The 245220-nt window shown below is 62.8% G+C and overlaps 14 protein-coding genes and 2 long non-coding RNA genes across 33 annotated transcripts; 12 read left to right on the forward strand and 4 right to left on the reverse strand.

Annotated features, from left to right (window-relative positions):
• Window positions 1-513: 513 nt before the first annotated feature.
• LOC122474491 lies at window positions 514-2589 on the forward strand. Its single transcript, XR_006294914.1, has 2 exons — window positions 514-1764; window positions 2073-2589. It is a non-coding gene; the product is annotated as an uncharacterized LOC122474491 (long non-coding RNA).
• Window positions 2590-28683: 26094 nt separating this feature from the next.
• LOC122474451 (histo-blood group ABO system transferase-like) lies at window positions 28684-32384 on the forward strand. Its single transcript, XM_043565322.1, is given in 4 exon segments — window positions 28684-28704; window positions 29193-29225; window positions 29227-29324; window positions 31579-32384. Coding segments are annotated over 4 exon segments (840 nt in total). The 3' UTR covers window positions 32267-32384.
• Window positions 32385-33710: 1326 nt separating this feature from the next.
• Window positions 33711-38387, reverse strand: LOC122474617 (translation initiation factor IF-2-like). 2 transcript variants are annotated; one of them, XM_043565592.1, is made up of 3 exons: window positions 38241-38387; window positions 37628-37814; window positions 33711-33935 (listed from the first exon to the last, which is right to left on the reverse strand). In XM_043565592.1, exons 1-3 carry the CDS (start codon window positions 38376-38378, stop codon window positions 33835-33837), a joined length of 426 nt encoding a protein of 141 aa, XP_043421527.1. In that variant the 5' UTR covers window positions 38379-38387; the 3' UTR covers window positions 33711-33834. The 2 variants fall into 2 exon arrangements, with proteins under 2 accessions (XP_043421527.1, XP_043421526.1); XM_043565591.1 differs by lacking the exon at window positions 33711-33935 and adding an exon at window positions 36806-37260 and having other exon boundaries at window positions 37565-37814.
• Window positions 38388-101000: 62613 nt separating this feature from the next.
• LCN15 (lipocalin 15) lies at window positions 101001-105014 on the reverse strand. The gene is made up of 6 exons (XM_043565544.1): window positions 104254-105014; window positions 104100-104170; window positions 103778-103888; window positions 103027-103128; window positions 102704-102770; window positions 101001-101135 (listed from the first exon to the last, which is right to left on the reverse strand). The coding sequence occupies exons 1-5, from the start codon at window positions 104364-104366 to the stop codon at window positions 102736-102738; spliced, it is 432 nt and encodes a 143-aa protein (XP_043421479.1). The 5' UTR covers window positions 104367-105014; the 3' UTR covers window positions 101001-101135; window positions 102704-102735.
• A 7201-nt stretch (window positions 105015-112215) lies between these two features.
• On the forward strand, window positions 112216-114108 carry TMEM141 (transmembrane protein 141). Its single transcript, XM_043566312.1, has 5 exons — window positions 112216-112348; window positions 112654-112720; window positions 112882-112965; window positions 113189-113296; window positions 113665-114108. The coding sequence occupies exons 1-5, from the start codon at window positions 112295-112297 to the stop codon at window positions 113676-113678; spliced, it is 327 nt and encodes a 108-aa protein (XP_043422247.1). The 5' UTR covers window positions 112216-112294; the 3' UTR covers window positions 113679-114108.
• A 2700-nt stretch (window positions 114109-116808) lies between these two features.
• On the forward strand, window positions 116809-125702 carry CCDC183 (coiled-coil domain containing 183). 2 transcript variants are annotated; one of them, XM_043566319.1, is made up of 14 exons: window positions 116809-116916; window positions 117335-117456; window positions 117923-118000; window positions 118217-118384; window positions 118602-118706; window positions 120603-120725; window positions 121997-122122; window positions 122214-122280; window positions 122830-122930; window positions 123530-123690; window positions 123962-124130; window positions 124219-124326; window positions 124397-124493; window positions 125237-125702. In XM_043566319.1, the coding sequence occupies exons 1-14, from the start codon at window positions 116847-116849 to the stop codon at window positions 125353-125355; spliced, it is 1614 nt and encodes a 537-aa protein (XP_043422254.1). In that variant the 5' UTR covers window positions 116809-116846; the 3' UTR covers window positions 125356-125702. The 2 variants fall into 2 exon arrangements, with proteins under 2 accessions (XP_043422254.1, XP_043422256.1); XM_043566321.1 differs by having other exon boundaries at window positions 122214-122268.
• Window positions 125703-125806: 104 nt separating this feature from the next.
• RABL6 (RAB, member RAS oncogene family like 6) lies at window positions 125807-149388 on the forward strand. Of its 4 annotated transcripts, XM_043566316.1 has the most exons (15): window positions 125807-126206; window positions 134262-134396; window positions 136105-136152; window positions 138108-138160; window positions 139092-139183; window positions 140950-141090; window positions 141445-141550; window positions 143610-143713; window positions 145661-145965; window positions 146178-146328; window positions 147238-147432; window positions 147502-147730; window positions 148035-148206; window positions 148566-148624; window positions 148712-149388. In XM_043566316.1, the coding sequence occupies exons 1-15, from the start codon at window positions 126077-126079 to the stop codon at window positions 148901-148903; spliced, it is 2112 nt and encodes a 703-aa protein (XP_043422251.1). In that variant the 5' UTR covers window positions 125807-126076; the 3' UTR covers window positions 148904-149388. The 4 variants fall into 4 exon arrangements, with proteins under 4 accessions (XP_043422251.1, XP_043422253.1, XP_043422252.1 ...); XM_043566318.1 differs by lacking the exon at window positions 134262-134396 and having other exon boundaries at window positions 125809-126206; XM_043566315.1 differs by having other exon boundaries at window positions 125844-126206; window positions 147238-147730.
• Window positions 149389-150432: 1044 nt separating this feature from the next.
• Window positions 150433-155957, forward strand: AJM1 (apical junction component 1 homolog). 2 transcript variants are annotated; one of them, XM_043566313.1, is made up of 3 exons: window positions 150433-150879; window positions 152638-152721; window positions 152797-155957. In XM_043566313.1, exon 3 carries the CDS (start codon window positions 152856-152858, stop codon window positions 155793-155795), a length of 2940 nt encoding a protein of 979 aa, XP_043422248.1. In that variant the 5' UTR covers window positions 150433-150879; window positions 152638-152721; window positions 152797-152855; the 3' UTR covers window positions 155796-155957. The 2 variants fall into 2 exon arrangements, with proteins under 2 accessions (XP_043422248.1, XP_043422249.1); XM_043566314.1 differs by lacking the exon at window positions 152638-152721.
• A 2839-nt stretch (window positions 155958-158796) lies between these two features.
• PHPT1 (phosphohistidine phosphatase 1) lies at window positions 158797-160213 on the forward strand. Of its 2 annotated transcripts, none has more exons than XM_043565207.1 (3): window positions 158797-159030; window positions 159362-159486; window positions 159786-159968. In XM_043565207.1, exons 1-3 carry the CDS (start codon window positions 158871-158873, stop codon window positions 159903-159905), a joined length of 405 nt encoding a protein of 134 aa, XP_043421142.1. In that variant the 5' UTR covers window positions 158797-158870; the 3' UTR covers window positions 159906-159968. The 2 variants fall into 2 exon arrangements, with proteins under 2 accessions (XP_043421142.1, XP_043421143.1); XM_043565208.1 differs by lacking the exon at window positions 159786-159968 and adding an exon at window positions 159980-160213 and having other exon boundaries at window positions 158811-159030.
• A 1256-nt stretch (window positions 160214-161469) lies between these two features.
• Window positions 161470-169405, forward strand: MAMDC4 (MAM domain containing 4). The gene is made up of 26 exons (XM_043565323.1): window positions 161470-161509; window positions 161948-162136; window positions 162216-162389; window positions 162469-162594; window positions 162788-162918; window positions 163002-163086; window positions 163226-163585; window positions 163667-163755; window positions 163839-164012; window positions 164338-164422; window positions 164496-164675; window positions 164763-164891; window positions 165040-165171; window positions 165780-165896; window positions 165999-166133; window positions 166243-166379; window positions 166448-166667; window positions 166737-166874; window positions 166967-167085; window positions 167169-167259; window positions 167463-167609; window positions 167774-167908; window positions 168020-168147; window positions 168245-168353; window positions 168839-169014; window positions 169148-169405. The coding sequence occupies exons 1-26, from the start codon at window positions 161470-161472 to the stop codon at window positions 169187-169189; spliced, it is 3588 nt and encodes a 1195-aa protein (XP_043421258.1). The 3' UTR covers window positions 169190-169405.
• A 1440-nt stretch (window positions 169406-170845) lies between these two features.
• Window positions 170846-175106, reverse strand: EDF1 (endothelial differentiation related factor 1). The gene is made up of 5 exons (XM_043565110.1): window positions 174384-175106; window positions 172777-172828; window positions 172260-172420; window positions 171873-171966; window positions 170846-171257 (listed from the first exon to the last, which is right to left on the reverse strand). The coding sequence occupies exons 1-5, from the start codon at window positions 174459-174461 to the stop codon at window positions 171196-171198; spliced, it is 447 nt and encodes a 148-aa protein (XP_043421045.1). The 5' UTR covers window positions 174462-175106; the 3' UTR covers window positions 170846-171195.
• A 1883-nt stretch (window positions 175107-176989) lies between these two features.
• Window positions 176990-180670, forward strand: LOC122474262. The gene is made up of 2 exons (XR_006294880.1): window positions 176990-177174; window positions 179678-180670. It is a non-coding gene; the product is annotated as an uncharacterized LOC122474262 (long non-coding RNA).
• A 4820-nt stretch (window positions 180671-185490) lies between these two features.
• On the forward strand, window positions 185491-207919 carry TRAF2 (TNF receptor associated factor 2). 3 transcript variants are annotated; one of them, XM_043566491.1, is made up of 11 exons: window positions 185491-185562; window positions 193633-193842; window positions 194682-194760; window positions 194995-195093; window positions 199849-200010; window positions 201032-201106; window positions 202567-202641; window positions 204067-204414; window positions 204904-205075; window positions 206494-206642; window positions 207212-207919. In XM_043566491.1, the coding sequence occupies exons 2-11, from the start codon at window positions 193655-193657 to the stop codon at window positions 207428-207430; spliced, it is 1566 nt and encodes a 521-aa protein (XP_043422426.1). In that variant the 5' UTR covers window positions 185491-185562; window positions 193633-193654; the 3' UTR covers window positions 207431-207919. The 3 variants fall into 3 exon arrangements, with proteins under 3 accessions (XP_043422426.1, XP_043422424.1, XP_043422425.1); XM_043566489.1 differs by having other exon boundaries at window positions 185492-185562; window positions 204898-205075; XM_043566490.1 differs by lacking the exon at window positions 185491-185562 and adding an exon at window positions 185725-186038 and having other exon boundaries at window positions 204898-205075.
• Window positions 207920-216189: 8270 nt separating this feature from the next.
• Window positions 216190-221018, reverse strand: FBXW5 (F-box and WD repeat domain containing 5). 8 transcript variants are annotated; one of them, XM_043566497.1, is made up of 9 exons: window positions 220763-221018; window positions 219577-219792; window positions 219067-219224; window positions 218617-218791; window positions 218190-218338; window positions 217703-218117; window positions 217317-217464; window positions 217028-217240; window positions 216190-216944 (listed from the first exon to the last, which is right to left on the reverse strand). In XM_043566497.1, the coding sequence occupies exons 1-9, from the start codon at window positions 220899-220901 to the stop codon at window positions 216701-216703; spliced, it is 1857 nt and encodes a 618-aa protein (XP_043422432.1). In that variant the 5' UTR covers window positions 220902-221018; the 3' UTR covers window positions 216190-216700. The 8 variants fall into 8 exon arrangements, with proteins under 8 accessions (XP_043422432.1, XP_043422428.1, XP_043422435.1 ...); XM_043566493.1 differs by having other exon boundaries at window positions 220275-220836; XM_043566500.1 differs by lacking the exon at window positions 219577-219792.
• Window positions 221019-221088: 70 nt separating this feature from the next.
• On the forward strand, window positions 221089-222925 carry C8G (complement C8 gamma chain). 2 transcript variants are annotated; one of them, XM_043566501.1, is made up of 7 exons: window positions 221089-221517; window positions 221600-221736; window positions 221870-221940; window positions 222014-222121; window positions 222407-222508; window positions 222600-222638; window positions 222734-222925. In XM_043566501.1, the coding sequence occupies exons 1-7, from the start codon at window positions 221380-221382 to the stop codon at window positions 222745-222747; spliced, it is 609 nt and encodes a 202-aa protein (XP_043422436.1). In that variant the 5' UTR covers window positions 221089-221379; the 3' UTR covers window positions 222748-222925. The 2 variants fall into 2 exon arrangements, with proteins under 2 accessions (XP_043422436.1, XP_043422437.1); XM_043566502.1 differs by having other exon boundaries at window positions 222737-222925.
• A 4516-nt stretch (window positions 222926-227441) lies between these two features.
• On the forward strand, window positions 227442-231291 carry LCN12 (lipocalin 12). The gene is made up of 4 exons (XM_043565651.1): window positions 227442-228979; window positions 230607-230686; window positions 230760-230876; window positions 230978-231291. Exons 1-4 carry the CDS (start codon window positions 228693-228695, stop codon window positions 231121-231123), a joined length of 630 nt encoding a protein of 209 aa, XP_043421586.1. The 5' UTR covers window positions 227442-228692; the 3' UTR covers window positions 231124-231291.
• Window positions 231292-245220: the final 13929 nt, after the last annotated feature.

Genomic DNA, 245220 nt, shown 5'->3' on the forward strand with positions numbered 1-245220 from the left:
CTGAGGGTTGTCACCTGGACCCTGGAGCCCACAGGACCTGCACCTATGAGACACAAAGAGAGAGACAGACTCCGAGGCAAAGACAGAGAATGGACCCAGGAGAGAGGAAACCAGAAATTCTATGAATTGGCTCAGAAATGACACCCGGTCATCATATTCTAGCCCTTAGAACCCGGTCACATGGGCCGTCCACCCGGGAGGGGAGGGGGTGACAGAGGCACGTAGGACCAGGAATCGGGAAGGCTGGGAGCCACAGTGGTGACCGCCCAGCACGTAGGCCCAGACCAGGCACTGGGACCCGAGCCCAAATGTAATGGAGCCCCTGGCATGCGTGTCTGGTGGGCACAGGGTCTGAATGAGTTCACCTCCACCTTCCCTGGGCCTGGGACCCAGGCAGGAGGGGTGGCTGTGCCTGGCCCCGGAGCAGACCCAGGCCCGCGTGAGTGTGTTCCGTGCCAGGCCCACCCCTTCCTCGTCCTTCCACGGCCATGTGTGCCCACGTGGATAGCAGGCACGGGACATGTCTACAGGTGGCTCCCTGATGGCGCCCCTACAAGTAGATGCCACAAGGACCCCACTGTGCAGACGGGTGACCGGGGGCCCCGGGAGGCACAATGCAGGGTCCCAGCACTGGTCAGCGGGAAAACCCAGGTCTGAACCCAGCTCTGTGGCCCCAAAGCCGCGGCCCCGGCTGCACCAGGCCTCGCGGGGACGTGTCTGGGCTGTGTTGGTGTCACTGTAGGGACAGGGCATAGGGTGGAGGGGAGCCCTTTGCAGCCTGGGAGGGGCTCTTGTAGGAGCAGGAAGCCGGGTAAGGGGACCCCAGGAAGTGACCTCACCTCCCTGGTAACAGAGCCCAACAGAACTCGGAACCCGGGTCACCAGGCACCCACATTCTGGAGACAGCGCCCGACTGGGCTCATTCGTTGGGACACCTTCGCCTGACGAACATGTTCTCCTGTTGTGTGCCCGTGTCCCGCGGCTGCCGACTCGGGGGAGCCCCTGGCCGCGACTCTTCCCGACCCTGGAGACAGCGGGTCAGGTCGTGCACAGGACGCCTCAGGTCTCTAGCTCGCAAGGACCCAAAGGTAACACAGGAGACCCAGAGACATCCAGTCCAGCCCGACGCCGCTCTGATCTGACCTGTGCGGCCCCACGTCCCCTCCCGTGTGTGTGTGTGTGTGTGTGTGTGCGTGGAAGGAGGGGTCGTGTGTGGAGGGCCCACCTGAGCAGGTGCAGGCTGATGAAGGGGTTAGATGCCTGGTGGGCGGGTCAGGCTCACACCCCTGTCAAGGCTGGAGGGCAGGGACAGGTTGTGCTGGGGTGGCCCTCTCGTCCCCAAGGTTCATCCCGAGCCCTGCTGGTGGATGTCACTGTGTCCCAGGCGCAGGGCTGTGCATACTCAGGTCTGTGTCCGATCTGGGAGCAGCGGGGAGAGAGGGCGGAAGGACACTGAGGATGGCTGGGCGGGGCTGTGATGTCTCCGGGCCGTCCGCGCGTCACTGTCTTTCCAGAAATCAACCAATGAAATCGGGAGGCGACTCTCGGAATCCCGCTTCACCTGCCCTACAGAGTTGTGCGAGTGCCCCGTCGTCCAGGAGGGCCACCCTGGACCCAGGGAGAGAGTGGCCGCACGGAGGTCTCGGGAAGCAGGGCCTGGAGTTGGCCTGGGAAGGCCTCCTTCACCGCCCTGGCCCCTCCACAGGGTCCTGGTTCACCGGTCCTGGGATGAGGACCCGGAGCCCCCGGAGCCAGAGCCCGAGGGTGAGAAGGCTGGGGTGGGAGATGTGTGTTCACGGGGCCCGGGCGGTGCTGGGCCACCCAGGGAGGAGCCCCCGGGGGCTGGTGTGGGGCCAGGAGCAGAGACTGAGAGCCCCGGGCTGCGGCCTGCAGGGGGGCAGAGGTCCTGGTGTGGGTTCCTGGCCGTGGCTTCTCGGGGAGGCTCTGGGGTGAGTTGTGTGTCTGCAAAGGCCCCTGGAGAGGCTGGCGCTGGGTGGGGGGTGGGGGACCGTCCCTCCTCTCACCCTGAGGCCTCGGAGCCGCTGCAACCATCACTCTGTTTCCTTCTCAAGAGTCCGGGGCAGGAGTGGAAGCCGGTGCGGCTCCAGAGCCCGACCCAAGGGCATCGGGGTCCTCGGCGTCTCTGCAGTCGGGGGTGGAGTCTGGAGCGACTCCTGCAGGGGCCTGGGAGCCAGCAAGTGACCTGGGACCTGTGCAGGGACAGCGGGCACCTGAGCAGAGTCAGCTGGTTCCTGCTTCTGCTCCCGACACTGTTCCTGCCACTGTCCTTCTGCCCACCCCTGCCCCCGCCCCTGTCAACGCCCTTCTCCCTGCCCCTGCCCCCACCCTTGCTCCCACATGGATGCCAGTCGCAAATCAAGGGCCTGAAGGCCTACACGGGGTGTTTACTTTACTTTATTTTTGTTATATTTTATTTCAAATTTATTCTCCAATCCCTGACCCCGACCCCCCACCAGAATATCTCTTCCTCTTCTCCCTTATCCTTTTTCTCTTCTATTTTTTAGCTGTTATGTTATTTGTTCATTAGTTATAATCTATATTAATCTTCAATAAAATGTTTTATTTATTTTACGTTGTGCAATTCCTGAGCACTGGGTACGCTCACAACGCCGTGAACCACGCCACAGAATTTTGCGGCACAATATCTCGGTCCCCAAGGGTCACCGTGTACCCGGAGCCCTCCCTCCCCATTTGTGCCCCCACCAGCCCCTGGGAACCCCCAGTCTGCTTTCTCTCCGTGTTCCGTTCCCTAGTCTGGAGGTTTCCTTCAAGTGGAATCTTGTAAGAGATACCTTTGGGTCCGCACCGACTTTTCAGGCGAGACAGATTCATTTTTGTACTTTGTGGTCGTTTGAAATAGACTTTTTCTCGTTTGATATTGAAATCACAATGGATTAAGGATTAGGTGGGAAAAAAGAGGCCCCTTCGGTGACAATGGGCACGGTCTCGGGGTGGAGACCCCTGTGCGTGCTGTGACACCACAGCCTGAAGCCAGACAGGACACGGCTGGTCCTCCCGTGGCCCAAACAGAAACCGGGAGATGCAGAAGGCCGGACGGTCACACCACAGAGGGGAGAGCATCCCTCACGACCCAGGGCCAGAAGGTTCACAGGCCTCTGGGCCAAATAATGCTCCAAATCAGTGCATTCCCCGGGATGGAGGCCAGACCCGTCCCAGTCCAAGGGGAGGCGAGCCCCACGGGAGCAGGCGTCAGAGATGCGGCACGTCCCGGGGTGGGAGTCGGGTAAGTGAGACCCGAGGGAGGCAGCGCTGGTCACCTTCAGACAGGCAGGTTTCTGGTCTGGGGACCGGCAGCCTAGGTGTCCACGTGAGGAAGCAGAGGCTCCAGCCGATCCCCAGCGAGAAGTCCTCGTCCTGCATGGGACCAGCTGGCCCAGTACTGGGAGAGCCCAGAGCCTGGGGTCAGCCCTTCCCCAGCCCCATGTGGGGCCCCAGGCAGGTTGGTCAGCTCTGCTCCCCTGATTCAGTGGGTAAGGGCCCTCAGCAGGTGGTGGGATCCCCCAGGAGGAGGGACCCTGAGCCCCAGGATGCCAAGATGCACACCTGCAGGTAGGACAATCCAAAGTCACGGAGATGGGCTTCCTGACCCAGTTCGTCTTACTAGTGACCCAGGCTGTGCTATTAGCCTCGGTGTCCCCATCTGTGACATGGGGATGTAACGGGCCTTGTAGATGGGTTGTCGCAGTCCCTGAGAGATGAGGTGGAATCGTGGCCTGGTGCCTGGAGGACATAAAAGGGCCACCTGGAAGGCTGTCCCAGAGTCCCCCAGGGCACAGGATTCCGGTAGCCACTCTTTGGCCCCTGCTCACTGTCCCCCTTCTGGGAACACTCAGCGTTGTTTGCGGAGGAGGTGGAGACGATCCAGGAGGTCAACAGGTCCCACGTGGAGGAAGGTCAGCGCTGGAGGGACAGAAGGACGTGTCCCGTGCCCCCTTCCAGGGCCCGAGCTGTGACGCCCTCTGACAGGACCTCTGACCTGACCTGGTGTGGACCCCACTTCTATGGTTCCCCTCCCTCCCTCCTTCCATTCCTCCTTCCCTAATTCAGCTGGGGAACTCAGGTCCCTGCTGTGTGCTGAGCACCGTGACCTCTCCAGTGAGCATGACCCGATAGGTCCCCCACGTGGCATCTTCCTTTGCAGGGTCTGAATGTTCCTGGCCGTGTCCCCTCTGGCGAGTCTGGGAGGGAGGCCTCTGCCCACGTTCCCGACAAGGAAGCACGAGTCCAGAAGGTCCAGACGACCTGCCCCAAGTGCCAGCGTGTGGAGCCTGGACAGAGGGTGGTCCTTGAGCAGAGGAGGACTTGGGCCCACGCAGCCCAGAGGAGGAGGGGGAGCACCGTGGCGGCCTGGCGCTCAAGTCCGCTGGGAGACGGTGTCCTACCCGGACCGGCCCTGTCCCCAGGGCATTCGGGGTACCTGCGCTCCCAGGTGGCAGGCTGGCCCCGGCTGACAGGAGAGGAGGCGCCCCTGGGGCAGGACAGAGCCCTCAGGCAGAGAGGAGGGTCGCAGGTGCTCCCCCAGGGGCAGGTGGACTTGGATGCCCTGAGGGGGCGTCACCGGGACAGCTGTCCCTTGCCAGCCCCACTTCCCCAAATCCAAGCACAAGACCTAACAGCCTCTGCCCCACCCCCCAGACAGAAACCACTTCTGTTCTTTTTCCTTTGTGGATGGGTCCATGCCTGCCCTCAGCACCCTGTCTGCTCCCCGCTGTGTGCACGCACCTGGATCCCAAAAGCGAGCCCCGGACCCCACCCAGGGGCTCTTGGCCACAGCCAGCAAGGGGGGTGCCGTCCCCATGGCCCTCCTCACCCTAAGAAGACATGTAAGCCATATTCACCAAGGTTTTTAACCATCACACACAGACATGCACACAGACACACACACACACACACACACACACACACACATAGAGCGAAGGGTGGGGGCCCAGGAGGACCCACACACGTGTGTCTCCGGCTCCTCCCGCCGCCCCTGTGCTTTTGTGGGTTTGCTCTGGTTCTCTCGATCCTCCTCCTGGCTCCCTTGAAGGCATCAGGTCCACGCCCGAGTCCCTGGGTCACCCACCCACCTCTCCTCTTAGGAAGACGTGCAAATGCACACCCTGCATTTCCTCCCATCTTCCTCTCGCCTCCCAGACTTCGGTCGTCAGATTTGGGAGTCGAGAACACCCCTTGTGTCTTCCCTCACCTGTCCTTCCACCCAGCTCTTCCCAGGCCATCCCCGAGGCGGTCCTCGGGCTGGATTCGTCTCCTGGGAGGTGGGGTCAGGGGACAGAGGGCAGACGGTGCCGGTGGGGGCAGGAGAGGGCCGTGGCCCACAGGCCGAGTGTCGGCTTGTCTGCCAGGGCCCCCCGGGCTGGGTGAGCCCCGCCGGCTCTCCTCTTTCTTCCCGGGAGACATCCTTGTCCTGAACGGGCACCAGGGATCCTGAGTGAAGACACCACTTTGCTTTGAGACGACTTTCTCGCTTTCATTTTTTGAAAGTCTGTTTTTGAGACCAAGAGAGACACAGAGTGCGAGCAGAGGAGGGGTAGAGAGGGAGGGAGACACAGAATCTGAAACAGGCTCCAGGCTCCACGCTGTCAGCACAGAGCCCGACCCGGGGCTCGAACTCACGAACCGTGAGATCGTGATCTGAGCCGAGGTCGGACGTTTCACCGACTGAGCCACCCAGGTGCCCCTCGACTTTCTCCTTTTAAACATTTAACATGGTACAAGTCCCTGACCTTAACTACGCCTCCCCTGCCGGGCGCCATCACCACTATCTAGTTCCAGAACATCCGCGTCACCCCAAGCAGAAAACCAGTCCCCGCCGAGGGGTCAGGTGCTCGCTCTTGCCGACCCCCCGTGCTCCCCGGCAACCAGCGACGTGGCTCCCGTCACTATTTCTTGACTTATCATTATGAGTTTTTCACACGGGTGGGATCCTACAGCGTGTGGTATTTTCTGCCTGGTTTCTGCCACTGAGTATAACGTCTTCTAGTTCACCTACGTCGGGGGCGCCTGGGAGGCTCAGTTGCTTACACATCAGACTCTCGACTGCAGCTCAGGTCATGATCTCAGGGTCACGAGGTGGAACCCAGAGACGGACTCTGTGCTGGTCGTGGACCCCGCTTCAGATTCTCTCTCCCTCTCCCTCTGCCCCTCACACTGTGTGTACGTACTCTCTCTCTGAAGAAACAAACACCGAGTTCATCACACTGTAGCCCGTATCCACACTCCAGTCCTTTGTGCCCGAACGAATAAAGGGTTGTTGTGAATGGGGCTGCTATGAATATTTACGTACAGGCTTTCGTTAGAGCACCTGAACTCGATTCTTCTGGTTATACGATAGAGAACTTGGGTGAAATGTTACCCGTACGCCTAACTGTTCGAGAACGTACCAGACGTTCTGCTACAGAGGCTCCACCATTTTTCATCTCCCAGCCAGGTAAGCGGGTTCCGAGTTCTCGAAATCCTCCCCAACAGGTGTGTTGTCGGTGTATTCAGTAGAGCCCCTCCTTGTGGGTGCGGGAAGGCATGTTACTGTGGTGGTGCGGTGTCCGGTTGCATTTCCCTTTCTTTGTATATTCCAGATGCAATACCCTTATCAGATTTATGGTGCGCCAATATTTCCTACCATTCTTTGGGTTTTCTTTACATTCGTTTGAGATTGTCATTCATTCACAAGACGTTTTGGCAATGATGAAGTCCCGTGTGTCTCTTTTCTCCTTGGTTGCCTTGCCTCCGGTACTACATTAGGGACACGACTGCCAAACCCAAGGGAATGAAGATCACCCTCTAAGTGCTCTTTATTGATTTCTGGGGCGTTAACATTTTTGCCCTTGAGAAAATGTCTTCCTTATATTTGAGAGAGAGATAGCATGAGTGGGCAAGCGGCGGTGGGGGGGAGGACAGAGGATCCGAAGCGGGGTCCATGATGATGGCAACGAGCCAGCTACAAGGCTCAAACTCCTGAACTGTGAGGTATGACCTGGGCTGACGTTGGATGACCCACTCACTGACTGAACCACCCAGGTGCCCCTGGAGATCATTGTTTTCCGTGGTGTCGGGTAATGTTCTGACTTCACGCTTTTCTGTGTGGAATCTGGTTTCCCAACACCGTTTGCGAATACTCCGTTTTTACTGCACGGAACGGTCTTGGTACCCATGTTCATAAACAAGTGACCGTACCCGTACGGATTTATTCATTGATTCCCAGTTGGATTCCATTGATCCGTATGTGTTGGACTTCTGTGCCCATTGCTTGGTGAAAGTATTATAATCTCACACAGACTGTTTTTATTCCATGATATTGTGCCCGTGAGGTCATGGAATATATACACGTATTCTCCTTCTTCTTGTCCATTCGAGAACTGTTAAATTATCCATCTTGTGTAGTAGCTCTGACCAAACTTTCATTACGCTGTTGAAATGAGGTGTTGGAAGAGGGCATCCTTCCCTTCTTCACCATCATAAGGGGGAAACGGTCAGTGTTTAACCACTGAGAATGACACACATGTGAGTTTTTTCCTCAATACCCTTTGTCATAATGCAATCTCCTATTTCTGTTTCATCGGCAGCACTAGTCACGAAAGGTTGTAGATTTTGTCAAAGCTCATCCTGCAACAATGGCTCCTTCTTGAACCGTGTAGGACAAACCACCAGTGAGAGCGTCAGGCTCTGGGGTTGGCTTTGTCGGAAAGCTCTTGGTCCCGCCTCAGTCTCTGCACTTATTCCAGGTCTGCTCGCGGTTTCCATTTCTTCTGGGGTCAGTTCTGGGAGTTTGTGTGTGTCTCAGAATTGAGACGTTTCCTCTCAGCCAATTTCTTGGCGAAAATTGTTCAGTTTTTGTCTATTCTGTCAATTTTGTAAATCTCTAGAAGAAAGAATGTTATTTTCACCGATTTTCTCCAGGGCTCCTCTGTTTCCTATATCGTTATAATTTCTTTCGATCTAATATTTTTAGGTTGACTTTGATCTCTTTTTGTAGTTACCCAGAGGAACCTTCTACCTGTTGTGGACACCAGCCATCCACAGGGCCACTGTCCAGGTCTGGGTTGTTGGGTAGATAAGCAACTACAGACAGGAGTGGATGAGGCTTCCAGGCAATTTCTACCTCAGCTGGCATCCCAGGCCACCCCCACACTGCAGCTGTGTCCAGGACCCCTCCTTTTGCCAGGCCGGACGCCCAGCAGCATGCTGACCTGGCTTCCCTGGACCACTCACACCTTAGGTCCCTTCTGTACTCGGGGAACAAGAAGAGCCATGAAGTGAGGCAGTGGTAGCAGGGGGCTCTGAGGGCCCAGGGATGGTGGGCTCCCTGGGGGAGGAAAACACTAGGGAGGGGGGAGGGGAACACCCCGGGGAGGGCATCTGGACCAGTTCTCATGGTGCTCCGGATATCAGGTAAGGAGTCGGAGTCACCGCAGCTTGCCAGGTGCAGGTGCATGCTGATGCACTTCCCCATCTGATCCTCAGGGACAGTGGGGACACTGGGGTCAGGAGAGGCAAGGACTGGCCCAGGACATGCGAGGTGTGCAGGGTCCAAGGAGCAGGGCTGGTCTCCAGTCCTAGGCCAGCCTCTACCCCCACATGGGGTTCTCCCTGGGAATGAGAGCCCCTGAGATGCTCGGGCTTCCCTATCCACCCCACCCGTGTGAGGCTGTGACCTCTGGGCATCTCCAGAAAGGCTCACACGCACAGAAACACACACACACACGCTGACACTGACTGCCCAGCTGGGGATCAGAGGGGAGTCCACACTGGGAGGGGGTGGGTAACACGGGGGAAAGAAGAGAAAGGCTGGAGGCAGTGGGGCCATGGGGCAGGGACATCAGGATTCTTGGCAATAGCCTGGGACCCACAGCATGGGGAGGAAGACATGCGGCTGAGGGTCAGGGGGTCCCCAAGGTGTCCGGGGGGATTGCCAGGAACTAGGGAAGACAGGGTCTGGGGTCCTGTGTCCACCACACTGGGACCCTGGAGCTCGGAAGTGTGGACGGGGCTACAGCACAGAAGGACTCAGCTTCCTCCTCCTAAACTGGGCTGCGTTGACAGTGTCCCAAGGGTCCCACAGGCTCATAGACGACTCTGTGTCCTGGGATCTTCATCCCTAGCCCTCTGTTCTCCCCTCCTGGGAAAATGCTTCCTACTCACTCAGGGTCCTTCTGAGCAGAGGGCAGCCTGGGGGCTTGGAGGACCGAGGACCTGGGTGTACAGCACATGGCCGAGCAGCAGCCCCTGGTGTGGAAACCGAGGTCAAGACACTTCTTGTTGGAGCCTCGGGTCCTCATTAGGAAGTGGTTCCCCAGGCAGAGCCCTGGCTGGGGAGAGGAGGCCTCGTGAGGGACCTGAGCACCGGCCCAGGGGAGGGACACGGGCCGCAATGGAGGCTTCTGAGTGTTGTCACCTGGACCCTGGAGCCCAGAGGCCCTGCTCCCGCGAGACACACAGAGACAGAGTCCGAGGCAAAGACAGAGAATGGACCCAGGAGAGAGGAAACCAGAAATTCCATGTATCGGCCCAGAAATGACACCCAGTCATCATATACTAGCCCTTAAACCGGGTCACATGGGCTGCCCACCCGGGAGGGGAAGGGGTGACAGAGGGACGTGGGACCAGGATTCGGAAAGGCTGGGAGCCACAGTGGGGACCGCCCAGCACATAGGCCCAGACCAGGCACTGGGACCCAAGCCCAAATGTAATGGAGCCCCTGGCATGCGTGTCTGGTGGGCACAGGGTCTGAACGAGTTCACCTCCACCTTTCCCCGGGCCTGGGACCCAGGCAGGAGGGGTGGCTGTGCCTGGACCCGGAGCAGACGCAGGCCCGCGTGAGTGTGTTCTGTGCCAGGCCCACCCCTTCCTCGTCCTTCCACGGTCACGTGTGCCCACGAGCCTCATGGGATAGCAGGCACGGGACGTGTCTACAGGTGCCTCCCTGATGGCGCCCCTACAAGTAGATGCCACAAGGACCCCACTGTGCAGACAGGGAGACCGGGGGCCCCGGGAGGCACAATGCAGGGTCCCAGCACTGGTCAGGGGGAAAACCCAGGTCTGAACCCAGCTCTGTGGCCCCAAAGCCGCGGCCCCGGCTGCACCAGGCCTCGCGGGGACGTGTCTGGGCTGTGTTGGTGTCACTGTAGGGACAGGGCATGGGGTGGAGGGGAGCCCTTTGCAGCCTGGGAGGGGCTCTTGTGGGAGGAGGAAGCGAGGTAAGGGGACCCCAGGAAGTGACCTCACCTCTCTGGTCACAGAGCCCAAGAGACTCGGAACCCGGGTTACCAGGCACCCACGTTGTGGGGACGACGCCCAACTGGGCTCATTCGTTGGGACACCTTTGCCTGACGAACATGTTCTCCTGTTGTGTGCCCGTGTCCCATGGCTGCCGGCTCAGGGGAGCCCGTGGCCGTGACCCTTCCCTACCCTGGAGACATTGGGTCAGGTCGTGCACAGGACGCCTCAGGTCTCTAGCTCGCAGGGACCCAAAGGTAACACAGGAGACCCAGAGACATACAGTCCAGGCCGACACCGCTCTGATCTGACCTGTGCGACCCCAAGTCCCCTCCCGTGTGTGTGTGTGTGTGTGTGTGTGTGTGTGTGTCTGCGTGTCTGTGTGGAAGGAGGGGTCGTGTGTGGAAGGCCCACCTGAGCAGGGACAGACTGATGAAGGGGTCAGATCCCTGGTGGGCGGGTCAGGCTCACATCCTCGTCAAGGCTGGATGGGAGGGACAGGGTGTGCTGGGGTGGCCCTCTTGTCCTCGAGGTTCATCCCGAGCCCTGCTGGTGGATGTCACTGTGTCCCAGGCGCAGGGCTGTGCACACTCAGGTCTGTGTCCAATCTGGGAGCCGCAGGTGGAGAGGGTGGAAGGACTCTGAAGATGACTGGGCGAGGCTGTGATGTCTCTGGGCCGTCCGCGCGTCACTGTCTTTCCAGAAATCAACCGATGAAATCGGGAAACGATTGGCGGAATCACGATTCACCTACCCTACAGAGTTGTGCGTGTGCCCCGTCGTCCAGGAGGGCCACCCTGGACCCAGGGAGAGAGTGGCCACACGGAGGTCTCAGGAAGCAGGGCCTGGAGTTGGCCTGGGAAGGCCTCCTTCACCGCCCTGGCCCCTCCACAGGGTCCTGGTTCACCGGTCCTGGGATGAGGACCCAGAGTCCCCGGAGCCAGAGCCCGAGGGTGAGAAGGCTGGGGTGGGAGATGTGTGTTCAGGGGGCCCGGGCGGTGCTGGGCCACCCAGGGAGGAGCCCCCGGGGGCTGGTGTGGGGCCAGGCGCAGAGACTGAGAGCCCTGGGCTGCGGACCTGCAGGGGGGCAGAGGTCCTGGTGTGGGTTCCTGGCCGTGGCTTCTCAGGGAGGCTCTGGGGTGAGTTGTGTGTCTGCAAAGGCCCCTGGAGAGGCCGGCGCTGGGTGGGGGGCGGGGGGACCGTCCCTCCTCTCACCCTGAGGCCTTGGAGCTGCTGCAACCATCACTCTGTTTCCTTCTCAAGAGTCCGGGGCAGGAGCGGAAGCCGGTGCGGCTCCAGAGCCCGACCCAAGGGCATCGGGGTCCTCGGAGTCTCTGCAGGCAGGGGTGGAGTCTGGTGCGACTCCTGCAGGGGCCGGAGAGCCAGCAGGTGACCTGGTACCTGTGCTGGGACAGCGGGCACCTGAACAGAGTCAGCTGGTTCCTGCTTCTGCTCCCGACACCGTTCCAGCCACCGCCCTTGTTCCCCTATGGATTCCGGCCACAAATCAAGGGCCCAAAGGCCTTCGAGGGGTGTTTATTGTATTTCTAATTGTTGCTCCAGTCCCAGTCCCCGACCCCCCCACCAGAATGACTCTTCCTCTTCTCCCTTATCCTTTCTCTCCTCTACCTTTTAGGTGGTACATTATTTGTTCATGGTATGTTTAAAATCCACATTAATCTTCAATAAAAATGTTGTTTATTTTATGTTGTGCAATCCCTGAGCACTGGGTACGCTCACGACGCTGTGAACCTTGCCACAGAATTTTGCTGCAGAATATCTCGATCCCCAAGGGTCACCATGTACCCAGAGCCCTCACTCCCCATTCGTGCCCCCGCCAGCCCCTGGGAACCCCCAGTCTGCTTTCCGTGTTCCGTTACCTAGTCTGGAGGTTTCCTTCAAGTGGAATCTCGCCAGAGATACCTTTGGGTCTGTACCAACTTTTCAGACGGGACAGATTCATTTTCGTACTTTGTGGCCGTTTGAAAGAGACTTTTTCTTGTTTGATATTGAAATCACAATGGATTAAAGATTAGGTGGGAAAAAAGAGGCCCCCTCGGTGACAATGAGCATGGTCTTGGGGTGTAGATCCCTGTGTGTGCTGTGACACCTCAACCTGAAGCCAGACAGGACACGGCTGGTCCTCCCGTGGCCCAAACAGAAACCGGGAGATGCAGAAGGCCGGACGGTCACACCACAGTGGGGAGAGCATCCCTCACGACCCAGGGCCAGAACGGTTCACAGGCCTCTGGGCCAAATAATGCTCCAAATCAGTGTGTTCCCCGGGATGGAGGCCAGACCCGTCCCAGTCCAAGGGGAGGCGACCCCCACGGGAGCAGGCGTCAGAGATGCGGGACATTCCGGGGTGGGACTCGGGCAAGTGAGACCTGAGGGACGCAGCGCTGGTCACCTTCAGACGGACAGGTTTCTGGTCTGGGGACTGGCAGCCCAGGTGACAACGTGAGGAAGCCAAGGCCCCAGCCGATCCCCAGCGAGAAGTCCTCGTCCTGCAGGGCACCGGCTGGCCCAATACTGGTAGAGTCCCGAGAGCCCAGAGTCGGCCCTTCCCCAGCCCCATGTGGGGCCTCAGGCAGGCTGGTCGCTCTGCTCCCCTGAGTTCAGGGGGGGCCCTCGGCAGGTGGTGGGGTTTCCCAGGAAGAGGGACCCCGAGCCCTAGGACGCCAAGATGCAGGCCCGCGGGTAAGACAATCCAAAGTCAAGGAGATGGGCTTCCTGACCCAGTTCGTCTTACTAGTGACCCAGGCTGTGCTATTAGCCTCGGTGTCCCCATCTGTGACATGGGGATGTAACGGGCCTTGTAGATGGGTTGTCGCAGTCCCTGAGAGATGAGGTGGAATCGTGGCCTGGTGCCTGGAGGACATAAAAGGGCCACCTGGAAGGCTGTCCCAGAGTCCCCCAGGGCACAGGATTCCGGTAGCCCCTCTTTGGCCCCTGCTCGCTGTCCCCCTTCTGGGAACACTCAGCGTTGCTTGCGGAGGAGGTGGAGACGATCCAGGAGGTCAACAGGTCCCACGTGGAGGAAGGTCAGCGCTGGAGGGACAGAAGGACGTGTCCCGTGCCCCCTTCCAGGGCCCGAGCTGTGACGCCCTCTGACAGGACCTCTGACCTGACCTGGTGTGGACCCCGCTTCTATGGTTCCCCTCCCTCCCTCCTTCCCTTCCTCCTTCCCTAATTCAGCTGGGGAACTCAGGTCCCTGCTGTGTGCTGAGCACCATGACCTCTTCAGTGAGCACGACCCTCCGGGGTCCCCCGGGTGGCATCTTCCTTTGCAGGGTCTGAATCTTCCTGCGCTGTGTCCCCTCTGGCGAGTCTGGAAGGGAGGCCTCTGCACATGTCCCTGCAAGGAAGCACGAGTCCAGAAGGTCCAGACCACCTGCCCCAGGTCCCAGCCTGTGGAGCCTGAACGGCAAGGCGGCCCCAACCCCCACAGCGGATGAGGGAGGCTGGACCTTCGTCCCTCCCAGCCCTCTCCAAAGTGCAAGGCCTTCTCTCCAGCCCAGGGTGAGCCTGCTGGGCACACAGGCCCCTCCGAACATGCCCTCGTTCACATGTGGGTCTGGGCCCCTTGCCCCACCCTCAGCTCCTCTGCCGGATGCAGGGGGAGCCCTCTCCTCTCCCTGGGTCTGCTCCTGGGGTCCCGGCCTGCTGGTCTCAGAAGAGCTTGCAGATTTGCTCCCCATGACCAGAGTGGGGTCAGGGACAGGATGGGGGCTGTGGGTCGAGGCCAGGCCTTAGCGAGTGCGGGACGATGGGATTTGGTAAAAGAATGACCCGCAGGTTCAGCTGGACTCCCGTAGACGGAGCAACCAGACTGCATACCCACTGGTCCCCCCTGAGCGCACAGGACAACACGGAACAGAGGAGCAGACACCCGGAGGGACAGGCTTGGCCCAGCGCTCACCTGCCCTTACGGTTTCAAACCTCACCTATATGGGGGCGGGCGTATGCTGTCCCGACGGTACCTAAGGCAGAAGCCCTGTGTGGCAAACACAGGACAGAGCTGCTCAGGGTGACACCGGGATGAGGCGTGGACTCCCCGAACGTCCACGGCCCCCTAGAGGCCCGACCCCCAATCCCAGAAGCACAGCTTGACGAGCCCATGAGGAACCCATCGCTTCTTTTTATAGCAGGCAACACTGAGGTTTTGTCCAAGGTCACCCAGAACGTCTAGGGCAGAGCCCATGGCAGGTGGCCTGAGACCTGGCATCTGTCCACAGAGACACGTCTCCTGTTGTCGCCCGGTCCCGGTACCGAGGCCCCGCGGGGGCTGACATGGATGTCTGGGTCTACCCTGAGCTTTCCAGAGCCGTCTGCTGGGCTCCCGGGAAAACGCTGGCCCTTCCTCCAGACAGAAGGTTCTGCCCTCCGGTAAGAAAAGGGAGGTGCGTGCACTCACTGGGCTAGAGGCCCTGCCCCCACCTGCCCTTGGAGATTAAGGTCTGGGGAGCCCTGTCTTCCTGCTCCTTCCAGGGTTCTAAGACATGCTCGACCACGTAGCCCCTCCTTCCTGGGAGACATTCCCGGGCCTCCTCCGGGATCACAGGCGGAGGTCACAGCAAGGGATCGAGCGGGAGGATGTGGGTGGTAGGGAGGTTGAGGACGGAGTTTGGAGGCCAGGGCTCCCGGTCCAGCTTGGCCGCTAACCAGAAAAGGATCCCTAGCCATTCCCCGGGGGTGCCGCCCCATCCCCTTGGTGACGTCAACCCCTCTCCTGGAGTTACCAGTGGGGAGACCGACCACCAGGAAGTTCTTCCTCATCTGCCCGGAAGAGTCGAGACCACGTTCACGGACAAATCAAGGGGCCTGTTTCCCTACACACCCATTTGACAGATGGGAAATCTAAGGACAGGCCAAGGGAACGGAGGCTTGCTTCTCCGGGGTAGCTGGGGCATAGCCCCTCCACCGCGGGCCTCACTTGGCTTGGTCCTAAGCTGCTGGTCGAGCCCGCTGATCCCAGCGAGACCACACGGCTGTCACCAGAAGTCCTCAGTGAACCCCTCCCTGCTCCAGTCAGCTCCAGGCGAGCAGGAACTAGGTTGGCTCATTGCTCTAAGTCCAAGTCCCCAGAACCTTCCCGCAATGTAGTGGACGTTTACCTTCTCTCGAATAACCAGGTGAATTGATATGCGTCAGGTGCTTCATTGACAGAAACCGCTTCTGTTCTTGTTCCTTTGTGGATGGGTCCATGCCTGCCCTCAGCACCCTGTCTGCTCCCCGCTGTGTGCACGCACCTGGATTCCAAAAGCGAGCCCCGGACCCCACCCAGGGGCTCTTGGCCACAGCCAGCAAGGGGGAGCGCCGTCCCCATGGCCCTCCTCACCCTAAGAAGACACGTAAGCCATATTCACCAAGGTTTTTAACCACGGTACACACACACACACACACACACACACACATAGAGAGACAGGTGGGGGCCCTGGAGGACCCGCAGACGTATGTCTCCTGCACCTCCCACCGCCCCTGTGCTTTTGTGGGTTTGCTCTGGTTCTCTCGGAAACTTCTCCCGGCTCCCTTGAAGGCGTCAGGTCTCTGCCCTAGTCCCTGGGTCACCCACCCACCTCTCCTCTTAGGAAGATGTGCAAATGCACACCCTGCATTTCCTCCCATCTTCCTCTCTCCTCCCAGACTTCGGTCGTCAGATTTGGGAGTCGAGAACACCCCTTGTGTCTTCCTTCACCTGTCCTTCCACCCAGCTCTTCCCAGGCCGGCCCCGAGGCGGTCCTCGGGCTGGATTCGTCTCCTGGGAGGTGGGGGTCAGGGGACAGAGGGCAGACGGTGCCGGTGGGGGCAGGAGAGGGCCGTGGCCCACAGGCCGAGTGCCGGCTTCTCTGCCAGGGCCCCCGGGGTGGGTGATCCCCGCCGGCTCTCCTCTTTCTTCCCGGGAGGCATCCTTGTCCTGAACGGGCACCAGGGAACCTCAGTGAAGAGACCACTTTGCTTTGAGACGAGGGGCGGAGTGGCAAGGGCTGCAGAGGACGTTGGCCTTGGATGGGGAAAGCGAGGCCGGCCACGTACCGCTGTCCTGTTCAGGTCCCCTCTGGCACCTGGGTGCACCTGCAGCCGGATGGGCTGGTTCCCGGCAGGCTGGCCCCATCCCTCTGGAGCCCCCGGTCCCTCCTCTCTGCCTGAGGACTCTCTCCCAGAGACGGGAGCCCGTCACAGCTGTCTCTGGGGACCTCTGCTTCCTTACCTTGTCACCTGGGCTGCCGGTCCCCAGACCAGAAACCTGCCCGTCTGAAGGTGACCAGCGGCGCGTCCCTTGGCTCTCACTTGCCCGAGTCCCTCCCCGGGACGCCCCGTATCTCTGACGCCTGCTCCCGTGGGGGCCGCCTCCCTTGGACTGCGACGGGTCTGGCCTCCATCCCAGGGAATGCACTGGCTTTGGTGCATTATTTGGCCCAGAGGCCTGTGAACCTTTCTGGCCCTGGGTCGTGAGGGATGCTCTCCCCTCTGTGGTGTGACCGTCCAGCCTTCTGCATCTCCCAGTTTGTGATTGGGCCACGGGAGGACCAGCCCTGTCGTGGCTGGCGTCAGACTGTGGTGTCACAGCATGCACAGGGGTCTCTATCTCTGACACGTGCCCTTTTTCACTGACACAGACTGTTGTATCCTCGTGACATCCCCTCCCCACCCCGGTGGAAGGCCCGTGTGACCGGTTCTGAGGGAGAGAATATAACGATGGGTGTCGCGTCCAAGGTGGTTCATGAAAGCCTGTGGTGTCTCCGGGTTCCTTTTCTCCCGGGTCCATTCTCTGTGTCTGTGTCAGTGTGTGTGTCTGTGTGTGTATCTCTCTCTGACGAAGCAAGAGCAGATAATGTGAGCTGCCCCAGGACGCCCAGTGTAAGAACCTGCAGAGAGTCCGGGCTGAGACACAGAAGTCCTGAGACCCCCCAGGCCCAGCCGAATCCTGCCAAGAGCACGTGCCCGGTCGCGGTCTTGGAGGCGGACCCTGCCCCACTCGAGCCTCAGCTGAGCCTGCAGCCCTGTCCTCCTGGGTGACCGTGGGGCTGAGGCTCCCAGCCGAGCCAAGCTGGGAGACTGGCACAGAAAGTGTGAGGTGGTCCAAGTAAGGTGAATGTGTCCCCCAGCACAGACAACAGCCCATCCTCCAGGCTGGGGGCTGGGCCCGCCCTCCTCCCTCCCAGGCTCTCTCTGGCCACACTGGCTCCTCCTCAGCTCCACTCTGGACAAACCCTCTGTGCCTCCGAGTCTCTGCAGCTTTGCTCGTCCCCGCAGCACACTGCTTGCAGACATGTGAGGGACTGGCTCCTCTTGTCCTTCTGGGTCCCAGCATCAGGGCCACCCTGGAGGCCTGTGAGACCCCACCCAGGGGCCCCTGGCCGCCCTCCTTCACCCTGCTTCATTTCCCGACAGTGTTGGTCTTTCCTTTCACACGGATTCACTCTTGTGCATTGATGCACCTACCCCTCTGGGCTGTGAGCTCCTGGAGGGCTGGGACCTCACGGGACCTTTGACTCCGGCCCCTGGGCCCAACACAGCCCCTGCTCAGGGTGAGAGGCGCAGGAGCTGAATGCGTCCAGAGAGGATCTCAGAGTCCCTACCTGCCTCTGAGCAGATCATGCTGTGGACATGCAGACTAATAGTAAGAGGTACATGTTGGGTTGGGGGCAGGGGACGCCCAGCTTGACCCCTGAGCGTCCCTTCCCGCTCTGAGGCTTCACTGAGCACAGTGGACACAGCCTGCCCCCTGGTGGTCAGCACCAGCATGACAGTCCCAGGCTTGGAAACCAGAAAACAAAACACACACCTTTGTTTGGGTGTAGTCAAGGCAGCAGCCCTCCCTGGCCCTAGGGGGGCACAGGGGCAGGACCTGCGGGCTCCAGGGGCGATGTGAGGACTTCAGAAGCCTCCCTTGTCCCCCGTTCCACCTCTCCCGTCCCGGTGCCCCGTTCATTCCTAAGGCTTCCTCACCCCAGTCAGGGCACTACCTCTGGAAGCCCTTCCTAATGAGGCCCCGGGGCTCCGACAAGGAGGGTCTTGACCTCGGTCCCCACACCAGTGTCCGCAGCTCGGCCACGTGCTGTCCACCCAGGTCCTCGGTCCTCCAAGCCCTCAGGCTGCTCTCCGCTCAGAAGGACCTTGAGGGAGGAGAAAGCATTTTCCCAGGACCAGGAGCATCTTGGGGCAGGGGTGGAGGTCCAGGGCCAGCAGACAAGCCTGTGGGACCCTTGGGACACCACGTCTATGCAGCCCAATTTACACAGGAGTAAGCTGAGGCCTGTCCCGTAGCCCCCTCCCAGTAGGGGGGTGTCTCCTTCTAGCTCCAGGCTGGTGGTGGACACAGGACCCCAGACCCCGTCTTCTCCGGGTGCCCCGGGCAAGAGCCAGCCTAGGCAGCCCCCTGGGTACCCTGGAGATACCCTGGTCATCAGGCTGGCACGTCCTCCCACCCCATGTATGAGCCCTGGTCGTGCTGCCAGCCCACTGGGGACCCCTGCCCCGTGGCAGAGCTGCCTCCAGTCCCCTTCTCCTTGCCCCGGTGTCACCTCCCCCCTCCAGGGTGTACTCCCCTTGAGCCGCTGCCGGGTGGTCAGTGTGTGTGTGTGTGTCTGTGTTGTGTGTTTTTGTGTGTGTGTGTGTCTGTGTGTGTGTGTGTGTGTGTGTGTGTGCGTGTGCTTGCCTGTAAGGTCTGGGGACATCCAGATATAACAGCCCCACCTCGTATGGCGTTGATACAGATCCGACGGGATCTCAGGGGTCTCATTCCCAGGGCGAACCCCAGGGGAGGACTGAGTTTGGCCTAGGACGGAGACCCCCACTGCTTGGACTTTGCCCACCTCACGTAACCTGGGCCGGTCCCTGGCCTCAGTCTCCCACCTGGCCCTGAGGTTGGGCGTGCAGTGACGTCAGCGTGGACAGGGCCCAGGCTCTCCTCCTGGGTGGAGGAAGAGGAGATGTGCCAGGCACACAGGCCTCCCTAGCAAAGGGCAGCTGGGTCTCGTGTCCTCAGCCTGGCACGGCTGTGTGCCCTCCCCGGGGGGCTCCGTGCCGCTGATCCCGTGTGCGCCCTGCCTCCAGACCACTGCCCTGTAACCCCAAATCCTGTGAGCCCTCGGATCAGCCTCACCCCAGCCAGTGGGCTGCAGACTTGAGGGCCGGGTGGGTTGGACACGCGGGTACACGAGGGTCGCCGAATGTACCTATACCGTCCCAGCTGTCACAGACCCCACGCTCCCCCCCAGGGTCCAGCTGGGTGCACGGCCGGGGCAGGGGGCCTGGAGGAGACGGTGGACACCAAGTACGGGCAAGGAGAGGATCGGCCTGTCCCCTCCCCCCTCCCTCCTTCTCTCCACCTCCTCCCACGGTCTTCCTGCCAGGACCCGGGACACAAGGGGCAGCCTGTCCCTGGCTGCAGCCCTGGCCGGGTCAGAGGGGTGGGAGGGAGCCCAGGAAGGAGGGGGCACATCGTGGGGATGTCTGAGTGTTGGGGGTGGTTAGAGTTGCTAGGGACCCCCCGGGGTGCTCACTGACTTCACCCCTTCTTATACATGAACTGCGGCCCCGGGATCAAGGGCACTCAGCTCTGAGTGACCAAGTCCAGCCGTGAACGGGAACGAGGGACTCAGTCTTCACCCTCATGGAGCCCTGCCCTGACCATCACAGGTCTTGTCCTGGGTTGGGGTTCCCCCAGCCAGGTGATCCCCGTGCCTCCTGCTCACCTTCCTGAGATGGGAGTCACAGACCCCATTTTCAATGAAGAAAATGAGGCTCTGACACCCACCACGTGAGCTTGTGGGTCACAGGGCTGGGACATGGCCCTATTGTGTGTATGTCCCCCGAGAATCCGACCCAAAGCCTGAGCTCGCACGGGAGTCTGGGGAGGCTCCAGCCTTGGAGATGAGGACGTCCTGGGTGGGGGCCATGGGAGGGGCGGTGATGGCAGGGACCTCTGTGGGGCCGGGGCTCCGTGGGCTCCCTTGGGGGGAAGGCCCTAGGGAGGCCGGGGTGGGGTGAGGGGTGCCTACGGGGGAGGGCGTCTGGACCAGCTCACGCAGGGCGCCGGATGTCGGGCCAGGAGTCGGGGGTCACTGCAGGTTGGGGAGGGTGGGGATGCTCTGCCTCTGTGGCCCCCAGCTGCTGACCGTGGGGGAGACGCCGTCCCACCGCTTAGGCTGTGAGCTCGAGGGCGGGGTGGTGTCTGGGCTTCACCATCGTGTGCGGGTGCCTGCACACAGCAGCAGACAGACACGGGTGCTGACGCGTGCGGGGATGAGTGAATGGACACCGGGCTGCGGCTCCCATCTGTCGCTGTAAACAGCGGGGCCCGCGTCATGCGGCTCTGGGACGGTCCCAGTGAGTCAGCGAGATGTGAAGTGTTATTCCTCACCCGGCACAGTTTGAGGGCTGAGAATCCAGCTGGGGACGGGACGGGGTGTGTGCGCATGGAGCTGACCGGAGTGGGTGCCGCTCGAGCCGGGCACAGACACCAGAAATACGTGGCTTGCAGGTGTTCTCGTCGGCCCTCCCTCTCCGGCTGGGGACGTGGTGGCCGCCGGCCTGCGGCAGAGGGAGTAACGGGAGGGAGCGGAGTCCACACGGCCCCCAGGCGAGGGGCAGGGGCAGCACAGAGCTGACGCGGAGGGGCAGGGAGAAGCGCCCGGGGCCTGCAGCCTGCCCGTCTGGACACGCGTGTGGGCTAAGCAGGTGACTTCTAGCCGGTCAGTCCCTGGAGCCACGACACTGGGGTGTCCGAGGGCGATGCCGCGGAAAGCCAAGCACCCTTTTCCCAGTTTGATGCCGACTCAAACGCCCAGGACCCACCTGGGAGCCAGGGGAGGTGGAGGTCAGCGGTGGGATTATGGGGTGTCTCCGGGCCCATCACTGTTCTTTTTCTCATTTCTAACATCCTGTAGGAAATATGCCAGTAACTGGAACAAGGTATCACACACGATGTCTGCATAACACCCTGTTCTAGATTTTCTGAAACAAGGTCCTCTACAATTAGGGTCATGGCAGACGCTGGACCGCGGCCAGCACCCCGGCGGGAGACACCGTGGCTGGCGTGCAGGGTCTGGGGCGGCAGGGCCGCCTGGAAGGGGCGGGGATGTTGGGGGACGCACATCTCCCCCGGAAACCTGCTGTGTTACTAGGGTCTCAGCCCTCCCCGCAGTGTCTTCATTTTGTATTCCACCTGAAACTGGCCCAGCCTTTCGTTCCAGAATTTCACACGTCCAGTAACAGCCGGGACAGAGGAGTGAGCGCACAGGTGTTTCCTACAGCTGCCCTGGGCCAGTGCCCGCCTTTCCTGGCTTGTTTCCCAACTGTCCCTGAGGGCCTGAGGTGGAACCACATCGCTCACCCAGCCTGGGGGCAGTGTGGGCTCTCAGCAGGGCTGGAGGGTAGCAGGAGGCAGGGGGTGGGGACGCTGGAGGCAGGGGTGGGGACACTGGGGCAGGACTGGGGCCCTCCAGCCAGGGCAGGGGAGGAGACGCACACCTGGGGCAGGGGAAGGGAGGCTGGGGCTCAGGTCGCGGGCCTCTGTCCTCACTTAGCCGAGTCCGGAGACCTAGCCGCGTCCCTGGACCCGGTTGGGAGGGCGCACCCCGCCCCGGAGACTCCGCCCCTCCTGGTCCCGTGTGGCGCACGTCCATGGGGGTGTTGGAAGGGTTCCTCCAGCCGCTGTGGGGCCTCGTCGTGGGCACTGGGTGTGCGCAACCTGTTGCAGGGCGACCCGTGCCCGCCCACAGTTTGCAGACCTTGCACGGGGCTCAGCCGGTGCCCAGAGTCCACTTAGGACTTTCCGGTGCCGGGGCAGGTCTGGGTGCCCTTCGACTGCCCAGCCGCCCCGGGGGCCCGGGGATCCTTTGTCTGTCCCCGGGCCTTTGTCTTGCACTGTCCTTGTTTGTGTATGAAGGGACCGGCTGGAGACCTCCGTCCCTCCATGGAGGATCGGGGACCCCCGTCATCCAGCAGGTGAGAGGGCGGATCCTCGGCACCAAGGGGAGCACCGTCCACCACCACTGCCCTCGACCCCCTCGGAGCGCCTGGCGGCAGGGGCACACCTGAGGTCATTTTTCCTGTAATGACCTGGTAGCAGGTGCCCAGCTGTAGCTAGGGAGGCTGTGTTGGGCCTTTTCTGTACACAGAATAATGCACATGTGCTGGTTTCCGGAGGCTCCTTTAATGCAGCTGATGTTGTCAAGGTTCACCATGAGTGCGGCATGGACCGGGAGTTCAGTCGGTCTCAAGCCTCATAATGTTCTTCAAATCATTGTTATTGTGTAGATAGGCCGTGTTCTGTATCCACTCAGCAGTCGATGGACATTGGGGGTGTTTCTACCTTTGGGCAACTGTGAGTGGCAATGCTGTGAATGTTCACGGTCAGGCTTTTCACAGGTTTTCATCCCTGGATCATACGGATACTCCGTGTTTACGTTTTGAAAAATGGCCAGACGGTCTCCCAAAGGGCTACATCACTTTATATTTCTGCCAGCAAAGGAGGAGGACCCCAACGTCTACGCATCCTTGCCAACACTTCTTCATATCTATCTTTTTAATGACAGCCGTCCTGGTGGATGTGAACTTGTATCTCATTGTGGCCTTGATTGGATTTCCATCCTAAAGAACGATGTGGAACATTGTAGGTCACTTGTTTATCGTTTGTTGAGAAATGTCTCCTCAGCTGCATTTCCCATTTTTTAAAAAATTTTTTTAATGTTTATTTATTATTGAGAGAGACAGAGACAGAATGTGAGTGGGTTAGGGGCAGAGAGAGAGGGAGACACAGAAGCAGAAGCAGGCTCCAGGCTCTGAGCGGTCAGCACAGAGCCCGACGCGGGGCTCGAACTCACGAGCTGTGAGATCATGACCTGGGCCGAAGTCGGCCGCTCAACCAACTGAGCCACCCAGGCGCCCCTGCATTTCCCATTTTTAAATTGGATGCGCAGTTTCTTCCTACTGAGTTGTAAGATTTAATATGCATTCCACATGCAAGTCTCTTAGGATATATGTCCTTAGCCGATTCATTGTCCCATTCAGTAGGGTGCCTTCTAGCCTTCGTGATGTCTTTCAGTTCACCTACTTGTAGTGTTTCTTTTTGAGAGAGAGAGAGAAAGACAGAGTGCAAGTGGGGGAGGGGCAGAGAGAGAGGGAGACACGGAATCCGAAGCAGCTCCAGCTCTGAGCCATCAGCACAGAGCCCGATGCGGGGCTTGAACCCACGAACTGTGAGATCATGAGCTGAGCTCAAGTCGGCCGCTTAACCGACTGGGCCCCCCGGGCGCCCCTGATTTTGTTTCACTGACGCGTGGCATTCAGTCAGTTCCGTATATACCTCGATGATTGGGTAGCTGTGTGTATGGCCGAGTGATCACACAGCTGGCCCTATTAACATCCATCTGCACACGTAGTTGCACATGTTTTCTTGTTACAGAGACTTTTCAGATTTACCCCTTGGCAGTTTCCACATGTGCAATGCAGTATTAACTATAGTGACCACACTGCACATCACGTCCCTAGACTTATTTCTTTTATCACCGGCAGATTGTACCTTTCGACCACCTTCCCCGGTTCGCTCATCCCTCAGCCCCTGCCTCTGGCAACCAGCGGTGTGATTGCTCCATCTGTGAGTTCTTTGAGCTCTGTTTTTAAGATCCCACTTATAAAGGAGATATGATATTTGTTTTTCTCTGTCGGACTTATTTCACTTAGCATAATATCCTCGTCTGTGTTGTCACAAATGGGTTTCCTCCTTGTTTATGACTGACTAGTATTCTATGATATGTACGTTTCTGTGTGCACACACTCCCACATCCTCTTTATCCGTCCATCCATCGTGGACGCTTGGGTGCCTTCCACGTCTTGACTCTGTAAGTAATGCTGGGGGGCGGGGGTAAGATATCTTTTGGCGTGAGTGTTTCATTTTCTTCCTATAAATACTCGAAAGTGGAATTGCCGGGTTACATGGTGTTTCTATTTTCGATGTCTTGAGGAGCTTCCATGCTGCTCTCCGCATTGGCTGCACCAGTTTACTGTCTCGTACAATTTCTTTCTTGGTACTGTGCTTGTATCCTGCAGCCTTGCTGAACTATTTTATTACTTTGGAAGATTTTCTGTGTATTCTGTACGATTTCCTGTATACCCAGTCATGCTGTTTGCAAGTAGAGACGGCTTTCCTTCATTCCCTCCGACCTAGATGTCTGTTATCCCCCTTTCTTGCCTCGTCGACACGGCTGAGACCTCCAGGACAGGGTGGGCTGCAGCCGGGGCTTGGGCCTCGTCCGTCTTGCTCCTGACCTCAGGGCCAAGGCTTCCAGTCTTTCCTCCTTTCTGGGTGACAGGAGCTGTGGCTTGTTCGCAGGTGGCCTGTAGGAGGGCTCAGGAAGTTCCCTTCTGTTTCTGCTTTGAGCGTTCGTATCACGAAATGGTCTTGGATTCTGTCAAGGGTTTTCTGTACTAACTGCCGATCGGATTATACAGCAGATTGAAAGCCACAAAGTTGTGTCGCTTTCCCTCTTCTTCTGTCTTTCTCCCTCACACAAACACACAGAACTTCTCTGGAAGCTCATCAGAACTGGATGGGAGCTCTTGGGTCCTGGTTAGCCTCGTTCGGGCCGCTGTGTGCCTGGGGGTGGGCCCGTTCAGAGGACACGCCCCACAAGGGACAACTAGAAATCAAAATAGTAATGATAATCTTCCAGGTGGTGGCTGCCTCTGGCATGCATATGCCATGATTTCCTCTTCTCTGTCCTGACTGTAGAGTGAGAACTTTTAGCATTAAAGGAGACAACTGTACGGGAAACAGAGCATATCAAGCATGTGTCCTTAACGGGTAATGACCAGGAGGCAAAATCCCCTGCTCACCCGAGACGCATGTCAGAGGGAATACAGCATCTTCTGTACTGACTGCCTTTGTGGAAGTCCACGTTCCAAAAAGACCGTTTCTGGCTTGTTTTCTGAGGCCTCGCGTCGGGAGGCCCGCTTTTCTCTTCCGGGAGTCTGGGTGCTGACTGTGTTTCTGGCCGGTCTCAAGAGCGGCAGTTCTGAGCCCACAACTTGGCCTCTTCCAGGTAAGAGGGCTTGGGGGGTCACCTGTGTCCTCAGCCAGGAAAGCATCAGCCACGCACTTCTCGGCATTCCCAGGAGGTGCCCACAGAGCCCAGTACACAGCGCGAGGCCTGGACCGGGAGGCACTTTGCACGCTACGTGGCGCTCGGTCTCTAAGGCCCGCAAGTGACAGAGACTCTTAAAGTGGGAACGGGAAGGCAGTTTAGTGCTGTGGTAGTTGAGGTTCTCCAGGTTAAGCTCCAAATAAAGAGAGTGAGAGAGTCATCCTCCCTCCTAACGTAGCACAGCTGTCCCACGTACAGTTCAAACCATACGAATCCTCTCCCCGAGGAGGATGCTGAGCTCTCAGGGGACGTCCACGCTTGTCTTTGATATCCTGTGACTTACGTCCTATGATGTGAAGTGAGCCGTTATTAATGCATCTTATATGATGTTACACTATAAGAAGACAAGGAAGGGAAGAAAAGAGAGGTATTTGATACTCAAGCGTACGGTCTACAGGTGAGGAAGACGCCCTGGGGTGGGTCCTCGGGCTGGGGCTTCTACGCGCGCTGGAACGTTTTCTGGTTTTGCAAAGGCACATGGGAAGGCGCTCGTGTGGCCAATTTTCGTCCTCTTGTGGCACCAGTGCCGACCACGGTGCCGGCTCGACCCCCGGCTCCAAAGCCTTCACGGCCAGCTCTTGCCCCAGCTCTGGTACCAAATCCGGAGTTAGAGCCCTCTCCGGCACAAGCCCAGCAGCAGATAGAGCGGCAGGTACGGAGTGCGGGCCAGCTCTCTCACCTGATCCAGTGTCAAGTCCAGAGCCGTTGTTCTAACATCAGCTCACGTGAGAGCCCCGGAACCACAGCCAGCTCCAGCACCGGCTCCAGGACCAGCAGAAGGGCTGGAACCAGCACAGGCACCCGCGGTATCACCGGCTGCAGAGACAGAGGCAGCTCTGTCGTCAACCGACTTGCCAGGTCCGGCACCAGCCAGCTCTGGAGTCTGGGTCGGACCGACGTACATTCCAGAGCAACGGACAAGGCAGGAGTGAACTAGACCTGGTCCTCACCACTTCCGGCAACACGACTAGAGCTACAGGCATCTCTAGGGCTGGAACCGTCTCCAGAGCCAGCGTCAGCACCGGAAGTGGCCTCAGCGCCAGACCCCGCCCTAGAGTCAGCTCCGGCACCGGCTCAAGAGCTTGAGAGACCTGCAGAGCCAGCCAACGCCCGCCGAAGCTCCAGACCCAGAGTCAGTCTGAGCCCCGGCCTCTGCGTCTGAGCCACTGGCACAGCCGGTTCTGTCACCAGCTCAGAACCACAGCCAGAACCGGCTCCAGAGCCCTAGGTCAAGCCCCTTCCCAGCTCGAGTCAACTCCAGGTCCGGCACTGATTCAACTGCCGAGATCGAGGCCGCTCCAGCTTTAGCTCCGGTGCCAGGTTCAAGGTCAGGGTCGGTGCTCTCCCACCAGCCAGCCCTGGCTCGATGCCGGCTGTAGTGCTGCCTCCAGAGACGGCGGCCGCTCTCTCGCCAACTCCTGTGTCAGCCCCGGTGGTCGCTCCAGTGCCCACGTTAGAGAGAGAAGCTGCTCGAGCCCCATGTAGCATCGTCGCCAGGTTGCAAGGAAGAGCCAGCTCCAGCATCGGCTCCAGCATCGGCTCCAGCATCGGCTCCAGAACTAGAGTCAGGACCGAGTTCAGGGTCAGAGCCTGCGACAGCAACAGTTCTCATACCGGGTCCGGAGCAGAAGCCCCCGCAAGTGCCGGCTGCTGCACCAGCTCCAGAGCGAAAGCTGCCTTGGGCACCGGTGGTAGACGCAGAGCCGATGCCACCTCCGGACAAAGAACCAGCTCCGGCACCGACATCCCAGCCACGTCCTGCTCTGGCACCGGCTCCATCACCGCCTCCTGTCCGGAGCCCGTGTCCGATCCAGCGCTGGGTCTGGAGTCGGCGTCCACCCGGACACCGGTTCCGCAGGTGGAGCCAACGCCGGGGCTCCGACCAGCTCCCCCACCAGTTTCCCCACCGGCCGGAGGGCCAGATCCAGGACCGGCAATGCAAGCAGGGCCCCCGGCACCGGGTCCAACATAGCAGCCGCGACGAGAGCCAGCTCCGAACCAGAGCAGCTCCAGCACCATGGACAGCTCTCGCAGCGGTTCTGGGATTGGATCCCCCGGGACTCTGGCACCAGCTGTGTAGCTCCCACTGGCTGCACGGCCAGCTGCAGTTCCAGGGCCAAAGCTGAAGCCGCTTCAGCACCCACTCGGGAGCCAGAGCCAGAGCCAGAGTCTACAGCAGAAGCTCTAGCTTCAGCTCCAGAGCTATATCCGGCTGCAGAAGCAGGTCTGGGTCCTCTCTGGAGGTGCCTGCCGCTCTAGCACCTGCCCTAGAGCTGGAGCCAGGTCCAGCACCGCCTCTTGCCCCAGCTGCAGACATGGGGCCAGCTCCAGCTTCAGCCTGGGGCCAGTTCCGGGATTAGAGCCCCCGTTCGAGCCAGAGCAGCTCCAGCACCAGCTGTGGAACTACCCATACGAATGTCCGCTCCTTCCTCGTCACCGCCACCGTCGTGGAGGCCGGTATGGGACCAGGGTCAGGACGGTCCCTGCTAGGCCGGTCACCCCAGGTACCCTGGTCACTCCACTCAGAGCTCGCCTGCCCGATCCCTCCTGGAGATCATAGTCCCGGGGCTCTGCACCCCCGTTTTCCCAAGCCAGGCTCTCAGTGGACCAGGAGACCGTGGAGGCTGAAAGCCGAGGCTTGTACCTGACAAATGATATAAAATTTGACCCAGAAACTCCACTTGATGGCTTGTGTCCTGAAAAAGGACAGATTTATGGACACGGTTGATCCCTTGAGGAAGCTGGGAGTGAAAACTCAGAAACGGCCCATGTTCCAGGGCCGGGGCGCTTTGGAAATTCTGATGTGGGGACACAGGATGCAGAGGAAGAGACTTGAGTGGCCAGCACCCAGCCATTCGGGGAAAGCTAGTTCGGGAAGAGCACACACCCCGCGCCCGCCTCACCCCACACGCTGCACCAGAGTTTCTCCGTGGTCCTGGTATGAGCCCTGTTGGGGGAGGGTCCGCGCCTGCGGCCATGGATGGGGGCTGCGCTCTGTTGTCTCAGAGAGGGGTGCCGGTCACACTTCTCGCTGGGGATCTGATGGGGCCTCCGCTTCCTCATGTTGTCACCTGGGCTGCCGGTCCCCAGACCAGAAACCTGCCCGTCTGAAGGTGACCACCGCTGCCTCCCTTGGGTTTCACTTGTCCGAGTCCTTCCCCGGGACGCCCCGCATCTCTGATGCCTGGTCCCATGGGGGCTGCCCTCTCTGGGACTGGGACGTGTCTGGTCTCCATCTTCCTGCAGACTCACTCCCATCGTGTTGTTTTATCTCAGGATGGTTTACCCCCAGCCCAAGGTGCTAACACCCTCATCACTAACTTGCTGAAAACCCCCCAAACTCACCATGTACATTAAAAGGCGGTTTCACTGAAAACTCGGCGGGAACTTGCTTCGGCAGCTTCTGAGTCTGAATTTGGAGCCCACCAATTATTCTCCGCCCTTTCTCTCTCCACCAAAGAATGCCCAAGGGGCGCTTTCTCCTTCCCGGAGGACGACCCCCACCCCTCACCGTCAAATCCCAGCTCCCACGCTGAGGTCCAGCAGGGTCCAGTGTTCGCTAAGGGCTGCGAGTGATTTGCACGAGTCTGAGTTTTGATTTCCATGTCATTTGTTTCTTGCACATGTGAAGGCCTTCTGGAAGGAGGGTCAGCCCTGTGGGTCCCTGATGGGGTGGAGGCTGGGTGGGTGGGGTGGGGTCCCGGGTGGGGGTGGTGATGCACCAGGGCCCTCCGTGTGTTCACTGTCATGCTACTGACACCGGGTGGCTCTCTTGTGCCGCAGTAGGAAAGATGTCCTTGTCCTCACCCCTTGGCTGGCCCCCATCATCTGGGAAGGGACCTTCAACATTGACATCCTGAATGAGCGGTTCCGGCTCCGGAACACCACCATCGGACTAACGGTGTTTGCGATCAAAAAGTAAGTAGGTGACGGGGCGCCTGGGCGGCCCAGTCGGTTCAGCGTCCGACTTCAGCTCAGGTCAGAATCTCGCGGTCCGCGAGTTCGAGCCCGACCACATCGGGCTCTGTGCCGACAGTTCAGAGCCTGGAGCCTGCTTGGGATTCGGTGTCTCCGTCTCTCTCTCTGCCCCTCCTCTGCTCATGCTCTGTCTCTCTCTGTGTCTCAAAAATAAATAAACATTAAAAAAAATAAGTAAGTAGATGAGATGACAGAGGGTGGGGACCAGGATGCAGGAGAGACCGAGGACATCAGGTCTGGCTGTGTGTTCAGCACACGGTGGGTGGGGACCCAGCCTGTCCTCCTAGGGGTTAATGTGAAAGTCCACATGTTCAGCAGTCTTCCCGGGCTCAGTGAGTGGACACCACCTGGCTCCCTTTCCGAAGGCTGCACGTCACCCAGGAAGGCAGCTCCAGACCCACCAATGACCCCAGGTTGCTCCTCTGCTGAGTCAAGGAAGCAGCAGAGCACCCCAACCTCCAGGCGGCAGGGGAGTCCTCCTCCGGCCACAGTAGCAGAAGGGAGGAGGCTCTGTGCTTCCCTGGACGGGTAGGAAGCCAGTGCCTGTGGAGCTGGGCTCCTGTGTGCTCCCGTATAGGGTGACGGTCATGGAGGGGGGACAGCCAGGTCAGGCACAGCACTCGGTGCCAGACCCCAGGCTCCTGTGAGGGAGCTGAGCAGTGAGGCCCTGGGACTCCAGGGACAGGTGACTTCCGCAGGATGAGCTGGGCAGCCGCAGGTAAGTGGCGTGGTCTCTCTGAGCCTCTGGAAAGTAGGGCTGACGACAGCATCCTCTCTCGGGATCGCCATGGGGGAAGTGAAAGCTCGTAGGTGCTGGGCCTGCGTGTGGACAGGTGGGGCTTCCTCCCTCCACAGAGCTCACCCGAGACCCCAGAGGATGGCCCTGAGGCCTTTGCAACCCCTTTCCCAGGTCTTGGCCCCAAGTGCAGGGAGTAAGAAGGGTACAGGGTCGCCTCAGAATCCTACTCCAGTCCCTGGACACAAGTGGCTGAAATCACCAACCAGAAGCTTCACTGCCCAGGCTCCTCGGCCAGTGCCAGTAGCTGCCTGCTGCGCGTGCGCTGGCTGTCCGCGTGTGTCCCCTCTGGGATCCGAGTGCAGTCCCCAGGGGGTGGGCAGGTGGTGGGCATGTCCTCAGACGAAACCAGACTCCCCGAGTCGAGCTGTGAACCCACGATCACATCGGCTGGGTCTGGACTTGCCCCTGGTGACCTGACTGGTGGCTGGGCAGGGGTGTGTGTGTGTGAGTGTGTCTATTGAAATGGAGTGCCCGCCTTCCCTGTGGGAGGGGTTTCTGGGCCAGGCACCGGGAAGTAGCCTTAGGGCCTGCTCAAAAAACTGTCACCGAGGGGCTCACCGCACTTGCCCGATGACGGGGGAGCTGCTGTGTGCAGGGTGGGGAGCAGCGAGCCCCCTCGAAGAGGGACCAGCCATGGGAGGCGGTTGGAGAAGACTTCCAACCTCTTGGGGTTGGGGAGATACAGACCTGGACCCGGAAGCTTACACGCTCGGGTTCAGTGCTGGGGCCCGAGCAAGCCCCCTCTTCCTCCAGGGGCCCTCTTTCGCCTCCCCTGGCCACATGCTGGGCCTGAGTCCTGATCTGGGGCAGATGGGGGGGTGACCCCTCCTCGGAATACCCGCCGTTGACTGAGGGCCCAGTAGCCTTCAAGGGAGGGCTCTGCAGGGCAGACACAGTCCTGGGGGGCCAGGGACCGACCACTGAGCCAAGAGGGGCAGGTGGCCGGCCCTGCAGGTTCTGCGAAGTCTGTGAGGCCACGTTGACCAGAGCTGTGCCCGAAGGGTGTCGACTCCCTCACAGCAGGGGGGAACCTGCAGGGCATTTGCCAGGGGCGGGTCCTGTGGGTGAAGGGGGTCTGCCAGGGGAGCTCGGCACCGGGGTGCGCTGCTGGCTCCAGCATGGTGACTCGAGGCTGCACGGGTTTCCAGCCTCCTCCGCCTCAGGCTCGCTCCCCTTTGTAAGATGGGGTGCTGATGGTCTCCCGTCTCCCGGGGCAGAGGTTAGGGAGGTGCCGTGGGCAGACTCGCCCAGGACAGGCCAGGACAGCGGCTGTTCCTTAAGCAGCCCAGGGTCTGCCTCCTTGATAAGGCACACAGGTCCACGGCCCAGGCTTTGGGTTCCTGCCGCCAGCCTCTGGCAGCGACCCTCCTCCCACCCTGTCCCCTGTCCCTGCAGATACGTGGCCTTCCTGGAGCTGTTCCTGAAGACGGCGGAGAAGCACTTCATGGTGGGACACAGGGTCACCTACTACGTGTTCACCGACCGGCTGGGGGATGTGCCCCGTGTGCCCCTCGGGGAAGGGAGGCAGGTGGTGGTCCTGGAGGTCCGGAACTACTCGCGCTGGCAGGACGTATCCATGCACCGCATGGAGATGATCAGCAACTTCTCCCGGCAGCGCTTCCTCCGCAAGGTGGACTATCTGGTGTGCGCGGACGTGGACATGAGTTTCCGCGACCACGTGGGCGTGGAGATCCTGTCCCCGCTCTTCAGCACCCTGCACCCCGGCTTCTACGGGGCGGCCCGTGAGGCCTTCACCTACGAGCGCCGGCCACAGTCCCAGGCACACGTCCCCAGGGACGAGGGCAACTTTTACTACGTGGGAGACTTTTTCAGGGGGTCGGTGGCCGAGGTTCTGCGGCTCATGTCGGCCTGTCACCAGGCCACGGTGGTCGACCGGGCCCACGGCATCGAGGCCGTGAGGCACGACGAGAGCCACCTGAACAGGTACCTGCTGGACCACAAGCCCACCAAGGTGCTGTCCCCCGAGTACCTGTGGGACGAACAACTGCTGGGCTGGCCCGCCGTCGTGAAGAAGCTGAGGTATGTGACCGTGCCCAAGAGTCACCGGGTCATCCGGGACTGATGACGGGCTGGCCTAGTGTCCGTCAGGGGTGCCACCCTGACCCCAGCCGTCAGAGCGGATGGGCTGTCGCCGCTCCCTTTCTCTGTCCGGTCGGGGGACATCGCCGAGGCCCGGCGCCGCCCGCATCGGGCACGGGCACAGTTAGGCCTGACCGGGAGCCTGCCGGGGGGCGCAGCTCCAGCAAGACCCCTTGCTCTTCGGGTTCCTGGTCAGAGTTGAAATGTCGCTTGCAGCCGCGGGCAGGACGTGAAGGTGAGGCCGGATCAGGACCCCCTTGGCTGGCGCCTGGCTTCCCGGCAGCCTGAGGCACAGCCCGCCGCCCGCTGGGGCAGGACAGTCCCCCCACCCCCTGGCCTCCCTCGGTCACTGCGGTGTTGTGGGTGTCGCGCTTGCCCTGTCACTGCCACTAAAATGTTTCTGGCGGATGACGGGAATTGAGGGTTGTCCCGGAAACCTGCCTTGAGGACAGGATGCGAAGTGAACTAAGCAAGTCACAAAAACACAAACGTTGCATGGTTCCACTTCTATGAGATGGGGCATGTAGGGTGGTCGGCCTCACAGAAGCAGAAGGAGCAGAGTGGTTTTGGGGAGCTGGCAGGAGAGGGAGACCGGCAGTTGTTGTCCACCGGGTATAGAGTTCCGGTTCTGCAAGATGCAAAAGATCTGGGCATCGGTTGTGCACCACTGAATACGCACCGTGATACTGTGCTTCACGGTAAATATATATTTGGTCTTCGCCCCTGTTTGTGGCACAGATTTCTCCAATTTCCTGAGTGATGAAAACCGTGACACTGCCTTTTGCTGTGTTCATGGGTGGCTTTTGGACTCTACCTGAGGGGGGAGGCTGGCTGCTGGGGGAGCCAACCCTGCGATTAGATGGCTGGAAATTTCCATCCCCTCCCCCCACCTCTGGGGAGGGAGAGGGGCTGGAGACGGCGTTCAGTCCCCAGTGACCAGTGATCCAATCAATCGTGCCCGTGTAATGAGCCTCCCCGAACGCCCATCCGACTGGTGAACACGTGGAGATAGCAGAGAGTGTGACATGCTCGGTTACTGTCACGGGGGCCCGATTGTGCACGGGCACTAGGTTCGAGGGTCCCAACAGACCAGGTTCGGCCACTCACCGCTGACAAAAGCCAAGGGCAGAGAGACACAGGAAAGGGTGGTGACTCAAGAAAGGATCCATTTTGGTGAGGCCGGCGCTGGGAAGACGGGGGCTGACATCTCAAGGTGCTGCAGACAGTCCTGGTGGTGGTTCTCTCTCTCTCTTTTTCTTTCTTTTTTTAATTTTTTAATGTTTATTTATTTCTGAGACAGGAGAGACAGAGTATGAGCAGGGGAGGGGCAGAGAGAGGGAGACACAGAATCGGAAGCAGGATCCAGGCTCAGAGCTGTTAGTACAGAGCCTGATGCGGGGCTCGAACTCACAAGCTGCGAGATCATGACAGGTGCCCCCCCCCTTGTGAAGTTTTATTCGTTTCCTAGGATTTTACATGAGGACAATCTAGGACAATGGTCATGGGTGCTTGAGGTGGACAGTGAAGGTCGGGTCGATCGCTGTCTTGGGGTCAATCCCGCGGGGTCTTGCTGACGTCAGGGACGTCCGTCCCTGTTGCTTGAGGGTTAGTTTGGCTGCCCTCAGGGTCTTTGGCTGGCGTTACGAGATGAGCTGGGAGGAAGGACCCAATCGGTCAGGAAGCACAGATGATGGGCAGAGAGCAGGGGGGCTCCGAGCCTCCGCTGCACCTTGCCCTGTGCTCCCCATCCCTTCCGCCCGGCTGGTCCCGAGTGCTGTCCTGTGTGACAAACGGGCGATCTAGGAGGTGACAGGCTTGTCTGAGTTCTCTGAGCCGCTCCAACATTATTCGAACCCGAGGGCAAGGTTGTGGGAACCTCCTCTCTATAACTTAGAGACGCGGGCGACCTCTCTGCCCGGCCAATGAGGGACCCCTGAGTTGGCCGCACAGAGACTCCAGGGGCCACACACAACAAAGGAAACAGACCTCACGCGGTTCAGACAAGTCACAGCCCCGAAAAGCAAACAGTAGCAGCTTCACGGAGCAGCAAAGATGAGGCTCGGGGAGCGGGGGCTGCAGAACTGAACGGTGGGCGGGTCGCCAACCTTCCATTGGAGCCAAGCCCCGCCCCTGCAGGGCCGGGTCCTGGTGGCTGCCAGATGTTCCACCTGCTTCTCCGCGACTCCACGGCCGGCCGGACACAGCGACGTCACAACGTGGGTCAGAAACACAAACATCTCTGGGCATCCACCACCACCTGAACTATTGTCCATTTTTGTAACTTGAGGTGGGCAGAGAGAATGGGGGCAAGGCCTTGAAGAGGGTGGTTCCTGGCCCAGACTTTGTGTTTGAGGGTCAACGCCATGCAGACGGGCCTCTGCTGGGCCCGAGGAGGGGACAGGTATGGGGACCCCAGCCGCAGGCACTGCTGTCCCGGTGATGCCACCTCAGGGTGCCCGAGTCCACCTGCCCCTTGGGGAGCACTTGCGACCCTCCGCTCTGCCTGAGCACTCTGTCCTGCCCCAGAGGCACCTCCTCTCCTGCCAGCCAGGGCCACGTGCCCCAGGGAGCGCGGGTACCCCCATGGTGCTGGGGACAGAGCCAGTCTGGTTAGGACACCGTCTCCCAGAAGCCCTGAGCTCCAGGCCGCCACTGTGCTCGCCTTCCTCCTCCGGGCTGCGTGGGCCCAAGTCCTCCTCTGCTCAGGGACCACCCTCTGTCCAGGCTCCACACGCTGGCGCTTGGGGCAGGTCGTCTGGACCTTCTGGACTCGTGTTTCCTTGCCGGGAACATGGGCAGAGGCCTCCCTCCCAGACTCGCCAGAGGGAACACGGCCAGGAACATTCAGACCGTGCCAAGGAAGATGCCACGTGGGGGACCCCGTTGGGTCGTGCAAACCGATGAGGTCACGGCGGTCGGCACACGGCAAGCACCTGAGATCCCTGGCTGAATTACGGAAGGAGGGAGGGAAGGAGGGAGGGAAGGAGGGAGGGAAGGAGGGAGGGAAGTAGGGAGGGAGTGAAACCACAGAAGCAGGGTCCACACCAGGTCAGGTCAGAGGGCGTCACAGCTCGGGCCCTGGAAGGGGGCACGGGACACGTCCTTCTGTCCCTCCAGCGCTGACCTTCCTACACGTAGGACCTGCTGACCTCCTGGATCATCTTCACCTCCTCCGCAAACAACGCTGAGTGTTCCCAGAAGGGGAACAGCAGGCAGGGGCCAAGGAGGGGCTTCCGGAATCCTGTGCCCTGGGGGACTCTGGGACAGCCTTCCAGGTGGCCCTTTATGTCCTCCAGGCACCAGGCCACGATTCCACCTCATGTCTCAGGGAATGCGACAACCCATCTGAAGGCCCGTTACGTCCCCATGTCACAGATGGGGACACCGGGGCTAATAGCACAGCCTGAGTCACTAGTAAGACGAGCTGGGTCAGGAAGCCCATCTCCTTGACTTTGGATTGTCCTACCCGCAGGCGTGCATCTTGGCGTCCTGGGGCTCGGGGTCCCTCCTCCTGGGGGATCCCACCACCTGCCGAAGGCCCCTACCCACTGAATCAGGGGAGCAGAGCTGACCAACCTGCCTGGGGCCCCACATGGGGCTGGGGAAGGGCCGACTCCGGGCTCTGGGCTCTCCCAGTACTGGGCCAGCCGGTCCCCTGCAGGACAAGGACTTCTCGCTGGGGATCGGCTGGGGCTTCAGCTTCCTCACGTTGTCACCTGGGCTGCTGGTCCCTAGACCAGAAACCTGACCGTCTGAAGGTGACCACCGGTGCCTCCCTCGGGTTTCACTTGCCCGAGTCCCTCCCCGGGACGTCCCGCATCTCTGACGCCTGCTCCCGTGGGGGTCGCCTCCCCTTGGACTGGGACAGGTCTGGCCTCCATCCCGGGGAATGCACTGGCTTTGGCGCATTATTTGGCCCAGAGGCCTGTGAACCGTTCTGGCCCTGGGTCGTGAGGGATGCTCTCCCCTCTGTGGTGTGACCGTCCAGCCTTCTGCATCTCCCGGTTTCTGTTTGGGCCACGGGAGGACTGGCCGTGTCCTGTCTGGCTTCAGGCTGTGGTGTCACAGCACGCACAGGGGTCTCCACCAGGAGTCTGTGCCCATTGTCACCGAAGGGGCCTCCATATTCCCACCTAATCCTTAATCCATTGTGATTTCAATATCAAACGAGAAAAAGTCTATTTCAAACGACCACAAAGTACAAAAATGAATCTGTCCCATCTGAAAAGTCGGTGCGGACCAAAGGTATCTCTTACAAGATTCCACTTGAAGGAAACCTCCAGACTAGGTAACAGAACACGGAAAGCAGTCTGGGGGTTCCCAGGGGCTGGAGGGGGCACGAAAGAGGAGTGAGGTCTGGGTACATGGTGACCCTTGGGGATCGAGATATTCTGCAGCAAAATTCTGTGGCGTGGTTCACAGCGTTGTGAGCGTACCCAGTGCTCAGGAATTGCACAACGTAAAATAAATAAAACATTTTATTGAAGATTAATATATATTATACTAATGAACAAATAACATAACAGCTAAAAACTAGAAGAGAAAAAGGATAAGGGAGATGAGGAAGAGACATTTTGGTGGGGGGTCGGGATCAGGGATTGGAGAATGCATTTGAAATAAAATATAATAAACAAAAAATGAAATAAGATAAAAAAAGCACCCTGTATAGGTCTTCAACCCCTTGATTTTTGGCCGACATCCATGTGGGATCAAGGGCAGTGGCAGGGGCGGGGAGAAGGGCGATGGCAGGAGCAGTGTTGGGAGCAAAAGCGGGAACAGTGGAACCAGCAGAAGCAGGACCCAGCTGACTCTGCTCAGGTGCCCGCTGTCCCCGCACAGGTCCCAGGTCACCTGCTGGCTCCCGGGCCCCTGCAGGAGTCGCTCCAGATACCTCGCCTGCCTGCAGATACGCCGAGGCCCCTGATGCCTTTGGGCCGGGCTCTGGAGCCGACCCGGCTTTTGCTCCTGCACCGGACTCTTGAGAAGAAAACAGAGTGATGGTTGCAGCGGCTCCAAGGCCTCAGGGTGAGAGGAGGGCAGGTCCCCCACCCCACCCAGCGCCGGCCTCTCCAGGGGCCTTTGCAGAGACACACCTCACCCCGGAGCCTCCCCGAGAAGCTGCAACCAGGAACCCACACGAGGACCTCTGCCCCCTGCAGTCCGCAGCCCGGGGATCTCAGTCCGCTACTGGCCCCACACCAGCCCGCGGGGGCTCCTCCCAGGGTGGCCCAGCACCACCCGGGCCCCGTGCACCCCCATCGCCCACCCCCAGCCTTCTCACCCTCGGGCTCTGACTCCGGGGACTCCAAGTACTGGTCCCAGGATCGGTGAACGAAGACCTTACGGCGGGGCCGGGGCGCTGGAGGAGGCCTTCCCAGGCCAACTCCAGGCTCTGCTTCCCAAAATCTCAGTTCAGCCACTCTCTCAACGGGTCCAGGGTGGCCCTCCTGGGCGACGGGGCACACACACAACTCTGTAGGGCGGGCGAATCCAGATTCCGCCAATCGTTTCCCGATTTCATCGGTTGATTTCTGTGAAGACAGTGACCCACGGAGGGCCGGAGACATCACAGCCCCGCCCGGCCACCTCAGTGTCCTTCCGCCCTCTCCCCTGCAGCTCTCAGATCGGACACAGACCTGAGTGTGCACAGCCCTGGGCCTGTGACACAGTGACATCCACCTACAGGGCTCGGGATGAACGTTGGGGACAAGAGGGCCACCCCAGCACACCCTGTCCCTCCTAGCCAGCCTTGACCTGGGGTGTGAGCATGACCCACCCACCAGGCATCTGACCCCTTCATCAGCCTGCTCCTGCTCAGGTGGGCCCTCCACACACGACCCCTCCTTACACACACACACACACACACACACACACACACACGGGAGGGATGTGGGCCGCACAGGTCAGATCAGAGTGGTGTCAGGCTGGACCGGCTGTCTCTGGGTCTCCTGTGTTACCTTTGGGTCCCTGCGAGCTAGAGACCTGAGGCGTCCTGTGCACGACCTGACCCACTGTCTCCAGGGTCGCGAAGGGTCGCGGCCATGGGATCCCCCGAGCCGGCAGCCGCGGGACACGGGCACACAACAGGAGAACATGTTCGTCAGGCGAAGGTATCCCAACGAATGAGCCCAGTCGGGCGCTGTTTTCAGAATGTGGGTGCCTGGTGACCCGGGTTCCGAGTTCTATTGGGGTCTGTGACCAGAGAGGTGAGGTCACTTCCTGGGGTCCCCTTACCCGGCTTCCTGCTCCTACAAGAGCCCCTCCCAGGCTGCAAAGGGCTCCCCTCCACCCCATGCCCTGTCCCTACAGTGACACCAACACAGCCCAGACACGTCCCCGCGAGGCCTGGTGCAGCCGGGGCCGCGGCTTTGGGGCCACAGAGCTGGGTTCAGACCTGGGTTTTCCCCCTGACCAGTGCTGGGACCCTGCATTGTGCCTCCCGGGGCCCCCGGTCACCCGTCTGCACAGTGGGGTCCTTGTGGCATCTACTCGTAGGGGCGCCATCAGGGAGCCACCTGTAGACACGTCCCGTGCCTGCTATCCCATGAGGCTCGTGGGCACACGTGGCCATGGAAGGACGAGGAAGGGGTGGGCCTGGCACGGAACACACTCACGCGGGCCTGGGTCTTCTCTGGGTCCAGGTATAGCCACCCCTCCTGCCTGGGTCCCAGGCCCAGGGGAAGGTGGAGGTGAACTCGTTCAGACCCTGTGCCCTCCGGACATGCACTCCAGGGGCCCCATTACATTTGGGCTCAGGTCCAAGAGCCTGGTCTGGGCCTACGTGCTGGGCGGTCCCCACTGTGGCTCCCCGCCTTCCCGAATCCTGGTCCCACGTGCTTCTGTCAACCCCTCCCCTCCCGGGTGGACGGCCCGTGTGACCGGGTTCTAAGGGCTAGAATATGATGACTGGGTGTCATTTCTGGGACGATTCATGGAATTTCTGGTTTCCTCTCTCGTGGGTCCATTCTCTGTCTCTGCCTCGGACTCTGTCTGTGTCTGTGAGTCTCATAGGCGCAGGTCCTGTGGGCTCCAGGGTCCAGGTGACAACCCTCAGAAGCCTCCCTTGTGGCCCATGTCCCTCCCCAGGCCTGGTGCTCAGCTCCCTCATGAGGCCTCCTCGGCCCAGCCAGGGCACTGCCTGGAGAACTACTTCCTAATGAGGGCCCAAGGCTCCATCAAGGACGGTCTTGACCTCGGTCCCCACACCAGGGTCCGCTGCTTGGCCATGTGCTGCAAACCCAGGTCCTCGGTCCTCCAAGCCCCCAGGCTGCCCTCTGCTCAGAAGGACCTTGAGGGAGTAGGAAGCATTTTCCCAGGAGGGGAGAACAGAGGGCCAGGGATGAAGATCCCAGGACACAGACTCAACTATGAGCCTGTGGGACCCTTGGGACACTGTCGACACAGCCCAGTTTAGGAGGAAGAAGCTGAGTCCTTCTGTGCCGTAGCCCCGTCCACACTTCCTAGCTCCAGGGGCCCAGCGTGGTGGACACAGGACCCCAGACCCCGTCCTCCCCTAGTTCCTGGCAATCCCCCCGGACACCTTGGGAACCCCCTGACCCTCAACGGGCACATCTGCCCTCCCTATGTGGTGGGTCCTGGGCTATTGCCAGGAATCCTGATGTCCCTGCCCCATGGCCCCACTGCCTCCAGCCTTTCTCTTCTTTCCCCCTATTACCCACGCCCTCCCAGTGGGGACTCCCCTCTGATCTCCAGTGGGACAGTCAGAATATGTGTGTGTGTGTGTGTGTGTGTGTGTGTGTGTGTGTACACGTGCCTTTCTGGAGATGCCCAGAGGTCACAGCCTCACAGGGACAGGGTGGATAGGTACCCCTGATCATCTCAGGGGCTCTCATTCCCAGGGGGAACCCCATGGGGGGTAGAGGCTGGACTAGGACTGGAGACCAGACCTGCTCCTTGGACCCTGCACACCTCCCTTGTCCCAGGCCAGACCTGCCATTCCTCAGGGTCCCTCTGTCCCTGGGGGTCAGACGGGGAAGTGCATCAGTGTGACCACGGCCCAGGCTCGCCCCCAGGGGTAGGTGGAGGGGAGGTGCCCCAGGTACACAGGCCACCCTCCACAGGGCCGGATGGGTCATGTGGAGGCCAGGTGTGGCCAGGGACCCGCACTCAGCACCTGTAGATGATCCAGACGGACCGGTGATGTGCATGAATCGAACCGTTCCCCACCAGGCTGGTCACCCACGTTCCCACCTCTGCCAACTGCTCTGGGAACCAAACCTCTCCTGAGCCTCAGAACCACGCACGCCCTTGCCAGGCAGGCCTCAGGGTGCGAGGCAAGGTGGGTTGGGTTGGACATCTGGGGACAAGATGGCCAGTGACTATACCCACCCCACCCAGCTGGCCTGGACCGCAGACTCCACCCCGGGGTCCAGGTGCATGGACCCTGGGGCATGGCTGGGCCAGGCCTCCTGGAGGCAGCAGTGGAGGCCGACTCAGGGCAGGGAGAAGTCGGTCCGCCCCTTGCCCTTCTCCTTTCCTCCTTCCGCCTTGTCTTCCTGGCAGGACGTTGGACACGGTTCCAGCCTGTGCCTGGCTGCAGCCCTGTGAGGAGTCAGAGGGTGGCAAGCTGCCCGGGGAGGCCGGGGGCCAACTCCAGGATGACCAAGTGTCAGGGAGCCTACTGTAACTGGGCATCCCCCGGGCACTCAGTGATTTCAGCCCTTTGTATACATGAGCCATGACCCCGGCACCGGGTATCAGCCCATTCCTCACCCCAAGAGGCACGTATCCTCCCCAGCCGAGGCCCCGTCGGTGGCCAGTCCTCCCTCCAGCCCCAAGAGGTCCAGCTGCTCCACAGGCTCTACATCTTTCCCGGCTGGAGCCCAAGCAGCCATCAGGGGCCTGGATCCGGGCCCTGGAGCCCCTCAGGGAGGATGGGTGAGACTGGGCAGGAGCCAGGAGAAGGCCGAGTGGAGTCTCCTTGAGGTCATGGCCTCCTGCTCAGCCCAGACCCAGGTGTGTGCCGACCCCTAGGGCATCTGGGCCCCAGCTGCCGGGCAGGTTCGGGGACAGAGACCACAATGTGGCTCCTGGTAGCTCACAGGTGTCCCTGTGTCCTATAGCTAGACCTGTCCTACCAGCTGGACTCCCTCCTGGTCGGCAGGCAATACCCATGGCCAAAAGGAACAGGCCACTGTCAAGGTCTGGGAAGAATGAGTGGCCAGGCAGAAGGGGAATGCTCGTCCTCGGCTTGGGGGTCCCTGCCCGGGCTGGCGGGGGCTCCGGAGGTGGTATTCCAGCTCTCTGCTGACCAGCCCTGTGCCCAGAAACACCTGCCTCCCTTCTCTGGGCCTCACTCTCCTGCTCTGTGAAATGGGTGATGCAGAGCGATCACTCCCATGGCAGGAACAAGGCGGGTACTGGTGACGGATGGAGCACCCGTACAGGACCCGGATCGCAGACCGCAGTGGGGAAGGGGGGAGGGGACGCCAGTGAGGCCCCGCCCCAAAGCCATCCAGCCTTTCCATGCAGCCACCAGGGCCTGGCATGGCCCCAGGAGCGGTGGCCGACCAGACTCCTGACACAGGTCCCTGTGGCCTCTTTCTCAGCAGTGGGGACCCGGGGGCGGGGACACCCAGGGTGCAGGGGTGCTCGGGGCAGCTCCTCCCTTGGAGGGAAAGAGAACAATGGAGACAGAGAACAATGGAGACGTTCTCTGGGGTCCCCCCAGGCCAGGAGAAATGGGAGGAGCGCTCCCCCAGCCCAGAGAGCTCTTCCCCGTGACGATTTCCCTGGCGGGGCTAGGGGGTCAGCTGGTTATACTGGCTGTGACGCTGCACTTGAATGTGTGAGCCCCCGAATTCACCATATACACTGAGAGGCGGTTTCACTGAAAACTCGGCAGGAACTTGCCTCGGCAACTTGTGAGTCTCAATTTGGAGCCCCGTCCCTGCCAGAGTCCCCAGGGCCGTTCTGTCCTCCCAGTCCCTCTCAGAGACCCCAGGGCCCGTGCTGTCCTCCCATTCACCCCCAGAGACCCCAGGGCCCAGGATGTCCTCCCGGAGGACATCACTCCCGGACATCACTCCCTCCATTCACTCCCGGAGACCCCAGGGCCCGGGCTCTCCTCCTAGTCCTTCCCAGAGACATCAGGCGTCAGCTTAGCCTCAGCCTCCACACACCCCGGGGCAGCCTTGGGCGCTCACGAGCTCTGTCTCTCAGGGTCCGCAAGCACAGCTCCTTACTACCCCTGTCCCCCCAACTGGCGGATGAGACCACATCACCGGTGCCGGCCTGGACGTGAGGATCAGCAGCTTGGACGAGAGCATCCGCCGAGCTGGCAGGGGGCACGTCCCTTGGTCCCCTCTCCGAGACCACCGAGGTACAGACCTCACTTGAACAACTCCTCTGACAGGAGATCATCTCTGGACCTGCCGGGGAATCCAGCCCCGGGAGGTGGCGACGACCTGCTCTGCTCTACAGAGGAGGAGACTGAGGCAACATCATCCTCCCAGGCCGGTGCCTGGGAATCCATGCTTATCTGGGGACAGATACCAAGCCCGCGAGCTCCCTCCAGATCTAGGATGCCGTGGCTCTGACGACACTGACTGGTCATGTCTCCTGCGCCTGGCAAGCTGCAGTGACCCCCGACTCCTTACCTGACGTCCGAGCCCCGAGTGAACTGGGCCAGATGCCCTCCCCAGGGTGTTCCCCTCCCCCCTCCCTAGTGTTTTCCTCCCCCAGGGAGCCCACCATCCCTGCCCCTCGAGCCCCCTGCTACCACCGCCCTGCTCCATGGCTCCCATCCAGAACACCCTCATCTCTAAGGCTGGCTTCAGAGGTCACCTCCTCGGGGTCCTGAGAAAGCCCACGCTTCGGGTCAGAGCGACCCGGGCTCACACCCACAGGGGGGCCACGTCAGAGTCCTGTGACACGCAAGCTCTATGCCAGCTTCTGGGACCTCGGTGCTCTTTTTTGAAGATGGGGTCGGCGGCTCCCACCTCCGGTGGGTGTGTGGGGGATGAAAGCAGGGAGGTGAAGGTGTCCGAAGTGGGGGAGCTTGTGGGGGAGGGGGCTCTCGGGAAGGCAGGGGGAGGGGATGGGGAGGAGGGAAAGGCGGCCTGACCTCTCCCTGCCCAGACTCGTGTCCCCCTCCCCCTCCCCCTGCTCAGCCAGGCACCCGGATGAACAGTGGAGTGGAGTGTGGGGGCCAGGTCAGCAGGGTGGGGGTCTGTCTCGTTTTCCTCTTGACCCGGGTCTCCATACCCGCTGTGTCCAGCCGCCCTGCCTGGGTGGAGTGGCCGTGGCCCCAGGCCTAAGAGGATATGAGGGTCACTGAGCGGGCGTCGGAGATCGGATACGTGCGACCCCAGGTGTCGTGGGCTCCTGCCGCGAGGTGGTCCCGTGCGCGCAGTCCCATGGTCCCGGTGCACCTGCGCAGTCTCCACCTGCCTCGACCTTTGCTGGGAGCACCTCCCCGCCCACAAGGCTCCCGCGCCACATCCTGCCCGAAGGTGGGAGCCAGGGGCCACTCTAGCCGGACTGGTGAAGCTCCTCCTCCAAGCGCTCGTGGAACAGTCGGGAAACTGAGGCCAGGAGAGGCAGGGACTGGCCGGGGACCCACCAGGTGAGCAGAGCCTAGAGGGGCTGGGGGAGGTTTCGGGCTCCTAGGCCAGGGCTTCACTTTCCCAGGGGGTTTTCGAGGGAATGAGAGCCTCTAAGATCCTGAAGGACCACTGAACCTATCCCGTGTGGGGTCCTTTCCTCTGGGCATCCCCTGAGTGGGCACAGGTCCACGCAATTGCATGGAAACACAGTCCCCCGCCCCCCAGTAACTAACCACCCGCGTGGGGGTCAAAGGATGAGTGGACCGTGGAGGTGACAGGGGTTGGGGGAGAGAAGAGGTGTGGGGCGGGGACATTGTCTCCAGGGAACATGCCCATGAGGGGAGCCATGCCAGGCCGATGGCCAGGGGATCCCAAATGCCCCCGTGTGTATCACAGGCACCCCCATTCTAGAGAAGCACCCCACTCAGCCCCTGTGGTTGGAGACCTTCGAATGCGCAACGTGTTCTCATGCTGTGTCCTGATAAATCGAGGCTGTGGTCTCAGGAAAGCCCACAGGGAGAGCCTTTTCCCACTTGCAGACGGTGGGTCCGGTCTCACCCCCGAAGCCTCTGGTCACGTGCCCGGAGGGACGCAAAGGTGACACCGGGAGGCCAAGGCCTGGCCGGTCTAGCCTGACACGGCCCTGATCCGACTTGTGAGTTGCACGAGCCTCCCTGTGTCTGTGAGTGTGTGTGAGGCTGTGTGTGCTTGTAAGGATGGGACGTGGGGGGGAAGCCACCCAGAGCAGGAGCGGGCTGATGGGAGGGTCATGTCCACACCCCAGGTCAAGGGTGACTGGGAGGGACAGGGTGAGTTGTGTAGAGCTATAGGACACAGGGACACATTCTGGTGTCCATCCCCGAGCCCGGCCGGCAGCTGGGGTCCAGGTGCCCTAGTGGTCGGCACACACCAGGGTCTGGGCTGAGCAGGAGGCCATGACCTCAAAGAGACTCCACTCTGCCCTCTCCTGTGTTCCGTGCCAGGCGCACCCCTTCCTCATCCTTCCACGGCCACGTGTGCCCACGAGCCTCACGGGATAGTAGGCACCGGACGTGTCTACAGGTGGCTCCCTCATGGTGCCCCTACAAGGAGATGCCACAAGGACCCCACTGTGCAGATGGGGAGACTGGGGGGCCCCAGAAGGCATGGGGTCTGTGCAGGGTCCCAGCACTGGTCAGGAGGAAAACCCAGGTCTGAACCCAGCTCCGTGTCCCCAAAGCCGTGGCACCGGCCACACCAGGTCTTGCGGGGACGTGTCTGGGCTGTGTTGGTGTCACTGTAGGGACAGGGCATGGGGTGGAGGGGAGCCCTTTGCAGCCTGGGAGGGGCTCTTGTAGGAGCAGGAAGCCGGGTAAGGGGACCCCAGGAAGTGACCTCACCTCCCTGGTCACAGAGCCCAATTGAACTCAGAACCCGGGTCACCAGGCACCCACGTTCTGGAGACAGCGCCCGACTGGGCTCATTCGTTGGGATAACCTTTGCCTGACGAACATGTTCTCCTGTTGTGTGCCCGTGTCCCACGGCTGCCGGCTCGGGGGAGCCCGTGGCCGGGACGCTTCCCGACCCTGGAGACAGCGGGTCAGGTCGTGCACAGGACGCCTCAGGTCTCTAGCTCGCAGGGACCCAAAGGTAACACAGGGAGACCCAGAGACAGCCGGTCCAGCCCGACACCGCTCTGATCTGACCTGTGCGGCCCACGTCCCCTCCCGTGTGTGTGTGTGTGTGTGTGTGTCTGTGTGTGTGTGTGTGTCTGTGTGTGTCTGTGTCTGCGTGCCTGTGTGGAAGGAGGGGTCGTGTGTGGAGGGCCCACTTGAGCAGGGGCAGATTGATGAAGGGGTCAGATCCCTGGTGGGCGGGTCAGGCTCACATCCCCGTCAAGGCTGGATGGGAGGGACAGGGTCTGCTGGGGTGGCCCTCTTGTCCTCGAGGTTCATCCCGAGCCCTGCTGGTGGATGTCACTGTGTCCCAGGGGCAGGTCTGTGCACATTCAGGTCTGTGTCCAATCTGGGAGCCACAGGTGGAGAGGGTGGAAGGACTCTGAGGATGACTGGGCGGGGCTGTGATGTCTCTGACCCGTCCGCGGGTCACTGTCTTTACAGAAATCAACCGATGAAATCGGGAAACGATTGGCGGAATCCCGAATCACCTACCCTACAGAGTTGTGCGTGTGCCCCGTCGCCCAGGAGGGCCACCCTGGACCGAGGGAGAGAGTGGCTGCAGGGAGGTCTTGGGAAGCAGAGCCTGGAGATGACCTGGGAAGGCCTCCTTCACCGCCCCGGCCCCTCCACAGGGTCCTGGTTCACAGGTCCTGGGATGAGGACCCAGAGCCCCTGGAGCCAGAGCCCGAGGGTGAGAAGGCTGGGGTGGGAGATGTGTGTTCACGGGGCCCGGGCGGTGCTGGGCCACCCAGGGAGGAGCCCCCGGGAGCTGGTGTGGGGCCAGGCGCAGACACTGAGAGCCCCAGGCTGCGGCCTGCAGGGGGCAGAGGTCCTGGTGTGGGTTCCTGGCCGTGGCTTCTCAGGGAGGCTCTGGGGTGAGTTGTGTGTCTGCAAAGGCCCCTGGAGAGGCCAGCGCTGGGTGGGGGGCGGGGGGACCGTCCCTCCTCTCACCCTGAGGCCTTGGAGCCGCTGTAACCATCACTCTGTTTCCTTCTCAAGAGTCCGGGGCAGGAGCGGAAGCCGGTGCGGCTCCAGAGCCCGACCCAAGGGCATCCGGGTCCTCGGCGTCTCTGCAGGCAGGGGTGGAGTCTGGGGCGACTCCTGCAGGGGCCGGAGAGCCAGCAGGTGACCTGGTACCTGTGCTGGGACAGCGGGCACCTGAACAGAGTCAGCTGGTTCCTGCTTCTGCTCCCGACACCGTTCCTGCCACCGCCCTTGTTCCCGCATGGATGCGGGCCACAATTCAAGGGCCCGAAGGCCTTCGAGAGGTGTTTATTGTATTTCTAATTGTTGCTCCAATCCCAGTCTCCGCCCCCCCACCAGAATGACTCTTCCTCTTCTCCCTTATCCTTTCTCTCCTCTACTTTTTAGCTGTTACTTTATTTGCTTATGGTTTGTTTAAAATCCACATTCATCTTCAATAAAAATTTTGTTTATTTTCCGTTGTGCAATTCCTGAGCGCTGGGCATGCTCACGATTCTGTGAACCATGCCCCAGAATATTGTTGCAGAATAATTTGTTCCACGAGGTCACTGTGTACCTGGAGCCCTCACTCCCCATTCGTGCCCCCGCCAGCCCCTGGGAACCCCCAGTCTGCTTTCCGTGTTCCGTTATGTAGTCTGAAGGTTTCCTTCAAGTGGAATCTCGCCTGAGATACCTTTGGGTCTGTACCAACTTTTCAGATGGGACAGATTCATTTTCGTACTTTGTGGCCATTTGAAAGAGACTTTTCTCCTTTGATATTGAAATCACAATGGATTAAAGATTAGGTGGGAAAAAAGAGGCCCCTTCGGTGACAATGGGCACGGTCTCGGGGTGGAGACCCCTGTGCGTGCTGTGACACCACAGCCTGAAGCCAGACAGGACACGGCCGGTCCTCCCGTGGCCCAAACAGAAACCGGGAGATGCAGAAGGCGGGACGGTCACACCACAGAGGGGAGAGCATCCCTCACGACCCAGGGCCAGAACGGTTCACAGGCCTCTGGGCCAAATAATGTTCCAAATCAGTGCGTTCCCCGGGATGGAGGCCAGACACGTCCCAGTCCAAGGGGAGGCGACCCCCACGGGAGCAGGCGTCAGAGATGCGGGACGTCCCGGGGAGGGACTCGGGCAAGTGAGACCCGAGGGACGCAGCGCTGGTCACCTTCAGACGGACAGGTTTCTGGTCTGGGGACTGGCAGCCCAGGTGACAATGTGAGGAAGCAGAGGCCCCAGCCTATCCCCAGCGAGAAGTCCTCGTCCTGCAGGGGACCGGCTGGCCCAATACTGGTAGAGCCCCCAGAGCCCGGAGTCGGCCCTTCCCCAGCCCCATGTGGGGCCCCAGGAAGCCTGGTCGCTCTGCTCCCCTGAGTTCAGGGGGGGCCCTCGGCAGGTGGTGGGGTTTCCCAGGAAGAGGGACCCCGAGCCCCAGGACGCCAAGATGCAGGCCCGCGGGTAAGACAATCCAAAGTCTAGGAGATGGGCTTCCTGACGCAGTTCGTCTTACTAGTGACCCAGGCTGTGCTATTAGCCTCGGTGTCCCCATCTGTGACATGGGGAGGTAACGGGCCTTGTAGATGCGTTGTCGCACTCCCTGAGAGATGAGGTGGAATCGTGGCCTGGTGCCTGGAGGACATAAAAGGGCCACCTGGAAGGCTGTCCCAGAGTCCCCCAGGGCACAGGATTCCGGTAGCCACTCTTTGGCCCCTGCTCACTGTCCCACTTCTGGGAACACTCAGCGTTGTTTGCGGAGGAGGTGGAGACGATCCAGGAGGTCAACAGGTCCCACGTGGAGGCAGGTCAGCGCTGGAGGGACAGAAGGACGTGTCCCGTGCCCCCTTCCAGGGCCCGAGTGGTGACGCCCTCTGACCGGACCTCTGACCTGAGCTGGTGTGGACCCCGCTTCTATGGTTCCCCTCCCTCCCTCCTTCCGTTCCTCCTTCCCTAATTCAGCTGGGGAACTCAGGTCCCTGCTGTGTGCTGAGCACCATGACCTCTTCAGTGAGCACGACCCTCCGGCATCCCCCGGGTGGCATCTTCCTTTGCAGGGTCTGAATCTTCCTGCGCTGTGTCCCCTCTGGCGAGTCTGGGAGGGAGGCCTCTGCACATGTCCCTGCAAGGAAGCACGAGTCCAGAAGGTCCAGACCACCTGCCCCAGGTCCCAGCCTGTGGAGCCTGAACGGCAAGGCGGCCCCAACCCCCACAGTGGATGAGGAAGGCTGGACCTTCGTCCCTCCCAGCCTTCTCCAAAGTGCAAGGCCTTCTCTCCAGCCCAGGGTGAGCCTGCTGGGCACACAGGCCGCTCCGAACATGCCCTCGTTCACATGTGGGTCTGGGCCCCTTGCCCCACCCTCAGCTCCTCTGCCGGATGCAGGGGGAGCCCTCTCCTCTCCCTGCGTCTGCTCCTGGGGTCCCGGCCTGCTGGCCTCAGAAGAGCTTGCAGATTTGCTCCCCGTGACCAGCGTGGGATCAGGGACACGATGGGGGCTGTGGGTCGAGGCCAGGCCCTAGTGAGTACGGGACGATGGGATTTGGTAAAAGAATGACCCGCAGGTTCAGCTGGACTCCCGTAGACTGAGCCACCAGACTGCATACCCACTGGTGCCCCCTGAGCGCACAGGACAACACGGAACAGAGGAGCAGAGACAGGGAGGGACAGGCTTGGCCCAGCGCTCACCTGCCCTTACGGTTTCAAACCTCACCTATATGGGGGCGGGCGTATGCTGTCTCGACGGTACCTAAGGCAGAAGCCCTGTGTGGCAAACACAGGACAGAGCTGCTCAGGGTGACACCGGGATGAGGCGTGGACTCCCCGAACGTCCACGGCCCCCTAGAGGCCCGACCCCCAATCCCAGAAGCACAGCTTGACGAGCCCATGAGGAACCCATCGCTTCTTTTTATAGCAGGAAACACTGAGGTTTTGTCCGAGGTCACCCAGAACATCGAGGGCAGAGCCCGTGGCAGGTGGCCTGAGACCTGGCATCTGTCCACAGAGACACGTCTCCTGTTGTCGCCCGGTCCCGGTACCGAGGCCCCGCGGGGGCTGACATGGATGTCTGGGTCTACCCTGAGCTTTCCAGAGCCGTCTGCTGGGCTCCCGGGAAAACGCTGGCCCTTGCTCCAGACAGAAGGTTCTGCCCTCCGGTAAGAAAAGGGAGGTGCGTGCACTCACTGGGCTAGAGGCCCTGCCCCCACCTGCCCTTGGCGATTAAGGTCTGGGGAGCCCTGTCTTCCTGCTCCTTCCAGGGTTCTAAGACATGCTCGACCACGTAGCCCCTCCTTCCTGGGAGACATTCCCAGGCCTCCTCCGGGATCTCAGGCGGAGGTCACAGCAAGGGATCGAGCGGGAGGATGTGGGTGGTAGGGAGGTTGAGGACGGAGTTTGGAGGCCAGGGCTCCCGGTCCAGCTTGGCCGCTAACCAGAAAAGGATCCCTAGCCATTCCCCCGGGGGTGCCGCCCCATCCCCTTGGTGACGTCAACCCCTCTCCTGGAGTTACCAGTGGGGAGACCGACCACCAGGAAGTTCTTCCTCATCTGCCCGGAAGAGTCGAGACCAAGTTCACGGACAAATCGAGGGGCGTGTTTCCCTACACACCCATTTGACAGATGGGAAATCTAAGGACAGGCCAAGGGAACGGAGGCTTGCTTCTCCGGGGTAGCTCGGGCATAGCCCCTTCACCGCGGGCCTCACTTGGCTTGGTCCTAAGCTGCTGGTCGAGCCCGCTGATCCCAGCGAGACCACACGGCTGTCACCAGAAGTCCTCAGTGAACCCCTCCCTGCTCCAGTCAGCTCCAGGCGAGCAGGAACTAGGTTGGCTCATTGCTCTAAGTCCAAGTCCCCAGAACCTTCCCGCAATGTAGTGGACGTTTACCTTCTCTCGAATAACCTGGTGAATTGATATGTGTCAGGTGCTGTCATTGACAGAAACCGCCTCTGTCCTTGTTCCTTTGTGGATGGGTCCATGCCTGCCCTCAGCACCCTGTCTGCTCCCCGCTGTGTGCACGCACCTGGATCCCAAAAGCGAGCCCCGGACCCCACCCAGGAGGTGGTACGGCCTCTCACCCGCAGCCAGCAAGGGGGAGCGCCGTCCCCATGGCCCTCCTCCCCCTAAGAAGACACGTAAGCCATATTCCCCAAGGTTTTTAACAATCACACACACACGCACACACACACATGCACACACATAGAGCGAAGGGTGGGGGCCCTGGAGGACCCGCACACGTATGTCTCCTGCACCTCCCGCCGCCCCCGTGCTTTTGTGGGTTTGCTCTGGTTCTCTCGGATCCTCCTCCCGGCTCCCTTGAAGTTGTCAGGCCTCTGCCCGAGTCCCTGGGTCACCCACCCACCTCTCCTGTTAGGAAGACGTGCAAATGCACACCCTGCATTTCCTCCCATCTTCCTCTCTCCTCCCAGACTTCGTTCGTCCGATTTGGGAGTCGAGAACACCCCTTGTGTCTTCCCTCACCTGTCCTTCCACCCAGCTCTTCCCAGGCCGGCCCCGAGGCAGTCCTCGGGCTGGATTTGTCTCCTGGGAGGTGGGGGTGAGCGGACAGAGGGCAGAGGGTGCCGGTGGGGGCAGGAGAGGGCCGTGGCCCACAGGCCGAGTGCCGGCTTATCTGCCAGGGCCCCCGGGCTGGGTGAGCCCCGCCGGCTCTCCTCTTTCTTCCCGGGAGGCATCCTTGTCCTGAACGGGCACCAGGGAACCTCAGTGAAGAGACCACTTTGCTTTGAGACGAGGGGCGGAGTGGCAAGGGCTGCAGAGGACGTTGGCCTTGGATGGGGAAAGCGAGGCCGGCCACGCACCGCTGTCCTGTTCAGGTCCCTCTGGCACCTGGGTGCACCTGCAGCCGGAGGGGCTGGTTCCCGGCAGGCTGGCCGCGTCCCCTTGGAGCCCCGGTCCCTCCTCTCTGCCTGAGGACTCTCTCCCAGAGACGGGAGCCCGTCACAGCTGTCTCTGGGGACCTCTGCTTCCTCACGTTGTCACCCGGGCGGCTGGTCCCCAGAGCAGAAACCTGCCCCTCTGAAGGCGACCACCGCTGCCTCCCTCGGGTCTCTCTTGCCCGAGTCCCTCCCCGGGACGTCCCGCATCTCTGACGCCTGTTCCCGTGGGGGCCGCCTCCCTTGGACTGCGACGGGTCTGGCCTCCATCCCAGGGAATGCACTGGCTTTGGTGCATTATTTGGCCCAGAGGCCTGTGAACCTTTCTGTCCCTGGGTCGTGAGGGATGCTCTCCCCTCTGTGTTGTGACCGTCCGGCCTTCTGCATCTCCCGGTTTCCCATTGGGCCATGGGAGGACCGGCTGTGTCCTGGCTGGCGTCAGACTGTGGCGTCACAGCACGCACAAGGGTCTCTGTCTCTGACATGTGCCCTCTTTACTAACACAGCCTCTTGTATCCTCGTGACATCCCCTGCCCTCCCCGGTGGAAGGCCCGTGTGACCGGTTCTGAGGGAGAGAATATAACGATGGGTGTCGCGTCCAAGGTGGTTCATGAAAGCCTGTGGTCTCTGGATTCCTTTTCTCCCGGGTCCATTCCCTGTCTCTGTGTCAGTGTGTGTGTCTGTGTGTGTGTCTGTCTCTGACGAAGCAAGAGCAGATAACATGAGCTACCCCAGAGGCCCAGTGCCAAAAACCTGCAGAGGCTCCGGGCTGAGACACAGAAGTCCTGAGACCCCCCAGGCCCAGCCGAATCCTGCCAAGAGCACGTGCCCGGTCGCGGTCTTGGAGGCGGACCCTGCCCCAGTCGAGCCTCAGCTGAACTGCAGCCCTGGCCTCCTGGGTGACCGTGGGGCTGAGGCTCCCAGCCGAGCCAAGCCGGGAGACTGGTACAGAAAGTGTGAGGTGGTCCAAGTAAGGTGAATGTGTCCCCCAGCACAGACAACAGTCCATCCTCCAGGCTGGGGGCTGGGCCCACCCTCCTCCGTCCCGAGCTCTCTCCGGCCACACTGGCCCCTCCTCAGCTCCTCTCCGGACAAACCCTCTGTGTCTCCGAGTCTCTGCAGCTTTGCTCGTCCCCACAGCACACTGCTTGCAGACTTGTGCGGGACTGGCTCCTCTTGTCCATCTGGGTCCCAGCATCAGGGCCACCCTGGAGGCCTGTGAGACACTCCCCCCCACCCATAGGCCCCTGGCCACCCTCCTTCACCCTGCTTCATTTCCCGACAGTGTTTTGTCTTTCCTTTCACACAGATTCACTCTTGTGCTTTGACCCAACTCCCCCTCTGGGCTGTGAGCTCCTGGAGGGCTGGGACCTCGCGGGACCTTTGACTCCGGTCCCTGGGCCCAACACAGCCCCTGCTCAGGGTGAGAGGCGCAGGAGCTGAATGCGTCCAGAGAGGATCTCAGAGTCCCTACCTGCCTCTGAGCAGCTCATGCTGTGGACATGCAGACTAATAGTAAGAGGTACATGTTGGGTTGGGGGCAGGGGACGCCCAGCATGACCCCTGAGCGTCCCTTCCCGCTCCAGAGGCTTCACTGAGCACAGTGGACACAGCCTGCCGCCTGGTGGTCAGCACCAGCATGACAGTCCCAGGCTTGGAAACCAGAAAACAAAACACACACCTTTGTTTGGATGTAGTCAAGGCAGCAGCCCTCCCTGGCCTTAGGGGGGCACAGGGGCAGGACCTGCGGGCTCCAGGGGCGATGTGAGGACTTCAGAAGCCTCCCTTGTCCCCCGTTCCACCTCTCCCGTCCCAGTGCCCCGTTCATTCCTATGGCTTCCTCACCCCAGTCAGGGCACTACCTCTGGAAGCCCTTCCTAATGAGGCCCCGGGGCTCCGACAAGGAGGGTCTTGACCTCGGTCCCCACACCAGGGTCCGCTGCTCAGCCATGTGCTGCCCACCCAGGTCCTTGGTCCTCCAAGCCCCCAGGCTGCCCTCCACTCAGAAGGACCTTGAGGGAGGAGAAAGCATTTTCCCAGGACCAGGAGCATCTTGGGGCAGGGGTGGAGGTCCAGGGCCAGCAGACAAGCCTGTGGGACCCTTGGGACACCACGTCTATGCAGCCCAATTTACACAGGAGTAAGCTGAGGCCTGTCCCGTAGCCCCCTCCCAGTAGGGGGGTGTCTCCTTCTAGCTCCAGGCTGGTGGTGGACACAGGACCCCAGACCCCTTCTTCTCTGGGTTGCCCCGGGGAGTGCCCAGCCCAGGCAGCCCCCTGGGTACCCTGGAGACCCCGCTGCTCATCAGACTGGCACGTCTCCCCACCCCATGTATGAGCCCTGGTCGTGCTCCCAGCCCACTGGGGACCCCTGCCCCGTGGCAGAGCTGCCTCCAGTCCCCTTCTCCTTGCCCCGGTGTCACCTCCCCCCTCCAGGGTGTACTCCCCTTGAGCCGCTGCCGGGTGGTCAGTGTGCGTGTGTGTGTCTGTGTGTCTGTGTGTGTGTGTGTCTGTGTGTGTGTCTGTCTGTCTGTCTGTGTGTGCGTGTGCTTACCTGTAAGGTCTGGGGACATCCAGATATAACAGCCCCACCTCGTATGGCGTTGATAGGGATCCAACGGGATCTCAGGGGTCTCATTCCCAGGGCGAACCCCAGGGGAGGACTGAGTTTGGCCTAGGACGGAGACCCCCACTGCTTGGACTCTGCCCACCTCACGTAACCTGGGCCGGTCCCTGGCCTCAGTCTCCCACCTGGCCCTGAGGTTGGGCGTGCAGTGACGTCAGCGTGGACAGGGCCCAGGCTCTCCTCCTGGGTGGATGGAGAGATGTGCCAGGCACAAAACCCTCCCTAGCAAAGGGCAGCTGGGTCTCGTGTCCTCAGCCTGGCACGGCTGTGTGCCCTCCCCGGGGGGCTCCGTGCCGCTGATCCCGTGTGCGCCCTGCCTCCAGACCGCTGCCCTGTAACCCCAAATCCTGTGAGCCCTCGGATCAGCCTCACCCCAGCCAGTGGGCTGCAGACTTGAGGGCCGGGATGGGTTGGACACGCGGGTACACGAGGGTCGCCGAATGTACCTATACCGTCCCAGCTGTCACAGACCCCACGCTCCCCCCCAGGGTCCAGCTGGGTGCACGGCCGGGGCAGGGGGCCTGGAGGAGACGGTGGACACCAAGTACGGGCAAGGAGAGGATCGGCCTGTCCCCTCCCCCCTCCCCCTCCTTCTCTCCACCTCCTCCCACGGTCTTCCTGCCAGGATCCGGGACACAAGGGGCAGCCTGTCCCTGGCTGCAGCCCTGGCCGGGTCAGAGGGGTGGGAGGGAGCCCAGGAAGGAGGGGGCACATCGTGGGGATGTCTGAGTGTTGGGGGTGGTTAGAGTTGCTAGGGACCCCCCGGGGTGCTCACTGACTTCACCCCTTCTTATACATGAACTGCGGCCCCGGGATCAAGGGCACTCAGCTCTGAGTGACCAAGTCCAGCCGTGAACGGGAACGAGGGACTCAGTCTTCACCCTCATGGAGCCCTGCCCTGACCATCACAGGTCTTGTCCTGGGTTGGGGCTCCCCCAGCCAGGTGATCCCCGTGCCTCCTGCTCACCTTCCTGAGATGGGAGTCACAGACCCCATTTTCAATGAAGAAAATGAGGCTCTGACACCCACCACGTGAGCTTGTGGGTCACAGGGCTGGGACATGGCCCTATTGTGTGTTTGTCCCCTGGAGAATCCGACCCAAAGCCTGAGCTCGCATGGGAGTCTGGGGAGGCTCCAGCCTTGGAGATGAGGACGTCCTGGGTGGGGGCCATGGGAGGGGTGGTGATGGCAGGGACCTCTGTGGGGCCGGGGCTCCGTGGGCTCCCTTGGGGGGGAAGGCCCTAGGGAGGCCGGGGTGGGGTGAGGGGTACCTACGGGGGAGGGCGTCTGGACCAGCTCACGCAGGGCGCCGGATGTCGGGCCAGGAGTCGGGGGTCACTGCAGGTTGGGGAGGATGGGGATGCTCTGTCTCTGTGGCCCCCAGCTGCTGACCGTGGGGGAGACGCCGTCCCACCGCTTAGGCTGTGAGCTCGAGGGCGGGGTGGTGTCTGGGCTTCACCATCATGTGCGGGTGCCTGCACACAGCAGCAGACAGACACGGGTGCTGATGCGTGCGGGGATGAATGAATGGACACCGGGCTGCGGCTCCCATCTGTCGCTGTAAACAGCGGGGCCCGCGTCATGCGGCTCTGGGACGGTCCCAGTGAGTCAGCGAGATGTGAAGTGTTATTCCTCACCCGGCACAGTTTGAGGGCTGAGAATCCAGCAGGGAACGGGACGGGGTGTGTTCGCATGGAGCTGACCGGAGCGGGTGCCGCTCGAGCCGGGCACAGACGCCAGAAATACGTGGCTTGTGGGTGTTCTCGTCGGCCCTCCCTCTCCGGCTGGGGACGTGGTGGCCGCTGGCCTGTGGCAGAGGGAGTAGCGGGAGGGAGCGGAGTCCACACGGCCCCCAGGCGAGGGGCAGGGGCAGCACAGAGCTGACGCGGAGGGGCAGGGAGAAGCACCCGGGGCCTGCAGCCTGCCCGTCTGGACACGTGTGTGGGCTAAGCAGGTGACGTCTAGCCGGTCAGTCCCAGGAGCCACGACACTGGGCGTCCAAGGGCGATGCCACGGAAAGCCAAGCACCCTGTTCCCAGTTTGATGCCGACTCAAACGCCCAGGACCCACCTGGGAGCCAGGGGAGGTGGAGGTCAGCGGTGGGATTATGGGGTGTCTCCGGGCCCATCACTATTCTGTTTCTCATTTCTAACATTCTGTAGGAAATATGCCAGTAACTGGAACAAGGTATCACACATGATGTCTGCATAACGCCCTGTTCTAGATTTTCTGAAACAAGGTCCTCTATAATTAGGGTCATGGCAGACGCTGGACCTCGGCCAGCACCCCGGCGGGAGACACCGTGGCTGGCGTGCAGGGTCTGGGGCGGCAGGGCCGCCTGGCAGGGGCGGGGATGTTGGGGGACGCACATCTCCCCCGGAAACCTGCTGTGTTACTAGGGTCTCAGCCCTCCCCGCAGTGTCTTCATTTTGTATTCCACCTGAAACTGGCCCAGCCTTTCGTTCCAGAATTTCACACGTCCAGTAACAGCCGGGACAGAGGAGTGAGGGCACAGGTGTTTCCTACAGCTGCCCTGGGCCAGTGTCCGCCTTTCCTGGCTTGTTTCCCAACTGTCCCTGAGGGCCTGAGGTGGAACCACATCGCTCACCCAGCCTGGGGGCAGTGTGGGCTCTCAGCAGGGCTGGAGGGTAGCAGGAGGCAGGGGGTGGGGACGCCGGAGGCAGGGGTGGGGACACTGGGGCAGGACTGGGGCCCTCCAGCCAGGGCAGGGGAGGAGACGCACACCTGGGGCAGGGGAAGGGAGGCTGAGGCTCAGGTCACGGGCCTCAGTCCTCAGTCGCGTCCTGGGACCCAGCCGTGAGGGAGCTCACCACGCCCCAGAGACTCCGCTCCTCCTGTTCCCGCGTGGTGCACGTCCGTGGGGGTGTTGGAAGGGTTCCTCCAGCCGCTGTGGGGCCTCATCGTGCGCACTGGGTGTGCGCAACCTGTTGCAGGGCGACCCGTGCCCGCCCACAGTTTGCAGACCTTGCACAGGGCTCAGCTGGTGCCCAGAGTCCACTTAGGACTTTCCGGTGCCGGGGCAGGTCTGGGTGCCCTTCGACTGCCCAGCCGCCCCGGGGTACCGGGGATCCTTTGTCTGTCCCCGGGCCTTTGTCTCGCACTGTCCTTGTTTGTGTATGAAGGGACCGGCTGGAGACCTCCGTCCCTCCATGGAGGATCGGGGACCCCCGTCATCCAGCAGGTGAGAGGGCGGATCCTCGGCACCAAGGGGAGCACCGTCCACCACCACTGCCCTCGACCCCCTCGGGGCGCCTGGCGGCAGGGGCACACCTGAGGTCATTTTTCCTGTAATGACCTGGTAGCAGGTGCCCAGCTGTAGCTAGGGAGGCTGTGTTGGGCCTTTTCTATACACAGAATAACGCAGATGTGCTGGTTTCCGAAGGCTCCTTTAATGCAGCTGCTGTTGTCAAGGTTCACCATGAGTGCGGCATGGACCGGGAGTTCAGTCGGTCTCAAGCCTCATAATGTTCTTCAAATCATTGTTATTGTGTAGATAGGCCGTGTTCTGTATCCACTCAGCAGTCGATGGACATTGGGGGTGTTTCTACCTTTGGGCAACTGTGAGTGGCAATGCTGTGAATGTTCACGGTCAGGCTTTTCACAGGTTTTCATCCCTGGATCATACGGATACTCCGTGTTTACGTTTTGAAAAATGGCCAGACTGTCTCCCAAAGGGCTACATCACTTTATATTTCTGCCAGCAAAGGAGGAGGACCCCAACGTCTACGCATCCTTGCCAACACTTCTTCATATCTATCTTTTTAATGACAGCCGTCCTGGTGGATGTGAACTTGTATCTCATTGTGGCCTTGATTGGATTTCCATCCTAAAGAACGATGTGGAACACTGTCAGTCACTTGTTTATCTTTTCTCGAGTAACGTCTCCTCAGCTGCATTTCCCATTTTTAAAAAAATTTTTTTAATGTTTATTTATTATTGAGAGAGACAGAGACAGAATGTGAGTGGGTTAGGGGCAGAGAGAGAGGGAGACACAGAAGCAGAAGCAGGCTCCAGGCTCTGAGCGGTCAGCACAGAGCCTGACGCGCGGTTCGAACTCACGAGCTGTGAGATCATGACCTGGGCCGAAGTCGGCCGCTCACCAACTGAGCCACCCAGGCGCCCCTGCATTTCCCATTTTTAAATTGGATGCGTAGTTTCTTCCTACTGAGTTGTAAGATTTAATATGCATTCCACATGCAAGTCTCTTAGGATATATGTCCTTAGCCGATTCATTGTCCCATTCAGTAGGGTGCCTTCTAGCTTTCGTGATGCTGTCTTTCAGTTCACCTACTTGTAGTGTTTCTTTTTGAGAGAGAGAGAGAAAGACAGAGTGCAAGTGGGGGAGGGGCAGAGAGAGGGAGACACGGAATCCGAAGCAGCTCCAGCTCTGAGCCATCAGCGCAGAGCCCGATGCGGGGCTTGAACCCACGAACTGTGAGATCATGAGCTGAGCTCAAGTCGGCTGCTTAACCGACTGGGCCCCCCGGGGGGCCACTGATTTCGTTTCACTGACGCGTGGCATTCAGTCAGTTCCGTATATACCTCGATGATTGGGTAGCTGTGTGTATGGCCGTGATCACACAGCAGGTCCTGTTAACGTCCATCTGCACACGTAGGTGCACATGTTTTCTCGTTACAGAGACTTTTCAGATTTACCCCTTGGCAGTTTCCACACGTGCAATGCAGTATTAACTATAGTGACCACGCTGCACATCACATCCCTAGACTTATGTCTTTTATCACCGGCAGATTGTACCTTTCGACCACCTTCCCTGGTTCGCTCATCCCTTAGCCCCTGCCTCTGGCAACCACCCGTGTGATCGCTCTATCTGTGAGTTCTTTGAGCTCTGTTTTTAAGATCCAACTTATGGGGCGCTTGGGTGGCGCAGTCGGTTAAGCGTCCGACTTCAGCCAGGTCATGATCTCGCGGTCCATGAGTTCGAGCCCCGCGTCAGGCTCTGGGCATGAGTTCGAGCCCCGCGTCAGGCTCTGGGCTGATGGCTCGGAGCCTGGAGACTGTTTCCGATTCTCTGTCTCCCTCTCTCTCTGCCCTACCCCATTCATGCTCTGTCTCTCTCTGTCCCAAAAATAAATAAAAAACGTTGACAAAAAATTAAAAAAAAAAAAATAAGATCCCACTTACAAAGGAGATATGATATTTGTTTTTCTCTGTCGGACTTATTTCACTTAGCATAATATCCTCGTCTGTGTTGTCACAAATGGGTTTCCTCCTTGTTTATGACTGACTAGTATTCTATGATATGTACGTGTCTGTGTGTGCACACTCCCACATCCTCTTTATCCGTCCATCCATCGTGGACGCTTGGGTACCTTCCAGGTCTTGACTCTGTAAGGAATGCTGGGAGGCGGGGGTAAGATATCTTTTGGTGTGAGTGTTTCGTTTTCTTCCTATAAATACCCGAAGGTGGAATTGCCAGGTTACCTGGTGTTTCTATTTTCGATGTCCTGAGGAGCTTCCATGCTGCTCTCCGCATTGTCTGCACCAGTTTACTGTCTCGTACAATTTCTTTCTTGGTACTGTGCTTGTATCCTGCAGCCTTGCTGAACTATTTTATTACTTCCAGAAGCTTTTCTGTGTAATCTGTATGATATCCCATGTACACAGTCATGTTATTTGCAGCTAGAGACGGCTTTCCTTCATTCCCTCCAATCTAGATGTCTGTTATCCCCCTTTGTTGCCTCGTCGACACGGCTGAGACCTCTAGGACAGCGTGGGCTGCGGCCGGGGGCTTGGGCCTCGTCCGTCTTGCTCCTGAACTCAGGGCCAAGGCTTCCAGTCTTTTCTCCGTTCTGGGTGACGGGAGCTGTGGCTTGTTCGCAGGTGGCTCAGGAAGTTCCCTTCTGTTTCTGCTTTGAGCGTTCGTATCACGAAATGGTGTTGGATTCTGTCAAGCGTTTTCTGTACTCAGTGGCGATCAGATTTTACAGCAGATTGAAAGCCACAAAGTCGCGTTGCTTTCCATCTTCTTCTGTCTTTCTCCCTCACACAAACACACAGAACTTCTCTGGAAGCTCATCAGATCCGGATGGGAGCTCTTGGGTCCTGGTTAGCCTCGTTCGGGCCGCTGTGTGCCTGGGGGTGGGCCCGTTCAGAGGACACGCCCCACAAGGGACAACTAGAAATCAAAATAGTAATGATAATCTTCCAGGTGGTGGCTGCCTCTGGCATGCGTATGCCATAATTTCCTCTTCTCTGTCCTGACTGTAGAGTGAGAACTTTTAGCATTAAAGGAGACAACTGTACGGGAAACAGAGCATATCAAGCATGTGTCTTAACGGGTAATGACCAGGAGGCAAAATCCCCTGCTCACCCGAGACGCATGTCAGAGGGAATACAGCATCTTCTGTACTGACTGCCTTTGTGGAAGTCCACGTTCCAAAAAGACCATTTCTGGCTTGTTTTCTGAGGCCTCGCGTCGGGAGGCCCGCTTTTCTCTTCCGGGAGTCTGGGTGCTGACGGTGTTTCTGGCCGGTCTCACGAGCGGCAGTTCTGAGCCCACAACTTGGCCTTTTCCAGGTAAGAGGGCTTGGGGGGTCACCTGTGTCCTCAGCCAGGAAAGCATCAGCCACGCACTTCTCGGCATTCCCAGGAGGTGCCCGCAGAGCCCAGTACACAGCGCGAGGCCTGGACCGGGGAGGCACTTTGCACGCTACGTGGCGCTCGGTCTCTAAGGCCCGCAAGTGACAGAGACTCTTAAAGTGGGAACGGGAAGGCAGTTTAGCGCTGTGGTAGTTGAGGTTCTCCAGGTTAAGCTCCAAATAAAGAGAGTGAGAGAGTCATCCTCCCTCCTAACGTAGCACAGCTGTCCCACGTACGGTTCAAACCATACAAATCCTCTCCCCGAGGAGGATGCTGAGCTCTCAGGGGACATCCACGCTTGTCTCTGATATCCTGTGACTTACGTCCTATGATGTGAAGTGAGCCATTATTAATGCATCTTATGTTACACGATAAGAAGACAAGGAAGGGAAGAAAAGAGAGGTATTTGATATTCACACATACGGTCTACAGGTGAGGAAGACGCCCTGGTGTGGATCCTCGGGCTGGGGCTTCTACACGCGCTGGAACATTTTCTGGTTTTGCAAAGGCATGTGGGAAGGCGCTCACGTGGGCAATTTTCGTCCTCTTGTGGCACCAGTGCCGACCACGGTGCCGGCTCGACCCCCGGCTCCAAAGCTCGCACCGCCTTCAGGGCCAGCTCTTTGGTACCGAATCCGGAGTTAGAGCCCTCTCCGGCACAAGCCCAGCAGCAGACAGAGCGGCAGCCACGGAGCGCGGGCCGGCTCTCCCACCTGATCCAGTGTCAAGTCCAGAGCCGTTGTTCTAACATCAGCTCACGTGAGAGCCCCGGAACCACAGCCGGCTCCAGCACCGGCTCCAGGACCAGCGGAAGGGCTGCAACCAGCACAGGCACCCGCGGTATCACCGGCTGCAGAGACAGAGGCAGCTCTGTCGTCAACCGACTTGCCAGGTCCGGCACCAGCCAGCTCTGGAGTCTGGGTCGGACCGATGTACATTCCAGAGCAACGGACAAGGCAGGAGTGAACTAGACCTGGTCCTCATCGCTCCCGGCAGCACGACTAGAGCTATAGGCATCTCTAGGGTTGGAACAGTCTCCAGAGCCAGCGTCAGCACCGGAAGTGGCCTCAGAGCCAGATCCCGCCCTAGAGCCAGCTCCGGCACCGGCTCAAGAGCTCGAGAGACCTGCAGAGCCAGCCAGCTCCCACCGAAGTGCCAGACTCAGAGTCGGTCTGAGCCCCAGCCTCTGCGTCTGAGCCACTGCCACAGCCGGTTCTGTCACCAGCTCAGAACCACAGCCAGAACCGGCTCCAGAGCCAGAGGTCAAGCCCCTTCCCAGCTCGAGTCAACTCCAGGTCCGGCACTGATTCAACTGCCGAGATCGAGGCCGCTCCAGCTTTAGCTCCGGTGCCAGGTCCAAGGTCAGGGTCGGTGTTCTCCCACCAGCCAGCTCTGGCTCGATGCCGGCTGTAGCGCTACCTCTAGAGACGGCGGCCACTCTCTCGCCAACTCCTTTGTCAGCCTCGGTGGTTGTTCCAGTGTCCACGTTAGAGTGTGAAGCCGCTTGAGTCCCATGTAGGGCCGGTGCCAGGTTGCAAGGAAGAGCCACCTCCAGCATCGGCTCCAGCATCGGCTCCAGCATCGGCTCCAGAACTAGAGTCAGGACCGAGTTCAGGGCCAGAGCCTGCGACAGCAACAGTTCTCATACCGGGTCCGGAGCAGAAGCCCCCGCAAGTGCCGGCTGCTGCGCCAGCTCCAGAGCGAAAGCTGCCTTGGGCACCGGTGGTAGACGCAGAGCCGATGCCACCTCCGGACAAAGAACCAGCTCCGGCACCGACATCCCAGCCACGTCCTGCTCTGGCACCGGCTCCATCACCGCCTCCTGTCCGGAGCCCGTGTCCGATCCAGCGCTGGGTCTGGAGTCAGCATCCGCCCGGACACCAGTTCCACAGGTGGAGCCAACGCCGGGGCTCTGACTGGCTCCCCCGCCGGTTTCCCCACCAGCCAGAGGGCCAGATCCAGGACCGGCGATGCAAGCAGGGCGCCCGGCACCGGGTCCAGCATAGCAGCCGCGACGAGAGCCAGCTCCGAACCAGAGCAGCTCCAGCACCATGGACAGCTCCCGCAGTGGTTCTGGATTGGATCCCCCGGGACTCTGGCACCCGCTGTGTCGCTCCCACTGGCTGCACGGCCAGCTGCAGTTCCAGGGCCAAAGCTGAAGCCGCTTCAGCACCCACTCGGGAGCCAGAGCCAGAGCCAGAGTCTACAGCAGAAGCTCTAGCTTCAGCTCCAGAGCTATATCCGGCTGCAGAAGCAGGTCTGGGTCCTCTCTGGAGGTGCCTGCTGCTCTAGCACCTTCCCTAGAGCTGGAGCCAGGTCCAGCACCGCCTCTTGCCCAGCTGCAGACATGGAGCCAGCTCCAGCTTCAGCCCTGGGGCCAGTTCCGGGATTAGAGCCCCCGTTCGAGCCAGAGCAGCTCCAGCACCAGCTGTGGAACTACCCATACGAATGTCCGCTCCTTTCTCAACCGCCACCATCGTGGAGGCCGGTATGGGGCCGGGGTCAGGACGGTCCTTGCTGGGCCGATCACCCCAGGTACCCTAGTCACTCCACTCAGAGCTCGCCTGCCCGATCCCTCCTGGAGATCATAGTCCCGGGGCTCTGCACCCCCGTTTTCCCAAGCAAGGCTCTCAGTGGACCAGGAGACCGTGGAGGCTGAAAGCCGAGGCTTGTACCTGACAAATGATATAAAATTTGACCCAGAAACTCCACTTGACGGCTTGTGTCCGGAAAAAGGAGAGATTTATGGACACGGTTGATCCCTTGAGGAAGCTGGGAGTGAAAACTCAGAAACGGCCCATGTTCCAGGGCCGGGGCGCTTTGGAAATTCTGATGTGGGGACACAGGATGCAGAGGAAGAGACTTGAGTGGCCAGCACCCAGCCCCGGGGAAAGCTGGTTCGGGAAGAGCACACACCCCGTGCCCGCCTCACCCCACACGCTGCACCACAGTTTCTCCGCTGGTCCTGGGACGAGCCCTGCTGGGAGGATCCGCACCTGCAGTGGTGGATGGAGGCTGCGCTCTGTTGTCCCAGAGAGGGGAGCCCGTCACACTTCTCGCTGTGGATTGGCTGGGGCCTGTGCTTCGCCACATTGCCACCTGGGCTGCGGGTCCCCAGACCAGAAACCTGCCCGTCTGAAGGTGACCAGCGCTGCGTCCCTTGGGTCTCACTTGCCTGAGTCCCTCCCCGGGAAGCCGCGCATCTCTGACGCCTGCTCCCATGGGGGCTGCCTCCCCTTGGACTAGGACGGGTCTGGCCTCCATCCCGGGGAACGCACTGATTTGGAGCATTTGGCCCAGAGGCCTGTGAACCTTCTGGCCCTGGGTCGTGAGGGATGCTCTCCCCTCTGTGATGTGACCATCCGGCCTTCGGCATCTCCCGGTTTCTGTTTGGGCCACGGGAGGACCAGCCGTGTCCTGTCTGGCTTCAGGCTGTGGTGTCACGGCACAAACAGGGGTCTCCACCCCGAGACCATTGTCACCGAAGGGGCCTCTTTTTCCCCCCTAATCTTTAATCCATTGTGATTTCAATATCAAAGGAGAAAAAGTCTATTTCAAACGACCACAAAGTACAAAAATGAATCTGTCCCATATGAAAAATCGGTGCAGACCCAAAGGTATCTCTGGAGAGATTCCACTTGAAGGAAACCTCCAGACTAGGTAACGGAACACGGAGACAAAGCAGGCTGGGGGTTCCCAGGGGCTGGTGGGGGCACGAATGGGGAGTGAGGGCTCCGGGTACACAGTGACCCTTGGGGACCGAGATATTCTGCAGCAAAATTCTGTGCCATGGTTCACAGCGTCGTGAGCATGCCCCGTACTCAAGAATTGCACAACTTAAAATAAATAAATTTTTATTGAAGATTAATGTGGATTTTAAACATACCATGAACAAATAATGTAACACCTAAAAGGTAGAGGAGAGAAAGGATAAGGGAGAAGAGGAAGAGTCATTCCGGTGGGGGGGTCGGGGACTGGGACTGGAGCAACAATTAGAAACACAATAAACACCCCTCGAAGGCCTTTGGGCCCTTGATTTGTGGCCGGAATCCATAGGGGAACAAGGGCGGTGGCAGGAACGGTGTCGGGAGCAGAAGCAGGAACCAGCTGACTCTGTTCAGGTGCCCGCTGTCCCAGCACAGGTACCAGGTCACCTGCTGGCTCTCCGGCCCCTGCAGGAGTCGCCCCAGACTCCACCCCTGCCTGCAGAGACGCCGAGGACCCCGATGCCCTTGGGTCGGGCTCTGGAGCCGCACTGGCTTCCGCTCCTGCCCCGGACTCTTGAGAAAGAAACAGAGTGATGGTTGCAGCGGCTCCGAGGCCTCAGGGTGAGAGGAGGGAAGGTCCCCCACCCACCCAGCGCCGGCCTCTCCAGGGGCCTTTGCAGACACACACTCACCCCAGAGCCTCCCTGAGAAGCCATGGCCAAGAACCCACACCAGGACCTCTGCCCCCCTGCAGGCCACAGCCCGGGGCTCTCAGTCTCTGCTCCTGCCCCCACACCAGCCCCCGGGGGCTCCTCCCTGGGTGGCCCAGCACCGCCCGGGCCCCGTGAACACACATCTCCCACCCCAGCCTTCTCACCCTCGGGCTCTGGCTGCGGGGGCTCTGGGTCCTCATCCCAGGACCGGTGAACCAGGACCCTGTGGAGGGGCCAGGGCGGTGAAGGAGGCCTTCCCAGGCCATCTCCAGGCTCTGCTTCCCGAGACCTCCCTGCGGCCACTCTCTCCCTCGGTCCAGGGTGGCCCTCCTGGGCGGCGGGGCACACGCACAACTCTGTAGGGTAGGTGAATCGGGATTCCGCCAATCGTTTCCCGATTTCATCAGTTGATTTCTGTAAAGACAGTGACCCGCGGACGGGTCAGAGACACCACAGCCCTGCCCAGTCATCCTCAGAGTCCTTCCACCCTCTCCACCTGTGGCTCCCAGATCGGACACAGACCTGAATGTGCACAGGCCTGCCCCTGGGACAAGTGACATCCACCAGCAGGGCTCGGGATGAACCTCGAGGACAAAAGGGCCACCTCAGCAGACCCTGTCCCTCCCATCCAGCCTTGACGGGAATGTGAGCCTGACCCGCCCACCAGGGATCTGACCCCTTCATCAGTCTGCCCCTGCTCAGGTGGGCCTTCCACACACGACCCCTCCTTCCACACAGACACGCACACACACACACACACACACACACACAGGAGGGGACCTGGGGCCGCACAGGTCAGATCAGAGCGGTGTCGGGCTGGACTGGATGTCTCTGGGTCTCCTGTGTTACCTTTGGGTCCCTGCGTGCTAGAGACCTGAGGCGTCCTGTGCACGACCTGACCTGCTGTCTCCAGGGTCGGGAAGCGTCGCGGCCACGGGCTCCCCCGAGCCGGCAGCCGCGGGACACGGGCACACAACAGGAGAACATGTTCGTCAGGCAAAGGTGTCCCAACGAATGAGCCCAGTTGGGCGTTGTCCCCACAATGTGGGTGCCTGGTGACCCGGGTTCCGAGTCTCTTGGGCTCTGTGACCAGAGAGGTGAGGTCACTTCCTGGGGTCCCCTTACCCGGCTTCCTGCTCCTACAAGAGCCCCTCCCAGGCTGCAAAGGGGCTCCCCTCCACCCCATGCCCTGTCCCTACAGTGACACCAACACAGCCCAGACACGTCCCCGCGAGGCCTGGTGCAGCCAGGGCCGCAGCTTTGGGGCCACAGAGCTGGTTCAGACCTGGGTTTTCCCCCTGACCAGTGCTGGGACTCCGCACAGACCCTGTGCCTCCCGGGGCCCCCCGGTCTCCCTGTCTGCACAGTGGGGTCCTTGTGGCATCTACTCGTAGGGGCGCCATCAGGGAGCCACCTGTAGACACGTCCCGTGCCTGCTATCCCATGAGGCTCGTGGGCACACGTGGCCATGGAAGGACGAGGAAGGGGTGGGCCTGGCACGGAACACACTCACGCAGGCCTGGGTCTGCTCCGGGTCCAGGCACAGCCACCCCTCCTGCCTGGGTCCCAGGCCCAGGGGAAGGTGGAGGTGAACTCGTTCACAGCCTGTGCCCTCCGGACATGCACTCCAGGGGCCCCATTACATTTGGGCTCGGGTCTCAGCGCCTGGTCTGGGCCTACGTGCTGGGCGGTCCCCACTGTGGCTCCCAGCCTTCCCAATTCCTGGTCCTACATGCCTCTGTCACCCCCTCCCCTCCCGGGTGGACGGCCCGTGTGACCGGGTTCTAAGGGCTAGAACATGATGACCGGGTGTCATTTCTGGGCCGATTCATGGAATTTCTGGTTTCCTCTCTCCTGGGTCCATTCTCTGTCTCTGCCTCGGACTCTGTCTGTCTCTGTGTGTCTCGCGGGAGCAGGTCCTGTGGGCTCCAGGGTCCAGGTGACAACCCTCAGAAGCCTCCTTTGTGGCCCGTGTCCCTCCCCCGGCCCAGTGCTCAGCTCACTAATGAGGCCTTCTCACCCAGCCAGGGCACTGCCTAGGGAACCACTTCCTAATGAGGACCCGAGGCTCCAACAAGGAGGGTCTTGACCTCGGTCCCCACACCAGGGTCCGCTGCTTGGCCATGTGCTGCAAACCCAGGTCCTCGGTCCTCCAGGCCCCCAGACTGCCCTCTGCTCAGAAGGACCTTGAGGGAGTAGGAAGCATTTTCCCAGGAGGGGAGAACAGAGGGCCAGGGATGAAGATCCCAGGACAGACTCATCTACGAGCCTGTGGGACCCTTGGGACACTGTCGACACAGCCCAGTTTAGGAGGAGGAAGCTGAGTCCTTCTGTGCTGTAGCCCCGTCCACACTTCCTAGCTCCAGGGGCCCAGTGTGGTGGACACAGGACCCCAGACCCCGTCTTCCCTAGTTCCTGGCAATCCCCCCGGACACCTTGGGGACCCCCTGACCCTCAGCCGGCATGTCTTCCTCCCCATGCTGTGGGTCCCGGGCTATTGCCAGGAATCCTGATGTCCCTGCCCCATGGCCCCACTGCCTCCAGCCTTTCTCTTCTTTCCCCCGTGTTACCCACCCCCTCCCAGTGTGGACTCCCCTCTGATCCCCAGCTGGGCAGTCAGTGTCAGCGTGTGTGTATGTGTTTCTGTGCGTGTGAGCCTTTCTGGAGATGCCCAGAGGTCACAGCCTCACACGGACGGGGTGGATAGGGAAGCCCGAGCCTCTCAGGGGCTCTCATTCCCAGGGAGAACCCCATGTGGGGGTAGAGGCTGGCCTAGGACTGGAGACCAGCCCTGCTCTTTGGACCCTGAACACCTCGCATGTCCTAGGCCAGTCCTTGCCTCTCCTGACCCCAATGTCCCCACTGTCCCTGAGGATCAGATGGGGAAGTGCATCAGCATACACCTGCACCTGGCAAGCTGCGGTGACTCCGACTCCTTACCTGACATCTGAGCCCCATGAGAACTGGTCCAGATGCCCTCCCCAGGGTGTTCCCCTCCCCCCTCCCTAGTGTTTTCCTCCCCCAGGGAGCCCACCAGCCCTGGCCCCTCAGAGACCCCTGCTACCACTGCCTCACTTCATGGCTCTTCTTGTTCCCCGAGCGCAGAAGGGACCTAAGGCTGTGAGTGGTCCAGGGAAGCCAGGTCAGCATGATGCCGGGTGCCCAGCCTGGCAAAAGGAGGGGTCCTGGACACAGCTGCAGTGTGGGGGTGGCCTGGGATGCCAGCTGAGGTAGAAATTGCCTGGAAGCCTCATCCACTCCTGTCTGTAGTTGCTTATCTACCCAACAACCCAGACCTGGACAGTGGCCCTGTGGATGGCTGGTGTCCACAACAGTTTGAAGGTTCCTCTGGGTAACTAGAAAAAGAGATCACAGGCAACCTAAAAATATTAGATTGAAAGAAATTATAACGATAAAGGAAACAGAGGAGCCCTCGAGAAAATCGGTGAAAACAACATTCTTTCTTCTAGAGATTTACAAAATTGACAGAATAGACAAAAACTGAACAATTTTCGCCAAGAAATTGGCTGAGAGGAAACGTCTCAATTCTGAGACACACACAAACTCCCAGAACTGACCCCAGAAGAAATGGAAACCGCGAGCAGACCTGGAATAAGTGCAGAGACTGAGGCGGGACCAAGAGCTTTCCGACAAAGCCAACCCCAGAGCCTGACGCTCTCACTGGTGGTTTGTCCCACACGGTTCAAGAAGGAGCCATTGTTGCAGGATGAGCTTTGACAAAATCTACAACCTTTCGTGACTAGTGCTGCCGATGAAACAGAAATAGAAGATTGCATTATGACAAAGGGTATTGAGGAAAAAACTCACATGTGTGTCATTCTCAGTGGTTAAACACTGACCGTTTCCCCCTTATGATGGTGAAGAAGGGAAGGATGCCCTCTTCCAACACCTCATTTCAACAGCGTAATGGAAGTTTGGTCAGAGCTACTACACAAGATGGATAATTTAACAGTTCTCGAATGGACAAGAAGAAGGAGAATACGTGTATATATTCCATGACCTCACGGGCACAATATCATGGAATAAAAACAGTCTGTGTGAGATTATAATACTTTCACCAAGCTATGGGCACAGAAGTCCAACACATATGGATCAATGGAATCCAACTGGGAATCAATGAATAAATCCGTACGGGTACGGTCACTTGTTTATGAACATGGGTACCAAGACCGTTCCGTGCGGTAAAAACGGAGTATTCGCAAACGGTGTTGGGAAACCAGATTCCACACAGAAAAGCGTGAACTCAGAACATTACCCGACACCACGGAAAACAATGATCTCCAGGGGCACCTGGGTGGTTCAGTCAGTGAGTGGGTCATCCAACGTCAGCCCAGGTCATACCTCACAGTTCAGGAGTTTGAGCCTTGTAGCTGGCTCGTTGCCATCATCATGGACCCCGCTTCGGAGCCTCTGTCCTCCCCCCCACCACCGCTTGCCCACTCATGCTCTCTCTCTCTCAAATATAAGGAAGACATTTTCTCAAGGGCAAAAATGTTAACGCCCCAGAAATCAATAAAGAGCACTTAGAGGGTGATCTTCATTCCCTTGGGTTTGGCAGTCGTGTCCCTAATGTAGCACCGGAGGCAAGGCAACCAAGGAGAAAAGAGACACACGGGACTTCATCATTGCCAAAACGTTTTGTGAATGACTGACAATCTCAAATGAATGTAAAGAAAACCCAAAGAATGGTAGGAAATATTGGCGCACCATAAATCTGATAAGGGTATTGCATCTGGAATATACAAAGAAAGGGAAATGCAACCAAACTCCGCACCACCACAGTAACACGCCTTCCCACACCCACAAGGAGGGGCTCTACTGAATACACCGACATCACACCTGTTGGGGAGGATTTCGAGAACTCGGAACCCACTTACGTAGCTGAGGGAGACGTAAAATGGTGGAGCCTCTGTAGCAGAACGTTTGGCACGTTCTCGAACAGTTAGGCGTACGGGTAACATTTCACCCAAGTTCTCTATCGTATAACCAGAAGAATCGAGCTCAGGTGTTCTAACGAAAGCCTGTACGTAAATATTCATAGCAGCCCCATTCACAACAACCCTTTATTCGTTCGGGCACAAAGGACTGGAGTGTGGATACGGGCTACAGTGTGATGAACTCGGTGTTTGTTTCTTCAGAGAGAGAGAACGTACACACAGTGTGAGGGGCAGAGGGAGAGGGAGAGAGAATCTGAAGCGGGGTCCACGACCAGCACAGAGCCCGTCTCTGGGTTCCACCTCGTGACCCTGAGATCATGACCTGAGCTGCAGTCGAGAGTCTGATGTGTAAGCAACTGAGCCTCCCAGGCGCCCCCGAAGTAGGTGAACTAGAAGACGTTATACTGAGTGGCAGAAACCAGGCAGAAAATACCACACGCTGTAGGATCCCACCCGTGTGAAAAACTCATAATGATAAGTCAAGAAATAGTGACGGGAGCCACGTCGCTGGTTGCCGGGGAGCACGGAGGGTCGGCAAGAGCGAGCGCCTGACCCCTCGGCGGGGACTGGTTTTCTGCTTGGGGTGATGCGGATGTTCTGGAACTAGATAGTGGTGATGGCGCCTGGCAGGGGAGGCGTAGTTAAGGTCAGGGACTTGTACCATGTTAAATGTTTAAAAGGAGAAAGTCGAGGGGCACCTGGGTGGCTCAGTTGGTGAAACGTCCGACCTCGGCTCAGATCATGACCTCACGGTGCGTGAGTTCGAGCCCCGGGTCGGGCTCTGTGCTGACAGCGTGGAGCCTGGAGCCTGTTTCAGATTCTGTGTCTCCCTCCCTCTCTGCCCCTCCCCCGCTCGCACTCTGTGTCTCTCTCGGTCTCAAAAACAGACGTTCAAAAAATTAAAGCGAGAAAGTCGATTTTATGTTACATTTAAGACATAAATACACATACTCGTGAAAAGCAACAAACCAAGAAAGGAGAAAGAATGCCTTCCCGGGTGAGGACGGGAAGACTCCGGTCTGGAGCTGGCACTGGCCGTGTCTCGCAAGCGATGCCGAGGCAGGCGGGAGCCGGGTCTGGCTCTGGAGCTTGTGCTGGCGGGGGTCTCACCAGTGTCGAGGGCATCGGCTCGCGTGAGCGAATGCTGGGCCGGCTCTAGTCTGGGCCTTGCGCCGGCTCTGTCTCCGCGAACGTGTCGGAGCGGGTCACGGCCCTGGAGCCGGGAGCCCAGCCGACACCGAGGCGGGTGACAGAGCGTCTCTGTCTCTGAAGTCTCCGGGCATGGGGGTGCTCGGGCTTCTGGGAGCTTCTGTGTTGGACCTAGAGCTGCTCTGGGGGCTGGTGTGGGCCCTGGAACTGGCCGGGCTCCAGCTTGGAACTGGGCCCGAGCTGGTCCGGACCCGGCCCTGGCTCCAGACCTGGGGCTGGAACAACGGCTGGAGCGCTCCCGGGGCCTGGCTGTACACCTGCCTCTGTTTCTGGCATTGGCGCTCGAACTGATGCTGGTGCCTTCTGCCTCCGGCTTTGGCGTCAGAGCTGACGCGGGAACTGCGTCTCGCTCTGGAGCTGGCACCGGAGACCCCCGTCCTCGGACGTCGGGGCCGGGACCGGTGCCGGCACAGGTGGCGATGTTGGAGCTCCTGCTGGAGCCCGTGCTGTGGCCGGCCCGTCCTCTGAGCCTGGCTCTGAGGAGTCGTTGCGGAGCTGGTTCTGGCTCTAGGGCAGTCCCGCCTCAGTTTCCTACTGTGTCCAGGGTGGGGCTAAGGCGTCCCTCCTCCCGGGGTCGGGCACGCTGCCAGGAAGAACCGACTGGGCTCGGTCACGAGGAGCCCTTACAAAAGAGGACCGGACGGGGGGAGGAGGGCACCGACAGGCCTCCCCGCCCGGGGGCGCCCCGGGCTGCTCTCGTGCAGGTGGCCATTGTCCACATCCGGGGTGACGCGGGTGACCCCTTGTTGTCTCCGGGCTGGAAGCAGAGCTGCAACGCGGACTCGTGGCTGCAGACCCCCGACACAGAGCGCTTGTGGGTGCGTGTGGCAGGCAGGGCCTTGGCGGCAGCTGAAGACGAAGGGCTGCTTGAGGCTGACGGTGCCAGAAACCACCGGGGACGGAGGCGGGCGCTCGGCGCGGTGGGGCGGGCGTGTCCGGCAGATGACCGGACCCTGCAGGGCACCCCAGGCTGGGCTCCAGCTCCTGGGCCCCGGCGCCCTCGTGGGTGTGGGCTGGAGAACACGGCACCGGGAGGGGCTGTCGGGGAGAAGGGCGGGAGTCACCTTCTCCCCCAAGCTGTCCAAGGCAGACACCGTCCCGGGGCAGGACCTGGCCCGGGCGTGTGTTCTTTCCAAACCCCCGTGTTCGGTGGGCGCTGCCCTGTCTCTGAAAGCCCCTCAGCCCCCAGAGCCCCCTGGGAGTGAGGGGCTGTCTCCAGCCCTGGCCCAGGATCCCGCCCGGGAATGACCCTATCTTTGGGAGGACGGGTCTCCATCAGGACCAGGGAGGGGACCGGCCCCCCCCCAAGTCCAGTAGGCTCAGGACCCTGCGAGAGCTCTCTGTTCGAGGAGTCCTTGAGAGCACGTGTGTCCCCTCAGCCTGGCAAGTGAAAGATCCAAGCCACAAAGCTCAGGTTCTAGTAGAAGCAGAATTTCCACCTAACAGTCAAGTGTAGAGTCTCTGTCTACAGCCAGTATAACCCGCTGACCCCCTAGCCCTGCCAGGGAAATCGTCACGGGGAAGAGCTCTCTGGGCTGGGGGAGCGCTCCTCCCATTTCTCCTGGCCTGGGGGGACCCCAGAGAACGTCTCCATTGTTCTCTGTCTCCATTGTTCTCTTTCCCTCCAAGGGAGGAGCTGCCCCGAGCACCCCTGCACCCTGGGTGTCCCCGCCCCCGGGTCCCCACTGCTGAGAAAGAGGCCACAGGGACCTGTGTCAGGAGTCTGATCGGCCACCGCTCCTGGGGCCATGCCAGGCCCTGGTGGCTGCATGGAAAGGCTGGATGGCTTTGGGGCGGGGCCTCACTGGCGTCCCCTCCCCCCTTCCCCACTGCGGTCTGCGATCCGGGTCCTGTACGGGTGCTCCATCCGTCACCGGTACCTGCCTTGTTCCTGCCATGGGAGTGATTGCTCTGCATCACCCATTTCACAGAGCAAGAGAGTGAGGCCCAGAGAAGGGAGGCAGGTGTTTCTGGGCACAGGGCTGGTCAGCAGAGAGCTGGAATACCACCTCCGGAGCCCCCGCCAGCCCGGGCAGGGACCCCCCCGAGCCGAGGGCGAGCCTTCCCCTTCTGCCTGGCCACTCATTCTTCCCAGACCTTGACAGTGGCCTGCTCCTTTTGGCCATGGGTATTGCCTGCCGACCAGGAGGGAGTCCAGCTGGTAGGACAGGTGTAGCTACAGGGCACAGGGACACCTGTGAACTACCAGGAGCCACAATGTGGTCTCTGTCCCTGAGCCTGCCCGGCAGCTGGGGTCCAGGTGCCCTAGGGGTCGGCACACACCTGGGTCTGGGCTGAGCAGGAGGCCATGACCTCAAGGAGCCTCCACTCGGCCCTCTCCTGGCTCCTGCCCGGTCTCACCTGTCCTCCCTGAGGGGCTCCAGGGCCCGGATCCAGGCCCCTGATGGCTGCTCGGGCTCCAGCCGGGGAAGATGTAGACCCTGTGGAGCAGCTGGACCTCTTGGGGCTGAAGGGAGGACTGGCCACCGACGGGGCCTCGGCTGGGGAGGACACGTGCCTCTTGGGGTGAGGAATGGGCTGATACCCGGTGCCGGGGTCACGGCTCATGTATACAAAGGGCTGAAATCACTGAGTGCCCGGGGGATGCCCAGTTACAGTGGCCCCCTGACACTTGGTCATCCTTGAGGTGGCCCCGGCCTCCCCGGGCAGCTTGCCACCCTCTGACTCCTCACAGGGCTGCAGCCAGGCACAGGCCGGACCTCTGTCCAACGTCCTGCCAGGAAGACAAGGCGGAAGGAGGAAAGGAGAAGGGCAAGGGGCGGACCGACTTCTCCCGGCCCTGAGTCGGCCTCCACTGCTGCCTCCAGGAGCCCTGGCCCAGCCATGCCCCAGGGTCCATGCACCTGGACCCCCGGGGTGGAGTCTGCGGTCCAGGCCAGCTGGGTGGGGTGGGTATAGTCACTGGCCATCTTGTCCCCAGACGTCCAACTCACCTTGCCTCACACCCTGAGGCCTGCCTGGCAAGGGCGGGCGTGGTTCTGAGGCTCAGGAGAGGTTTGGTTCCCAGAGCAGTTGGCAGAGGTGGGATCATGGGGGACCAGCCAGGTGGGGAGCGATCGGATTCATGCACGTCAGCGTCACCTCTGGATCATCCACAGGTGCTGGGTGCAGGTCCCTGGGCACACATGGCCACCCCACCACCCAGCCGGCCCCGGGGAGGGAAACCTGTGTACCCAGGGCATCTCCCCTCCACCTACCCCTGGAGCGAGTCTGGGCCGTGGCCACACTGATGCACGTCGCCGTCTGACCCTCAGGGACAGTGGGGATCCTGAGGTTAGGAAAGGCAAGGACTGGCCCAGGACAAATGAGGTGTGCAGAGTCCAGGGAGCAGGGCTGGTCTCCGGTCCTAGGCCAGCCTCTACCCTTCCATGGGGTTCTCCCTGGGAACGAGAGCCCCTGAGAGGCTCGGGCTTCCCTATCCACTCCATCCGTGTGAGGCTGTGACCTCTGGGCATCTCCAGAAAGGCGCGCGCACACACACACACACACTCTGACTGTCCAACTGGGGATCAGAGAGGAGTCCACACTGGGAGGGGGTGGGTAACACGGGGAAAAGAAGAGAAAGGCTGGAGGCAGTGGGGCCCGAGCCCAAATGCAGTGGGGCCCCTGGAGTGCGTGTCCAGAGGGCACAGGTCAGAACGAGTTCACCTCCACCTTCCCTGGGCCTGGGACCCAGGCAGGAGGGGGGGCCGTGCCTGGACCCGGAGCAGACCCAGGCCCGCGTGAGTGTGTTCCTTGCCAGGCCCACCTCTTCCTCGTCCTTCCACGCCCACGTGTGCCCACGAGCCTCATGGGATAGCAGGCACGGGACGTGTCTACAGGTGGCTCCCTGATGGCGCCCCTACGAGTAGATGCCACAAGGACCCCACTGTGCAGACGGGGAGACCGGGGGGCCCCGGGAGGCACGGGGTCTGTGCGGGGTCCCAGCACTGATCAGGGAGAAAACCCAGGTCTGAACCCAGCTCTGTGGCCCCAAAGCCGTGGCCCCGGCCGCACCAGGCCTCGCAGGGACGTGTCTGGGCTGTGTTGGTGTCACTGTAGGGACAGGGCATGGGGTGGAGGGGAGCCCTTTGCAGCCTGGGAGGGGCTCTTGTAGGAGCAGGAAGCCGGGTAAGGGGACCCCAGGAAGTGACCTCACCTCTCTGGTCACAGAGACCAACAGAACTCAGAACCCGGGTCACCAGGCACCCACGTTGTGGGGACAACACCCAACTGGGCTCATTCGTTGGGACACCTTTGGCTGATGAACATGTTCTCCTGTTGTGTGCCCGTGTCCCGCAGCTGCCGGCTCAGGGGAGCCCGTGGCCGTGACCCTTCCCGACCCTGGAGACATTGGGTCAGGTCGTGCACAGGACGCCTCAGGTCTCTAGCTCGCAGGGACCCAAAGGTAACACAGGGAGACCCAGAGACAGCCGGTCCAGCCTGACACCACTCTGATCTGACTTGTGTGGCCCCAGGTCCCCTCCCCTGTGTGTGTGTGTGTGTGTTGTACGTGTGTGTGTGTGTCTGTGTGTGTCTGTGTGGAAAGAGGGGTCGTGTGTGGAGGGCCCACCTGAGCAGGGGCAGGCTCACACCCCGGTCAAGGCTGGATGGGAGGGACAGGGTCTGTTGGGGTGGCCCTCTTGTCCCCGATGTTCATCCCGAGCCTGTAGGTGGATGTCACTGTGTCCCAGGCACAGGGCTGTGCACACTCAGGTCTGTGTCCGATCCGGGAGCCGCAGGGGGAAAGGGAGGAAGGACACTGAGGATGGCCGGGCATGGCTGTGATGTCTCCGGGACGGCCGCGGGTCACTGTCTTTACAGAAATCAACCGATGAAATCGGGGAACGCCTGGCTGAATCCCATTACACCTGCTGTAGAGAGTTGTGCGTGTGCCCCGTCACCCAGGAGGGCCACCCTGGACCCAGGGAGAGAGTGGCCGCACAGAGTTCATGTGAAGCAGAGCCTGGAGATGGCCTGGGAAGGCCTCCTTCACCGCCCTGGCCCCTCCACAGGGTCCTGGTTCACCGGTCCTGGGATGAGGACCCGGAACCCCCGGAGCCAGAGCTCGAGGGTGAGAAGGCTGGGGTGGGAGATGTGTGTTCACGGGGCCCGGGCGGTGCTGGGCCACCCAGGGAGGAGCCCCCGGGGGCTGGTGTGGGGCCAGGAGCGGACTGAGAGCCCTGGGCTGCGGACTGCAGGGTGCAGAGGTCCTGGTGTGGGTTCCTGGCCATGGCTTCTCGGGGAGGCTCCGGGGTGAGTTGTGTGTCTGCAAAGGCCCCTGGAGAGGCCGGCACTGGGTGGGGTGGGGGACCTTCCCTCCTCTCACCCTGAGGCCTCGGAGCCGCTGCAACCATCACTCTGTTTTCTTCTCAAGAGTCCGGGGCAGGAGCAGAAGCCGGTGCGGCTCCAGAGCCCGACCCAAGGGCATCCAGGTCCTCGGCGTCTCTGCAGGCGGGGGTGGAGTCTGGGGAGACTCCTGCAGGGGCCGGAGAGCCAGCAGGTGACCTGGTACCTGTGCTGGGACAGCGGGCACCTGAACAGAGTCAGCTGGTTCCTGCTTCAGTTCCCGACACCGTTCCTGCCACCGCCCTTGTTCCCCTATGGATTCCGGCCACAAATCAAGGGCCCAAAGGCCTTCGAGGGGTGTTTATTGTATTTCTAATTGTTGCTCCAGTCCCAGTCCCCGACCCCCCCACCGGAATGACTCTTCCTCTTCTCCCTTATCCTTTCTCTCCTCTACCTTTTAGGTGTTACATTATTTGTTCATGGTATGTTTAAAATCCACATTAATCTTCAATAAAAATTTATTTATTTTACGTTGTGCAATTCCTGAGCACTGGGTACACTCACAACGCTGTGAACCACGCCACAGAATTTTGCTGCAGAATATCTCGGTCCCCAAGGGTCACCGTGTACCCGGAGCCCTCACTCCCCATTCGTCCCCCGCCAGCCCCACAGAAGTGGGGTCCACACCAGGTCCAGTCAGAGGGCATCACAGCTCGGGCCCTGGAAGGGGGCACGGGACATGTCCTTCTGTCCCTCCAGCGCTGACCTGCCTCCACGTGGGACCTGTTGACCTCCTGGATCGTCTCCACCTCCTCCGCAAACAAATCTGAGTGTTCCCAGTAAGGGGACAGCGGGCAGGGGCCAAAGAGGGACTTCCAGAATCTTGTGCCCTGGGGGACTCTGGGACAGCCTTCCAGGTGGCCCTTTATGTCCTCCAGGCACTAGGCCACGATTCCACCTCATGTCTCAGGGAATGCGCCAACCCATCTGAAGGCCCGTTAAGTCCCCATGTCACAGATGGGGACACCGAGGCTAATAGCACAGCCTGGGTCACTAGTAAGACGAGCTGGGTCAGGAAGCCCATCTCCTTGACTTTGGATTGTCCTACCCGCAGGCGTGCATCTTGGCGTCCTGGGGCTCGGGGTGTCTCCTCCTGGGGGATCTCACCACCCGCCGAGGGCTCCCCCACACTGATCTCAGGGGAGCAGAGCTGACCAACCTGCCTGGGGCCCCACAGGGGGCTGGGGAAGGGCCGACTCCGGGCTCTGGGCTCTCCCAGTACTGGGCCAGCCGGTCCCCTGCAGGACGAGGACTTCTCGCTGGGGATCGGCTGGGGCCTCTGCTTCCTCACGTTGTCACCTGGGCTGCTGGTCCCTAGACCAGAAACCTGCCCGTCTGAAGAGACCACCGCTGCCTCCCTTGGGTCTCACTTGCCCGAGTCCCTCCCCGGGACGCCCCGCATCTCTGACGCCTGCTCCCATGGGGGGTCACCACATCCTGGAGTGGGACGGGTCTGGCCTCCATCCCGGGGAACGCACTGGCTGTGGTGCATTATTTGGCCCAGAGGCCTGTGAGCCTTTCTGGCCCTGGGTCGTGAGGGATGCTCTCCCCTCTGTGGTGTGACCGTCCAGCCTTCTGCATCTCCCAGTTTGTGATTGGGCCACGGGAGGACCAGCCTTGTCCTGGCTGGCGTCAGACTGTGGCGTCACAGCATGCACAGGGGTCTCTATCTCTGACACGTGCCCTCTTTCACTGACACAGACTCTTGTATCCTCGTGACATCCCCTCCCCTCCCCGGTGGAAGGCCCGTGTGACCGGTTCTGAGCATGAGAATATAATGATGGGTGTCGCTTCCAAGGTGGTTCATGAAAGCCTGTGGTTTCTCCGGGTTCCTTTTCTCCCGGGTCCATTCTCTGTGTCTGTGTCAGTGTGTGTGTCTGTGTGTGTGTCTCTCTCTGACGAAGCAAGAGCAGATAACATGAGCTGCCCCAGGAGGCCCAGTGCCAAGAACCTGCAGAGGCTCCGGGCTGAGACACAGACGTCCTGAGACCCCCCAGTCCCAGCCGAATCCTGCCAAGAGCACGGGCACGGTCGCGGTCTTGGAGGCGGACCCTGCCCCAGTCGAGCCTCAGCTGAACTGCAGCCCTGGCCTCCTGGGTGACCGTGGGGCTGAGGCTCCCAGGCGAGCCGAGCCGGGAGACTGGCACAGAAAGTGTGAGGTGGTCAAGAGCTCTTCCTGCAGGCACCTCATTAGGGTAATGTCTTTGTGGAGACTCTGGAAGAATTATGGTGTGCATAGTCCTTGTGCAGCTGTACAGAAGGCATCTAGGACGCTCGCGGCCCTCTCTCTCAGAGGCTGACAGTCCCCAAATTCTAATAAGCTATTGCCTATTTTGCTCACTGCCCTCTCGCCAGCAGCGAGCACGTGCCTGGCGTGTCACGGGTGCTTATACGTGTTTCCTGAAGGAGTGAGCTGCTTTCTGGGGAAGTGTGGCGTGTCGGGGAGCCCAGGGAGCGGTGCACAGACTCACTGCAGAGAAGACACGCGGCAAGGATTACACTGGACCGGTCCGAGGTCTATTTCCCAGCAGACAGGAGGTGACAGCCCCTCTCAGCCGTGGAACCTGGAGGGCACGAGCTGACGGGCCAAGACTGGACTCTCCCTGCCGGCCAGCACGTGCCGTCCTATCCCCAGCTCCTGAGGATCATCAAGGATCCCTCTTGGGCTAGAGCCACGGCCCTCGGACTTCACCCCATCAGCGGCCTGGGGTCACCAAACACCTCTCAGCAAGCCGCGGGATGAGAACTCCTGGGATCGCGAAGAACGCTCCTGGGGTCTCGGAGGACCACGAGCAGGGCCCCAAAGTAAAGGTGGTGGCCCTCAGGGCAGGATGGTGTGCGCACAGGAGGCTGTGGAGGGAGAGGGGCACTGAGGGGGCACTGCCCGGTGGGGGCCGGTCTGCCCACAAGCGTTCCCTTTCTCTCCCCGGTTTCTCGTGTGCTGGTGTGGGACACTGCCCTGGTCTTCCAGCCACGGCCACAGAGGCCAGACCAGACGGGCTGCCCGGTGCCCCCTGCCCATGCCCGTCGGCAGGACGAGCCTGGTGCTGATGCAGGACAGGGCCGTGGAAGGGGAGCACCTCCCACGGGGCTTGGAAGAGACCGCTGTCACCCCTCCTCTCTCTGCCCCCGGTGAGCCGACCCTAACAGGGCGGACGGGGCCAGGCGTGGCGCGGACCTGGACAGTGGGGGGTGGGGGGGAGGGCTCTCGACCACGTATTACCATCTTTCGGAAGAACGGTCACACCGTCGGCGAGCTCCAAAGTCTCACATATGTCTACGAATCTTTTCATGTTCGGGAAGCTGGACGTGTTCCGTCTGCCTGCGGCCGGAAGCACAGTCACGTCAGTTACCAGTTCTGGCCGCGTGGGCTGCACCCCGACCCCCACGGACACCTCCAGGCCCTCGCAGGACAGAGACGCGAGGGCGCTGCCACGGGAGGCACAGCAGACAGGTGATGGGGAAATGTCCTTCTGTCCCTTCTGTGCCCCGAGGCGGGCGGGTGTCCCCAGCGAGGCCCTGGAGACCGGCTCGGGTAGCCCCGTCTGCTCACCCAACCCCTCTGGCTGCAGCCCTTCCCCCCCACCATGCGTGCCCTGCATGTCCCGCGTGCTCCGTGCCTGGAGGGGTCCTTTCCCGACCCCATTCCCTTCCGTACCGCCCCCGCCGGGCACAGAACCTCTCCCCATCTGCCTTCCGTTCACCACCTCCACCTGCCCTGCCCCCAACTCCCCCCATCCTGCCCTCAGCGCCAGGGCCTGAGCCTCCCGTGGATGGCCAGCCCCACTCCTGGCCTCTCCTCCTCTGGGCTCCCCCCTCCACTGGCCTCCCCCACTCACCCCTGCAGCAGCCACCTCAGAGACCTGCCCACGTGGTCTCCAGGCTCCGCCCACCCACCTGCCCCCTGCCACCTGCCGCCAGCCTGCCCTGCAAGGGCTGCGACCCACGGTGTGGACTGCCCGTGTCCTCCCAGACTCATACACCAAAGCCCCAGCGCGACGGTGAGAGGGGTCGGGGCCTCCGGGGGTGCGCAGGGTTAGCTGGGGTCCTCGCGACAGGATCGGTGCCCCGGTAATAGAGGAAGGGACCAGAGCCCCCTCCCCAGCACCTGACGCGGCGAGACGGCGGCCCTCCATCGGGTCCGCGCCCTGAGCTGTGAGGATCGGTGACAGTCGCGGGCGCCCTGTCGCGGAGCCCGAGCTGCGGCAGAGACCTCCCTCTGAGCCTGTGCCCCTGCGCCCCCCCTTACCTGCCCCCGCACACCCCCTCCCCCAGATGTCACTCACTTAAGAACAGTAGCATCTTGGCGGTCCGGCCGGCGCGGCCCAGGCGCAGGTAGACCACGCCGAAGCTGTAGTCCGTGGACAGCACGTGGAAACCCTCCACCCCCTTCACTGGGCGGGAGAGAAGCAAGGCAGGGGCGTGAGGGAGGGGTCGAGAGCCCCCTGCTCCTCCCGGGGCCCCCCCAACGTTCCCCAGGACGGAGGGGCAGCCGGGGATGGCGCCGGCAGAGGCACCCTGTCCCGCGTCTGGGTGACGAAGCCGGGGGGCACTGCCACCCCCAGCCTCCCTCTCCCGGCCCCGGGCTATCATACACACGTGTGTTCCTGAACACCGCCTTCTTCCCATCTTTCCGAAGAATTAGCGTGTGTGACTGGCACCCCTGTGACCTAGGGGGACAAGGCGGGACGCCCATTTCTGGAATTTTCCAATTTGCACCGGGACCGGTCCCACAGCTTAAGGGAAACACTTCGAACACCCAGTGCCTGCTGAGTGACCCCGTGTAGCGTGGGGGCTTCTCCCAAAATCAGGCTTTTGAATTTTAGGGGCAGGAAGTGACGGGTTTCAGGGCTGCAGGGACCGCAGCTTTCCCGGTGATCCGGCTCCGGCACCCCCACCCGGACGGGAAGATGCCCCAGGCTGCCGTGGCCAGGGCTCTGGGGAGGCTGTGCTGGGCCCCCCGCCCTGCTCCACTCACCGGCTAAAGGCCAGGACCACCTTCAGCTGGCCCACTTTGTGAAACCTTCACCTGGATGCCCCCAGCTTCCTCCTGTGTCTGCCAGGCAAGAACCCCTGGCCATCGGAGGCAACAGCCAGAATGTACCAGAACCCTGAAAACTGTGCAGAAGTGCTGAGGAAGGCGCTCTCTCCCAGGCTCCCAGCCGGGCTCCCGGAACCCACCGGACAAGGGATGCCTCCCAGACACCCAGCCCGCGTCCAGCACCCACAGATCTGCACGGCCCCTGGTTAGGGGCCCTGGTGGGCAGACGTCAGACTGTCCGGGGGTGCGGGGGCTGGGCACTGGGAACCGTGTGCTGTAACTTCCTTCCCGTGCAGGGCCTCCGGGGGGGCCCCATCCCTCTGATTTCCTGCCACAAACCCACCGTCCCAGACACCGCCACGGCCCGCTCAGCCTGTGCCCACAGCCACCCCCGCTGGAGGGTTCCACCTGCCAGCCATCTCCTCGTTCCAGAACACGTCCTGCTGATTCCACCTCTGCCCACCTAGCATCTCTGGGTGCACCTGCCTGGGGCCCTGCGCCCTACCCACCCCCCATGGCCGGCAGTTGCTCTGGGAGAGGCCGGGGGGGCAGTCCCACTGGGCTGGCAGGGGCTTGTGCCGGAGACTCCTGCCAGCCTCGGGGCACTGCCCAGGGCCCCGCGAAGGCCCTTGGAAGATTTTTAGGGAGCAATCTTCCAGCTGCCCACACTCGGACGATCCCTGGCCCCCACGGCCTGGGTGCCTGGCTCGGGGGACAGCAAGCCTACGGCTTTACCTTGTTCCAGTTGAGGCTGTGGGCCTCCCTGGGCAGCTGTTCCTGTGGCCGGGACCCCATGGCCAGCACGAACGCCAGGACCAGCGTGGGCACCAGCCTCCCCGGTCCCATCTCCAGCCTCCCTCTTCGGCCACCAGGGCACTGAGTTTAAATCTCCCCACCCACCGACCCTGCTGTGGCCGTCCAACCAACCCGGAGCCTTGAGCCGGCCTGGGGTGGGCCGATGGGGAGGCCGGGGGGCTTCGGGCCCTCTCCTGCCCCGGGCACAGAGGGCCGTTCCAGGTGCTCAGCCTGGTCGGTGCCGCCTGCCTGGGAGGCGTCAGACAAAACCATCGTGTTCCCGAGGTCACTCCCCCCACCGACCTCAGGTCACCACGTGTCCCCTGGAGCCGTCCCTCCTCACAGTGGGAGCCCTGGGCCTCTCACACTAGCTCCCCACCCCCGGAAGAGAGACAACAGCCAGCTGGTGTCACTATGAGTCACTTCACAAGGTTATCTGCGTGTGAGAAGGAGGACCTGACCGCAGGGTCGCCCTGAGCAGGTGCTGATGGGGGGTCTGCCCTGAGCAGGTGCTGACGGGGGGGGTCTGCCCTGAGCAGGTGCTGACGGGGGGTCTGTCCTGAGCAGGTGCTGACAGAGGGGGCAGCCGGTGTGTGTGCACAGGCACATGGGGTGTGTGTGCATGTGCGTGCAGCTCTCCTGTATGTGCCCGCCTGCCCCCCTTCCTGGTGTGCACCCCACCTCGCCGTGAGGGATGGGCAGCCCCCACCCCAGCTTCTGCCAGGACCTCTGGCAGGGCCCCACCAGACCACAGGAGGCCCCACAGCCCAGGCCTCTGCAATCCTGGGCCCCTGGCCCTTGCCCCGGAGCCCTGCCCCGGACACCGAGGTGCCCCAGCCCGGCACCCTGGTGGGCACCAGTGCCCACCTCGTCGGCCCAGCACCCTGTCCGAACTCGAACCGCAGGCCTGCTCTCACTCGGGCAGACGACCCTCCCATTGGCCCGGGGCTGTGTGATCCCTCCCTGGGGAGCGACTGCCTCCGGCCCAGCCCCTACTCCCCAGCCAAGACCCGTGTGTGAGGGTCCCCCCACCCAGAGGGACTCTGCCGAGGGACACAAGTGCAGGCCGGCCCTCTCGCCCCCGAGCTGGCTCTCTGTGCCGTGTGGTTCAGCCGGGGTGTGCCCACTGCACCCTATCCTCTCCCTGTGTGGCCCGAGCCCCACGAGAGCGGCGCCCTGTCCATCTCTGTCCGCCCTCGACACCGAGCCCAGCCCAGCACACGAGTGAGAGGTAACTACAGCGGTTTGTGGAATCGCTTTATTTGGAAACGCAGCAAGAGTCCCTGGGAGCACCTGCCCAGCACCCAGCACCCAGCACCCAGCACCCAGGTGGCTGAGCAGGTTGCCAGCGCCTGGCCGGCCTGGTCCCGACACGGTGGGCACTGTCCCCGCTGGAGGCCGAAGCATTCACTGAAAACCAGGAAGAGCACTGGGGGACCCCAGGTTCGAGGGGCGTCTGCCTCCACCCGGGTCCCCGGCCCTTCACGGCTGCAGAGCACTGGGGTGTAGGATGCGGGGTGATGCTCGGGAAGCCAGCTTACCTGGAAGGCCTTGTGCACACAGGTGACTGGGGGGACAAGGGGAGGCGTGAAGACGGGCCCACAGCCTCATCCGAGACGGGGCCTCCCCTGCCGGCCTGACTTGGGCCAGGGAGCAGGTGACTCCTTGAAGAACTCACCCTCCCTAGTCCTGCCTGACTCACTGAGGCCGGGAGGCTCCCTGAGACCAGCGGAAGTGAGCCGGTTCTTGGGCATGGGGGCGGCCCCGGGGGACACTCACGGTCCCGCTGCAGCGCGGCCTGCTGCTGGGACAGGAAGCCCAGGCCCCTGCTCCACCTGGTGAAGAGGCACACGGCCTCCTGGCTGGCCAGCTCCGTGCGACCTGCGGGGCAGGAGGGGACCCTCACACCTGTGCCCCCCCCCCCGGCTGCCCCTCTTGCAGCAGGGGGAGTGCAGGGATGAGGCCCCAGGCAGAGAGGGCCATGGCGAGGCGCCAGGTCCCTGGGGGCACAGGGGCCAGCCCAGGCGGCGGGCCCCTCTCTCTAGCCCCGGACCCTGGGACGATGTGCTTCCTGCACAGCGAGGCTGCGGCCGGCAGGGAGTTTGTGGGCGGGCCCGGGGTCTCCTCCACTTACTGTATAGCTCCACGGTGCTGAAGGCCTCGTCCTTGAACTCCAGCTGGGTGAAGACGATGGCGTAGTCCCTGAAGTCGGTGCCCAGCACCCGGTAGTCTGACATGCCCAGGGCTGGGAGACACGAGAGGCCCCCCGGCAAGCTCAGAGCCCCAGAGCCCCGTGGTCCCCGGGTCCCCGGTGACGGATGGCCAGCTGGTGAGGGCCTGTCCCAGCTCATCCGGGGTCACACTGCCCCGGTCCTGTCCCCACGGGGGCAGAAGGCCACCCCCCTGCACATCACAGAGGGAGTCTGGGGGTGACCGATCCCCTCCCCTTCCCGCAGTGCTGGCCAGGCGAGCGAGCCCATCCCCACGCTGCCCCGCACCCCAAGGGACACCGCGGAGGCTGTGGCCTTACAGGGGTTCTCAAACACCCATCCAGAGTTCTGTCTCCGCAGCAACACCGTGCCCACGTCACACCTCTCCAGCCTGGAAAAGAGACCGTCCGTCCTCAGCTCAGGGTCCAGAGTCGGGACCAGAGGACACAAGGGTCCTGCCGCCGGGGCCCGGCCTGCCACCAGCGTGTCGCAGAGGGATCCTGGCTTCCTCTGACGGCCCCCGTTACCCAGAAACCTCGCTCTCCAGCGAATCCAGCCTGGCTCGGGAATGAGCTACACGAGAGCCAAGTGCAGATCAGCTCCCTCCCCAGAGTGGTGGGGGCGCGAGGGTGCAAAATGAGCCTCAGACACATGCTGGACCCTCTGCAATTTGGGGTGAGGAGCCCCAGCATCACAAGGGGCCACTCAGTCCCTAAAGTGAACCGACACAACAGACAGGCAGTGGGTCTTGGGGCGGCCGGGGGGCTCAGGCGGTTAAGGGTCCACTCCAGATTTCAGCTCGGGTCATGATCTCATGGTTTGTGGGATCGAGCCCCGTGTCAGGCTCTGTGCTGACAGCGTGGAACCTACTTGGGATTCTCTCTCTCTCCATCTCTCTCTCTCTCTGGCCCTCCCCACTCACAATTTCTCTCCCTCTCAAAATAAGTAAATAAACTTTAAAAAATTAAAATTAAAAAAATAAAACAAACAGAAACAACCCTTCTCAATGTTATAAGAAAAATTACAAACTGGGAAATATATTTGCAACTAACTTTTATCACAGATGAGAGGCTAATATCCCGAACACTCAAGGGTTCTTACAAACCAGTAAAAACACACCTAACAGAAAAATATGCCAAGATACGAACAGGCAGGGGCGCCTGGGTGACTCGGTTAAGCGTCTGACTCTTGATCTCAGCTCAGGTCTTGATCTCAGGGTTGTGAGTTTGAGCCCCGTGTTGGGGAGGAAGCACAAAAGGCACGTTGACATGTCCCAGGATGCCCCTGGCCTTTGTCCTTACAGAAGATGCATAAAAGCTGACACAGGGCCATCTGCTGCCCATCAGACGGCAAAGAACAAAGAGTGAGGGAATGCCTGGGACAGGCGCCAGTCCAGGGGACCGGCCACGTGTGATGTGGAGACACGGGGACTCCGAGAGATGTATCCTTCGGGTAGACCCCTGAGCCCACTCCCCAAAGTGTGTTTCCAATTGCAGAAGATTGGAGACCCCCGTCTGCCCAGCAGCAGGGCGCTGGCACAAAGCCTCCTGGACCAATACGCAGCTGTAAAACAGAGCAGAACCTTAACAGGAACCCATGGGGGAGGGGAAGGAGAAAAAAAGAGAGGTTAGAGTGGGAGAGGGCCAAAGCCTAAGAGACTCTCAAAAACTGAGAACAAACTGAGGGCTGATGGGGGGTGGGAGGGAGGGGAGGGTGGGTGAGGGGTATCGAGGAGGGCACCTGTTGGGATGAGCACTGGGTGTTGTATGGAAACCAATTTGACAATAAATTTCATATATTAAAAAAAAAACAGAGCAGAGCGCCTCCGAAAATGTGACATGGAATCGCCGAGTGACCCCGCGGTCCCGCCGCTGTGCGCGCCCAGAACCGAAAGCAGGATCTGAAGGGAGACTTACACACCCACGTTCACGGCAGCGTGATTTACAAAACCAAGAGGCGGAAGCTGCCACGTGCTCCGGCCGCACCACAGAACGTCAGCCTCAAAAAGGAGGGGAATCGCGGCACCTGCTAGCACGTGGGCGAACCCGGAGGGCACCGTGCTGAGTGACGTCAGCCCATCACAGGGGACACGTCCTGTAGCAGTGGACGCTCACAGGAGGCCCTGGAGGAGTCGGAGCCACGGACACGGAGGGCGGGGGGGTGGGGCTGGGGAGGGGAGGGTCCACGTGTAACGGGCCCGAGTCCAGTCTGGGAAGACGAACGAGTTCTGGGGACGGATGGGGCGGGGGGGGGGGGGACGGCTGCACGACAGTGTGAGTGCGCCTGACGCCCCCGAACTGCGTCCTTGAAAGTGGTTACGACGGCCGTTTCTGTGCTGCATTTATCTTACCACAATTTTTAAAAATTCAGTAAAGACAGAAGAGAATAAAAGGTGAAATGTTCTAAAAGAGAGCAGAGGTGGGGCGCCTGGGTGGCTCGGTCGGTGAAGCGTCCGACTTCGGCCCAGGTCATGATCTCGCGGTTCGTGGGCTCGAGCCCCGCGTCGGGCTCTGTGCTGACAGCTCGGAGCCTGGAGCCTGTTTCGGATTCTGTGTCTCTCTCCTTCTGCCCCTCCCTCATTCATGCTCTGTCTCTCCCTGTCTCTATCTGTCTCAGAAAGAAATAAACTTAAAAAAATAAAAATTAAAAATAAAATAAAATAAAATAAAAGAGAGCAGAGGCTGTGTGGACGGATACGGAGAGGTTCCCGGCGTGCGTGGCTCGGTGACACACGTGTGCTGGCGTGGGGCCGCCCGTGTCTGAGGAGCCGCCACGAATCACAAGCATGGGTCACCTGCAGGGAGGGGACGGGCTGGCTGGGCAGGTGGGAAGGACCCGCTCTGAGTACCTTTGGGGACTCTGATTTCTGAGCCATGAAAATGCACTTCCTATCCGAAGGCCAACAGATGAATTCAATTCCATTCCATTCCATTCCATTCCATTCCATTCCATTCAATGTAAGAGGACCCACTTGCAGTCCTGGTGGGGAGGGGGGCTCGGCACCATCCGTCTTTCCAAACCAGCGTCTGGTCCCCAGAGGTGCAGGTGACACAGCACCAGGGGGCGCTGCTAACCAGTCACACCAGACAGCGGACACCGGAATGGCGTCCCAGCCCCGCGGCCACCCCCGTGGCCCTTACATCCACCCCCGTGGCCCTTACATCACCGGTGGCTTTTCACAGAGCCTGAGGCTCTCCAGACGCCTAGCTTCTGAATTTGGATGTCTGATTCCGCCAGCCTCACCGGGACACAGCCAGCCACGTGGCTTCGTGGCCCACACCGTGGCGCGTGTGACCGTGTGTGCTCACCCAACACAGCAGGGCCGCCATCGGACCCCAGACCTCCTCTGTCCTTGCTCGTCCCACGGCCAGGCCCGTCCCAGCGGGACCCAGGGCCCCACAGCTCCCGAAGGCAGACGCGGGTGTGGGAGGAAGGTTACCGGCGGCTCCGAGACACGATGCGCGAGCCCAGTTTAGGCGGCAGCTGAGGGGGGGCCTTGCCCCGAGAGGCCTCCAGCATCCACCATGATCCCACCCAGAGGCCCGCCAGACCTGCTCTCCGGGGACACAGGCCCACAGCGCACAGCTCGCTCACCTGTGCCTGGGGGACAGCATTTTCAGACTATTTTCTGCAGTAAGGGTCACCACGACACCCTCGATGTCCTTCGTGGCCTTCTCCACCGCAAAGCCCTTCTCACCGGAGGCCACGGCGAGAACGTACCAGGACCCCAGAAGCTGGGAGGAGAGGAGCAGGTGAGGGGGCCGGGTCCCCCAGCCCCTTGAGGCGTCCTCTCTGTCTGGGAGTCCAGGGCCCCTGACTCAGGCTGACCCGTCCCCCCGTAGCCGCTGCCGGTCTGGGCTGGCACCGGGCGGGTAACCCAGAGACTGTGGCCCCACAGGAGGGGCCTGGGCCCCTAGGACCGACGGGGCTCGAGGCCAGCGCTGGCACCAACGGATGGGCCGTTACCTGCCTCGGGTCCAGCCTTCCCAGCCACACAGCCTGGGCGCAAGGCGCTCAGACCGACGTCAGAAGAGCAGTGAGCGGGACGCTCCCCGTCTTCCGGAAGTCTGTGCACCAGCACACCTGCCGCGGGGCCCGGGTCTGCGCAGTCCCTCCGGCCCATGTAAACCCGTTCAAATGTCTGCGTGGGTCACTGTGGGCGGCCACTGACCACCAAGACACCACGCTGGCCTGTCTCCTTGCAAGGTGGTGACATTTCCCGAGGGGGTGGCATTATTATTCAGTGGTGGCCCCTGTGCCCTGCCCCGATGCGCTGGAGAATGGGGACTGGGCCCCAGGGAGCGTCAACACTGCCGTGCCGACCCCTGCTTCTGTCTGCTTCCTTCTGTTGGGCGATTCCAGAATGGGCATCCTAACGCCGGTCAAACCACTGACACCACTGGGGATTCAACGCTCTCCCTTGCTCAGTCTGGGAAGGCCAGAGACCCTGGTCTTTGACCGTGGCTGGCAGCAGGCCAAAGTCAAGACCAAGGGAAGGCACAAACAGTTCTAGAAGCTGCACTTCAGATCTTTTGTCTCAATCATTAAAAATAGGAAAAAAGGGGCGCCTGGGTGGCGCAGTCGGTTAAGCGTCCGACTTCAGCCAGGTCACGATCTCGCGGTCCGTGAGTTCGAGCCCCGCATCAGGCTCTGGGCTGACGGCTCGGAGCCTGGAGCCTGTTTCCGATTCTGTGTCTCCCTCTCTCTCTGCCCCTCCCCCGCTCATGCTCTGTCTCTCTCTGTCCCAAAAATAAATAAAAATGTTGAAAAGAAAAAAAAAAAAAAAAAAAAAAAATAGGAAAAAAAAAAAAAAAAAGCTCCCACTCCCCCCTGGCCCACCCATTACTCTGCTCTCCTGGCCTTGGCCTCCTGCCCCCACACACAGTCAGCAGCCAGCCCGGAATGTCCTGTTCCTTCTGCCCCTCCGCTCCACCTGTCTGGACTCGCCCACTCTCCGGCCAGGCTTGGCCTGCTGCCCCCCCACCTCTGTACTCCATGACCCGGGCCAGGAGCTGCACATCCCCCAAGTTTCCGTGAGAGTTCTCTGTGGGCCTGGGTTTCTCACCTCTGGGTCATCTGAGCCCCTACCTGGGAGCAGAGGAAAGAGGGCTTGGCGGGATCCGTCTGAGCCCCCGAAATCCAAGGGGAGGCGGCCGGCAGGATCCTTCCCCGGGGGGTGGGGGTGGAATGGGCACACTACATTTCCAATGGCTTCGCCAGTCGGCTTCCAAGGGTTCTAACACACAAAAACAAGCGAGATGCGGAAGGTGAAGGAAAGATAAAGCCACGTGTCTTGCCAGGTCTAAGGACTGACCCCTGAGGAGCCACCACCCGGCCCTTGGTGAGCCCCGTGGGGAAGTTGGACACAGGTAAACCAGCCAGCCCCGGCACAAACGTGCAGCTAAGCTCCCACTGCCCCGGAGCCCGGGGGGTGTCGGGCCTCGAACGTGGATTAGGATGGCCCCTGACTGCCAGCTTCTCTGACGCCTCGCAGCTGGAGATGACTCACAAGGACAAAAATATCACCCTACGCTTCAGAGTAATCCTATTTGCTGTTTTTTCGCATAGAGATTCCTGACAAAACATTCGGGGAGACTAAGGTGAACGGAGAGAAACACAGCAGAAGAAAGGTAACAGAAGCCCCACGGACGCTTCCTGCACTGGGACCCCAGGCGGCCTCCCTTAGTGCCCCGGGGCTGGCATCACAAAAGCGCACACCGGGCGGCTTACGCGCAACAGACACTGATTTCTCCCAGTTCTGGACGCCGGGTGTTCCAGTCAGCTGTGCCTGCAGAATGGACAAGGGCGTCTCGGTGTCCTCACGGCGGGGGGACGTGGGGGGCTCCGGCTGCGCCGATTCCCCTCATGGGCACTCCACCCCCATGACCTTGTCACCTTCCAAAACCCCACCTCCCAGCACCATCATGTTGGGGATCAGGATGCCGACAGGAATGCTGGGGGCCGACACACACGTTGGAACCACACAGATTGTGAGAACGGCTACGAACACCTGGCTTAACAAGATAAGAGCCACATCTGAAATTACACCATGTTCTTTAAATTCTCATAATGTGGCTGGAAACCATAAAACATGGTAGAGATAAAAAGACATCTGGGTAGCCCGAAATGATCTTACGGAATGCAGATTTAGGGAAAAAATATTATACAGTAGGCTCTCCTGAGCCAGATTGGACACGTTGTGCTGCAAAGGAGATGTCTCAAATCCCAGGAAAAAATCGGTTTTTGTAAATAAATGCTGTCAGGGCAACTGAATATCCATCTGGAAGAAGATTAAAATGAAACATATTCGCCTCATGCGCGAGAGTAAACACCAAATGGATCAGAGATCTGACACTAAATGTGGAAATAGAACCACACGAGTAATGAATGAAATCATTGGTGAATTTCCCTATCACATGGATGTAGGAAAAAGGCTTTCTAATTGCATCAGTTCACTCCTGAAAGCAGAACCACCAGCAGGCATATGAATTCACAAATAAGGGATTTAGGGCAGGAGTTTGACCCCATGTTGCTGTGGGAGCCCATTCCATAAGCCTGTAAGGCTGTCGCCTTCTGGGAATTCTGGGAAACGCCGTGCAGCTGAGGCAAATCAAGCCATTACAAACCCATAGGCCACACTAACTTGCATCAAAATCCAGATGTAATTTAAAAAAAAGTATTGATAAATAACCCGTCTGTATTTCTTAAACTTTTTTAGAGTAAAAATAAGCCACAAACAAAGTCAAAAGATGAATGACAGATCTGGAGAAAGTATGTCCAACATATATCACATGCAAGGGCTAATAGCCATGCTCTATAAGGAACTTTTAAAAATTAAAGAAAAAGGGCACCTGAGTGGCGCAGTCAGTTAAGTGTCCTGACTTCAGCTCAGGTCAGGATCTCACAGTTCCTGAGTTCAAGCCCCACATTGGGCTCTGCACTGGCAGCATGGAGCCTGCTTGGGACTCTCTCTTTCCCTCTCTCTCTCTCTCTCTCTGTCACTCCCCACTCGCTGTTTCTCTCTCTCAAAAATAAATAGTTAAAAATTAAAGAAAAAAGGGCCAAAAACTCATCAGAAAAATGGACAAAGGACATACCCAGATAATTCACGCAAAAAAAATTAAAGCGATGCCTAAACATACAAAAAGATGTTTGCTATGAATTGTGTCCCCCCCCCCAATTTCTCTGCTTAAGTCCTGACCCCAGCACCTCAGCATGCAGCACTATTTAGAGATGGAGCCTTTGACGAGGGATTAAATCAAAACGAGGTCATACAGGTTAAACGTAACTGGGGTCCTTATGAGAAGAGATTAAGACACAGACACCACACAGGGGAGACCATGTGGGGACACGGGGAGGAGATGGCCGTGAGAGAGGCCTCAGGAGGACACAACCCAGCCATCTGGGTTCCAAACTCCAGCCTCCAGAGCTGCATCTCAGACTCCAGCCTCCAGAGCTGGGACAGAATCCACCTCTGATGTTTAGGGCTGTGGTCCTTCGTAAGGGCAGCCCCGGTGAATGGAGACAGTCTCCATTCTCATTCACCATGGGAGACGCGCAAATTAAAACAACACCGATAACTGTTTATCACCTATCACCTGGCGAAAAGTCGAAGAGCTTGGCCCCACCACACGCTCCCTGGCCAGGCCGTGGGGCCCCGAGCGTGCCACGTTTGGCTCTTCAGACCGCAAAAGGGTACGATTCCTATACAGGGAAACCTGGCAACATCTAACAAAACCCATTTATCTTCTGATCTAGAACCGCGCTCAGGAACTTACCCTAAAGAATCACCTGCCAGGACACCAAAAATGGATGTACGCGGTGCTCACTCTCCGAAGCACTGTTTCTAACGGAAAGCTGTTGGAAGCCACCTAAATGGCCACGCACGGGAGCTTGGTTGGCCCAAAGACGGTGTGCCCGCAGCGGAGCCCTACGCGGTGACGCACGCAGTGGGAAGTCTCCGTGAACTGGTGTCGGGTGACATGATGCGCGGGTGTACCGTCAAGTGAAAGAACAAAGTGCTAAAGGGCACGCGAAGCGGGCGAGTGAGACTCAGAACGTGTGTGTCTGCCTCCTTCTGCCAGAAGAAACCCAGAACGGAGAAATCGGAGTCTAAGGAGTGCGGTGCCCCCCAGGGGCAGGTAGGGTAGGTAGGGCCGGGGAGGAAGTTAGACCCCCCTCCCCCCTGCATGCCTCCTTGGTGTCGCTTTGACTTTGGGATCTGGGTAACCCGTTACATCAAAAGCAAACGAGTGGGATTCAACTGCACAGGGGTGCCTGGGAGGCTCTGTCAGTTGAGCGTCCGACGTCGGCTCAGGTCATGATCTCGCGGTTCGTGGGTTCGAGTCCCGCGTGGGACTCTGTGCTGACAGCTCGGATCCCGGAGCCGGCTGCAGATTCCGTGTCTCCCTCTCTCTCTCTGCCCCTCCCCATCTCGTACTCCATCTGTCTCTCTCTGTCAAAAATAAACAAACATTTAAAACTTTTTAAAAGGAGTCAAACTGTATAATAGACGAATGACGTAACACCCGAACGGGGTCAGCGGAATCAGCCCTGATTTTTTTCTGTATATTCTCAGGCTAAAGAGTAAAGGAACCCCAAACAAACCCTGAGTTCTGGATTTTCTGAGGCTCGTCCTTCGCGGCGGTTTGGGGGAGCGAGCCCGAAACGGCTTTCTGTGCGCTCCGGGATGCGTCAGCGGGCGACGGTCTTCTCAGGGTTGGAAAGCGGGGGGGGCGTCTCTCTGCCGAGGCCAAGCCCATGCCAGCCCAGTGAGGAGAGAGCGGGGGGCACCTGGCTCTCGGATCTTGCTTTCTCAACACCGCTCTCTGCAAGAAGGAGCCGGTCCGTGGGGGGATCACTCCAGGGTGGGGTCACGGACAACAGGAAAGGACTCGGAGTGTTTCCAGTAAACACGTGTTTGAGGAATCAGGGAAGTGTGTCAAGAGGACTCAGCGGCTGTCCAGGGGGAGCCCCCACTGGACAGATCTGGACGGGTTTGCGCCTCTAGAGGAAAGAAGGGAGCGTTCCTGGGTCCGTACTGACAGGCAAGAAACACGTGGCGGAGAAGCGAAGTCTTGCGATCACGGGAGGTCACTGACCCTCTGTTCCTGCTGAGCGCGCTCTCCCGGCATCCCCTGCGCCACCGTCCTCCCCGCGGACCTCGGGGGGCGTCGCCTGCAATTTCCCTCTGCCTGAGGAACACGCTAGCAGTAATTTATTGTACTGCAGGTGAACGAGGGACAAATTCCCTCCACGTTGATTTCTCGAAGCGTAGCTTTATTGGGGTCCCCGGGGGCTCAGTCGGCTAAGCATCCGACTCGTGATTTCGGCTCAGGTCATCATGTCACCGTTCGTGGGTTTGCGCCCCACGTCGGGCTCTGCGCTGAGTCAGCTTGGGGTTCTCTCCCTCCCTCTCTTTCCGCCCCTCCCCTGCTCGTGGCCCCCACCCCAAGAATAAATGAATAAATTTTAAAAATACATTTAAAAAGCATAGCTTTCTTTCCCAAAACTCCGAGTTGGTTTCAGAGATGTGCCTGCGTCCCGTGCCACGAGAAGCCAGCTGTCACGGCCTCTGGCTGCGAAGCGCCTTTTCTCTGCAGCTCCGTGAACGTCGTCCCCAAGCCACTGCGTCCACTTGAGCACGATGTCCCTGGGGGTGGTTTCTTTCACCCTGCTCTGGCTTCCCTGCGCCCGGGACGTGTTCGGTCAAGTGGGCATGGCTTCGCCTCTATTTCTTCAAATCTTTTTCTGCCCAATTTTCGCTCCCTTCTCTTCCTGGGAGTACTTCACACGCCCGACCCCGGCCGCTGGCGGTCATTCTCTGCTCCTCAGCTTGGACAGCCTGTGCCGGCGTGTCCCGGGCTCACGGCCACTGGCTCGTGCCCCCTGCGGTCCGCTACGCCCGTCCAGGCAAGCTTTCGTCTCGGCTGCTGTGCCACGCGGCCCTGGCGTCCCCGCCTGGCTCTCCTGACGGCCTCCGTCGCGCGGCCCCCCGGCCCCGTTGGCTCGCTCGTTCTGGGTTCGTTAGCCAGCTGTTTAATTCTGCCGTCTCGTCGGCGAGTTAGTCCCTTGAGCCGGCCTTCCTTTCGTCCCTTTGTGTCCACACCGGGCCGCTCTCCACCTGTCTTCTCGCTCCGCCCACGGATCTTCTCCGGCTCACTTTTGTTTTTATTTTTTTTTAATGAAAGACAGAGCGTGAACAGGGGAGGGGCAGGGAGAGAGGGAGACACAGAATCTGAAGCACAGAGCCCGATGCGGGGCTTGAACTCATGAACTGTGAGATCATGACCTGAGCCGGTCAGATGCTCAACCAACCGAGCCGCCCAGGCGCCCCCGGATCACATTCAGCAGCGCTCCTGTTCGTTGTGTGCAGCTCAGCCGCCCTTTTCTGTTTCCTCGTACGTCCAGCAGCGCGTGCACTTAGGACGCAGTGCGGAGGCCCTGGGCCCAGAGTCAGCCTCTGAATCCCGCTGGCTTTCGTTAGGGACTGAATCGTGTCCCCAGAAATGCAACTGTCGAAGCCTTAATCCTCACTGTGGCTGTGCCTGGAGACGGGGCCGCTGAGGGGGTGATGGGGTGGAGGGAGGTCGTGAGGGTAGGACTGGCGCCCTTCTGAGAGGAGGGAGGCAAGACGCAGAGGTCTCTCCGGGGTGTGTGGGGCAGGGGCCTGGCGAGGGTACAGCCGGAAGCCCACGGGCTCCAGGCCGGAAGAGGGCTCTCAGCAGAGACCGACCCATCAGCACCCGGGTCTCGGGCTTCCAACTTCCAGATGCGTGAGACATAAACTCTTGGTGTCGCATTGCTCCCCCGAGCCCCGTCGCCCCCCCCCCCCAGGCCCGTGGAGCTTGTGGCGGCTGCCCGAGCCGGTGAGCCCACCGGCACGCGGACCACCCAGCACTGCGAGCTTCCGGCGGACAGATGCGTGGAAAGTCCCAGTTGTCCCCTCTAACCTCTCAGGGGCAGCTTCGAGCAACATGGGTCTGTCAGGAGCCTGGCTCAGGATTCGGTCCGGCAGGTCCCGGGCAGGCCCCCCGCCTCGGGCCGGCCTCCCTCCAGGCAGGCCTTGGTGGAGGGTGCTGGACGCCTGAGAGGGGGCGGTTTCTGCTGGGGCTGGGCCGGTCCCCACCAGCCCCCCAGCACCACTTGGCCTCACCCGTGAGGCAGCTGCTCCCTGTGAGCCTTGGTCATCCGGGGCTGAGACCTTCCCCACTTTCTCTGCCCTGACCAGGACACCCTGTCTGCCCTGTGGTCTCAGCCCCCGCCGGTGGAAAGGAAGTGGGGCGATCAGTCAGTGTAAGACATGGGGTGACAGCGTGCGTGAGGGGACCCGGACACTGAAAGGGCTGAGCTGACCACGCAGGGGAGGGTGGGAGGAAGCCAGCGGGTGGACAGAAGAGCGGCCTTGACTGGAGGACTTTGGACTGCATGCCTGTGGGATCTGACTTTGGGGCGAGAGGGAGCCATGGGAGAATGTAGGCAGAAACGCAGTGTGGTCCCCTTTCATCTGAGGGACTTAACCAGCATCTCAGCTCAAGGATGCCCGGCTTGGGGCCGCTCAGGCTCTCTGGGAGCGGGACGGTGGTGGGAGGATTGTTGCGGGGCCCACATACCCAGGCAGCCTGGCTCGTGGGCCCCGAGCAGGGCAGGGCCGGGTGAGACCCTCAGGGCGGGAAGGGGGGAGGTTCCGGGGGCTGTCACCCTGCGTCTGAGCTGTGTGGGCCCCGGGCCCCACAGGGAAGGAAACACGGGACAGACGGGGGGCCAGCCTGCCCAGAGGCGGCCCCCCAGCCCAGCCCTGTCTGGGCAAAGGTCCAGCCAGGGACGGGACCTGAGTGGTTCACACGCGCCACCGTTCACGGTGAACAAACACGCAACCCTTAGCTTTGCTGCTGCTTCAGGGAAGTCATGGGACACACACCCACTGCACCCACCTGTCACCCCCCGGGCCCGCCTCCCCAAGAAAGACACTCAGGGCAGTGGGCTTGGCATGGGGTTTATTCGGAGCGGGTGCGAGCCGCCCCCTGGGGCCAGGGCAGGCCAGGCGGGTGGGGGCTCGGACCATGCTGGCCTGGGGTCAGGGGATCCTCTAGATCAGCTCCTGAGACACAGAAGGGCAGGGCCTCAGGGCAGTGGTTGGAGCCACAGGTGGGAGCCCGTGTCTTAGCTGCATGACTGTGAGCAGCCTCCCTGGGCCTCAGTTTCTCTACCTGCAAAGCAGGGTGATAGTCCCCCACCTCTCGGGGCTCAGGCAGGGGATGGGCCAGCACAGTGGGAACCTGAGACACGGGGTCTCTGTCCCCACCCGGGTGGGACGTACGGGCTCCGCCTCTCCCCTTCTCTCTCCCAGCCCTGTCCTCCGGCCCCCAGCCTCCAGGGTCCCCATCTGGCAGCGTGGATCCAGAGTGACCCAGGGCCCCTGTCGGGCCGGGAGACTCAGCCTGGGGGCTCGGCGCAGCGGGGGGCGAGGCTCACCTCCTTCAGGAGCTTGGCACACCTCCCTGCGGGACAGGGGAACGTGAGGTGCTGTGGGACTGGCCCCCGGATCCCACCCTCGGGGTCCCCAGCCCAACCCCCGCCCAGAAGGCCTGGGGCTCACCGTGCCGGGCCACCAGGTACAGCCCTACATCAGCTGTCAGCTCCCGGAACCTCCAGAAGCCGGGTCTGTATTCGTCCTCGAGGCTCCGAGCTATGGGGACACCAAGGGGCTGGGCTGGGCCGTCCCCGGGACACGGGAGCGAGCCCAGCCCCCACCGCGGGGTGCGCTTACTAAAGTATTTGAGCACGTGGAAATCCTGGCCCTGCCAGTGCAGGGACACCCTCCGAAGGGCGTCCTGCTCATAGTCCGTGTCTATCACGTGGGTCTCCCTGTGGCCTGGGGGGCGGGGGGAGGAGAGCCCGCGTGCACCGGGCTGGGCAGAGTCTGACTCCATCCTGTCCCCGCCCAGCACCAGACCCTCCAGTAACACCAGGCAGAGGGCCGGGGGGATCCAGGCCTTGAACGATGGCCCAGTTTGTGCTGAGAGAATGGGAGGGTCTGGGGCATGAGGAGGAGCACAGGGAACAGCATGAGGAACAGCACAGGGAACGGCAGAGCCGAGGAGAGCTGGCGTGCGGGGCCAGGGGGTGGTAACTGTGACAACAGGGCAGCGGTTCTTACCAGGAAAAGCAGGATCTCCCCAAAACATCGGTTTCTGAGCCCACTATGTTTTCTGTCTCACAACTTCCTGAGCTGGAAGGGAGCAAAGGGCTCGTTAGGGAATGGCCGGCCGGCGTTCCTTGTGCCGGGCCCCATCACAGGGGTGCGGAGAGGGGAAGGCGTCTTCACAAAGGGCTCCAGCAGCGGATCCATACCCAGGAGGGCCTGGGGCAGGCTGAGGGTGGCGGAGGGGCGGGGCCGGGGCCCCGCCGGCCTCTGCCCCCCTGGGTCTGTGACCCCCAGGGGCCCCAGCACTGTTTTCTCTCTTTTCAGTTAATGGGGTTTTTTCAAAACTCTACGCTTATCTTCAGGTCTAGGAGCAGATCGACGTGTGGCAGCGGTGGGAGCCTGGGGGTGCGGGGCTGGGGAAGCGGGTCAAGGTCTGTTGTTTTGGACACAGCGGGGACCCCCTGTCCTTGGGGCCAGGACACCAGGGGCAGCGGTGGCTGGAGCCCAAAAGACAGGAGGGGGCAGCCAGCAACAGTCCCCCACAGGAAGGGCACAGCCGGGGGAGGGGACTTCTGCCTTCGGACACCCGCCCGGAGCCCAGAACTTCCATCTGAAACTCAGAAACTGATCGTTTTGCAAGAGAAAAGAATTCGTGTCCCCAACATCTATCATCTCTGTGCCTTCTGGTGTGCTCCTGACTCAGCAGCCAACACAGACTGGCGAAGAAGCATCTAGACGGGAACCAAAGGCCCCACGCTGGGAAAGCCTCTTCCGGGCGCCACGGGGTGTGGCACCATGGAGGGTGGGGGCGACCCCACCGATCCGGGAGCAGGAGGTGACCACGCTGAGCCCCGGTCCCTGGAGACCCCGCAGGGCCAGCCAGCCTGCCCACAGGAAACGCTCAGGGAGGGCTCTGGCCCTGCTGGTCCCTGGGTCCTTGCTCTCACACCCCGTCTCCAGGAGAGGCTCATGCCCTCAGCAACCTGGGTGGGCCCCGGGGCCCCCGGGGTGGCTGCTGTGGCGTCGGCTGGGGGCTGGAGGGACGGAGGCGGGGCCGGCGGAGTGGACACGCAGGCCCCTCCCTGCCCGACCTGTCCACGTAAGACAGAAGAGCCACCTTGTGTAGACTGAGGTCCTGCGTGGCCGTCTCCACCCGCACTAGGACAGTGACCAGGATGACACTCAGCGGCCCCGCGTCCATCGCCGCTTACGGAGCCTCTGCTGCCCCAGCACCTGGGTTTATATCGGGAGGGTGTTGCGCAAACTCCCGGGGACACCACGCACCTGGAGCGCGGTCCAGGCCCGGTGACACCTACGGCCCCACGGTGGGCCCGCCTGGGGTCCCCGAGAGGAGGAGGGAGGAGGCCCCCCACCCCCATGGGGCGGCTCGGGACCACAGCCCCAAGCCCGAGGGGCATGCCGGGCCCAGGCCCCACGGGCTCAGAATACCTTTCTCTTTCTGGCTCTTTCAGATCAGCCTTGGGACAGTGAGGAAACGTCCTGACGGCCGGGTACATCCGGCCGGCGCAGCACCGAGCCCATGGGGGCCCTGCCCTCCAGGTGGGGAAATGAATAAGGGGTCCCTCTCCCCGCGGAGGTCTCCAGGGAGGAGGCACAGAGCCCCGGTGAGGGGGAGGACTCATGGGAGATTGGGGGGGGGCCGAGGCTCGGGGACCTCTGCAGACACCTTCTTATGGCTTGTGTCCTCTGCCACCGTGACAGGAACCAGGCCAGGCCCCGTGCCCGTCCCCCACCGGACTCACTCAGGCCTCGGTGCACAGCCAGGTAAGACCCGGAGCCCAGAAGGCCGGCCCGAGAGCGGCCCTGTCTTGCTGACGCTGACCAGGACACGAGCCAGGACACGAGCCAGGGTGGTGGGACCCAGCCCCACCTCCTCCCCATCTGGACCCCCCCAACTTCGGTTTATCCCGGTTGATGGCTTCATGAACAGCAGCCCGGGCCCCACCAGCTGTGTGACTCGGGGCAAGTTGCGCTGCCTCGGGTTCCCCACGTGTACTGGCGACAAAGCAGAGGGACAGTGCCACGTGGCCAGGAGGGGTCTGAGGCTACATCCTGGTTCTTGACCGGTAGGAGGGATCCTTCCCAGCTTCGGGGCCAGAAAAGCCCACCCTGGGATGGCCCCAGGCTCGGTCAGCCGAAGGGGAGGTCCCACCCACCAGGGGGACCGGCCACCTTGGACCCTGGACGCTGCCCTCCCACAGAGGCTGTCAGTTTAGGGTCAGGCAGGTGTGGAAAGGTCAAGCTAGGACGGGGCGGCCCAGGGCTGGCCCGCACGCCTGAGACGGGGAGGGGGGTGGGGGGCATCGACACAGCGGGGGCGCCGGGGCCCCGAGGAGGCTGAGGACCGGCCGATCTGAGCCCCAGGCTGCTCCCGGCCCAGACTAACAGGAGAGGCCCCCCCAGGACGTGCTTGGCCAGGCAGGAGAGGGAGGACAGGAAGTGCGGGGGACACTGTCTGTGGATAAGCAGGAGCAGGGCTAGGACGGATGTCCCTCATCTGATGTGGCCGATGGCCTCCAGCTCCAGCCCGTGAGCCATGAAGCAGGACCGCCGATACCTTCCTGCCCCACCCCCGCCCCCACCCCTTTGAAGTGTGTTCACTGGATGCAGCTCCTAGCGGGGGGGACGGCAGCGGCCAGGGCCCCAGGGAGGCCTCTCCTGCCCCCTACGTCTCATGGAGGCTCAGCATGGAGCCCAGGCCCTGGAGCCCGACCCCGGGGCCCGAACCTCAGCATGGCTCCTTGCCGGGTAAGTCACCGAGCTCTCTGTGCCTCAGTTTCCCAAACAAGGAGCGAAACAAGCTCACCGTGTGTCCAGGGATCCACTGTGGAGCATCTGGGCCGGGCCAGCGGCGAGGGCCCCGAGGGCACCAGCCATGACCATGACCCGTCTCCAGGCCTTACTGAGGTTTGTATGACACGCCCAAGGTCAAGGTCACCCCAGCGGCAGGAGGGCGCTATGCCTCCAAGAGTGTGTGTGCACCGCGGAGCCCCGGCTACAGGCGCCGTGAACACGAGGGGGCCAGGCCAGTGGTGTTAGACGCTGACCGCCTACGGTGCAGCCCCTCACAGGTGCCAGACAGGCTGGAGCCTCCTGTCCCCTCAAGCCAGGAGGTGCCCAGTGGCCAGTGGCTCCTGCACGCCCGCCTCCCTGCCTCAGTTTCCCCAGGAGTTCTGGGTCAAGTCGGGGCTCACTGCGCCCTCCCCAGGGGCCTCTGCAAAGAGGTGAGGACCCGCCAGACTGCAGAATACGTTTATTGAGCAGAAGAGGGAGGCCCAGAGATGGCGAGGAGGCAGCCACCCAAAGGCAGGGGGGCCTGGGGGGGTGGGTCCAGACAGCTCAGGACGACAAGGCCGGCTGCCCCAGCTCACCCTGCAGGGACAGGAAAGACACCGTCACCGCGTGCACCCAGTCACTCAGCAAACACTCGGGCCCCTCTCGCGGCCCCCGTCACACGTCGCCTGCCCGGCCAGGGCAAGCCAATTCCACCGCTGCTGCCCCGGAGGCCCCAGGCCGAGTCCAGCACCTTGCCGTGGCCTGGGCACCTGCCACACTCCCGGAGCCTCACTTGCTCGCTGTCAGGAGATAAGGGGCTGGCGTGGCAAGAAAGCCCCAGAACGGCCACTAAGCCGCAACGACACCCCATATTCAGCACCGGAGTGGCCCACTTGGGGCACTTTACCTTGAAAGTCAGGGTATGGCACGCAGCAGGAAGATGGAGCTCCCACGCTCCAAAGGCAGAGCCTTCCAGAAGGTGCATGATTTGGCACAATTCCCTCCCTCCTCTCCTCCCGCCTAAAACAGCTGCGCCCGTGGTAGGGGCAAAGCCGGGAGGCTGGGCAGGCGTATTGCAGAGCCACGGGGAGTTAAAACAGCCCGAACGCCCCCCTGGGTGCATAGCCAGGACGGCCAGGGAGAGCGGGACGACGGGCACGCAGGCTGAGGAAGAAGCACCCCCCACCACCCTCTCCTGCCAGGGCGGCCGCAGGGTGGCCTCCCACGCTGCAGGACTGTCACGTCTCACCTGTCATCTATCGTCTAATGTAGGTTCCCAAGTTTTGCACTACGAACTTGGTAAGGGGCGGCACGGGTTCCTGGTGACCCCTTTGGGGGAGGGTGTCCCCAAGAGTCCACCCGCGTCCATGTCCCAAGGGCTCCTGGGACCCAGCCCCGTGACGGCAGTGAACGAGAAGATGGCGGGCAGCGCCCACCTCATGAGACTCTCCCGGAGAGACTGAGATCCCAGGCCCAGCACCCCAGGGAGGGAGCCACACACTGTGGGGACACACAGCACACCGGACAGCGTCCCCCCAGATTCACGTCCCCCCAGGACCTCAGAACGGGACCTTACTTGGAGTCTGGGTCTTTGCAGATGTGATCGGTTAAGGACCGAGACGAGACCGCCCTGGGTTGAGGGCGGGCCCCGCATCCCGTGACGGGTGTCCTCTAAGAAGAGGGAAATTCGAACACGGACGCAGAGAGGGAGGGCGGCCATGTGACAGCCGAGGCAGAGGTGGCAGGGACGGGTCCACAAGCCAAGGGACGCCAAGGACCTCCGGCACCACCAGACGCCGGGAGAGGCCAGGTTCTCCCCTGGAGCCTCCAGAAGGGGCCAGGCCTGCCCCTCCTTGACTTTGGACCTGCGGCCTCAGAACGGCGGAGGGGATACATTTCTGTCTTTTGAAGCCACCGGTATGTGGTGATTTGTTATGGCAGCCGTAGGAAGTCAGAGGAAGCTTCCTGGAGGAGGTAACGTGTGAGCTGAGGCCTGAATCACAAGAGTGGATGGCCAGGCCGAACAGGAGGCAGGGGGGAGTGGGGGGTGGAGTCCGCACGTGCAGAGCAGGAGGCAGGGTGACAGGCAGACAGAGGGGTGGCCAGGAGCTGCCCGGACAGGTGCCGGACAACAGGACAGAGGACGTACCCCATCTCCCTCCTACCTGGGAAGGGCCACGGTGGGTCTCCCGAGGAGTCAGGGAGCCTCTTTGTCCCCAGAGGAGCATGTGTCTGTGGGAAGGAAGACAGTGGTGAGGCTGGGCCGGCCGGGACTGCCCACAGCCTCCTGCGGCCCCTAACCCCTGGGGGCCCCGGACCCCCAAACAGCCCCACCCTCTGAAAGACTCTCCCTTCCCAGCTGCCTGAAACCTCTTCTGCAGTGTGTGTTGTGGGGAAAGAGGGGCTGCGGGCAGGAGGGCGAGGGCCTGCCAACCTAGCGGGGAAGGGGGCTGGGGGCTGGGGACTGCGTAGACCCTGGCCCGTGTACCTGACTTGGGCAGCATGACCACCATGTCGTCGGGGAGCCCCACCGTGGGGTAGAAGTCCTTGAAGGCCTTCACAGCTTGGGGACTTGCCTCCTGGGTCCGGCCTGGGGCAGAGCAGGGCCACTGTGAGCTCTGTGGCTCACAGAGGTGGGGGGCAGGGGAGACAGAGGTCCCTTCCTTGAGAGTTGGGAGCAGGTTCGCCACCCAAGATTGCGCAGGTTGTGCACTGCACAAAAGTGCCTGCCTGGCTGAGAGCCCAGTGGGGACTGGAAGCCACCCAGAGGGGTGTCCTTTCCTAATTCACACAAGAGCGTCTGGGAGACTGGGATGGCCTGGCTGTTTCCCTGGGCCCCACATCCCTCGGGCTCCTGAAACCAGCCTCCAGCCCTCACCCCAACCTCTGCACCTTGGGGAGCCCCTGGCCCGCTCTGCCAAGGCCCTCAGAAATTAAAGCGAAGCAGGATCTCAGCCCCCACTTAGCTCTCAGGCAGTGGGGCCGGGCAGGGGAGGGGGAGGGGGGGGTCCCCACCCACAGGGGGCCAGAGAGGTACCCGAGCTTCCGCCCGGGTGCCTGGGCCCCAGAGGCCCCTCGAGCCAACCTCGACCCATCCGAAGAGCTGTGGGGGCCCACCACCCCACCCCCGGTCCTTCTCGGCTTGGACTTGGGGGAGATGGCTGAGGGGAGGCCAGTCCCGAAGGGGTAGGGCCTGGGTGGGGAGGAGAGGCGGGGGGGGGGGGGGGGGTGGGCCTCACTGTACAGCTGCACCATGGTGCTGAGCGCCCCCTCCAGCTCCTTGTAGATGTAGACCACGGCGAAGGAGCTGTAGTCGGTGTCCACGATGCGCACATCCAGGTAGCCCAGGGCTGCAGAGGAGGTAAGCCGGCCAGCCGTGGCCAAGTGCTCGGGGCCCGGGCGCCGACCCCCACCCCCACCGGCCTCCACGTCTGGGCCCCAGGGAGGGGCAGAGGGTGGAGGGCGAGGGCGCGGTCAGGAGATGGCGCCGGGGGGTGGTCCAGGTCACCCCACGGAGAAGCCGCGTCAGGGGCCCCTGAAGGCGGGCGGGGCAGGACCCACCTGGGACTCTGAAGTGGCCCTGGGAGCCCACCCTCAGGTACTCGGCGTCCGCCTGGTTGCAGCCGTCAGCCCTGGGGATGCAGGCCCGGTGTTCACTCCCGGCCGCCGGCCCGGCTCGCCCCCACCCCCCCCAACCCCGGCCCACCGCACTCACCGGGGGATCTCCATGTGGACGCTGAGGTTGCCGCCTGCCGTGGCCTTGACGACCCTGGAGGACATCAGCAGATGGCCCTTCTTGCCCAGGAAGACCTTGCAGTCGGAGACCATGGACACCACGTACCAGCGGCCTGAGAACTGTAAGGAAGCTCGGTGGCCGCCAGGCCGGACCCCCTTGCCCTGGGCCCCAGGGCCCCAAAGCCACGTGGCCACACGGGCTTGTCGGGAACTACACGGCCAGGGGTCTCTGAGCACCTGTCTCTTGGTCCGAGCCCCTGTTCTGCCACCTACCTGGGCGGGTCGCGTGGCCTCACTTCCCCCGGCTGTGAAATGGCTCAGTAATTATCCCCACGGGGTCGTTTCAGGATGAAATGGAGAGACGACCCCCAGGTTTGCAGGCCCAAGGCACAGAGCAGGCGCCCGTGGCCAGCAGCGGCAGCCGTCACCCCGTGGTGGAGCGTTGCCGTGGGCTCAGCCCCCACCCCACCTGTGGCACAGTGCAGCGGCCTCTGTTACCTTCTTGGCATCAAAATCGGGCTGCACCAGGACCTCGGCCCAAGCCACGGACACCCAGAGCAGCACCAGGACGCGGCCCAGGAGGATGCACTTGGCCGCCATGTCTGCCCTCGGGCTCGGTCGGAGCCCCAGGAGGCCAGGCTTTATAGCCCGACCCACCAGCTGGGCTCAGAAGGCACTTGGCTCTGGAAAGCCCAGTCCCCTTTGTCCATTGTCTGGCAGGATCACTCAAGAGCGCCCCCCCCCGCCCCCGCCCCAGGGGTCATTTCCTGGAGGGCCCCAGAGAGGTGAGCTCTCCCCTCTTCTGACCCTGATCTGTGCCCCAGGCCTGCCAGGCAGTCGCCGAGGACGAAACAGAGACATCATCCTGGCCTCCATCCACCTCCAGCCTGGCTGGGGCTTGGGACCCTCTTGGGGATGCTCCAGCCAGAGGGTCCCACTCAAGGTCTGGGCCCCGAAAGTCCTCAGTCCCTCCTCCCCACACTGCAACGGAGTCGCCATCGGCCAGGCCTCGGGGCCTCACCTAGGAGCAGAGCCTGCCCGGGCCAGCTGTGACAGAGGGGACGTCGGAGGCCTAGGTGCCCCTCACTCTGGACCCCACCACCCCCTACCCAGCCACCAGCTGGGCCTCCAGCAGCCCGTCTGGAGGGTGGAGCTGAGCCGCCAGTCTGGGTGGATTATGGTATCACAACCACCTTATCAAGGGTTGCATAAGCCTGTAGGCGTCAGCATCGCCAAGGAGGCGCCATGGGCTGGTGGGGGCTCCCCAGTGACCTCTTGTGTGCACACACGCAGAGCACCCAGAGACACTACTTGCGATCACCCTGTGTCCTCGGGGGCACAGCGCCCCGACACCTCTGATCGGGGGCAGGGGTCCCAGGGAGGGCCGACACTACTGAGTGCTTCAGAGTGGAAGGGTCCCCCCACTGGGGTGGGTGGAGGGTGGGAGGGGGGTGCTTTCGAGTGCGGCCAGGCCCCAGAGTCACTGGGCACAACACAGGAAAAGCCTTCCCATGAAAATATTTTCAAAACACACATCTGATAAAGGGCTTAAATCCTGAATGTATAAAGAACTCGAGACAGACGCAATGATAAGAAAAACAAACAATCCAAGTTAGAAAAAAAAAAAAAAAAAAACAGGCAAAAGATTTCAAAAACCGCTTCACCAAAGAAAACATCAGGAGGAAAGTCAGCACGTGAAAATACGCCCACCAGTCAGGGGACAGGAAGGGGGAGCCGCTCCGAGACGCGAGACGCGCTGCGCGGCCCTCAGGTGGCAGAGCCGCCTGCAAATCCACCCTCCTGCGGCCGCTGGGCGGGAAACGCCAGGCGCCACCCTGGAAAACGGTGTGGCAGATTCTCACAAAGGGAGACGGTCCTGTGCCAGGCAGTCGCGCACCTCGGCACTGACGCAAGAGAAATGAACCCGCACGCGGATGTTCGGAGGGCTCTGTTCACAACCAGTAAAAAGCGGAGACAAGCAAACGTCTTCAGCGGGTAAGTGGACGGGTGGGGTCCCTCCGTGCCGGGAGCGAGTGAAAAGCCCAAACCATCCGCTCGGGCAAAGAGCTTAGACAAATCCCAGATGCGTTGGCTGAGTGACAGAAGCCTCTCCGGAACAGGCACGTCCCTGGGGACAGAAGCTGCTCTGGTGGCAAGAACAGGGGTGGCGGGGCGGCGGAGGGCAGAGGGGCACGCGGACACTTTTGGAGCCCGGACCCTGGTGGCCCTGTGCCTGCATCTGTCAAAACCCGCAGATCTGTCCCCAGAAAGTGAGTCCTACCGTACGTAAATCATACCTTGTTTAAAACACACACGCACAAGCTCCAAGATCTTCCCCAAAACACTCCCCTTGGGTTGGGGGACAGGAAGGCCAAAGGAGTGCCAAGTCCCCAAGTCCCCACGCCCCAACTCCAGAGCTCCAAGTCCCCAGGCCCCCAAGTCCCCACACCCCAAGTCCCCATGCTCCCAAGTCCACATGCCCCCAAGTCCCCAGGCCCCAACTCCAGAGCTCCAAGTCCCCAGGCCCCAAGTCCCCATGCTCCCAAGTCCCCAAGCCCCCAAGTCCCCAGGCCCCAACTCCAGAGCTCCAAGTCCCCAAGCCCCAAGTCCCCATGCTCCCAAGTCCCCAAGCCCCCAAGTCCCAGGCCCCAAATCCCCACACCCCAAGTCCCCAGGCCCCAAGTCCAGAGCTCCAAGTCCCCACGTCCCCAAGTCCCCAGGCCCCAAGTCCAGAGCTCCAAGGAAAGGGTGGGGGCAGGACAGACGTGACCTCCAGCCACAGGACTGCTATGCCAGGGGGGTGCGTCAGTCCTTCCTCCAGCCAGCGAGGACCGAGGGACAGACCCCCCTGAGGAGCCTCAGCGGTGTGAGGCAGCGCCCCAACCCACAGAAGACACACCTGCCACCGGCGTGCCCCTGACCGGGGTCTTGAGTGCCATTCGGCCACCCGCCGGGCCCCCTGCTCCTCGCCCCCCGGGACGTGCTCTCCACACCGTGGCCGGAGCGAACCCTGAGGGGCACAGATCTGGCGCATCCCTGCTTACGACCCTCCCGAGTCGTCCGCCCCCGAGTCGTCCGCCGGGGCACCTGGGATGAAACCCAGCCTCCGGCGGCATCGGCCCCCTGGCCCCGCGGCCCTTCCAGCACCCGCGGGAGCCTGCTGCTCCCGGGGCGGCTTCCGGCCTCTGCCTCCTCCAAGCAGCCCTCCTCCCACCCCAGCGTGCACCCCACCCCTGGTCTGTTTCCTCCGGGCTTTGAGCTTAACGTTTTCCTCCGTGTTTATTTACTCTCCTCCTGCTGCACATGCTATAAACTCGGTGACAGCGGGAGCTCTTGGTGGCCCGTTGGCTTCTGAGGCCCCACAGGGGGTTCTCTGTTCACAGTTGCGGATGAACGAGGGAGGAAAGTCACGTCGGCCAGCGGGGGGCGCTACACACCGTGGCCTCCGGAGACACCGCAGCACTCGCGGCCGGGGCACGGGCTGTGTGGGTGGCTTCAGCCTGCCTTGTCCGTGGCCGCAGCAGGCCCTCGAGGCCGCAGCCTCGTCCCCCGAGCCCCCCAGAGTGCACGCTGGGGGCAGCTGCCGGGCCTCCCCCGTCCTGCCCGCCCAGCGCCCTGGAGGGCAGTGCTCCACAGCCACACACAGCAGGCTCTGTGCGTGGGGAGATGGGGGGGGTGCTCCCCGCTGGCTGGACCCTGAGCTGAGGAGGGGCTCGGGCGGGGCATCCGGCCCACCAGGAGCGTGGTCGTCCTGGGACTGGAAACCTGCTTCAAACCGCAGGCGGGCTCGGCGGCAGTGAACGACAAACACAGAGCGGGGGACGGCGCCCAGAACAGGGAGGACCGAGGACCGACCGGCTGCGTCGCTGATGAGCCTCGAGCACGTCGTGCAGAGACACAGAGACCCGAGCCACCCTGTTCTGTGGACCCACAGAAAGGCCATCGGTGGCTGCCGGGGCTGGGGGTCCCAAGTGACTGGTCAACGGGTCTGGGTCTCCCCCAGCTGGGGCTGCCCGACCCCTGCGCACACTTATGGCTGAGCTGTGGGGTCGCGAAGTAAACCCCACACTGTCAGAAGTGACACATGCTGCCGGAGGCCATCCTGGTTTTCACGGACGACACAGGTTATGACACAGACAGAGCCATAGACTTAATTCCAGGAAAAAGAAAATGTACACGTGAAGCCTGCCTCTTGCCCCACCCCAACTCCAGCCGGGCACAGACAGCCCACTGGGGGTGGGCATGCACAGACAAGGCCCAAGGCACTGAAGGGTGGCCTCCCTGGAGGCAGGGGTGCATCCGGCTATGGCTTCTGCAGCCCCCTCTCCCCTCACCTGCAGAGACACCCTGGCCCCAGGGCTGGGGCGGGGGGGGGGGGGCTCTTTCTTGACGATGGGTGGGCACTGAGCAGGTGGCATCGCCCTCTCAGCCCCCCGGGGGAGATCAGGGGCACAGAGGAGCGGAGCCCCAGCCCCAGTGTTGCGGGGGTGGGTGCCATCCAGGAAGGGCCAGTCTGCCCTCCAGGGCTGCCCCAGACAAGCTGAGCCCCTATGCCCTGCCCACTCTGCCAGGGCTGGTCCAGCTCCAGATGTGAAAAGATGCAGGGAAGGCGAGCTCTCCGAAACCCGGACCACACCCTGGCCTTTCCTCCGTGTGCCTCCTGGGGCCAAGTCAGACAGAGATGCCCTGCGGGCTGAGGAGGAGGCCCCACTGTGGGTCAAGGAAGGCTCTGGCCATGAAGAGGCCATCTCCTCCCCTCTCAAAGGGAAGCAGGGACTTCCAGCAGCTCCTGGTGAGAGGTAGGGAGGGGTGAGGGTGGGGTGAGCCCCTCCCCTGCAGGCTGTGTGGAGGGGTGGGCCCTGGGCCCCGCCCAACTGCAACACAACCACCCAGGAGGCAGGAACCGGGGCTCCCCCGAGCACCCTTCACCTGCTCCTGCCCTTGTGCCAAGCTCGAGCCAGCAGCCACTGAGGACAGAATTGGTGGGCCAGGGGCCATCTGGCTTCCCTGCCTCGGCCCCTCCCAGCGTCATGCTGTGAAGGCCAAGGGGACAGGTGTGGGGGTTGCCACCTTGCCCAGCAGCACCTTTGCCCCCACCCTGGGGTCTGAGCCTTGCGGGGAGGAGCCCTGGGACTCAGGGGTTGGTTGGAGCCGGCACCCCCAGCGTGGCTCAGACCCAACACTTTCCTTGGAGGTTCTTGTTCTGTCCATCTCCACTCACCAGAGCTGTCCCAGACCCCACGGGCTTGGTTCTCCAGCTTCCTGACGATCCAGGAGCCCCAGGATCCTTCCAGTCACTTCTCACTGGTTTCGGTGGCTCAGGGTTGCTGACCGTCTCCCCCAGGCCCAGCCGTCAGGTTCATGGCACTGCTCTCTGCCCCCAGACCTCTGCCCTCGGGGGAGAAGCAGTCTCCAGGTCTCCGTGCCTCCACCCTGCTGGCCACAGAGGGAGCCCGAACTGTGCTGACGATATCAAGGGCCCCCTGGCCTCCTGCCTAGTCAGACTCCACCCCAGGGAGCCCTTGCAGGAGCTGGGAGGGCAGAGGCCAGATCCTCCCTATGGTCACTGGGGGCCTCACCTACACAGTTCACCTCGACCTTCTAGAACCGGTCTTCCCCTCCACCCTTTGACCTGGGTGGGTCAGCTCTGCTGCTCCCAGCTCTAGGTTCCTGCACGGACTCTCAGGGTCCCCTGCACCCCACCCACGTGCGCATAGTTTCTGTGTAAACACACGACCCACTTTCTCCTAATCTGTGGGTGCCCTCTGTGTCCCTCCAGGAAATGGGTCGGGGCTGGGCATCTCTGCCTGGGGCTTCAGGAGGGGCCCCTGCCCCCACCCTCACCTGGAATCCAAACCAGGCAGCTGCCTCCAATGCTCCTGTCCCTCAGGTACCTTCAGCACCCCGATCACAGGCTGCAGGCCACCGTGACCCTGCCCCAGCTTCAGTGTACAGGGCAGTCAGGACGTGGGCTCTGCGGGCCTGGGTCGTCCCAGCCCCCACTGTTCAGCAGCCAGGCCCCCGTGCCTCCTCCTCTTGCCAAACCTGGGTGACGTGTCATGCACCTGATGGCAGGCCCGAGAGCTCGCACCCATGAGAGCACCTGTGGGGCCAGGTGGCGACCTCAACCACCAGGTTGCCTCAAGTCAGCCTCTGGCCCACTGGCAGCTGCCCCACCTGGGTCTGGAGATCCTCCCATGTGCCGGGCCTCCGGTTTTGTTGGGGCAGCCACACTAAGTATGGGAATGAGAAGAGAAGGAGGAAGAGGAGAGAAAGAGGGAGGGAAGAGGGGAGGGGGGAGCGGAGAAGGAGGAGGAGGAGGGGAGGGGTGGGAGGAGAGAAGGAAGGAGAGAAGGAGGGGAGGGGAGGGAGGAGGGAGCAGGAGAGGGGAGGGAAGAGGGGAGGGGGAGAGAAATGGGGAATAGGAGAGGACGAGGGGAGAGGGGGGAGGAGAGGGAGGGGAGGAGGGGAGGAAGCAGAGGGGAGGAGGAAGGGGATGGTGTCCTCCAGGCCAGAAGAGGGCACAGCCCGGCAGGAGAGGGGCTGACCCCACCTCGTTAGTGAGAGGCCACTGTGGGGTACCCGACCTGGAACCAGGGAGCAGCACGCGCAGAGAAACGGGGTGGCCTGCTCTCTGGACCCTTGTGTCTCTCCTCCGTCTCTTCCCCTCCAGGGCCCCGGGCCAGAAGGGAGGCCCCTGTCCAGGTAAGAGGGGCTCGCGCAGACATGTCAGCGCACACACACACACACACACACACACACGTGCACAGGCACACGCACACACTCTAAGGAGTGGGCATGTGGGAGGCAGGGGGTAGGAAGACCAGGAGAAGCCCATCCTGGCAAAGGGAGTGTGGACGGCACAGGACGGCCTCCTTGGGGTGCCGGGGAGGGGGCGGGGGCACCAGCCTGCAGCCCACCCTCCCCTGTTGTGTACGCAAGTGAAGGTAGTGGGTCCGGGGGTGAGGACAGGGTTACCATCCTCCGAGTCAGCCCTGCCTCTCCCGGCCCACAGAGGAGCCACGCCATACAGTGTCAATCGGGGGAAATCACGAGTTACAGGCCCCACGGGCAAAGACCTACACCACCCCTCCTACAAGAAATCCAGGCCCCTGCAACTCAGCCTGTGAAAAGTCTCCACCACCCTGAACCCTTGCTTTTCTCCAGTGGGCTTTGGTTCAGGACCCCTCCCATTTCCTTCTTCTCCATAAAATAATGTTTCTCTCCTTTGTTGGACTTGTCTGTGGTTTTGCCGTTCGCTTGCATATCCCAAATTGCAATTCTGTGCTATTCTCCAATCAACCCATATCTGCTGGTAAAATAACTTTCATTCTTAAGGTCAACATGACCATTTAGTAAAGGGCCGGAGCCTCAAAGGAGGGGTCTTGCCTCACCCAGAATGCCCAGCCTTGGCCACTGGACAGGCACTGCCCCCGAGTCAGGAAAACAGCCCAGGCCTGGCCTCCTCCTCAGGCCAGGCGGTAGCTTTGCTTCTCCACCGTGGCTGGGGCATACAGGTAAGCTAGACCTGCCCACATGTCACACAGGACCCAATAGCCCAGGGAATCTGTCCATTCCCAGGTCCCTGTGCCAGCTGGGACTTCAACGTTCTGACCAGCGACCTAAACTGATGGTCAATCTCCCCCAGAAGACCTGGCCAGGACCCAGCCTCACTCCCCTTCTACTTCAAAGGCCACCTGAGTCCCATCGCCCAGACTATCCACCATCACCCCCCACCCTTTCCCACTTTCTCACAGCACCCTAGCCCCTCCCACCCCCGCCTCCCCCTTCCGACACAGGCTCCGCCCCTCTTCTCGCTCCCGCCCCCTCCGTGTATCCTGCGCAGGCCCGCCCCTCTGTTCGGCCCCGCCCTCTCCGCCCGGTCCTGCGCAGGCCCGCCCCTCTGTTCGGCCCCGCCCTCTCCGCCGGGTCCTGCGCAGGCCCCGCCCTTCTGTTCGGCCCCGCCCTCTCCGCCGGGTCCTGCGCAGGCTCGCGCGCAGGCTCCCGGTGACCCGCCAGACATGGTGAACCTGGGCCTGTCCCGGGTGGACGACGCTGTGGCCGCCAAGCACCCGGTGAGAAGGCCGCCTGGAACGCGGGCCCCCGACCTCAGCAGCTGACCTGAGCGGAGCGGGTAGAGGATCCGTGGGGGGGGGGGGGAGGGGTCCTCGTCAGGGAAGAGGGACAGGGACAGAGGGGGGGGGAGCCTCCTGCTGTGGGGACCGGGGCATCCTGGGTGGACATGCAGGCAGGTGGGATGTGTCCAAGCCCTCAGGGCCTCACGATGAGGTCTCCTTCCTTACGGCCCGAAGGAGGGACGGGAGGGACGGTAAAGGAAGCGGGAGGGGAACTGAGCCCTCAACCCCCTCCCTCATCCCAGGGACTCCGGGAGTATGCCGCGTGCCAGTCGAGCGCCTTCGTGAAGGGCATTTTCACCTTTGTCACAGGTAGGCTGGGTCCCCGTGTCCTGGGGTATGGAGAGACCTCGCCCTCCTGTCTCACCCTGACTCCCCGGCAGGTGGCGTCAGGTGCTGGGAGCCTGACAGGTGCCGGGGGCGCTCAGCACCTCGTGGACAGGCTGGCTGACGGAGACCTTGGCTCTTGGCAGGCACCGGTGCAACCTTCGGCCTGCAGATGTTCCTTCAGAGGAAGTTTCCGTACCCCTTCCAGTGGAAGGTGCTGGTGGCCGTAGGTGGGTACTCCGGGGCCTGTGCCTACGGCCTTGGAAATGCACCTGATTGCCAGAGGGGATGCTGGCTCTTCGGCAGGGGTGGGAGGCCTGCCTCCTGGGATGGGGTCCCAGTTCTCAGTGGGCGTCCTGCCGAGTCCACCGCCACCATCTGCCCAGGTCCCCTTTCCCTGAGAAGTGCAGAGACCCAGGCCCACAGCCCACTGGCCCCTGCCCCTGTCCTCAGTCACAGGCTCAGTGGCCAGCTATTGGGTGACCCGAGTGGAGTCGCGCAGATGCAGCAACCTCTGGCTCTTCCTGGAGACGGGGCGGCTCCCCAAAGACCTGGGCACAGGTGAGAGGCTTCTAGAGACAGGCGGCTCCCCAAAGACCCCGGGCACAAGGGAGAGGCTGGGGGCAGTGGGAAGCAGAACCTGAGGGCCCAGTGCCAGGGGCTGAGGCAGGCAAGCCCAGGGTCCAACGTGCCGGCTGGACAGGGCCTCTCCCTGCTGGCCTGTCCCTCCTGCAAGGGTGGGAGTGGGAGGCACGCCAGACCTTCCTGAGCCCTTCGTGCAGGAGGGGTCGGGGGCCCTGAGGTGCGGGGAGTGCAGAATGAGGAGTGTGGGCACCCCGAGAAGAGTGGCCAGACGCCAAGCTGACCGATCTCAGGCCTGGTCAGCAGCTTCGGGTGCGGTTCTAGTCGGCTCCCTTTGTCTCTTACAGATCGGCGCAGCTAGGAAAGCTCCAGCTGGGGCGCAGAAGACCTGGGCCAAAGACTTCCGGAACACAGCCCTCAGGGCGTCTGCACCCCAAACTGGCCCTCTCCCCCCACAAAGACCCTCCCCACACCCTAAGGTGACCCAGCGGGTGTCCCCTGCACACAGGCGTGGCCAGATCTGCCAAACCTGTGCAAACTGCTTCCACGCCGGCCCAGGAGGTCAGACCAGAGGGGCTGTCCCCATGGTGGTTGGCTCCCATAGGGCAGTGAGAAACACGGTGGCCACCGAGAGCTGCAGAGGGTCAGAGAGGCTCTGGGCACTTGGCGGGAGGGCCATCTGCATGCTCTGGTGCTCTGACACTCCCTGTCTGGCCCCGGCGTCCCCCACAGTCAGAGGTGACAGCTGCTGCTGGGGGTCGCTGGACAAATAAATGCCTTGCCCTTCTCCAGCCTGAGTTCTGCAGCCCTCGGGAAGCACGTGAAAGCAGCAAGATGAGAGACAGATGTCACCTTAGCATCATACATGGGAGGACCTGCCAGGGCAGTTCCTAACACTGAGCCCCAGAATCAGGCCCTGCGGGCACTGGAAGGCCACCACCACGGCCTTGTCCTATGGGACCCACTTTCACACAACCAGTCCCGGAGGGGCAGAGCAGAAGGTGTTGGGCCAATCAGCGCCTGGCTCCCAAGAGACGAGGGGCAGGAAGCGGCTGTGCCTGCCTGCCTGCCATTCCAAACCCACCTATCAGACTCCGTCCTTCTCTCCAGGGGAGGAGGAAGCGAGGGGTGGAGGCAGGCCAGAGCTAGCTTGCAGAAGCTCCGTCCGCTTGGCAGGCAAGTTCTGGAGTGGGTAAGATGACACACACCCCACCCCCCCCCCAGCAGAGGAAGAGGCAGAGACCACATAAAACCTGGGCAAGTCCACCTTCCCAGTAACGCTGAGGACACACAGGCACAGGGCCACGCCGCCCCAGCCCCGGCTCAGCTCCCGTACCTCTCGGCCTAGCCAGTCGTTCGAAAGAATATCGTGCACCTACTGTGCAGCAGGGAACCTGTTAGCGGGAAGGCACAATGACAGGAAGCCCAGGATAACCACGGGGGGAGCAGGCCGGGGTTTGAGTTTTCTTTCGTGTCCCAGTGGGTGGTCCGGGACCCACAGGCCGTCAGGGGCCCGGGCTCCGTTTGGCCCGTTCCCTGCTGTGACGGCCTCTATTCCAGACCCACCTCGTGGTCCGAGAAGGGGACAGCGGTGCTAGCGCCAGTCCCTGGGGAGGAGGACAGCTCCCTCCCACTTGTGCTTACACTCCATTGGCCAAAACAGAGTCCCATGATATCCCTGGTGCCAAGGGGCCTAGGGGGACAGCCTTGCTCTGGGCCACCTTGTGCCCCACTAAAATTCAGAGGGTGTACATCTGCGGAAGAAGGGAGAAGCAATATTGAGGGATAGTGAGCAGCTTGGCCTCAGGGCCTGGGAGAACAGGGGGCAGAATTGGCACTGTAGGGAGCAGACCAGGCCCTTGACGGGTCCTTCCAACCCCCTGAGGTCTCAGAGGGAGGGCAGAAGCTGAGCTTGGACTTTTAAATGGGTCTGGACTCCCCTTTTATTTATTTTTTTTTTAATTTTTTTTTCAATGTTTATTTATTTTTGGGACAGAGAGAGACAGAGCATGAACGGGGGAGGGGCAGAGAGAGAGGGAGACACAGAATCGGAAACAGGCTCCAGGCTCCGAGCCATCAGCCCAGAGCCCGACTCGGGGCTCGAACTCACGGACCGCGAGATCGTGACCTGGCTGAAGTCGGACGCTTAACCGACTGCGCCACCCAGGCGCCCCTGGACTCCCCTTTTAAAAACTGGCAATGACTTGGGGCGCCTGGGTGGCTCCGTCGGTTGAGCGTCCGACTTCGGCTCAGGTCATGATCTCGCGGTTGATGGGTTTGAGCCCCACATCAGGCTCTGTGCTGACCGCTTGCTCAGAGCCTGGAGCCTCTTTCGGATTCTGTGTCTCCTTCTCTCTCTGCCCCTCCCCCACTCACACTGTCTCACTCTGTTTCTCAAAAATAAATTGTAAAAAAAAAAAAAAAAAAACTGGCAATGACCAGAAAGCCGAAAAGGTCTGTGTGAGGTCGTGGAGGACCTGCACATGACAATATCTGAGTGAAGGCCATGGTCATGAGTGGGGTCCCCAGCTTTACATGTTGGACCCCTAACCCCCAGGACCTCAGAACATGACTGCACTTGGAGATCAGGCCTTTAAAGAAATGGTTGTGTTGAAACGAAGTGGGCCCTGATCCACTCCGGCCTGTGTGCCTGTTAGGAGAGGAGGTCACAGACACGCACGGAGGGACGGCCATGTGGGGACACGGCGAGAAGATGACCACCTGCAAGCTGAGGAGGAGCCAGCTCTGCTAACACCTGGCCTCCAGGATGCGAGACGAGCAATTGCCATTGTTTCAGCCACCTGCCACCTGGCTGTGGCGGCCCCTGCAAATCCATGCGGCGCCGCTGGAAAAAGCAACCCATCCGGTGTGCCTCCCTCAGGGTCCCAGGCTGGCAGGTGTTCGGAGCGCTTAACCCCACGGGAAGCTTGGGCTGCACACGACCCCGCCTGAAGTAAGCGGCATCGAAACTAGACCCGGGGATTGCCCCCAGGAACGTGGAGGTGGAGCAGGGCGGGCTCCAGGCAGCAGGTGGAGGTCAGGGCGGGGTGAGGTCGTCCGGGCTGACAGCTGAGGTCTCGTGAGCCAGGTCGCCCCGGGTGTGGAATGTGAGCTTGGGGTGGGGTGAAGAAATGGAGATCCCATAAGGCAGAGATTAGAGGTTTTAGGAGGCTCAGCGGAGGACAGCCTTGGGGTATGGAGGGGATGGGGAGGGTACACGGGGCTGGCGCGGGGTGCCGTGTCAAATCACCACAAATCACTTCCCTATGGAAAGTGCCTTGACCCCGGCAGCGCTCCTGAGCAGACAGCAGCTGACCCGAGCATGCAGGGGGCAACCCCAAGGCTGGCGGGGGGCACAGAAAGGGGGCAGGGTGGGCCGGGATCTCCAGGGCCCCGAGGTTGAGAATCTCGGCCCCCATCACAATGGGCTGAGATTCCGGGGACGTGAACTGCTTGCGGCTCTGTTGAACAGGCCCAGGACAGGGAGGGCGGGAGCTGCACGGGGGCCTGGAGGACCCTGACGGCCACCATGAAGGCATGCAGCGAGGCGGATGTGGAGGGGCAGATCCAGGAGCTGAAGACAATCACTCGGCTCCAGGGTGAGCCCTCCACCCCCCCACTCCCCACCCAGCCGGACCAGCCTGCCTGGCCCCATGCAGGGCCCAGGGGCTTTCAGATCTAACACAGGGCCGGTCCAGGGCAAACAAGGGCTAGCGGCCACCACCCCCCCCCCCCCAAAACGGACCTGAGAGGAGGGATCAAAAGGGTCTGCCATGCAGGGGGCTTCACGGAGATTTGTGAGCACAGTGAGCCCCAAAGCCAGAGGGGACGTTCTCTGGCCATTGGGTCTGGAAGGGATCACAGGACGCGCCCACCTCTGGCTGCCACCTCACGTCCTCCACTGCGCAGCACAGCCATCACAAAGAGCCATCCAGACAAGCACTGCTGGGCAGTGAAGCCTGTGGCCCTCGAGTGGGGGCAGGAAGGAGCATCTCCGTGCCCCCCTCCCCCCACCAGAGCAATGCCGGGCACTGCAGATCCAGGCGGTAAAGGAGAAGACGGTCAAGAACAGAGCCACGCTGGCTCTCCTGCACAGCACCATCCGCCGTGGGGCCCAGGACTGGGCTTTGGCCAAGAAGGTGAGCAGCCCTGCCCCCCCTCCCTGCTGACCACGGGCTGGGGGTGGGCACATGCTGAAACAGGCCCCCACCCAAGGGGACAACAAGGACCTCCCCCTTTTCGCGCTCTTACCTCTCGGGAGCCAGGGGGCATCTTGGGGAGGGGCTCCCCAGGACCTGTCACTCCAGCAAGCCCGATGGGCAGGTTCCCCACCGCCCACCCCAGATGGCAGGGTGGGCCTGATGGGGAGCTTTTCCTGGGCTCCCCCTACAGCAGGGGCCCCTCTGGCTCTCTGGCCATGTAGGGGAGACCTGGGTCCTCTTCTCCTGACTCCCATCACTTCTGAGCTGGGATAGCCTGGATGGGCCCTCGCTGCTGGGCTAGCACAGGCTAGAGAGGCCCGGGGAGAATGCCTGGAGGGAGGGACTGGTGGCTGGGGGTACACAGGGAGACGGGGGTCCCAGCTCAGCCACCACCGCTCTGCAGTATGACCAGCAGACCATCTCCAAGGCCTGCGGGAAGGACGTGCCCATGAGGTTGGCACACTGCCGCTGCTCCATGGAGGTAAGGTGGCAGGAGGGATCCCTCGGCCTCGCCCGGCCAGCGCACCAACCCCCCACCCCCACCCCGACCACCACCACTAAACCACGTTGCGGAGCCGGTGGCGGGCAGAGCGAGTTCCCAATCCCAGGGGTCCCGTCCCGCCCCGCCAGCCCCGCTGTGCGCGGTCCCCGCGGCCCCTTGCGCACCCACGCGCGGGCCGTGCCCTCCCCGACCCAGGTGGCGCGGGAGAAGCTGCGAAAGTACGTCTTCGACCGCGTGAACGTGCACAACGTACTGATCCACCTGGTGCGACGGCGGGAGCAGAAGCTGGAGAGCATGAAGCTGGAGCTGGCTAGTTTGCGGAGGCAGCCCGACAACACCAAGGAGGAGCAGCGCCTGCGGCAGGTGGCGGGCGGGGCGGGGCCTCCGGTGGGAGGGGCGAAGCTCCTCCGGGAGGCGGGGCCCCGGGAGAGAGGGATGGGACTCGGTTGGGCGGCGGGGCTGGGAGAAAGCCACACGGGCAAACCCTCCCTGGAAGAAAGCGCAGCCTCCCCGGTCGGCCTCCAGGTGGGCATCCACGCGGTCTGTCCCAAAGCACTGTGTGCCCTCGGGCGACCCCCAGGTCATCCGCCAGCTGGAGAACAACATTGAAAAGACCGTGATCAAGATCACGGCAAGCCAGAACATCTACCTGCTGTACGTGGACCTGCTGGATTATCTGAAGAAAGTGAGCCCCCTCGCCCCACACCTCAGCCCAGGGAGGTCATCCGGCCCGGGGGGCGGGAGTGTCAGGCCCCAGCCTGCACGCAGGGCTAGGATCTCAGTGGGGACCTCAGCCTCCGGGGCAGGGCCACCCCTGCCACCACCACCCCCTCCCGTGGGGAGGGGGCTGCAACTCTCCTCCAGGCCCGTTTGCCTCTGGGACAGAGCCCTGCTTTAGGCCCCAGCTGAGCAGGGACACCCTGCACCTGTAGGTGGAAAACATTCCATCAAGAACGTGTAATTTGCTGTTTCAAAAAGGCATATTATGGGACACATCAGAATTGTTTGGGTTTTCTTGCACGTACTTGATGGTTTGGTTTTTATATTGCCCCATCCTTTATCGTTGCCTGGCCTCCGAGGGCAAAAGATGGGCCCTGAGCCTTCAGAAGGTCCCTCATCCCAGAGGGACTTCATAGACGGCAGGCCAGTAACCTGGAGCTTGCTGCCCAGCTCTTTTAAGCCAGCCGCCCTGCCCCCAGCAGAGGAGGCCTGGAGGAGGCCCCCAGGGGCCACAAGTCCCACCGGGAGGGAAGGCCTCTTCATGGGGAGGAAGAGGACCAGAAGATGGGAGGGCTGGACGGTGGGGGCCCTGGTGCCGAGAGGAGGAGGGGCACAGGGAGAAGGAGGAAGTTGTCCACACTCCCTCACCCCAAGGCTGGGGCAGGGGGAGTCCTGGAGGGCAGCGCAGCGAGCCAGGTGACAGGTGGAGATGTGGTGGGATGGGCAGACACCGGCACTCTTCCTGGCTGGGGTCGCAGCCCCCCCAGGCTCTGCCCAAGCTGCACAGGCAGGTGTCACGGTCCTCCTGCCTGTCCCTCTTGCCTCAGCCCCCTGTTCCTAGACTCAGCCGAGGCCCTGCACACCTCGCCTTCCTGGGCCCACCACCCCACTCCGGCTGTTACCTGGGGTCCAGACCTCCTTCATGTGACCAATTATGTACCCCGGGGGGCGTGTTCTTTTCAGAACATACGCAGTTTTTAAAAATAACTCCTGGGGTCATCTGTATTTTTTTTAAAAACTAGGGAAATTCTACATTATGTAGTTATTAACAACAGACGACTAAGGGTCAAGATATATTAGATATTGGGGCGCCTGGGTGGCTCAGTCGGTTGAGCGTCCGACTTCAGCTCAGGTCATGATCTCACAGCTCATGAGTTTGAGCCCCGCGTCAGGCTCTGTGCTGACAGCTCGGAGCCTGGAGCCTGGAGCCTGCTTCAGATTCTGTGCCTCCCTCTCTCTCTGCCCCAACCCACTCACATTCTGTCTCTGTCTGCATCAAAAATAAATAAACATTAAAAAAAAATTTTTTTAAGATATATTAGATATATACGAGCCTGGCTCTGAGCTTAATACTTCGTTACATATAGATTCTGACAGCAGCCTTGTGAAAGAACCAATTACCAATAGGTAGGCACGCTCAGAAGTGAAGTGGCTTTCCCAAGTCCCCCTAGCCCGCTGGTCAGGGCAGCCTTGGCCTTGAGCCCTAGTCTCTGACCCCACGTCCGCATTTCGAGCCCCTCTGCTATGCTTCAGACAGCAGCCACTCCCCAGCCGCAGGCTCCCCCCGGGGTGGGGCACAGTCACCGCTCACCCGGTACCACACCCCCATCACAGCCTCCTTGGAAGTGTGTCTGAGTGTCCTGGGCAGTGGGAAGGCCCACCAGGGAAATGCCGTCTGCCCTCCTGAAACGGGGCTTTCCCTGCTCTGTGCCTGGTGGGGGCTGGGGCCCCAGGCCGGACCCTCCAGTGTCCTCAGGGCCCACACTGTCTGGGGTAAGGGGTGAGGGGCAGCATCTGCTTGGCCTGGAGCCCCGGGGCCATCGGTTTCTGTGCCCACCTGCTCCCGCCCCTTTCGATGCAGGAGCTGGCCAGCTACCCCACAGGGCTGGACAAGCTGCAGAATCTCGTGGGTGACTACTGCTCAGAACTGTCAGACATGACCGTCATGTCCCAGGATGCCATGATGATTACAGATGAGGTCAAGGTGAGCTCAAGTCCCAAGCCTGGGGATCCCGCAGGTCCCTGTCTCTGAACCGTCTGGCCCAGGGTCTGCAGGGACACTCACAGCCTGCGCTGCCCACCATCACCGGAGGGACCCAGCAGCCACCTCGCTGGCCTGCTCTGCTCACACACTAGGCCCCTGGACAGAAAGAGTCGCCCCTGGGCATGGAAGCCAAGAGGTAGACACAGGAGGGAGAGAGTTAGCCCGGTGCAGGCAGAGGCCATCCATTCACCAGGTCTGCACCAAGGCCTCCTCAAAGCCCTTGTAAGTCAGGCGTGCATCCTCCTCCTGATGGAACCGTCAGCGGTCCATGAAGAAATGTCACACAACCACTGGGCCGTGCTGCAGAGACATGTGCGTGATGTGGGGCCACTGGGGGGCCCTTAGCTGCTAAGGGAGGCAGTGCTCAAGTAGGGCTCTGCATATAACCGAGCGGTCCCAACCCTAGAGGACGAAGGACAACCAAGGTCCTGGGGCATAACGGGGCCAAAGGAGGCACGGCTGGCTGGAACAGAGCAGGTGCAGAGGAAGGGAGCCTTTGAACCAGTGGAGGCAGTGGGGCGGGGTGGGGGGGGGGGTTTAGGTGCTGGCCCCCCACCCAACCTGGAGCTCTGGGAGGAGAAATTTGCGTTTCAAAAACGGCCATGCTCTGGCTGCAGAGGCTAAGGGTGAGCAGAGTCCAGATCCTGGTTGCATGGAACAGACCAGCGGTAGAGCTGGGTGCCTGGTCATCACTGGGGCCCCAAAGCCTCTAAAGGTCACCCGATGACGTGTGGGGCCAAGTCAGATGTGGACGGGGGTGGGGAGGGCAGCGTGCAGGACGCAAGGGCAGGTGTGGAGGGATGATAGATTTAGCCGCCAAAGCAGGACACTCGGGAAGAGACGGGGCCTGGGGGAAGATGCTGACTTCCTTTTTAGACTGGGGCATCACGCCAGTGAGTTGTCAGTGGAACCGGCTGAGGCAGCGGGGGGGCCCAGGCTACAGAGAGAAACGGGGTCCCTGAGCCGAGGCTGCAGTTGCAGAAGGCAGCACCCCCAGGGGCCAGGTGGGAGAGCGTCCAGAGAGGAGAACGGAGGGCCGGAAGGACTACGAGAGCCGCGGGCCTGGGCGCGTTAGAACGAAGGGGACAGCCAAGAGCTTCCAACACTAGTCCCAAACCTAGAAGATGGGGACTGAAACCGCCGGCCGGCTGGACTTAGCACCACGGAAGCCGTGGTGAGACGGACCCCTGCCCCACCGCCTGCGTCCCCAGATGAACATGAGGCAAGCGGAGGCGACTTTCATCGAGGAACGCAGGGCACGGGAGAACCGGCTCAACCAGCAGAAGAAGCTGATCGACAAGATCCACACGAAGGAGGCCACCGAGAAGTTCCGCAGGGTGAGTCCCTGCAGGACGCTGGACCGCACGGCGGCGGGAGGCCCCGCCCCCGCAGAAGACATGGCTCATCCCCTCCTCCCCCTCCTCCCAGGGCCGGCGGGACTTGGACTTCCCCTCCAGCCTCATGGGTGCAGAAACCGTGAAAGGTAACCTGAAAGGTAACCGCTCAGCTCTCTGCCCGCCCCCAGCCAGGGTCCCAAAAGGCCGGCAGGGACTCAGGTCTCTGCGAGGGCTGCCGGGGCGAGGGAGACAGACGGGCCCCTGCCTGTCCCCACTAACCCGCAGAGGCTGAGTGCCAGCAGCCACAGCCCACTCTGCAAGGCACTGCTCCCAACCTTGGGCTTGCTGCTGAGTGTGCTCGAGCCCCCACTTTTCTCAGCTGTGAAATGCACTTAACGGTGCGGTCCCCTGGCTTCCCAAGGCTCGACCACCCAGTGATTCCTCAGAAGGGTTGTGTCAAGCCCCCCGGGTCCCCGTGCTGCCTCTGAGAAGTGCCAGGAAGCACCCGTGCCAGGCACCCGCCGGATGGAGCTGCCCTGGGGCGTCCCTGAAGGGCCAGCTGAGGGGGCGGGGGGAGCAGGGCAAAATGCAGGGAACTCCGACAGCCACCCGCTCAGCTGGGCACGCAAGGAGATGTCTGATGGCCTCGGGCAAAGCTCCCGTGACCCTCCTGCATGCTGGCCACCCTTCCCCTCTGCTCTGCCCAGTGAGGAAAAGAGAGACCTCCCAGGCTGATATCCAATACCAGACAGACGTGACTGCTTTGGTGGAGAAAGTGAAGATGGCCGTGCAATGCTCCCACCTCTGGGTACTGCCCCCTGGCACTCCTGGGGTGTGAGTGGAAGGCAGGGGGCCCCCGCCCCAGCCCAAAGCCTGCCGCGGGTACCTCTTGAATGAACGTGGGCACAGAGCCGTGGCTTCACGGCTGAGAGTAGAGAGCACGCCGGGACAGGGTTGGCACATCCGAGCCACACTCCAAGGGCCACACAGGGCCCGCTGGGACTGGAGGGAGGATCCAAATGCCGAGACCTTCACCTACGATCCTGTCCCTTCCTAAACTGCCAGGACCACAATGAGAGGCTGACACTGCCTGGCCCTTCCGTTTAATCCGATCTGGCTTTATTATTAGTAAGCTTAGCTCCCATCCACGGCCCTGACTTTGGACGAGTGGCTCAGAGCCCCCGGCAGTCTCTCAGGGGTGATCTCCTTGCCTCTGCCTTGGGGTGTCTGCCCTCTCTGCTCGTGCTGTGAGCGACACGCGGGGCCTCACATAAAGCGCTTCACCCAGTGCCTGGCCGCGGTCAGCATCGTTCCTGACCGCTGGGGGGGACCCCGGAAGAAACCAGTTCTGGGGGGGCCCATGCCTGCCCGGCCCACACCCGCTTCTCTCCCCACGGGCCCGGCCAGGACATCGCCGGCCGCTTCCTGGCTCAGAGGACCACGGAAGAGAACCTCGGGCTGCAGGTGGAGGGCTGCGAGCGGCGGCGGGTGCAGCTGGAGGCCCTGATGAAGAAGCTGGAAGCGGAGGAGACCGCGCTCAAGTTCCGCCAGCCGCCCAGCTCCGCCAGGTACCCCAGGAGGCCCCTGCCTTCCCCCGGGGCCACCCAGTGGGGCCCTCGTGAACAGCCCCTGTGGGCGGGGCCCGGCTCAGAGCCCAGTGTGTCGGCTGCCAACGGGCCTGTGGGTAGCCTGGCAGGTGGGCGGCGAAGGCCCAGCCGGGCGATGCCACGTGCCCACAGCTGAGCTCTTGAGCCCCCGAGTTTAGCACGACACCCGACGCAGGTCTGTGGCCGCCTGCCCTCGACTCTGTGCCACCTCGCTCCCCACCGTCCTCAACAGCTTTAAGTCTGTCGAGAAGAAAATGAAGGACATGCTGAGAGAGGAGGAAGAAAGGCTCCAGCTGGCCTACTCCAACATGACCAAGAGCCAGAAGCTGCTGCTGACCATCCAGATGGGCATTGACAACCTCTACGCCCGGCTGATCGGCATCACGCTGCCCACAGCCCAGGTACCAGCCGCAGTGGGGCGGAGCCGTCTGCACGGAGGGTCCCTGGGAGAAGCCAGGGTAGAGATGAGACGCTTCTCCGGGCCTACAGAAAGAAGTGCTCTCCAACACCCTCGACGTGTCCAGCAAGCTGGCATACTGTGAGGGAAAGCTCCTGTACCTGGCCGACAGACTGCAGGCGCTGTCCAGGACCGAGGAGGTAGCCCGAGGCTGGGGGTGCCTATTCGTCCCATGTACCCTTGGAGCTGACAGTGCCCTGTGCCCTGCAGGTCAACGCAAAGGTGAGGGATACCCTGGAGTCCTCAACTCTGAAGGAGAAGCAGAACCAGAGGATCAGCTTTGAAGACCTGGAGGACGATGTGATAGGTACAGGCTCGGGGCTGGGGGCCAGGCCTCCCGGCACTGGGGAGGGGGCGTGTGGCAGATGGTTCTTTCTGGCCAGGACAGCCTAGAGGCACAGGGGGGCTATGAGGACAGACAGGTGTGTCTCTCGTACCCATGGCATTTTAATTCACGGAAGGGACTTAGTGAGGACATGGAGAGGCTGCTGCTGTCAAAAGGAGAATTTACTAACTTTCCTGACACATGGGAGCATCACTGCCCGCGAGGCGGCGGAGAGGAGCAGGGGGAAGGCCGAGGCCAGAGCCTTTATGGGGGTTTCTGTGGGAAAGGCAAGGGAGGGCAGGGTAAACAGCTTCGGATGGGCTTTTGGAATAATTCCAGTGGGCTTGATGTGTAGGGGCCGTCCCCAGTTGTCTGGTGCCTGGGCCTGGGTTGATTCAAGCCGAGGATTATTGACCTGGTGTGAGAGTGTGACATAGGGGGCTGAGGCGTGTGTGCTCTGGATCGCTCGGTTTGCAGGAGAGACGCTCCCAGCGGGCGAGGCTTCTGCTGTCTCTAAGGATTGGCTAGCCCTGCGAGGGGACAGCCTCTCCCCGGGTCTGTAAGACCCCACATGCCAGGGCATCAGGAAGATAGAAAATAAGAAAAAATTGCTAATAGCTGGCCGGGTGATGGATGCAGGCCAACAAAGCCCGCACTGTAAGCGAGTTCGCTGGAGCAGAGGGGCTGCAGAGTGCAGCTGCCCTCCTCCTGGACCTCCTTTCTAGAAACCTTCCAGTTCGCAGACGTGGACCACAGCTACGTCCCCTCGCGGGCCGAGATCAAGAGGCAGGCCCGGCGGCTGATCGAGGGGAGGCTCAAGGTGGCCAAGAAAAAGAAGAAGTAACCCGGAGGAGGAGCCCCTGCCCCGCCCCGCAGCCCCCGCCCCCCAGCCGGCGCTTTGTTACACAAATAAACATTTTTCCAGGACTGCCGGGGGGAGCGCGGGAGAGGAGTCTCGGAAATGAACCCTGCGGGGACGCAGACGTGGGGGGATCACGTTGGGAAGTCTGCGGAAACGTGTGGTGCTGGGTGAGGGGCCAGGGTTAGGGGGTGAACGGCGGCGGGGGGGAGGGGTCCGGCGAGGAAGCGGACAGGTGTCAAGCGCCTTCTGCGAGCCCGGGGACCGCCCCGAAGGCCGGCCGGCCGGCCGGCCGGCTGACGTGGCTCCGCGCGCACCTCCGGCCCACTGCCCCGCGCATGCGCACAGCCCCAGGTCGCCGCACAGCCGGGGCACTCGCGGCGCCCCTCAGAGGCGCGCCCGGCCAAGTCCGCTTCCGCTCGCGTTCCGCCGCGCATGCGCGCACCCTCTTGGCCCTCGCGGCACCCCGTAGCCGCGCGCCCAGCCGAGCCGACGCCAAGATGGCGGTTCTGACAGACGGAGGGCGGCCGCGCCGGGGGTCCCCGGGGCTGGAGCGGAACCGCCGCGGCTGAGCCCCTGAGCTGCCCTCGAAGCAGGCGCCCGGCCGCCGGGACCCGGGACATGGTGCGATCCGCGCCGGGTCGCCGTCGTCGCCGCCGCCGCTGAGCTCGCGGGCCGCGCCGGGCTCGGACGTGGGAGCGGGAAGATGTTTTCCGCGCTCAAGAAGCTGGTGGGGTCGGAGCAGGCTCCCGGCCGCGACAAGAATATCCCCGCCGGGCTGCAATCCATGAACCAGGCGCTGCAGAGGCGCTTCGCCAAAGGGGTGCAGTACAACAGTGAGTGCAGGCCGGGCGCGCTGGGTCCCTGCCGGGGGACGTGGAAAGGGGGCTCCGAGGGCACGGGTGGAGGAGGGCGCTGCCCCGCAGGGTCCCCAGGCCCGGGCTTTGGCGACTGGGACTTGGCAGACACCAGGGCCCTGTCGCGCCCCCGGGGCCTGGCGGTCTGCGGGGAGACGTGGCAAGTCCTGTTGCTCCGTGTGAGATGTGCTGAGCCCTTACCTGTGGCAGGTACCCTAGGGGTGTTCACTTGGGCTCAGGAGGTGATGTCGGGAGGTGATGCCAGGCTGGAGGCGAGGTCCTGGAGGACCCCAGGGCCGGAGTGGGGGGCGCCTGGGCCCGTGGCGTTCCCCTCTGACCGGTGGGTCATTCCCGAGGAATACGGGCACGTTAAGAAACCTGTGCGTTTAGTTTGCACGGTAAAATTCGTCCAGGCGGTTCCTGGTGCGTTCTGCGGTGCCCTGATTGGCCCGGATAACCTCGTCCAAGAGTGATTCTTATATAACGTGGGGAGAGCTCTGTGGTCTGTGACGCTTGAAGGGGTGATGGGCTCCCCGTCAATGAACCACGTGACAACCTGCCCAGGGGCGGTGAGATCCAGCTGGATGTGGTGGTTTGAGCTTTGGGATTTTTCTTTGTAGACTTCGCATTCAGTTTGAAGAGAATATCATCTACGCCACGCGTTCCTGCCCCCCTCTTCTTTTTTTTTTTTTTTTTAAGAAGCATTTGTAAGGGATATATTTGGAAAAAGCTCCAGAAGGCACAGAGACTCTTATTGTAGGAGACTTCTCTTCCCCCGAGGGAAGGAGGAGTTATTTTCAGACGCCCTCGGAGCCCAGGACGTTTCCAGTCCTGTCATAAATTATGTAAAATGTATAGCTCCTGAGGCTGATGGTCCTCTTGGCCTCTTTTAAGGTTTTCCATCTGGCTGGCCTTTTCCTAGCATTACTTAAAGGACTTCTATGTTATCTGGTTTTAAATTGTTTTCCTTTCAAGTGTTTGCATATATTGCTACAAGATTTTGGGTTCCTCCCTACCCCCGCCCCCTTTGCCACTTTCAGGGGAACTTTCTGGTCCCTATGATGACATATTGAGGTGGTACCATGCAATATTAAACTAATTAGAAAGACCTTTGTGCAGGTTTGATTTCTTTACATTTATTTATTTTTGAGAGACGGTGCACGAGTGGGGGAGGGGCAGAGAGAGCGAGGGAGACACAGAATCTGAAACAGGCTCCAGGCTCCGAGCTGTCAGCACAGAGCCCGACGCGGGGCTCGAACCTGTGAACCACGAGATCATGACCTGAGCCAAAGTAGGATGCTTCACCAACTGAGCCAACCAGGGCCCCTAAAGACCCCCGGGCAGGTTTTAAAGAGAGGTATTTTAGATGTAGGTGTATTCAACTCTCAATTTTGTATGCATTTATCACATTCAGAGAAGAGAATGGTAGGTAAGTCGAGTTACTCATTTGTACAAAGCTTTAGAATTTCCATTTGGCTCCCTTATTTACTTTTATTACTTAGAGTATTATTTTAAGCTTAATTCTAGTTGTGTGGAAATCAGAGCTGGAAACTGTAAACTTTTCACCTTCTGAAAAGCACTCCCTGACGGGCACATCCCCTGGCGAGGGTGGTTAGGAAAAAGGGGGAGGTGCCATAGAGTTGTTCCAGAGAGGTGAACCCAGCCTCGGGTGGTTGAGGGACAGGCTGTGACTCCCTACAACTGCAGCAAAGGTGGAGAAATGGAGAGAAATCTCATTTAGAGGGAGATTGGCCCAGTAGGTGAACAGTGTGCAACTTGGAAACTTTGATTTCCTTCATTTATTTATTTTCCAAAATACCTTATTTAGGGGAAACCAGCCAGCAATCTGATGAATATAGGTTCAAGATATTTACACGCAAGGGTTGATGGTTTCCAAGTGTATCTGTTGCCTCTTACGGAACCTTGTCCTCCTAGGGCAAAGTTTTCTTTTAAATTGCTGTGATAATAGAGGTGATTCATGTCATATATGCAAGAGCCCCAGCACACACATCAAACTTAGAATCAAACCCGAATGAGACATTGGACCATAATTATACTTTGAAAGTTAATTGCATTCAAAGTGGAAGAAAGGATGTTACCTGACTTGGTCTATCCTTTCTACTCTGGACACGATTTACTGACCGTGTTTAGTGAAGAAGCTTGAACTGGGGCACCTTCCCAGGTCAGGAAACGCCAGTCGTAATGGAACTTGTCAGGACTGCACTCCTCACAAAGACAGCGTCCAGACACTGGGACAGCCAGAGTCCTGGCCAGTTGGATCTCAGTGCTAGAATTTAGAAATGGACTTAAACACTTTCTCACTGAAAAACCTTCTGAAAGGCTGATTGCAGGGTGAGAGCTTTTCCAGGGTAAGAAGGAAACGGCTTTAAAATCATATCAAGACTGTATGAACAGACAAGTCATGTTTGAAAAAGAACCAAAAAGAACAGCTAGGAATGAGAAACACGGCCGTTAAAAGCAAGAAGCCAGCAGTCAGGTGAATCAGCGTAATAACCACACTAAGGAGAGAATTCACGCCTGGAAGGGAGTTGTGTGGCACAGGAATGGAGCACCCATGGGGTACAAGTTTCACACAAGATTAGCAGGAACGGGGAAGAAGCAATATTTGAGGGAACGAAGGCAGGGTTTTCCAGAATCCGTGAAGTACGTGAAACTCCCAAGAAGTCCCAGTCCAGGGTTTTAAAAACATCCTGCGAGCGTTTCAACATCGAAGTCCACGAAGCAGCCAGAGCCCAGCCCGCCTTCAGAGGAGCAGCCCACACGCCACCGAAGCAGCAGTCCCGTTTGCAGCCTGAGGGAGGTCCTCACCCGAGGAAGCAGTTACTCGCGAGTGTGTGTGCTTCAGCTCGTTTGCAGTCTGAGCCGGACCGTTTGCTGTGCACAGGCGCCCACTGAAATAATGCCAAGGTTGTGCGCGGGGCCGATGGAAACGGCGCTCGGGACACGGGGGTGGGGTTCAGAAGGCTAAGGTGAGCGCCGAGACCGGTGAATATGTGGGGCGAGATCCAAGCAAGCTCTGGTCGTGGCCATCACCGCGATGGTGACTAACATGGTCCAGGCGGAAGGAGGGACTGATCCCCTGGAGAGACTCACGGAGCCCGGGACCGAGCCGATCCGAGTTAAGGCATTGGAAAGGCCTTGTGCTGTTTACAAGGAAGATAAAGAGATTAATTAACTTGAGATGTATCACAGCAAATGTGGATGAATGTTAAAAATTTAAGTTACTGGGCGGGAGCGCCTGGATGGCTCAGTCCGTTGAGCGTTCCACTCTTGATTCCGGCTCAGATCACGATGCCAGGGTTGTGGGATCAAGCTCCGTGTCAGGCTCCGCACTGGGCATGGGGCCTGCTGAAGATTCTCTCTCCCTCTGCCCCTCTCCCCGGTGCCTGCTCGCTCGCTCTCCCTGTCTCTCGATGAATGAATGAGTGAATAAAACTAAATTTAAAACAATACAATTCAGTGATCATCAACACCCCACGTACTTGTGGTCACTGACTTAGGAATACAGTTTGGAAATTTAGGCAAAACACAAAGAATAAACCCCAAGAAAGGAGAAGGAAGGAAATGACCAAGAAAAAAGCAAAACCCGTGACTCTTTTTTAAAAGAATCAATTGAAATGTTCACCAGAATGGGACATGGTGTGTGTCTGGTAAAGCAGATTCTGGAGAGATTGATAAAGAAAAAAGACAAATGTCACTAGTGATCAAGAGTCCGCAACTATAACTACAAGGTTTTAAAATGCAAAATGTTGGGGCGCCTGGGTGGCGCAGTCAGTTAAGCGTCCGACTTCAGCCAGGTCACGATCTCACGGTCCGTGAGTTCGAGCCCCGCGTCGGGCTCTGGGCCGATGGCTCGGAGCCTGGAGCCTGTTTCCGATTCTGTGTCTCCCTCTCTCTCTGCCCCTCCCCCGTTCATGCTCTGTCTCTCTCTGTCCCAAAAATAAATAAACGTTGAAAAAAAAAAATTAAAATGCAAAATGTTCTGAATAATTTTGGGCCAGTAGAACGGAAAACTTCGAGTGGGCAGTGTCCTAGAGAATGGCCCCTAAAGCCGACCCTGAGAAATACGAAATCTGAGATCAGAGAGCCGAGCATCACACTGATGGAGAAGACACAGAGGGCAGGGGCACTCAGCCTGCTTCCTGCACTTGGTAAATCCTGCTGCCAGGACAGAGGAGGACAGTACCAAAAGGGTAACCGTCCGGTCCTGTCCATGGGCACAGAGGGAATAACCCAGTGAGAAGCCGGGAAATCGGATCTAGAAAGTCATCAAAATATTCATAACAAACCATTGTATCGAGACCAAGTAGGACTGCCCAGGAGTGCACAGATTAATAGAAAAGATACATTCTACGCTTTACCAGCGGGTTAAAGGAGAAAAAGCATCACGATCTCAGTAGGTGCAAGATCTGATAAAATTCAACGCCCATTCGGGATTTACAGAAAATAAAAAGAGAAAACCCACTTTTTTTTTTAAAGATTTTTATTTTTTAGTAATCTCTACACCAACATAGAACTCGACCCCACAACCCCAAGATCAAGAGTCACATGCTCCACCATGTGAGCCAGCTGGGTACCCTGAGAAAACCCACTTCTTAAGAAGCAAACTAGGAACAGAAGGAACTTCTTCTACCTGTTCAAGAGTATTTACCAAAACCTGCGTCCGTATATACTAATGAGACATAGGAAGCGTTTCTTTTCAAATCAGGACCAAGGCAAGGACTCCCCTCTTTCACTGAGCTTTCCACTAGGACATAGAATTCCACCCAGCACAAGAAAAAATACAAGTGTGGAGCAGGGGCAGATACGTGCCCTTCTAAAGGGAAAAAAATTAACATAAAAATAATGAATTTTCCCAGGGTGCCTGGATGGCTCGGTCAATTAAGCGTTGACTCTTGATCTCAGCTCGGGTCTTGATCTCAGGGTCATGAATTCAAGCCCCACGTTGGGCTCTGCGCTGGGCATGGAGCCTACTTTAAAAAGGTGTGGGTGTGGGTGTGGGTGGGAAGTCTCCCTTTGTTGGGACACTGTTCTGTTTAGGAAATGGACTTCTCACGCCTTCTTTACCACAGCGCCCAACCTCTGTTTCTGGCAGCGTGATAAAGTTAGTGAGCTGAACAGCCCTTCCCTTAAAAAACTTAAAAAAAAAAATTTTTTTTTTAATGTTTGTTTTTGAAGGAGAGAGACAGAGTGTGAGTGGGGGACGGGCAGAGAGACAGGGAGACACAGAATCCGAAGCAGGCCCCAGGCTCTGAGCCATCAGCACAGAGCCCGATGTGGGGCTCGAACCCACGAATGCGAGATCATGACCTGAGCTGAAATCGGATGCTCAACCAACTGAGCCACCCAGGCTCCCCAGAAAGCATTTTAAAAGTTTGAATAAAACATTCAGGAAAACGTCGACGCATCACTCAGTTCTGAACTCGGATAAGGGTTGTGCAGCTGTCTAGTGCACGTTTCTTAAAAGCAAAGGGGGTGATGTTGGGAGGGAAGCCAGCTCTGCAGCCGCCTTCTCCCTGAGGCCCCTGCCTGACCCTGGCTGGGTGCTGGTCCCCGTGGGGCAGGAGGGAAAAGCCTGAACCCATTCTAGAAGGGGCCTCTCCCAGGAGAGCCCCGCCCAAAGCCAGGTCTGTGCGAGCCCAGCGGGTGACCTCCGAGAGGGTTTGCCTCTGCATCATCAGTGTGGTCCCAAAGTCTGAAACGGAGGATTTACTCAAGGGCTTCCCAGGTTGTTAGCGTTCCGAACAACGGGCAGAAATACCACAGGTGCCTTCCGACGGCGGCTCCAGCCCGGACCTTGGAGAGGCTGCGGGGATAAAGTTCCAAGAAACTGGAGCTGCTGGTGGAAGATCAGGAAACCGGCAGACAGCGGTGGGAGCAGGGCAGGCTGACAGCAGGCCCTGGCGGCTTCGGGGCTCGGGCTTCAGGGGATCCGGTCGTGCACGTCAGTAGCACCGTAACGGCTCTGAGTGGTGAGGTCGCGACGCGGAGCGCGGGAGCGTTCTGTGGTGTATACGGCGTCGGGTCCGCTGCACGCCTGAAACTAATGACGTGTTGTGTGCCGACTGCCCCTCAGTGACAAAGTCAGTACGTAGAGTGTGTTTAAAGAAGTGGAAGAGGTTTCGGGAAGTGAGCGGAATCCGAAGAGCATAGAAAAAGGCCAAGTAGGTTTGAAAAGGAGCCTGCCTGGGGAAGCTAAGACCAGGGAAAGCGCGACCATGAAGTGAGAGTCTGACGCCATCAAAAGCAACATCCGGAGAGGGGCGCCTGGGTGGCGCAGTCGGTTGGGCGTCCGACTTCAGCCAGGTCACGATCTCGCGGTCCGTGAGTTCGAGCCTCGCGTCGGGCTCTGGGCTGATGGCTCAGAGCCTGGAGCCTGCTTCCAGTTCTGTGTCTCCCTCTCTCTCTGCCCCTCCCCCATTCATGCTCTGTCTCTCTCTGTCCCAAAAATAAATAAACGTTGGGAAAAAAAAAAAAAAAGCAACATCCGGAGAGTGAAGGACAGCCAGCTCCTGGCCTGCCGCCGGGACGCGCTGGGGGCTCCACGCTCGTGCTCCCGCCCTCGGGGTGAGCTGCGCGTGGCCTCTGTCCACCCACCCTCACCGAACGCGTGTCTCGTGTGGGTCCTTAACGTGGGGGGTGCTCTCCTAAAGCGACACGCTTCCTGCAGGGTGTTCAGGCTCGTGACAGGGACCCAGGGCATCCCCAGGGCTGCACTGACAGCACAGACACGTCCTGGCGGCTCTCCCCGGTTCTGCCGGGTGTTTGGCTTCTGGCTGGAATCGCGTCTAGACTGCCCGCGGCCTTGAGGGCAGTGAGTGGCTTGTTGTGTCCCATCTGGTGATGGGATAAAGTGGGAGCAAGAGGAACGCCCCTGGTCTGACTGGAGGTGCTTCAAGTTGAAAGCAACTACCACGTCCTGATGGCGGAAGCTGGGGAGGGTGGCGGGGGTGGGGTGGGGTGGGGGGTGGGGGGGAGTTGATGTCCTGATGGCGGAAGCTGGGGAGGGTGGCGGGGCGGGGGAGCTGACGTGGTGACCACGCTTCGCGGGATGAGTAGCGAGTGTCCGAGAACAGGGGCCTTGGAGCAGTACGGGTTGCAGGAGAAAAAAGCCGGGCGGCTGGGGGTCCAGGCCAGGGCTCTGGACAAGCTCCTGCTGGCCTCACCCAGCCCCGGGCTGTGAAGCACCAACCGCCGTCCACACTGCTGCGCCGGGCACCTGCGCGGGGCCCAGGAGCATCGCGGGGTCCTGGCGCGGGCTGCCCATCTCATCCACGGCTGCCCCGCCTGCCCCTCGTGTCCCCGCACTCGCTGCCTGCGGGCTCGCTCGCTGCCGCGTGCGCACTCCTGGCACACGGGCCGCCACGTAAATCCACGTCGGACCGGTACGGCACAGAACACGGGCTTGCTGCCGTAACCCCACGTGTGCGGCCTGGAAAGTGCTGGCGCTCTACAAAATCGTGTGCTAAAAATACCAGGGCTGTGAGAAAGTGGGTTAAGAGCAAACTCCCAAAACCTAGGGAGCCTCCTAAGAACATCAGCTGCCGCCCAACCCCTCCGGCAGCCTGACCCTGGCCCTGACTCAGGGAGTCAGGGGTCCCCAGGACATCTGGCTGTAGGCAAGACGGCTCTCCGGCAGGTGTAAAGTCCGAGCCCGGTTTGACTCCGTCAGCGCCGGGGGGGGGGGGGGGGGGGGGGGGGGGGGGGGGGAGGGGGGGGGATGTTTAGGGGTCGTGGACAGGGAGGGAGAGCAGAGGGGCCGGGCTGCCGGGACACGGACGGTGTGGTCTCGTCCACGGGCCGAGCAGGGGCCCGACCCCTTGCGGGGGGTCTCCCAGCCAGGCCGCTCCCCGGCGCTGGGCTCCTCCCTGCTCGCCAGCCACGCGGGCCACGCTCTGTGTGGAAGGGACGTGGGTGGCAAGTGGGCTCCTGTCGGTGAAGTTAAAGTCTGCCGTTGGTTTGATTTGTTTACCCGCTCTGTCCTCCCCCCCCCCCCCCCCCCCCCCCCCCCAGTGAAGATTGTGATCCGAGGAGACAGGAACACGGGCAAGACCGCGCTGTGGCACCGGCTGCAGGGCAAGCAGTTCGTGGAGGAGTACATCCCCACGCAGGAGATCCGGGTCACCAGCATCCACTGGAACTACAAAAGTGAGGGCAGGCCGGGGGCGGGGGCGGGTCGAGGGTCCGCCCTCCCGAGCTGTGCGGCGGGGCTTCTGTTGAGGCTCCCTAGGCCTCGGCCCCCCGGAGACGCCTCCCCGGCTGTGCTGTCCTCACAGAAACCCTGTAGACCTTGAGCGCAGAGGGCCGCAGTGGGGGCACCCGTTAAAGCCGTGCTTGGTTGTCCTGAAATCCCCTCCCGCGGGAAGCTGCTCCAGAGACACAGACGAGGCAGCGGTGGGGGCGCCTCGTGGGGGGCTGTGCCAAGACCCCCTCGGTTCTGAGACCCTAGAGACCACCAGAGGGCTCAAGTTCCAGGTTTACCACATGTGACGCATCAGGGAGTGCCGGGGGGGGGGGGGGGGGGGGCTGCTGCTCCCGTTACAGCCGGCGCTGCGCCCACATATGCTCCACCAGCAGGAAGGACCCCTCTGTCCCTTTGAACCCCGCCCCTTCACCTTTGCAAGGCCAAGGTCACGCGACGGACAGAGCACAGGGCACCTCGAGGCCCCTGGTTGCAGCCGAGCTGCGGGCGCTGTTGCCCCCGGGACAGCACGGCGGCCCCGTGGGCGGCAGGGCAGTGGCTTTGCGGGTTCAGAAATCACGAAACCAAAGTCCTTTGAACCATTTTAAACATCCGTTTTTATTGAAAAAAAAAAAAAATGTAGTTGTCAGCACACGGGGTCTTTGTGGAAGTTCCCGCTTCCCGCCACATCCCAGGACGGCTGCGTGGATCGGCGCCACCCCAGTCATCAGCTGGGGCTGGCGGGGCCTGAGGGCAGCCGCCCACGGCACCCCTCCCCAGCGGGGGCGAAGCTGGCCGTGCCCCTCAGCCTGGGGCAGGTGTGTGGCGATTCCCCACCTCTCCCTTTCCCCTCGGGACCCGGGGTGGAGCGGCGAGCCACCGTCCTGCCCTTGGGCCCGGGCCTGGACTGGACATTCGCGGGGTCGGCCCCCTGGGTCCCCCGCACCCCTTCCAGGTCGAGCACCGCCAAGGAGGGTCTGAGGGTCTCTTCCCTGTGAGGAAAAGGCAGAGCACAGAAAGGCCAGTAGTTCTGAGCAAGCCTGGCAGAGGCGTCCCGACGGCCTGCACGAGGGCCCCTCCCCTCAGGGGCCTGTCCTGGACCAGCTCCACCCACGGGTTGGGTGGAAACTTGATGCGGGGGGGGGGGGGGGGGGCAGCTAGAGTGGGCCCACGTCCCGGGGAGTGAAGTTGAGGCCGGTTGCTGGGTGAGCGTCGGGCCTGAGCACCATCAGGCCCACCGAGGCCTGACCCAGCACCCAGAGCCTGCTCCCCAGGTGCACCTGCAAAGAGCACCTGGCCATGTGGACCCGGGGCAGGGACAAGCCCGCCCCAGGGACACCTGCCGGAAAGGGGTGGCATGTCAGCTGAAGACAGGCCAGGATGGCTCGCTGCGCCTTAAGCAGGAGCCTGAAGGAGCGACGAGTCTCCCTGCCGTCCGGGGAGGGGGGAGGAGCCGTGGCTCCTACAGAGGCCGGGCGGGGGGGGGGGGGGGGGGGGGGGGGGGGGGGGCGGTCCTTGGAGAAGGTGCTGAGGGAGGAGCGCAGTGTCTCCTGGCGGGGACCCACCCTTGAAGAGTGGGAACAAACCTGGACACCTGGGCAGCCCCTAAAAGCCCCTCTGCCCAGAAGGTCGACGGTCATGTCGGGCACTAATCTTTGTATCCCCCCGTTGTAGCCACTGACGACATCGTGAAGGTTGAGGTCTGGGACGTAGTCGACAAAGGTAAGTCCTGTCTCTTTATTACAAGTACATTTTCCTGATGCTTCGTCCATTCTGCGGAGCAGATGTCCCCCCTCCCCCACGCTCACGCTTTGGGCGTGTCCTTGTGTGAGTCACGGGAACCTCTGGGTTCTCCGCAGCCACAGGGCGGACACAGGAGCGTGTGACCAGAAGGTCTGCCCCCAGGAACAGCCAGGGGCTGTAGCAGGTCTGGGCTTGTGCTGCTTCCCTGAGTTTCTGCATCTGAGGCCGCTCCCTCCTGCGTCCAGGGTGGCGGGGCGGACGCACAGCAGTGACCTGTAGGGACCTCGGCCTCTGCTGCTTAAATGCACGTTTCACGCACTGGGACAGAGCACGCGGCCGTGGGGCAGACACGGACCGGCAGCGGCTGGGCCCCAAAGCCAGAGGCCTGCACGAGGCTGTTCTAGAAGCCCTTCCTGCAGCAGTGCCCCTCATGTAGTGCCCTGGGCCCGGAGCTGAGGACCAGCTCCTGGGCTTCTGAAGCTGCCAGCCTCCAGGGGCATGCGCCCACGTGACTGCTGCCCCACGGTCGCTGACGGCGGTGGTGTCTCTGTGCTCTCACAGGGAAGTGCTCCAGCTGTCAGGACCACACCCCAGTGCGCCTGGTGAGGGGGGCGGGCATGCTCCCCCTTCGGAGCCCTCTCCTTCCCTCCTCTGTGTTTCTGGGCAACACAGAGGAGCCGGTGCCCCATGTGCCGGTGCCCCATGTGTGCCCTGTGCTCCCGAGCACGGTGTCACCCCTGGCCTGGGAGGCTTGCCGTAGCCACAGGTGTCCTCAGCAAGAAAGGACGGGCTGGGTTCTGGTGCCGAAAGTGCAACCCCTGTCCCCTCACCATCGTCTTCGGGGTTGGGTGGGTGTAGGTTGCCAGGCCCGACTCGGCTGCCGTAGGACAGCCTGAGGGTGAGCGGGAGCTCCAGGCAGGCCAGGAGGCTTAAGCCGCGGGGCCCCTGGTGAGTGCTCAGCATCCCTGCAGCTCCGTGTCGCCTGGTCCCCTCCACCACCCCAGCCCGTTGCTTGTGGGACAGGGTGTGAGCGTGCACAGCAGCAGAGGGCGTCGGGTTTGAGAGCCTGGTGGGAAATGCAGAGTGGCAAGGAGGCGAGGCCCGGCGAGGCTTGGAGCGCCCCGAGAAGGGAGGGCACCCGGGAGCAGCCTTGTACCCCAGGGCAGCGGAAGCTCACCGAGAGTGTCGGTGGTGCTGGGATGCGGCCCTGTGGCCCGGGAGCGGCCACCAGGAGGGCGCAACGTGGCCAGCTGCCGTCAGACAGGGACCGCCCGCCGCGCCCCATGGGCCCCAAAGGCAGTTAGAGGGTCAAAAAGAAGCTGTGGGGACAGGCAGCAGCTGGTGTGAACGCGCCCATCTATAACGGTGATGGTGTGGAACTCTTTATTCCTCAGGACCCGCTGGAGTTGGCTTTAGCTCCTTGGCGCCGCTCAGGGCCGGGCCCAGCTCGGCCGGCACCAGCACCAGCTCGGGGAGCCTCTCTGGCCTCCAGTGCAGCACCTCACAGGCCGGGCCGTGCCAGCCTGTGCCAGCCGGCAGCGCCCTTTCAGGGCTGGGACCTCTGTCGATCCGGGAAGGAAGTGCCCGAGTTCGAACCAGAGCCCGGGTGGGGGCGTTAGGGCGATCTTGCTGAGCGGCCCCGAGCCCTGCCGGACGTCCCTCCAGTCTAGGCCAAGCTCTTGGAGCCCCTCAGGGCCTCTCCTGGTGAGGTCGGCGGCTACAGCTGCCAGGAAGGTCTCTGTAGGGTTGCGGCCGCTTCCTGGCGCTGGTGGGTTTGCTCCAGTGCCCGCTGTGGGGGCCGCGGCTCCCCGGGCCTCCTCCTCAGTAGAGTACGGCGCCTGCTGGAGGTGGGGGCCGGGCACAGGGTGGGATGTGGGGAGCCGCGTCCCTCCCTGGAGCCAGTTTCCTCTGTGACTTGTCTGTCTTCTGACCAGGGAAGTGCAGGCGGCGAGGTGACGGCCTGAAGGTGGAGAACGACCCCCAGGAGGTGGGTAGGCCGTGTCCGGCCACGGGGCCCACACCACTCAGATGGGGGTTGGGACCCTCCCCGGGACTCCAGTGGCACCAGTCGGCCCCACTCCTCGTGCGAGCCTGCGCCGCCCACGGCTGTATTTTGGGATGGCCGGGCCTGCCTAAGCTGCTGGCCTGCAGGGAGCTTGAGCTGAGGGCTGTCGAGGTGCACCGGTCAAACCGCGTGGCCCCACGCACACGTGGGCACGAGTGTGGCTCTGAATGGGCTCTCGCTGTGGCCACCACTCTTGACACAAAGCAGTCGGGCAAACCGGCACCCCTTCCCTTCGAGGGAGGCCTTCACGTTGTTCCCAAGGGCCCTGCTCTCTGTGTCCTCCTGCCCGTAGATGGTCTCACGATTGGCAGGCAGCCTCCTTGATCCCCTCTAGGGCAGGAGGGTTAAGTGACCACCTGGTCCAGGTCCAGGTCTGGCCCTTTGCGTGACACTTTGCCCCTGGCCCCAGCACCGCAGCCTGTGTGCGTGCAGCCCGCGGCCCTGTCTGTGTGCTCTAGAAGGTTCTTTGCAAGTGTCTTCCTCAGTTCTGGAATGTACACCTTGCGATGGGGCGCCGGCTGCTCCAGCCCGCTCGTCCCTCTGTGTGGCGTGAAGTCTGTGAGGCCTGCGGGTGGGATGCTGTTGGCCGGTGGAGAAGGCCCTGATCAGGGGCAGAGCTGACGTGGCCCCGGGGCCTGAACTGTTCACTACTAGACCTTTTGACGCAAAGTTTTCTGACCCCCACCCTGGATAATCTCGTCTACGTGGTTTTTTTTCCCCAAAACGAAAATAGCTGTTGTCTTTTCAGATTGTGAAAGTCCTGTTCAGCCATTTCCAGGAGGAGACCGGGTTCTCGCCCCTGGGACTCTGCCCGGAGCACCCTCTCTTATGCCCAGTTCTCTCCTGTCCCTAGGCGGAGTCCGAGATGGCCCTGGACGCCGAGTTCCTGGACGTGTACAAGAACTGTAACGGGGTGGTCATGATGTTCGACATCACCAAGCAGTGGTAAGGGGGCACTGGCCGGCAGCGGCCGTCGAGGCTCCTAGGGCCTCGCCACCCGGAGGGCTCCCTCTGCAGCCCAGCGGGCGGTGGTTACGCCGGCATCGTGGCTGGTGCCAGACCACGGGAGCCTGTCCGTGGGCGTCGTGCGCTCCAGCAGTTCAGCCGCCGGGAAGCGGAGGCCCAGCCGTCTCTGGACGTCTCTGTGTGGCGGGCGGGCGGGCCGGGTGGGGGGCACGGCCCCGGGGGAGGCGCACCTCCCACAGCCCACGGCCTTCCCTGAAAGGACCACGCGGCGTCTGGCGGGATCGAGCGACCGCTTGTTTGGGGCTCCCCGAGGACACGCCCCACATCCTTTGATCACGAGGGGGCGCGTAGCTAGAATCCCAGCGAAACGCTACAGAGCAGGCTGCGGGGAGGAGCGTGGGAGGGGGCCACACGGGCGACACGAGCGAGCGGACTCCCCGGTCCCGCCTCTGCATCAGCCCGAGGTGGCGGCTGGCGAAAATGGCCTGTGGGGTCTAGCTCCGCCTTGAAATTCTCATCACCGCATACGTAATCCCGCCGTGAGAGGCTGGCCCAGGCGTCACTTGGTGCCGGCCAGGTTTTCCTCAGGGCGCCGCACACACAGATTCCGTCTTCGGGACACAGGCTCTTATACACGCATCCGCAGACGCTGCGTTTATCTGAGGGCACGTTCGCGCACGGTCGGAGGTGCCGGCCTTGCGCAGGTCAAGCTTTCACTCTCGGGAACCCGGAGGGTTCAGGCCCAAGGGATCTGACGGGGCCTCCCGTCAGCCCTCCCGGCCCGCAGGGATGCGGTCCCTCCCGCCGGGGACCCATCACTAGCACGTGCGCGGGAGGCCCCTGGGTGGCAGCAGGCGCACCTCGGAAGCGTGCAGAGCAGGGCGGTGGCCCCCACGGACAGACGTGCCTGTGCGAGAGGCGGCCACCCTGCTCTCCCGGGGTCGGCGCCAGGGAAGGCCGGCGTGTCTCCTGAATGAGCTGCAGTGGTCCCTGCCGCCAAGGCACCTAGAGGTGGTTTCCCCGCCTAGAATCTGCGAGGGCGCAGCTCTGGGTAGGCCCTCGGCATCCCCGAAGCTCCCCGCGGCCTTTGCCCAAGGCCAGGAAGGACCACTGGCGGGAGCAAGGGTGGAGGGGGGAGGTGCTGTGTGCGAGGGGCAGCAGGAGCCCGCCCGCGGGCCTGGGGCAGGGACGGCAGGGGCAGGTCAGCCCGGACGGGAGCAGCCGCGGCACCCTCTCTGTGGTGCCACTCTGTCTGGAGCCTTCCCACGGCGAACGAGAATGGCTCCTCTGAGCCCTTGTGGGGCGGCGGCGTTTTCCGTGGACCGCGTGGGCCGGAGCCAGGCCCGAGTCACTGGGCCCCGCGGCCTCGGACAGAATGCTGGAGACGGGCCCCAGGGCGGGAGGCGGACCTTTTGGTCCTTTGATAACAGTTTCAGTTACTGTGCCTCCCGGGAAAATGAAGTCCAGTCTGTCAGCACGGGCGTGCGTGTCCGCATCGTGCCCGGTGGCGGTCTCTGGGTCGGGACGCGCTTCGCACCACGTGTTGGCCCCACGGGGCAGCCGTGCCCCACAGGGGGTGCAGAGACACCTCACCCAAGGGACTCCCAGGAAAGGAGGTCGAGAGAGGCGGGAACCAGCGGAACCGAGGGCTCGGCCCTCCCGGCTCCGTGCGCTCCGGGTGAAGTGGCGGGTGGGGGTGTCACAGCTGACCCTGAGGACGTCTCTCCTCACCTGTACCCCCTCAGGACCTTCAACTACATTCTCCGGGAGCTTCCCAAGGTGCCGGCCCACGTGCCGGTGTGCGTGCTGGGGAACTACCGTGACATGGGCGAGCACCGAGTCGTCCTGCCCGACGACGTGCGTGACTTCATCGACAACCTGGACAGGTGGGTGGGTGGCCGGGAGACCTGGCACCTGGGACGCCCTCCTGCCCTCCCTCCCGCTCCTCGGACTCGAGGCCCAGCCGCATCCCAAGGGGCTCAGACTCCTCCCCCCTGCTCCAGCAGGGGCCCTGCTGCGGGCAGCGAGGGTCAGAGAGTGACTGGCAGAGGGTCTGCAGAGGGCAGAGTGGCTTCCTGGCACCAGGCAGGCCGGGCCGGGGCTGGGTGTCGGGGTGATGCAGTGAGGCCCCCCTCAGGGGCGTGGAGGGCCGGCTGGCCCGGGTGTGGTCCGCGTTCCAGAGGGGCTGAACCACCCCCCCCCCCCAAGCCTCTAGAACGTTCTGTTCCTCCTGCACACAGGCCCCCGGGCTCCTCCTACTTCCGCTACGCCGAGTCCTCCATGAAAAACAGCTTTGGCCTGAAATACCTTCACAAATTCTTCAACATCCCGTTCCTGCAGCTCCAGGTGAGCCCATCCCCGGGGGCAGAGCGGCAGCGCTGCTGCCCGCAGGTGCCGTCCCAGTGCAGGGGCGGGGCCACCCTCCCGAGCAGAGCCAGAGCCGTCTGCCTGGAATGCGGCCGCCGTGAGGGCTCACTGTGCCGGTGCCGGCGGCCCCGTGACGCCCACTCCCTCCCCCTCCGTCCCCCTCCGTCCCCTTCCTCTGCTCTGCTGCTAGCCTGAGACCCAGGCCTTTCTAGAATTTTCACGGATGTGGCTGCAGGAGAATGCAGGGATCCTTAAGATGTGTCAGGCCGTCTCTGACCGACAAGCCAGGAACTAGACGTGTGGGCCGGCGGGTGCCCCAGCCCCTCTCCCCCTGGACCCACCCTGAACCCGGCCATGGGCTTCACCGGGCCTGCTCGGGTGCCTCTTCCCCGTGTGGGCACAGCCTGCCCCCAAAGGCCCACAGGAGGGCTCTGCTCCCCGGCTCCTCTGACCCCCGCCTCGTGGCAGGGGTGGCCCCCGCTGGTGCGTAGCTGCGGGGAGAGCCCCGCCACGTCTCACCCCCACACACACTGTGCAGGCACAGTGCCTGGTATGCGGCCTGCTGAGTCCAGGTAGCACGCCTGCCCTGTCTCGCTTCCTTCCTCCCTTCCTCCCTTCCTCCTTCCTCCCTTCCTCCTTCCTTCTTCCTTCCTTCCTTCCTCCTTCCTTCCTTCCTTCCTTCCTTCCTTCCTTCCTTCCTTCCCAGACTGAGAGCGAGTGGGGGAGAGGGAGAGAGAATCCCAAGCAGGCTCCACACTGAGCACAGAGCCTGACATGGAGCTCGATCTACAACCCTGGGATCATGACCTGAGCTGAAATCAAGAGTCAGACCCTTGGGGCCCCTGGGGGGGCTCAGTCGGTTAAGCGTCCAACTTCAGCTCAGGTCGTGATCTCGCGGTTCGTGAGTTCGAGCCCCACGTCGGACTCTGTGTGGACAGCTCAGAGCCTGGGGCCTGCTTCTGGTTATCTCTCTGTCTCTCTTTCAAAAGTAAAACAACGTTTTTTAAAAATTAAAAATAAGTAGATGAAAGAGAGAGGAACACTCAACCAACTGAGGCACCCAGGCGTCCCTCTGTTTTCTTAATAAACGTTTTACTCTGGAGCAATGTTAGGTTTACACACAAGGGACAGGGACGGTGCAGAGGGCTCTCACACCGCCCGCTCAGTTTCTTCGGTACCTCTCTCCAAACCACAGGCAGCGAGGGTCCGCCGACTGCCACCCGCTGCCCCCCGAGGTGTCCCGCTCGGGCCCGGCCCCACCTCCCACGTCGTCCTGAGCCTGCTCTGGGCTGTGCGATCGCCATGAGCCCCGTTCAGGGTCGAGGCTCTGGGCTTTCGGGGAGAAGCCCGCAGAGGTGACTGCCCTTCTGGGCACATCACCGCAGGACTCGTGACCTCTTGTCCCTGGGATGCTGGCCCGGGGCCCCTGTGCAGCCACAGTGGTTTCCATTCTTTGTCCAGAAAGGCGTGGGCTTGCCCGGGGAGGTGGTGGTCTTTCCTCTCCTGTCCTTCTGTCTTTGGAAGGAAACCAGGGCCCTGCAGACAGGGTGGTTGCCGTTTGCGGCTGGAGGGAAGGCTGGCGTGGGCCCATTTCAAGGCAGTGTCCGCGGTCACTGCACCCTGCCCTTCCTTCGGGGAACCCGCATCGTTGTCATAGATCCCTGTAGCTACGACCCGCACACCCATGTGGAGGTGTCCCCTGTACCTGGCGGGCCACACCGCGTGTCGTGTCGCTGGAGCAAGCGGCAGAAGGTTGTGCGGCTGATGCACGGAGGCGCTGAGGCGCTGAGCTCCGGCCCCACAGCCGCGTTCGCACGTCGGGGCTGCCTGGACCTCTGGAGCCGCGTGTGGGCGGGGTGCCGTCTTCCAGTGGGTGGGGGGGATGCTAACATCAATGACCTCGTCCTCGGAGCCACGGCGAACCGCCTGGGTGTCGGACGAGGCCTTGGGCGCCATGCCCCGTGCTCAGCTGCTGCTTAATTCCTCGAGGGCTGGCCGAGCAGGGACACGAGGCTGAAGGGGTCTGCTTCCCCCGTAGAGAGAGACGCTGCTCCGGCAGCTGGAGACGAACCAGCTGGACGTGGACGCCACGCTGGAGGAACTGTCGGTGCAGCAGGAGACAGAGGACCAGAACTACGACATGTACGTCAGCCCCGGGGGCCGCCTCGGGTCAGACCTGCGGGCAGGCTCTGCGGGAGCACCGAGGGCTGGCCCGCCACGCACGCCTCTGAGCGGGGGTCTGCCTAGGAGACGGCAGCGAGGAGAGCCCCCACCCGGGTAGACCCGGCAGCTTGGGCCGGTCGTGTTGCTCAAAAAACCCGAGTCACTTCCTCCTCGGATGTGGCCGTGCACAGGCTGGAGCAAGGCAGGGGGAGTCCAGGCCCCCGAGGGGAGGGAGAGGAGGGCGGCCCTCGCGGTGAGATCAGCCCCGCAGCCCTCCCCGTTCCCTGTATCGGGGTTCTTCATCGTTAACGCGCAGCGACACCCTTGCTTTCTAGAACAGGCAGCTTACGTGTCAGGTGGAGCCCACCTCACCTCGGGAAGCAGACGCTCCCTGGGGACGGACACCCTGAGGCCCTGCCCCCTCCCCATGTCCACCGTGCAGATTGGGGCCAGGCCTTAATTGACCTGACGGGCCCCCAGGGGGCCCCAAGCTGACAGGGGTAACCAGGGTACAGCTGACCGTCTGTTTGCCAGACACGGTTGCCGTTCTGGGCCACGGTTCCCACTACCCCGGGCCGAGTGTCCACCTGAGCCCCTGGCGAGACCGGCCATCCCCGATATCTTTCGCTGGGGCTGCCATGGGTTTGAGTTCGGTTTCCCAGATCAATGGTGATGTAGAGTAGGGCTCTCGGAGGCCTGACCTCGGGGAGGCTTGTGGGGCAGGAGTGGGAGCTCGGTCCTCGGCAGCGGAGGGAGAGCGGTTCGGAGCAGAGCGTGTGCCCTGCCAGCGGCACGGCTGAGTGGTGCCGAGCGCCCCTGTCCGCTGCATGCTTGGGGTCCCGTCCGCCCTCCACAGTTCCCCAGGGAGGCACGCGCTCTCTCGGGCAGGTGTGACCCGAGCTGCCCCCGAACAGACCGGTGCCTGCGTTTTGTTTGGTGCGCAGAGAAGGCACGTAAACGTCGGAGCTGAGGCGGGGCACGCTGCTTCCCGGCCTGGGCTCCTGTCCTGGGAGCGCCGGCACCCCAGTAGGCGCCTGTCCCCCCGGGAACTCCGAAGGGCCTTAGGGTCTCCCTGGAGCCAGATCCGTTCGTTGGTTCTGGAACCGGCTCCAGCGGTTCTGGGGGAGTGAGTTTTCACACACTGGGGCTGCTTGGCCGGTCCCGGTGGGAGCCCCACCCTGGCGAGCAACTGCCCGCACCGTGGAGCCCGTCCCGGGGTTGACCCGCTTCCGTCAGCTCCTCTGGCTGAGAGCACGGGCACCCGGCACCACCCGGCCCCCTGCCCCCTGGGGTGATGGCAGCCGGAGAGTCCCCTGCGCTCACCCCACAGCCAGCCCCGGCATCAGGCAGCACTGCCAGGGGCCTGGCAGAGACGTCTCCACGACGCTTCCTGGAACATGGGGGCTAGGCCGCCGCAGACGTAGGCGGGCAGCCGGGTTCCGCCCTCACCCTGCCCTTCTTTCTCGCCTGCCCCGGAAATCCTAAGTCGGAGGTGCCGGTGCCCAGGGAGCTCAGCCGGCAAACGGGCCAGCTCTTCACTGCAGACCTCCTGTGGGGAAGCCTCCACGGGGAAGGCGTTGCCACGGGCTGGTGGCACTCCCCACGGTGGCCCACGAGCGGTGGGGCTCGTCACTGACTTCCAGGGGGACTCAGAGCCCCTGGTCTTGGCTGCTGCCTGTCTCGGGGGTTGGGGGCCTCCCCACCGCAGGTCCTGTGTCACGGGTGGAGAGCTCAGGGCATGAGCCAGGGGACTGCTACGCCCGCCTGTCAGCACCCGCCGGCACCTTCCCTGTGGTGCTCTGCTTGAGGCCTGGGGGGCAGGAGGGCTGATAAGCCCGAGGGTGAGGACTCTGCTGTCACCCGCAGCTCAGAGGAAGAGCCCCAGGGGAAGGCAGGTTGCTCACTGCCTGCCCTGTGTCCCCCCAGCTTCCTCGAGATGATGGAGGCACGCAGCCGTGGCCACGCGTCCCCACTGGCCGCCAACGGGCAGAGCCCGTCCTCGGGCTCCCAGTCTCCGGTGGTGCCTCCGAGCACCGTGTCCACGGGCAGCTCCAGCCCCAGCACGCCCCAGCCGGCCCCACAGCTGCCCCTCCAACCCCCCTCGGCCTGCCCCTGCCCCCCACCCCCCGCGGAGGCCCCACCACCTCCCGCAGCCCCCGCCCCGCGGCGCAGCATCATCTCGAGGCTGTTCGGGACGTCGCCAGCTGCCGAGGCGGCCCCTTCATCCCCAGGTAAGCCCGGGAGCAGCTCTTCGGGGTGGGCGTGACGGGCGATGTGGCGGGGCGCCCGGCCCCCCTGGCCCCGTGAGCTTGGAGACCGGGAGGGGGTCCCCGTCCTTCCTTCTGGCCAGGCAGCCCCGTGGCCGGTCACCTACATACAGCCTGGGACGGGCCCGGCAGGGGCAGGCGTCGGACAAGCAGGAACCGGCCTGTGCTGTCCACAGAGCCAGCCCCGGCCTCAGAGGCCCCGGCAAAAGTCCAGAACGTGGAGGATTTTGTTCCCGAAGATGGCCTTGACCGCAGCTTCCTGGATGACACGGCCCCCCGGAAGGAGGAGAAGAAAGTCGAAGCCAAGGTCTCACAGGACAGTGACAGGTGAGAGCAGGGGCCAGGCAGGTCAGGGCCCTCAGCCTCCCCTCTGCCTTCTACACCCCTGGGTGAGCAAAGAGGACAGGCCTCACCAGTCCAGCAGGACCTCGAGGGAAGGGCTCAGGGAAGCTTCCACGCTCCAGGAGGAAGCCCGCTCAGACCAGCCATCGGGCTGCTGACTGGCGGCTGGACCTGGGGCTCGTCCCCCTGCCACACGGAGGGAGCAGGGGCAGCGAGGCTGGCCCATAACACAGGTGGCCCGACCTGGCATATCTGTGGTGCCCCGTGACCTGCCTGTCCACACGTTCTTGGGCTGATGCCATTTGAGAGCGCTGGCGGAGGGGCAGCCTGTGAGGGCTCCCTGGGAGGTTGGGCCTGGCAGGGGGAGAGAGAGAGAGAGCAGTTCAGGCTTGGCCGCCCCACCCCTGCCGCTCACCCTTGTCACGGGTTCCGGGCCTGTCCTGCGCGGGCTCCCCCACGCCACACTGACCCCAGGTCAGACCCGCCGGTCCCTCCAGGAGTGAGAGTAACAGAACTGAGCCGGCAGCCGAGCCCCTCCACACCCACACCCTTCACCCGGCCTTCGTGCAGGAGGGCACCCACACTGCACGTAAATGGAGCAGCCCCCCCGCCCCCGACGGCTTCCTGGTGTGTGGTGGTATCCCTGCCCCTCCCCCAGGCCCCCACCTCGCGCCCCCCCTTCCGCCAGCTTGTGCCACTTTCCTGCCACACCGGTGGGTCCCCTCCGTGTCCCGCGTCCTCACGCAAGTGCCAAGCACCAGCGGTAGAGTGGCTCCCGGCCCGGTGCCCACACCCGGCAGAGAGGACATCCAGAGGTGTCCGGGGCACAGGGTGGGAAGTCGGACTCTCCGTACCCGCCTTGTGTCCTCTGACTGCCCTGCCCCTCCTCTGCAGCGATGGGGAGGCCCCGGGGGGGAACCCACTGGTGGCAGGCTTCCAGGATGACGTGGGCCTTGAAGACAGGCCGCCCGCGGGCCCTGTCCCCAGGAGAGACACCACTGCCAGCGAGGAGGAAGCAGCGGGGATGGCGGGGCACACCAAGGCCACTGCCGCGACCCCCCAAAAGTGCGCTGAGCCAGAGACCAAACGGTACGTGGAGGGGATGCGCCCTGGGGTGGGGGCGGCCGAGAGCCCCCTGACCTCGCCCTTGTCCCGAAGGCCATCCACGCAGGCCTCGAGGCCACCTAGGGCCGTGGAGTCCCGCCGGCCAGGTGTCCGCAAGTCCCACCGCCAGGACCCCTCAGGAGGCCGCGAGGAGAAGAGGGGTGAGCAGGTGGTGTCATCATCGTCATCAAGTGACCCCGAGGGGCCCATCGCCGCCCAGATGCTGTCCTTCGTCATGGACGACCCTGACTTCGAGAGCGACTCAGACACTCAGCGGAAAGCGGTGAGGAGGGGACGGTCTCGGTGGGAATGGCAGGATGGAGCAGAGAGGGCCAGGTGACGACATCCTGGGTTGAGAGCCCCAGACCAGCATGTGACCCCAGGGCGGGGTGCTGGGGCCCAATCCCATGACAGCACCCACCGAAGGGCTGCGGTGTCCCGGCTGCCACACCCGGGCCCTGCTGGCCACCCCGAGTCCAGGCTGGGCGTGGGGGCCCCTGAGGTGGCTGTCACCTGCCCGAGAAGCGCAGGAGCCATCCCACAAGGGTCACGTGACAGGTGGCCACCCAACCTGCCCCCCACTCCAGGAGGAGTTCCCGGTGCGAGAGGACCTCTCTGACGACACGGATGAGGACGCCCGCCCTGCCCAGCCGCCCCCGCCCTCCAAGCCCCCCGTGTCCTCCTTCAGACTGAAGAATGACTCGGACCTCTTTGGCCTGGGACTGGAGGAGACGGGCCACAAGGAGATCAGTGACGAAGGTAGTTGAGGGGCTGGGGGTCCCACCGCCACCTGCCGAGTGCTTGCCCGGGAGGTACCTGGCAGCCGGGAGAGTTGGCCTGCTCTGTAAGCCCCTGGAGCACCCATGGCTCCCCGTGGCCCTGGCCCTGCCCTCCATCCTGGGCCCCGACCTGCAGTGTCACCTGGGACACGTCCCGGAAGTTCCTTGTCCCCCAAAGCGGAGGAGTGGGGCTTGTGGTGGGTCGGCCCCATGGCGAGAGAGCGCCCCGGCCGCCCGCATAGCCCGGTAGTGCCCCCCGTGTGCTCTCCAGCCGGTGCGGCCCAGCCCTGGGGTGCACTGGGGAGGCTGCGGGGCCCACGCGGTGTCTCCTCTGTGCAGAGAAAGAGGGCAAGCCTCCCTCGAAGGAGAAGAAGAAGAAAAAGAAGAAAAGCAAAGAGGTAGGAGCCCTGCCTCCCACCTCCGGGCGCCCGCTGGGCAGTGTGGGGTCCCGGCGTCCACACGGCCTGAGCCACCCCCCTTCCCAGGAGGAAGAAAAGGCCGCGAGGAAGAAAAGCAAGCATAAGAAGACCAGGGACAAGGAGGAGGGCAGGCAGGAGCGGCGGCGGCGGCCCAGGGGCACCACCGAGAGGACCGCGGCCGACGAGCTGGAAGCCTTCCTGGGGGGTGCGGCCCCGAGCGGCCACCTCCGCGGGGGCGGGGACTACGAGGAGCTCTAGGCCTGGCTCCGCCGACGGCGGCCCGGCGCGGCGCGGGGATGGCCGCGGGCCTGCTCCACACTCGCTGGGGAGGCTGGGCCCGCCCTGCACCGAGCCGGCCAGCGGGCAGCGGGCAGCGGGCAGCGGGCTGGGCCGTGCGGGGAGCCGGCCCCCAGCGCTTCTCAGGGATGGGACTGAGGCCGAGGAGGCCGCAAGGCTGTTTACAGGGCGGGGCGCGTCCTCGTCACCGGCCGGCTCCTGCTTGCCCCTGGCCCGCCGCGCTCGCTCTCCTGGGCCCCCCACGCGCGGGCGGGCTCCGCTTCCTGCCCCTTTCGGCATGGGGGGCAGACGCCAGGCGGCACTGGCGCCTTTTCCCGGGCCCAGGGTCCAGCTTCGCACCTGCGCTCGGGCTCGCTGCCGGCCAGGCCGGGAGGTCGTCAGACACTGTTTCTCTCGTGTTCCTCCACCACTCCACTCTGACCATAAAGCTCTCCTGTTTTACCGCGTCTGTGTGTGCTTCTCCCTGTGAGCCGCCCCGCCTGTCCCGGGTGGCCCTGGGTTGGTGGGCAGGTCCTAAGCTCCCTGCCCTTCTCCCGGAGAGGCAGCTGCCCACCCCCCCCCGCCCCGCCCCCAACCCATCGGAGGCCTTCTGGCACCACGTGGCCCGGGGAGCTGACCTGCAGGAGACTTCCGGGCAGGCCCGGCCCCACGTGTGCCCGGTCTTGTGCAGGCTGGCCAGTACAGCCATTGTCCTTCACACCGGTCCCAGCCCCCCCAGGGCTGGGCAGCTGCACCCAGGAACACCCGCGGGCCTCTGGCCTGCCGAGGGCAAGCGTGCATCTGCTCTGCCGGCCTCTGGAAGGCGCTGTCCTGTCCCAGCCACCGTTCTGCCTCTAGCCCTGCTGCTCCCTGCATACCCCGGCCCCTCTAGCTGCGACCAGCGCCCACCCCCCACCCCACGGTTGCCATGAGAACCGGGCACACGGCAGGGGGCGGGGGTGGTAGCCGGGCCAAGTCGGTTTCTCACCCTGGAGGCTGCGGGCAGGGGCTGGGGACCAGGCACCAAGCTGACGTGGTAGGGACTTCCTTCAGCCCACAGCCTACAAGATCTCCTGTCCTCGTGGAGCCCGGTAAATGTGCGGATCAGGCCGACACGAAATGAACTTGCCCAGGGCCCTGGATCTAATGGACCTACGTGGGGCAGGTGTTGGCCTTTGGAGCCAAGGGCATCCATGACTCAACCCTCCGCAGTTAGACGGTTCCCCAGCTCAGCATCTGGTTTGGGAGGGGCTGGTGGGACTGGAGAATGGAGATCACCATGTGGTTTGTAAGTGGCCCACGTGCAAACCTGCCCAGGGCAGTGACAGTCCTCCACGCACCTCGACTCTGATCCCAGGGAGCCTAGGAGCGTGCCCTTGCCCTGTAGAGCCCCGGCAGCCTGGGGACAGGAGGGCTGCATGCCCCGCTCAGCCGTGCCCATCTGGCCCCAGGAACCTTCAGAGCTTGGCACCTCCAGCCTGGCAGAGCGGAGCAGGGCCCAGCGGGGCTGGGAGCAGCCCATCTGCTCCTGCGAGGCCTCAGCGGACGTGTGAATTCCGGAGCTTGGGGCTCCTCCAGGGTCCTGCTCCGAGGCCACGGCCAAGCCACCAGCTGCCCCCGGGGTGGGGGCTGGCGGGACCGGCAGGCTGCTCCCTGGGTGTGGGTACCCCGGTTGGAGCCCAGGCCCGCACCCTGAGAACGAGGGAGCGCTTGTCAGCTGGCGCTCGGCACAGCCCAACCAACTGCCAGCAGGCCACACGGGTCCCAGGCCCACCGCACGGCCCCTTTAAATGCGGCCCCGCCGGCCGCCGCCAGGGGCAGCACTGAGCAGCCGGCGGCCTCCGCGCCGCTGCCTCGAAGCTTCTGCCGGTGCCGGGGACGCCGCGGAGCGGAGAAGGCGGAGCGGGCGCAGGCCTGCGCAGCCCACCGGGCGCGCGCGGCGGGGAAGCAGCGCCCAGGTAAGGGATCGGGGGCCGCTGCCCCACGGGCCCTGTCATGGGGGGAGGGGGGGCATCCGCAAGGAGGGGGTCCTACTTCAGAGCTACACCGGCGGGTCCTCACTCCGGGCGCTCGGGGCGGGGGCAGGGCTGGGCCGCGGGGAGACCTGCGGGAGGGGCGCGTTAGGCCTGGGGCCCCTGCAAGGGCCGACCGCCCCCGTGCCCACGGGGAGGGATGTCACCCAGCCCAGCTCCATCCTTACCGCTGCAGAGGCGAAGCAGAGCTGTCACCTCCCTGGGGCGGAGCTTCATGCCCTGTCATCGGACCCCCAATTCCAGGCTGGCTTTGAGCTTAAGATGGAAGGGAGTGGGAAGGGGACAGTCCTATGAGCAGGGACAGAATTGGGGCGGGCGCAAGGCTGCGATGGGACGGGCCGCTGGGACTTCATGGCCCTGACCCAGAAGGGCAGCCCTGCCGGCAGAAAGCCCCTGGCACACCTGGGACACAGGGTCGGCCTGACCAGAGACCCTGGCAGGTGAGGCCCCCCCCCTCCCGCCCCCCCGTCCCCCGCCCCGGGCTTCCCCCAGCTCGGTCAGGAGCACGCTTCCCCAGCCTGTGTGAGGTGGGGGCCCTGTCAGCACCGTCTGAGACCCTACACAACCTGTCCAGGCCCCGGGTACCACAGAGGGGCCGGTGGCCCAAGTCTCAGCATGAGCCCAGTGCAGAGGGGTGGACCCCCGCCCAGCCCCCATTGCGGGGGCAGCAGAACCTCAGGTTGCCATGGAGCCTTCCTGAGCTGCTGTGGAGAGGGCTCTCTCCTGAGGAGAAGCAGTGAGAGGGGGGGGGCTTTACCCGCCCACCACCCTGCCTCCCCTGCTTGCGGCCTCCTGGCCCCATGCTGCTCTGGGGAAGAGGGGCGGCCCTGAGCTGGTGGCTCCCGCCCCCACATGGTCCTGCGGCCGGCACCGGTTTCTGAGCTGCAGAGCACAGGCCGCAAAGCTGGGGAGGCTGCTCCCCGGGCCTTGTCACGACGGCCCCAACAAGCTTAATGGGTTCCAACCACCCTAAGACACCAGGGATCAAAAGAGGTTTCTGCAAGGGAAAGGGTGCTCTAGGGTCAAGGGATGTTCTTTGTGGCGTGTGCTGGCCTGGGCCACACAGAAGGGCGAGGGTGGGGCAGGCCAGTCCGTCAGCCTAGGGGCGGTGCCTGGACCTGATGGGGCCATCTCCATGTCTGCTGGGGCCTCAGGGCTGGGGCTTGGTTCCGGGGACTGTTCCCAGGGCAGCCACCACTGCCATACTGGTGGAGGGTCTCCATGTCCCACCCGGGCGGCAGGTGGCCAGGGAGACTCAGCAACTTTGTCACGGTCCAGGGACAACCCCCCTCAGACCACACCATCAGAGGGCTTGCTCTGCACTGGGCGTGAGGACGGGGCTTAAGTCACCCATGAGTGTCGTGAGGCAAACACCCATAAAGAAATTTGCAAATAAGGTTTCGCAGGAGCCTACCGTCATCCCAGCTGGGAACACACCCCCGTTCTTCCTGCCCCAGGACACGGCTTCTACCCAAACCCGGCTTCTACCCAAACCTGCCGATGGTAGTGGGGGGAGGGGGAGGCCCCCGGGGCACGGGCCTGGCCGCAGGAGCTCGGGAACCACAGCGACGGCCATTGCCTTTCTGCCTGATTGGCTACATCCCAGCAGAAAGTGGCCCAGAAAGGGTGGCCCGGGGCAGGGGACAGACCCTGAGTAGCTGGACGGCTGGGTTCCTCCCGCAGGTGCTTCTGACGCCGGCATGGAGCCAGTGCCTGGGGCCTCGGCCACCGCGGGCAGCCAGGACTGCTCCGCCCACTGGGTCCCAGGTAAGTCAGGCCAGCGTAGGGGTGTAGCCAGCTCTGGGTTGCAGAGGGGTCACCCTGACCCGCATCTCCCACCAGGGCAAAAGCCCGGGAAGGCAGAGTGAGCTGCGACCGCCAGCCTGGGGACCTCTTTTAAAATGACCCGCACGGACCCGCCGGACCTGTTGGTGTCGACCGTGTACCAGGACATCAAGGTGGCGGCCCCCGGGCCCGCGTCGCGGCGCCCGCCATGTGAGCGCCCCGTGCCCCCGCCAGCTGCGCCCGCGCCTTTCAACAAGCGCCACTGTCGCAGCTTCGACTTCCTGGAGGCGCTGGACGGGGAGGCCATGGAGGCCCGCCCCGAGCCGCCGCCCCCGGAGCCGGCCGCGCCGCGCGCCCGACCCCGCGATGGCGAGCCCCGGCGCCGCGCCCGCTCCAAGAGCGCGCCCCGCGCGACCCCGGGCCTGGCGCCCGCGCCCGCCTCGCCGCCGGTGCTGCCGCGCCGAGGCCGGGAGGCCCAACGGACAGCGCGGGGCGAGGCATCGCCGCATCGGGAGCCCGCGTACCCGGCACTGCGCGCGCTCGCCAATGAATTGCACCCCATCAAGCTGCAGCCGCAGCGGGGCGGCCCCGGCCGCATCGCGCCCCTCTGCGCCACCACCGGCCGCTGCGCGCCCCCCGAGCCGCCCGCCGGGCCTGCACCCCACGTCCGCTGCCGCCTGGACATCAAGCCGGACGACGCGGTGCTGCAACACACCGCCCGGGGCTCGCGGTCCTGCGGGCCCGCGGAGACCATGCCCTGGGCACGCCCTGCCCCGCAGCTCCACGGCCTCACGGTGCCCGGGCCTCGCCACGTGGCGCTGTCGCGCACCCCCACCCCCAGTGACACGTACTGCGCGGATCCGCGGGCGCTGTACTGCGACGGTCCCCTGCCTGGGCCCCGGGACTATGCGGAGCGCCGGAGTCTGCCCTTCACCACGCCGCCGGGTCCCACCCAATTCTTCTACACCGAGGAGCCCGAGGGCCACGCTGGTGGCTTTACGGCCAGCCCTGGGCTGCCCTTCGACGGCTACTATGCCAGGCCCTTCCCGTCGGAGGAGCCCCCTGTGCCCAGCCCAAGGCGCGGCGGCGGCTACTACGCAGGCGAAGTGCGCACCTTCCCGGTCCAGGAGCCGCCCTCCCGTTCCTACTATGGGGAGGCGGCTCGAGCCTACGGCCCGCCCTACGGCCCGCCCTGTGGCCCCCGCTATGCTCCCGAGGAGCCGCGGCCCCACCCCGCTCTCCGCCCCTTTTACACAGAGGACTTCGGGCGGTACCGCGATCGCGACGTTCTAGCTCGGACTTACCCACACCCACGAGGCAGCCCCGCCTGGGGTGACTGGGGCCTGCGGCCTTACCGCACCCTGCAGGTGGTGCCTCCCCCGGACCCTGGCCCATTGCTCGCCTCTTGGCACGGCGGCACCGGCACCAGCCCGCCCCGGTTGGTCACTGACAGCCGCCACTACTCGCGCTCCTGGGACAACATCCTGGCGCCGGGGCCGCGCCGGGAGGACCCCCTGGGCCGCGGCCGCAGCTACGAAAACCTGCTGGGGCGAGAGGCGCGGGAGCCGCGAGGCGCATCCCCCGAAGGCCGGCGTCCGCCCGTCGTCGTGAACCTCTCCACCTCGCCCAGACGCTATGCGGCGCTGTCTCTGTCCGAGACGTCGCTGTCGGAGAAGGGCCGCGCGGGCGAGGGCCCGGGCCGCAACTGGTATGTCACGCCTGAGATCACCATCACCGACAACGACCTTCGAGCCGGGGAGCGACCGCCAGCCAGGGCCTGGGAGCTGCCCGGAGGGCGACCCCGGCCGTCTCCGCCCGCCGCCCCAGATGGGCCCACTGGTGGCCGCCAGCGCAGCCTCGAGCAACTGGACGAGCTCATCACCGACCTGGTCATCGACTCTCGGCCCCCCGCGGGCCAAGCCCCGGAGCCCGCGGCCGATGCACTGGGCCGCCAGCTGCGCCGCCTGCTGGACTCCAGGCCCGCGGGCTCCGGGGCACCCGCGCTGGCGCCGCGCTCGCCACCCGCGTCCGCCGGCAGCGCCGAGGAGCCGGCCGGCCAGGGGCAGGCTGCCGACGCGTCCCCGGAGCCCAGCGCCGACGAGGACGACCTGATGACGTGCTCCAACGCACGCTGCCGGCGCACCGAGACCATGTTCAACGCCTGCCTCTACTTCAAGTCCTGCCACAGCTGCTACACCTACTACTGCTCGCGCCTGTGTCGCCGCGAAGACTGGGACGCGCACAAGGCACGCTGCGTGTACGGCCGCGTGGGCAGCGTGTGCCGCCACGTGCTGCAGTTCTGTCGCGACAGCGGCCCCGTTCACCGCGCCTTCTCGCGCATCGCGCGTGTCGGCTTCTTGTCGCGCGGTCGCGGCGTGCTCTTCCTGGGCTTCCCGAGCCCTGGCTCTGCAGACAACTTCCTGCGCTTCGGCCTCGAGGGGTTGCTGCTGTCGCCCACCTACCTGTCGCTGCGCGAGCTGGCCACGCACGCGGCGCCCCTGGGCAGCTACGCGCGCGAGCTGGCCGCCGCCGGGCGCCTCTACGAGCCGGCCGAGTGCTTCTTGCTCAGTGTGTCGGTGGCCGTGGGCCCCGGCGCCACGCCCCCCGGCACCTCCGCCCGGCCCGTCCCCGCACCGCGCAGCCCTGGGCCCACGGTGCGTAAGTTCGCCAAGGTGGCGTTGGCGGCCGGCAGCCCGGCTCGACCGCCCCCGGCTCGAGGTCGCGAGGCCGACATGGAGACGCTGATCCTGACTCCGCCGCCAGGCACCGCAGGCCTGGACCAAGAAGGCGAGGCAGGCCGGCGCGCGCGCGAGGTGGCCTTCATCCACATCCAGCGCGAGCTGCGGCTGCGCGGCGTCTTCCTGCGCCACGAGTTCCCGCGCGTCTACGAACAGCTCTGCGAGTTCGTCGAGGCCAACCGGCGCTTCACGCCCACCACCATCTACCCCACGGACCGGCGCACCGGCCGCCCCTTCATGTGCATGATCATGGCTGCCTCCGAGCCGCGCGCACTCGACTGGGTGGCCAGCGCCAACCTGCTGGACGACATCATGTGAGCGGTGGGGTCACCCCCGGCCTCCGCCCAGCCCGCTCAAACCCCGCCCAGTCCACATTGGGCCCACCCCCGGGCTCCACCCAGCCCGCTCAGGCCCCGCCCAGTCCACGTTGGGTCCACCTCCGGGCTCCGCCCAGCCCGCTCAGGCCCCCGCCCAGTCCACATTGGGCCCACCCCCCCGGGCTCCACCCAGCCCGCTCAGGCCCCGCCCAGTCCACGTTGGGTCCACCTTCGGGCTCCGCCCAGCCCGCTCAGGCCCCGCCCAGTCCACATTGGGCCCACCCCCGGGCTCCGCTCAGGCCCCGCCCAGTCCACATTGGGCCCACCCCCGGCCCCACCCAGCCCGCTCAGGCCCCGCCCAGCCCACATTGGGCCCACCCCCCCCCGGGCTCCGCCCAGTCCACACTGGGCCCACCCCTGGGCTCCGCCCAGCCCATTCCACATTGGGGCCTCCCCGGGCTCCGCCCAGTCCGCTTAGGGCCCACCCCCGAGCTCTGCTCCGCCTACTCAGACACCGACCAGTCCACCCAAGGCCCACCCGGAGCCCCACACAGCCCTCTCTGGGCCTGCGCAGTCCACCTAGGGCCCACCCCTGAGCTTTGCCTGCCCACCCAGACCCCGCCCAGCCCACCGGGAGCCCAGCCGAACCCCTCAGGCCAGGCCGTGCTCCTCTCGTCTTTCTTCTGTTCGCCACAAGCTCTGCCCAGGTCCTGCCCCAATGAGTTCTCCACAGGCCCCGCCTTTCATTCCCCCTCCTCCGGCTCCCAGCTCCCAGCCAGCCCTGGGGCCTCCCCGGAGGTCGGTCCTCAGCCGCTTGGTGCTCCCCGCTGGGAGGCGGGGTGGGCCTGAGGACCGCCCGACCCTGCCTTCACGCGGAGGGGTCACTACTGCAGACCCCACCGCGAAGATCCGGTCAGTCCATTTCCTGACGTCCGCAGAGCCTCCCTGCAACCTCCCCAACCCTGGTTCGCCCTGATCCAGGAGCCCCGGTTGCCCAAAGCCTCGTCCCGTCGCTTCAACGGTCCCCCCACCCGCCTTCTGTGGCTTAGGGTGCATCCTGCTCAGAGGCCTTTCCTCTCTGGCGGACACCCTGATTAGTCCCAGTGTGTTCGTGTCCCGAGATGACAAGGCTGGAGGGGGCCCCAGCAAGATAAGAGCACGGCTGGACCCTGAGCCCGCACACTGGCGACGGAGTCCACACATTGGCGACGCTACCCGCCCTCCGGTCCTCTCACCTCCAGCCGCCCTAACATGGGTCCTACAGGAGGGTTTGGAACAAGCAGCAGTGGAGGGGGATAGTCGGAGGTCTTCAACCAAGGCACAACACACCCAGACAGAGAGAGGGGCCTGGGTGGGGTGGGCGAGAGGATGTGGGTGGGGGCGCTGGCAGGATCCGGCCCAGAGCTGAGAGGTGAGGAGTCCTGGCTGGGTGTGAGTCGGCTGCCGGCCCACACGGGCAGGAGGCCCCTAGGTGGGTGCCAGAACAGAGCGGGCGGGGGTGAAACCGGCAGCGCAGGCCCTAACCTCACAGGGAGGAGGGAAGCAAATGCAGAGGGCGGATGAACAGGAGGAGCCACACATGCCCAGGGGCTCCTACCCACTAACGTAGGGAGGACAAAAAGATTGGACCGCAGGGAAAGGGTGCCGGAGCGAGCCAGTTGACCAGGGCAGGGGACGACTGGAGGTGTGGGGGCTTGACTACACGAACATCCCGCGTGTGCTCGCTCTGGCCTTGCCCTGTGCTGAGGCCTAGAGACCCGAGGCAGGGGACTGGGCTCTGTTCCCGGGAGCGCACACTCATTGGCCCACGGCCCTAGCTCCATAGGGACAAAGTGAGAGGGGACTAGGCCGGCCTGGCAAGCTCCTCCTGGGGCTCCCAGCACTCCCTAACGGGGCCAGGAGAGGACATCAATTGAATTGTGAACGTCCCCCACACCTCTGTTCCCGGCTCTGCTCTCCTTCCGTGCCATGCACCCTAGCCCATCCCACAACGTCTGCGCGCCAACCTTGGCCTATCAGCCTAGCGCGTTTGCATCGGCCACGCGCCCCGCTTGCCCTACCCGCCTTCGTGGCCTCCCAAGTCCAGCCGCCATGCCCCCTGCCCTAGGGCCTCAGCTTTCAGCCCCACGCCTGAGGGCCGGCTGGCCAGGAATGATCCTGGCTGGACTGGGATTATTTCCAGGGGGCGAATGCTTTCGAACCAAGTAAAACAACTCGAATGTAGCCATTGCTTCCTCCTTGATGGCGGGGCGGGGGCGGTCCGTGGGTGGGACTGGTGGGACTGGTGGGACTGGGAGAAAGGCCCTTGACCACGCTGAGCTGGCGCCGGGAGGGAAGGGAAGAGGGCCTTGAGGCCTTGGGACGCCTTGGGAGGGAGGGGAAGGCCTTGGGACGTGGTGGGGGACAGGGAGGGAGGCCTTGGGACGCCTTGGGAGGGAGGGGGAGGCCTTGGGACGTGGTGGGGGACAGGGAGGGAGGCCTTGGGACGCCTTGGGAGGGAGGGGGAGGCCTTGGGACGCGGTGGGGGACAGGGAGGCCTTGGGACGAGGTGAGAGGAGGGAGAGGGAGGCCTTGGGACGCGGTGGGGGACAAGGAGGGAGGCCTTGGGACGCCTTGGGAGGGAGAGGGAGGCCTTGGAACGCGCGTTGGGAAGACGGAGGGGGAGGTCTTGGGACGCGGTGGGGGAGGGGTCGGGACGGGCGCCTGTCGCTTGGGCCTCATGAGCCGCCCAGCCCCTCTAAAGGAGCCTGCCACCGTTCCCGCTACCCACTCCGCCTCCCAGTCCCCACTAAAAAAGAACTGCTAAGTTAGCTTGATTTAATCACCGCCCACTCCCGGGTCCCTGTTCCCCTTTAAGCGGGACCGGCGTGGCCTCAGAGTGGCAAGGAGCTAGGTTGCCATTGGCCAGTCTGTGTTGTGGGTCGGCGACACGATTGGCTGAAGCGCCGGGCCCGGGCAGCAAGGCCCCGCGGGATTGGGCCCGGGCTCCCAGGGCCCGCCTCCCGCACGGTCGACTCGACCCAGGGTCGCTGCGGGAAGGGCCGCGGGCTGCCGGGGCGGGCGGGCTGTGGGAAACATGGCGGCGGCGGACCTCGCCCAGATAGCCGATGTGGACATCGATCCCGACGGCGTCTTCAAGTACGTGCTAATCCGAGTTCACGCGGCGCCGCCCTCCGAGGCCCCGGCCGGGAAGAGCAAGGAGATCGTGCGGGGCTATAAGTGGGCCGAGTACCACGGTGAGGGCGGGGCCGGCCGGCGTTTTCGGGGCGGGGCTGAGGGCGTCCGGGGGCGGGGCTGAGGGCCCTGGGCGGGGAATGAGGCGGCGACGAGAGAGGCGGTCCTGTACCCGGTCTGAGGGCAAGGGTCCTGGAGGGCGAGGGGCCGCCATGGCGCGACCCGTGTCTCCTAGTCCCGGGACTCCTGCCCGGGTGCACGCCTTCCTCCTTTCATGGCGTCCCAGCCTGGAGGGGCTCCTCTCCCGGGGAAGGAGCTGCCCAGAGCCGGAGCTCCAGATCCCCCGGGCCTCCGCGGGCCGTGGCACGTGCTGAGCCGCCTTCCCTGTCCCAGCCGACATCTATGACAAGGTATCGGGCGATTTGCAGAAGAAGGGCTATAGCTGTGAGTGCCTGGGAGGCGGGCGCATCTCCCACCAGAGCCAGGACAAGAAGATCCACGTGTATGGCTACTCCATGGTGAGCCCCCGGCCCGCGGAGGGGGGCGGGGGGAGGGACCAGCTCTCACAAGCCCTCACTGCCCTGCGCTGAGGACACCTGCGGCACTGGGGGTTCTCTGGCTGTCTGGGCCGCGGACCCCTCCCGCCAGTGGCTTCCCCATCTGCCACGAGCAGTGGGAGGGAGGCCACTGCCTGCCCCTCAGCCACAGTGGGCCTCGTCCCGGTCCTCCACGAGGCCTGGCTGGGCCATCCCCCCGTCCCGTCACCAGGCCACAGTGGAGACCCAGGGGCATTCACACAGCCTCTCTCGGCACCTAGGATAGGCTGCGCCCTGGGCTGGAGGGCCCACGCGCAAGGACTGCTCACCTTGGCGGCCAGCTTACCCTGGGCGGTCGGGGAGGGCTGGCCACGTCCGGCTCCAGCGGGCCCCCTCCATAGCCGCCTCCTGGGTGCTGCTGCCGATGGACGCCCAGAGCCAGGACGGGGCTGTGAGCGTCGGCTTCTGTCTTCAGGGTTATGGTCGTGCCCAGCACTCAGTCTCCACTGAGAAGATCAAAGCCGTGTACCCGGACTACGAGGTCACCTGGGCCGACGACGGTTACTGAGGCCTGCCCGAGCGACCCACTATACCCCCCTGGCGCCATGCACCCCGGGCCAGGCCTTGGAGACCAACAGCAGCCGGGCCGAGCGCCCAGGTTTACCTCACCTGCAGGAATTAAAAACGTTATCACCCCTGCTCTTCCTCAGATGTGTGTGTGTCTTGATCTGTCTGCTTCCCGGTCACCCCTGGGGACCCCTGGCCGGAGGGTGTGGGTGACAGAGAGCTGGAGGCGGCCCTGGTAGCCGCAGGGCCCCTACTGGCTGTCCCTCACCTGGCTCCACATCTGGGGGCCCCGGGGGGTGGGGGGGTGGCATGCACACTCAGCCCTTTGTGCTCTGAGAAGGGGCCCCTGGGCTGCTGCCCCCATTTATGGCCTGATTGCTCCTCTCCACCCCTCCTGTGTCCAAGGACATCTGGGAGGAAACTCTTTGATGAGCCCTTGCGCAAGGAGTTAGCACCAGGTCCCCCAGGGCCAGCTGACATCAGTGTCCCCCTCGTGATCTGCCGTTTGAAGTCACATGAAGTTTCCCAGACCCCTTGTAAGACCGGGTCCCATGCCACCCGCCCTGCAGCCACAGGCTCTGAGGGTTCAGGCTTGGAGCCGGGAGCCCCCCTCCAGGACCCCCTGCTCTCCTCCCAGTGCAGGGCTGAGAGGGGACGAGCTGTGGCAAGTGGATGTGTGGATGAGGGGACAGCCGAGCACAGCTGTCTCTGTGGCTCCCCGTGAGCACGGGTGCCATCTTGGCGCAGGCCTTCCGTGAGCTCACGGTGGCCTCTCCAGGCTGTTGTGACCACATCTTAGTGATGAGGAGACAGGATCTGGTAAGACCGAGGTCACATGGTGGTAAATGCCCTGTGCCCGGCAGCACCCAGCCACACTAATCAGAACAGTTGTTGATGAATAAATGATCGTCCCTTACAAAGGAATAAGCGAACAGGCAGCCACGGACTGTGGTGGGGAAGGACGAAGTCCCTGGTCACTTGGGGCAGGGAGGCACGGAACATGGGGCTGGGGGCACAGGTGGGGGGTGCGTGCTGGGCTCCTGCCCCCAGCTCTGGGAGACAAAGCCCGAGTGGGTGCTTCCTCTGGTGGGACCTCCGCCAGGCAGGGCTGGGGCGGTGGGCGTGATGACTGAGGCCTGACCTTTGGTCAGAAGGATCCGGGCGGGTGGGAGCCTACCTGGCCCAGGGGCCCCTCTCCTGGATGCTTTTACAGTCGGACGTTCGTCCTCATCAACACAGGGCGGGGCCTGCTGACGGGCAGCGGGTACAGAAGGGGCCAGGTCCCCCCTCCAAGCAGAGCAGACTCAGCCTGCGGGGCCACAGGCAGATAACCGGGCGAAATCCCCGCGAGGCCGCCTGGAGTGCGCGGTCCCTCGGCCTCACTCCCCCGGCCCAACCATGCGTCTGCCCCGCCACCTCCTGCTGGCCTTGCTCCTGGGTGAGTGTCAGGTCAGCTCCCCAGGAGAGGGGCAAGGTCCTGGGTGGCCTTCGGGGGGTGCCCAGGACAAGCCTTTGGGGGCCTGGGGGTTGCCCCATCGGGGAAGGGGCACGAATTCAGCTTTACCTGGCCCCAGTGTCCACCCGGGTCCCAGGGCAAGAGGGCCCTGGAAGCAGAGACTAGTCTGCCACTCTTGGACCAAATGGAGCCTGAGGGGGCCGGGGGCATTTCCTTGTTGGGTTCCTGCTCCCTTCCTCGGGGGGCATTCCATGTCGGGGACCGTTGGTCCCATGCTCACAACCCCCCCGCCCCCATCCTGACGTGCAGCCCGCCTCTCCCGGGCCAGGTGTGCCCTGCCTGGCCCTGACCGGGAGCCCCCAGCTGGCAGGACCCAGCCCCCTCTCTCCCTGACCTCTCGGCCTAGGCCTCAGAGCAGGTGAACAGTATCCTGGGCCGCCTGGGATTGGGGGGGGGGGGGTCACCCCGCCCCAGGCCACCCGCCTGTCTCTCTCCTAGCAGCAGGGCTCCCAGGCCGGGCCTGGGTCCCCAACGACTGCAGGGCCCCCAGCGAGGCCGCATGCAACTTCGTGTGTGACTGCCCAGACTGCTCCGACGAGGCCCAGTGCGGTGAGTGGGGCCCGGTGGGGCGGGCAGGGGGCGGGCAGGCCAGCCCTCTGCAGACAGCCCTGAGCCCCCCACTTTCCAGGTTACCACGGGGTCTCGCCCGCCCCGGGCGCCCCCTTCGCCTGTGACTTCGAGCGAGACTCCTGCGGCTGGCGGGACATCAGCACCTCAGGCTACAGGTGGCTGCGAGACCGGGCAGGAGCCACACTGGAGCCTCTGGGGCCGCGCTCAGACCACACTCTCGGCACAGACCTCGGTGAGGCCCCGGCGGGTGTCCGTGATGCCCCCTCCCCCCTTCACTTCCAGCCCCATTTCCTGACCTCTCTGCCGGCCAGGCTGGTACACGGCTGTTGGCACGCACCGCGGGAAAGAGGCGTCCACGGCAGCCCTGCGCTCCCCTGTCCTGCACGACGCCGCCCCCACCTGTGAGCTGAGGCTCTGGCACCACACGGCCACCGGAGGTGGGTGCCCAGGACTCCTCCGCCAGGGTGGGGCGCCCCGAGGGGAGGGACTGGGAAAGGACGGAGGGCCGCCGCAGAGACCGGGAAGGTACCTCAAGGGAGGGACAAGGGTCCTAGGGCAGGGCACAACCAGCAGGCTGCGGGAAGCAGCGGGGCCCAAGCCGCCCCAGGACCCCCCGCCCCCCACTTACAGATGTGGCTGAGCTGCGGCTAGAGCTGACCCACAGGGCCGAGACGCTGACCCTGTGGCAGAGCTCTGGGCCCTGGGGCCCAGGCTGGCAGGAGCTGGTGGTGGCCACTGGCCGCATCCGGGGCGACTTCTGGGTGAGCTGGGGGTGGTCTGGATGTGGAGGGAGCAGGGAGGGTCTGAGCCCTGACTTAAGTCCTGAGGACCCCACTCTTTTCAGGTGACCTTCTCTGCCACCCGAAATGCCACCCACAGGGGCACCGTGGCCTTGGACGACGTGGTCTTCCGGGGCTGTGGGCTGCCCAGTAAGGCCCCCGTGCCGCGGACCCACACCTGGGGGGCAGTGGGTTAGCAGGACTCAGATGGCCTTGAGCCTCTCCCCCAGCTGCCCCGGCCCCTGGGGTCTTGGGGTCACGGTGACGGGCTGCCCCTCCCCCATGTCAGCCCCCCAGGCACGCTGCCCCCTGGGGTACCACCACTGTGGGAACATGGCCTGCGTGGAGCCCCACCAGCTGTGCGACGGAGAGGACAACTGTGGGGACGGCTCAGATGAGGACACGCCCACCTGCCGTGAGCTGGAGGGGCTGCTGGGAGTCACCAGAGAGCCTGCCGGAGCGGGACAGGCGGGGTACGGGCCCTGCCGGCAGCCTGACCCTGCTTCCCCCACAGGCCGCCACACGGCCACCGACTTCGAGACGGGCCTGGGCCCGTGGAACCACTCGGAGGGCTGGGCCCGGAACCACAGCGCCGGCCCCAGGCCGCCAGCCTGGCCGCGCCGGGACCACAGCCGCAATAGCGCGCAGGGTGAGGCCCGCGGGGGACCGCCGGGGAGCGCCCACCGGGGCCCCGCCCGGCCACCCCGGCCCACGTCTGGTGTCTCCCCAGGCTCCTTCCTGGTCTCCGAGGCCGAGCCCAGCGCCCCCGCTGTCCTCTCCAGCCCCGAGTTCCAAGCCTCAGGCCCCCACAACTGCTCGGTGAGGGGGGTGGGGGACACGGGGCCGCCCGACCTGGCTGCCCAGGCCCGGGGTCTCCCTGACCTTCCCTGGCCTCTTCTCAGCTTATCTTCTACCACTACCTGCACGGGTCTGAGGGTGGCTGCCTCCAGCTGTTCCTGCAGATTCAGAGCCCAGGCTCCCCTCAGGGCCCCGTCCTGCTGCGCAGGCGCCACGGGGAGCTGGGGGCCGCCTGGGTCCGAGACCGGGTCGACATCCAGAGCGAGCACCCCTTCCGGGTGAGGCCCGAGAGGGCGGCGGCCAGGGAGGGGTGGGCGAGCGGGAGGTCCCAGAGGGCCCCCCGCCCCCGGAAAGCTGGGCAGGGGAGATCAGGGCCCCCCCCCCCCCCCCCCCCCCCCCCCAGGCTGTGTCAGCAGGAAGCTCTGGGAGCAGGCCCAGGGAAGGAGGGGTCGCTTTCAAGGCCTGCGTGGGGGTGGTGACAGGGGAGGGTATCCGGTGACACGAGGCGAGGCCAGGCAGGGGGAGGGCTGGCCCAGCCGACCTGGGGATGACAGAAGGGTGCGGGGGGTGGGGGGGCACACCCTGAGTCCCCTGTGCCCTCAGATTCTGCTCACTGGGCACACAGGCCCAGGCGGTGTCGTGAGTTTGGATGACCTCATCCTGTCGGACCACTGCCAGCCAGTCCCAGGTGGGCCCGCTGAGCCCCTCCCTCTCCAGGAGAAGCACAACCCACCCCCCTGACCCCTGTTCTGTCCCCACAGAGGCGTCTGGATCACCTCTTGGGCCCTGGGCCGCAGCCCCCTGGCGCCAGCCGTCCAGCCTGCGGCCCCGGGACTTCTGCGAGCCGGGACATCTTTCCTGCGGGGACCTGTGCGTCCCCCCAGAGCAGCTCTGTGACTTCCAGCAACAGTGCGAGGGGGGCGAGGATGAGCAGGACTGTGGTGAGGGGCGGCCGGAGCTGGCGGGAGGCGGGGGGGCCCTCTCTTCCTCCAGACCCTCCCCGACCCTCCCTGCTACTGCCGTTCCAGGCACCACGGACTTCGAGCCCCTCACAGCGGGGGGCTGGGAGGATGCCAGCGTGGGGCGGCTGCAGTGGGGGCGTCTCCTGGCCCAGGAGAGCCGGGGCCCTGGCGCAGGCACCGGCAGGACCGCTGCTGGTGAGGCCCAAGTCCCCCCATCTGCGAACTGCACCCCCAGAGGGGACCTCGCTGTGCCTCCTCTCACCAGGGAGTGTGCCTGCCCGGGGCGGCGGGGTGAGGGGGGCCCTGGCAGGAATTGGCTCTGAGAGGCCTTGCTCTTCCTCAGGGCACTTCCTGGCCTTGCAGAGGGCCTGGGGACAGCTCGCGGCAGAGGCCCGGGTCCTCACACCTCCCCTGGGTCCCTCGGGCCCCCGCTGTGAGCTCCACATGGCTTACTATTTCCAGAGTCACCCCCAAGGTACCCCCCCCCCCCGCCCCATCCCTCTGGCCCACCCTGCCCCGAGGCACCCTGCGGGAGGGTGGGGGAGGAGGGCTGGGCAGACCCACAGTGACCCCCTCGGCCAGGCTTCCTGGCCCTGGTCGTGGTGGAGGACAGCAACCGTGAGCTGGTGTGGCAGGCCCCGGGCAGCAGCCAGGGCTGGAGGATGGACAGAGTCCTTCTTGGGGCACGCCGCCGGCCTTTCCGCGTAAGGAGGCCCGCCTGGGGGGCGGGGGGGGCGGGGGGGTCACAGAGCCAGCGCTGACTCGACAGCCCCCTCCCTTGTGCTCCTCACGAAGCTGGAGTTTGTCGGCCTGGTGGACTTGGACGGCCCTGGCCGGCAGGGCGCTGGAGTGGACGATGTGACCTTGGAGGACTGCAGCCCCGTGACAGCCACTGAGAAGGACTCAGGTCCTTCTGCCCGCTCCCAGCCCCTACCCAGGGGCCTCTCCCCCCCGCCCCCCACCACCACCTTGAGGGACCCCGGGAGCCCCCACCCCAGAGAGAAATTCTCACACCCTCTAGGGACACAGGGCGGGTGTGAGGGTGCTCGGGGCGTGCTGACCCCGCCGCGGCCCCGCCCTCAGAGGTCTCCTGTAACTTCGAGCGGGACTCGTGCGGCTGGTACACCGGCCACCTCACAGATGCCCACTGGCGCCGGATCCAGAGCCACGGCCCCGGGTACGACCACACCACAGGCCGAGGTAGGGCAGGGGCACCCAAGCCCGGGGGGCGGCTCTCGGCCTGGGCCAAGCCCCTCCTGGAACCCGGGGTCTCTGCAGCTCAGCCCGGTGTCCCTGCCGCAGGCTACTTCTTGCTCCTGGACCCCACGGACCCCCCAGCCCGGGGCCCTGGTGCCCACCTGCTCACCCAGCCCCAGGTGGCCACAGCTCCTCAGGAGTGCCTCTCTTTCTGGTATCACCTCCACGGGCCCCAGATCGGTGAGCGACCCCAGTGCTGGGCAGGGCCTCCCGGGTCCGGGGCTCTGCAGGGGCGGAAGCCTTCAAGAGTCGGGCTCTGGTCCCCTCCAACCCCCGCCCCCCTGTCTAGGGACACTGCGCCTGGTGCTGAGGCGGGAAGGAGAGGCAGACACGCTCCTGTGGTCACGGACCGGCACCCACGGCAACCACTGGCACGAGGCCTGGGCCACCCTCCACCACCAGCCGGGCTCTGGCACCAAGTACCAAGTGAGGCCCCGCGCCAGGGCGGTGGGGGACAGGGCCAGCCCACAGCCGCTCACCCCCTCTGCCCCCAGCTGCTGTTCGAGGGCTCCCGGGACGGCTACCACGGCACGATGGGCCTGGACGACGTGGCCCTGCGGCCCGGGCCCTGCTGGGCCCCCAGGCGGTGCTCCTTTGAGGACTCAGCCTGTGGCTTCTCCAGCGGGGGCCAAGGCCTCTGGACGCGCCAGCCCAATGCCACGGGCCACGCCGCCTGGGGCCCCCGCGCTGACCACACCACGGGGACGGCTCAAGGTTCGCATCGGGGGTGACGGAGGGGTGGGCAGAGGGGGCCACGTGGGGGCTGACGCTGGCGCCTCCCAGGGCACTACATGGTGGTGGACACGAGCCCCCAGGCCCTGCCCCCCGGCCACGTGGCCTCCCTGACCTCAGAGGAGCACCAGCCTCTGGCCCGGCCTGCCTGCCTGACCTTCTGGTACCACCTGAGCCTCAGAAACCCAGGTGAGGGGTCTGCAGCCCGGGGCCCCCGAGCGGCCATCATCCCCCCCCCCCCCCCGCTGCTGCTGACCTGGGCTGGTCACTCGGCGTGGCAGGCGCCCTGCAGGTCCACGTGGGGGAGGCCGAGAGGCAGCAGGTGCTCAGCATCAGTGCCCACGGAGGGTCCGCCTGGCGCCTGGGGAGTGTGGACGTGCAGGCCGAGAGGGCCTGGAGGGTGAGTGCTGGGGGCAGGTGACCTTTCGCTTCCGGGGCCCGCCCGGACCACGCGCGAGGCTGCCCTGCCCTGTCCCTGCCCAGGTGGTGTTCCAGGCGGTAGCCGCCGGCGTGGAGCACTCCTATATCGCGCTGGACGACCTGCTCCTCCAGGACGGGCCCTGCCCTCGGCCAGGTGGGAGCCCCGTGGCCGGGCCCCGGGCCCCCTTGTGACTGACCCGCGGCTGGTACCAGCTCCAGTGCGGACCGGCAGATGCCTGGCCTGGCCCCCTGGCCCCCTGGCCCCAGCAGGACACAGAGGGGAGGCAGCAGCGCTCACTGGCCGGGCTCCCCGGGGGCGTGGGGGGCACCCCTGCTCACTGCCCAGGTCTCCCGCAGCTTCCTGTGACTTTGAGGCTGGCCTGTGTGGCTGGAGTCATCTGGCCTGGCCTGGCCTGGGAGGGTACAGCTGGGACTGGAGCAGTGGGGCCGCACCTTCCCGCTACCCCCAGCCCCTGGTGGATCACACTCTGGGCACAGAGGCAGGTGGGTCCGAGGTGGGCAAGGGGCCCCGGGGCCGCACACACACACACCCCGGGGGCACACGCACCCCACCCCGCCCCAGGCCAACCGGCCCAGCCCGTGGGGGCTCCCATCAGAATCAAGGGCCACGGCCAGCGAGCCAGGCACCCTGTCCCTCTCACCTCCAGGACACTTCGTGCTCTTTGAAACCCACATGCTGGGCCCAGGGGGCCAGGCGGCCTGGCTGCACAGCCAGCCTCTGCCCGCCACCGAGGCCTCCTGCCTCCGCTTCTGGTACCACATGGGCTTCCCGGAGCACTTCTGTGAGTGGGGCCGGGCCGGTAGCGACGGGTGCTGGAAGCAGCGAGGGCGGATGGGGGCAGCCCTGCCCCACCGGGCTGGGGACCTGAGCCGCCCCGGCCCCCTTCTTGCAGACAAGGGCCAGCTGCGGGTGCTCCTGAACAGCGCCCGGGGCCAGCTGGCCGTGTGGAGCATGGGCGGGCGCCTGCGGCACCAGTGGCTGCTGGGCCAGGTGGAGGTGGCCAGCGCAGAGGAGTTCCAGGTGAGGCCGGGCTGCCCGGAGCCTGGCGGTTGCGGAGGCCCCAGGCCCCGCCCTCCTCCTCCAGCCCGCGCAGCCAGCCCCCTCTCCCTCTGGTCAGATCGTGTTTGAAGCCACTCTAAGCGGCCAGCCAGCCGTGGGGCCCATCGCCCTGGACGACGTCGAGTATCTGGACGGACGGCACTGCCAGCTGCCTGCACCCGGCCGGGGTAAGCGCTGCCCAGGTCACCCAGCCCCGCCCCAGATCCGGGACTCCGTCAGGCTTGGCAGCCTGTGGTTTGCACGGCTGCCCAAGGAGCCAGGAGAGCCACCGAGGCAGGACCTGCCCCGCCCCTCCCCCTGCCCACTGTCCCCTCCCTTTCTGGGCTGGGCCACCCCTGCCCTTGGTCCCTCAGGAGCTGAATCGGCTCTCAGCCGGCCTCTGCACTCCGCGCCCTCACTCCCAGACCCTGGAGGAGGCGCCCCGCGGGCCGGCGGCCGTGGCCAGCCTGCCCGTGGAGCCCACGCGGCCCACTGTCTCTTTGTGATGGAGGGGCGGCTCTAGCTTGAGGCTGTGACCCCCGCCAGGTCTGGAGCCTCGTGCTGGCACGACCCGCCGGGGTTTCAAGGATGGGCCGTCCCAAGTGCCGCCTCAGGGGACAGGGCCGACAGGCAGGGCTTGAGTCCTCGGGCTCACGCGGCCCTCGGACCACAGGGGACACGGTAGTGGCCACATCGGTGCCAGCTGCGGTCGGCGGTGCCCTCGTCGTCCTTGTCCTCCTCGTCCTGCTAGGACTGGCAGGACGACGCTGGCTGCAGAAGGGGGGCTGCCCGTCGCGGGGCGAGACAGCGGCTGTGGCCCCCGGCTTTGACAACATCGTCTTCAATGCGGTAGGAGCCCCTGGGTAGGGACAGGTGGGCAGGGCTGACTGGGGAGAAGCCCCCTGGTCCGCTCTCCCTGGCCAGGGCCGTCCACACGCGCAGCGGCCACCCGGCAGTCAGAGGCCCCTCTCCTTCCTCCTAGGACGGTGTCACCCTGCCGGCCTCGCTCACCGACAGCCAGTAGATGACGCAGAGAAGACCCTGGCTCCTCACAAGAGGGTCGCCCCCCCGCCCCCTTCCCCCAATCCCTGGCAGACAGAGCCCAAGGAACAACCCCTGCTCCTCCCCCAGGACGCACTGAGCCCCCACGCGGTCACCCAGCACCGAGACTGTCACCCACGTACCTGGGTACGGTCCTCACCCCAACAATAAACGCCCTGGCCCCCGAGGGCAGCCCCGACTTATTGGCTGAGGTCTGTGCACCCTGCTCTGTCAGCGGGAAGGTGGGCTCTTGGGGATCCCCAGAACTGACCCAACCTGCCTGAAAGGATGTGCTTGGGGGCACCTCCCACAGGTCTCAGTGACTCAGCTAACAGGTAACAGGCAGGCCACACGGGACGGGGCCGAGGGCTAGAGGCACCAGAGGCAGATACAGCGGGACCCTGAGAAGCCCCTGCCTCTGGCCGGGCGGGCACCCCAGCACTCAGGCCGTCCAGCCCAGCCTGTGGGAATCTGACCCAGGCCCTGTCCAGCCCCTGCCTCGCTGGGTGATTCTAATTCAGGACAGGGAGAAACCCCGGACACGGACTGACTAGCAAACGCTGAAGCGGCTGTCAGGGACATAAAGCTGGTCTGGTGAGGAAACGCCCTGCTTTGTCCGTGATTCCACATAAAGGTCCCACGTCCACTGTCCCATGGTAAAGGGTCCGTGCCGTAAGTGTCCCTGAGCTCACCATCCCGTGAGCAAATCCAAGTGGTCCCCGGAATGATGTGTCTCAGAGGTCACTCGGTGCCCTGGGGATGCTGCTGAGGTCACTGGAAGGCAAACCCAAGGCTCCCGCCCTCCCGACCTCACGGGGTCCAAGGATGAAGGCAACCCCCGTCTCTCGGAAGTGTCAAGGCCCGTGGTGTGCCTGCATTCCCTCCTTGCCTAGTACAACGGAGTCGAATCTTCCTAACCCAGGGAGGGTCCCCGGCTCTGCTCTTCCACAAGGGAAATTTTTTTTTAAAGTTACTTATTCATTAAGTAAGCTCCAACCAAACCCAACGTGGGGCCTGAACCCACGACCCCTGAGACCAAGAGCCTCACGCTCTGGGGCACCTGGGTGGCTCAGTCAGTTAAGCATCCAACTCTTGGTTTCTGCTCGGGTCACGATCTGCCATGGCCTCATGAGTTCGAGCTCTGGGTCAGGCTCTGTGCTGACAGCGTGGAGCCTCCTTGGGATCCTCCCTCCCCACTTCATTCTCTCTCAAAATTGATAAATAAACTTTAAAAAAAATCACATGCTCCACTGACCGAGCCAGCCAGGCACCCCCACAGGAAGTTTTGACACGGCCCTGCCTGGGCCTGGAAGGTCCCACTGGGCACGGCCGTCCTGGGGGGGGGAGACAGCCACACCTGCACAGCCAAGTGCCCCCTCCTGCCTGGGGTGAGACCACGTTGCCGTCCAGCCCACTGGAGACTCCACGCCAGGGGAGGGCACGGGTCCGGGATCAAGGGGCTGACTAAAGCCTGTGGCCTGTCCCAGCAGACGGTGACGAGGAAGCGGCACCGCAGAGGGTGACCTTCAGGGTCCCTCAAGTACTCCCCAGGGCATGTCAGGAGAACCCTTTCTTCCCTACGTCGTGGGCCAGAGAGAAACACACGCGGGGACCCGGCAGATCAGACCGGACACCAGCAGGAAGGGCAACACGTTTATTAGCTTCTCTAAAAGCCGACTGGAGAAGACATCTTCTCTTCTGGGTCAGGCCACCCCACCCCACAGCCCCGCCAGCGTGAGGTGGTCCCGCTCAGAGCTCCCCGGGGAGCCGCCCCGAGGCTGGGCAGACACCAGGGATGGGAAGGAAAAAAAATCAGGAGAAGCAATACTTTGCAAGGTTTTGTTTGACAGCAGGGTAGAGGGGGTTCCCGGGCAGGGCTGACGCCCCGCGTTCCGCTCGGCCACGTGAAGAGACCATGCTGGCACCGGTGGTCAAGGGGAACCAGCCAGGCGAGATCAGCCGGAACGCACTGATTTCGAGGCTTTGTGTTCATTTCGCCCTGGGCCCCTTCTCAATCGGCTTCCCGATATCCTTCCCCCGGAGCTTCAGGCCTGAAAGAGCCATTGGCCCGCTCACCGCCACGGCGCCCCGTCTGGGACCCAAGAGGCGGGGCGGCGCCACAGCGTCCCCACCCATCCGCCCTGACACGGCAGCACTGCCCGCACGACCTTCTCCATGGGAAGGAGGGAAGGAGGGAAGGAGGGAAGGAGGCGGGAGAGAGCAGGGAGGCGGAGGATCACCAGCAGTCCTGGCTGGGCTCAGCTCCCCACGTGCACCTGCCAGCCCCCCAGCGGACAGGGCCGACGCCCCTCCCAGAACCAGAACTGGGACTCCAGCGTTCTGGGAGCTCCCCGTGCTGGGGGCCATGCTGACACCAGAGAGGAAGTCAATGCCCATGGCGGCAGGGGAGGGGGGCACACAAGTGCCTGAGCGGGAGGGCCACTGAGCCCTCTGTCCACGGGCCCAGAGGGCGCTGGCCAGCAGCAGAGGGAGGGGTAGACAGGATGTGAAAGGTGAAAGCAGGGGAAGGCGCCCAAGACGGTGCCCTCATGAGCTTCTTAGGGGTCTGGAGAATTCCACGGCCTCAGGGGCCATCCTGTGCTCAGTGAGGGCACCTGGTCAGAGGGCAGCAGCGGAGACCCAATAAGGGACCTAAAGATACTCACCGATAGCTCTCTCGATCTTGCCCAGAACCTGGTTATTAGGAATGGCCCGTCCGCTTTCATAGTCCGCGATGACCTGTGGCTTTTCGTTGATTTTCTAAAGAAACGTATCACACGCATAGCGGTTCGGTAAGAAGAGGCCACGAAGCTAGCACACAGCCAAGGGAGCGGCCAAAGCGCCACCTTCCAGGCAGCACGCGGCCGAGGGTCTTACTGAGCAGCTGGGGCTACACGCGCTGGAAGCCACCTCATGCCGGAAAGGAACTTACATCCGCCCTGACCCGGCTTCCAGAGAGAATCCCAGGGCCAAGGGCAAACAAGGCCTTGAGTCCCGACACCCCCCCCCCCCCCCCCCCACCAAGCCTGGGAGGACGACCCTGCCGCGCTCACCGTGGCCAAGTCCTTCTGAGTCAGCCCCTTGCTCTGCCGGCCTTGCTGGATCACCTTGCCCACCTCCAGGGTCACCCGGTCGTGGTGCAGCTCCTCAGTCTCCCGGTCCAGCTTGGCCGTGTTCTTGGTGATCGAATGCTGTTTGTTCTGGCCGGCGGCCCCTGGACCAGCATGCGACAAAAACAGAGGACAGGGTTTGCAACAAACCCAAAACAAAGCCGTTTCAAGACGGGAACCAGGCATGACGAGCGACCTGTGCCAGGGAGACACGGGAAGCCAGGTATCCAAACACGGGGAAGTCACAGGCTTAAGAGCACGGAGTCCAGAATTCTGTCCTCACTACAGGAAGTGAGCACAGCTGCTCAGCTAAGACCCCAGGCGTCCCCCAGCCCCGCAGCGGCCCCAGCTGCCAGCAGCCACCCCGACACCCCTGGGGGCAGCACAGGCGAGGCGGGCGCCTGTCACAGAGATGCCCCGACAGCGCACCCTCGTTTTGTGAGGAAGCACAAGTACTCACACTTCTTGGAAGTCTCCACATCTTCTCCCCGTCTCTGAGCTGCTAGGATAGCCTAGAGCGTTCAGAAAAGGGTTCTGGTCAAAATCGGCTTTGGCAGGGTCTGGCAAACAGCAGCTGAGGCCGCTGTTAGCCGGACAGCACGCGTGCCCACGGCAGGTGCCTCTGGAGCCCGGGGAAGCCCGACCGGACCTCACGGCCCCGGGCACTGCTGCGCTTCCAGACTGACAAGCTCGGCTGGTGCGAAACCCAAGCTCACCTCGCAAAACCCTCCCTCTGCTATCAGGTACGAGGTACCCCCGCGCCCGCCACCCCCACCCCTCGCTTCCTCACTGCGGACAAGCACAGGCTGACGGGTTCCTCTGAGAAATCCGTGCTCACGGCGGACCTACTCCTCCACTAGGCTCTCCTGCAAAACCAGGAAGGAAGGTCAAGCGCTGGCCTGGTGCAACCTTCCTCCGTGGACCTGACTCCTGAGAGGAGAGCCCAGCCCCCAGACATCACCAACGAGAGCAATACCCTTCTGTCTACGTTTGCCAAAAGTTAACGCAACGCATTTCTTGACAATTCTGACGCTTCGGAGAAGTGACCGGGGCCCTTCTGAGTGTGATACGTTCAGAGATGCTTTCTAGACATGTTCGGGTGACTCCTAGCTTATGGCTATGAAATTTCCTCTGGGGAAAAAAAAAAAGGAACAGGGAATTTGGTTTTGACCACGCAAATGATAAGGTCAGGGCAGGTCAGCGACTGCCAGGTGCTAGGGCTGCACCCAGTCCCGGCCCAGACCGGGCACCGGGGTGCAGGCCCCAGGCCCGGCAGAGGTGGTCACTGAAGCTCACAGGTGAATTCCGCATAGATTAACCAAGCTAGAGACCGGTTACCAAGTACCTCCCAGGGCGTGTCATCTACACTTGAAAGACCCAGAAGCACTGGGTCTCTAGGCCACCTCAGCCCAGTCACAGGGACCCCCGATGGCCTGAAACGCGCCTCCGCGATGCTCCACAGGCAGCGTCAGGCTGCCCAGGCATCTGCGGGAGAGACCCTGGGGGCGTCCGGACCGCCTCCGCCCCCTATCTGCACCGCGGTCCCCAGTCCCCGCCCCCAGGTCCACCTCTTCAACCTCACCTGGTCCCCCATCCCCCCCATCCCGGCTGTCAGAGGCCGCAAGTCCACCCTGTCCCTGTCCCTATTTACAGCCTCACCCCCGGACCTGTGTCCCTGGCTCCAAAGACTGCTGGGCCCTTCCGCACCCTCCCCAGCGCAGCCGGTCCACGCCCCCACCATCTCCCTCACCCCTCCGTCCTCCCACCACGCCGACCTGTCGTCCCATACCCTGCGGCCGGGCCCTGGCCCTTGCCCGCAGCCCGCCTCTGTCGTAACTGTCCGAGCCCGGCCATTTTCCTCACGCCGGTCTCCTGCCTCCTAGCCCCGGCGCCATCCCCTCACGCAGGCCCCTTGCTGATCCGCCGCCCCCTGGCCCACCCAGCCCCGGTCCCCTCCCTGCCCCTAGTCCCCGTCCCCACCGGGTCCCCCATCCCCGGGCTCCCCGCCCCGCGGCCGCCCCGCCCGCGCGGCCGCCCCTGAGTCCCGAGGCCCACACGGCGCCGCACCTGCTTGGACTTGGCCTGGGCGGCCGTGGGGCCCTTCTTGCGCAGCACCGTCACCGTGTCCCAGTCGCTCTCGGCCATGGCGGGCAGGCAGGTCCGGCGGTCCGTCCGGCGGCTCCGCGGCAGCTGCTCGAGACCCGGCGACGCGACGTCCCCTCGTCGCTCGGCCGCTTCCGGCGCCCGCCGCCGGCCCGCCCCCGCCTCCCCATTGGCCGGCGGCTCGGGGGGCGGGCACTTCCCTCTTCTCAAGGCCAATCCGCGCCCGGCTCGGCCGAGGGATCGGCGGGCGGCGCGCGACGTGGGGAGGGAGGCGTCGGGGCCGTGCGCGGCCCGGGCGCGGAGGGTGCTCTGACGGCGCCCTGGGCTAGGCCCGGGGACGCTGGCGGCCGGGCGAGGGGACGCGCGGTGGGGACAGCGGATCCCCGCTGGGGGGGAAAGTGGGGAGGGGCGACTCGGGGAGGAGAGGGGGCACCGGTGTGCGGGGGAGACCAGGGCCCCTAGGAGGCGGAGGGGTGCGGTGGGGCGATGCGCAGGAAGAGCAGGGGTGCGGTGGGGGCGAGGGCGCCAATAGGAGGGAGGGCGTGAGTGGGGTGGGTGCCGGGGCGCGCCGAGAGGACAGGACCGCGGAGCCCCGACCCCAGTGGGGGACCGGCGGCGCCGCAGGCGCTCGGTGGGCCCACACCTAGCCCTCTGGTCCACCTTTGGGCACGGGGAGGGACCACCCCCTTCCCGGTCACGTGCGCGGTGGGGATGCGGAAAACTGGATGCCAAGGGACACGTTGCCTCCTCAGCTTTTCTGTATTTGAGCTCAGTTTCTGTTTCGTGCTTTTTACTTCGTCACCCTGCACGCAGTTTGAAGTTCAGTTTCCCCGGAGTTGCGGTCACGTGTTGCGAAGATGTTGGGGACGAGGGTGGATCCGGGTTTGGTGGGGCCTAAAGTATATGCAATTTGGGGAGGGTCTCTCCTTAAAAAATAAATAAATAAAAAAGTAAAATGATAAAATAAGCTTAGTTACAAAAGTTAATTTTGTATAATGTTAAAAATGGATGCTTTATTTTACAGTAATTACTAGCTTACAGATAACTTACATAATGAGAAGTCAGTACGTTTTCAAAAGCCGACAAACTCCTCAAGCATCACAAAGTTTGGAAAAGTAACATTTGTACGAAGTATCAAATGCATCTCTTGAATGCTTTTGCTTACATTTTTGGCCGTATTCTCTTGGCCACCTCATGACTTTGCAGAATGGTTTTATGAAAACAGCAGAAAGACTCCTCAGACATTTCCCTAGGCCGTTTGACAGAATTTGTACCTCATCTTTGGTATTGACATTGGTTTGGGTAACACTTGGGGCTTTGCATAGATGCGCTCACCCTTGGTGGCATTGCTATGGCTCCCTGCTCCACAGACCGGAATTCTGACAAATGCAGTCCCCGTCTAAAAGGAAAAAGATACACAGTACATAAAATTGTGTCTACTGTGTTATGGAATACATTTATCGGAGAAGATAAACGTATCAGGTGCGCGCCCCGGCACCTTCCCCACTCACGCCCTTTATCCAGATGTTGGGGAGAACCAGGTCCTCTGCTCCCAATTTGCAGACTCCCTTCTGGTTCAGAGCACAAATCTTGTTTTCTTCCTCACTTCCCCGTGCCTGGACTGTGGGGGTGGGCAATTCATAGCCATAGAAGACGTACCCACCCGGGGAAGGCAAGCAAAACAACATCATAAAAATCTCCCATAAACCCCAACTAAATGCATCCCAACTTGAGATCGCCATAGTGGGGTCCCAAAAATGCCGTGGTCTCCCCAGTGGGCCCCAGAAAGAGTGTGATGAAGGAACAGCCTACCTGGAAAGAGGCAGCGGCCTTAACCGATCGTTAACATGAGGTCCGTGGATTTCGCCAACATTTGACCACGTGAACCCACTACAGGGCCCTCGAGAGTCGTGGCTGGGATCCCGGCGAGAGAAGTTGCATCAGCTCCGCGGCGTTGCAACTGCCCTGGGTGGCTCAGGCCCAGAGGACGGCCATCCAGACCTAGGTGTCCTCCGTCCGCGCGGGCATCTGCCCGTATCCGCACAGCCCCATCCGGCCTTTGGTCAGGAGTCCAGGCCTGAAGCCACAAAGACTTCCGGTGCCCCTGTCCTTGTGGCATGCCCTCCTACAAGGACACGGGTGGTGCAGGTGTCTGTGCCTCCTCCCACTCGCCGGCGCACAGCCCCTCCGGGCTCTGGGTGCTTCCAGTTGACTCAGGGTCCAGGGAAGAGTAGCCTTGGGGACGGAGCCGGAGCGGGTGTCACACAACCAGCTTTAGGAGGCCTGGTGAGCAGTGCGTCAGCAGTGACTGGCTCTCAGCAGTGCCCTCAAGGCTCACTCATCGCACAGCGTGTGTCCGAAGTTCCTTCCTTTTTAAGGTTGAATACTATTCTGTCGTGCGCCCCTACCAAAATTGGCCATTCAGCCAGCCAGCCAGCCAGCCAGCTGCGGACATGGGTTGCTTCCGCCATTAGCCGTCGTGAATGATGTCATGGGTAATCCTGCTATGAACACAGATGTACACGTAGCTTTTTGTCACCCTGCTTTCAATCCTTTAGGCATAAGGAAGTGGAATTGTTGGGTCGTATGGTATTTCTGTTTTCGAGTCCCACCATCTTCGGACTTCCCTTGCTTCCAAATGAGAACTCAGCGGTGGGTACCGTCGTTGGTAACGTCGTCCTCTGCAAGTCATGTGACAGGTTCTCCACTTTCAAGATTTTCTCTTGATTTTTGGATTTTCCTTTCAAGTGCCCAGGTACACATTTGGTTTTCTATTTGGGGGAGAGACAAGAGTGTGCACGCGCAAGGCAGGGGAGGCGGGGCAGAAGGACAGGAGGGAGACAGGATCCTAAGCAGGCTCTGCGCTGACAGCTTCAAGCTTGACACGGGGCTCGAACTTGTGAACTAAGAGATCAAGACCTGAGCCAAAGTCAGAGGCTTAGCCGGCTGAGCCCCCCAGGCACCTCACTTTTGTTTTTATTTACCCTACTCGGGTTTCCTGAGCTTCTTGGATACATACGTTAATGTTGTTCATCACATTGGGATGATTTGGGGGCACCTGGGTGGCTCAGTCGGTTAAGCGCCAGACTTCAGCTCAAGTCATGATCTCACGGTTTGTGGGTTCGAGCCCCACGTCGGGCTCTGGGAGCCTGGAGCTGCTTCGGATTCTGCGTCTCCCTCTCTCTCTGCCCCTCCCCCACTTGCACTCCGTCTCTGTCTCTCAAAAATGAGTAAGTATTAAAAAAAAAAGGGACGACTTTTACTAGTGTTTAGATATTTTAATTTTTCTGTCCCTCTCTTTGTCTTGTCTTTCTCTGGGATGTGATCCTGGTAGTTCTGTCTGTCCCACCGTTCTTTTTTCAACCTTTATTTGCTCTGCTCTTCAGATTGGATAATATCTCCGGCTATTTTCAGGGGCCCTCAGCCTATTTTCTGCTTCTCTGATATGGTATTTAGCCCAGAGAAATTTTCCCTCCAGCTGCTATATCCAGGCTGTCTCCACTGTAGGCGTCACAGGAGGTGACATCTGGGCTTCACCTCCAGTGCACAAGGTGTCGTGGGTCTGACGGTTCCAGACAGACGCCTGCAAAGAAGAGGCCTCTTCGAGATTTGAACACGGATGACCCACTGAGTTTGCCTTTGGCAAAGAGCACTGTGCCCACAGTGTGGAGAGCGGGGGCCTGTACGTGGGGCTGGGGCGGTGTCCAGGGGAGTGTGGGCAGTGCTTTGGACTGGCCAGGGCCTGAGGAGTGGACAGGTGCCTGGAAGGGGCGGAACACCCTATGGAAGCCAATGATGTCAGGTTGGATCCACACACCAACGTGCCTCTTGCTGATGGTTGACTTAAAAGTTACTGGTTATTTCCTTTGTCAGCATTTCGATGGATATTGTTAATAGCAGATCCCCGTAATACACTATGATTGTATTTCCTTTCCCAGGAAAGCTCCAGTAGCTTTCAGACCAGGAGTACGTGGGAGGCACATGTTTTGAGACACAGCACGTTTGAAAGTGTCTTTATTACATGAATTATAGATTGGAATATGTTTTGTCTTGGATTTCAAAAGCGTGTTCCCTTGTCTTCTAGTGTCCACCTTTCTGTTGAGATGTCCCATGCTTTCCTGCCTGTCAGTCCTTTCTGAATGATCTGCTTTGTGTGGGTGCATCCTCTCTTGCTCTCGCTCTCAATCTCTGAAAGTTTTCAGAATCTTTTATCCTCCCTCCTTTTTCCTGCAATTTCATGATGTGGCTTTCTTGCTTTTTTTCTTTTTTTCCATTTTTCTCAATGTTTATTTTTGAGAGAGAGAGCGCGCGCACACACACACACACACACACAGACACAGAGCACAAGCAGGGAAGAGGTAGAGAGAGAGGGAAACACAGAATCCGAAGCAGGCTCCAGGCTCTGAGTTGTCAGCGCAGAGCCCGACGTGGGGCTCGAACTCACGAACCGTGAGATCATGACCTGAGCGGAAGTCGGAGGCTTAACCGACTGAGCCCCCCGGTGCCCTCTTGTGCTATTCCTTTCATAACTTCTTCCTCTCTATTGTCTGTTTCCACTCTCTGAAACCACTGTTACTAAGATGTTAGAGTCTGGCATTAAGCGTCTAACGCTCGGGGTGCCTGGGTGGCTCAGTCGGTTGAGCGTCTGACTTGGGCTCAGGTCATGATCTCGCGGTCCGTGGCTTGGAGCCCCGCATCGGGCCCTGTGCTGACAGCTCAGAGCCTGGAGCCTGCTCCAGATTCCGTGTCTGCCCCTCCTCCCCTCACTCTCTGTCTCACTCCGTCTCTCAAAACTAAATCAATGTTAAAAAACATTTACATTCCTTTTCTTTCTGTTCTACTTTTGGGAGAGTTTCGAAATTTATAATTGTTCTACAGACACTTTCCTCCAACCCGATGGCACATCTTGCACTTCTAAGTGCTCCCTGTTATGTTCCGTGTGCCCCGGTGGGGCCCCCTGTCTCACAGGGCTTTCGCGCTTCTCCTGTGCGGGTGCTGATTTCAGCTCTGTTCACGTTTTCCTGTGGCGCCCGCAGCGCCCCTGCTCTCCTCCCATCAGGTCTGGTGTCTGTGTCTCACTCAAGTGTGCGACAACCCTCAGCTGTTCTGTCACACTGCAGAGGAGCAGCTGGGAGCCTTGTGGCGTGCCGGGGTCTTCCAGGGTGGGCTCCCGTTCAGGGTGATCGGGCTGGGATGCGGCGCTTTCTTCCGAGGGTCCCGAAGAGCAGTGTCTCGCTGACCCACTGTCTCCTGCTTAGCCTTACTGCCAGCTTCAAGGGAGCCCGGCGGCCCTGAGGCCGGGGAGCCACCGGATTCACCGCCCACTGCCCGCCAGTGAGGAAGGGAAAGTCACCCGGATGTGCTGGCTGGGGAGGAGATCGGGGGTCCAGCTGTCCTTGCACGGATTTCCGGCCAGTCCTGCAGCGTGCAGCCCCTGCCCGCAGGCCCGCCTCCGCTGACACCACCTCGTCCTGCGGCCCAAAGGCTAGATCGTAACAACACTAGCTAAAAGTTCTGCTGCGTGCTACCAATTCCGGATAACGTCAGTGATAAAATACTGCTCCAGATACCTCTTGACTTCAGCACAAGTGGGTAGACTTCGCATCAGCACACTGATGGAGACCTATCTTTGGACACGCGCTGCATGCGTGCAAATCAGCTACAACTTTGTTTCTAGGGGGAGCTCCTAAACCTTGGGTGCACCGTGTTTCCAGCCCCGATGGGATTTTGTTGTCCTGTGTTTAAATAGAAAACCAGGGCACATTGGTGCCGCCACTAATGCGCTTGAGTTATTTGAGTCCTGTCATTCCGGGTGGCCACTTGGAGTTTTCATTTGAATTCAGTTTTTCAGCAGCAGAGATGTCCGAAAGCCACTAGGATTGCTTGCGTTCGAGTCACAGTTTCCAGAAGGTGGCGTAAAGTGGGATTTTTGTGACTCTTTGCCAAATGTATCCTGTTTCAAGTTCCCCCTAATCTGTGGCTTCGAGCGAAAGAAAATTACCTAAATTAAGGTTAGTAAAAAGTTGGACCAACTGTGAGCAAAAATAGACAAATACGGCCGGGCTGTCTCTTGAACGTGAGAAGAAAAGGCAGATCAGTCGTGACAAGTTTATCATCAAATTTGCAGATATTGAGGCAGAAAAATGGACTGGGTTATAACATCAATCGCTACAGCAAAAAACTTGTACATTGGCGTAAGTATTCCCTTGCTCATGAAAAAAATACAACAATGGAAAGAAACTTCTAATCCATCATTTTTTCCTCGTTTGTATTTTTTTAATGTTTATTTATTTGTGAGACAGAGCGTGAGTGGGGGAGGGGCAAAGAGCGAGGGAGACGCAGAATCCAAAGCAGGCTCCAGGCTCCAAGCTGTCAGCACAGAGCCCGACACGGGGCTCGAACCCACGAGCCACGAGATCACGACCTGAGCCGAAGTCGGACGCTGAGCCGACTGAGCCACCCGGGCGCCCCTATCCTTGTTCGTATTTTCTGTCGAACGCATTTCCCTTTCTTACCAGCATGATTGTTTACGTGAGGTTCAGCCAAGGAGCATTTGTACTGCTTGCCATCACTGAATATTCTTCGGTTCTGTGCAGGAGGGAGATTAAAAAGGATCCAACCAGTGTCCGGTTCCCCAGCAGGCCGGGAGGGCTGGAAAGGCCCCGTGTGCAGGAGGACAAGGCAGGGAGGTCACCCCGTGAGGGAGCACGGGCACCGGGGAGCGACTCCCTTCAGCCCTGGTCAGCGTCAGAGGGTAGGACCACCTAGACCAAGCGGGGACAGGGCATCGGCAGATGGTCACTGGGAGAGAGAGATGCCAGCTGGCTGGAGAGGGTGGGGGCTGACAGGTGTGGCCTGGGGTCTGGGGAAGCAAGGAAGGACGGTGGGCGGGTGGGAGGACCAGGGTTGGAGGTCCCATTCGGGCTGAAGAATGCTGGGGTTCAGGGTTACAGCTGAACAGGGGGGGCCCCACTGCAGAGGGCAGCAGCGGTGGGCCCAGGAGAGCCCGCTGTGGCGGGGTGGAGAGACCCTGGGAGGGCCACTTGGAGCCTCCCAGAGAGGGGGCTGCGGACCTTGGCCGGGTGATCAACTTGGTGGGTGCGAGTGTGAGCAAAGCCACCTCACGGTCTGCAGGGTCTGCACGTTTGAAATGAGGCAATCAGAGCAAGGTCCCTGGAGAGAGCAGGTGCTCGCGGCGCCCTCAGGGCCCGGGCTGCAGTTCCGGCTGGGCCCGGCAGAGGGCGGCTGCGGACCTGCTGCTGTGCCCGTTGGGGAGGGGCGAGGTGGGCCAGGAGGAGGGCGGTGGCATCGGGCTCCAAAGACGGCCCTGGGGACCCGAACTCTGTCCAGCCATTCGTTACCGGATCGTGCCTTCATCTATCCAACAAAAACGAGCCAGGAACTGAGCCCCGAATGCGGCCAAAGGGACCACTGCCAAACAGGGACCCATATCTGGGGAAGAGACATACGACCTGATTTGAGTTACATGGGATGTGGGGAGGAGGATCCCTCTTAACTCAAGGCCACCAGGAGAGAGACTCCTCTATCTGGAGACCTTCTAAGGCCTGCAGAGGGCTCAGGGGGTTGCCAAGTGCCTGGGAGAGGAAGGGAGCTGGTCCCGGTAAGGGCCTGGCTGGTGCAAATGCCCTGGGGCTAGACCTGCCCAGTGAGCAGAGGCTAGAGATGCCCCGGGCAGCCTGGGCTGTTTTTTGTTTTTTGTTTTAAGGTAATCTCTATGCTCAAACTCACAACCCTGAGATCAAGAGTTGCATGCTCTCCTGGATGAACCAGCCAGGTGCGCCCAGACTGGGCATTTTAAATTCTGCCCGTGAGGTTGTGGCCCGGGCCTTTGGCTCTGGGGTATGGTGTGGCATTTCTGTTCTGAGGTTGGCTGGAGGGAGGTGGGTGCTAAACGGAGTAGGGAACCTCTGCGGAGTGTGCTTCCGGGTGGGAGAATCGGGGGTGATCTTTGTTTTCTCCCTGGTACTTGTCTGTGTTTTCCAGAGCTTCTGAAGTGACCTTCTGTTGCTTAAAACACACACGGTTTTCCACTGGTAATACCATCGGGTGGGTTTTAAAACGTGGGGTGGTGTAGAGTGAACGTGTCCCCTCCTCTTCCCCCCTCACCACTCTTACAACTTTCTGCGTCTCTTTCCAAGTCTACAGGGAACTGAGGTGGGCGTGGAAGCTGTCGCCCGCCTCTGCTCCCAGAGGACGCTGTGTTCTGCACATGTGGGTCACCACGAGCGACTTCGGCACGGGGTCACTGCTGGGGGCCAGCCCTGGGCTGACCCTTCAGGATGCCGGCTTCTCCTCCTCTCTGCAGCCCTGGGACGCCCCCGCCCTGCTGCTAGGTTAGCACGAGCCTCGCCACCCGTGCGTTTCTCCTTTCTGAGGGGGTTGCCCTGGGAGAGGGACTGTGGCAGGTGTGCACTTTGTTGGGGGGGGGCGGGGGGCGCCCCTCCCGGCCGGCCTTTCTAGAAAGGTTCTGTCAGATGACGGTACAGTGAGAGCAAAGCCGGTGTCTTTCGGAAGCTGCTGCCCAGGGGGAGCCTTCTCCTGTCTGAGAAACGAGACAGGACAGAAACTGGGTTGTGTTTGGTAAGGGAGCCCCTCCTTAGTGGGGGGCCTTTCCTCTGGGGACAGTGCTGGGCACAGCAGGGACCTCCCGTGTCCGGATCCCGAGCGGGGGCCTGGGTCAGCCCTCCTGCCTCAGGCTCCATGCGCACAAGCCCGAGTAAAGGACATGAGGCCTCTGAGAGGAGCAGCCTGTTGGGAGAGGAGGTGCCGCATTCAGAGGTGTCCCTGGGCACAGATGACCCCGTGGGAAAGGACAACAGAGGGGCTGCCTGCCCTCTGGAGCTCGGGCCATCGAGTGGAGTGAGCGCGGGAGTCCAGAGACTCCCTGGCAGCCGATGGACCCTCCTGCCCCGGAGCAGCCAGTGTTCACACCGCGGCACGAACCGCAATCTGCAGCCGGCCCATGCCTCTCTCTGGGGGGCGCTGAGGTCCATGACGGTGGCCTTCTGCGGCCTCCCAGACCCCAGCCTTCAGGGAGCAGGGCGAGCACGGTGCGGGCCTTCCTGGGGCTGCTTGGGGCTGTCCCGGGCCCTCCCTGGGCCCTCCCACTGTGGCTGCCTCGGGTGGAGTTTTGCTTTCTTTTTGGCAGGAAGGAACCTGAGTGGGAATCCCCTGAGCCGCCCGACGACCAAAGTGACTCACCCCTTTCCAGCAAGCCGGGACTGAGGTGTCCCCAGACCGAGCAGGCCGGTGGGGGCGGGTCGGCCACTTCCCAGTCGGGGCTGGGCCAGGGCTTCCTCCCCCTGTTCTTAGCGCTGCAAGCCCCAAAGGCCTGCTTTCATCAGAATCCAAGGTTTTCAAAACGTGTGTGTGAAAATCCTTGGAAACAGCAAAGTCTAAAAGCACCTTCAGGCTAAAACCACTGGAAGGTACTTTAAGATTGCTCAGCCCTTTGGGCACCAAGGTCTGCAGGGGGTTGCCTGCCCAGGAGGCAAGAGCTTGGCCGGGGAAGTGTCTCCTGGACTCTGGGGCCTCTCTCAGGCTTCTGCGCTGTCCCCGATCCTGCAAGAGTGAGGTCTGACAGTCTCCGGAACCTGCTGCAAAAGGTAGCCAATTAGGACAGCTTCCTGATCTTACCCTTAAGGAAGGGGGTGGGGGTAGACCGCTGCAGGTGAACCTCCTCCCTACAACAAGAGCCATTTCCTGCCGGGCAGCTGGTGGGTACACAGCTCGGCCTTGGCCTCCCAGACGCCAGGAGGAGCTCACTAGGTGACGGTGATGGGACTTGAATGAACCCTCCACTGAACCTGTAGTTTGGACGGGGAGTTGCCTGTGGCAAACTCAGCCCGGAAATTCACGGAACCCGGCCGCTATCCGAGCTCTATCAGAGGCAGGACAGCCTTGCTGCCGTATCCGAGGACGTGGCACTTTAGAAAGGGGACTCCAGACCGCACAGAGCGTAGAGCACTTAAATTGAGTAACTTCAAAGCCAGCCTGTTTTTCGGTTTGGACTGTTCCCATTGCTCAGATGACCCCCTCAGAGTGGGGGTGCTGAATGTGCTGTGTGACTTGGGGGAAGGAATCTCACCTCTCTGAGTCTCTATTTCTTTGGAGTGAGCAGTTGCCACCTCTGAACACTGGCATGAGACAAAACGAGATGTTCGTCACATATTTGGCAAAAGCTGTGTTTGGTGAGAGATAATCCGCTTTATCCCAACTGTCCTTTGGCAGATCAAGAAACAGACTGGCCTCAGGTCACACACGTGGAGGAAGCGATGGGGTCAACATTCGTATCCCCCCTCCCCCCGGCGCTGCCCCCCTTTTCTGCTAAGGCCACCGCCTTGTTTCTAGATGCTGCGTGTTCCACATTTCCATGTGTCAGGAGGCCCTCCGTTTTTGGCTTTGTTTGCTGGTGAAATTCACACAACATAAAATTCACCATTGAAATCATTTTAAAGGGTACGATTCAGTGGCATTTGTACATTCATAATGTTGGGCAACCATCGCCGCCATGTGGTTGTAGAACATTTCACAACCCCGACAGCCGACTTTATGTGCTTCATACTCTTTAAGTGAGCAGGGTGTTTTGTTTTTTTTTTTTTTTTTTCAGAGTTGTGACCCAAACCGGGGCCCAGCTGTGAGCAGGACTCCGGGGAGGGGGGAGGTGCCGCCGCCGTGCCCGCGGCCCGGGCTGACCCTTCGCGGGCATCGGCCAGGCTCTCAGGAGGTTAGAAGCACGGAAGACCTTCGCGCAGGCCGGCCCCGCACCGCACAACGACGGCACGACGCCCGGCACCCACCTGCTCTGCTCGGACAGAGCCCGGGCTGGGCTCAACTTAAGTACCCACGCAGCGGCGGCTCTGACCAATCGGCGCCCGCTGCGGCTCCGGCGCGCTCCTGGTTGGGTCCCGTGTCAGTCTGTCAGGGGGGCGGGCCAACGCGGAGGGCGGGGGGGAGATAACTGACCAATCGGAGCCAGCTGCGGCTGGCTGAGCGCTCCTGGTAGGGCCCCGCGTCAGTCAGTCAGGCGGGCTCGGGGGCGGGTCCGCAGCGGCGGCGGCGGCGGCGGCGGCGGCGGCGACGGCTGGGCGGGCGTGCAGTTCCGGGCGCGCGGCGACCGTTGGTGAGTCCAGCTGGTGGGGTCGGGGTCGGGGTCGCGGTGGGGGTCGCGGTGGCGGTTGGGGTCGGGGGGCGGCGGCGGTGGCCAGGGCGGCGGCGGGCGGCTCCGGGGAGTCAGGGCCCCGGCGGCAGGATCGCCGCCCCGCGGGCCTGAGGGGATTTTTCGGAGCCGGGCAGCCGGAAACTGAAAGTCGGAGCGGGGCCGGCACAGGAAAGTTCGCGAACGCCCGCGGGCGTCCACGGCGGCTCCGGCCGGGGGCCGTGGCGCGGGGTCCCCACGCGGTGACATGCGGTCCGCAACGCCCCGGCCCACTGTGCGAGGTCACGGCCGGGGGGCCACGACCCGGGGTCACAGCGTTCCACCCACCAGCCTGGCTGCCTTGAACTTTGGTTGCTGGCCTGTGCGCCGCGTACCCCTGGCCTTGACCCCAGCTGTGGGCTCCCCTGCGCCTACCTGGTGCTCCCTTCTTCCTCCGAGAGGCGAGTTCTCACCTGTTTCAGATCTGGACGAGCTCCCTGAACTTCAGGGTGGTGGGTGGACCTCTGGGGTCACCTTTTCTCACCCTGTTGCGCCCTCGCCCCTGCGACTTGTCCCGGTAGTATCAGTGTCTCCTGCCGCCTGTCTTCCTCACCTGCCCTCTCGGTTCCCTGCCCCCAGCCCCCCCACCTCCTGTGGCTCCGGAGCCTTCACACTTGACCCTTGAACATACAAGGGGGTTGGGGCGCCAGCCCCCTCCCTGCGCAGTTGAAAGTCTGCGTGTAACGTTTTTTTCTTCCTTTCTTTTTTTTGAAATGGGAACGCTTCCCAAATTTTCGGGTCATCGTGCAGAGGCCACACTAAATGCTGTCTCGTTCCGGTTTTTGGACGTGTGCTGCAGAGTGAGCACGCCTGTGACTCCCGCCTTCACTTAGCTAGCAGCCTGCGGTTGGGCAGAAGCCCTGGCCATCGTGCGAAGAGCCGGCTGCCCCAGACCTCCTTGTGTGTGGTGTGCCGGATTCTGACCGTGCGTGCGTTGGAGGAAGATGGTAAACTCGTAGGGAGGGGGAAGCACGTTTACTGTGACGCGCTGTAAACAGTCTGTGCAGAAGCGGATCCGAGTGGTTCGGACCCACGTTCAGAGATCAGCTGGCACACTAGGGTGCCAGTCACAGACAGCACTGTCGCGTCGTGCAGCCTGTGAGTAGAGGTGGGGTGTCCCGTGTGTGGGCAGCAGCCCGGTGAGCGTCCCCGTGATGAAGGTGAGGCCCAGATCCTGGAGTGGGGCCGCTCGGAACTGTCCGTGGAGGAGCCCGGGACAGAGAGAGTGTGTGTGAGAGAGAGAGTGCACGCCAGCGAGCGAGCAACCCAGCGAGTGTGGGGCAGAGCACGGGGGGGCGTGCTGGGCCAGCGCAGCAGCTCTCAGCAGAGGGGGCATCTGGAGGGCAGTGGCGTCTGTCGACTCGGTTGCTGGTTTTAGGTGCAGGTCTCAGTCAACCCGAGATTGTTGCTCGAGTTTTATTTTTCTTGAACAGCTTAATTGCAGTGTGATTTACGCACCACGGTATTCGCTAATGCTTGAAGCGAGAAACAAGGGGCGCCTGGGTGGCTCGGTCGGTTGAGCGTCCGACTTCGGTCCAGGTCATGATCTCGCGGTTCGTGGGTTCGAGCCCCGCGTCAGGCTCTGTGCTGACAGCTCGGAGCCTGGAGCCTGCTTCGGATTCTGTGTCTCCTCTGTCTCTGTCTCTCCCCTGCTCACACACTGTCTCTCTCTCTCTCTCTCAAAAATCTTACAAAAACAAAAATGCTAAGAGTTGATTTGTTTAAAGCCTTTGGAAGCCACAGAGCCCCTCAGTGCTTCTAGAAGTGGCGTCTCCACGCATCTGAGCAGACGCAGATCTCTCCCCTCTCCCCGGACACCTGGTTCTCAGAATAGAGCCCAATCCCCGTGGCCGCAGTCCCCAAAGGCATGCACTGTGACCTCGGGCCTCTTTGCTGGTCCTGTGCCTCCGGTGCCCTGCTGTGTTGTGTCACAGATCTCTGCATCCTGTGGTCCCGTCCTGTTACCTGCCTCAGTGTCCTGGGAGGGGGGAGGGCAGGCTGTAACCACCCGTGCCATGTGATGGAGAGAGCCTTGCTGGCTCCCTCGGAGGGGGCTCCGAGGGGAGGGGGCTTTCAGCCAGGGATTCTCTCTCTCGAGCGGTTTCTAAACTTCCCAGGGAAATAAATGCGAATGTCACTCGGGGACCACGTTCGTCCTGCAGTATTGGTCATGCTCTGGGTGCTGGAGCACAGGATGTGCCGTACTCGCTGGTCGCTGGAGAACGCGTTTTCTCCGGGAGGATAAAGGCCTTTTCACTTTGTGTTTTGAGGGCCGCATCTGGGTCCCTCTCTGGCGGTGGGCAGTTGCCAGGTGGGTTTCCACGGCGGGACATCACGAACATGCCCAGAGGCCAGGGCGGGAAGGTCCAGAGAAGAAAACCCGGAAGAAATTACCCACACGCCCCGCAGACGCTGCCCAGAACGGGGAGCACAGCTTCGTCGTGTTCTGGAGTCCAGGCCCGTGGGCGGTGTGCCATTCTCCTTGCTCTGGGCCCGCTCCTTCACGGGGATGCGTGAGGACCACTCTCAAGGCCTGGTTCTTGTGTCCACAGGGAGGACGTGTCCCTGTCCCGCCACAGGGCCTCACCCCTGCACAGAGGGTGCTGAGCCTGGGAGGAGGGTGCAGGAGGCAGGCTCAGCGGCAGCCGTCCGGGGTCTGAGCTGCGATGTGCGAGCTCTGAGTGGGAGCGGCATCGAGGCCGCGTCCCCTGCGGGGCCCAGTGGGCAGCGGAGCAGGTGACCTGGTTGCGGTTTAGGGAGGTGAGGACTCAGCGGGTGGGGGGCAGGAGGAGAATAGGGGCATGACTCTGAAGGGACACTTCATCCCGCTTCCGGGCTCGGCGTGCCCCACTTTGGAATGGCGTGGAGGGAGGGCTGGCTTCACGGGTACCGGAGTCCGTGGATGAGCGGAAGCCTGGAAAGCCCGGAGGGCGCTCCTGCACCCCGTGCCCAGGCCCGGGCCCCTCCTCCTGCCCTCCCAGTCCCTGCCTCCTGGCGCTTAGCTTTCATTCCAGAGGGACAGGCCCACACGAGGAGGCCAGCACGGTGCAGTGTCGGTGACAGGTGACAGGGAAGGCCTTGCTGAGAAAGAGATGCTCGGACGGGCAGGGTGGAGGAAGGGTGGAGGCTCAGGACACAGTGGGTGGTGGCCAAGGCCTGACTGCAGCAATGTGCTCAGATTCCAGGGGTCTGGGGAGGGCAGAGCCAATGGATCTACTGATGCATTGGAGACGGTGGATGAGAGGGAGAGAGAGTGGTCTCTGAGGATTCCACTGGAGCGACCGAAGGGGGGCCCAGCTCTCCAGGGGGCTGCGGATGTGCAGGCACTCACACTCAGAGGTCAGGGAGAGGGAAGGGGAGCGGGGTGGTCAGCTGGGTCAGGTGGAACGAAGGGACGGTCGCTGCATCATGACTGATCACCTTGTCCCTGCCGAGGGCCCTGGGTTTTAATCAGAGAGACTCAAGATCAACATTGAGGGGGTACGAAGGCTCGCGCGCGCCAGCACCTAGGACCAGAAACACGTAGGAGCGCCTGGGTGGCTCAGGTCACAAACTCACTGTTCATGAGTTCGAGCCCCGCGTCGGGCTCTGTCCTGACACCCGGGAGCCTGGAGCCTGCTTCGGATTCTGTGTGTCCCTCTCCCTCTGCCCCTCCCCTGCTCGCACTCTGTCTCTCTCTCTCTCTCAAAAGTAAATACTAAACACACACTCACCCACCCGCAACGTCTGCTCCTAATGCCTTAGTTTAGAGCGTCGGCGCATGTGAAGGTGTCCCCGTGCTCTGCACCCAGGCCGGGCCCTGGGCTTGTGAAGGGGCTGCCGCCAGCTCCACCTGCAGCAGAGGAAACGGCAGGGCAGCACACGGCGCCAGATGCACCGCTCTTTCGGGGCTTCTTCCTGTCAGAACCTGACTTGCGGGTTCTCTGCAATTAAAAACTATTTTTTTACTATTTATTTATTTTTGAAATAGCGTGCGAGTGCGCGCGAGCCCGGGAGGGGCAGAGAGGGGCCAGAGGGTCCGAAGCGGGATCCACGCTGACGACGTAGAGCCCAGCGTGGGGCTCGAACTCACGGACCGCGAGATCATGAGCTGAGCCAAAGTCGGGTGCTTCGCGGACTGAGCCACCCAGGCGCCCTGCTCTACCATTTTTAGTATCGTGAGACAGAGTTATTTTGGATAAACGTGTATGGGTATACGTGATTAGAGATCTACATCTTTTTCTTAATCTTTAGAATTTATTTAAGTAGTCTCTACACCCGGTGTGGGGCTCGAACTCACGACCTCGAGATTGAGTTGCACCTCCTCGACTGAGCCAGCCAGGCTTCCCGAAACTCCATCTTTTTCTTTGGAAGTTGAGGCGCACGTACAGCAAAATATACAGATCCTGAGGGTACAGCTCGGCGCGCGGTCGTCTGCGTACCCGGGCCTCTCCGGCACGTCTGCGTTTCTGTACTCAGCGCTTCTGACGCCAAACGTGGCATTCCTGTGACCTCTCCTTGGGTTCACTGAGTCTAGAGTGGCTCACAGAACTCAGGGAGACACTGATTCCGTGCAGAGCCAGGTGGGAAGATGCACAGGGCAGGTGTGGGGCAGGGCTGCCCGGCCCCCGCGCCCTCCGGCGCGCCAGCCTCTCGGCACGGTGACGGGTCACCAGTCCGGGAGCGCTCTGAACCTCCCTGGTCCGGGTGTTACGGGGGCTCCTTCACGAAAGTACGATCGATTGCCTTATTGGTCATGGGCGGTTAGGTCAGTCTCCGGCCCCTCTCCTCCCTCACAGGGGGCGGCGTGAAAGGGGCTTATGAGTCACAGAAGATGCTCCCTTGGCCCCGTTGCTCTGGAAATCCCAGGGGTTTTAGGAGCTCTGTGCCAGGAACCGGGAAGGAGAGCAGACGTCTCGTGTGCCACGGGCTCGTGCGGCCAGACGTCATCACTTCCCAGCTTGTGTTGTCGTGGGCTGGCTTGCCTGTTCTCAAATGGCACATAACTGGAACTATTCTGTAAATACTGTCTCGTCTCTGAAAGAGATGCCCTTTTAACAAAATGTGAATCTGTTGTACGGAAGTTAACTGGAGCTTGTTTTTGGGGAATCAGTTAGTGTGAGATCCGGGGCAGACTGCATGGGAGTCCTCGTTCACACGTTCGTTGCCAGTGGAGTTGCTCTGGTTATGAGCAACTTACCCGAGAGAGTCAGTATTTGGGAAATAGGCGGGAAGCTTGAAAGGGCCAGCAGGATGTTGAGGTTCCGGGTCGGGGTGCCCACGAGCCCCGAGTCCTGTTCTCCGGTGGCCGCCCCGCCCACCATCCTTCGTGCCTGTGTCGGGGCTGCTGACTGCGCTGGTCATCTGGGGAGGCCCAGATGGGTGGACATGTGCAGGCCACCACGGAGTCAGAAGTCCAGGCGCGGGGATGGGGAAGTTTTCTTCTGTGGTCGGGGCAGGCAGCCTGCCACGGCGGCGGGACCTGATGTATTGATGGCCTTCAAAGCGTTACATTTTGGGGCAGTGCTTTTGAGTCTCTGTGACGTCTTTCGTTGTGGTTTGTAAAAGTTAAAATGCATTATAAACGAGATTTGAACACAACGTTTAAGGTCGTGAGCACCGAGAACTCCCCAGGCGTGGCATGGGCCGCGGCGGGACCCGGGGGCTGGTGCCGTGGCGCTGGGTGGAATCCGTGGGTCCTCCGGGGCCTGTCTCCGCATTTAGGACAGAAATACCGATCCCCGCCGTCCAGCTGTGTCGGGTAGTAGTGACTGCTGACCGGGCTGTGTTCGCGAGGTCATTGAGGCCTGGCCAGAGCTGACAGAGGTCAAGGCCAGAAAGAGACCACCCGCGTGGGTCTTGTACGTCTAATGGGAGCATAAGCTGATGGGCTAGGGCAGTGGGACCTGCCGAAGAAGGTGTGATCAGTCGGCCAAGAAGCCGGGTCTGGTTTCGAGAAGACAGAATGTCGGTGCCAGAATAAAGCTCTGTCTCACAGACGGTAGGGGAGGCTGCTCAGTGAGGTTTTCAAAGGAAAGCATCACCATAATCCTCGTACTGTCACGGGGCTGTTGGTTTCTTACTTTAGTCTCCTCTGCCCCCGTGTAACACGGTCGTGTGCTTACACTCCTTTACTTTTGATGTTGGGTTTCATTTAAGGTAATAAATACAGAGTAGAGATCTAAAGTGTGGCTTTTTTTTTTACCAGTGATTTTTAAAATTTTTTTAGTGTTTATTTTTGAGAGAGAAAGTGAGTGTGTGTGTGTGTGTGTGTGTGTGTGTGTGTGTGTGTGTGTGTATGAGCGGGGGAGGGGCAGAGAGAGAGGGAGACCTAGAATCCGAAGCGGGCTCCAGGCTCTGAGCCGTCGGCACAGAGCCTGACGCGGGGCTCGAACCCACGAACCGCGAGATCATGACCTGAGCGGAAGTCAGACACTTAACCGACTGAGCCACCCAGGCACGCCCCCTCTAACGTAGTTTAGAGCATTGATTTGTACGTCGTCGATGGCTCGTGAAATCACCTCGTGAGAATAAGTGGACTTTCGCGAGCCCTTCGCTCTTGGTAGTGCTTCTGTGTAGCACATCCGGACGTGGCCTTGAGAGGCGTGGGCTGAGGGGTCCTCCCTCCTCGGCTGCCCTGGCCTGCACTGTCGGTGTCTACCGAAAGGCTTTAGTAAGTGGCGCCTCGTAGCGCTTCTGTGTGCCGTCGGGCTCGAAGAGAGTGAATTCCCCCGCTTGTCAGAGGGACAGATGGATGGGGCAGGGGCCCAGACACGCCCACACGTGCTGAGAGTGTGTGGACCAGTGAGAGGGCGCCGTGGCCTCCTGCCAAGTGGCCTCGGGCACGACACCTCATATGTCCTGTGGTTGGAGGAGCAGATGCCTGTGTGCTCTGGCACGCGGCCCAAGCGAGGCCTCGCCGACTACGAGTCCAGAAGCCTTGGTTGAAAGTGGCTGTGCCCGGCAGATGGGAGGCAGGGGCACACCGTCTGTTGCTGCTTCCTGTGGTGTCACACCAGCTTAGGACAGGGAAGACAGCCCCGCGAACGTTGGAAAGAGGTGTCATTTCAGAACATCCTGCTTCGAAAGTTGGCGTGTTCCCCACGCACATCCATGAGAAGACACGGGGCTGTGTTTCCAGGGCATTTGGGGAAGAAAGCTCTTTGGAGCGACTGCAGACGGGCCAGGGTGGCTCTGAGGTCAAAGTGCTGCGTGTTCAGGTGGCACCTGGGTACTCGTCCAGCTTGGAGGGTTAGCAGGTACGGTTCCCTCTGGCTTTTTGAGATGCTGGTTGTTGATCTGTGCGTCCCACGCAAGGGGTCAGAACACCGTGGGAGCCTCTCCCCTGTCCAGCTCGTGTGTCCTGGGGGCCTTGGCAAGGCCTGGTGCACAGCAGCGGGCAGCTCTCTAGAGGGGGCACCCTGGTGATGGTGGCCAGGGAGCAGAGCGGTGGTGCCCGGCAGGCTGCGTGCCTGCTGTCAGGGGTGACGTTGGAGAGGCCGACGCGTGGGGTGGCCGCGTCCCGGGGGCTGCCTAGGGCCGAGCACAGGCAGGTCAGAGTTTCCTGCCCGCCAGGCTGATCTGTAGGGGGTCTGGGGGAGACAGGAAGGCACGAGGATAAGGGCTGCCGATGGCTGTGCAGCCAGAAGGTGGCCTCCCCGGATGCCGGCACTCGCCCTGTCCGCGGGTCGGCGAGCCGGGCCAGGTGACCTTGAGGACGGCCTGTTGGCCGGGGGGCTTTGGAGCGGGCGTGCTGGCGCAGCTGTGCGGCGTGGGCAGAGCGCCACCCTGGCCGAGCCTCGATTTCCGTGTTTGTGGTGGGAGGTGGGACTAGATTGTCCGCAGGGCTCCCCGCGGTGCTGAAATCCTGGTTCTCCGATTCTAGACCACTGTTCGGCTTGGCGACCCCGACCCCTCACCGCCGGGCGAGGGCCATTTTCCGCGGGGGGTTATTCTGCAGTCGAGGCGGCTCTTAGGCCCCTGCGTGACCCTCTCCTGCTCTGTGCTCTTCCTTAGGACGTGGCGGTTCGCGGCTCCCATGGCTGCGGCCGGCGTGACCCCTCCCGGCTCCCTAGACGTGTTGCAGCCCGGCTTCTCAAAGACCCTGCTGGGGACCAAGCCAGAGGACAAGTACCTGTGCTCGGCCTGCAGGAACGTCCTGCGCAGGCCCTTCCAGGCACAGTGCGGCCACCGCTACTGCTCCTACTGCCTGACCAGCATCCTGAGGTACTGGGGGCCGGTGGCGGGTGGCGGGTTTGGCCTCGGGTCGGGCCGTGCTCCCGGCGACACCCCCCGAAGGCAGAGGCGCACTGCAGATAGGAAAGTGAAGTTAGCGACCGAAGAGGAGGAGTCGCGGGTTGCCGGGGCAGCGTGGACACAGGGAGTGAAAGGAACACCACGAGAGCCCGTCTGCTGCCACTGCTCCGTGGGTGTCCGTGCGTGTCAGGTGGGCACAAGACAGCTGAAAATCACACTTGGGGTTCATGTTGCGTGTGCCTTGGAGGCACATGTCCCCAGGAGCTCGTGAGGTCTGGTCTGAGGGCCACTGGCGTGTCGAGGGCCGGTGGGTGGGCCCAGGGAGCCAGCACCTCACGTCCGGGCGCCCGGCTGAGCCACCAGAGAGCACCTTTGTTCGCAGCGGGAGGGTCACCGTTAGAGGGTTGGAATCCTCTCCCCTGTTTTAAGCATTTTGTTTTTATTTATTTGTTTCCTTCTTAAGGTTTGTTTTTGAGAGACAGCATGAGCAGGGGAGGGGCAGAGAGAGAGAGGGAGACCCAGAATCCGAAGCGGGCTCCAGGCTCCGAGCTGTCAGCGCAGAGCCTGATGCGGGGCTCGAACCCACAAACTGTGAGATTGTGACCTGAGCCAAAGTCGGACACAACCCACCGAGCCACCCAGGCACCCCTGAATGTCTTAAACATTGGACGTCGACGCGTGCTCCTCCCTGATTCCGTCTCAGTCTAGAAAGTGCAGAACGGGGGCGAGGAGTGGCGCTGGGCGGGCGGCCTAGTGCTCTCTGCTCTTTGCAGCGGGTTTGATCGCCGGCCCCTCGCTTCTCCCCCCAGCTCCGGGCCTCAGAACTGTGCCGCCTGCGTTCACGAAGGCATATACGAAGAGGGCATTTCTATTTTGGAAAGCGGTTCGGTAAGTGAAAGTCTTTAGGCAAAAAACGTCAAAACACAGAAAACGTTTTGATGTTTCTTTTAGTGACACCAATGGCCTCATGGCGTTCTGGCAGCTAGGACCCGCCCTCGCTGCCCCGGTGGCCGCTAGAGCTTGGAGCTGCTGCGTCTGCCGCTGGGCCTCGTTCTGGAAGGCTGGCGGCGGGGCAGGCCGGGGGCAGCGGGTGGAGGCCTAACCTAGGCATGCTCTCCTCAGGCGTTCCCGGACAACGCTGCGCGCAGGGAGGTGGAGAGCCTGCCGGCCGTGTGTCCCAGCGACGGCTGCACCTGGAAGGGGACCCTTAAAGAGTATGAGGTAGGGGCCCCCGCACCGGCTCGGCCTCGAGCCTGGACCCCGTCCCCAAAGCAGCCCGCAGAGCCCTCGGTGAGCCTGCCGGCCGCAAGCCTGGCTGACGTCTGCAGAGGAGGCGGCGGCTGCTGACGACCCGCGTGTGGACCCAGGGGCCTGGGGACTGTGGCCTCGGGTGGGGCTTGCACCTGACCGGGCCCGGTGTCCTCAGCTGTGGAGGGCTGTGGCGGGTGGCAGCGAGGCGGCCGGGTGCGCTAGGACCTTGTGTTGGCTCTGCGGGGCTGAACGTGCAGGAAAGTAGCTTTCTTGCTCGGTGGGGTTTTTCCGTGAGTCTTCAGACTAGGGCTTTCTTTTCTCGAACTGTCTAGACGTTGGACATTGCAGGAGTAGCCACGTTCGATCTGCGGTCACAGAAAGGCATCTGGCCAGTGACAGGGCGGTGGCCGCTATTCCCATCTTGCCGTGGCCTATCCCAGCCAGGCAAGGCTAGTGTGCGTCCCTGCGTTGGTACAGCGGGGCCTCTGTGTGACCGGACCTGCCCGCCCTCGTGCAGCGTCCACAGCTAGCTCGCTCGCTCGCTCGCTCGGCCGTCCTCTTAACTGGCGCAGCCCACTTACTCGTGCACAAATGTCATGGCAGCTGAGCATCCGCCAGCTGACGGTGGGACAGACGAGACATGGTCAGTCCACGCCACGGAATAGGATTCAGCCGTAGAAGGGAGGGAACAAAATGGTGACACGTACGAACAGACCTTGAGGGTCCTCCGTTCAGTGAGAGGAGCCCAACTCAGGGGACCGGTCCTGTGGCCATCCACTCCCGTGACGGCCCTGAAACAGCGCAACCCAGAGAGGCAAGAGGCGGCCAGGCCGCCGCCAGGACAAGAGGTTGGGACTGGCATGGAGCGGCAGGTGGGGCTCTCAGATGGGCAGCCCCGTAGGCGAGGCTGGAGAGGCTGTGGGTACGGAAGCCTGGCTCTCCCAGGCTCAGGCTCAGGAGCTAGGCCTGCCCCGGGCCCCGGGACAGCCCCATCGTGGGGTGGGCCCTGGGCACTGAGTCGTGACGGTGAGGGAGGGCCCATCGGGTCTGAAACTGGGACCCGGGCTCCGGCCTGTGCGCCGTCCTTCCCTCGTTCTCTTGACCCACTAGCCTTTTTGGTCTTCGGGCTCTCAGCCGCGTGTTGCCAGGGGAGCGGCTTGGCCGTGCCCAGGGAGGAGCCTCTGGTGGGGAAGGTGCGACGTGCTGTCCATCCAGCAGGCGCCCGGGGCCTCGAGTGGAGCAGCTCTCGGCTGCCTGCACCCTCACTGCTGCCTTCTTGGGAGTGAGACCCAGAGGCTCCCGGCCGTACCCGCACAGCGGGGCCGCCCTGCTCAGCACCACAGGCCTGCAGCCGTTACTGCCCGGGGCTGTCCCGACAGCAGACCTTGGGGTTTGGGGTCTCTCCCGGGAGGTGGGAAGCCCGAGCAGGCTCTGGGGGCTCGTGGGCCCAGGAAGTAGGCACAGTGGGCTGTGCTGCCTTCTGCAGGGACCCAGAGACCCTCTGGGGACAGGTGGAATACCTCCCCCCGCCATCTCCCTGTCTGGAAGGCCGGTTTCTGCTGCCTCCAGGCCCGCGGTGTGGGTGGGCGGTGGCTTCGTGGGCCTCCGGCTGAGGGCCAGGGACCGCAGCCAGCCTGTGGGCTCGGCCACGGCCCTGCAGGCATGCAGGCTGGAAAGTCCCTGGCTGGCCCGGAGAGCCCCGGAAAGTCCCTGAGAGGGTGGGTTTGGTCATGTGGGAGGGCGGGCGCTGCTCTGGGACACTGGGCCTGGCCTTTGGTAAACCCTGTCCCTGGCTGTGAACGTCACGGGCCTGGGTGAGATCAAGGCCTCTGTGCACACCGCCCTCCTCTCTGAGCCAGCTCGCTGCCCTTTGCGGGGCTGGGACCAGTGGTGTTGTGAAATGCTGGCACTGTGGCTGAGCTGTTCGGAGAGTCCCGGTTAGCCTCTGAATATGTTTTTCCTTTGCAATAACGCCTGGTATTTTCTAAGAACCCAATAACTTAAAACTCCAGTTCAAAGATGTTAGTGGGGCACCTGCCAGGTGCCAAAGGTGCCCGTGTGCGCAGCCCCAGGGCCGTTTCTCTGGGGGCGGGTTCAGGAGCCTGCGGCTGGAGGCAGAGGAGGGGCCGGCTGGCAGGGGGAAAGCTCTCCGCTGAAGGCGGGATGGGGGACAGGGGTGACTAGTGGTCACACTGGTGGTCACACTAGTGGTCACACAACTGTGACTAGTGGTCACAGTTGAAAGGTGAGACCGAGTCAAGCCTGCTTGATGTCCCGCACATCCCTGTGAATTCAGAGTCAGCACAGCTCTTTTCACCGAGACACTTAGTTTGAATTCTGGTTGAATAAATGCTGATTTCTCCAAGGCGTGTGCTTCTCCCTGAGTGGACGTGAAGGTGGTCCCTCTGATCCCTCGAGGGTGGTGGTGCTGAGTGCCTGCTCCACAGAGGCCCTGGGATGATGAACTCAGGCCTCCACCGTCAGCCGGGCCCAGGGGCGGCCGTCAGCAGGGGGCTGCATGCCCTCAGCCCTCCCGGGGGTGCCCGCTTGCTCTGTGCTTCCCTTGGGGACTCCCACGTTATGTGTTAACATTCCTTTAATGAAATCCAAGCACCTCAGCTGTGGCCGCTGTATCTTTTCCACTCTGAGCCGTGATCATTTCTGAGACTTGTCCTTGGTTCGAGTGTTTATGGTGTACCTGGTGTGGCCCCGGGCGCTGCCTGTTGTTGGATCGTGGTGGGGTATGTGACATCCACCTGCCAGCGCCCCAGGGACCCTGCGGCAAGTGCGGGTGGATGGTGGGGGACCGGGCCGTGTGCCCAGCCGGGAGCCTTCGAGCAGCTGTGGGCAGGCAGCGGAGGAGCCCAGGGGCTGTGGGGGCGCTTCAGGGAGGCCGGGCGCAGGCTGTGAGGACCCGGGCTTTGTGCAGCCGGGCAGTCCACGACGTGTTCTTTGGACAGGCTGGTACCTCACCTGGCAGCATATGGGGTGCTCTGTCGGGCTGCCGCGGGGTCACCAGGGAGGCTGGCTGGGAATGTAGCATCTGGTCTGTATGTGTCCCCGTGAGAAGTCAGAGGGCAGGGGTGCCTGCCCCGGGAGACTGGTGACGTGGGGTCCGCGAGGAGGCGTGGGTGCCACCGGACGTGACATCCAAAGTTTCCACGCCGTGCGGGAAGGACACCGCACGCGTTCCGCCTCCCCGGGGCTCACCCGTGGCCTCTGCCCTGTACACGCTGGGCTTTGGCGCCAACAGCCAGGCCCCTGGCGCGGGATGGGGACACGACCACCCTGTTCCCCAGTCGGGAAGAGCAGGTCGGAGGCTCCCCTGCTCCCCTCAGGTACCCCACAACCGGGATTCTGCAGGGAAACCCCAAAGACCACGCCCCTTGGGCGTCGCAGCCCGGAGCTGCCCAGCCTGAGCCTCCCTGGAGTGGCTGAGCCTGCTTCTGCTCTAGCTGGTCCAGAACTTTCCTCTCGCAGCCGCCTCTGCCTCCCTGCCCAGCAGGCCCCACGTTGTCCCTGATGGGGCCTCGTGTGTCCTACCTACAACTTAGCACCGTGCTGAGAGTAGCCCATCGCAGGGGACACGTTCTGTGGGAGTGGGCGCTTACCGGAGGCCCTGGAGGCGGCGGATCCGCGGGGGCGGGGGAGGGGAGGGGAGGGGAGGGGCCGTGTGTCACAGGACAGAGTCCAGTCTGGGAAGATGAAAGCGTCCTGGGGACGGACGCACAACAGTGTGAATGTGCTCGATGCCCTTAAAAGCAGTTAAGATGATAAATCTGTGTCGTGCGTGTTTTGCCACAACAGAAAGGACGGCACACAAGCCTCGAGGTCTCTCCACCCGGCTCCCCTCTGCTGTTCCCCTGGCTGGGAACCTCGCGCCACGCCCGCCCGCAGGGAGTGCCAGGCTGGTCAGGGACCGGCCCCCCGGGGGCACTGCTGCCTCTCCCACCTTCCCCCCACCCACCGGCTTCTCTGCCCCAAGCCCCTCCCACAGCGTCGTCCTCCAGCTGAGGTTCAGCCGGGTTCCAGCCGGTTTCGACTCTCCCCTGCTCGTGGCTCTGTGGCTCCAGCCGGGAGACAGCACGTCCCGCCCTCCTCCCTGCACCTTCCTCCTAGGCGCTGGGGGACCCCGGGCCGGGCCCTGCCTCCCTGGGTCGGCACGTGCCCTCCCCGGGCCCACTGCCTGTGGGCTGTCGGCGCGGGCGTGGGATGAGCGGGTGGGCTCCCCGTCCTCTTCTGCTTGGTCTGGCTGCTGTGGTCCGTCCTCCCAGCACACCGGCCCTCATCGCTCCTGTGCCTCCTGTCCACCGAGAACCTGCCCCACTCCGGGCCTGGCCGCCCTGCACCCAGCAGGCCGGCTTCGTCCCTCCGCCCTCCCGGCCCTCCGCCTCGGCCTGGGCTCCGTGGCCCTTCTCGCTCTCTGGCCAGTGATCCTGTTGTCCCTGAATGTCAGTCTGGAGCCTCGACGGGGTGGGATGTCCCTGGGGTGTCACGAGGGTGGGGTGCAGCCAGCTAGCGTGGAGTCCCCCGCCCTCCCCTTTCCGGTCTCACCTGGAGCACGGGCGTCGGAGCGGATGAGTGCCGGTGCTCGTGGCTTCGGGGCGGGGCCCGGCGCCGGCGCCTGGCGTCGGAGCCTGAGCGGAGCCTCAGCCGGGACGGCCGGCTGTGTGCACACCGTGTCTGCCGCGTGCCCTGTTGACGCCGTGCTCCCTTTGTTGCCAGAGCTGCCACGAAGGACACTGCCCGTTCATGCTGACCGAGTGCCCGGCGTGCAGAGGCCTGGTTCGCCTCGGGGAGAAGGAGCGGCACTCGGAACAAGAGTGCCCGGAGAGGAGCCTCAGCTGCAGGCACTGCCGGGCGCCCTGCTGCTGGGCCGACCTGAAGGTGAGGGCGTCCGGCAGGGCTCCCCTAGCTCCTCGAGCCCCAACGCTGAGCCTGGCGGCCCGCTGTCGCGGCCGCTGTGGCGTTTTCGCCCCGTCCCACCAGTCCGTCGCTCGCAGCCAGCTGGGTGGAAGGTGCCTGGTAGGAACTCGGGCGGATCTGAAGGCAGAGCCGAGTGGTTTTAAAAACCCGTTTTATTTTAGAAAAACTCACACGGAGGGAGCTGCAGCGCCAGGCCTGGGCCACCCTCCCGGGAGCGTGCCCATGTCCCCACGCGCCTGGCGCCACGTGGGTCCCCCTGCTTGCTAGGGGGGTCCCAGGCTTTGTGTCGTGTCTTCTGGAGACTTTGAGAATGTGTTTCTGAGCACGTTTGCTCTTAGACCGCTGCGCATGCCACCGTCCCTTCCGGGTCTCAGCGGCGACTCCCCGCCATCCCCGGCTCACTTGGTGCCCGTGTCTCCCGACATCTGATTTGTCGGGATCGGGGTCCAGACGGTCCCCACGCTGCATCTTGATGATGTGTCTGCAAGGTCTCTTGAATTGTGCTCTGCGGGGCTGCTTGGTTTTTTTTTGTTGGTTTTTTTTTTTTGTTTTTTTGTTTTGTTTTTTTGCCACTGTTCCTTGAAGAAGCTGGGCTGCACGTCTGTCCTTGCTGTGCCCCTCAGACCCCCGTTCTGTAGACCATTCGGTCCAGAGGCCCGAGTGCGTCCACTCGCGGGGCATCTGGCCGCTCACAGGGCCAGGGTCTCGATGTCCCACGGCCTTGCTCCTCAGTGGCCTGGTTTCAGTTCGGGTGACCAGCAGCGGTGCTCTGCCCTGGTCGCCGTGGACGGCTTGTCCTCATGTGGCCCCGAGCTGCCAGATGGAGAAGAGGGGGTTCTGCTCTGACCCTCCCAAGTGACACTTGCGAGTGCCTGTGGGAGCTGCCCCGTCAGGGGTCTCGGGAGCCACGACCCCGGAACGAGGCCACGAGGTGGCAAGGGTGACCTCACGCACGCCCCGGCTCCTGACCGCTGTCTTTCAGGCGCACCACGAAGTCTGCCCCAAGTTCCCCCTGACCTGTGACGGCTGTGGCAAGAAGAAGATCTCCCGCGAGAAAGTAAGTGGTTTCCTGGCGCCTGTGACGACGGGGCGGGGGCGTGCGCGTTGTGCCCCGTGCTCGGTGGTGGCCCGTGGGCCGCTGTTCTGTTACGCTTCCCACGATGGAAGTGACCCGGCCCGGGAGAAGTCGCACACGCCTGAGATCCTGGCCGCCGCTCAGTCTCACCCCTGCGCACACGCTCACCTGCATCCAGAACCCTGCAGGGCTGGGGGCAGGCTCCGAGCTCCCTGTAAAGACAGAACGTACTGCGGGTTCATACTGACGCTTCCAGTTCGGATTTTTGCCTGATTCCCTGTGATCTCGGCCCTCTTGCCGCGGAGCATCTCGGTGCCAGATCCCCTCGGCCTGGTGGCTTACGTGTGCCGCCCCGGCCTACGGCTGCTTTCACGGTGTCGGTCGTGGACCATGCTGGCGGCCTCGTTTCTGGGACTCACGCGCACGCCTCTGCTCCGGCGGCCCCGGGAGGCCGTCTCGGTGCTGAGCTGCTGTCCGCCTCGGCTTTCTAGTCTGAGATCGCCCTTTACAGACGGAGTGGGCTTCGAGTTTTGTAAACCGGTCGTGCGGGTGCCTGGTGGAAACCGGAGAAAGTGTGCTGACTGGCCGAGCGCAGGCCCCGCCCACAGGCACCGTGACAGACCCCCGCGGTGGCGGCAGATAGGGGCTCTCGGGACTCCCAGTTCCCCTCTCTCCCGGCGTGAGCCAGGCTGGGAGCTGTTCGCTCCGGGCTGGCCCTCATCCCTGACCGGGAACATCGGGACTCCCGCCCGCCTCTTGCAACGGGGGGAGACTCCGTGCTCCTTTTCTCTGTGTTTGACGCCCTAAGTGTCAGCGGTGGTTTGGGCCACGGTCCCCTGTCCTTTTTCTTAGTTTAACGTTTCATTTATTTTTATCTGGCATTCGTAGCTTTGACGGTCTCTCTCTTCCGCGGCCCTGGCAGATGGAGGCAGAGGGACCGCTCGCCCTTGCCCGCTTACGAGTGCCCCCCTCTGCCCTGGTCTTTGCTGGCGGAACGTGCCGCCCGTGTCGGTGCCCGGCGTGTGCACGGCCGGGCTCTCTGGGTTCCGCGCCTGTCGGCGTCGGCGTTGTCGCGTGCCAGCACCGCGCTGGTCCGTCGTGGGCGTCTGACCCCCGGTCAGGCTGGCCCCTCCTCCCAAGGGCCCGGGGGCCCTCGACACAACGTGTCCTACGAGCTGTGGTGGAGAGACTGGGGTGCAGAGGCCTGAGCACGGGGCTGGGCGTCTGCGCGTGTTCTGAAGCCCTTGGCCTGCACCCACCTCCCCTCGTTGACACGCACGGGCCACGTGGCCACGTGTGCGTGTACGTGCACATCTGTGGTGGGTTGTGGGACGTGTTCAGCCTGAGACCGCAGGGGCCGGGCCGGTGGGGGCGGGGTCGGGGGAGGGGGCGGTGGCCGGGAGGAGAGGGAAGGGCACCGACGACGACGTCCGTCCTCCCAGTTCCAGGACCACGTCCGGGCGTGCGGCAGATGCCGAGTCCCGTGCAGGTTCCGTGCTGTCGGCTGCCCCGAGATGGTGAGTCCCGTGGGCCCTGGGTCCGTCCGCCGGGGGCTGGGCGGGTGCCCGTCGATCCTCGTGAGTGGGCGGAGCCTGCAGAAGCGTGCCGCGTGCCCTCTCCCCGAATGCCGGATCTGCCGAGCCTTCAGACTGGCCTCCTGGTTTCCCTCCCGTTTCTGCTGCCTTGTCCACCTGCTCGGCCGTCAGGTGTCCCAGCCTCAGTCAGGGCTCGCGTCCCTCTGCTGAAAATGCCCAGGGCCTTGTACCTCCCTGGTGTCTGGTGAGCGTTTCTGGCCTCGGCCGCACACTGTGACACGTGCCCACCCCCCCACCCCCTATCCCCCTGCCCTGTTTTTGTACCTTCCCAAAAAGAGCACCTCGTGTCACCGGCCTCACATCCAGGGCAGCCAGAGATCCGTGCTGCCTGCACACAGGTCCTGGACCCACCTGCCTCCCCTACTTCCGTGGCCTGTGTGGCCCTGGCTGCCTCTGATGTCGTCTCTGCACCAGTCACTGGCTTGGCCGTCCTTGGGCACACTGACCCGTTCCCGCCTCAGGACCTTGACCTGTCAGCTTCCGTGCAGCTCCCTCAGGCCTGGGCGGTTCTCCGTCCACTCGGCCTCTACCGTTTTCCCTGACCGTCTGTCCCCCAAGGGGCTCTCTGAGGGCCTGGGGAACGGCCGGTGCTCTGTTCCTCAGAAACTTCCAGGGGTGGTAGCCCCGGCTGTGCTGTCACCTGGTGCCTTGACACCCGGTGTCTGGTGTCCCCTCCCACCGTTGCTCACTGTTTGGTGACATGGTGGCGGTCCGTTCCCACGCAGGCCCTGGGCCCCCCGCCCTGGACGCCGCCCGAGGCCAGGCCTGGCCCCGGGTGCCGCAGCCACCGTCCTGCCAGCGGCCAGAGTCCACCGCGGCCTGAGTGCAATTGCCGCTGAGGGCGCGTGTCGTCTTGAGCCTGTTGACCTCATCCTGACCTGAGGCCTCACAAACGCCCCTCCGGATTGGCAGGGGCGTCCCGTCAGAGCCCCGCTGGGGAGCTGCACCCTGGGCGCTGTGCCTCACGGGGCCTCTGTTCTTTCCTTCGTTTGGTGTTTCGGGAGCGTTTAGCTTTTTTAAATTTGTCGTGAAGTCTCAGGAGAAATTGGCTGTCGGGTCAGAACCGTACGATAAAGAGGATTTGATGAAGCTTCGCTTTACTGGTCCCCCCCACCCTCCACCCCGGGCAGTTTTAAACCGTGTCTTCTTTCCTGTTACTTCACATAAAAGCAGACGAGTCACCGGGAAGGTTTGGATTTTGGAGAGACAGTGATACCAGCGACAGGTGACGTGCCGGCAAGTGAATGACGCGGAGGCGTCGCCGCACCTTGCGGCACGTCCGTGGGGCTCTGGCTCCGAGCCGAGTGCCGGTGCGGCGCCGTGAGCCTCCCCGTCTTCCCTCTGCAGGTGGAGAGTGAGAAGCAGCAGCAGCACGAGGCCCAGTGGCTCCGGGAGCACCTGGCCATGCTGCTGGGCGGCCTCCTGGAGGCCAGGCACCCGTCGGGGGCCGATGGCCGCTTCCTGGGCCAAGGCGAGGTCGGGGGCTGGGAAGCCGGCACGCTGCACCCCGAGGCCGAGCTCCCCAAGGCCGCGGAGCTCCGGCAGCGGTGTGAGGCCCTGGAGAGGAAGACGGCCACCTTTGAGAACATCGTCTGCGTCCTGAACCGGGAGGTGGAGAGGGTGGCCATGACCGCCGAGGCCTGTGGCCGGCAGCACCGACTGGACCAGGACAGGATCGAGGCCCTGAGTAACAAGGTCTGGGCCCGGGGCACCCTGGGCTAGTCTGGGCGGGCCTCAGGGCATCACGGGGCCTCGGAGCCGGGATTTCAGGGATGGCCCCTTGAGTTCCAGCGTGACGCTCCTCCTGCCTCTCCGCTTCCGTGTCTGAGCCGGAGTCCCTCTCGGAGCCGTGTGCACCGATGGGCCTGACGTGGGGTGCCGGAGGCCTCTGGGAGGTGGCCCCTTCTCTCGGGCCTGTGGGTTCCACAAGTGCGTTTCCTGACACTGAGCTCTCGAGTCTCGGGCGCAGGTGGGGTCGGGGGTGTTGTGGGGACGGAGCTCCCCTACGAGCTGAGCCCAGTCAAGCCCCGGGCACTGGGAGAAGCCGTCCTGCTCGAAGTCGGTGGAAAGGTGGGCGTGGGGACACTGCCCTAAGCGCCGTCCTGCGAAATGCAAGGTGGCCTCTGAGGCCCGCGGCCCCTCCCGCCGGCACCCTCACGGGGCCCCCTGCGCCCCCAGGTGCAGCAGCTGGAGAGGAGCATCGGCCTGAAGGACCTGGCCATGGCCGAGCTGGAGCAGAAGGTCCACGAGATGGAGGCGTCCACCTTCGACGGCGTGTTTATCTGGAAGATCTCGGATTTCGCCAGGAAGCGCCAGGAAGCTGTGGCTGGCCGCACGCCCGCCATCTTCTCTCCAGGTGCCCTTCTGGAACCTGTCCTCAGAGCTGCTGGTGTCCGAGTTACTCGCGCGCCCTCGGGCTGGAGGCCCCTGCTGTGCCGGCAGCGCCTCCGCGGGAGGACGCTGGGTGGGCGGGTGGCGGCCTGGGCCGGGACTCCCCTCACGCCCGGAACTTCGGGCGGGTACTCGCAGGGGTGTTCCCTGGAAGGCACCGCTGGGGAGGAGGCGGTGCTCGTCCACGCGGCGGGCTCCCTTGCTCTGCCAGGGCCACGTGCGGCCCACAGCCCTTCCTGCCGAGCCCGGCCCCCCACCCCACGGGCGCCCTTTACCGTTTACTTCGGTGAAGTTGCTGCCGTGGTTATGTGTTCGGAGCCCGGGCGAGCGGGGGCAGGGGCAGGGCGCCTCTCCTGCTGGCGGGTACAGGGCCGCAGGCAGGCCCACCCGTGACCGCGCCGTCCCCTGTGCGGAACCGGACGCTCACGCTCTGTCTTCCTGGCTGGGACAGGCGACTGCCGCGTGGGGAGCGGCGTGTTCGGGAGGCCGGCCCCTCTGCACTGGATGCGAGCAGGCAGCTCCTTTTGCTCACGCGTTTCCTCGGGAGTGGGAGCATGCCTGCCGATCAGCTTTCCTCCAGGTCCAGCTCTGGCGGAACCTGATAGAGAACTGAGCGTGAGCTCCAGCTGGGGTGGCCCCGTGACACGCCCCCGGGAGACGCTCGTCTGTGCTCAGGCAGAGCTGCACAGCCGGAGCGGGCTGGTGTCCGGGGAGCCGAGGGAGGGTGGTTTCCGGGGCCACGGGCAGGAAGGCCGTGAGGGCCGCTCCTGGGGGTGCCCGGCCTCGTGCCGTGTCTGGGCTCCTGTGTGTCTCTGGGTGCCATGCTGGATGTTGGGAACGTCGCCGCTGGCTTGTCCCAGGGTCTCCCCCACTGTACCCTTTCCAGGCCCCGGCTTAGGTCTGACCACGGCCTTTTGACCAGAGCCAAGCCCCCCGCCGCCCTGAACTTCACAGCTGGTTCTGTTTTGGGGTTACATTTAGGGTTTTTAGAAATGCTGTTTTTTAATGTTTACTTTTGAGAGCAGGTGTGAGTGGGGGAGAGACAGAGTCGGGAGGGCGGACAGAGGCTCTGAAGCGGGCTCTGTGCTGAGAGCAGCGAGTCTGACGCGGGGCTCAGATCTGGGCACGAAGTGTGAGATCGTGACCTGAGCTGAAATTAAGACTTGGACGCTCGACCAGCTGAGCCACCCAGGCGCCCCTAGAAACGCTTCTTCTAATCACCTATTTTTCTTTTGGGCGTTTGTTCTCGCTAGGAACTAACTGCGTCCTTAGAGGAGAAGTACGTGCCCCCAACCTGGGTGTTGTCCCTGCGTTTCTGTTCCTTGCGGGGAGCACGAGCCCTCGGCCTGGCTTCACTGACGCTCCCTCCCGTCCCCCCTGCAGCCTTCTACACGAGCAGGTACGGCTACAAGATGTGTCTGCGCATCTACCTGAACGGAGATGGCACCGGGCGCGGGACGCACCTGTCTCTCTTCTTTGTGGTGATGAAGGGCCCCAACGACGCCCTCCTGCGGTGGCCCTTCAACCAAAAGGTACGCGAGGCTGTCCCAGCGGCTGCTCCGGGGGCCCCAGTGGGCGGCAGGCTGTCAGGATGGGCCCTCAGGCTCCTGGGCCCAGGGCCAGGGAGCTGGGACGTCACCCAGTCGGCCCCGGGGCTTCCGGCCACTTAGGGCCAGCGGTTGCAGATGCCGCCTCGGGGCTGGTTTCAGAGGGAGGGCCACGGCTGGAGGCCGCACCTGAGGCTCTTGCGTCATAGTTGGGCTGAGGGATTGGAGGTGCCGGTGCCGTTGTCCTTCCCCTTCGCCGTGCCGGGCCAGCCCCGTGGTCTTCCTGGTGGAGGCAGCGCATCTGAAAAGTGCTGTTCCTCGGGGAGGGCGGCAGGTATTCTGTGAGCCCTCTGGTAAGGAAACGTTTGCCACGTGAACATAAGAAAAGGCACCACGATGCAGCTCCACGTAGCCCGAACTGTAGCCTCGGATCCCAGGGGTTGGTCCCAGAAAGTGCCGGAGCGCGGATCACCCAGATGGGGTTGACACCCGGTAGCCGTGGAGCGGGGGGGCCGTGACTCAGTGTTGTTCCTCCGCGGGGCGCTCTCCCCCAGGTGACCTTAATGCTGCTTGACCAGAACAACCGGGAGCATGTGATCGACGCCTTTAGACCCGACGTGACCTCGTCCTCCTTCCAGAGGCCAGTCAGTGACATGAACATCGCGAGCGGCTGCCCCCTCTTCTGCCCCGTTTCCAAGATGGAGGCCAAGAATTCCTACGTGCGCGATGACGCCATCTTCATCAAGGCCATTGTGGACCTGACGGGGCTCTAGCCGCCTCCCACCAGGGTCAGGGGTCAGGAGCAGCCGGGCCCGGCGGCTCGGTGAGGAGCCACCACGCTGGGCCCGAGCCTCGCCGCGGGTGGGCGCCTGCCGCCTCCGTGGCCCACCGGGATGGGGCCGCCTCCTGGGAGAGGCCGCTCAGCCCGGGCTGCGTGGGGTGGGCTGCAGGCCCGTCGGTCCCTCCGAGGGCTGTCCGTGTAGGTGCTCGGGGCAGAGTGAGCGGAGCGGGCCAGGTGGGCCGGCACCTTGTCTTGCCCTTTGGCCCCCGGAGAGAAGGGACGCGCTCGGGCCTGGCCGCTGCTCTGAGGAGAGGTCCTGCTGTGCAGGCCAGCGGGCAGGGAGGGCGCTCTGTGTCCTCAGGGCCTCCCGTCAGCCGCCCCCGGGGCAAGCGTGGGGTGCACGTTGGGCCCTGCTGCGAGACGTGTCGCGGTAGCTGCCCCGTCGGGCTGTGGAGGAGTCGTTATTAAACTGTTGAATCTCTGTGGTGAGTGGTATCCGTTTGCCTCTGGCCTCGGTGGCATTGACCCTCACGGGGGCCTCCTGGCTCTCTGCCGTCCCTCGGTCCCTTCCCTACAAGTGCCCTGTCCCTTCCTGGGTCACCAAGTCCCTGAGCAGTTACGTGGGTTCCCTGACACTCCATGCTTGTTCCTGCAGGCCTTGCAGAAGCCAGCCGTTCTCCTTTCTGGAATCGTCTTTGCTGGCCGGCTCCTCCTCCCTCAGGCCTCCCCGGGGGCTGCCTTGAGAGCAGGTCCACATGTGGGCCCACCCCTCCCCTCCCCTCCCCTCCCCGCAGGGACCTCTGGCCGTGGAAGAATGGCCAGTAGCTTTTGCATTTGGGCATCCGACGAGCTGTGTTGCCTCCCCGGAACCGGGTCTCCTCCAGAACCAGGGGTTTCCTCCAGTCGGCAGCCAGTGGTGCCAGCTCCCAACCGCAGACCCGAATCTCAGTTCGAGCGGGGGCCTCGGCCCCACGGGGTGCAGCGCTGGGGCAGACTCGGGGTCCTGGCCGCCGGCTGTGTGCCACCCGGGTGGTTCCAGAGGGCCAGGCTGGGGGCTGCCCCGGGGGCCTCTGTAGAGAACATGTGACGTGTCGGACTCCCCCTGACGTCCCTGAGAAGTGACGAGACACGAGCGCCAAGAGGAAAGAAACCGGCCCCTGCGGCCACCTCCGAGGACACAGAAGTGCACACGTCCCGCGTCGAGCGCGGTGGTGTTGAAACGTGGCGGAGAAGCTGACGTCCTCCGAGGCCCTTCCCGCTGAGCTCTCCGGAGCGGCGTCCTCACGAGTTTGTGTCTTTTGTTTTCTCACAACCGAGACCGCAGCGCCGTCTTCGCCGTGTGAGCCCCCCACTTGCCCCCGCCGCCCCCACGCTCCCCGGCAGGCCGCCCGCGTCCACGGCCCGACCCCCCCGGTGACGGGGTCCCCGAGGTGCACAGGCTGTCGTGGGCAAGAGGCCTGTGGGCCGCGGGCCGCGCCTACTCTGCTCCTGCAGGACGCAGAGCATCGTCTGCCCTTGTCCACTTGTCCACTTGTCCACTTGTCCACTGGGCTGTCGGTCTCGTTTTCCTGCCAGTTGGCGAGAGTGCCCGATGCTCCTGGAGGCCGGTCGTTAACCGTGTCAGGAGCATGTTTGCGACGGGAACCTGAGGTGTAGAATTTCCTTGGTGAGCCGTGCTTCTGACCAGCTTATTCAAGAAGTCCCGTCTTCCCAAGGAAACGTTCGGGTATTTTTTCTGATGGTTTTTAAAGTTTCGTCTTCAACACGTTGGGCTTTACTCGGGAATTTGTTTATGGGGTGTGTACATACGTCTCACTTTCTGTTAGGCCGGCTCGGAAAGGTTTTTGCCCACGGGGACGGGGTGAGGGAGAAGTGAACGGCCGAAGGAAGGTGTGACCTTGTTTTGGAAGGGGGAGGGCGGGTTGGGGGGTGGCCACCGAGCAGACGAGGGCCCTGCCGGGGTGCCGGCCCGCAGCCGCCTGCTGGTCCTCCCTTCCCTCCAGGGCAGCTCGGTCCTGCGACCTCGCCCAGACCTCACCCACCCACCGGGGGCCCCGGGCTGTGGGTCTGGAGAGCTCGCTGGGCGAGCTCCGGACCAGGAGCGGGGCGCAGGGTGGGGCTCCGGGAGGAGCGGGTACAAGTCTTGGCCGGACCGAGGGCGCCGTCCCCTCTCCCTTGCAGGGTGCTGCTGCTGTGGGGACACGCTCCTGCGGGGAGACCGGGGACCCCCGGAGACAGCACGTGCTCTAGAGAGGCACCGTGAGAGGCCTGTCCCCACCCCTTGTCCCGCAGCAGCCTTCCACGCCTGCTGTTGGGGCAGCCCCCTCCCCTGCCCTGCCGCTGGCAGGCAGGCGGTTTTCTGTCTCTGCGGACCGCCCGTTCTGGACGCGCACCCGCTCGCGGCTGTGCACACGGCCTTCGGCCCTCGCGTTGGGCTTGCTCGCGTGTGAAGTTGGCCAGGTTCCGCGGCAGGCATCGGGACTTCTTTTCTTCTGAGGCCGAAAGAGACTCCACGTACGGACAGACCACGTTTCATTGACGTGTCCGTTGATGGACCTCAGGCTGTCCCCACGTCGGCCGTCTTGAGCCACGCTGCCGTGGGCATCGTGTGCGGTTTGCGTGTGGACGCGGCCCGCCGGCGGAAACGGAGGGCTGCGTGTTGAACTGCCCGGTGGCCCGACGTTCCTCGTGGCATACTTTCCACGTAACGCCCTCGTTTCGCCTCCTGCTCCTCCCACGGTCTCTAGAATCTCGGACCCTTACTAGTTTTTAATACAAAAAGTATTTATTTAAAAACAGCGGCCACTGTGCCGCGTGTGTGGTTTTGGCTCACCGGTGCCTTGTGTCCTCCCGTGTCCCGTCCTGAGGACCTGTGGCTTCCCGTGTCCGGCTGTATTTTGATGCTGACTGTCTGGGTTTAGCATCGGGTTGACGGTTCTTGTTCCCGTCACCTGGAAGCCAGCCCTGCGCGCGGCCCGGGCCTGCACAGGTGAGGTCTGCTGCGGGTCGGTTCAGGTAAAGCACTCTCTCTCTCTCACGGCTTTTTACACCCGTCGCGTAAGGTTGATCTACCGTGTGTTTTGGGTGCAGTTCCGTCCGTCTTGCCACATGTACGGATTGATGGCCAGAATACGGGATAGCGCCGTCGTCCCTGTAGACGCCGCTGCGCTGCGGCCCCCGCACCTGTGACTCCCCAGCCAGTGCCCTGCTCTCGTCACCGTGGCTTGTCCGAGGGTGCCGTCAGTGCGGCCCGACAGTGTAGAACCTTCTGAGGCTGGTGCCGCTCAGCAGGATGAATGCCTCGGAGGTTCAGATGTCGTGTGGATCAGAGATTTGTCTTGTCTGTTTGCTGAGGAGCGTTCCAGTGCTCAGACGACCCGTCTGTCTGAGCATACACGTGTTGAGGGGCGTGCGAGTGGTTTCCAGATTTCTGTCGTCCTGCGTAGAGCTGCGCACGTTCGCACACAGGCTGCCGGGGAGCCCGCTTCCGTTTTCCCAGAGGGCTGGCCTGGCTGTTCGTAAAGGATACTTTGGAAGTTCCCGAACGAATGTCCCCAGTGTTTAGACACAGTTGATTTTTGGGTGTTGTCTTTATGTCCCATGAGCTCGATAAACGCACTTACTGGTCCAGGAGGTTGTTAAAGTGTGTGTTTTTGTAGCTTTGGGGGGATTTTTCACATAAACAGTCGTGGCATCTGTGAACAAGGACAGTTGTGTTGTCCTCCAGTCGGTATGTCCTTCACGCCTCTTGCCCACCGTGGCCCACCTGCAGAGTCCCCCGCTGGGAGACGGAGCCTGGGTACCAGGAGGGGCTGCCTGGGCCTCGTTCCTGCTCTTGGGAAGGTTCCCTCTTTCACCACCGGTACGATGTGACCTGCAGCCTGGAGCGATGCCTCCGTCAGGCTGCCGCAGCTCCCGTCCGCTGTTCCTGCTTCGCAGAGAACTTTGTCATGACTTGGGTGCTTTGTGAGATGCTCTCTCTATGGCAGGGGTTCCGCCCAAGTGTTTTCCTCTGTTTTGCTGCTGTAGGAGCCGACATTGACTGGTCTCTGAGTGTGGAAGCAGCCTTGCGTTTCTGGATTAAACCCCATTTGGTTGTGGCATACTCTTCATTTTATGTTTCTGGATTTGGTCTCACAATCTCTTGATTTTGCAACTCCACTCGCCAAGGATGTTGAGCTATAATTGTCTTGCTTGTAGTCTGTGGTTTCCATGTCGGGGTGACGGTGGTCTTAGGGAGAAGGCGTCTGGAAGCATTGACGTTGAGGTTTGTTTCGTGACTCGGGCTGTGGTCTGTCTTGGTGGGTCGTCCGTGTCCACCAAGGATGTGTGTCCTGCTCTTGCTGAGTGGAAGGTTCTCCGCAGCTCAGGTGAATCGAGTTAGTTGGTGGTTCTTACAGGCCCACTTCCATCTCCCCCAAAAAGACACGTTGAATCCCCAGTAACTCAGAATGTGATCTTAATTGGCAACAGGGTCTTTATAGTGACAAACAGCTTAAGAGGAGGCATAGGGTGGGCCCAGTGCAGTGTGATTGGGTGGCCGTATAAAAAGGGGAGGCCCAGGGGCACCTGGGTGGCTCAGTCGGGCAGGCGCCCAGCTTCGGCTCAGATCGTGATCTCACGGTTTGTGGGTCCCGGCCCCACATTGGGCTCTCTGCTGTCAGCGCGGAACCTGCTTGGGATTCTCTCTCCCCCTCTCTGCCCTCCCCCACTCTCTCTCTGTCTCTCACACGTTAAAAAAAAGTTATTTAATAAAAAAAGGGGTGGGGAGATTTGGACACAGACACACACACAGAGACGGTGGTGGGAAGGGACCCAGGGGGAGGCCAAGTGAGGACGGAAGGTCGGACCGCAGAGTCAACAGACGAGGACACCCGAGGACGGCCGGCCCCTTGGCAGCTGGAAGAGGTGAGGGGGGTCTCCCCGCAGTGAGCACGCGGACTCGTGGCCTCCAGAACCAACAGGCTGCCCCCCCCTCTCCCGGGCGCGGGGTTCCCGGTCACAGCAGCCCCGCAGGTGCGTGCGGTGGCCGTTCGGTTCGGCCCCGAGGCAGGACGCCGGCTCTCGCTGCCGGCGGCCTCTGCTCTCTGTCCCGCCGCGTCGCTCCGGCTGTGCTGAGGCTCTTTCGCGAGCCACGCACACGTTGGGGGAACGTCTTTCATCCGTGGGCGGCGTCCGGCTTCCCCGGGAGGCTCCGTCTCCGTGGAGGCCAGTGCAGCCGGTCAGGTTTCCTTCGCGGAGGGTTTTTATGGCTTGTCTCCCCCGTCCTCTTGCGTCCCGCCCCCTGACAGCGTGTTTGACGTGCTTGATGAGCGGCGGGGGGGGCCGGGGGGGCTCGTGTGTGTGGGTTTCCCCGGTGCTGAGCGAGGTGGGGGGGGTCCTTTACGTCGGTCCTCCGTCTGTCCCTCCGTTTCCTCTCTCCTGCCTGGAAGGACAGGATTTGAACATTTTTTAGTGCTGTTTTAGTGGTGGTTCTAAGGAGCACACCACTCTTTTGTTTTCCATGTTTATTTTTGAGAGAGGGAGCGAGCGAGCTCAGGGGAGGAGCAGAGAGAATCCCAAGCAGGCTCCGTGCCGTGCTGTCGGCGCACGGCCCGACGGGGGGCTCCGTCCCACAAACTGTGGGACCGTGACCTGAGCCGAGACCCGAGAGTCAGACGCTCAACCAGCTGAGCCCTCCAGGCGCCCCGCAGCACGCTCAACTCCTAACGGTTTACTCACGGACTCGATAGTTTGCACTGTGACTGGGATGTAGGCGCCTTACCCCCAGAGGTCCTTTATCGTCCCCCACGGGGCACCTGTCTAGACTGAAAACCCTCATCAGGCAACACTACCGCCTTCCTTTCAGCTGTCAGACGTGTCTTGAAGAACCCCGGAGGACAGGGGTCAGTCTGTGTCTGCGCCCTCATTGCTGGCGGCCCAGCCTCGTTCTGATGGCACTTACTCTTGTCGGAGGAGCGTCCGTCGCCGGCTGCGGAGTCTCTCCGTCTTCTTTCATTTGAGAACTTACCCCGCCTGTGTTCGTGAAGGATGTTTCACCGGACACGGCACTCTGGCTGCCAGCCTTTCCGTCTTTAACTGTGTCGCGGCTCCTCGAGGCCTCCGGGGCTGCCGGTGAGGGGCCTCTAGGGCAAGCACGGTCCTTCCCCGCCGGTCGGGGTTAGTCTGTCCGCGGTTTTCGGAAGCTCGGTGAGATGTGCCTGGCGGGGACGTCTTTGGCTTTATCCTGTTTTGGGCTCACTCAGCTTCTCAAATCTGTGGGTGTGGGCCTTCCGCCACATGGGACAAGCGTGCAGCCCTCACTTCTTCGGACCCCCGTGCTCTTTTCCTTTTGGGCCCCCAGCGGTACAAGTGCAAGACCTTTAGTTCTGTCCCCCGGGTCCCTGGGGCCTGAATCTCCTCCTGGCAGATTTTCTTTCTTTGTTCAGGTTGCCTAACTTCTGTTGACCTGTCGTCAGTCAAGTTCACAGACTCTTCTGTCGTCTCCATTCTGCTAGTCTGTCTAGTGAGTTTCAACGGTTTGGTGATTTTGACTTTCAGGCCTAACATTTCCAGACGACTCGTCTTGTGTCTTGTTTCTTTGCTGAGACTGTTAATATCTTTACATTTATTGCAAAATGTCTGTGATTGCTTCTTCGAGTGTTTTTCTGACCTTTACTTTAGAGTCTCAGAGAATTTCAACACCTATGTTTTTTCACCCTTGGCATCCGCTGAAGGTCTTTTCCTCTGAGTTGGCATCTCGATGGCTCCCTGCGGACCAAGTAATTGTGGGTTACATCATGGACATTTCGAACGTCACTTGAGCGGGTCTGGGTGTCGTCTGGATCCTGGGCGGCTGGGGCGTCTGCTCCACGGGCATTAGCTCTCGTCAGGTTTGGGCCCTCACCCACGGCGGTCTGTGGCCCGGCCAGTGTCGGCCCAGCTTCCAGGCCCCGGCTCTCTGGACCTGCCCTTCGGCCGGGATCGGGCGGGCCCGCAGGCTCGTGTGTCTGGGCGCGCGGCCGGGTGGCCAGCCTTAGCGGTCACGGCCACCTCCGCCTCCACTCAGCGGCCGTGACCTCCCTCTCGCCTGGGTGCCAGCGCCGCCCACTGCTCCAGCCAGAGACTCGGGGCTCTCGCTGCCCCACTCTGTCGTGCCCCTCCTGGGTCAGTCCACGTCGGGGTCCCCCCAGCGGCAGCCAGAAAGGGCACGGCAACGGGGGTTCCCTCAGAGCCACGGCTGTGCTCCGCGCTCAACACCGGGGGCTCCCGTAGCTGCCACGCTTGGTTGCCGCTGCTTGGTGCCACCGGGGGTCACCCGGGGCATGAAGAGAAGAGAAGAGGCCCGGGCATTTCCACTCCGTGAGCACCAGGGGCTGAGGCCACAAGGAGTCCGGGCCGGCGCGGACACCGAGCGCGTGTTCTGCCCTCACTTCCCCTCGCCCGCCACTGCTGGCGCCGTGCCACAGGAGGGCCGGGATCTGCGTGCCTGTACCCTCTCGCTGGGACCCACGACCTCCCCCACAGAGCTGTAGGGTCTCGGGATCCTCGCCGGCCCGCATCCCGTGTGTCCGCTGCTGCCTCCGGCCAGACTTCGGCACGCGTGTCCCGAGGACGCGCACGAGGACGCTCTCAGGCCGTCTTCCGTCTTCCTGCGCGCCCGCCCCGCGCCCCTGCTGCCCGCCCAGCCTTCTGCACCCGCCCGCGGACTGGGCCTCGCTTCAGGCTCACGCCCACTTTTGTCCGTCCGGCTCCTTTACGGTCCGTGTGCTTTTCTTACCCCTGTGTTTTTGTTCTACAGGTTTTGCTGTTTCCGTGAGGACTTTAACTTCGACGTATTTTAAGTCCTCTTCAGAAAACCGCCCACGCTTATGGCTTATCAGGAGCACCCGTGCACTTGTGGGGCTCACTGGCGACTCTTCGTGGCAGAAGCCTCGTGGCTCTGGCTGCTCGGTCTCGGGCATGCGCACGTGGGCAGTTCCGGGTTCTGTTCTTCTGCCCTTGCCTCCGGGTCTCCCTCCCTGTACTGTGTCCGGCGGTTCTGAGATGGGTCCCTGTTGTTTCCACGGGCTGGAGCGCCCACTTTGGCTGTGCGGCCCGCACCGGCGGACGCTGGGCCCTCCGCCTCCCTAGCCGAGCCCCTCACGGGCGCTGCCCGGCTCTCTCCCTGTGGCCGGTGTGGCTCCAGCCCCGGCAGCCTCTGGCCGGCACCACCTCTGGCCCGGAGGGACAGCAGTTCCCAAGGGCCTGTCCACATCTGCCGGCTTTGTCTTCTCAACGGTGGCAGAGGTGGCCGTGCACCGAGCGGCCGACAGCTCAACACGAGCTCCGGGTGCAGCCAGGCGCAGAAATCAGGCCCCTGCCGCATCGGCGCCCCCACCCGTCTGCCACCCGTCACCCAGGACATCCGCTGGTGAACCCCCACGTCGGGCCAGCTCTGCCCCATGTCCCCATGCCGCGTGCCGTGCCCGCAGAACTCGCCCCCATCCCTGCCCTGCCTGGGCTTCCCCCCGCTTCTCCAGCGTACAGGTCGGGCGCCCCCTGTACGTCTCCCTGCCGGGGGCACGCACACGTGGTGGGCGCGCTCTGGCGTTTTCTGCACGCCGGTGACCTCGTCTGCTCAGAGGTTGTGGGGCACGGCCGCCGAGGAGGCAGCCTTGAGCCACACTGCCTCCACCAAAGCCTCGAGCGTCCTGCTACCCGTCAGGCAGGCACGAGAGTCACGTAGACACCACCGGGCCCCTCCCTGCACACAGAGATCGGACGGCGGTGTGCTGTTGCCAGCTGTTTATTTGGGCCCCAAACGGGTGATCGGTGACATGCAGTTTGCCTGGGCCCACGGCGGACTGACCCGTGCTGTCGGCCCCGCTGCCGCACAGACCGATTCCCTGAGGAAACACCGCTCCGGGCGCACGGGGCGAGCCACGGGTCACGTGTGGTGCTGACGGCCCCAGGACCCAGGCCCTGGGGAAAAAGAGTGGGTGAAGGGTGGGGCCCCCAGCGTCCGGTGCATCCCACGCCAGCCAGGAGGCTGCGCCGGTGCTGGACGTCGTGGCCGTGGGAGGTGGCGTGGGGCGTGAGCGTGGCGGGCGGGGGTCAGGCTGCCCGGTCTGCAGCCCCGCCGAACCCCCTCCCTGAGGCAGTTCTGTTCCCGGCTTCTCTGCCCACCACACGGTCTGGGCGGCGTCCGGACCCTTGGGAAGGGGCCGTAGGCCTCTGGCGTCTTCGGCGGGTCCCGGCGGCCCAAGGACACCCGGGACGCTCCGGTCGGCCAGCGCCCCCCTCAGCGCTTCTGGCTGGCAAACCAGGAGAAAAACGGGTGGGGACGAGGACGCGGGGCCTGGTGGATGCGCACGGTGCGCGGCGAACGCCAGGCTTTGATGGTGGCATCGTCGCTGGCCGTCAGCAGCAGCTCCTGCTCCTGGGGGCTGAAGACCACAGAGTTGACCACGTCCTGATGCCGCAGCTTCGCCAGGCAGATGTTGTAGTGCCGGTCCCAGATGTAGCCGTGCCGGTCTTCGGCCCCGCTGCGGGAGAGCCTGGCGTGAGCCCCCCGCCCGCCACACCCGGCCCGGCCCAGCCCGGCCCCGGCCCCGGCCCGCGCCACTACCTGGCCACGAAGTCCCTGCTGACATCCAGGAAGATGAAGAAGCACTGGTCGTTGGGTGTGTAGGCGCGGTGGGCCCGCAGAGCCCGCTTCACCTCCCGCATGGTCTTGAGGTCAAACACCAGCAGGTCGATCTCCTCTGCGATGGGCGGTGGCTGCATGGGGTCGGCCACCACAGAACCGCTCGGCCAGGCTCGGCTGTTCACGTACAGATACCTGGGCAAGGGGCACCCTGCTTGTTACCAGGGGCCTGCAGAGCACCCCTCACCCCAGGACACTCTCGGGGGCCCACCTGTTGTCCGGGGACAAGCCCATGCCGATGATGTGTCCGTGCACGTCGATGACGTGGTCCAGGGCATCAAAGAAGGCATCTGAGCCCCGCCCCTCCCCCAGCACAGGCCCGGCTGTGGTCATCTGGTGTGGCAGGATCTGCTTAATGCCTGCGGGGGTGCCGGGTGAGGGGAGCAGCGTCACCTCGGCACCGGGAGCACATCTGAATCAGAGGCCCCCACGGAACACACCGTCCGGGAGGCTGAAGCGCGGCTGGGCCCCCCAGTCTCGCTCCCTGCGTGGCCACGGGACCCTGGCCTCCCCCCTCTCCCCCCAGTCTGCAGGGAAGCCTCGCCGTCCCTCCCCCCGCCCCGGCTCCAGCGACTGGGGAGGGCCTGCCCCCACTACCGATCTGGTGCGGCGAGTAGGTGAGGCAGCCCGTGGTGAAGACAAGGAGCTTGCGGGCAGCGGCTGTGCTGTGCTCGGGGGGCTTGGTGCGGCCCTGGGCCAGCAGCTCGGCCACCTGTGTCTCCAGCGCGTGCTCTGACAGCTGGGGCTGCGCCCGCCCGTCCAGGAGCCCGTCCAGGAAGCGCCGCAAGCCCTCCTTGGTGCGGGCCGGAGCCGGCCCTGGGCCCACCGCCTCGTCCTCACTGTCGCCGCCCAGGTCGAAGACGCGGCCGGGGGTGGCACCGTCATCCAGCAGGAGGTCCGGGCTGTCGAAGCGGCTGCAGTCGGCCACCATCACTGTGCGGATGGTGCTGGCGTTAAGGTTCTGGATCTTGAAGAGCCGCTTTACCACGTTGACGTTCTCGGACTCCACGTCCTGGGGGTGGGAGACAGCAGGTGGGCAGCAGGCCGAGGAGGCGACAGCCGCAGGGGGCACACGCGCCCGCACCTGGAAGGCGTTGTTGAGCCAGAGCACTGAGCAGGAGGTAATGTCTCCGATGCGGTGCAGGTTCCCCGAGATCAGGCTGGTCTCCGTGAGCCAGCAGCCAAACACGTCGTATGGCTTGTTGCGCACTCGGGACAGCAGGGCGAAGTTGTCTGGGAGGGGCGGAAGCGGGGACGGGGCTGTGAGGCGCGGGGCCTCGTGGGGGCGGGGCCTCGTGGGGGCGGGGCCTCGTGGGGGCGGGGCCTCGTGGGGGCGGGGCCTCGTGGGGGCGGGGCCTCGTGGGGGCGGGGCCTCGTGGGGGCGGGGCCTCGTGGGGGCGGGGCCTCGTGGGGGCGGGGCCTCGTGGGGGCGGGGCCTCGTGGGGGCGGGGCCTCGTGGGGGCGGGGCGGGGTTGGCCGAGACAGCCCGCCCACCCCAGGCCGGCTCTCACCTAGGCTGATGACTGCGATCTCACCAGACGAGGAGTTGTGGGGCCCCAGGAACACCCCGGACGCCAGCAGCAGCGAGTCGTCCTGGTTGAACTGGGAGAACTGGGTGTAGCTCCAGTTATAGGGCCGCATGTCCGCGCTGTGCAGCAGCGAGACCGTCAGGTCGTTGTTCCAGATCTGCGTGGGGGCTCAGTCATCTAGGGGCCTCTTGTGCCCACCCTGCACGTGACACGGGGGCCCATGCTGCAGGCCCCTCTCCCAGCTGAGCTCGTGCCCAGAAACCACCACTGGGATGCTGCTCCTTGCCGCAGGCTGCCAGCAGACCCGAGGTGTGTGGGTCCACAGGGTCGGGCTCCTCACTCTCCATTAGCAGTGAGGGCCCCCCACCCGGCCTCCTTCCTATGAGCCCCAGGTCCTAGCGGAGATGCTGCTCCCTGGCGGGCTGGGCTCACCTTCACCGTGCAGTCCTTGGAGCAGGAAGCAAACTGGTAGCCGGAGTGTGAGAAGCTGAGGTGCAGGACCTGGTCCGTGTGCTCCTTGAGCGTCTGCACTTCCACGCAGGGCACCGTGTCGTAGAGCCGCCGAAACTCTTCATACCAGGATGTGGCCGCTGGGGGCGGGAGGGGGGGAGCAGTCACTGCTGGGGCCCTGAGCCTCCTTTCCCACAGAGGCCAGCCACCCAGACAGCATGGGGGCCAGCCCTGCTCCTGGAGGACGCTAGTCACCTCAGCTGCAGGGCTGTCCCCCCCCCCCACCGCCCCCCACCAGGCCCTGTGCTCAGGCATGGACTGGCTGTCCCCCGTCCGTGTGCGGGCCACACGGTGCCTTGGTGACCGCTGTGCAGATCTGGGCGGTGGGGGGCCAGCGTGGTGGCTTCAGAGGGTCCACATGGCAGCATGTGAATGGCCCTGTCTCCCGCCCAGCCAGCCTGGGGGACCATGGGGCCACGTGCAGGCCCTGACCTGGGTGCCGGGGCACGTCGCGGGCCACCTGGTAGTGGCGGTAGAACTGCTCCCTCCACAGGAACTCATCCCGGGACACGGCGTGCCACTGGCGGCACACCAGCCCAGCAGCAAGCACGTCGGCCGGGCCCAAGCTCAGGAAGATCTGGTAGACGAGGCTGTCAGGGAGCAGGGGCGCACCCCCCTCGTCCATTGTGACATTCTGCCGGGGCAGCCCTGAAACCCACACGCGGTCCCCTTAGTTGCCAGTCGCGCTGTGGGAAGGGACCCGGGCTGGGGCGACTGCCCTGCTGGGAACCCCACGGCACTGACAGTGTGCAGGGGGCCAGCTGACACTGCCCACCCGGCTAAGGGTCCGACAGCTTCCCCAAGCCCCCTGACCCCACACTCGTGACGGGCCCCCCCGCAAGTCCTAGTGATCCTCTGGAACAGGCAGCTTCTGGGAGGGCAGCAGACCCCTCCCAGCACCTCCTGGCCTGGTCCAGCCTGAAGTGGGAGTATGGGGAGGCCCCTCTGGGCCCCAGATCTGATCTCAACCCCAGAAGGGTCCTGGTCTGGGGCACTGGCCTTCTGGGTGGGGCCCTCTGACGACCTCCCGCTCATGGGCCCAGAGAGACATGTGGACGCCTAGGCCGGTGACTGTTCAGAGGCCAAGAAACGAAGAACCGGTGACCCGCACGCACTCCAGTCACTCTGACCTTGTAGACCCAAGGCTTCAGAGCTGTCAGCTTGGGACAGAGATCCTTCCGAGAAGAAGCTGGGGCCGGTGGGACGAGGACCAGACAGCCCGCCCCAGACGCCGCCAGGGGCACCAGCCGGCCCTTGGCCTGTGCCTTGTGGTCTAAGGGAGCCCTGCCAGGCGGTCAGCGGGCCAGCGCGGCCCCTGCCCGGCGAGCTGTGGGCGGGGCGGGGGCTGCCAACGTCCCCTCCCACCCTCCTTCCGAGGGGCTCCGGGGGCGGGGCCTCGGCTCGGCCCCCGGTCCCGGCGCGGCGGCTTCTGCGACACATTCATCGGCAGAGGGCGCGGCCGAGGCCGAGGGGCCGGAGACTGGGGGATGGGAGGGCGGGGGAGGGCAAGGAGCCGGAGACCGGACGCGGCCGGTTTGCGACGCTCCTCGGGGCCGGGGAGACGGGGTTCGGGGGCCGGGGCCGGATGACGACGCTCCCCGGGGCCGGGCGCACTCACCGCGGCCGCCTCTGCCCGGCTGTGCAGCCCCCGGCCCGGCGCCCGGCCTCGGCCGGCGGACCCGCTTCCGCCCCGCCGCTCCTGCCGCCGCGTCTCTATGATGGAGCCCGCCAGGCTGACGCCTCGAGCCCTGAGGCATCGATAGCCGCCGAACGCCGAGCACCCGGCAGCCTGCATCGGCAGTTGCTGCGCCTGCGCGCACCGAGCTCGCTTGAAACAGCGCCCCAGGCGGCCGGGAGGGGCGGCGGCCTTGCACGGCAGCCAGTGGGCGGGGCTGAGACCTATGCTCGCTGTAGAACGCGGGTTCGAGACCTGGCGCTGCCGCTGGCAGCGGCTGGGGCCCTGGGTTAGGGGGTCATGGACAAAGAACCAGAGGTCAACTAGGACTCTGTAAGCAGGATATGGAGCCAGGGCCCTCCCAGGAAGTGCAGAGTCGAGGAGGCTAGGGATGGACTCTTGCTGGGGGCGAGAGGGAGGGCAGGGTGCTTGGTAAGGCTGGAGGTGGGCCGACGCGGACTTTCTGTGACAGGCTTCCGGGCGACACTGGTCAGTGGACTCTGACCCAGGGCTTGGCCGTCCTGCCCTGGGCCTCCCCCACTCTGGTCACTGCCACTGCCATGCTGACCCCCAGGACTGCTCTCCTCTTGACTCTGCTCCTGGCTGGGGGCTCCCTGAGCAGGAGGGCTCGGAGACCCCTTCGACCCGCGTCTCCCATCAGCACTATCCAGCCGAAGGCCAACTTTGATGTTCAGCAGGTAGAGGGACAGGTGGGTGGGCGGGAACTCATCTCGCTTTTCAGGGGTCATCGCCTTGTGTTCTCACGTGACTTGCCCCTAGTTTGCAGGGACGTGGCTCCTTGTGGCGGTGGCCTCCTCGTGCCGCTTCCTGCAGGAGCAGGGCCACCGGGCTGAGGCCACCGCACTGCGTGTGGCTCCCCAGGGTGCAGCCATGGCCGTCAGCACCTTCCGGAAGCTGTGAGTCCCCGGGACAGACCCCTGACCCTGATCCCAGCTTTTCTCTGGCCTGGACCAGAGTCCTGTGAGGCGCTGCCCGGGTTGGGGTCCTTAATCCTGCCCTGGTAACTGCCCCCCTCCCCCCCCCCCCCAGGGATGGGATCTGCTGGCGGGTACGGCAGCTCTACAGAGACACAGGAGTCGCGGGGCATTTCCTGCTCCAAGGTGAGGGGAGGGCATGGGAGGAGGTGCAGGGCTGGGGGTCAGAAACTGCCTCAGCTGACTCAGCATTGCCCAGCCCGAGGTGCCCGTGGGCCGGTAGATGTGGTCGTCGGGGAGACAGACTACCGAGGCTTCGCCATCCTGTACCTGGAGCGGGCGCGGCAGCTGTCGGTGAAGCTGTACGGTGCGTCCACGCGGGAGCCCGAGCTTTGCGCACGCTCGGGGCCATCCGTGTGGGGCGGCCCAGATGGACACACAGACCCTCCCTGCCTCCCTGTATTCTGATTCTCTCCGGCTGAGCAGGGGTCGAGGGAGGAGCCCCCGCACATAGGCCCGCGTGTGGGGACAGAGGGGACGGGGAGGAGGGGTGGGTGGGTGCGTCCCGTGCGTCCCAAGCACACAGACCCTAGGCCCGGCGTGCCCTGCCTGCTCCCTCACCACGTGCCCAGGAGCCCCGTGTGCCCCACAGCCCGCTCACTCCCCCCGAGTGACGCGGCCCTGAGTGCATTCGAGCAGCGGATCCAGAGGGTCAACCTGACCGAGGACCAGATGTTGTTCTTCCCCAAGTATGGTAAGCCTCCCTCCAGGCCCCCAGTGGCCTGCCTCGCCCTCCCGCCTTGTGCCCTGCCCCAGCCACTCCTGACCCCTGCCTGGGCCCTCAGGTTTCTGCGAGGCCGCAGACCAGTTCCACGTCCTGGATGGTGAGTGGGCAGTGCTGGTGGGTGGTGAGGGGAGGGCACCCGCCCCCCGCCCCCCGCCCCTCCCTCTCTGGCTGAGTCTCGTCTCTGTGCCCCAGAAGTGAGGAGGTGAGTCCAGGGGGCAGCCCTGAACTCGGAAGGAGTGAAGACCCTGAAGGTGATGGCCCCCGCTGCCCCGTTCACTGAGCCCCGGCACCCCGCGGGGCAGGGCCACCCAGGGGGGGCTGGAGCCGCGCACCGCCCACGGGAGCGCAGGGGCACTGCTTTCATTAAACGCTGTCTGTCCTGGCCCCCGATTCCTTCCTTTCCTTCCCTTCCATGTCGGACCTGGACCCGGGCCTCCCTCTGCCCATCATCTCGTGGGCAAGTGGCACTGCTCCCCGGGGTGGGCTGGAGAGGAGAGCGCCGTGCCCTGCTGTCCCTGTGCCCTGGTCTCCTCTGCTTCGTTGGGTCCCCTGCATCGCCGTCCCAGCTCCCCCTCCCTGGTCCCTGTGTCTAAGCGCTCGTGCCCTGCTGGTCTTACTGGGCTGCCCTGGGTGGGCCCAGGTCCTGAGCCTGCCCCCTGCTCAGATGTTGGGGAGCCTTTTCTAGAGGGCTGAGGAGCTCTGTCCACAGGTTCTCCTGCTCGTGCTGACCCGGAGCTCCCTCCTGGGACAGGACAGCCACCGCAGAGGCGCAGGCAGGCAGACCCCCTCCGGGCTCCTGGATGTGGTGCCTGGGTCTGGGATGACTGGGATGAGCTGGTGTCCGTCTTAGTCGGGAGGCGGGGCTGTCCCCTGGCTGCCCCGGAGGGCTGGCAAGCGTAGATGGGGCACAGCACGGACCACCTGGGGCCGAGCCCTGGCATCGGGCAGCTAGGCGCCCGGGGTGGGGGTGGGGGGGGGGTGGAGATCACGAGGGTGGCCGGGCAGGGAGAATAAGGAGTGGGAAACGGAGGAAGCAGGCCAGCCTGATTCGTGTGCTAGGATTGGGGTGAGCCCGGGAGCTTGGCGTACAAGGGAGGGAGCCCACACCCAGGGTCTGAGCACGGTCACCAGGAACCAGGAGGATGGGTGGGCTTTGCTCTGTAGGGAAGATCTTTCCGGAATGTGGGAACTCCAAGGCCAGTGGGAGATTTAGGCAGGGGGAGGGAGGGGCTGAAAATGGGGTAACGATGTGTCCCCCACACAATGGCTGCCTGCAGGGGCCCTTCCGAGCGATGCCGGACTGTCGGGGGGGACATCGAGCCCTGAGGAGGATCTGCCTCCTCACGGCCCCCCAGGGTAGACTGCGCATCCTTTCCACACACTGGGGCGTCTCTCACTGCGGGTTCTCAGAAGTGAGGACATCCCTGAAAGAGAAGAATCGGGAAAACTGACCCTCGAGGTCAGTTCGGGAAGCCACAGGGCACTCGAAAGAAAACGAAGTGCCGAGTCACCCCACATGCAGCTCTCCCCCCAGGCCAGGACCCCGGGGGTGGGGCGTAGGTCCCACGGGGCTGGGGGACAGGTGCCCTGCGGCGAAGGGAGGGAGCTGTGGATCCCACCCGGTGCCAGGGGCCTAGCGGGCTGGGCCTAGACTCTGCTCTGCCCCTGCTGGTGAGAACAGTGTCCGGATTATTACAGCCGCGGTCAGCGCCCCCCTCCCCCCATGTTGCTAAACCGTCTTCTCCTTTTGCTGGAGGACACTAGCCAATTTCAGCAGCTCAAATGACTTGGGGGGAGGGTGCTGTGGCCTCACACGTGCCTACCCTGTGCCTGAGGGGTCTGTGGGCGTCCTGCTCCGGGATGGTGTCTCTGGGCTCTGAGGACACCTCCTCCGTGGGAGGCCGGCTTTCTCCTACTCCCCTCGGTGGGCGGCCTCCCTAAGCTTCACTGGGCGAGATCCAGGCCCCCGTGTCTGTGAGTCAGCACCCTGGGGTGCTTCCGGCTGAACGTTTCCCGTCCCGGAGAAACGTGCACCCCTCACCCCTCTGCCCCCCACAGTCCCCTGGGAACAAGGACAGCGTGGGAGGGGGCACCCCTCCAGCACTTGGAGGGGGGGGGTCTGAGGGCAAATGGCAGCCCCAGGCTGGAGCCAGGCTGGGGCTGGAAAGTCAGGAAAACGGGCATTAACTTGGCCAAAGCTGGGCCTGGAACCAGTGCCAAGCCCCCCCCCCCCCCCCCCGTCTTGGGACCCTCGAGGCGTCCACCTGATGAGTGCTTCTGAAGTACCCGCCCGGCCCCGGGCACAGAGGCAGGGCGGCGCCCTGTCTAGAGCTTGCCACTGGCTGATGGTGAGGCTGAGGGGGCACCTGGGAGCTGGGCCCCCCACCCTAGCCCCCCTTTCCTCCCTTGCCCCCAGTGGCCTCCTTCCCCGGGCTGCCGGGAACTGGGGCTGGGGACCAGGCCGTCCCAGGTGAGCTGTAGGCCACAGAGCAGGAGGACCACTGTCTGGTCCCATCTCTACATGCCCACTCGGTCCACTGGCCCAGTCCAGACCAGGAGGGTGGGCAGTTACTGGGAGGAGCCAGCCGCAACCCTCTGGGGGCTCCATGTCTGCAGTGGGTGGGGACCATGCCCGACTCCGCAGACTGGGGGTTGCCCACCCAATGTGTCTTGATGCCAGACTCCCAGGAAGACAGATAGATAGGGCTGGGAGAAGAGGGGGAAGCGGGGAGCCCTGGCCCCCAGGATTTTGAGGGAGGAGGGCAAAGGAAACTGTAGCCTCCCCACATGCCCCACATCCCAGAGATCCACAGCAGAGCTGGATACAGTGCACCTGTATCACATGGGCCGTAGCTCGGAGCTGGCCTTACCCCAGACAGTACCCTGCATGCCTCACCCCACGTCCCCCCGACAGAAAATGAGGGGCTCTGCTCTGGGGTGTGGGAGGGTTCAAACAGATCTCCCTCCAGGGTTTCTGGGAGGGCTGCACGTCCAGAGGGCGGCGCCAGAGACCCTCCCGAGTGACCCCAGGGCTGAGGTCCCACAGAGCCGGGGCTGCCCCTCCGGGTCTCCGACAGCAGGTCTGCGGGGGCGGGAGCGGAGTTTTGGGGAGTGGTGATTTCAGTTGTCATGAATTTTATTTCCAAAAAAAAAAAAAAAAAGTTTAATGCACCCTAATTGTCACAAAGCACGGGAAATAATTGTAGTTCTGAGTGAATTGTTTTTATGTAAAATAATGTAAATTATAGTTTGTATTTTGCCTTTTGATTCTAAAAGAGGATTTTTAATAACTTAGAAGAAAGAAAAATACCTTTAAAAGACGTATATAAACTAAATTGGCAGCCGCCGTTGGGGGCCTCGAGGAGGAGCACTGTCCTGGGAGCCCACCGGCCTTGCCGGGACTGGGGCGTGCTGTGTCCCAGGCCCAGCGTCCGCGGTCCCACAGGCAGGTACCCCGTTGGCCCTGTGGGGGGGACTGTTGACGCTCTGTGCTTGGCTCCGCTCGCCGGGCCTCACAAGGCAGCTCCGGGGGAGGGGGTGGGGCGCAGATGGGCCAGGTCCCTGCCTGTGGGGACACGGCTGGACATGGCTCGCTGCGGAGGGGACCGTCCACCTCCCTCCAGCTCACGGCAGGGGGCGTCACACGGGGTCGTTCCGCGCGTCCTGCTCCTGCCCAGCACTGCTCCCACCCCAGCCCGCGGCCGGGGTGAGGACCTCGGGGATCCCCGGACTCCAGCATCCCTCCCCGGTGTCCCTGTCGCCCGGGACCGCGTCCTCGGGAAGAGCGAGCCCAGAGCACCACGTCCGAGGTTTCGGGGAGAGAGGAAAGAAGCGGGGAGCAGCTGGGGGCGCTCCTGCTGTGGAAGAGAGGACGGGACGGGGAGGGGGGGCGGCAGGAGGGCTCCTGGGGAGGCCGGCGGGGAGGGGGGGGCTGCCGCGAGGGGGACCCGCGGACCCTGCCGCCTCTCGGGGCCGGCCGCGGGGACGGCGGTCGGTTCCCCGGCCCACGGGTCACATGCGGGGGCGAGCAGCCACTCCCAGCCCCCCAAACGGCGGGCGGCGGCGTCACGTGCGCACCCTCGACCAATCGAATTGGGGGCGGGAGGAGCCTCGCCGGGGCGGCTCCCGGCGTCCTCCGCGCAGCCTGGGACGCGCCGCACGGGTGTCGGGGCGTCGCGTGGGTCCCTAGGCCGGGAGGAGCGGGCGGGGTCCGGGAGAGCTGGCCCGAGCGGCCCGCCCGGCCTCCGCTGCGGCCGGCACGTCGTGGCCAGAGAAGGCCGGGCTGGGGTCCCCGTTCGGACCGCCGCCGCCCCGCCCCCGGGCTCCCCGGAGCGCGGGCGCCAAGGGGGCTGCTTTCGGGTGTTGGGCGGGCTCAGACTCGGGTCGGGATCCCCAGGGCAAGGTCGGCGCCTGCAAGGAGGGAGGCGTTCAGGGAGTCAGGCGTAGGAGCTGCTACGCCAGCTTCTGTGGGACGGTGATCGCTTTGGGAAGTTGCGGGCAAAAACGGGTCACTTGCACCTTGTCTCCTTGTGGGCCCTCTCCCCAAGTAGTAGAGCCACACCGAGCAGCGGGCAGAGCGAGCCCAAGGAATGCGGTGCTGCCCTGCAGGCTCGGTTCTCGAGGAGATGCTGGTGGCCGCAGCCCTCCCGACCCCTGACCCTCCCCCTGTCCTGGGGCCTGCAGCTGGCCCAGAGAGGTCTTGACCTCCACCTGGCAATGGGACTCGCTCCTGGAGGAGGAAGGACCAGGTGGCCCATGCCCTTCCATGCAGAGTGAGGGCCAGGACAGAGCAGAGCCATGAGGCTCCTCGCCTTGGGGGACGGGTGCTTTCCAAGTGTCCTGGCTGGGGCCCTCTTCCTCAGGACAGGCTGCTGGAGGCCCTGGGGGGGGGGGGGGTGGCCCAGGACAGGGGATGCACTTGACTGCCTACGTGGGAATGTCTGTTTGCTTCCCAGGCCCTTGCTCCAGGGGTGGCCAGGTGGGCTAGGTGCCCAGAGCCTGGGCCCTCTTGCGCCCAGGCCCGGTGTGCGGGGGCTTCCTGCCCCCTGCCCTCCCTCTGGCAGAGGGGCCCCTGTGATCCGCCCCTCAGTCACCTCTATCTGGGTATTCTGGCTGCCTGCCCCGCCACCCCACCACCTCTGGCCTCACTCTGACCCGCCGCTACCCCTGCCCCCCCCGTGACTGTAGGGCCACTTGGCCCTGTTCTTGCCCCACACTGTGATTTCAGGGACTGTGGAGCGGTGTGGGGGCGGCAGACCGGACTCTACACTGTGTTCCTGCAGCAGAACACTGTGCCCCTGACCTTTGGGACTAAAAAGGTCAAGCTCCCTGTGTGGGATGGAACATTCTGCCCTCCACCTGGTAGCAGGAATGCCGCTAGGCTAGGGCTAGGCTAGGGAGGCGCCTCGGGCCTCTGACCCCCTCGCTGGCATGGGACACTGGGAAGGGGTCCCAAGGAGGTGTGGAGCTGGGGGTCTCAGGAATCAGAAAGCAAGGTCCAGAAACATCCCTGGGAGCTAGTGGGCCCAGCAAGCACCCCCAGCACCTCCATTTTCTGCCCACCTCCCTTCCTGGGCTGGGACCCAGATGCCCTCCATCTTTGGTGGGCGGGATCTGAAGAGGGCCCGCCCCTGCCCAGCCCACCCCCAAGCCCTCCGCACCCACCTCTTCTGCCAGTCCTGAGCAGGAAGGTGCGGGGAGCACACCCCTGGGGAGGGGCACCTGCCGGGTGGGCCCATAAAGAGGTGAGTGTCTGAGACCACAGCGACAATGAGCATTTACTTCTCCGTCCCCGCTGACATGGGGCCTTGGCCTGCCCTGTGGGTGATGCTCATCCTGCTTAAAGGCCAGACCTCAAACACCCAGCCAGGCATGATCTCCGTCTTACAGAGTTTCCAGGAAGACCAGGTCTGGGGGCCAGGTTGGAGGGGGAGAAAGCCAGGGTCCAAGTGCAGGGAGAAAGGAGGGCCATGGTGGCCGGGGAAGGCACCACCCGGGGAACCCAGCATGGCCAGCCTGGTCTCAGTGTCCTCCCCAAAGATTCCTGGCATCCAGCAGAAAAGGGCCCCGAACAGACCTTCTGGGCAGCCGCTCCCTCCTGTAGCCCCTGCCAGTCCCCGTGAGGTGGGGACGTCTCAGTCCCTCTGCACAGATGGGGAAACAGGCTGGACAAGACCAGCCACTGGGCCAGGTCACTCTGTCCCTGCCAGACCCAGGGGAGCCCCCGGCTTGGCGCAGGCACAGGCTGCCTGGCGAGGGTGTCAGGGCTGCCCTGGGCTCTGCCGACTCCGGGTCCCCACAGTTCCAGGGGGAATGGTTTGTTGTCGGCCTGGCGGGCAGCACCCACAGGAAGACAGACAGTTCCTTGCTGAGCCCGTTCACTGCGACGTTCGAGAAGAATGAAAACGGCAGCCTTAAGGTGTCATATGCCATGACCCGGTGAGTGAGGATCCCTGACCTGTACCTCCAGAAGCCATGGCTTCATGACTCAGGTCCAGCATGGGCCCCCGTGCCATGTTCTCCCAAGATCCTCTTCCAAAAGTTCAGCACAGGCTGCTAGTGACCTAAGCCAGCTGTGGGGACACACACAAGAGTGGGGGGCATTCACCGGATCACAGACTCTGAAGGGCCTTGGGCGCTGATGGATTTCAGGTACAGCTGGATCCAGGAGCTCAAACAGTGTGATCAGTCCCCATCACCTCCTCCCTCTCTCTCTCTCTCAGCTCTGCTTGCCCTGGACTTCTGTTGTTCAGGGAAGTTCTCACCTCACAGGGATAAAACATCAGCCTAGGCTGATGTGCTTTTCAGGGTTTCAATTCCAGAAAAGAGATCATCCTGGTCGGCCTGGCAACGGCCTCTGACTGGCTCTCCTGGAGTCAGGTGCTCCTCCTGGATCAGTTGCTGCATCCAGGGTGACAGGTGGTCTGGTCGGTGTGCCTGGGTAAAGTGCTTGCTCCCTGGCTGGGAAGAAGTGGGGTGTCTTCACAGACAGCTGCCTGAAGTGAGGTGGAGGGGGGCGCAGCCCGCCCTTCGGGGGACACCGATGCCGCGAGGGTTTCCTTCCCCTCCCCAGATCTCCTGCAGTCCTGCCCCTGCCCCCTCCTTGCCCACCTGCCTGGCTGTGGGGGAGCAGAGGGCCCGGAAACCTCTCTGGCTAGGGCTCTTTGGCTCCACGTTAGATAAATGAGGAGCCCGAAACGAGGGGGGTTTGTCACGTAGACCAGGGTTAACGCTAGAAGCCGAGAGCCTCTGAGGGGCTCCACTCGGCCCCTGCCCTCGCCTGCCGGCGACCATCGTTGAAGCCACCTGCACCACCAGCCACCCCAGAATCCCCCACCAGAGCGGCTCAGACTCTCGGGGGCATCTGACTGGCCTGGTTCCTGCCAGAGGTTGATTACTGGGGGGACCGTGGGGGACAGAGAGCCCAGTGCAGATGCGGCCTCTCCCCGGCCTGCAGGCCAGGCTGCACCGGTTGCTGCTTAAACAAGCGCAGGCACCTGGAGAGGACCCCGCACTGCTGGCCGTTTCCCCGAGCACTGAGCCCGGGCGGGGGTGGTGGTGGGGGAACCAGGCCCCACACAGCAACAGCCGCCCGCAGCCCCCACCCCTCCCCGCCCCGCCCAGCTCCGCGAAGTCCACGGCTGAGGCCGGGGGGGCGCCGGGCAGTGCCCACTAGGCCCACTCCGTATTCCCAGAGGGGCCACCGTGGCCTAGAAAACCCCTCACGATGGCACACGCGTGCACGTTTCAGGTCCTGTTCCAGGTTGAGGAGGAGCTGTCCGCGGGTGGGCTGGGCAGAGGCTTCAAGGTCACCGTCCACACCTGGCTGCTCCTCCAGGAGGGACACAGGGCAGCCCCGGGGGGGCCACGGAGTGGACACAGGCCTCCCTGGGGACAGCAGTGTGCTGGGCCGTGCCCGTGGCTTCACACAGAAGTCTCCTCCAGACAGACAGCTGTATTCTCTCAGGGGCCCACTTCAGGGCCCGCCCCTGAGAAAGGCAGAAGGAAACCAGCGGTCCGGCCAGCTTCTGGAACCTTCCTCCTCTGTCCATCCCTGCTCTCACAGGGGCCACCGCTGTATCACCTGGTCTTATGTGCTGATCGCAGCGGCCCAGCCTGGGGGCTTCTCAGTGGACAACACAGCGGGTGAGGGGGCGACAGGGGAGAGGCGGGGAGGCGCTGGTGGGCGTGCCCCTGACGCTGCGCCGTCACCCCTCAGCGCCCGGGAAAGGCCCCGAGGAGGTCCAGGTGCACGACACTGACTACAGCGTGTTTGCTCTGATGCTGTCCAGGAGACGGTCGGGCGGTCAGAGCGTCCTCACGGTCAGCCTGCTGTGTGAGTGCCTGGCCGGTGGCCGCAAGTAGGGACGGGGGGTGGGCAGGGCGCCCCCACTTGCTCCGGTCGCTGAGGGCCGTGCTGCGCTCATCGGGCCCCAGGCAGGACGTGGGTGATACGGACCCGGGTGCTGGAGAAGTTCGTCCACCTGGTCAGAGCTCAGGGCCTCTCGGATAACAACGTCGTCTTCCCGGACTTGGCCGGTCCCGGGCTCTCAGGCTGGGGCGGGAGCCCGGACCCAGCGTAGGTAGCTGCCCATGGGCCTCAAAAGCCCTGTGGGAGCCCGGCGGGTGAGTGTGGACTGTGTTCAGGGTCGACCTGTGGGGCCCTGGCGGCCCCAGAGGGTTCAGCCTGAGCCCAGAGTGGGGCGGGGAGGGGGGGTCCATATTTGATCCCTGTCCCACCCCCACCCCTCCACCCTTCCCCTTCCCCTTCCGGGAGCATTTCTCGCCACACCCCCGCCCCTCCCACCTCTGGCCCTTTAGAGGTGTGGGGCTACATGAACACGTACTGGCAGACGTGTGCATAAAACACGCGCGGACCTCCACACACACATGCACGTGTAGCCACTTAGACACCCACGCACACACACGTGTGCACAGAGGTGCACGCACACTGGACACCGTGCTCACAAGCACGAGCGCTTGAGCGCCCCCTTGGGTGTCTTCGGGGAGTCTGGGGGCCCAGGTGGGGCCAGGGTGGCGCCCTGGAGGGCACGTCCCTCGGTCCCTGGCCGGCCTCCCCCACCCCAGCCCGTTTCTCCCTCAGCCCCAATTCCTCTCCCCTCCCGGAAGCTGCCAGCTCTCTCTTGTGCGTCTTGCTCCTCCCAGCTCTGCCCCCAGTCTCTCCCCCATCCTTCATCGAGGCTCTGTCTCCCCCATCAGACTGGTCCCCCCATCCGAGCAGCCGTTGAAGGTGGACGCAGCTCCTCCCCGGCCAAGGCCTGTGTCACTGCCCCGCACTGCCCTCTTCTGCTCTCGGCATGAAATAAATGCCCCGTGTTGGGATCCAGGCGTGCGACCCACTGTGACCTCGGGTGGGTAGGGGGAGCCCGAAGTAGGGGCCTCTGAGCATACTCACCCACCCCAGCCCACCAGGCCTGTCCTTGCCCTCCAGGCTTCTTGGGGTGTGTGTGTGTGTGTGTGTGTGCACGCGCGTGTGGCTTGGCAGGCCCTCGTGGATTGCACAAGTTGGTCCCGGGACAAGGCCCCTACATCTTCCCCACTCAGCCCCCCACTGGGCAAGTTCACAGACCCCACCTCCACCCCCACACCCCCTCCGAGCCCTGCAGCTGCCATGAGGGGTGCAGCTGGGGCCCCAGAACACGAGCAGGCCTCGTCTCCTCGTATCTCGATACAGAGGCCCCGGCCTTGGGGGCGGGGGGCGCCGACGGGATTGGCTTCCCGCCGGTGGGCACGCAGGGACGACTTCCCCAGGCCTGACCTCCCCTGGGTGTACGGACCCTTCGGGTACGGAGAGCCCCAGCCCGGGACTCCGGCACGCTTGTGCACACTCGAGGGCAGCTCACGGCTGCCCGACCCCAGACAGGACCAGCCCTCCCGAGTCTCCCCCCATCTTGGTCCCCACGGCGCTCCGAGCAGGGGGGCAGCGGGCCAAGCCCAGGGCCCAAAGTGGAGCTGGCCCCACCACAGGTGAAACAACATCTAGAGAGGTCTCTTGCTCTGTGTCAGCTCGAGTTTCTTTGGCCCGAGTGGATGCCCCCAATCTGGGCCTGCTCCTCCCCCAATCCAGGGTCAGCAGAAGGAAATAAACGCAGGTGGACCGTGCGTGGCCCTGGGCCAGCCTTCGTGCCTTGGCCCTGCAGCATTGTTGGGACGGGGACGTTGGTTCCTCCTGGCCTTGCCGGCCGAGGTCCCACAAAGCCCTGCAGCAGTTACAATGATATCGATGGGCCGCCTGGGGCTTCCCCCGGTCCTGCCAACATGAGGCTGTGTCTCGGGTGAGCCTTCCAGGACACAAATGGTGGCGAGCTGTCGTGCACAAACCCAGGGCAGAGGCCAAGGTAGCCGCACACGTGAAAGCCAGGGAGGTCCCCCAGGGATCTGGGGTCTGGCCCCTGGTTGAGAGGCCCCGTGGCCCTCCTCCAGCCACACCCCTCCCAGCGATGTCCCTCCTCCTGGGCAGGCGCCCCACCCACCCTCACCCATTGGCAGGAGCCCAAGCTGGGTGGGCAGGCTGGGCAGACCAGGCCTGGAGAGGGGGGAGAGGGAGGAGAGGAAGAAGTGGGGTGCAGCCAGGGACGGAGACCCCTGCACATGACCCTAGTCTCCACCTCCAGGAAAGGACGGATGTGCCTTGTTTCCTAGTCTGAAGTGCAGTTTACGACTTTGAGCTACACAGGACCCCTGTGCACGACTTCTCTGGGTCTTCTGACGTGGTGTCCCTATCAAGGGCAGAGGGAGGAGGGTCCCCATTCCTCAGTGCCAGGCAGGACTCACTCAGAGCCCTGGAGGATGTCCCTGACTCCCCCCGGCCCTCCTCCCAGCCCTGTCATCTGAGGACAGGGGTCCCTGCCGCTTCTAGTGAGGGGTGAACTGTGGGTCCCAGCAGGCCCAGGTGGCTTGACGTAGCTCCTCAGAGTCAGTACCGCTGCCTGCCGGCCTGAGTGTTGTGACAGCTGTCCCCTGGCTGGCTGCCCAGGACGCCCCCCGCAGCTTCTCTCTGAGCCTGGTGAGAGCAGGTGCACTCTCTGGCCGGACGTCCCTCCCCATGTTCTGGAAGGCACAGCGCCCGGCCTGTCCCTGGGATGGCTCAGTGTTGCATGAACCTCTGACAAGCAGAAACCCTATAAAGCGAAGGGCTCAGACCCTGGGGCCAAGGACACAGGTGGGTCCCGCCGAGCCCTGAACACAGACTCCAGCTGCACCGGGTCCCCAGGCTCCTCAGACCCCTGGGGCAGGCGCTACACGTTGTTGTCGCTGGCACCTGAGACTTTTGAGGCCGGAAGGGGTTGGAAGGCTGCCTCCAAGACCCTGTCCCTGCTTGGGTCCCAACCCTCCGAAAGCCTCGGTCGGCCATTTCTCTCCACCAAGCCCCCTCCTGCAGGTCAGGAGTCTAGAGGCCGTGTGACAGGCAGGGCAGACATGGGCGAGGGCCATGCATTGTGTTCCCCCCCTCAAGGTGGGCGTCTGGGCTGGGGTGGACACCCTTGAGCCCAGCCTGAGCTATGGCTATGGTGTTTGAGGGGACACTGTGTCCAGGAACTGATGGGCCAGCGTCGCTCTGTTTGTGTCCCAGCGGCTGGGGTCTCTGAGGGCAGTAAGATGGACGGGAGGACAGAACTGTTGTCTGGGTGGCCAGAGAAACTGGCCTGTTGCAGGGGAGTCCTCCCCGGCTCTGGGGGGGCCCATTCCAGGGACAGCAGCTCCCCGGGAGGGATGGCCAGCAAAGCCAAGGGACCCTTTGGGGCCCCGGTTCCGCATCTGAGCCTGCTGGGGGCTTCAGCACGCGTGGTGGGGACGAGCCAGGGCAGCAGGGTCAGGACGGATGGGCGCAGAGCTCTGGGAGGGAGCGGACGTGGCTCAGGTCCCCCGTGGGACCGGCCCGGGGGTGGGAGCGGCCAGGGCACCTGCAGGGTGCTGGGCCCCCTCATCTGAGGTCAGGCACTCTTGCTCCCACCTGTTGGTCTAAATAATTTCTTTATTACATCATCTTCTCTCTTTATTAGCTTGTAATATTACTTTGTCGTGGTTGTTTTTTTCATGTTTTATTTTTTTTTTCTTTTGAGACAGAGACTGAGTGGAGGAGGGGCAGAGAGAGGGGGAGACACAGAATCGGAAGTGGGCTCCAGGCTCCGAGCCGTCAGCACAGAGCCCGACACGGGTCTCGAACCGACGAACCGTGAGATCGTGACCCGAGCCGAAGTCGGACGCTCGACCGACCGAGCCCCCCAGGCGCCCTTTTGTTGTTGAAACCCTCGTTAAGTACTCACTCCTGGGGCATCAGGCACATTCACACGGTTGTACGGCCTTCACCACCCGTGTCCAGGGCTATTTTCCCAGACTGGACTTGGTCCCGTTACACGTGGACCCTCCCCTCCCCCAGCCCCACTCTCCCGCTCTCCGTGTCCGTGGCTCCGACTCCTCCAGGGCCTCCGGAGAGCGTCCACTGCTACAGGACGTGTCCCCCTGTGACGGGCTGACGTCACTCAGCACGGTGCCCTCCGGGTTCGCCCAGTTGTAGCAGGTGTCGGGATTCGGCTCCTTTTTAAGGCTAATATTCCGTGGTCAGCCGGACCCTGTTTTGTTTATCCTTTCACCTGCCAGTGGACCCGTGGGCTGCTTCCACGCCGTGGCTGTTGTGAACGACACTGCCGGGATCATGAGCGCTCAGATCGCTCTTGGAGACCCTGCTTTCTCAAACTTTGACTCTTCTGTTTGAGATAGCCGGGGGGTTATGAGCTCATCCTTGAGTTGCTCACGTTGAGTATAAATTAACACGTTCGCCATCTTCTGGGCAGTGGGATTATTTACAACACTTTAGTTCCACTCATACCCTCTGAGATTTTGTTCTATTTTTGCCATGAGTTTTAATTCTAAACATATTTCATTCCCCACAAGACGTATGGAGGGTGACCAAGATGGCGGTCCACAGGGCTGCCCACGCCCAGCCTTTTCTCTGCTCTTCAACCCTCCTAGACCACGGTTGCTCCCACAGGAGCACCTTCCTTCCGGTTGAAGGGCATCCCTTAGAATTTCTTCATTGCAGATCTGTTAGTGATGAATTCCCCGGGGTTCCATTTGTCTGAAAAAGTCCTGACTTGGTCTTCATTTCTAAAATATGAACTCCTATTTGACATACACTAAAATAGACGTGACTCCATTGTACGCTTTGATGCCCTGTGTCAACACAACCCAAATCAAGATGCAGAACATTCCATCATCCCGGGAAGCTCCCTGGTGCCCATTTGCGACTGGTCCTCGGCAACCTCAGCCCGGGCAACCGCAGATCTAGTCCCGCCTCTGTGGAGGAGGCCGGATTGATTTGGAATCGCTCAGTGTGTCGCCTCTTGTGTCTCTGCAGGCCGAGGGCCGCCCCGCCCCAAGTCGCTGTGAGGTCAAGGGACAGCTGTGTTTACTTCTTGACCCCCACTGTCCCACTGCCGGTAAGGCCTCCAGCCTGGAATTGCTCCGATGGGACAGAGAGTGTGTCGCCAAAAGGTGCTCCATGGAGAAAACCCTGAAGGAGGTGATTCAGGGAGAAAAAAGTGACCCCAGACACGAGGCCTGAGCTCCAGTGGGAACAAAGAACAGAGAAAGCAGTAAGCAGGTGGAGAATTCGAAAATCAATCTTGGCCACGTAACACAGCAGCAATAATGTTTTGGAGATTAAGTGTATGAATTCCAAAACATGACGAAAATGGCATTGTTTGGAAGGAGGGAGAGGTGACTTTGTCAAGGTAAAGCTGGACGCCATAATGTTGGCCATAACCACGAAGAAAATATACATGTGCTTACACACACACACACACACACACACACACTACCCTACATTGATAGAAAGGAAATGATGAATGGATGAAAAATAATCCACAGTGTCAAGGAGGCGAGAGCAGGTGGGAAAAATAAAAAGCACAAAATAAGATGGTGCATTGAAACCCCAATATATAGTTACATTAAGTAAAGTTAACTGAATACGCTTCTTAAGAGAAAGGGCTGATCGGAGGATTTTTAAAAGCATCTATCATATGTTGTTTTAGAAGAGAAACATTTAAGACATGAGGGTACAGAAATGCTAGGTTATTTCATAACGATGGTAGAATCAATCCATGAAGAACCATTAAGAAGTTTAAATTTGTATGCGACTAATAATATGGCCTCAGAATAGCTAAAGCAAAAAACAGGACCGCAAGGAGAGAGACAAATCTGCTGTTGCTGAGGGAGACCTTCATATGCCTCCCTCAGGAAACAACCTTACACGCTGGGGACGTGGGAGTGGAGGGGGGCCGGGAGCAGAGACCCAGCTGCAGGGCAAGGGTGGAGGGGCATCACTGAGGAGAGGACCTGGGAGCCGGGTAACAGGGACAGGACATCCTCGGATGCCTCAGGGATGGGGGCCGCGTGGAGGGAAGACCAGGCGGGGCTCGTCCCGGAGTACTGGCCCAGGCCGGGGTGGCTGTGGGACCTGCTAGGGTTGCTGGCCCCATCGTGCGGCTGACCCCCACTCCGGACCCTGTGATGGCCGGGACAGGTATCTTTATCCTGCCCCGGAGCCCTGCCCTGTACCCGTCTGTCTAAGCCCCGAGGCCCCATGCCCACTCTGGGCCCTGGAGAAGCATCTTTTCCCAGCCACCCCCACATGGTGGGTAACTTGGGCCTGGTGGCCAATTTCCTGAGTCACCTCATGCCTCCCCACTGCCATGCACATGCACACACGCGTGCACACGCACACACACACACAAACACAGCACACAGGGACCCTATGGAGGACGATGCCCCAAACTGAGGACCATGCATGTGGCCAGGGGCCACCCACTCCACACGTGGCAGGAGGACAGTGGGGAAGGGGTCTTGGGGAGGAGTCCCTTTGGTCATCCTGGGGTGTGGGGAGGACAGAGAAAGCTGCCCGGGGTGTCCTGAGACCCCTCTGCTGGGTAGAGAGAGGGGGTGAGGCTTGTGTGGGGGGTGCTCGGGAAGGGGCAAGTTCCCAGGAATGGGGGCTGGGCGAGGCCTGCAGCGCTGAGCTGCGCCCCCCCCCAAGGCCCTGATCGGGGCCAGACAGAGGGGCCGAAGGGGTGAGGCATGGAGGGGTAACTCCATGCAGGCAGGCCAGGCTCCCCGGTCCACCTGCATGTGAGGTGACTGGTCCTTGGGAGCTGGGGGAAGGCACAGACCCTGGGGGTGTGAAGAGCCTCACCAGGGATCTTGCAGGCTGGGCCTCCCCTGCCCCAACTCCCCAGAGTGACCTCACCCCTTCCTGCTTCGCTGCCGGGCTCACAGGAGGCTTTCAGAGCCAGGGTGCCCGTGGCTAAAGCTCCGTTTGCCCTGCCCCAGGGCCAGACGTCAGCGTGTCCGGAGTCACCCGCTACCCGTGGTCTACTGGGAGACGAGGGGTTCACCCAGAGGCTCCTCCCTGTGTGGCCGTCGGGAGACCACCTCTGATGTCCTCCTGGCAGACTGGAAACGGGGGTGGGCTCGAGAGGTGGGGCTTGGGGAGGGAAGGCGTTGGTTTCGGTGGCCGTGCAACCAGCCTGGGGACGGACGGGCCACGGGCCTGGGCACCGTGACCCGAGGACCCTAAGGGGGCCTGACCGTCCACCTCCCTATTCTGGTGAGGAGCCTAAGGTTTTAGGTTGTGGGGCGGGGGGGACACAGAAACACGACCTCTGCTGTATGCATGCACACACTCGGACGGGGTGCACACACAGGCACACACACACGCAGGTGTAGGCTCGATCACGCCTATTCTGAAACACACCGTCTCTTTTGTGTTTCTTCTGAAAGCTCTCTCCACGGGATGCGTGGCCTGCATCAGGCAGGAATGCTCTGGCAGAAAGCTATTTTGTTTTGAAGGAAGTTATTTTATTTCTTGGGCTTGTGCGGATTAACTGGAGGTTGGGTTTTTTCCACGCTGTCAGTTGCTGGCACTCCGGGACCCTGGACAGCAGATGTCCCGGGAGCATCCGTGCACTTCGGCGGGGTCCCCTGGCTCCATCCCAACCGGAGAGGGCCCCGGGTGAGGGGCACAGGCTGCTCCTGTGACTGGTGGCCCAAGAAGCTGGTGGGAGGCCTGGGGCTGTCCCTGGAAGCAGACTCCACTCTTGGGGCGGGGGCTGGGGCGAGGGCAGATCAGGCACAGCCGGCCCGGTCTCTCTCCTCCATGCACACCCCTTCCCCTGCATCTCTGGGGCCTGCTTTAGGCCTCGCTTCCCAAGAGGCTCCCCAGGTCCATGGCACCTGGTGAATGGCATCCACGTCTCCCTGGGCCCCGCTGTCCCGGCCTCGCCCCCCAAGGCTGAGCGGGGCGGGGGGGGGGGGGGTGCTGCTCCAAGTGCAGGGAGCTGCCCCACCCCGGAACCACCTGCAGATGGCCAAGTTCATGCCCACTCAGGGCTGTGGCTGAGCTGGAGGGAGGGGTGGAGAGGGGCTGGGACAGGGCGCGGGCAGCGTGGGCACAGGAATGGGTAGGGGGGGACGCGGCCTTTTCCCCTGCCCTCGGGCGCTGGTTTTGCAGATGCTCAGAGGCCTGACCCCTGGCACACCTGTTTATGTCCGGGGACGGGGAGGGACACGGTGAGGCAGGGACACACTGCCCCCCACCTCGGTAGAGGATGGAGACCGGCCCCGGTTCTGAGCCTGGGAGAAGGGAAGGAAGGACAGCCCCCCACAGCCCTGCAGCCCTGTCTTGGCAGAGATGAGGCTCTCCTCCACCGAGGCTCAGAGAGACGCCAGCCCCCGACAGTGGCCTGGGGAGCCCGTGCCCAGGAGCCCCCTCCCCAGCAGCACTGACGATGCCAGGGAGAGTCAGAGGCCGGGGGTGGGGGGCTGCCTGGGTGAGGGGCCGTGGCTGGCCCCCGTCAGAGTGCCCACCCCGCAGCTGCAGAAACACTGCCGTCCCCCCACCTCAGCCCCGGGGGCCTTCTGGGAGTCTGGGGCAGACCCTCCCCGGGGCCCCGCCTACCCGGTCCCTTCCCAAGTCCGGCTGCAGTTCCAGGGCTTTGCACAGGCCGGACTCTGGGTGTTCAGAGCGAGGGCAGCCCCTCACAGGGCGCCCGTGCCCTGGCCTGGGGGGGCCCGTGAGGCTGCCACCTTGCAGACCCTGCCGACGAGCCAGCATGCGGCGATTCATCCCGTGCCCAGTCAAGGGAGAGACCCGCTGGCCCACCTGCTCCCCAGCTGGCAAACTCCCCTGGGTCTGGCCGGGCCGGGGCAGGACGGCTGCCCCCCACACTCGGGGCACCCACGCCGCCTCCTCCCGAATCCTCCCGGCCAGAAGCCCCACCAGTCAGTGGCCCCAACAAACACATCCCTGCCTGATGCCCAGGGGACGTCGGGGCCGAGGAGCCAGCTGTGGCCGAACCGGACAAAGGCCCCGGCCCCAGCGTCGGCCACGCAAACCCACGCGGGCGTGAGGTCCTGGGGCGAGCCTGGGCAGTGCGGCCCCTAGTCTTGCTCACCTCCCAACCCATCCCGACCCCTCTTCTGGGGCTGAGAGCCCCTCCCCCACGGCTGGGCAAAGTCCCAGGCACAACTGTCCCGATGGCTCTGGGACAGCTGGGCTCTGTGACCAGCGTTCGGACACAGGAGAGGACGAGCCTCTGTCCGGGAGTGGGCACGGCCCGTTTCCTTCCAGTCCGGAAGCCCCCATTCCAGGCCGTGGCTTCCGTGACCTCCCTTGACCTCTGACCCTGTGGCCCTGTGACCCCGGCTCTTCTGGGGTTACCCTGCAGCTCCCCGTCTCTGCAGCCCCAGAAGACTCTGGTTCTTCTAGATGCGGCTCCGTGACCCCCGGCCCACACCTCCAGAGCCACCGACTGTCCCTCTCTAACCCTGGGCGGCCCCCCAGTGTCCCGTCTCTTTACTACGGAGCAGGCCCTACCTGGGTCTCCCGGACCCGCTGCCATCTCTTCCAGGATGCCCTCCGTGACTGCTGCTCACAGTCCTACGCCCCCCTCAGCCCCGTGTGGGAGCCCAGCCGGCCCCCAGACAGGGCAGGGGTCTGCAGGGCCCAGACCTCCAGCGGGGACTAGCCAGAGGCCGGGGCGCACACTCGGGGGGGCAGGTGCGTGGGAGGTCGGGGAGGGTCATCCCCTAGGGAGGGCGGCCGCGGAAGACAGTGGACAGAGGGTGACTTCCAGCCTCCAGGACCAGTGGCTGCCGGACTGGATGGTTCCTTTCCCTCCAGAGAGACGGTTCCCAGTGCCCATCAAGGCCTTGCTGTGCTCCATCCCCTGAGGCCACATCTGTCCCCGTACTCCTCCCCCATCGGAGATAAACACTTGGTGCCAGGAGGAGCCAGCATGACCGCCAGATGACCCGTGGGGTGGGTGAGGGCTGCAGGCCAGGCTGTGGGTGGCTCCCAGAGCACCCAGGTTCTCGACCCAGGCCGCAGTGAGATGCCCTCTCCAACCCCGTCCTCACTTAACCCTCGGGTGCCTTCGGCCTGAGGACCGGGCACCGTCCTGGGCTCTCAGGACCCACAGAGCCGCCCTCACGCACGGGCCATCTCTGATGGCACGTATCGGAGGCCAGCCAAGGGCCTGAGGAGCGAGGACCCCAGAGGGCTTCCTGGGGCGCCAGGACGTGCCCAGGCCCACAGGGCCCAGAGCGCCCTTCCCGCAGCCCTGCTAGGTGCCCACCCTGGGGCTGGACCTGCTCAGAGCTGTGGTCCCATCCCCTTGAAGTCACCCCGAGTCCCCAGGGAAAGGCAGGAGAGCCCCACGTCGGGGGCATGGTCAGGCCCACGACCAAGGACCAGGGGCCTGGGCCACAGCGGGAGACTTGCTTTCCTCTGCTGGGGCCAGGAGGTACCCGAGACGCCTGGGCCAGCCTGATGTGGCCAGGCCATAGAGGCAAGGAAACTTCCAGAATCGGGAGACTCCACGGGAGCCCTGGATGGGCCAGCCTCCGCACAAAACTGTCCTCTGGCTTTGGGGTCTTCGAGGAGAGGGATACCTGGGCTAGCTGGTGGTGACCCGGGAGGGCCCATCTGCCGATGCCCCCAGGGCGCATGGGGCACAGGAGCCCGAAGACCTCTCACCCAGCCCTCAAACAAGTGAGGGGGTATGCTTTGACCCCCCCCACCCACTGCCTGGTTGGATGCTGGAGGCCATCTGTCCGGGTCACCCTGACGCTGACTGTCACGGCTATGGAAGGCCGTGGGCTTACAGGAGCACTGAAGGGGGCAGGCTTCTCTCCCTCTGCCAGCCCTGGGTTCCTCCTGGCCCGAAGTGGCCTCAGGTTACCAGGAGGGGTCAGCCTCACCCAGGTTCCTCCACTGGAGAGCCGCCCTTGGATCTAAGGAGGCCCCTGGACTCAGGGTGTTCCCGCACAAGGCCTTCTCTGCATTTCTGCCCAGACCGGGCAAGACACACCCCACCGGTCCCCCTGCGCCCATCCTGTCTCTGTCCCTGGCGGCCTTCTTTCCCGGGGCCCTGAAGGCTGGGCCGGTCTAGGAGCTGGGGCGGGGGAGGGGTATAGAACGTTCCTTGTACTTGGAGGTCTGAGCTGGCTGCCCCCGCGGCACGTGCCCTCGTGCCACGCTGCAGACCCAGCACCCCACTCCCTCTGTGGGTCCCAGTGCCCCAGCAGGTGCATAACCTTGCCGCCCCCCACTCTCTGCTCCAGGTCTGGCCGGTGCTGGCACCTGGCAATGGCCGTCTTTCCCAATATGGCCCTGGAGATAGGGCTGATCCAAGATCCTGGGGAGGGGGCAGAGAAAGGGGGAAGGCCTTTGGGGATTTTCCAGAATATTCTGTCTAGCAGCTTCTTGTGACTCAGGGTGTCTTCCCTATTTAAGATCCTTGGGGATCCACCAGCCAGTCTCCTCAACACCTTCCATGAGAGGAGAATCTTGGGGTGGGGTAACCCCCCCCGCCCCCCAGGCTGAGAGGCACCTCCAGAGGGCAGGGGGCAGGGCCTGAGGGGGTAGGGTGGGGTCTAGAGGGGCCGCCTCTGCCCACCCACTCAGGGTTCCTTCAAGGCCCCTTCCCACAAGCTGGGGTCGGTGGGGGTGGGGGGGGCGGCTGATTGCCAAGTAGAAGGTGGGAGGGTCCACAAGGTCCCTATCGGAGGCCAGAGGACACTGTCAGCTGCAGGTCAGTGAGAAGCCACCAGCGCCGGGACAGACTTGGCCCTGGAGAGCCAACCATCTGTGGGGGACACTGCCCACCCCCACGGAGGATGAGCTCAAGGCTGGGCCTGGGCCCCGGGTTTGTGTCTGACCTGGTGGGCCAGAGGCAGGGGAGTGGCTTCGATGACCTCTCAAGGATGAGGCCCACTCCTGGCATCCCTGCCTTCCAGAGCGGCTCCACAGGCAGATGGCCGTCCTCCGCCTCCGCCTGGGCCCCAGGTCTCTGCTGGGCAGCTCAGCAGCGCCCGGCTGGGTCTCTGGCCACGGGGCCCCAGAAGTCCCTGCGTCCAGAGCTGTCTGCGTGCTGCCGAGGGCCTGACCTGAGGTCGGGGGTGGGGGTGGGGCTCCCAGGTCAGCCTCCGGGCATCTCTCCCCCGCCAGGTCTTGGCGTGGGGCTCCGGAGACACCTCCGTCTGTCCCGCGGGCTCAGAGGGGGACCCTGCCCTGGCGGGTCAGGAACATGCACCGTCAGCCACCCCGCCCGGCCCTCTGCGAGCCACAAAGCGACGCCTGGTTTGCCAGGCCGGGCATGCCTGCTTTCAGTGGGTGCCAGGAGGGGCCTCACCGGCCCCAGCATCCAGCACGTTCGCACCCCATCCCCCGTCCCCACATCAGCTGAGCAGGGGCCCCCGGAGGGCAGAGACCGCCCAGCCCGGGGCAGCTGGCCACACAGGGTGCAGCTCAGAGCAGAGGGTGCGGGGGCAGTCCCGTGACCGCAGAGGCAGAGGCAGGGAGGGACCGAGGGGGGGCTCCTGGACGCCCCGGCCCGCCCCCCCAGGCCTCCATCATGCACCATCCGAGGGGGTGGGGGAGAAGGGGGCCCGACATCTTACAAGCAGCTCAGCTCAGCAGGACCCTACCTGGACCAGGCAAAGGTGACTGAGCTCTCAGGGTGCCTCTTCCCCTACCTGCCGGACCCAGTGGCTGCGGGCCACCTACCTACTGAGCCCCAGAATCGTGCCCCAGGCACCCCTCCTCCCCCACATCTGCTCAGGGTCCCCTTCCAGAAGGATTGGGGAGAGGGCCCGGAGCAGGGGGGAGGGCCCAGGGCCCCGGCCTCAGCCCAGCTCTGCCCACAGGTGGACAGAAGCTCCCCATTTGCCACAGAGAGGTTCCCGGGAGCAGATCTGTCCCAAGAGCTGGGAGAGCCATACCCCCTAACTCCCATGAGTCCTGTGAGGTGGGAGCATCCCCACTCCCTCTGCACAGATAGGGAAACTGAGGCTCAGAGCCGCCAGCCGCCAGCCAGCATCACCCCGTCCCTGCCGAACCAGGGTCACCCTGGTCCACATTGGCGGGGTCCTCAGGGCCGCAGCAGGAACGTGACGGCAGGGTGCAGGCTGGGAGACCAGTGTGCGTCGGGGTGCTCACTACGGGTGGGAGGTGCCGGGAGGGGCAGATGAGGACTTGGGGAAGGGGCTACGGACCCCCCACTGGCCAGCCCAGGGTGTCCGGCTCTGGCCGCTGGGCAGCCCTGTTACCGGAGCACTTGGGGGGCGGGAGTGGAGAAGGCAGGTGTCGGGAGCTCTGCTCTGGGGGCCAGGGACAGTGGGAAGGGGCTCGAGGGTCATTCCAGGAGCTGGGGGAGCCACTGGCAGAGGAGACTGGAGCCTCAGCATGTCGCCCAGGAGACGGAGGCAGCACCCGGGGGAGGGCTATGCAGGGAAGGCCCCCGGAGAGGGGAGGGTCTCCTCTGACCACGGGCTGGGCTGGGGGCATGAGGCTCGTGGCCCCTCCGGCTGCAGCCCCGGCCCCCATCTTGCCTGGGTGGTCACCCCCCTCTGGGTCCCAGAGCGTGAGCTCAGCATGCCGCCTGCCGGAGCAGCACGGGCAGCGGGGCCTCCCGAAGGGGCGCACACGGCCCACCCCACACACACATGTGCCTCCCTGGGTGGCGGCCTGTGCTGGCAGGGCAGGGTCCCCTTCCCCCTGGAGGGGCTCCGACACCACGGGGGGTGGGCCCAGACAGCCGGTTCTCTGCCGTGCCCTTCCAGGTTTCTGGCAAGCAGGGCACCGGACACCCTTCTAGAAGTCTGCACCCCACCACGCAGGGACCCGAGATGAGAGCAGCCAGCCTGCCCGGACCCACGGCCCCCCCCACCGAGGTCAGGCCCTGTCCTCCACAATGTTCACAGAAAGCCATCTGGGCCACAGGGGGACCAAGGGGCAGTTCCTGCTCCTCTAGGCCTCTGTCCTCACCCACAAGCACGTCGTCCCCACCGGTAACGGCCACTGGGGGAGAAGGGGCGTGGGGGCTGCCTGGCCTTCTGCCCCCCACCAGGGAAATGGAGGAAGAGGGACTCAGTCCCTGGCACTGGGTCTGGGGGCCAGACACCCGGGGCCTCCAGGAGCCACTCTGTCCTCAGGAGGACCTTGTCCCACCACCAGGATCCGTGGGACACCCCCCTGGGGATCCAGCTGCAAGCGCCCCTCCTGGCAGGTTGGCCCAGATGACAGCTGTTGAGGCCCACATGTCCGGGGTCCTGCTGCCCTAGATCACCTCTCCCTCCACGCCCTTGGTCCGGCGTCCTGG

This window comes from Prionailurus bengalensis, chromosome D4 (assembly GCF_016509475.1).
Source record: "Prionailurus bengalensis isolate Pbe53 chromosome D4, Fcat_Pben_1.1_paternal_pri, whole genome shotgun sequence".
Lineage (NCBI taxonomy): Eukaryota > Metazoa > Chordata > Mammalia > Carnivora > Felidae > Prionailurus > Prionailurus bengalensis.

Coding starts and splice junctions, on each gene's coding strand:
- FBXW5 (XM_043566492.1), bottom strand. CDS start 220,584: ATGTGTCGCAGAAGCCGCCGCGCCGGGACCGGGGGCCGAGCCGAGGCC. Junction 217,465..217,702: donor CTACTCGCCGCACCAGATCG/GTAGTGGGGGCA, acceptor GCACCCCCGCAG/GCATTAAGCAGATCCTGCCA. Junction 216,945..217,027: donor AGCAGGGACTTCGTGGCCAG/GTAGTGGCGCGG, acceptor GCTCTCCCGCAG/CGGGGCCGAAGACCGGCACG.
- TMEM141 (XM_043566312.1), top strand. CDS start 112,295: ATGGTGAACCTGGGCCTGTCCCGGGTGGACGACGCTGTGGCCGCCAAG. Junction 112,349..112,653: donor CTGTGGCCGCCAAGCACCCG/GTGAGAAGGCCG, acceptor CCCTCATCCCAG/GGACTCCGGGAGTATGCCGC. Junction 112,721..112,881: donor CATTTTCACCTTTGTCACAG/GTAGGCTGGGTC, acceptor GGCTCTTGGCAG/GCACCGGTGCAACCTTCGGC.
- TRAF2 (XM_043566489.1), top strand. CDS start 193,655: ATGGCTGCGGCCGGCGTGACCCCTCCCGGCTCCCTAGACGTGTTGCAG. Junction 195,094..199,848: donor GGACCCTTAAAGAGTATGAG/GTAGGGGCCCCC, acceptor CTTTGTTGCCAG/AGCTGCCACGAAGGACACTG. Junction 200,011..201,031: donor GCTGCTGGGCCGACCTGAAG/GTGAGGGCGTCC, acceptor GCTGTCTTTCAG/GCGCACCACGAAGTCTGCCC.
- CCDC183 (XM_043566319.1), top strand. CDS start 116,847: ATGAAGGCATGCAGCGAGGCGGATGTGGAGGGGCAGATCCAGGAGCTG. Junction 118,707..120,602: donor TGCTGGATTATCTGAAGAAA/GTGAGCCCCCTC, acceptor CTTTCGATGCAG/GAGCTGGCCAGCTACCCCAC. Junction 122,123..122,213: donor CCACCGAGAAGTTCCGCAGG/GTGAGTCCCTGC, acceptor CCCTCCTCCCAG/GGCCGGCGGGACTTGGACTT.
- AJM1 (XM_043566313.1), top strand. CDS start 152,856: ATGACCCGCACGGACCCGCCGGACCTGTTGGTGTCGACCGTGTACCAG.
- C8G (XM_043566501.1), top strand. CDS start 221,380: ATGCTGACCCCCAGGACTGCTCTCCTCTTGACTCTGCTCCTGGCTGGG. Junction 221,941..222,013: donor GGGGCATTTCCTGCTCCAAG/GTGAGGGGAGGG, acceptor AGCATTGCCCAG/CCCGAGGTGCCCGTGGGCCG. Junction 222,509..222,599: donor GTTGTTCTTCCCCAAGTATG/GTAAGCCTCCCT, acceptor CTGGGCCCTCAG/GTTTCTGCGAGGCCGCAGAC.
- LCN12 (XM_043565651.1), top strand. CDS start 228,693: ATGGGGAAACAGGCTGGACAAGACCAGCCACTGGGCCAGGTCACTCTG. Junction 228,980..230,606: donor GTGTCATATGCCATGACCCG/GTGAGTGAGGAT, acceptor CTGCTCTCACAG/GGGCCACCGCTGTATCACCT. Junction 230,877..230,977: donor CCTCACGGTCAGCCTGCTGT/GTGAGTGCCTGG, acceptor ATCGGGCCCCAG/GCAGGACGTGGGTGATACGG.
- MAMDC4 (XM_043565323.1), top strand. CDS start 161,470: ATGCGTCTGCCCCGCCACCTCCTGCTGGCCTTGCTCCTGG. Junction 166,134..166,242: donor CCTCCACGGGCCCCAGATCG/GTGAGCGACCCC, acceptor CCCCCTGTCTAG/GGACACTGCGCCTGGTGCTG. Junction 169,015..169,147: donor ACAACATCGTCTTCAATGCG/GTAGGAGCCCCT, acceptor CCTTCCTCCTAG/GACGGTGTCACCCTGCCGGC.
- PHPT1 (XM_043565207.1), top strand. CDS start 158,871: ATGGCGGCGGCGGACCTCGCCCAGATAGCCGATGTGGACATCGATCCC. Junction 159,031..159,361: donor TAAGTGGGCCGAGTACCACG/GTGAGGGCGGGG, acceptor TCCCTGTCCCAG/CCGACATCTATGACAAGGTA. Junction 159,487..159,785: donor ACGTGTATGGCTACTCCATG/GTGAGCCCCCGG, acceptor CTCGGCACCTAG/GATAGGCTGCGCCCTGGGCT.
- LOC122474617 (XM_043565591.1), bottom strand. CDS start 38,378: ATGTTCTCCTGTTGTGTGCCCGTGTCCCGCGGCTGCCGGCTCGGGGGA. Junction 37,815..38,240: donor TAGCTCGCAGGGACCCAAAG/GTAACACAGGAG, acceptor CTGTCTTCACAG/AAATCAACCGATGAAATCGG. Junction 37,261..37,564: donor CCCGGAGTCAGAGCCCGAGG/GTGAGAAGGCTG, acceptor TTTCTTCTCAAG/AGTCCGGTGCAGGAGCAAAA.
- LCN15 (XM_043565544.1), bottom strand. CDS start 104,366: ATGGTCTCCGACTGCAAGGTCTTCCTGGGCAAGAAGGGCCATCTGCTG. Junction 104,171..104,253: donor GTCCACATGGAGATCCCCCG/GTGAGTGCGGTG, acceptor CTGCATCCCCAG/GGCTGACGGCTGCAACCAGG. Junction 102,771..103,026: donor GGTCATGCTGCCCAAGTCAG/GTACACGGGCCA, acceptor TCCTTCCCACAG/ACACATGCTCCTCTGGGGAC.
- EDF1 (XM_043565110.1), bottom strand. CDS start 174,461: ATGGCCGAGAGCGACTGGGACACGGTGACGGTGCTGCGCAAGAAGGGC. Junction 172,829..174,383: donor CCCAGGCCAAGTCCAAGCAG/GTGCGGCGCCGT, acceptor TGAACGCTCTAG/GCTATCCTAGCAGCTCAGAG. Junction 171,258..171,872: donor CAAGATCGAGAGAGCTATCG/GTGAGTATCTTT, acceptor TGGCTCTTTCAG/GCCTGAAGCTCCGGGGGAAG.
- RABL6 (XM_043566315.1), top strand. CDS start 126,077: ATGTTTTCCGCGCTCAAGAAGCTGGTGGGGTCGGAGCAGGCTCCCGGC. Junction 136,153..138,107: donor CTGGGACGTAGTCGACAAAG/GTAAGTCCTGTC, acceptor TCTTCTGACCAG/GGAAGTGCAGGCGGCGAGGT. Junction 143,714..145,660: donor GAGGACCAGAACTACGACAT/GTACGTCAGCCC, acceptor GTGTCCCCCCAG/CTTCCTCGAGATGATGGAGG.